General features: G+C 39.6%; 1 protein-coding gene and 1 non-coding gene across 14 annotated transcripts; one reads left to right on the top strand and one right to left on the bottom strand.

Annotated features, from left to right (window-relative positions):
- Positions 1-5,216: 5,216 nt before the first annotated feature.
- Positions 5,217-229,014, bottom strand: MITF (melanocyte inducing transcription factor). Of its 13 annotated transcripts, none has more exons than XM_067755179.1 (11): positions 228,777-228,934; positions 164,046-164,144; positions 92,956-93,205; positions 36,831-37,058; positions 35,713-35,796; positions 33,312-33,407; positions 25,777-25,894; positions 23,018-23,092; positions 17,463-17,538; positions 13,769-13,916; positions 5,217-8,792 (listed from the first exon to the last, which is right to left on the bottom strand). In XM_067755179.1, the coding sequence occupies exons 3-11, from the start codon at positions 93,151-93,153 to the stop codon at positions 8,391-8,393; spliced, it is 1,425 nt and encodes a 474-aa protein (XP_067611280.1). In that variant the 5' UTR covers positions 93,154-93,205; positions 164,046-164,144; positions 228,777-228,934; the 3' UTR covers positions 5,217-8,390. The 13 variants fall into 13 exon arrangements, with proteins under 13 accessions (XP_067611280.1, XP_067611276.1, XP_067611277.1 ...); XM_067755175.1 differs by lacking the exon at positions 164,046-164,144 and adding an exon at positions 105,056-105,140; XM_067755176.1 differs by lacking the exon at positions 164,046-164,144 and adding an exon at positions 105,056-105,140 and having other exon boundaries at positions 23,018-23,074.
- On the top strand, positions 130,665-130,771 carry LOC137233202 (U6 spliceosomal RNA). Its single transcript, XR_010947364.1, has one exon. It is a non-coding gene; the product is annotated as a U6 spliceosomal RNA (small nuclear RNA).
- Positions 229,015-229,261: the final 247 nt, after the last annotated feature.

Genomic DNA, 229,261 nt, shown 5'->3' with positions numbered 1-229,261 from the left:
AGGACAGGGGAAGAGGGATAAGCAGTAGAAGAGGAAGAAAAAATGGGGTATGAAGGAAATAAGATGGTGTGTTAAGAAAACAGAAGTGGAGCTTCCTTTCTGTGAGGTGGTCAGTGCCCTCTTCTCTGAGGAGGTAAATTTTAATCTGAAATGTAAATAGGGAGCCAACTGTTGGAAGAGCAAAAATTAGACATTCACCAGCAGAAAGGACATCTAACAAGGACCATGGGAGGACCACCTTCCAGCTTGCAAGGCTGCCCCTTTCCCCTCCAGAAGGACTGAGTCCACCTGGCTCAAGGTGGAAATATGATTGGGCGTGGCCTGTCTATGCCCCGCCCCTGCCAACAGTGATTGGTCCAGGAGTAAGCCTACCAGCCAATTCAGGCCAAGGAGACTCTGGAAGGACAGAAACACGTTTTCCAGGCTGGTTGATAAACAGTAAGGGTGGTTTGGGGCCATCGGCCATTTTGCAACCTCACAGAGAGAGTCTGGCTAAGAATGAAGCCCACAAAGAGGAGAGCAGAGCAAAGAAAGAGAGGCACCGATTCAGGAAGTGTCATTTGAACACTCCAACTCTCAATCCTGGAGTTTTTCTATGTGAATCAGTAAATCCCCCCTTTCAGTTTAAGCCGAATGGAGTTTCGCTTCTGTCCTGTAACTGAAAACATCCTGACTACTCAGTGGGCTTTGGAAATGACAGAAGAGTCCATGTGTATTTAGAAGAACGTGTGCTTAGTGAATTCTCTAAACATCTTACTGAGAAGCTTGGGTCTTAGGATCTCCATCTGGGAGAGGATTATGTTGGGGTGCAGGGGTAAGAGTTGGAAAATAATTTATGAAAACCTAGCCATGAATGATAAGGAGGAAGGGGATACAGATGTAGGGATTTAATACCTTCTTGCCCTCCCTTTCCATCATCCTGTGGTTAAGGTAGAGGAAAGAAAAATCCTAAACGGATGCATCTGGGAGTAGCAATAGATTGGAAATGGTAGAACTTGCCCAGTCTTCTCCAAAGGTACAGAGACGAGTATCTGTTGTTCTGCTTTCCTGAAGTCCTCACCTCCCTGTTTTTAGAGCAGCATCACCCTTTGGAGTCTGGGTGAATCTCACCTCCCTTTCTCTTGGTCCACATAGTTTAGGTGCTGATCACTGAATCTACCGGAGTGGACCACGTGACCCAGACCTGGCCAATTGGCATGTTCCATCTTTGGGCCATGGTGGTCATGCTCAAGTTGGCCTGATCAGAACTAATACAGGGACTTGGTATTAGCAAGAGAGAAGAGGTGCTGGCTTTCAACTGGACCTTGAAACTGCCAGAGGAGTTCTCATGGAGAAGACTCACATGCAGAGAGGAGGGCAGAGTCAAGAAAACTACAGAGAGGCAGAGAGAACACCTTGTTGAAGCCCTTGAATTCAGGCACACAGGAAGTTACATTCACCATTTAGACTGTATGGTAATATGAGCCAATAAATTCCTCTTTCCCATTGTAGAGAAGTTCCTCTGTTCACCATTTATTTCCAAGCAAAGAGTGGGAACTGAACAATATGAATGAAAGAAATCTCTGATCTCATTTGTAAGGAGTGCAAAAGATGTGTTAATGTGTTTTCCCTCGGACTTTGCAATACTGGGTACTTCCATTCTAGAGCAGTCTTAATAAGTACTATAATATACTTCAGGTACATGATGATTAGCATAGCTTTTCTGGGTTGGTCTACAACCGATTAGTAACTGAACTTTTGAGATTTAAACTGGTCCTTCAGTTAGGATTTGCCTGCATTAAAAAAAGAAATCATTGACAAGACTCTCTAAATTCTGAACCTCATGCAATTCTTCCTAACTTCCTGCCACCAAAACACCAACGAGCAGGACCTAAAGTTATAAACCAATTGTATTGTGCCCAAGACCTCCACCCGACTTCCCAAATATCAGGTGTCCAGAGGCTTTTTCTTTTTTACCACTTATAGAAAAGGTACACTGAATATAAGCATAATCAGAATTTATATGTTCACTAAAAATCAAAACACAAATTACTTTCTGAATTCAGGAATAATGATCTTTTAGTGGCAACAGTTTCCTTAACCAGAGTTTTATATTTTCATTGGAAATGAAAAGCTAAGCTAAAATGCTTATTCATGAATAATAATGTTTTAATGACTTCATTTTCTTCCTACAGAACAATAAACAAATGTAAGCACACTTACCTTAGGAAAACAGAAGGAATTATCTTTATCAACTATATAATTTCTGAAAAATCTCCAGAATTTTCCAAACTATGTTCTGTGGAACCATTAACAGGTATTTTATACACACACACACACACACACACACACACACACACACACACGCACGCGCACACACATACGCACGCACTCCTGTGGTCAAAAAGATTGGGAAACATTACATACTATTCCCAGTCCCGAAAACTCTCAATGCACACTTGCATATTTTAGAACGTGAAAAGTCTTGCAGTAGATACCTGCTTAAGTTGGATTAACCCAGTATTTCCCAAAGTTAACTCTCTGAAAATTAACTACAGCATTTTGCTTCCTACCCCAACTTCCAAAACCCCCATTCCCCAAAGCAACTTTTGGAACAGCTTGTGGAACTAGTTCCACAAAGCAAAGTTTGGGAAACAGTAGTTTAGTGGCTTCTATCTACACAGATTTTGCTGTCTGAATAATATGTAAGGAACTTTGAGTGACAATTGCACCCATTTGGATATAACTTCAGCTGACTCCATAATTAGAAATCTAAAATGCAAATTTTTCAAAAGCAAACTGCCTTTACCATTCAGACATGTTGCTGAGATTTATTTGGATTTGGGTACAGTCGTATTACTTTCCAGTATATCTGGTATAGGTAATAGGCTCCAAGGACCTATAAATATTGAACACAAATAAGATTAGCCATGCCTAAATTTTATATACAAACAAGTCTGACAATTTTAATATGGCAAATGTACTCTGTATTTGGAGGGGGTGGGGTAGGTAACGTTCCTCTTGGGAAAACTGGGAATGGAACGGAAACTTCTTCATTTATATTCTGCATAAGCTGTATATTACAGATTCATGTTAGTATGGGTGAGGACATGAAACCATTGCTATTGAGCTTCAGATGTGGCAGCAAAGAATTAAGAGATCATCACCATCTCTCTCTAAATATAATGAAAATCTAACTTTACAACACTCCTCTTAAATGAGCTTTCCTCGTGCTACTTGGCTATGCATTAAATCTTGGCATACACAAAAAAATAAAAACAGGGTAGTTCTAAAGGTTCATTTATATTGGCTGGATTATGAAGATTAACTCCTCAGATGGTGTTCTAAAGAAGTCATCAAATGTAAGTCTAACTGAAAATAAAAACCTGAAAAACATTTAAATATTGATAGAAAAGTGAACGGATAGGATATAGTCAAGACACCACTCTTTAGATACATAACATCAATGTATATCATAAAGGATTACAAAATTTAACTCTCTAAGGAATATAATAGAGATTTCAGCTACAGCAAGACAAATTTTCTGGAAATAATATAATAGTTCTCATGGCAGAGGCATACATGCAGAGTATAAAGGTTTAAAACAATTTAACTTTTAGGTCATTTGTGCTGAAGATGTTTTTACAATGTAAATTGGATTTATTACTAATTCTTTAAAATATTTTAATCCTGGATCCTAGAGACAATGATGCCCTCTTCTCCAAAGTAGCCTGTGGCTTCTGTCACCTTGCCAATTCACACAGACGTTAGTCATATACTAAAATGCAGTGTTTCTCAACACGTGCACGCTTCTGTTGATAACGTATGATGGTTTTAGGTGGCCCAGGGAACATTCTTCTTTTTTAATAATGAAAGTGTTTATGATGATAATATACAAATAGCTACACTTACTGAGGATTTATTATGTGCTGTCAAGCAAAAATCCTAGTGTATTAATTTGAATAGTCTTCACAGGACCACTCTGTGGTAGCTGCTCTTATTATTTCCAATGAACAGAAAGAAAATTGAGACACAGAGAAGCTAAGTAAATTGCTCAAAATCACACAGCTGGAAACGGGCAGAGATGAGATTCAAAATCAGTAACTTTAGCTGAAAGTCCATGCTTTGCCATTCAGGGATATGTATGTTTGTTTTTTAAGTGGGTTTGCTTAATAAAAAATTTAAGAAAGGTAAGTCTGTGGATATGAAATAAAATCATCTAAGCTGTAGGCCAACGTCTGATGTTCAGGTAACAGTTTGGTGGGGCGGGGAGCTAGAGATTAAAGATCCTTATAGACTGTGAAGTGAATGTTTATTAACAGGTCAGAAACCTGGGTTAAAGTCCTGGTACAGACCCCCTGAGGTGAAAAGCCCCAACTTTCAACTTACCCGCTTTCAGTGTGGCCCAGAAAATTCTCTTGTTCAGATACGAAATCTTCCTACTTGTACACGTTTTTAAGACATCACACAATCACGTGTCTATGGGAAATATAAATGATTCAACTAACTCTGAAAAAGAAAAGGCTCAATTATTGTATATTACAATTTAAGGGGGAAAAAAATCATGCTTAAGAAAAAGCTGACAATCAGAACAGAAATGTTACGGGAAGTTTCTCGCTCATTTTCTCCAGAGGTTAAACCAGATGATTTTTTTTTTTTAAGGGCAGAAGTTTAAGGTCTAGCTAGGGAATAAAGACATGTTTTGTCTGACACTTCCCAATTCAAATCCAACATTTATCAAATGATTCTTAAGTACTGTATTTAAAAAAAATTTTAAAAAAAACAGCCAGAAGCTGGCAACCTGGGTATATTAAGCTTTCATTATCACAAATTTGTATTTTAAAAACCCAGTACCTTTTTCGTAAATATGCAAGAGTTTCTCTGACAATTTCTCTCTTTGTAAAGCCACCTCTCACTGAAACATTTAAAATAAAATTCCTATATCTAAAATGAATTCTTGGCATTTGGGACTTTTAAAACTCCCTAAATTCAGAGGGGGGGGGGAAGCTGCATAATTATAGTTCATCTCAGTGCAAGTCATAAAGTAATCAAAAATCTTTAAAACCAAAAAGTAGTATCTTAGAGTGGCATTTAAAACAAAAAAAGTACTTACTGGCATTTAAATTTTTTTCATGCAATTTGTTATTCATTAAGTCAGAAGAAAATGTGTGCTCCTATTTTTTGATAAAGCAAAAAATATTCAAAATTGGCATTAACTAAACACAATTGGCCACCACTATGTGAAAAACCAAATGCTTTAATGAGGCTATCAAGAACAACAGTTCAGTTATTTCATTGGATACATTAATATCGATCCATAATATACAGTGCTATGGACCATACAGAAATTATTGCTGCATCCAACAGCAGGTGACTAGTATTAACATTACAGTACCAAGCGTCCGCAAGAGACAGTCATTTGTCATTTTTTTTCAAGAAATAGGGATGTTTTTATATACTGTTATCAACATCAACGTTTCCCCAGTGCATTTAAAAAAAATATTAGTAAGTGCATTCCTTTGTGCTTTATTTTATATCTTTTAACTTCCTATGTATTTTATTTGTTCTTATTGCTTTAGTATCTTAAAACAACCAGAAAGAACTTTGTCATCCTATGTATGACCAGGTTGGTTGTATGGTTTTTGGCAAAGTCAGAAGGTTTGGTATTTCCATTGCCATACCCAGAGGCAGGTGGACAAGTTTGGCATTTTGGTCACTCCATATGGAGGCCCAACCCCAAGTCACAATTCTGCACCCAGGAATGGGGGGAGTGGTGTGGACCATTCTCCTTGTCACAAACAGTGAGCTCAAACCACCGCCTCTTGGCTTAGCTAGTCTCTAAGACGCATCCACACTCTAGTTGGCAAAAAAGAAATAAATAAAACCACCCCAGAGATTGCAGCATTCTCCTGAGCTTGCTCACCTTCCCCCTCCCAGAAATTGTGTTAAGAAGGGGATGGAGAAGCAGGCAATGGTGAGCTCAGGAGCTGCGAGCATCAGGGCAGTGGTACGAGAAGCCATGCTTTCTTTCCACAAAGCCTTCTATAAGGTGGCTTAACCCTGGCCAAATTCCCTGGGCCATGGGTGAGTCAAACTTGCTCTATTTTTAAGAACTCTCTAAATCAGCTAAGGAAAACTAGCATCGTATCATCGCGATCTTCGACTTTTGCGCCCAGCTCCCCTCCCCCTATATAAATATGAAGAGAAAAAGAGACACTGCTATGATTGTATCAATGAACACTATGGTACAATTAGCTGTTCATGCAGATTTGCATCACTATTCTAGGAAAAGAGCTGTACAATTAAGGGGGTTGAAAGAATGGGAACTAATTTTCCCTACCCCCTTAAGTCATAAAGCTGTAAAACTGATAGCATCATCAATGTTTCCAAGGATTCTCATGGCCCACCGTGCATGGTAACTATGCGGTTGATTATTTTCACGTAAGCCATCCATTCATACATCTGACAGTCCTTCTGTCTGAACCCTCCAATATCCATCACCAATTCACAGTTGACATTTAAACTGTTTTTCTTTAAAAACACACACACACACACACACACACACACACAAAAATACCTCCTGAATAAGGTTTCCTGATGAAAGAAGTTGGCACTCTGTCACTAAAATATATTTCATATTAAAAATATATGAAGGAAAATTGGAAGCTCTTATATTGTCTACATAGGCACCATGCTACACGTTCCTCTTGATTATAGATACCATCTTGAGACTTTCTCCTACATTACAGTTCAGTCAGTGCTAGAGACTACTCTGCTATATTTAAGGCACTTCATTCTGAATGGATATGCTTTATACCACTTGCTATTCAACTGTAGGCTGCTACTGAGAAACTCCATTCAACAGCCTGCCTCTTAACACCATTTGTCATCTGTATAGAACATCTAGGCCTGATAGAATATATGTAACACTACTGTTATTGCATAGGACTATACAAGTAGATAATGCACTGAAACTAACTTTACAACATTGCTGTTTGTTAAAACATTGTTATCAAGTAACAGTAATTGGCCAATACAGTATTTCTCTCTTTAAAAACCATTCAGCAGGTTTGCTGAAATAAACCCCAATTTAAACGACCATAACGGGCATATTAACGCTATGGTATCATTCTCCAAGGATATTGCTAGTTTTATGTCACTAAAAATAAATATGTAAGTTGTTTCTCTCTAGAAAGCCGGTTTTAGCCTATTTATACTACAGCTTAAATGTGTGGAAAATAGTTCTGAGTGAGACTGTAATATACAAAATATTCACAAAGCTCTCTTTAAACGCAAGACCTTGCATAAAAGTTTTCTTTCATGTGTGTACAAAGAATGCGGAAAACCACCAGTGAGTTGTAAAAATATTGAAAACTTGCCATTTTAAGATGCGTATTCTTACAAATTAATACAAACATATTGAAAAGAACAATGATAATAAAGAATCTGTACAAATCAAATGAACAGTAAAACATAATTTAAAAATAAAAATAGTAAAGCCAATTAGAAATGTGCCCAGTTTGGTTTTCTTATCAAAAGTGAAATTGAAGAGGAAAAAAAAAAGGAGGAAAACTTTCAGTGCTCCTCAACATTTTACTTTGAGAGGACGTTAATTTCCATTTCAAAATAAAATATATCTTATGAAAAACTGAATCACACTCACTGATGAGGAAAACTGTAACAGAGCACAGAATGAATGAGAACAAGATGAGACCCCATGTTTCAGAGCCTTGGTCTATATCTCCCTTCAATTTCAGTTGCACCTAAGGTATCAGTTACATTTTCTAACCAGACAATACACGTGAAAATGGTTGCATTTTTTTTCTTTTATGGAATATAGTATTTCTTTAAATAGTTTGCAGTATAAAGACTAAATGATGCTAAAAGGGTACTGTATCTTTAAGGCAGTACCAATGAATCAATACATTTACAAAATGGAAAAGTGTTAGTATGGATTTCTTTTTCTTCTTCTCTTCCCCACCCTCCTCCTCTCTCTCTTTCTCTTTCTTTTCGTTGCTTTACATTCTTTCAATTAAACTTTACATTTCATTTCCAAGGAAGTCACAGGCATGCAAATAGCAAACCAAGTTTCCCCTGAATAAAAATGGACAGCAATTTCTCTGATGCAAAAATCCTCTTGCTCTGAAAGCCAAAATCTGGGGTGAATTCAGTTCACAGATACTGTACACTACCATACAGTACTTTGGAGGCATTTGTAGTTGTAAAATAGAATATACAAGTCTGTTTCACAAAATTCTAAAAATAAAATATATCCTGGGCTATTGATAAAGCATGAAAAAAAAATTTTCATATTAAAGGAAAATGATCAAGAAAACCCCTTCAGGTAAATTATTAAATCTGCTAATCAAGAAAGGAAGCAGTCTGTGGGAATGCAGAGCAGGGGGAATTTGCTAGCAAGCGTGCTCGGTTTCTTCCATGCTCATACTGCTCCTTCGGCTGCTGGTTTTGGATGCCCCAGGGGACACCGAGGAAAGAAGTGGATCAGTTATGCCAACAGGAGAAAGAGTATCGTCCATGAGGATGTCTTCCAGTTTGGATCCCATTTTCGTGGGAACGCTATAGGCTTGGCTGCTCTCGGTCCCAGCTCCAAAGTTGTTGTTGAAGGTGATGGTGCCGTCTGTGAGATCCAGGGTCGTTGTACATGTTAGGTCTGCGTGTTGTTGGAGGAGGTCTTGGCTGCAGTTCTCAAGAGCGGGTTCCTGCTTGATGATCCGACTCACCAAATCTGGAGAGCAGAGACCCGTGGATGGAATAAGGGAAAGTCCATGAGCTCGAGCCTGCATTTCAAGTTCCTAAAAGTAAAATAAAAATCAGAAACTTAAAGAGGTGGTGCACAGAGGATTATAAGACAGTGAAACTACTGTACGATACATGATACTATAATGACGGTTACATGTTGTTATGCATTCGTCCAAACCCAAATGGTGTGCAACGCCAACAGTGAACCCTAATGCCAAGTAGGGACTTTGGGTTATAATGATGTCTCACTATAGGTTCATCTAGTGTTGAAATGCCCCACTCTGGTGGGGATATTAATATTGGGGGAGGCTATATACTTGTGGGAGCAGGAGGTATATGGGAACTCTCCACACCTTCGGCTCAATTTTGCTCTGAATCTAAAATTGCTTTAAAAAGTATTTTTAAAAAATCAGGGACTTCCCTCGTGGCGCAGTGGTTAAGAATCCGCCTGCCAATGCAGGGGACACAGGTTCGATCCCTGGTCCGGGAAGATCCCACATGCCGCGGGGCAACTAAGCCTGTGTGCCACAGCTACTGAGTCTGCGCTCTAGAGCCCATGAGCCACAACCACTGAGCCCGTGTGCTGCAACTACTGAAGCTCGCGCACCTACAGCCCATGCTCTGCAACAAGAGAAGCCACCGCAAGGAGCAGCCCGCACACCGCAACTAGAGAAAGCCCACACGCAGCAACAATGACCCAACACAGCCAAACATAAATAATAAATTAATTAATTTAAAAAAATCATACATTTGCAAAAAAATAAATTGTTAAAATAAAAATGTTTTGCTCTTTCAAATTAATAAACACCATTTTTCTTAAAGTACATAGAGTATCACTGGTAATACAGTAAATGATTTTTAGGTTGTATATGGATTTTATTATGTATGAAATACAGAGACAGTTTCTCATAGATGTTAATGTTAACAGGGAGGAGAAGTTAAAAAATGTAAAAATAAAATGTCAAAATGTGAGCTGATTGAAGGAAAATAATCAGTAAACAGTACAGGTCTACGCTCCCTACACTGTGCAGAGATATCTACGGGTACTATAATGAACTCCCAGTATTAGATTGTGTTACATTGTTTCCATCACATCATATCAACACAAAGCCGGGTCTCAGGTAGTTGTTGTGATTAAAAAAAAAAAAAAAAATGAAAAAAGGAAAAAAACAACTCCTGCATGAAAATCAGTGTGGAATGGGAAACGAGGGTGGCAGCGTCCAATCTGACTCCAAGGTTGGAGAAGCTGTGCAGTGCCTCACAGGCACACATATCTCACTAGTAAGTAATGTGGTTATTTAAAAATAAAATTAAAATGTGATTTTTCTTTCAATTTATACGTTTTATATTTTCAAATGGCTACTAAGTTGTTAGCACCTAACAAGGAAATGGTAGGTATTTTTTTGGTCTAAGGTGCAGTGAAAAAGTTACTAAGAGATTAAGGGCACTGGGAACTAATAAAGATTGAGTAGTAACGGCCAAAGTTATGAAAATTCCATACACGTAACTGAAGTTTGGGATGCATCATTTAACCCATCTCACCAAGGCAAAGGGAGTTTTTTTGCTTTTTTAAATTCCACAAGAAAGTCCTCAATCTGTTCCTACACTTTCTTCACATCCTTCCTATTATGGACTGAATTGTGTCCCCTCCCCAAAATCCTATGTTGAAATCCTAACCTCCAGGACCTCAGAATGTGACTGTACATGGAGATAGTGTCTTTCAAGAGGTGATTAGGTTAAAATGAGATCCTTAGGGTAGGTCCTCATCTAATATCGGTGAGGGGAGATGAGGACGCGGAGATACACATAGGAAAAGCCACAAGAATAGGAAAACACAGGGAAAAGGTGGCCTAGGAGAGAAGCCACAGAAAAACCAACCCTGCCCACACCTTGATCTTGGATTTCTAGTCTCCAGAACTAGAAGAAAATAAATCTCTGTTGTGTAAGCTGTCTAGTCTGTGGTATTTGTAATGGCAGCCCTAGGTGCCTAATTCACTTCCTGAGTGTCAGAGACTTGCCCCAGTGCCTCATTTCAAATACCTTCCAAACAAGCTCTTTTCCTTTTCCCTTTCTGAGAATGCCTAGACCACTCCCCTACAATGAACCGTAAAGACCCCAACTGATCCTGAAGAGCAATTTGCTTCTACAAGCCAATGCCATCTTCCTATGTTTGTGATACAATAAAAATAACAGAATATACATTTGAAGCAAGTCACCTTGCGTCACGAGAGGGGGAAATGTACTCTCCAACAGGACACAACCTTTCAACCTTTGCCCACAACCTTTGCCCATGTTCCTGAAAAGTTGTGTTCAGCCTGTATTAAAGGATGTTTGATTAGCAAGGTCTTCCTCGAGATGCAGTACAAGAGATGGGAGCCTGAGATGTCACACCAGTATATGCACGTTCCTTCACACAGTCTCCAGACACACAAGTCTCCTTGGGCATCATTTCAAAGCGCTGGGCTGCTTAATAAAATTGCAGTCCCAGTGATAGTACGGCTTCATGCTCTTCATTCTGTGAATATTTTTGCATGTATCACTTAGGGTGAAAATGAAAGGAACCCCTTAGGCCCAAGCTGAACACATGCACAACGGTAAGTCTACGCCACATAATAAGAACAGCGCTCTCACACGTGGAGTGTGTCTTAAAAAAAAAAGAGTTGGATTGAGAGAGGCATCCATCTTACTCTAATCTTTTGTTGTTTAATTTAAAATGTTTACCAGCTGAACAAAGTGTTACTTAGATTGCTAAATAATGTGATAGATCTCACCTAGAGAACTCAGGCTCATTGCGCAGCACAGCTTTCCTAATTAATAATGCTTTCCATGATACACAGAAGTTCTAAAGGCTGCTTCACTGACATTGGAAGAAACCAAAGACATCGTCACCATGCAACTTCCAATTCACATTTTTCACGGTATTTGTATTTCACACGAATATATACGTTTGAAACCTTAAAACAAAACCTAGCCTGTCTTTCAACAGTTATTATATTTTATTATTTGTATAAAGAAATGACGCATTAGTACAAGTTGCTTTTATAAATAGGTATATATACTAAGTACAAGAGAGTAAAGACCCGCGTCTGATTACTGAAGACATGGAACATAAAAGCAGCAGCAAAAGCCAAAAAAAGAGAAAGCAGGGAAGGGGGATTTTCAAATGACACATAACCTCTATTTCACTACCAAGATTCCAAAAGGCACCCCCTAGAGGAGAACCACCTTCTGCCTCTCTGACCCAGGGCTGAAGATCGCTGCCATGACATGAGAGATGTGACATCTAGAAATGTCAACAGTGTTGTGGGGTATTAAGCTTGGAAATCAGAAGTAAACGACTCTGTTAAATAAGTTCATCATTGGGGAATAACCACCACCAGGCTGTCTCTGAAGTGCCGTATACTCTACACTGCCGCTCCACAACCATTGCTCTATGGCGAAACTGGGTAGAAGTGGGTCCATCTACTTAAGAAGAAGATACAACGTCATCGACCCTTACGGGTTGGTTGTGTTCAAAGTCAGCAAGTAAATTAAAATAACCCTAGCCAACTCCTTTAGTCATTAGCAAGGAGTCAGTTTTTCTTTCTCTTCTTCAAGACAGTTCCAGAGGAAGCTGCATCTTTATATTCAGCATGAAAAGCCAAGTGATGACGGAGCACCAGGAGCTGGTATTACAGGGATCCCCCAGCTCATGGTTACGTTGGTATGTACACTCCTTAAATTGAATGACAGGTGAATTACATGTACAATTAAAATAGTATTTCTCCCACTAAGAGTATGTAAGCTAAAGATACATATGGTATAACTTCATTATCTGTAACTATTTCTAAAATTTATACCCTGATGATAAGATCTTCTGGGTGTCCCAGGTTCCTATAAACATGAGCTCTGACCATGGACTGCACCCCACTCAATACTCAGGTATCTTTGTATTTAACAACTACTTTCAATTCTCAAGATTTGCAGTACTTACGGCTATGGACTGAAGTCTATGCCCCCCAAAGTTCATGTGCTGAAACCTAATTCCCAATGTGATGGTATTTGGAGGTAGGGCTTTGGGAGGCGATTAGGTCACAAGCGGGGGGCCTTCATGAATAGCATGAGTGTCCTTATGAAAAGAGACCCCAGAGAGGTCCCTCACCCCTTTTGCCCTGTGAAGTTGCAGCAAGAAGACAGCTATCTATGAACTAAGAAGCAGGCTCTCATCACACAACAAATCTGCCGGTACCTCGATAGATTTCCCAGCCTCCAGAACTGTGAAAAATAAATGTTTGTTGTGTAAGCCACCCAGTCTACGGTGTTTTTGTCACAGGAGCATGAATGGCCAAAGACGTGCTACAGAGTTGCTATGAACACTGAATTAGTGAATGCCGAACCATTGTTCCGGGAGGAAACAGAGGATTAGGGTCCTGCAAGCATCTGCGCACATTTCACCAACTAATCAACATGCAACTTTGTTTTATGTGTGTTCCTGTTTGAAGTCACCTTGTTTACTACATATCATTGATTCATTAATATTAAACTCAAGGCCAACAGGACCACAACTCATGCCTGAATGAAACTTCTCTCCATAAGGCACATCACAGCCTTCCTGTGCTTAGGAAGATGTGAAAGCATTTCAGGGCCATGCTCAGAGGCCACTTTAAACAGCAAATCACCCAAAACACCCACAAAAATGTGAAAAACGTGGCACTAAATAGACAGCAAAAAAGGACACTTGTTTACAGTATGAGCTGAAACAAGAAGACAGAGCATGGCCTTGCCCAACCTTAACTAGAAGCAAACGCACCAGCCAAGTCACATTTGCCATGCTGCACATGTCTGCAAATGAGCGTGAAGTGCCACAAGTGTCGATCTGGGGGTTTCAAATAAATTGTTATGAGGAAACAAAATCACAAAGCGGAATCCACAAATAATGAGTACAGACTGTACTAGGACCACATAAATCAACTCCCTCATGGCTCATTATACTTCTCCCATCTTCAAGTCACTAACATGTAGTCACCTTCACCCTGCACACGCCTGGTACCTGTATTCTGAGTAACAAGTGCCGGTTGGCGTGCTCCAGCTTCTTCTGTCTGTTTTCAAGCTCTTTAGCACGTTGCTGTTCCCGTTGCAACTTCCGGATATAGTCCACAGACGCTTTTAAAATGGTTCCCTTGTTCCAGCGCATGTCTCTGGGATGAAAATGGAAGGAAACAGACTGTTTTAGGATTGAAGGCTCCATGAAAATTCAATATTTAGAGCATTCAGTTTCTAAAGACGAGGTAACAATTAGAAGTTGAAAATCGCTATCATTCATTGGGTGCTGGCAACTCGCTGGACACCGTCCACCCATGACTTCTACGTTATCTTCTTTCACCCGGACAGGCGCCTGGAGTCAGAGGGACGTTGTGCACATGTTGAATCAGAGACGATTCAACTTGTCTTCGGTCCCAGAGCTACATGAAGGTGGAGTCAGGGCTTAAATTTAGGTCTGCTGATGACAAAGTCAATACTCTTAAACACTATATTCAATAGTTACAGATTTCTAGGACTATAAAAGTTAACCCACTCAGACAGAATAAGCTATGATTAAAAAAAAATTCTGTGAGATCTCACTACTTGACTGTATGCGGCATAAAAATGGCATCCTTGGGTTTTATCATGAATATTCCCATCAATATCAACCTCTCTCCGATCTCCACCTCCTCATCTACAAAACAACAATACCGGGCTTCCCTGGTGGCGCAGTGGTTGAGAGTCCACCTGCCGATGCAGGGGACATGGGTTTGTGCCCCGGTCCAGGAAGATCCCACATGCTGCGGAGCAGCTGGGCCCGTGAGCCATGACCGCTGGGCCTGCGCATCCAGAGCCTGTACTCCGCAACAGGAGAGGCCACAGCAGTGAGAGGCCCATGTACCGCAAAAGAAAACAAAACAAAACAAAAACAAAACAATGATACCATGCTTGTATGAGCAGCCTCATAGGTATGTTGTTAGAATCAAAGGAGGCACTTTATATGAATATGCTGGGAAAAGTTTAGAATGCAGTTCAAACAGTGGAGCAGGCACTGTGTTAAGGACTCAACGTGGTAATTACCATAGCTATCTTTAAACAGCATTTACTGCATGACAGGTACTTTTCAAAGTGCTTTGCAGCTCACTTAATCATAACAACCTTAATCGGTAGGCACTAATATTATCCCCATGTTACAGACTGGAAAACAAAGGCACAGAGAGGTTAAGTAATTTGCCCAAAGTCACACAGCCTCAAAGTGGTACAGCCGGGAAGCCTGGAGAATCTGGTGCCAGACCCCATGCCCTAAACTACTCTTCCTCTTATGTGACTGAGTGCTCAAAACAACTAGACTAGGTAGGAATATTCTGGTCCTCCTTCCCCCTTTTTCTTTTAACAGATGAGAAAAATGAAATATGAGAATTCTTCCCCAAGTCAGACATCCAGTAGGGGACTGTTTTGGAATTCAAACCCAGGTAGCCTGAGTTTGGTGCCTTTCAGTTTTTAAACACTATAGCGCTACTGTATTCCTATATGAGAACATTAAGAATGCCACTAAAATGTAGCTAAAAGTGAGTTGAAAAGTTTAGAGCACCCCAGAAAACAATTAAGAATAGAATTATAACTAACAGTAATATTTTTATAGTGCTTTAAATTAACCTGAGCTCTTTTATAGAAAATATTCATGATGATAATGACAATGATGAAAACAAAAACAATTTAATGTATGGAAAACCTCCTACCCCATAATCTTTAGCTGCTAAAAGGAGATTGGAAGTATCAGCTGGGATGTGTGAATGGAAGGCCATTAAAACAAGCCACCAAGTAATTGATCCTCATATGGGTTAGATGAAGAACAAAACAGAAGCTCTCCCATGGGATGCTGAATTACAGCCCCCAGAGAATTCCCAGGGGTTGATCCCTGGCGTCTGGGCACCAAAGATGGCAACCCAGGGAGGTGTCCTGAGATACTCGGAGTGAGCACAAAGCCAACCCGCTTAATGTTCAGGGCTAAGAAGAAAACAACAGAAACTTCAGCCGCCAGAGAGAAATAAAATTATAATGAAAGATGCCTTCACTAGGCCAGTACAGTGAGAGACCACTACTGAAACAGGCAAGCAGCCACTCCGTTTTTAAGAAGAGACTATTCCAACCAGTTTTCTTGGGTTTTACTTCCTTGTGAGACCCAATTAATCAATTATGCTTTGGGGTTTTCAAACTTTTTTTTTTTTTTTTTGCAACGAGAGCGACCCTTTTTTTACACAGAAGTGTAAACAGATCCCTAATATATAAGTCAATAAAAGCAGATCGACTCTAGGTCAGGAGAGGGTATGGGGCTGAGACCATGATCAGCTAGACTATGTCTCTATAGCAGTCCCAAAGTCTGTTCCAGAAACCTGGTATAGGAAAACCCCCATACAGACTGCAGTCCATTTCATCTTGAAACAATGCCTACAATTAAAGATTGTTATCAGTTCAGATTATAAACACACAAGTATTCTAATACAACAGAGAAAGAAGATATGCAAATAGAGGCTTTCACTGCAGCCCCATAATTTCATAATATGTTGCTAAAGAGATCCACGTGCTACAGTTTAAAAGAATATGCTAAAAAGTGAAAGCTGATAAAGAATAGGAAAATGGGAATTCAATTTCAACTATCATGCAAGACTGACTATAGGAAATGAAGGTCACAGCCCCTTCGTAGGATGCATTTGTGCTGCAGAACTGAGATTTTGAATGTTTTGAGTTTCAAAACAGCTTTCCTTGAAACCTGGGAAAGCAAAATGTTGACGATGGAGACTGCGCTTGAACATTCATCAAAACCACCTTAGAATGGGCAATGGTTTTATTTTATTTTGTCACAAATTCCCTGACAATAATGTGAATAGCAAATTTAATAAGCCTTGCATGAATAATGCTTGATTTCATCTTTACATTTTATTAGGTAGCTAAAAGGTCATATTCAAAGGCTAATTTCATAGACTGCCTGTGGGAGCCATTAAAATGTATACATCTTCAAGCCCCTCACTACAAATGGGCCAATTTCTAATGGATAAAAATTGTGTATTTGTTGTCCTATTTGCTGACATTGCTAGTAGGAAAAGTATCTTTACAACCGTTATCTCTGAAAGAGTGGCATGAGAGACTGAAAGCTGAAATCCAAATTAGCTGACCTGTGCTTATAAGAGGATTAAAACTTACTCTTTTTCCTAGATTGGCAATACAAAGGGCATGTAATTTTTGGGGAAAAAATTGACCTTTTGTCTGCTGAATACTGTTAAACTTGAAATCTCCAATATCAGCTCTCCATGCCTACAGATATTGTATGAGTTTGTTGGCAAACAAATAGCTAACAAATCTTGCTTTATCAGCTACTGAAATCTCTGTCCTGCATGAACTGATAAAAAGAATTTTTTTAGTAGTTCGGTGTTTAGTTGCCAAGGATTCTCAGATTTCAGGAAGTCACTTCCTCACATCCAAAGCTGAACAGCTCATGTCCAATAATACTTTTGAACAATCCAGTTCATTTCTCTCGAAATTTCAGATTTCAATTTCAGTTCATTTCTCTCGAAATTTCAGATGTCAAAAGAAAGGCGTAAGAAGTATTCACAAATGGAACAAAGGGAGGGGGGGTACTTCTTTAGTTTTTATAACTGTGTGCTTTTTGCAACATATGAAAAAACATTAAGGTACGAAAAAATATACAATGCAATTGTACTCACGGATCATTTGACTTGGGAATCAAAGTACCTAGTTCCTTAATGCGGTCATTTATGTTAAATCTTCTTCTTCGTTCAACTTCAAGAAAAAAGCACAGGAAAGGGCTATTAGTAATGGTGACATGTACGCATTTAGCATATCTCATTAAAGGCATGTGCATGTTAATTCTGCTGAGTCAGGACAACAGAAACGAATCTGTATTTCCTGGTTATTCTCCTAGTTTTGGTACTGAGGATAAAGCCCTTTAAAAAATGAGCTAGCTTTGTATAGAGCTTTATCATTTACGAAGTCCTGAGATTGTAAATTCTCATTTGACTCTAGTAACTCCTGAAATTGGAGTTACCATCCTCAGTTACAAATGACAAAACTACCTTGGTGATATTGGGGACCTGAAAAGGACACCCAGCAATAAGTGGAGAACAGCCTGTACTCAGCCCTGATCCTCCAGACCAGGGGCAGCAAGCTTTCTGCAAAGGGCCTGATAGTGAGTACTCTGTGGGCCAAATAGCAAAATTAAGCATATTATTAGGTACTTACACAGCAAGAGAGAAAACAGATTTCCACAAATTTTGTGCTAAGAGAATTCAAAATGTAGTAATATTAACTAGATACAATTTTTGTATCTAGTTTACTAGCAAGAAACATTGGATGCTGAAATTTGGATTTTATATAATTCTCACATATCACAAAATATTATTCGCATTTTGATATTTTAAAGCCATTTAAAAATGTAAAAAACATTCTTAGGCTACAGATCATACAAAAACCCCTCCTCTAGCCCAGTACTGCCCAAGAGAAATATAATGCAAGTTTCATATGTAATTTTTAGTTTTCTAGTAGTCACATTAAATAAGGAAAAAGAGAGAGGTGTAATTTAATAGTTTTATTAAACTCAGTCTATCCAAAATATTATAATTTCTACATGTAAACTATATAAAAATTTATAAATTAGATATTTAATATTCTTTTCTTTGTACTAACTTTTCAAAATCCAGTGTCTATTTTACACTGACAGCATGCCACGATTTGGACTAGTCACATTTCAAGTGCTCAATAGGCAGACGTGTCCGGGGGCGACAGTACTGACTACGATAATCCTAGAAGTCAAGCATCTTTAACTGTACCATGCATCCTAACAGCATTCTTCTTTTATAAATCCAGCTGTATGTTCAACTAAATTATCATCTTCTCACAGGAGGGTGAAACAGTAGGCATATGAGTTAATAAATGTTTTTAATTTACTTAGCCTGACAAATAAATTCCAAATAACTTAAAGTCTAATAAATTGGATTAAAGATATTAATATTTTACTTTACACATATTAAAACCTAACATATATTTATATTTGACTCACTAATATTGTGCACACTTAGGTAAATAATATTATTCACTACTTTCTCAATATATATTGCATTTTTTCTTAGCTGAATGATTATTTCTATGATTGAATCAGTTATGTATAATACTGTCTTATTATCAGACTTTTATAAAATAGAAACAGTAAGTGATGCTAAATGGCTCTGAAGAAGAAATTTTTGGACCTCTGATCTTCTAGCTAACTTCCCCCAAACTCTGAAGTATGCCATGTTTTCTTACTTTTTCCAAGCATATAATAATCATAAAAAAAACAAACAATACTGAAACACATGAAATGAAATAAAAATCCCCGATGATCCAGATACCACCACTGCAAAATCTGTTATATATCCTTTGTGATTATTTTTATGTTCTAAGAATAAACACACACGTGGCCTAGATGTGCGCCCAGGACACAGTTCTCAGGACTCTACTCGGGTGACCCCATTTAGTCTCATGCTTTTAAATACCACATATACACTGATGACTCCCATACTTGTGTTTGCAGCCCAGTCATCTCCCTGGAACTCCAGACTCATAAGTCTGACTACTAGATGTCTCCATATGGAGGTCCAACAGGCAGCCCCAGCATTCCAAACTTGAGCTCCTGGTCTTTCCCACTCAAATAGCTCCACCGGGCTTCCCTGGTGGCGCAGTGGTTGAGAGTCCGCCTGCCGATGCAGGAGACACGGGTTCGTGCCCCGGTCCGGGAAGATCCCACATGCCGCGGAGCGGCTGGGCCCGTGAGCCACGGCCGCTGAGTCTGCGCGTCCGGATCCTGTGCTCCGCAACGGGAGAGGCCACAACAGTGAGAGGCCTGCGTACCACAAAAAAAAAAAAAAAAAGCTCCACCCACGGGCTTTCTCAGCTCACCTACTGTAACTCCATCCTTCCAGTTGCTTAGGCCAGCCTTGGCATCAATTCTGTACCTCTATTTCTTTTATCAATACATCCCACACTTGATCCATCATCAAAATCTGCTCACTCTACCTTTGAAATATTGCCAGAACCTGTCCACTTCAAACCTTCACTGCTACCTGAATAGAAGTCACCAACATCTCTTGCGTGGATTATTGCAATCCTCCTGAGTGGTATCTCTGCTTCACCCATGCCCATCACTACCTACCCCCGTTAGTCTAACTACAACACAGAAGCTGTTAAAACATAAGTCAGAGCCTGTCAATCTCTTGCTGAAAACCCTCCTATCGCTTCCCCTCTCACCGAGACAAAAACCCAGTCCTCAAGGCGTCCTCCAAGGATCTGGGGGCTCCCACCTCTCTGACCTCATTTCTACTCATCTCCCACTGTGACCACACTTTCTACAGTGACTCCCCTGTGCTCCCCCCACCCTCAGCCTTATGGGCCTTGCTCTTCCTCAACCAAGCCAGACACACTCCCCACTTTAGGACTTTCTACTGCTGTTCCACCTGCCTGGAACACTCTTCCCGCAGATACGAGAATGGCTCTGCCCTCACCTCCCTCAGGTGAGGTGACTCAAATTTACCCATGAGCCTTCCCTGACTACCTATTTAGGAGTGAACCACCACTTCCCATCCTGACCCCCTTGTCTGCACTATGTCTCCTCAAAGAACTTTCTGCCACCTAACATCTACATACTTCTTTCTTCCATTCATTTATAGAGCTCTATACCATCTAATATCTGCATACTTTTGTTTGTTTATTTATTTGTATGTTTATTCATTGAGGCATTCCGAGTACCTATATGAGCCTAGCACACAGTAGGCCCCCAACAACTATGTATTGAATAAAGAATGACACTGTTAAAGCAGAATTACACTAAAAACCATTCTGCATCTATCTTTTCTCACTCAGCAGCATACTGTTGACACCTTTCATCGTCAACATTTGTATGTACTGCATTTTATTTTTAATTCAGTGCCTACCCTCCCCAATTATAAAAGTGATATGAGCTTGCAAAAATTTGCAAAACATGCAAATATGTATACAGAAAGAAGTAAAAGCAAACTCTTTACACCACCCAACATTTTTTGCCTGAGGAAACTGTCAATGACAAGGCTGACTCCTAGATCTTCTTACACACACACACACACACACACACACACACACACACACATACAGTGTTTTCTTTTTTACATAATTGGACCCTATACATATTATTCTGCAGTTTGCTCTCTTCACTCAGTAATACATTGTAAACAAGTAAAACAGATCAACCCCATTCTTCTTAAGAGGCACTGAGTGTACCTCATAAGGATGTACCATGATTTATGTACAAATCCTCTACTGATGAATATTTAGACTATTTCCAATTTCTCCCTCTTTTTCAAAGGTATAATGACTATTTTTGCCAATGCTCGCGTGTACTTTTTACTCCTATCACAGTATTTATCCGAAGCTGTAAAACGACCTGCGTGTATCTGACCGCTCATCTATTCTGTCTGCCCCTGACTCTAATGTAAGCTCCTCAGGGTGGGAGACCTGTCTATCTGGTTCACTTCTGTAGAAAAGTGCCTTGTACATAATGGGGCTCAAAAAGTAGCTATGAGTGAATAAATGAATGTATTCTTTTGCCCATTTTGGCAAGGACTCTTACAAGATAAATTCCTAGAAGAGGAAAAGCTATGCCAATGGGCAAGTGAAACTTGAGTATTAATTTCCAACAGTTCAATGAGATCTTAAGGTTGTTTTATAGCCCTCAGAGTTGATCATATTTACACTTTACGGACAACCCTGAACTTGAGAGTTTAGGTGACTAAGTAAAGGCGGATTATGTTTTTCACAACATCCAACTTAGTTTCCACATTTCAGTTAGGAGAAATTATCATTATCTCATTTCTAAGGTATTTTAAAAGAAGAAATATCTTACAGTAAAATTACTTTGAAGCCAGAGGAGACCTTAGAAATATTAGTTGAAATCTCTTGGTTAAAAGATGAGGAAAGCTTCTTCTAAGTGAAACAGGAACTGGGAAGGGCAGGATCTATTAAAAGAAGAAACGCACACACAACCTCCTTCCCCCAAGGACCTAGTGATTCCATTTCTTAGCATTTAATCTGGAGAAACAAACTCCCCTGTACACAGAGAGGCATGTCTGCAAATGTTCACTGTGGCACTGTTTATAATAGGGAGAAACTAGAAACAACATGAACACTTAGCAGTACGAGGATTATGAAATATCACAAGTTACACTGGGGAATACTATGCAACAGCTTTTTAAAAGTAGATAGATCTAGATGAATAACAGCAGAAGGTCTTCAGGACATACTGGTGACTAAAGAAGCAGGCAGTAACAGATACAGACAATGCGATACTGTTTGTGTTAAATCATACACAAAACCATTCTATTATAACCTCTGCATGCAAGTGTAAGGGTGTATGTTCTTAAATACTTGGAAAGAGGTTGGAAAGACAAACAGCAAATTGAAAAAAAACCCAACAATGATTATTTTTAGGAATCAGAGAACTCTGGCCTTATTCTATCATTTTTATAAGGACAAAGTATTTATTTATACATAACTTATATCCTTAAAAATCAGTTTAAGAAAAAGAGGATGGGGGCAAGAGATGAGAAATTCATACACACACAAACTATTTTCTACTTCCAAGCCCAATCCCTTTTTTATTTTCAGCCTCTTTCACTTGTTTATGAAACAAAAAATCTTAACTTTTCATAGGAAAAAGCTTAAAGATGTGACCAAGAGTAAATTAAGCATATAAAAAAAATAATTTTGAATGTTAGAAAACCTCTTTTTTAAGTCACAGGTAAAGTCAGAAATTTAGGAGGCTTCCTCATGTCACCCAATGTCTCCCCTCCAGATGTTTAATTTTTTTCTTTTAAATCTCACTGGAGAAGGTGATCCCATAATCCCCTTTTTTTAATAAGTTCCAGTGTGAGCAACTTATATTTGGGTAGGTGGGGATCAAGACTCCCTCTTACCAAAAAAAAAAAAAAAAAAACCCAAAAAACCAAAACAACAAACTCCTCAAGATACTGAAAACGTGTGTGTGTGTGTGTGTGTGTGTGTGTGTGTGTGTGAGATTCAACTTGATCTGAGATTAAAATACAGGGAAAATTATATACTTTGGTCTCTCCAGAAAACAGTTTTCTTCCATAAAATGTACCTTTAACAGGTGAAACCAATTTTCCTCCAAAATGTCTGGAAATTTTTTGATATAACGGGAAACATGGACTCCAATATAATGAACATAAAACCAACTTACTCAAGTTGTGATTGTCCTTTTTTTGTCTCTCTTTGGCCAATGCTCTTGCTTCAGACTCTGTGGGAAAAATATGCGCTGTGCATGTGAATGAAGTCATTAGAAATTAGAATTGTTCAAGGCACACCACAGTGTAAACTACAAAACACCTATTTTCTAAAGAAATGGACACTTATATGACTTGAATAAAAATAGGGTTGTAAAATTTTTGACTTTTAAAAGGCTTGCATTTTTTTCCAAAAGCAACATATATCAAATAAATGCAAAAACTCAGCTTCTAAAGAATGGCAAAAGACCAGTAACAAAGATGTCTGACAGACTGTAAACATACAGGTACAAATAAGAAAAAAATAAATAACTAGAAACTATGGGAATTTGCTGTTCATAGTGTATTATCAGGAGTCAAATTTTCTTTTCAGGCAATAGATCTTTTCAGTCTTTCTTTGATCTGTTACAAAGGTATGAAAACTAAGCCGAGAGGCTTCCAAATTGGATCTCTAACTGATTAATGGAAATGAACTCATTATTTAAGAACTTGGAGCCAGGTTTTGTCAGAACCTGCTAGAATGAAATGATTCAATGACTCTTAGGTGCAACTACTTACTAGTCTGAGTTTATAAAAACAAAAATAGGCATAGGGTACAGAGGCATTTAGTAGCAACTCCATTTGGAAAAGTCTATTTGCATAGCAACTCTGGTGAGATCTCTGTGATAAGGGATTACTTTCCGCCTTACAGAGAGCAAAATAAAACAAGGAAAAAAATGTTATTTCACTAATCCCGGGATTCAGGAACCTCTGTTATTTCCTTTTCAGAAGTGATATCCAAAACGTCACACTATCATTTCAGAACTTTATTTCAAAACAGAAATCTTTTCAGCATTACTTATAGCATATATTTATTATATGGCTATTATTATATGTATTTATATAGATAGATAGATAAATAATTCAGAAGCTGAATTATTTCAGTTAGGAAGATCAATCCAAATCATTTCCTTTTTTTTTTACCTCTCACATAGAAGCATGACAGGCAGCTTTTATTCACACACCCTCTACTTCAGTATCTTAACTTTTTTATTGTTTTCTTTTTGCCCACCCCACCCTGTGGTTCTCTGCCTGTCACCCTCAATCCACCAACTGTGGACCAACTCTGGTCAAGGCAACCAGTGAACGCCTTTGCCATCTAGTGGCGGCAACCACATCCTTCCCACTGAGGCTGGCCTCTTGGCCTTGGGGAGGAGGGTTCTCTTCCAAGTTTGGGCACTCCCCTGCAGCCTTAGGGTATTCTTTAGTTTTTTCCTCTCTTAGTAGCTGCTTGCCTGTACTTGACTGATAATTATTTTACAGCTTTCCTGTTCCAATCCCTGACTGGACCCTAATTCAGGTGGGAAAACTGGACTTCATAAAGATAATGTTTTTTCCTCTTAGGTCAGATTTGCTGACTCCCAAGCCTATTCTGTTTTGTCTACATTAGGCTACCTCCCAAACTATCAGTGGTCTGAACCTCATTTCCTGTCCCTTTTCTCCTTTTCTTGCCATTTTACCCTTGTCCAGTCTGTACTGGTCATTTTCTAAGATACCAGTGACTCTAGAAGTATATTGTCTGTTATATCTGCCTTTTTAAAAAATTTAATAAATGTATATCCCTTTCACCCATTTCCTCCTCCTACCCCCAGCTTCTGTTGTTTTCTTTTCTTTTTGAAGAAACAATCATATACATAATTCAAAACTCCACTTTGTACTCAGGAAATTTACACATGTCACTCTAACCATATTTTACCATTATTTAATACAGATTTCATTTAGCTATCTTTTCTAAGACTTCATTGTACTTTTCCTTCATGTACAGTATCTACTTGTTTGTTGGCTTTTGATGGTTTTTATGTATTAATTAATCATCTTTTTTTAAACCAAATCAATGATTTTTTTAAAAAATTCTTTCTCCTGCCACGATTTTCTGAAGTTTTTTTTTTTTTCAAGACACCCTTGAACAGAAGAGGAATTTTCTGCACCAAATCTATATTCCATAGTCTCAGTCTATTCACCCAATCCTGTAGGATGCAAGGATCAAATAACAAAAAGGGGGATGAGGTGAAGGCCATAAAACCCAGCATGTTGGAATACCAGTTCTAATACAGTTTCATCATGTTTTACTGGCCAAAGGCCTTCCCTAAAGTGTTAAACAAAAATGGAGAAATAGGTAATTTCACACTTGCCTCAAGAACAAATGATACCCATTGCTCCATTTGATGATTTATTTTTTCACTCCGTGTAATAACTCTTTTGCACATGATACAGCAAAAATAACAGGAGGCATCTGAAGATATAAGAAATATATTCTTACCCTATCCCAACTGTGGGCTTGAATGTGTGTCAAAGGAAAATTCAGACCAGGGTTCTCAAACTCAAAGGTTTCTAGGGGCCGAGCAACTAAGGAAAACACCAGATGGGGAGAGACATCTCATAATTGAAAGTGTTGCCTGCTGCCCTCACCCCAAAGGGGACAGCAGCCATAGACACAATAATGGGTGTCATGGAGTTACAGCAGCCTGATTCCCAGTATCTCAAGAAATACTGGAAACAAAGATTTTCAAAGATACATCCTCTATCTTAAAATATGGCTCAATGTTTTAACCACTGCATAGACCTAAAAAAGTATGTCTGCGAGTTGGAAATACTTCTGGAGGTCACTATTTGGATAACTTTGCTTACCAGAAAATTAACAGAAAATCTCTAGTAAGAGATTTTGCTGGGTATTTACCTGAGAGCTCCCTTTTTATGTTGGGAAGGTTGGCTGGGCAGGAGTTGCTGATGGTGAGGCCCGGTGGTGGCAGGCCTTGATTCCCATAAAGGTCAATCAAGTTTCCAGAGACAGGTAACTAGAGAGAGAAAAAGAGTAACGGAAATGAATTGTTGAACGATTCCTAAGTTATTCAGCTAAAACCCATATCCTATTCCAGACTTTATTTAAAAGAAATGATCTGATGTAAAAAGATATTTTTTAACATAGGAAAAGATGAGACGTTTACCTTTTCATTCATTCACAGATATATGGTCTCCTTAGGGGGTTTCCCTTAGTGACAGGAAAGGAGGCAGAATCTCACGCCCATAAAATCACTCTGCTACCCAGCTTATAGGTTTATTTTGAGCATGGAGACAAAGGATAACGTGCGAACTCATTATTTAGCACATGTAGTAGCTTATAGAAGACACCCAGTAAATATTGTCTATTATTATAGGTAGGGTTATATGTGACATGGCTTTGTTACCAAATCACGTTTTTCATCAAAGTCAACTTTTTTCCTTCCTTCTCTTCCTCTCTCCCTTATTTCTTTCTCTCTCTTTATAAGGAAAAGCAATTAACAGTGTTTTCTTATTTGAAAAGAAATGGTTTCCTTACTGCGAAAAAGCTATTTTCCTTGAAACTGAAATCTTTCACAAAGCCACAAGAGGGAGCCCACTGGCTTTCATAAAAGAACAAAACTTTACGTTTGAAAAAAAAAAAAGAAAAAGAATGAAAGAAATATTTAGCTTTCCTAAACTATCTTATGAGTGTTTGTCTCTTGTTCTGAATTGAATATTTTCAAGTAATGAACCTGTTTTTTTCCCAACAATGAGTTCCCTTTGCAATATATGCATTTTCCTGTAACTAGTTCCCTGTCATGAGTTTGATGCACCCGTTTTTGTAGATGAAAGAGATCCAAGACATTTCCTCTTGCCACTCCCTGAAATAAAGTTCTAAATATTAATTGCTGGGAAATAGGTGGCTTCACTATTTCCACGGCAGACACTTCCCATTACCAGCTTAACTTAAATAATTTCTGTAACTATTATTACCAGGTGAAATTTTATGTCATTCAGCCCTTCCCTTACTTGATTATACACTCCGAATCTGAGAAAAGTAAATTTAGATAACATTTAAGTATGATTAAACTGTTTAGTAATCAAGAGGTACCTGGTAAAGGCTGCACCACAATACAACACATTTCACTCTTTCAAATAACCACTAACATACAGATGAAATTACACCATGAAATATAGAATCAAATGTGTTTCCCCTCATGGGTAGCCATCAGCCACTGTATTCCTATCATGGCTTCTAAATAAATACTCTATGAACTAAACTCCTAGCTAGAGAGATGGGGGTGGGCTGTGCACAGAATAAGGTATTTTCCAACACGTTAATATGACATTTGCTCTGATATAATTGGGGTTGGGGGCAGGTAGCACAGACAGATCAGCAGGGCACATCTCTCTTCTCCACTCAGTCTTTTGCTCCTTTGTGAAGACAGCATCTAAATCATGTACATAAAATGGATTACACATATCTTACTATACATATGCATATGAACAATACGTTGTGATAATGTAAAATGCCCTTGAACCACATTTCAAGGGCCTCTAGCTAAGGAACTGATAAAAAAAAAGTGACTTTGATTATTAGCTGTCATTTCACTCAGTGGTTTCATACGAAATAGGTCACCTTCTCAGGGTCAGCCTTGCCCTGTGTGTGTTCAGTTTTATTCTTGTCCAACTTAATACAGCAAAGTGAAAGGTGCTCATATGTCTCAATACAGCACTGTACAGTCAGAGAGTCAAAACTTACAAAGCTGGTATGACATCTGGTAACCCTTCTAGATTCCAAAGCTTTATCCTCCCATCCTGGAATTTTAGATTTGGGAAGAAGTACCAGGTATTAATAAACCAAGAATGTGACTTCAGATTCAATGCCACAAGCTAAAAACAATTGTTTCCATAGCTCGAGAAATATAGATCATATGTATTATGCTTCATATGCAAATTGTATGCAAAGCAGGTAATTGTGTTATTATGATAATTTTTTAGAGATAAACAATAGGCAAGTGATAAATGCAACTAGCTTTTTAAAAAAAAACCCTCTAAGTCATCACTGGATCTATATTGAACAGATATCTTCTATTATAAGCTTCTCCAGGACAAGAATATATTTTCTAACCACAATGTAAAGGAAGATGTTATATGTACATATATTTAATAAATGCAGACTCACAGAAAAAGAGGGTGAAAAACTCAAAAACTAGGAAGAAGACAGAGACAAAGACACAAGGGGCAGGATGGAAACAGGAACAGAGAGACACAAACCCAAGAGGGGGAGAGAGATGGATGGAAAAGTGGGGTGGAAGTGGGGGAAACCCAGAAGGGAATGGATTGGGAAGGGGTTAAAAACTGCAGAGAAGATTGCCTGGACTGACAGCAGTGCTGACCAAAAAGAGAGATGAATTAAAATCTCTATAACAAGACGCCTTATCGGGCACTCCACCGAGGTCAAACCTCATTACTTCCAGTTGAAAAAGCAGCTGATAACCCTCTGGAGAGTTCTCTAAAAGACTTCCTGCTTCGGCTGCTTTTCCAATACTTGCTGGTTAGGAGTGGGCAGCGGAGAGTCTGCTGGAATATTTTGCTGGGGAAAATTTAATTTTGTGGGCGCCTACTCTGAGCCAGGCACAGAAGTAGAAAGGCACTTTGTGTAGCTTATCTTGCTGACTCTACAAAAAGGAAAGTCTCGCTGTGTCTGAGTGGAGGTTTTTGATAGGAGGTTCACATGGCATGTTAATTGTAGTATTTGGGGGGCAGGATCAACCTGCTGATGATAACCAATTAGAAACTGCACTTTTCAATTAATCTCCAACTAAACCTGAGCAAATAAAAACCCAGGTGCTCACTAACCAAGTGTGGATACTCAAATTTAGAAATTCACAGTACAGTCATTTACCGCCTGGGCTTAGGAGTCAGAGACCCGGGTTAGAACCTGCCTGTCATTGACCTGCTATATGATATTAACCTCTCTGAGGTGAGACGTCCCTGTTTGAAAAGTGGCAATCATATCACCCATCTCACAGGGTTTTGTAAAATGTAAACGAGATAAAAGTAGGTGAAACAGGGCTTCCCTGGTGGCGCAGTGGTTGAGAGTCCGCCTGCCGATGCAGGGGACACGGGTTCGTGCCCCAGTCCGGGAAGATCCCACATGCCGCGGAGCGGCTGGGACCGTGAGCCATGGCCGCTGAGCCTGCGCGTCCGGAGCCTGTGCTCCGCAACGGGAGAGGCCACAACAGTGAGAGACCCGCGTACCGCAAAAAAAAAAGTAGGTGAAACAGAGTACCTGCTTCTTAAGTGACTGACAAACTGCTATGTGTAGTAATAATAGTTTTCTGGAAAGTGCCGTATACCCAGTCTACAGTTTTTGGACAGTCAAACTAATTTTCACTTTGATCAACAAAACTGTCTGCCATGTTATTTGCCAAGCATCCCGTTGACCACTGCACCAATTTATTGGACCGCAATGCAGATCTAAGCACAGAAATAAGGGGATCTGCAGAGCTAAAGTGACCACTCACTACCATAAATCTTCTTCATTGGGGATGCTTTTGCCCCTTTCCCCAGGGGACATTCGTCAACGTCTAGAGACACTTTTGGTTGTCGTAGTGGGATGGCAAGGTGCGAATGACATCCAGTGGGTAGAAGCCAGGGATTCTGCTAAACATCCTACAATGGACAGGACAGTCTCCATAACAAAGAATTATCCATCTCAAATGTCAATAGTACCAAGGTTTGAAAGACTCTGCTCTAAATGATGGCTTATGCTCTTTGTATTACTGACTGTTACTTGTTGAAGCTACTCAGAGGAAGGCTGATTAAAATAATATGGCTTTCTAATTAGAAATGAGTCTCCTAGCCATGCAAATTTAAGAAATGATTCTGTGGTTCCCCGTCTGAATTAGAAAAATCTCCTCATAAACACGGTTAACATCAAAATTAGGTCAAAATAACACCTTTGGAGCTAAGGAAGAGGAAGAGGCGTCTTCTGTTAACATGGATATATTGTGTCTTTGCTGAGTTTTTATCTAGCACATTAACTTGATGGACAAGATTTCACTTCCAGTGCACAAGCTACACAATGGACAGATGAAAGCCGCAACCTAATTAGGACAAATAAAGAGAAGGTAGACACACGTGGGTATGTGCCCTAAACTTGGTCTGAATCAAGTTCTTCAGGGCTCTGCTCTACCAAAATGAATATTTTTCCAAGTAAATGATAATTGTAAAATGTTATTATTTTTCTCTCTGGATGGTCCCCTTCTCTGAATATCAATTGAGCACTGTTAGCACAAGTAAACTGGGACTTTTATTCTTTGTTTGTGATGGTACAAGAGGGCCCTTGTGCTCTCAGAATAGTTATTTCTAGACTCCAATTCCCTTAGGATAGTTTCCTCTCTAAGTGTTCCTTCCACTTTATTTTTTAAAGTAGTTTACTTGAAATAGACCATTTCAAAGAATCAAATAAAAGGAAAAATGCCCAATGTAAAGGACATTCAGTTTAAACTTCCCTGTGGGGAAAAAAAAATTAAAACATTAGTAAGTTGTAGTGGCTTTGTTATTTAATTTTGACAATTAAAACCCAAATTTATCATGAATAAGAGCTAGTAACTAACATTCAGTGAGAGCATGTCAGGCAAGACTGTCCTAAATATTTTTTTGTAGATTAACTCTTATAATTTTCACATGGTTTCTATTGTTTTCGATGCTACTGCTGTCCCCATTTTCCAGACAAGGAAAGTGAGGCAAGGAAGACAAATAACTCACTCCAGAGTATGTATTGAACTCAGATGTCTGGCTCAGAGTCTGTGTTCCAAACCTCTATGTTACAGTCTTTCTGCCCGTAGTAAAATGCTAAAATAGTTTGTTGTGGGAAAGCTCTGATGCGGGGCAACACAGAAGAGAAATGGATGCTGGGACAAAGTCAGTGACTCCTGAGCGTGGCTGCAGGTTACTCCTCTCCTGACTGGGAATTAATTAAATTCTACCTGGGGGTTCTTTCCTATCTGGGAACTCCCCTGAGATGGCCTCTCTGCTTCTGAATTATCCTTCTCCATTCTAGGTCTGAAGTGGTCTCCTTTTCTAAACTTGTAAGCCCAATGAGACCAGGAAGGAGACCTGAGCCATTTGCATCCACAGCACCTTACCCAGCACTGCTCACATATGAGGTCTTTAATAAATGCTAAATCAATCTTAAAAGGAGTTCAGGAGCAATCGGATAATGAAAGACTAGGATGTCTACTCTGATGTAGACTGACCGGGGAGACGTGGGTTATCAGCCTAAAGGTCACATCTCCAGAAGGGTTATCACAAGGACGAGTTCTCCATGAGGCAAACTGGGACCCACATCTGCAATTCACAGAGAGACTCACTATGAGAAATATTTCCATTATCGAGTATGATATTATTCTAACGTAGAGCTTCACACATTACAGGTGCTGAGTGAATAACACCCAGAAAAAATGCTATCAAAATTATTTGAAGCTATAATAAATTGCATTTAATAATTTAGATATTGTTGAGTACAAGCTATGTTTCCAACGCTAAATGCTGTACATACTTTATGAGATGACCATGTGAGGTAGAAACAGTGATCAGTCCCATTTTACAGATGGGGAAATGGAGGACTTTAAGAAGCAAAGTAATGTGCCAGGTCAGACAGTAAATGGCAGACTCAGGATTTGAATCCAGGTCTGATCATAAATCTTCAACTCCCAGCCATTGTGCTTTACTGCTTCACTTGTGAGTGAGTGCATATTTTTCACTGGAGGCTTTTAAGAAGCCAAATGCCTGATATTTTGGTGGGGAATACAAAGGATACGCAAGAGGAAGTTAACGCATTGAGTACTAGGTTGGATCAGGTGACGCCCAAGGTCCTCACCTTTGGGGGAAAATTTAAAAAGGAATAATTTTTAAAAATCATGCCAATTCTACAGTCCTCCTGAGTGTGCTCAGGTATCCACTTCATGCCACTGGAAAAACGACCACCCTCATCAGCAAAGTTCTTTTGAGACAAGTGCAGTCTGCCTCACGGGATGCGCGAAAGTTGGAAGCAAGAGGGTTCCACAGAAGCCAACCAAGGGCTCAAAGAAGTTGGGAAGAGTTTGGCATGGAAACATTCGTCAGAAAGAATATTTAGCTCTTTCAAAATGAGGGGGTGAGTTTAAATGGACAGTAAACTGACAAAACTAAGGATCCCAGAAGAAGATTAGAGGTTTCGAGGGGAGTCATCCTTAACCCTCAAGACTTCAAGTAAGTGACTTAAAGGACTGGATCAAGATAGATAAGAAAACTTAACTATGAAAAATTGGTTTTCTAGGGATTTTAGTATAAAGAAGTAAGAGCTACCACATTCCCTTCCCAAGGAAATTTACTATTGGAATTTAGTCTTTAAAACTTTTTTGTGTGTATGTGGGGTAAAAAACATATGACCTAAAATTTCCCATCTTAACTATTTTTATTGGGTTGGCCAAAATGTTCGTGTGGGTTTTCCGGGAAAACCCGAACAAACTTTTTGGCCAATCCAATACGTGTACAGTTCAATTGTGTTAAGTATGTTCACATTGTTGGGCAACACATCTCCAGAACTTTTTCATCTTGCAAATCTGAATCTCTATACCCATTAATAACAACTCCCTTTTACCCCCTTACCATCATGGAAGTTAGTCTTTTAAAAACTAATTACTAAAGAATATGATAGTCTCATGGCATTGCTCGTATAGAAAACAGAAAAGGATGGGACTAGGCCTTCGAAGATGTACCGAGGAGTCCTGGCTCTGACACATCCGAGATGTGTAATCTAGCGCAACACAAGCTAACTTTTCCTAACCCTAAAACGGAGGGCATTGACCCAAGGAATTCCTGCAAGGACCAAATAAGACAAAAATGGAAGGAGTGAAAGAAAATGAACTCTACAAGCAAGGCTCCAAACTGCAGAGAGGAATAAGTAACAGAGAAGAGCAAATATGACCCCTGATTAATTAACTAAAATTGGAATAAATTTGCTGTTGAAGAAGGGTAACTTGAATGTCACTCTATCACCTGTGACTAATAAGGGATCTCCTTTAAAAAGTGCATTAACTTTTCAGGCCAACTAGAAAACCACTGTAAATAACACAGTCCAGAGTATTTCCCTTGGCAGCAGTGTCCTAAGTTGGGCATCAGATGTCAAAGGCAACTGGAAGATCTAACGTGCTACTGAAAGTGGACTTGGACTCCAGGGAATGCAGAGCTTCATCATGGGATTACTGATAAACTCATGAGAAATTCTTAATTTCTGATGTCTAAGTCATTTATTTGTGATCCTGAGATACTTCTCTGCCTCATCATCAATACATTTCTCAATGAATCACTTGCAAAGATAAACTGAAAATTCAGGAGAAGGGAGAAAACACTGGAAATAATGTCACAAGATTTTCTTTTAGAAAAAAAGATCACCGATACCGTATTTGCCATTTGCAAGGCGGGATCCATCAGGCCCAGGATTTCTTCATTATAACTTGATTCTAGGCTAATGATGTCATCGATTACATCATCCATCTGAAGGAAAAAGGCAATGGAAAACAAACAGATATAAGCAAAAACTGTGCAAAGCAACCCAAAAAGAAATCCATGGTCTTTCCTGACCCAAAGCAATAACATTCTTTAGTTAGATTCTAAGAGGTAACTGTCCTCTTCCTCCCCAAATAAGAATATTATTGAAGACCATTAACACTAATGGGTGATGAGGATGACATATGCAACCAGCACTTAGTGAGTGATTACTAGGTGCCAGACACTGGGCGCAGGACTTTTTATGGGCTAGGTGATTTATCCTGACAATAACCCTATCAGGGTAGGTGCTATTATTATAGCAATTTTCCAGGTGAGATATATGAGAAGCAACTTGCCCGAAGTCACACTTCAGAGAAGGGTTACAGCCACAGTTTGAACCATGCTCTGAACTTTTATGCAAAACTGCCTGCCTTAAACAAGAAAGATGAACCAGGAAATTTCATCTTGAATGACAGCTGCCTTTTCCTTTTCTCCTCTAAAGACTATGCCCTGTACCTTTCCCACACCCTCCTTGGAATAAAAAACCACAGATGGCAATTCAGCCCTTTGCTCCCACAGGGGTGTGTGGGGCACTGTGGCTCCCAGGCCACTGGGTATCCCTGCACTCATCTTACAAGGACTTGTAAAATAAGTTTCTCCTCGTACAGCTGCCAGCGTGCTTGGCACTCCCAGAGGAGTACACCAGGACGAGGTTATCATTACAGTCGTGGAGCTGACATTCCCTCTAGATCAATTTTATTCCTGTAGTACCAAAACATTAGTTATGATAATAAACAACAGTGATTACATGTGCATTGCAGCAGTTGCAAAGACAAGTCTGTGAAAACATTTCTTCGCAAACACCTTATATATTTGAGCTACTTGGTGTGCGTGTGCACACACACTTGGGTCTTAATCGTACTTCACGAGTACACAATGAAATCTCAGAACTCAGACGGATGCTCCTTTGTGTCTTTTTGCCATTTTCTAATTAAAGAAGACAGGCTCCAACATCATGGGGCTTGTCGGAATCCTGGTTCTCCCACTTTCTGGATTGGGGTAACACCCTTAATCTTTAAGAGCCTCAGTGTCCCAATAATACTCATGGCCTTATTGGATTCTTGTGAGATTTCAGGACAAACCATATAAAGTGCTCACAGTGCCAAGAATATAGTAAACATTCAAAAAATGAGTGGCATTAAGTGACCCCTGAGAATAACTGGAGGTCAGTTTTGAATAACTGTCACCACACTCTTTCCTTTCCAGGTATACCAGTTGTATCTGTTTCGTTTGCTCGTTTTTAAGAGATGATTTTCTAAATGAGTTGGTAAACTGGAAAATGGGCCAGAAGACTTATGAGCAACCTTTCTTTGTAAATTTTTTATTTTATTTTTAGGGAAATGAACTTAGTGGGCTTGGTATGAGAGAATTTTTTCTCTTATGAAAAGAGTCATACATGTTGATAAAAGGCAGTAGAGAAAAGCAAAAAAAAATAAGAATTTTTTGTTTATTATTCTTCTTTCTCATATATGTATATACACATTAAAAATACATAAATATATTAATAAATGGGTATAGCATGATTTATATAACCATTAAGTAGGATGTCATAGAAGAACTTTTCATTATTTGGGAAAATATCCATGATTTATCATTAAATGAATAAAATCTCAAAATATATTTTCCATGAGATTCCATTTTATAAAACAATATATAGATCTCACACACACACACATCTTGGTTTTACAAATATCCTGTCAAAGTCGCTAACCTATAAATTTGTACAACGTATTTTGATGATGGTATCTAAATGAAGTACAGCAGTTTACATTCTATTTTATTAAAATTTATGTATTTTAAGCACTGTTTTTTGTTTTTTTTTTTTTTTGCGGTACGCGGGCCTCTCACTGTTGAGGAGCACAGGCTCCGGACGCGCAGGCTCAGCGGCCATGGTTCACGGGCCTAGCCGCTCCTCGGCATGTGGGATCCTCCCGGACCGGGGCACGAACCCGCGTCCCCTGCATCGGCAGGCGGACTCTCAACCACTGCGCCACCAGGGAAGCCCTTAAGCACTGTTTAATGACTTACAGCAACTCAGGGAAAAATGCATTTCAAGTATCATTTCCCTAGTAATTTTTTAATCATGAGACATTATGAAGAAAATAGTTCTGTTCATAGCTTCCTCAATTAAAAAAAAAAAATCAATGGGGGAAAAAAAAAACCCTTAAGTCATCAGGAAAGTGTGATTAGCCACAAATATAGATCCTCATTACAGAGCGTTACATCTTTGGGCTGCTGAGTCATTCAGTACCTGCATGCACGACGCTCGTAAATGCGTGTTCATACTTGGGCATTCGCTCTCCGCCCTGTTTTGTTCTTCAAACTTATAAAATCCCTGCAAAAACACAAGCAAAATCAGCCTATGATCTGGATTTGCAAACGACTTTTCAATGACATATTCACACGAGGCTGATGGCGCGGCAACAAGATGAACTAAGCTTTCTGATAAAGTGTAATCTGACCGAGAAACAAAATAATGAAGGAAGAACTTCTTCCAGCAAATCAGCTTGACAGATGACAAACATGGACAGAGAAGAATAAGATGGTTGGTTTAGGGAAAAGACTTAGTCCCTCTAGAAATTAAAATCAACCAAACTTCAGAAGAGTCACCTCTGAATCACATGAACATTTCAGAGGACAAACTCCACTAAAATGAAGCTCATCATCTCATATTTGGAAATAACATATTAAATCACAACCCTTCTGTTAGGTATGCTTCAAATTTTGATGCAATAATTAGCTTGAGGTACATTTGAGTCTTGTCTCCAACCCAGCCTTTACAAAAAGCAGATTTCACCAGCAGTGGCAATTTTATTAGGAAACCGAATTCACCCAGCAAGGAAATCTTTGCTTTTCTGTTAGATTTTCATGTGCTATATTCTTCCAATCCAGCCATGCACGCTCTGTGCTTTTTTTTTTCCTTTCCAACTCAGGGAGCAATAAAAATAACATCCCAGACGTTCACAGCAAGCGGAAATTCTAAACCGCCTGTCCAACACCTTTTCTATTTTTACTCTCCCTTTTCCACCTTTCCTTCTCTCCTTGCATTTTCACTGCTCTGTAAACGGAAAGGAATGGAAGAGAACACTCAGCTAACGAAGCAGAAACGGGGTGGAAGAAAAAGTGTCCTCGCGTCTGGGTTCTGCTCTGAGGGGGCCAGGTCCCCTGCCAGGAGCCATAACCCAATAACCCGGGGATGGTGACAGGGAGAAGAGGCTGGAGGGTGACAGCTAGAATGAGGAATCGGGGACAACGGCCAGCGAAGGTGGCCACGCGGACAGACTGGAGTCCACGGTCAAGTGCGGGAGGGAGATCCAACAGACAGTCATTCAGTGTAAGAAAAAGGAGAGGGGAGGAGACATGAATTACCTCTTTTTCACAGTTGGAGTTAAGTGTAAGCATAGCCATGGGGCTGTTGGGTGCGCTGCTCCCGGGCACTGGTGGCATGACATGATCGCCAGGCTGGTTTGGACATGGCAAGCTCAGGACTTGGTTGGCATGTTTATTTGCTAAAGTGGTAGAAAGGTACTGCTTTACCTGCTGCCTTTGGGCTTGCTGTATGTGGTACTTGGTGGGGTTTTCGAGGTGGGTCTGCACCTGAACATAGCCACGGAGGGAAGAGAAGAGAGCGCTGTTATTGGTGAGTTTCGGACAGCTCTTCTTTCAGGCACAAGCATGAGACGGGCCAGTCCACCAAGAGAATAGATTATTAAGCCCCTGTTAGGTACCAGGCACCGTGCTGATGGATTTTGATACTACTGAAGTTTAAAGGCTAACCCTTAGGATTTGGGGTAGTACTCTGCCCTATTTCCCTGCTAACTGGCGGTCCATCATCTCTTTAAAACCTTGTGCCCTTCTTCTCATGTCTGATGACTAAAAATTGGCCACTATCTGTAGGGCAAAAATTTCCCCAACACACCTGAAAGAGTTTGTTAAGATCAAAACAACAATCTAGAAGAAGGCGCATAACTTGATTCATTTCAGTTTTCTTTGGCAAACAGAACCACTTTCTGTTTTAAAAAAACACAAAAAACCCTCCTTAAGGAACAACTATAAAACGGTTGTAGAACGGAAACAGAAACATTCGGATGATTAAATCAACTGGTTGTGGATCAGTTCCTCCCACCTGCATTTGGACATGACTGTTCAACATTTTAATTAAGATCTTAAACTCAACATAAAAAGCAATTCCCCATTAAGCAGTTTCTTTCAAACACATAGCACTTCTATGTATGTGTTTTTGAAGGCATGAATATTAAGCCACCGACATTATTTTTCCCTTCTTTCTTATAGACATTAATAGAGAATAAGAACTTTTTAAAAAAAATCAATGATACTCAATTTAGTCACTTTTTCCTTGATAAACACAATTTAATCTTAGAGCCATGAACAGGAGCTCATGGAGAGAGCACAGCCATGCACCAGGGGAAAAAAAATCCTACTAATATTTACTTTATTCGAAACTACATTGAATTACTGATTATGGTATCAAACAACAAACAGCATTAAACGGGAAGACATGTACTTATTGAAAACTGTGTCTACTACAATAACATGAAAAGGTGAAACGCTCAATTTATTGATTACATTTCAGAGACTAAATATAAGAATAAAGCTCACCTGATAGTGATTATATTCTAGCATTTCCAGCATAACCACGTTTTAGGTGGCCCCAATCCAACAAATAACGGTAGACTATTCGCTCCCTCTACTTTCTGCAACTCCGATTCGTAGACTGGCATAGAGAAAGTACTATAAACAAGGTATCCCGAGACACCACCGGAAACTTTATCACAGCAGCCCTGCTTATAATAACCTAAGCTAATTAGTTATGCATGTAAAAAAAAAAAGTTCACACAAAGGGCTTTTTTTTTGGAAGCCCTACGAGTTTGCTCTTAAATATTGATATCAACCCCCCCGCACCCCACCCAGCTTGACGTCATACTTTTTTTCATAAATATAAAAGAACCTTTTTAAGGGATGAGCTATCAAAGTCAAACTCACTGTCAGATCAAGGCCAATTCACTATTCATCTTTAGTTCCAGTAGTATTAATAGACAATGGTATTTCTCTTTCAGCAATAGGTTAAGAGCTAGATGCCCCCTTTGGAGAACATTGCCTAAAAGCTACACATGAGACTCTTCTAATGGCCGAATAACTCAGCCCTTCCAAATGCAGAAAGAGTGTCTTTTAGTATGGGGGAGTCTCTGATGAACTTTCAAGTTCAACAGCCTCATCTTGCATCCTGGTCTCAATGTGCATCTTATTCTTAACTGGACAGATATATAAATTTCCTACTGACCTTGCATCAGGAAGAGGGGGAGCTATTCTAAATAGAAAAGGAAAAATACAGAGGCAGTTTTGGATATATATTTATGTGGAAAGTAAGAAATACACATCTTCCCAATTTAATCCTCAAATTAGGAAGCATAAAATTTTTCACTAAAAAATCTTTTAATATAATTCTTGGGGCTAGAGAAGAATAAGAGTTATCATATACACAACTGATGCATTTATAGATTTCCTTATTCATTCCATTATTTACTGTTATTATGTGCTAAACACTGTGCAAGGCACAGAATACACATTGTGAGCAAGTAGATATAATTGCCAGGTTTATGACCCTGAGAGTCTGGGGGGAAGCAAAGGAAGATAAAAGGCAAACAAATATATGTCTAAAAATTATGATAACAGTTGATATGCACTGCTGAATTGGTGAGATACTTCAAGCACAAGAATTTGAAATTCAATAATTCCATCCAAATGCCCAGGATAATGAAGTCCTGTAGTTGGCAACCTCAAATTGTTTCAAATGACTGATCTAACATGCACACAGAGGTTCACAGAGACATTTTAAGTTTCATAAAGGGTCGAGACACGATAATGATGAGGACAACAGACATTTCTAAAATAAACATAAAATGAGGGCAATGGGTGTAATGTGCTTATTTCACTATTACACTTTAAACACAAGGGGCTGCACATTTAAAATTAAATGTTAATTCACTGGCAGATCTTTATTTTTAATGAATCAGAATTTTAAGCTTCAGTAAGGAAAAAAGCAACTTGTTCTCTATTTGGCGTCAGTGAGGTCTTTACTACAACCAGGTTGGGGTAGTCAGAGTGGGATGTATTTTTGCCCTTTTACTGTCAGTGTCTTTTTAAGTAAGTTGAGAACAGATTGGCTGTAAACACTATGGAGAAGTCAGAACATCCCCAGATGTCTCTACTCCAAACACCTAAAACAGGTAACATAAATGAGGTCATGATCTGTGGTGTGTAACAGGGAGTGGTGAGGCCTGTGGCAAACTAGAGGGTGGATATTTCATCTAAAAGGAAGCGCTAACATAATCTGCAACTGATTGTGGCCATATGGGAAAACTATTCCAGTCTAGCTAGATCTTCCAATTTTTCAATTTAGTTGGCAATCTGAACTTGTTTTTTAAATGAAATCTCCCAGATTACAAAAATGACACCAAATTGTTTGATTTTTCATATTGTAGAAGACAAATCAAACAAATCTGTTGGCTGGACTCAGCCCACAAGCCAGTAGAATGTGGTCTCTGCTCTATAATGCCCACAGGAGAATCTTCCTATCTACATTCCCTTGTGGGGGGGGATGGCCTAGGTTTTAAGAAGTTAGTTCCTCTTCTGAGAACTTAGCATCAAATCCAAGCACTCCTGGTGCTTCTCTGACAGGGATATCATGCCTGACAGCACAGTCAACAGAAGAATTAAGAAGTTGAAACCTGGGTTCAAATTCAGACTTTGCAGCTTACTACTTTTATGACCTTCTGCAAGTCATTAACCTTTCCAGGCCTTCATCACGTCATGTGCTCAATGGGAATGACAAGAGAACCTGCCTCTTAGAGGTGTTTTCAGTATTAAATGAAATCACACCTCTACCAGGCTTAGCAACCTATCTCAAACAGCAATTCTCAAACTTTCTTTTTTGTCCTAGGACCCTTTTAAACTGTTTTAATTTCTTGTGTTTATGCAGGTTATATCTATCCATATTTCTCATCTTAGGAATTAAAACTAAGAGATTTTTAAAACATAAGATTATCCACTAGCACATAGTCCACTGGCCCTTAGAACAATGACATTTTAACACATCATGTAGCCTCTGTAAAACTCTTCTGTGTATAGATATCCCTCAGAATCCATGGGGATGGGTTTCAGGACCTCTTCAGATAGCAAAATCCACAGATGTTCAAGTCCCTAATATAAAATGGCATAGTACTGTACGTGAGAGATGAGCATGAAAAAAGGAAAATAACCTCTCGGTATTATTATGAAAGTAGTTTTGACCTGACAGAACTACAGGAGTCTTGGAGACCCCCAGGGCTCTCTGAGACACTTTGAGAAGCACTGATCTGGAACAGTTAGTACTGTTGCATTATCTCCACCCCATCCTAGCCATGCCACCCCCACTGTGTGGTGGTGGTGTGTGACACAACCTCTGTGTGTGTTGCTTCCCTCATATCCAGAAGATGCTGGAAGGAAACACTAACTGCCCTAACTTCTCATAACATTATTATGAGGCTCTACACTACAGTCCTCGGAATATTTTCAAAGCCACATAAATATAAGGTTCTGTGTTCAGCCATCCTAAACCATAGCTTTTTAGTGAGTGATTTCCCTTTCATTAATTTTTAAATAGCCAAACAAGCATGCAACTGAAAACATATGTGGTGTTAAACATCTGCATGATTTCCTAATAATTTTTTCATGTTTTTGACCTTGAAACCAACTATACCACAGAATTCGGATACCAAAAGTTGGGTATTGCTGAGCACTAGAAGCACAGACCACAAAATAAAGCTGGAATACTTCTTACTCTATCGAAATACAGTATTTTATTGACGTAACTTATATTTCACATAAATAAAGTAAGTTAGCTATCTGGATCAAGGGCAAAAATCCACTGGCTTTGAAACTTTTCTTCCTTTATTACTACTACTATCTCCTTACCCTTTTTCCTTTCTTCATTCAGATCCTGAATTGATAGCAAAAGAACTGGAATAAATCACATTCTAATTGTCACAGTTTAGCTTCGCCACTTCCCAGGTGACACTGACAGGTTATTTCCCAGCAGTTTCATTCTAAAGAGATCCTGGAGCACATCAGTGTAAGATGGTGCCTGCAGATACTATCAAATTGGCTGACAAAAGAATTCACTGCAGGAAGAAAGATCCCCATCTGATGTTCACTGTCCTTCTATTCCCTCTACTATTTGTAAACCAGAATAAAAATAAAATTGAGCGAAGATTCCCATAATCCTTTTAGTTTATAATTGATTTTACTTTTTTAACAAGTCAACAAAGTATTTAGATTTCTCATTTTGTGTTTAGAGAGAGAATGTGTTCTTTTGCTCAGTAAGTTGAAGAAATAGTAAAAGGATTATAATTCAATCAATTGCTATCCACTACCACTCCCAAACCACTATTCTTTTCATACTGTTTTTTAAAGGACTATGTACAGAGATGGTCAATGATGCAATCACCATCCCTGAGAAAATGGTGAAACAAAGGAAGCTAGCTTTCTGAAATAATTTGAGCAAAGTCTTGTCCAGGGTCACATCTGCGAGGTGCCAAGATTCTTTTCAGTCCCACAATTATAACACTACCACGAAAGAAAACACCAGTCCAGAACACATGTTCTCACTCAGTCGTGTTTGCTGTACAACCTGTACAAAGGTCTCCCTAACAAAAAAGAAGGACAACAAGAATACGAATCCTGACCTAAGACAGAAGAATCAAAATCATATGCAGACAAATAATAAATGCTGGAAGAGGGTGTGGAGAAAAGGAACCCTCCTATACTTTTGGTGGGAATGTAAACTGGTGTAGACACTATGGAGAACAGTATGGAGGTTTCTCAAAAAACTAACAATAGAGTTGCCGTATGATCCAGCAATCCCACTCCTGGGCATATATCCATAAAAGACGAAAACTCTAATTTGAAAAGATACATGTACCTCTAGGTTCACAGCAGCACTATTTACAATTGTCAAGACATGGAAGCAACTTAAATGTCCATCAACAGATGAATGCATAAAGAAGATGTTGTATATATACACAATGGACTATTACTCAGGCATTAAAAAGAATAAAATAATGCCATAGGTAGCAACATGGATGGACCTAAAGTTGATCATACTAAGTAAAGTAAGTCAGGCAGAGAAAGACAAATACCATATGATATCACTTGTATGCGGAATCTAAAAAAATGATACAAATGAGCATATTTACAAAAAAGAAAACAGACTCTCAGACATAGAAAACAAACTTATGGTTTTCCAAAGGGAAAAGCAGGGGTGGGAGGGGAAAAATTAGGAGTTTGGGATTAACAGACACACACTGCTATATATGAAACAGGTAAACAACAAGGTCCTACTGTACAGCACAGGGAACTATAGTCAGTATCTTGTAATAACCTATAATGGAAAAGAATCTGAAAAAGAACAGATATATACATATGTATAATAATCACTTTGCTGTACAACTGAAACTAATACAGCATTGTAAATCAACTATACTTCAATTTTAAAAAGTCATATGCAAACAAAAAGCAAAAACAATGAGTACTTAAATAAAAGAAAGTCAGAAGTGACCAAGGTTGATATGCCCAGGTCCTCCTCTATCACAGGGATCTGCCCACCTGCCCAATCAGGCCTGTTCCCTGTTTTTGTATGGCCTAGAAACTAAGAATAGAGTTTATATTTTTCAATGGTTGAAAACCATCAAAAGCAGAATGATATCTCATGATACACGAGAATTCTATGAAATCCACATTTCAGTGTCCATAAATAAAGCTTCCTGGAACACAGCCCCGTCCATTCGTTTACATGTTGTCCACGCTGCGCCCACACTATAGCAGCAGAGCCCACGTGGCCCCCAGAGCCTAAAATATCTACTGTTTACAGAAAATGTCAACCAGTGCTCTGTAAGAAAGCTTTACCAATCTAGAATTCAGCTTTCCTATTATGTTGAAGCTTTAGCAAGGTTTGAAGAATGAGGTGGTTTTTCTAAAGAGAAATAGTATATGTATAAATAAGTTTATAGTTGCTTTTCCATATAACTGGACATAAGAACACAGGATATGCTTATTACCTCCTACTTATGATATGTCATAAGTACCAAGATTTTTTAAAACACAGAAAACAATTAGCATTCATTCACTCAAAATTGTCTACCATGTACCTGATGCTGTGCACTTTATATGTTCACTCCTAGCTTAGGTCAATTCAAAATAAAACTATGAAATCACTTGGCTAGCCTACAAAGTATTCTTGAAAGCCTCTCCTCACAATTTTTAAAGATCATATGACGACAACTGATTGAATACAGAAGGAACTACGGACTCTGGATTTTCATAGTTTTAACCTCTTATTTTGAGTTGTTACCGTCAGAGAGTATACCCAGTCGTCCTCCTACCAAATACAAAAAGAACTAAAAACAGGATTGGGTGCGAGCCTTAATGTCTATGTAAATCATCTGGGATCTTGTTAAGTGCTGTGTGAATCTGTAGGTCTGGGGTGCGGCCTAAGCTCCTGCATTTCCAATAAGCTCCCAGGGGATGCCCACCCTGCTGGTCCACAAACCACACCACACCTTGAGTGCAAGGCTTTAAGACATTTCCACCTGGACTTCTGCCCCGATCCAAAGACTTATATCTTCACATTCATTCACCAAATACTGCTTGAGTACCAACCAGATGCCAGGCAACTGTCTTCATCTTACACAGGCTGTTTGGGGCAAGGCTCACCCAGAAGACGACATTTAAGCACAGACCTGAAGTTGGGGAAGAGAATGACCAGGCAGATGGGTGGCAAGAGACACCCAGCAAAGTACAGAAGTCCTCAGGTGTGAGGAAGCCTCCCAGGCTCAGGGAACTGCTAGGAGGCTCTTCACACACATTCCTTCCTTGGCTGCTTCTTGACCGCACTCGCCCGGTTTTCTTCCTGCCTCTTTCAACATTTCTTCTCAGTGGCCTTTGCGAGTTTTCTCCTCTTCTCTCCCTCGTAAATGTCAGAACGCCTCAAGGCTCAGTGCTTGATTTCCTCTCTCTGCACGCACAGCCCTGGTGACCTAAGCCAGGCTCCTGGATTTAAACACTCTGTTTAGATGTCCTGAACTCCACACTCAGCTCCACCTGCTTACTCCATTGGGAGGACTGCAGACATCTCAAACTTAAAGTGTCCATCTTCCTCTTCCCCCTATGGTCTTCTCCATCATAGCAGATGGTACCCCCCCATTCTTCCATTAGCTTGAAACATATGAAATTACCAAAAAAATGACCTTCATCTCGTTCAACCTCGTTGCTCATTTCCAAAACCTTGGTCATCTTTGATTCATTTCTTTCCTTCACACCCCACATCTACTCCATCAAGAAGTACTGGCTTCCTTTTCAGAATATATCCCGAATTTAACTAATTTTCACCATCTCTACTGTTACCACTCGATCCGGGCCACCATGATTTCTCACTTGGATGACTGAAAGCCTCTTGACTCTTCCACCTACTTCTGTATGTGCTCTTTTGCACCCTGTGTTCAATACACTGTGTGATCCTTGTAAAATATGTCAGATTATGTCACTCATCTGCAAAAAGAACCCCTCTGTAATGGCTCCCTATTTATGTCTGAGAGAAAACAAACTACTTACAATGGCCTACAGGTCCCTAAACCAGAACTACCTATGGGGCTTGTTAGAAATGCATATTCTTGGGCCCCATCTCAGAGCTAACGAATCAGAATCTCTGGGTGAGGATCAGAAATCTATGTTTTAACAAGTTCTCCAGGTAGATTCTTATGCACAGCAAACTTTGAAGACTCCAGCCTACTGTGCCCCCTTCCCCCTCCACCCTGGGGTCATGACCTCTCTGATCTTATCTCCCACAACCATCCTAAGAACTTAGAGACCCCAACTCCCACCCTGCCCGTGCTCTCCATCCCCATACATACCCTGCTCTACTTTGTCCAGAACATGGCCTGGCACAGAGTAGGGGCTCAGCAAATATTTGGATAATCAATGACTGAATGAAGGCAGTGTGGCTGAAATGCATGAATGAGTGGGGAGACTAGAAACTAAGGACAAAGGGTCAGATTGTGTAGGGCCTTGTACAGGTTGGAGGCCAGGATCCTGAAGCCTCTAGAAGTGTCCTGAGGAGATGGAGAAGTGGTAGACCCTCGCTCTTCCTAACTAATTCAGAAATCTCTGGAGGTAATATCTCCAAGCCAGGCCGTTGATTCACAGTGCACCTCCCTAATCTGAGTTATAAAGCTTCCTTTTCTATGAGCGCAGACCCAAAGGTTGCCAACTCTTATAGCTCTCATCCACGATGCTTAGTGCCAGGATCCTGGAGATCTGTCTCCATCTCTAAACTGTAGACCCCTTGATAAGTCACAGTTAAAGCAGAATTCCTCAAGCTGGTGGCCCATGGGCACAGTCCACAGGTATGGCTTATTGCCTACAGAGTATTTAATTAAAAACTATAGAGTTATCATACTAAAATTTGGATTTCTGGTTTCTCTAGATAAAACAAAAGATCTAGCAACAATGAACCACCTTCTAGTGGGCCAGCAAGGGGCAGGGTTGAGAAGCAGCTTCCCTCTTTTGAAGGAACACTTGTTCTTCATTTTGCTACATTCCTACCACTCCTTATTCTGACACTGATAACTGGCCTGATTTACTCATTAATCTGCCTGACTCCTGAAGGCATTTAAATTGGCAAACCCTGCTTTACCTTTCACACTCCACATTCCAGGAGGTAGTTCCAAATCTGACGGAATGATGGTGGCATAAGTGGGATCAGAATGAGCCTCACTAAATAAACAATCTCATATGATGTGAGTGAGAAAAAAAATAAATTGATATAAACTTTTAAAAGGTACATACATGTTCATCCAATAATTCACACTTTCAAGAACTTTTTCTAAGGAAATCATCAGATCTAAGGGCAAAGATTTAAGAACACAGAGGTACATCAGAGCATTGCCTAAAACAGAAGTGGACAAATTACTACCCTAGTGCCCACTGCCTATTTTTGTAAATAAAGTTTTATTGGGACACAGCCACACCCATTCATTTACATATAGTATACGACTGCTTTCAAGCTATTACAATACTAGAGCAGAGTTGAGTAATAGACCTTATAATCTCCAAAGCCTAAAATATTTACTATCTGGCTCTTTACAGAAAGTGTGCCAACCATTAATCTCTAATAACAAAATACTGGAAACAAATATCTAATAGAAAGCAATGCATTCAATTAATTATGAAGGAGCCATATAAGTTCAAGGTTCCTCTATCTCAGCATGACTGACCCTATGGCCAGGTACATCTTTGTTGTGGGGTTGCATGTGTATTATAGGATATTTAGCAGCATCCTTGGTCTCTGCCCAGTAGATGCCAGTAGCACCTCCCCGCCAATGCCAGTTCTGACAACCAAAAATGTCTCCAACATTACAAATGTCCTTGGGGTGGGGAGGGGAATTGCCTCCATATAGATGGATACAATACAGTGAATGAAGTCCATATTTTATAAAACTATTAAATGAGGGGGAAAGTTCATCATGTAAGTAGGAACACAAAGCAGGTTAGAATCACTACATACACTGTGACCCTAAACTGACTTAAAAATGTTGTTTATACATATGCATACACACACACACAAAAACCAGTTACAAATCATTCATCAAAAATCTTCTCCATGACTGTCTCAGGATGATTAAATTATAGGTGGCTGCTACCTTATTGGTTCTTTTTAATATTTTCTATAATGTATATGGCACTAATTTTGTAATTTTTTTAAAAAAATCTATAAATTCCACAAAAATTAAAGTCTGTGGATCTGGACAAACAAAAATATATACAGGCAGAACTCCTCTACTGAACAATTTTGAAAACCACAAATAAACCCATGAAGTTGTTATATAATGATGAAATCTGCCTCATTTCAATTTTTTCTTTAAATATTTGATCAGATTAAGAAGACCTCTTTATTTATTAAATTTTTGGTCTAACATTCAAGCCCAGACAGTTTGAATCTGTACAATGTTTGACACATTTTTATGGTTTTATAAAGGGCTGCAATTACGTGGTTCCATGGTGCCCTTAAAATAATAGCTCATTGTAAGGACCGTCGAGTTCTCCCCCCTCCTGATGGGAGCTGCGAGTGCAGCGTTCCACGTGCTATAACTTTTTTATGTGCCCCAGTTTAGCACTGCCTCAGAATTGCAGACGCCTTTTTGTTTCAGCATCCCCCCAAAATGCCCCTATTGTTTGCAGTTTATCGGGTATTAGAGATCATTATGACACAGGCAGCAAAATCCCTTTTCATAAGGACAGACACTCTTAAGAAACTAGCAGTGGTCAAGTTTGTCAGAGATGAAAACATTGCCCTGGGCCTAAGTAAAAGGTCAGTCAGAAATGAGAGCTGAATGCTGCTGGTTTGAAGGTCAAGTCCACATGAGCCGAGAACTGGCAAAAGCAGCCACCTCATAATAACACAGACTTTAGGGCCTAGATCATGAGACTGAGGGGTCCTCCCGGTTCTTGAGGAAATGCATTGTCTTGGGCAATTCCTAAAACTTGTTGTATAGATTATGTGATCATGAAATTCCAGTCTGGAATTAACAACTCCAACAATAACACTAACAGCTCACAAGCACTTTCTGACTGAGAGTTTTACATGCAGGTACATCGTAACTTCCCCACTGAACAACCCAGCCATTCATTTAACCAGCATTTATGGAAGCACTGAGGATACAGCAGCCACTAAAGCAGAGTTCTTGAGCCCGCAAAAGCCATACTGAAGTTGGGGAAGCAGAGACAAACACGATGGCAACAAATCAACAAAGAAAGAACTTCATCCAGTGACACAAGTGCAATGCAGAAAAGATAAGAAAGAAAGCCACTGGGAGAAAAGAAGGCTACTCTGAAGTAGCGACATTCCAGCTGAAACCCAAATGATGAGAAGAAGCCATGTGTGTTGAGAATCAGAGGAGCTTAAATCCTGAGCCGGAAGCAGGTTGGCATCTTTGAAAAACAAGAATGACATCAATGACCCAGCCAGCAGGGCTGGAGCAGTGACCAGGTCAGTGCATAAACTGAGAGATATGGTCAGGACCGGATATCATGGAGCTTTGTAGGCCACAGAAAGGAATGTGATTTTTCTTCTCTGCTGCTTGTAAGAAGCCTTTGGGAGGTTTCAAGCACAGAAGTGACAAGACCTGATGAACATTTGTAAAATATCACTCTGGGATTGATGTTGATGGGAAAGAACGGTGGACACAGGAGAAACAATTAGGAGGCTCCCGTAGCTACATATCTGAGAGCTGCTGATGCCTTGGACTCAAATATTAAGATGCAGTTGGATATGAGATATATGCTGCTAGCTCTTGTCTCTGGCTCCTTCTTAGCTTCCATCAAAACTAATTTAAGAATAGCACATATGTTAAAGGACTTTCTTACACAATGCTCTGAAATGTCTCACACCAACACCAAGAAGTAACTATAAATGATGCACAGTGTTGTAAAATGTCCCATGTATACCTGCTTGGAACACATAAGCTAAGTGTATGGCCAACTGTCAGAGTGCAATGGAGAGAGGCAGCCTTGTCTTGTAAGTATCTGGCTAGAATTTCAGAGAGATCTGGCCTCAAATCCTAAGCGAGTTGCTTAAATGCTTTGAACCTCAGTTTTTTATCTGTAAAATGGGATCATGGATACTACTTACCTAGTAGTTGCTCATCTTGTTGATTAGTTTAAGTGACAGAATGCACGAAAAGTACTTAGTATGTAGTAAATGCTCAATAAATTAATAATGTTCTCTATTATTGCTAGTCCTGGATTTTTTTGTTTTCACATCCAAGTAGGTCATTGTTACATCATTTAGCTCATCCATCTCAAAAAAAAAAAGGTCACCTTGAAGGAGTGGAGAGGGCAAAAAGGACGGGGGCAGTTCAGCTTCTTTCGGTATCCTTTTATCTTTTTCTCTTTGGCTGACTCAAATATCACAGATAGATGCCAAAGATAAGAGTAAATGGGGAGAAACAAGAATCATAGAGCATGGGACACTTGTTAGCTGGAGTATCATACAGAAGACTTTGAGAAATCTTTTTTCTCTCCCACTTCCAAAGGAGCTAGCTCAGCTACTTATTCTTAATCTGGGCCTTAGGGAAAGTGGAAACTCCTGAAAATTGTATGCAAACTTTTGACTGCATTTTTCTAGGAAGAGGTCTAACATATTGAAACATTTAAAGATGAAATTACATGTAGAATTTGCAGGTAAGAGGGAGGTATATACAGGAAACAAGATGAGCCATGAGTTGATAACTGTTGAAGTTTGGTGATGAGTATATGAGGGGCTCATTATATTATTCTCTCTGATTTTATTTAAGTTTGAAACAACCTATCCACATTCATACAGTGCATAGACATTTACATTCTAGATACTTCATTTATATTCATTTTCTATCTTCTTTTTCTATAAAAAGAAAAGTCCTATGGTAGCATATTTACTAAGTAAGCACTTGGTCAATCTAATAACCTACCACAAGCATAAATGTCTGCTTTTTTGTTCACTGTTCTCGGTCTTTGCCTGAAGCTTTCCTCTAAAGGAGCTGACTTTATGTTGCATGAACTGATCGCTGTATTCAATATGCTCCAGGTCATTCCTCTGTACTGTCAGCCTGAGCGCCTCTCAGAGAAACATTTTGTTAACAAAGTAAGTTGGATCTGCCCATGTAGTGTTCACACTGATAGAATCAGGAGTGTGTAGTTTAGCTTCAAATGAAATGTTTATTTATTTATTTTTAAAATAAATTTATTTATTTATTTGTTTTTATTTTTGGCTGTGTTGGGTCTTCATTGCTGTGCTCAGGCTTTCTCTAGTTGTGGCGAGCAAGGGCTGGGCTACTCGTCGTTGCGGTGCGCGGTCTTCTCATTGTTGTGGTTTCTCTTGTTTGGGAGCACGGGCTCTAGGCACGTGGGCTTCAGTAGTTGTGGCACATGGTCTCAGTAGTTGTGGCTCGTGGGCTCTAGAGCATAGGCTTAGTAGTTGTGGCGTATGGGTTTAGTTGCTCCGCAGCATGTGGGATCTTCCTGGGACAGGGATTGAACCCGTGTCCCCAGCGTCGGCAGGCAGATTCTTAACCACTGCGCCACCAGGGAAGCCCTGAAATATTTATTAACTTGTGCAGAGGGTACAAAACTGAATTCATATGGACCTTTTTGGATCAAAATCAGGACAACCTCTTTCAGACAAAGTGGCTAATGATTTACATTTATGTCACAGAAAAAAGTACAGTCATCTGAAATTGAGCTGATGAAGACATTTAGGAGGAGTTTTGCTTTTGGTTTTCCTCAATAAAAAGAAACTGTTCATTTGCAAAAAAAAAAAAGATTTATCACACTCTACAAAGCAAATTCTCAGAGGGATTTAAAATTTGCTGCAAATCTATAAAAAATGTAAAAAAGGTAGGGCACACCTATACAATATCAATATATGTAACTGAGATAGTCCCATGTGGATTTCTTTGTGTGACAAAAATAATGGATAAAATGTGTGAAGAGGAAAGGGACAAAATACTTCTTTTGAGAATAGAAATGGGAACTCTGAAAGACATAAGAATATGGGAACATACTGGGGTTTCTCATAAAGAAGAAAAATAATTAAAAAGTGAAAATGAAGTAATTACTGAGAACTCATATACCAGGTAGTTTTCCTAAAAGTTTTCAATGGATTTGCTCATTTAATCTTCACTACCACCCTATGAAGTAAGGGCTGTTATTATTCCCATTTTAGGGATGAGAAATCTGAGGCTGGCTCCCAACCACTACACTAACTACTACCATGTTATGAGTTATCTGTAGAATTTATATTTCAGCATAGTATTGCTGATTGTGAAACTGTAGAGACCCTTTGTAATATGTTTTTCTCCTGAGTACTTGTTTTCACACTTTCATTATAAATAGTCTCTCCTTAATATATGATGATCGCCTGGGTGGACACTAGGCATTAATCCAAAGCATGACCCGATTCCTAAGCAAACAGAAGGAGCCCTCAGGCCAGCAGTGGGCCAATGAAGACAGAACTTTACAAAAGAGAAGTCAATGTAAACATCTGTTATGGGAAAGCTGCCTCAGGACTTTGAGTAGTTTAAGGGTTGATGATGCTTCTTACTTTCTTCCTTTTTTGGGGGGAGGCAGGGTATGTGTTGGGGCAGGGGGTGGGATCGGCAGGCAAACAGAATCTTCCTGACTCAAAAGGAATTTTTGTTAACCAAAAGCATCTGTATCATGGGATTTTTAAAGGAAAGGTTAAACCATTGTACAGTATAGTAACGTCTTTTATAAGAAAGAAAATGAGCCACTGTTATCACTGAAATGCCAGTCGCCATATACCTAATGGTAAACCAATTAAAAAAAAAAAGGGAAGAGAAGTGTCCAGATTACTCTTTTGTTAAGTGGCCCAATGGTTTGGAAAAAAACAAAAACAAAAGGCAGTGGTTAATCAGTCCCTAAAAGTCTTTATCTTATGTGTAGTAGGTAGAAAGAGGGACCTCAGTGTGAAAGAAACCCCTCACTCCTCTCCTCAAGGAGCTTACAAATGGAGAGTTAGGATGGGGACAGAGGAAAGGGAAACTCACACACAACTTTACACATAAGATGGTCCTACACTCTAAAACAGTGATTCTGAGGAACATGTGGGAATGTCTGGAGAGATTTTTAGTTGTCACCACTGGGGGTACAGTCGGGTGGCTGCTACTGGCATCTAGTGGGTAGAGACCAGGGATGATGCCAAACATCCTACAGTGCACAGAACAGGCGCGCTCTACAAAGAATGACCCGGCCCCAATCTCGATAGTGGAGAAGCCCTACACTAAGAGATGCTGTGTCAATTCAACACCCCAAACCTCTCTGGGGTAGATTTCAGAAAAAAAGGCAACAAAACCAGTCAAGCCAAAGGAATGGCGTAGATACCTCATCAACTCCTGATGCGCTTCCACATGTACCTGAGTTTCATAGTCAATAGTTATTTCATGCCTGGCCTTAACATGCAAAGGGCACCTTTTAGTTCAATGGAAGGAGGAGGAAATGTCATCGTCACTGTGAAGAGCTTAATTCAAACTCAAAGATCTCGTATCATCTTGAGTTCTGGACAGTGATGTGGGTGGGAAAAGTAAATTGAGAATTATCAGTTCTACACGATAATGATCAACTGTGCCCTAAAACTACACAGAACCAAACCAAACAATTCTAATGATTCAAAAAGCACACTGGGAACTTGCTTTGGCATCTCTGAGCGCACTGGCAACTGTGAGTGCATTGGCAATATCACTTAGAAGTCTTTTCTATCTGATAAATACTAAAGGAACATTACTGTACTTGCAAACAAAGCCAGAGTACGTCAGTTCTTAGTTTGACATTTCACATAAATCCTCCTTACTCTCCCAAACTACAATAACAAAACAACAAAGTTTTCATCAATTCATTTCCTATATCTTAAAAAAGGAATTATTTTTTCAGTATATTTGAACAACTTTCAAAGCCATTAATTTATAATTTTGTATGTGACACACAGATTTTTATTTTCTAACTGCTTTAAGCAGTAGAAGTAGAAGTGAAGCAAATGCTGATGTCTGTTAAAGCTGAATGATGGGGCTCGAGGAGGGTCACTATGCTATTCTTCCTACTTCTAAGTATCTTGCAAATTTCCCATCATAAAAGTCATAAAAAAATGTTTAAACAGTTCTTAGACATACAAACACACACACACACACACACACACACACACACACACGAATGTTGCCTTGGGCGTTTATATAAAATAATTTAATCCTGATCATTTCATTGGCAAATTCTTTTTGGTCTTAAAGATATTAGCTCTGGCTTTATTTTGCTGTCTGCCTCCCCATCCTCTACATTTAGGGGAAAAAAAATATGTAAACACTCAAAGGAAAAACAAACAAAAAGCTCAATTGAAAGAAATTGCATTAATTAAACAATATCATCTCAAAAAGTTTTTGTCTCAAATGATGCCTGGAGTGTGGCTCTAAATGACCATAAATGGGCTCTTAGTTTTAGCAAAATGATAAGTGAATTTCAACTGCTAAACTGAAGCTTCCTTATATTCTGTGTTTTATCTAATTAGTACTCTAAAAAATTATTGCATTGCAATAACTGAATTTGAGTGTTCTCTCCCTTTAGTATTGCAATATGCAATGATGCAGTTATAACTTTACCACTGAATATGTTTACAAAATTATTCTTTGATATAAAATGAGAGAGAGAGAGAAAAAAAATAGAAACGATTTCTTTTTCCTTAAGGAAAAGCATGTCATGAAAAGCCAGATAATGCAGTATTTTTGGTTGGTTTTCCTTTAGATACGACAAGATTATTTACTTAACAACAAGCCATGTAATTTTCCATATTCAAAATGGTCATCAGAGGGTAGGAGACTGAGTTTTAACACAAGTTTTACCCTCTCTGTTTAAAGAAAATAAAATTACAGAAGAAAATTAACTTCTATTGAGCATCTCTTCTGTATAAGGCATAGGCTCGGGCCTTTACAGATGTGAACCTTACTTGATGCTCACAGCAATAGTGAAGTGCTATCACTAGTCTGGTTTGCAGATGAGGAAACCGAAAAGAGAGGTTAAATAACTAGTCCAATGTCACTTCCCTGCTCTCACACCATCAGAGATCTAAACGCAAGTTTGCTGGGTTCCAAACGAACCAAAATACACAGGATTCATCGAGGCTTCACTTCTCAGGAGTCACCAATGTTGTGCTACAAGTGATATGGCAAACGTGCTTATTTAAAGAACTCCGAAATTGTCACCTCAAGAAGGAATGTATCAGAGAAAAACCACTGACGGACTTTTATTGAACTTATTATTGCCCTCAAGACTAGGGAGGAAACAAAAATTTTATGACCTTTATTATTAAAAGATGTAAAGTATACGGTTGGAGAAAATTTAGAAAATAAAAATGAGAAAAGGGAAGGGAAAAAAGCCACAGAAATAATTCTATACAGAGAGAGAAATCCTGACAGCATTATAGTATTTATCTTTCTACTGATCAAAGTAGAATTTTAACGTGGACACAGGCAAGGTTAGCAGGACTGGAACAAAAGTTATCTTGTTGAAAAAGACCAGGGCTCTATCTTCCCTAAAGGGGGATTTATACACATCTCTAAAACACAAAACATACTCGCCAACTGACCCACCAAGATCTTGCAAATCACATCCAATTTAATCTCTGAGAGTAGAGCTCTGATTTGGATTATTAATTTAAATTATATTTTACTTGCCCTACTCTTTAACTATATGCTGTAAGGTCCCAATTCTAGGAAATACTTGGAGCTACAAATAGCCCTGCTCCAGGTATCAAGGGAGTAGACATGGAATCATCAATAAGAAGAATACAAGGAATATGATAGAAGGAAAGACTTAATGTGGAAAAATCCTATGCTTCCTCCTAACCCTTCCAATTTCACCACACTAATGTGTTTTACATCATGCCATACATGCAACCACCCTCACCTAAGAGCAGAATTACACCCCGGACCCTGTTGAAGGGCTAATCAACAGTGGCAAAAAAAAAAAAAAAAAAAAAAAAGAGGGCAGGAACTGTATCAAGTCAAATATCCCCAGATTTCAAAGTCAAAAATGATGAACAATACCTAACAATTTTCCAGACCTGAGTCCCCAGATCATGCACACTAACCTAAATGCCAACAACTTAAAAATGTACAAATGAGTTTTTTGGTCATTATTTCCCGAAACAGTCTATTGTGGTTTTTCAAAAGCACCTATTCACATTTCTTTCCAGACTATAAAACCACCTTCTTGATGCGAGCTCCTTGACAGCAGAACAGATGGCCTTCTTGTTCTTGTCCCCTAGTTCTTAGTACAGTGTCTGACTTAGTGCACTGTACTACGTTTCTATTTCTAATAAACAATACGTTGCATGAACCACAATCCTACAGGAGAGAGCAAGTCTTCTAAAGATGGCAATAGTAGGTTGACAGATTTACCACGGGAGCTGGCTAATAAACCATGGTATGTTCGTTTTATGATAATATCATTTAATTCTAAAAGAGTATACTTGTAAATACTGTAATTGATTCAGAACATCCACGAAGTAAGGAGAATTTCATTCCAAATTGTGTGATCTTGATAAACCGGAAATGTGTCACTTTAAATGTTAATAGTCATGTGACAGCCATAAGCTTATTATGATGTCTATCAAATTACCTAGTCTAGATACAGGATACTTACTATTTGGTCATAGATCGGTTTTCCTAATATTAAATTAAAAAGCAGTGCTATTTAGTAAATTTTTGCTTGACAAATATAGCCTACATAAAATGTTTTTACATTTTATGTAAAAACATAAAATGTTTTTACATAAAATGTTTTTAAAGGTTTAAACAGCCCCAAATTTAACTCACTCAATTATGAACCTATAAAATTTCACATCAAAAGGAGTCAGGAGTGTGTCTATGTTGAAATTAGAGAAAGGTGTAAGTTACATGTATTGATTTTTTTAACTAGAGAATGGAGAGTTAATAAGATTTCTCTCTGGGCTCTTCACACCTAAATCCAACATCTAGATGCCAAAGCTGCAGTTATGAACATATCCACCACATCATTTTTCATAATAATGAAAATGTATAAGCAATCTCCAACATTAGAAGAATGACTAAGTACATTCATTTGTATTAAAAATGATACATATGGGACATACATAGCAATATAAAAACACATGATATTGAAAATAAAATGCAGATATGCAAGTATAAAAGCTATAATTGCACTGACAGAAAAACATGAACTTTTTTAAAACTAAGAAAATTGTATTTTAAAATACTTTTATATCAGAACAACGGAATATGATATTTTCATCTTCTCTACCTTTCAAACTTTCTGGTATGATTATAACAATTTGCCAAGTTCTTTTTGCTGCAGAGCCAGCCTTCTACTAGAGAAGTAGAGAATCATAGGTATTTCTTTTCCTGCCTCCCTTGCAGCTCAGGAGAGAACAAGTGACTTAGGATCCACCAATCGGATGTACTTGCATGGTACTGATGTGCTAGAGATAAGTAGTGGGCACCACTGAGGGTGGTCATGGTGCGGGAATACTGGGTTTCTGGTGCAGTAGGGGCAATAGAGCAGGCTTCAGTGGTTGTTCTACAGACCAGTTCTATGCTGTGGTTTGAGGTGTTTCAGCTTCATGGCTCCAAGCCTAGTTCTCTTACCTACCTAATAACTCTGCAGGTATCCCAACATCCTGTCAACAAATCTCTTTAAAATTAACCAATGTTGCTAGCTATTAAAAATTCTGATACAGGGCTAAGGTTTGGCTACTTTTATAAATATATATGTAGATGTGTGTATATATATATATAGATAGATAGATAGATAGATATAGATTATAGAAATAGGTACATACCTAAATATATATGAATATGTGCATTCATGTATGCAGATATACTTATGTACATATATATAAAGGGGGTGTTCATTTATTAATTTTTAAGTATTAGGAACTTTCCACACAAACAAGAACCATATGGTATGATCCATTTTTATTATGCCTGATGGTGATGTACACTTCTTGCATTTAAACAAATACAAGCTCTGGTTTAGAAAAGAATTCTATGGTATGGAAAAACCACAAATGAATGGATTCTCGGATAATTTCTTCCCAGTGGAAACAAGTGAAATGAGCTGCTAGCATTTCTCTCTGGCTACACCTTACAATTAAATGTAGTCTGTGGAAGCAAGTAGTAAGTATCTCTATTCAACTTTGTAGAAAAGAGCAACTGATGATGTTTAAAATCCATGTTTGGATCTGTGTATTGCACAGTGATTGATCAATGGAATACAAGTGCTGTTTGTTATATAAAAAAAGGACACTTACTTTACGATGTTTCCATTCCATTAGAACCTACTAAATTAGGCTCTACATCTCCTCCTATGCTCCGTACACATTGTTCATAGCAGGTATCCAATAAATATGCAAATACTGAATGGATAGTGAACTATCCTGAACTGCTCATCATTTTTACAGGTTCAGGTCCCCTAGAGGAAGACAAGCTCAGGGTTCCTTTTCTTAGTCTCTTAGTTAAAAACAACCAGGCAACTATTACAGTCCACCGCTGCAAAAAGTCTCAGCCTTTAGCAGTCACCCTTGTTCACATATTTACTCATCTGACACTGCGCAGAGATGGCACTGACCCAACACCCCCATGGGGTAGGTAAGTGTCCACTACGGCCACCTCACAAGTGGATGAAGCATCCCTAAGTTGGAGGAAGTAACCATTTCTGCACAGACAGACAATAAATACAGAACAGAGTCAAGTTCATCTGCTCGAGGGTGTTCACTGCATGGTCCAGTTTAAATATCTTTTGAAATGCAAAACTGTTCTTTGAAACCAAAATTGTTCAATTCTGATAGCAAGTGTTGATGAGTATGAACTGTGTATAAGTCTCTCTAATAAAGGAGCAGGAGAAGGGGTACCACAACAGAAACAAATGAGGAAGCCCACAAAACCAACTTCTCCCAAGAATAAGCATTTCGTTAATTCACATTTCAAAAAGAGGGAGAATTCCCCTTCTTATTTAAAATGCCAAAATCCATCGTGTCACAGTCAATAAAAAGTGCAATATCAAATCTATAATGCATTCACGAAAGCCAGTTACATCTTTCTGTCATCCTGGATATGGAAAGGCTGAGTAGGTACTAGCACCAAAACAATTCAAGGGCATGCATTTTATCATGCTATTAGCACGTTTGTTATGATGATATAAAATCACTGGCTTAGTTTACATGCTGGTGACACCTGTGGAACTGCCTGGCTCTACCCTCCTGTCCAATAAGCTGTGCTATTATTTATATCCAAGAAGAGTCGACTGCATTATCATAAATGAGATGCAGTTCATCACCGCGCCTGGTGCTCAAGTATCTCAGGGGCTGAAAACTGAGTCACCTTCATGCAGACTCAACTATGTCACTGCTCCATTACCTCAGCTTCTTCTTTGGAACCTCAGAAAAACCTTACATTACAAATGCAGGGCAAATGAGAGCTCTCAAGGAAGAAGATCTCCTAAAGAAAAATAATGGCATAAAACATGAAATGCAACACACAACATGCTTCCTTCATATATTTGGACAGCAATGTCACGCAAATACCAGTAACACTACTATGTTGCTCATTTAACAATGATGAAACAAGCTCATTTAAAAATCTTAAAACAAAGGAAACTACAAACAAGACAAAAAGACAACCCTCAGAATGGGAGAAAATATTTGCAAACGAATCAACGGACAAAGGATTAATCTCCAAAATATATAAACAGCTCATGCAGCTCAATATTAAAAAAACAAACAACACAATCCAAAAATGGGCAGAAGACCTAAATAGACATCTCTCCAAAGAAGACATACAGATGGCCAAGAGGCACATGAAAAGATGCTCAACATCACTGATTATTAGAGAAATGCAAATCAAAACTACAGTGAGGTATCACCTCACACCAGTTAGAATAGGCATCATCAGAAAATCTACAAACAACAAATGCTAGAGAGGGTGTGGAGAAAAGGGAACCCTCTTGCACTGTTGGTGGGAATGTAAATTGTTACAGCCACTATGGAGAACAGTATGGAGGTTCCTTAAAAAACTAAAAATAGAATTACCATATGACCCAGCAATCCCACTATTGGGCATATACCTGGAGAAAACCATGATTCAAAAAGACACATGCACCCCAACGTTCACTGCTGTGCTATTTACAATAGCCAGGTCATGGAAGCAACCTAAATGCCCATCGACGGACGAATGGATAAAGAAGATGTGTTACATATATGCAATGGAATATTACTCAGCCATAACAAAGAACAAAATTGGGTCATTTGTAGAGACGTGGATGAATCTAGAGACTGTCATACAGAGTGAAGTAAGTCAGGAAGAGAAAAACAAATATCGTATATTAACACATATATGTGGAACCTAGAAAAATGGTACAGATGAACCAGTGTGCAGGGCAGAAATAGAGACACAGATGTAGAGAACAAATGTATGGACACCAAGGGGGGAAAGCAGCGGGGGATGGTGGTGTGATGAATTGGGCGACTGGGATTGACATGTATGCACTGATGTGTATAAAATGGATGACTAATAAGAATCTGCTGTATAAAAAAAATAAAATAAAATTCCAAAAAAAAATCTTAAAACAATAGAGACAAACGTAAATCTAGAACACAATGCCCCATCTCATTCCTCTTTCTGAGTTCTGCTCTTTAATCAATTTAGCGTTGACATGTACTTTTTATATTTCTAGGCTAATTCAAATACAATTAAATAAAAATATAATCACATATATAAAATATATGCATTTATTTATTTAATTTAACATCTTTATTGGAGTATAATTGCTTTACAGTGGTGTGTTAGTTTCTGCTTTATAACAAAGTGAATCAGTTATACATATACATATGTTCCCATATCTCTTCCCTCTTGCGTCTCCTTCCCTCCCACCCTCCCTATCCCACCCCTCTAGGTGGTCACAAAGCACCGAGCTGATCTCCCTGTGCCATGTGGCTGCTTCCCACTAGCTAGCAATTTTACATTTGGTAGTGTATAATATATGCATTTAGAACAAATATTTGGTTGTGTGATGCATATGTTTTCGTAGTTTGCTTTTTAAAAAATATGTATTATTATATTATAGACAACTAGATCTATCTCCCTTTTTAAAAGCACACACCTAGTGTTCCATTCTATTAATATATTTTTCAATAATTCCCAGATTGAAGGGCATTTAGGTGGCTCCCAATTTTTACTATAGTAAGTAATACAGAACTGGATATTGTTGCATTCATGAACACATTGCACTGTTATATGATCTTTGCGGGGGCTGGAATCTTTAAGGTGGAAGATGGTTGCGCAAAGAGAGTGCCTGTTTTACATGTTGGTAGAGGCTGCTCAAACTCTCTGCCAAAAGGCTGTTCCACTTACAGTCCCACCAAAAGAGGGTCCGAGTGGCCTCTTACCCACACCCTCCCCAATGCAGACTCCAACAGGTTTGAGAAGCTTTCTATCAATTTTTACAAGCAGCTTAAAGAATGAGTGTCACCTTTTCTTTAGGAAACTTTAAGACGCTTGACTTCAAAGAAATCACAGGTAAAGCTCCTGCCTTAAAGATAATTACAGTGTAAGCGGAAATTGCAACAAGGAAGACAGCTAAAAAACACCCAAGACCGTACCCAAGGAAGCTAAGTAAGCAAAGTGATGATACGCTTCTATGATAAAGCATTTTGGTAGTCTCTTAGGTTGCGATTGACTCATTACTTTATTTTACCTTAAAGTGATCGCTCCTTTTTTGTTTTCAATTTTTAAAATTTGGCAAGAATGATATACTAATAACCATCTTCCAGCACCCAGAGTGAAAAAAAATGTAAATATCGCCATGTTGGCTTTAGATTAAATACTGGAGATAATAATAAGTCCCTTAGGTTCCCTCGTCCAGTCTTAGTCCCCTTTCTCCCTCCCCAGAGGCAACTATTACACAGAATTTGTTGTGTATCCATCCAGTCCATGTTTTATGCATTTACAACATAGCACCTATAAAGCATCTGAGTTATTTTGGATGATTTTATTTAAAGAAACACAAACGTTGACCATATGTATATCTGAACCAACTTGCTTTTATCACTTGATATTACATTGCTCAGATCTATCCACAATAACATATACACATCTAATTCATATATCTTCCTGATGCTATGATGTAACCCATTCCATTACTGATAGACATTTAGTTTGATTGTGATTTGTTGCAATCAGAAGCAATGCCACAGTGAACATTCCTGTGTCTCCTTTGTAGTTTCTTTAGGACATAAACCTTGAAATGGAATTGCTAGATGGTAGGTTCTGCACATTGAAAACTTTATTAAATGTTGCCAAATTGTTCCCAAGGTATTTGAACAATCTATGGTCCCACTAACAACATATAAGGGTTTTGATTTCCCTGTTCTGTCCAAATATGGTATGGTATTATCAGGCTTTCTAATTTTTGCCAATCTGGTTGTACATAAAATAGTATATGTTATCGTTTGAATTTGCAACTAATTATAAATCAGGTTGAGTTTTTGTAAATTGTCTTTCTTTGCCCTTCCTCTCAACCCACTTTTTTCTTATTGATTTTTAGAACTTCTTTATATATTGTGGCTACTAATCCTATGCCTGTCATTTATGTTATCGATACTATTTTCCTATTTACTGCTTGTCTTTTAGTTTTGTTTCCATTTAACTACTTCTACCTTCCTTGAAAATGGTTCAAGAATAAAAGCCATAGGAAGAGATCTTTCATTTTCATTTGTCCCATTTGCATTTGTGCTTCATTAATTTTCCAAAGTAAAACGAAAAAGTTAAAAAAAATAAAGTATAAACTGTTTATAAAATTATTTCAGAGAAAATTATTGTTAATAATATAATTAGGGAACTAACTCATAAACATTATAGTTAAATTGTCAATCTATAACATTGGCTTCCGAAGATTGGAAAATCTTTTTTTTTTTCAGTATGAGGGCCTCTCACTGCTGTGGCCTCTCTCGTTGCGGAGCACAGGCTCCGGATGCGCAGGCTCAGCGGCCATGGCTCACGGGCCCAGCCGCTCCGCGGCATGTGGGATCCTCCCAGACCGGGGCACGAACCCGCGTCCCCTGCATCGGCAGGCGGACTCCCAACCACTGCGCCACCAGGGAAGCCCAACTTTTTTTAAAATGAAAACTTTTGTATACAAATAGATTCACTATTTAAAGACATCACTAACCATGACATTCATATTTAATACAGAAGATTAAAACCTTATATGATAACTAAGAATCACCTCTGTGGCCTTTCATGTTAAAAGTCAAATAATCACAGCATTAATGTCTCAACTTTTATAATATCATCTCCTGAAAGTGTGGTTTAAACTTAACAGAATTTTAGCAGCATGTAAAGAAAATCACCTTTTCCTATAATCATAATCACCAAAGACATACTTTCTAAGGACTTATATTAAATAAATTTTATCACATAAATAATCTCAACATAAAAGCAAAACTGATAGTACAAAGGAACTAACTCTAATACAAATCTTCAGAAACTGTGTTTGCTCCTATAGGAAGAAAAGCTCTTAGATTGTTCCTAAGGAGAAAAATAAATCCTGGGTGGAATTACCAAATAAAAGAACATAAACAAAACACTAAAGCTTTTAATGCATTTTGCCAAATTTTCATCCAGAAAAACTGCACCAATTTGCATTATTATCAGCAGTGTATAAGGGTCCATTTCTCCACACACTGCAAGAGATTAAATAGCAATGTAGTTAACAAACCACAAATATACAAATATCAATGTGGTAAAAAAAAAAAAAGTCTTACCATTATTTTATTTGGTATTATTTAATATTGCTATTTTAATATGATTTTTAACAATAATGATTTTGTTATGTTTCTTAAGGTGCAACTATTTTTTACTTGTCAAATTTAAAAAAATTCAACTACCTAGTAATTATTTTTAATGGGAAGAAGGTGATGAAGGGAAATACTGGTCAATTTTAAACTCAAGCCAAATAAATATTTACTATTTTTAAGCCTCTCCTGAGACAATTCTGAGAAACTCTTTTTGAGCCCAGAAGAAATATCTTGTTTCTTCTTTCTTTCAGACACTGTTTATTCTCAAGTTTTGGGGAGTTTGCTCTCATACATTTAAAGAGTATGTGGAGAGATGAGTGGTCTTGAGGAAAACTCAGTATTAGAAAGGACAGCCAATGGCCTAAGCTAAGGTAAAGCAGATGATCTACCCAACTAGATAGTGCTCAAAACTGACAGGGACAGAAGGCTGGGTCTCCTGTCTGAAATCAAAGGTAATTTCAGCTATAAGTTTTGTCACTGTAATCCAGGCCTTTAGACTGGGACTGGAGGAGAATACTACATCTACTTGTAGACTAATTTCATCTGTATAATCTCAGGGCTGTCCATGATGTCTCTCCCCAGTAGAATACAACCTTCATGAAAGAAAGACCTTCGTGGTTTTTTATTTGTTTTTCTGTTTGTTTCGCTGCTGTTTTCTCAGCACCTCTAACAGTGCCTGGCACATAAATACTTAACAGATTTGTGTTGAATTACTCAACAAATAAATGACCCATTTATTCATTCAAGCAGATTGACCCACAGGGCCCCATCTCTAAATATTGGATGAGCTTTTCTCATCCAATGCTTCCAAAGAGATCGTATACAGGAAAGTTTGGGACATAGAAAGTAAAAATTCCAGAGATAAACAGCCTATTTAAGTTATATGTCAAGTTTTAAATCCCTTTCATTCTTTAAGTATCAATACTAAGGGTATTACAGCATAATGGTTAGCAACATAAGATTATCTGGGGACACAGGGAGAAGATCAAATACAAACTCCATCACTCCTATTTGTGTGGCATTCAATAAAGTGTTTAACTTCTTTCCAAGCAAAACAGTCATTAACAGCACCTCCCTCACACTGACAACATAAGTACCAAATGTGACAATTTATGTAAAGTACTTAGCACAGTGACCAGTATATATTAAGTAGCCAACAAATAAAAGCTGCTGGTTTATTGTGTACTTGTGAGCAAAGAAGTAGAAAAGGCAGTGTGTTGACAGCATCTATTCTAAATCACACCCAACAGTCTAACAGTTGCCAGTCTTCATTCTAGACCCTCTCCACTTAGGCATCTTATAAAATAAGCAAAAAGAAACTCAATCACAGTCCTCCTGGACAGATTCTGCAATCCACTTCGGAAGCTACCAGTGTTTAATCAGTCTTGTGACAAGCACTCTGAAGTCACTTCCTAAATGTTAAATAATTATATCATTAAAGACCATGAAAAATCAGACTTGGAAAAAATTGAAGATTAAACAAATGGACTTATACATAACTCACCCCTCTGCTATTTGGGAGAATTCTGAAATGCTTCAGTTAAAGAATCTTAAGAGAAAGACACCTAGCAGAATGCCAGATCATAGCATTCACTAACCAGAGTAATAAAGCAAAGTTTCAATTTTACCTCTCTAAAAACTGTCACCATATACACAACAATTAACCATTAAATTTTACTTTAAAAGATAACAACAGAAGAACAAACTAGAGGGCAGATACCACCTGACTTCAAGACCTACAAGCGGGCTTCCCTGGTGGAGCATGGTTAAGAATCCGCCTGCCAATGCAGGGGACAGGGGTTCGAGCCCTGGTCCAGGAAGATCCCACATGCCGCGGAGCAACTAAGCCCGTGCGTCACAACTACTGAACCTGCGCTCTAGAGCCCGTGAATCACAACTACTGAACCTGCGCTCTGGAGCCCGCGAACCACAGCTACTGAGCCCGTGGTCCACAACAAGAGAAGCCACCGCAATGAGAAGCCCTCACACTACAAGGAAGAGTAGCCCCTGCTCGCCGCAACTAGAGAAAGCCCGTGCACAGCAACGAAGCTCTAACACAGCCAAAAATAAATAAATAAATTTATTTTTTAAAAAAGACTTACTACCTACAGTAAGCAAGAAATTTTGATATTGGCGTCAAGACAGATCACTGGAACTGAACAGAGAGTACAGAAGTAGACCGACATATACATGAACAACTGATTTTTGACAAAGATACAAAGGCAATGCAATGGAGTAAGGATAGTCTTTTCAACAAATGATACTGGAACAACTGGACATCCATAGGTAAGAAAATGAACTTCAACCCATATCTTCCAATATATACAAAAATTTTTCAAAATGGATCATAAAACTTAAAGCTGTAAAACTTCTAGAATAAAAATTAGGAGGAAATCTTTATGATTTTGGGTTAGACAAAGAGTTCTTAGAAATGACACCAAATGACAGTAAAGGAATAAATTAATAAATTGGGCTGTATCAAAATTCAAAACTTTTGCTCTTCAACAGACACTATTAATAGGATGAAAAGACGAAACACACACTGGGTGAAAACCTGTGCAAAGCATATATCTGATAAAGGACCTCTAGATCCAGAAGAAATAAAGAACTCTCAAAATAAATAAGACAAACAACCCAGTTTTAAAATGAGCAAATGATTTGCACAGACACTTCACCAAAAGAAGGTATACAGATAACAAATAAGTACAGGAGAAGATGTTCTACATTATCAGTCATAAAGGGAAATACAAATTAAAACCACAGTGAGCTAGCATTACATGTCTATCACTATACACACCTACCAGAAAATTAAAAAGACTGACCATACCAAGTATTAGAGAGAATGCAAAAAAAAAAAATGGAGCTCTCATACATTGCTGGTGAGAATAGAAAGTGGTGAAACCACTTTGGAAAAAAAAATTGGAAGTTTCTTAAATATATGCCTATTGTATGATTCAGCTGGTCCACTCTCAGGTATTCATGTAAGAGAAAAGAAAGGATGCATTTATACAATGACTTGTATGCAAAAGTTTATAGGAGCTTTATTTTTAATATTCCAAGACTGGAAACAACCCCAAAAGTCCATTGAAGGGTAACTGGATAAACAAATTGTGGTAAGTCCATACAAAGGAATACTACATAGCGATATAAAGGAACAAGCTATTCATACATGCCACAACACTGCTGAATCTCAAATTAATTATGGTTGAAAGAAGCCAGACCCCCTGCTCCCAAAAAAGAGTACATACTGTATAAATCCTTATTTATTAAACTCTAGAAAATGCAAACTAATCTATAATGACAGAAATCACATCAGTGGTTGCCTGGTGATGAGGGGAGAAGGGCTGAGCTGGGTGAGAAGGAGGGATGATAAAGAGGCACAAGGAAACTTTTGAGGGTAAAGGACATGTGCATTGTCCTGACGGAGGTAGTCATTTTGCAGGTGTATAATATATCAACATTTATCAAAATATATACCTTCACAATATGTGCAGTGTATCATATGTCAATTATGCCTCAATAATATGAATATGCTGTGCCAACATTCATATATATATGAATAATATTCTCACTTATCTTTACCACCCTGTAGGTAGGTATTATTTACTCCTGTTTTACAGAGCAGTGGAGAAATGTAGACTGAGATTTCTTTTTCTCTGTCAATTAACTCTGCATCATACCAACTACTTAATATGTACTAGGAACTGTCCTAAGAGCCAGGATCATGCAAAGATCTGGAGGTCATTTCCTTACTTACAGTCTATTAGGATGAAAATAACTAATGGTAGTAGAAAGGATAAAGTGGTAATAAGTGCTGTAAGTGGAATACAAGCAAAATTCCATGAAGGAGGTGGGTGGAGAGTGGAGGAGGGGGAGGGGAGGGGGAGGGGGAGGGGAGGAAAAGGCAAAGAATGTTTTACAGAGAAGGCAGTGTTTGAGCTGGGCCTTACTGGTTGGAAAAGCAGTTGGCCAAGGACAGATGGAGGCAGAGGGCAGACCAGCAGAAGATATTATGAGCACACTGTCAGCACTTCTGCTGCTATTTCTCATGCTGGTCAATGCCTGGTGTGGGCACATACACAAAATCTAAAATTGGTTAAGTATCTCAGCCTTTCTCTTGGTCTTCAGTATGGTTAAATGGTGGGGATGTCAAATGGCAATGAAGTGTCAAATTTTAAACTATCAGTTATGTATTGTCTCCTTTGTTCACTACAGGATTTCCAGTGCACAGTAACCCTGTTTGGCACATAGTCAGAACTAAGTCAGTATTTGTGAAATGAATAAAAATTCTAGAGGACAAAAGTAATGAACAATTATGAGCAATACTGCTTCAAATCAATCATGGCAAGTTGTCTGTAGAGTTTTTATTCAAAACTTGTGGTAATAGTAACAGTAAAAATACCAGCCATTAACATTTACTTAGCACTTACTTTTTTGCTTGCATAGGCATTATCTCATATCTCCAACAACCTTATCTTATTATTATTATTGCTTTATGGCGTTTATTAACCAGCGTGATAAAGCAAAGTTTCAGTTTTACCTCTCTAAAGACTGCCATCACATATTTTCCATTTTGCCAACGGGAAAACAGGAGCTCTCAGAAGTTAAAATTTTGCTGCCAAGAAAACACATATAGGACATGGCAGAGGCAGAATCCCATGCGATCTGATTCCAGGGCCATTTGCTCACACACTCCTGAAACACCTCCTACACCAAGGCAGAGGTAGAAGCTATGACGTCTAGAAGGGAGTTGAGTTTCTGAATTCCAACTCCAGTCAATTCTGGAAAGGACCACTGTGTCTCAACTAGTGGCAATTCAACAACACCCCTCCACTGACCATTGATCCAAAAAAAAAAAAGAAAGAAGCTCCCAGAGACAAGCCTGCTTCTTGACGTGGTTATCAAAATGAGCTGTCTTCAGAGAAGAGGACCTTACCTGCCTCATCATCCGAGAGTTGGTCATGGTCAGAAGCAGGTCTCAGGTCATAGAAGAGAGTAAGTACAATCAATAGAGCAATAGACAAATCATACTCATCACCCTGAATTCATTGATCCAGTGTTCTAAACCGGACTTTGCTTATCATCAGAAACTATGAGGGAGTTTTTTAAAAAATAAAGATAGAAAGGGCACTTCCAAAGTACAGGTCTGTGTCTAGCTATGTTTATTTTTAAAAGCTCACCAGGGTATCCCAAGGATGAGCTAGTTTGGAAATCACTATACTCAATTGCAAACTAGACCCATTTCCTAGGGAAAAAACTGTTCTTATCATACACATTGAATTTTCATCTCTATGGCTTCATAATAATTGAAACTAAAACCCATGAAATGTGGTCAACTTAAAAGGGAAATCTAATTCCTAAACTCTTTGAAGACTAAGAGACCACAGCTTATAATCTCTACAAACAAAACTGGAAATGATGAAACGTCATAGAAAATACCATAACTGCATTATTTCAATTATTCTATATTTTTGTAAAACAAAAAAAAAAGTAATTTTAAAAACAAATCCCTTTGGATTGGGGTGGGTTTTTTTGGTGTTTTTAACCTTGAAATATAAAGTACATATTAAAATGTTACAGATGCAATTCCAGCTGAACATGAACTGCCAATAACCAACTCAAAAGGCAAGATCTTTAAAGACAAAGACTTGAATGTGTTGCCATCTCAGTGTTCCAGAGGTTATAAGTGTAACAAAGACTGCACAGTAATTAGAAGTAGTATTTTTGTCAGAAGATCAAACCAGTGTGTCCTATGTTAAAAAAAGAAAAAAAAAAAAGCCTCAGGCTGGTTTTCAAAGGGGTCTATTTTATACCAGAATAACCTATGAGCTCTCTGTTTCACCCTTCATTTGGAGGAAAATATAAATCATCCTCACAAGCCCGCTGGACAGCTAGTTCACTCAAACATAAAAATCAAGGGATGAAGAGTGAGTCATGGATTAAACTGCAATTCCTTTCAATAAACATTTATTGAGCTGACAGTATGTCCCAGTACTATTTTGTTTGCTGAGGCCCCAGCAATAAGCCAAGATCCATGTCCTCATGAAGTTAAAACTGAACTTTAAGAATAAATACATTAAGTATGGAAGGCTCGTAAGTTTATATAAATGGAAAGACTGAGGATGCACAAGAAATACCCTATCACTGGAGAAACAAAAGAAAAAATTAGAAAAAGGAACAACCATAAAACACGAAAAGTATTTCTTCCTATTAGATATTATGACTCTGCTGTAAAAGGTTTCAATTTCACCGATGGCCACCTATCCACTTTTATTTTCACAAGCATGGGGGACAAAATCTACGAGTCGGGCCCCCTCTTCACTGCCAGCTGGATGGGGGCCACATCTCAATTTCCAATGCAAAGCAAACAGTTCTAAAGCAAATGGCATTTCTACCACTTCCCCCAACCTTGCCAGACTGGCCAGGGCTCCATTTCCTTCTACTACCCCCATGCAGGCACAGAGGGGCCAACTCCAAGTCTGTAGCACGTGCATTTGCACGATAGACTCATGCTGGGATAAACAGGTCAGTTAACTGCCTACACCACGAGCTCTTAATGACATAGGATAGGAAGCTATACTCAAAACACAGTATATCTCGGAAACTCGAAGTACAGCCTAAGTTTTTCTGCAACTGTCTGAACGAGACAGGTGGGGACATGTTAAATGCCTGTTTTCACAATTTACCATCATAATAATCAGTTTCTTCATCTGCTTACAACCTATAAAGAAGTATGGAGCAACTCATAAAATAGGACCAACTGTCCTATCTCAAAACATGGTGATTAGACCATGAGCCACTGGAAGAAAAATAATTGAGCAATAGCTAACCTCCATGGGCTCATGCACTATTCATTCTAAGTGTATGCCGACAAAGGCATTCGTAAAGAAATTTGAACTATGGGAGAGGGATGGAGGATGAATAGAAGAGTAGTTTCAATGGCATAATGGCTAAAAACTTGGGTTTGTAAATAGAAACCCATGTGCTCAAACCCATGAAATTTATCTAAACCTTGACAAAATGGAAATTGTAAAAACTGTTATAAAAACATAATTTAAAAAAAGAGCCAGAACACTTGCATTATTAATAGCAGACTATTCATATTTAGGGAAAAATGCTCTAATTGAAGCTAAATATTACTAATTTTAACACAGAAGCAAAATATTACTGAAGATATACTGGATTTTAAAAAATCACTTTGATTCTCATAGCAGCATTATTTACAATTGCCAAGACACGGAAGCAACCGAAGTGTCCGTCAACACATGCATCGATAAAGAGGATGTGGTTATACACACACACACACACACACACACACTCACACAATGGAGTACTACTTAGCCATAAAAAAGAACAAAAGTTTGCCATCTGCAGCAACATGGATGGACTTGGAGGGCACTATGCTAAGTGAAACAAGTCAGACAAAGAAAGACAAATACTGTATGATACCACTTATATCTGGAATTGAAAAAATACAACACACTAGTCAATATAACAAAAAAGAAGCAGACTCACAGATATAAAAAACAAACTAATGGTTACGGGGGTGGGCAGTAGAGGGGTAGGAAGTAGGAGGTACAAACTACTGGGTGTAAGACAGGCTCAAGGATGTATGGTACAACACAGGGAATATAGCCAATATTTTTTAATAACTGTAAATAGAGTTTAAACTTTAAAAATCGTATAAAAAAGAACAAAACAAAGATTAATTGACGATAAATTTTCTTTAGATCCCTTTGGTTCATATCACTGCTAACTTAGTTAAAGAGCAATTCCTTTTATCTAGCTTATCTGGGAGTATGCTGCTTGAAATTACAATCAAAACCCAAGTTATAGACATAAAATTACACTGTAGCAACTTCATCCATCAACACATGAATCGATTCACACAAGTCATTCCATCCTCACAGATTTTTGTTTTCCTTTTTCTTCTTCTTTTGAATTGAAACAACTTTTCTGGGGAGATGTGCAAAAGGGGACTTCCAGTGCTTAACATATTTTAAACCCACTTTTCCTATGTAGGTATTCCCTTCCCAGGCAAATTCTTCTAATTTTAATAGTAACAAATACAGGACTTGCACAAAGTAATATCTCCAAAGTAGACACTGTATAATCACTTTTTATCAATCTGTCCATCTACTGCATTTTTCCCTTAGGGAGCATTGCCCCTCATCCTTTATTTGCCTTAATTATGTTACTTTTGTTCTTAAACAAATTATCTAGTCAAATATTCCCCAAATATTCACAATATAACTTCCTCTTATATTCATATAAGCTGCTTCTTCCTTAATGAAGAAAGAGCTGGTTGCATGCCTCCATCCACTCTTTATCCTCTTCTATCAGCTTTTGTCAACTTGAGCCCAAAAAGAAGGTCACTAGTCAGTGTCACCTCATGAGTCAATCAGTATAAGCACAGAGAACAAAGTTGTGGGAGGTGTTTGGATAAACAGCACCAGGAAGGATGAAAAGAAATTCAAGTAATGGTACCACACATATTATGCAAAACTGATTAAGGAGGAACTCTTGGAAAAAGAGAGCGAGAGAGACAGAAAGGGTTTAGAAACAGGAGAAGATAGGGAAGAACAAGACAGGGAAGTATTACATTTTTAAATTTTGGGGAGGAAGGTTATTTATCATTGAGGCAAAAATAAACCAGGTGCAACAGGGCTGGGTGAGGTGAGCCTTAACTGGGAGCAGAGGAAGGGGCCACCCACCCACTGCGATCGGAAGGGTAGCAGAGAAAGCCCCCATCACTGCCAGCCATTATTTTCTCTGAAAATCCATCATTTCCGCCCCACCCCCACCCCGCCCCATGCCAGCAGAAGTCAAGTCCTCTTAACATACGTTTAGACTTCTTGGGGGAAATCATGTAAGTTACTCACTCTCAGCAAGGCTTTCTTGATTCATCAGATCTAAAAACAGGAGTACAGAAGTGGGCAAGTCTCTGAAAACACGTGTCTGCTTTACTGTCATGTCCCCAGGTAGACCCCAAGGAGAGATACCACCCAGAGGTAACTCAAGCCTAAATAAAGCCAGTGGCCCTTAAAATCATTTCTGTCTGAAGTCACCTGCATGTTTTTCTTTTTGCCTGCAATTGGCTGATCCAGAAATTCAGGTGTCCTGAATTTACAAAGTCAACAAGGACATTATTCTCCTCAGGTGAATTTTCTCCAAGTGGTTTCAGAAGAAACTTTCATGCTGTCAGGCCAAAGTAGCAGAGATTGTACGGGAGCTGGTGTTTCCCTGAAGAGCTTTGGTGCGCACACTCTCAGAGGATGGACTGACACCCCCTTGAGATGAGAATTCTTCGTGAGATCACCCGCCCATGATGGTTCAGAAAGGAATAACAGGCTCATGCTCTCTCGACAAACAGCAGACAACACTTCCTAAAACTTAAGTCTGGTGACCCTGGCCAATACCTTTCCATGGCTTCCCACTGCTCCTGGGATAAAGACACGAATCCTAAAGATGGTCTGCACGGACCTGGGGGCTCTGGCTCTTGCCTACCTTTTAGCTTTGGACTCTACAATTCTCACTCTCACTCTCTGCCCACAACCACCCAGACTTATTTTCTTATTTCCTGGAGCTGCCAAACCCTCTGGCACTGCAGGGCCCTGGCCACATGCTTTTCTTTACACCCTGAAATGTCACCTCCCCACAGACTTCACAGAGTTAACACCTACGCTTCCTTCAGCTCCAGGATCACTTTCAGAGAATTCTTCCCTACAAAAACTCTTCCCCTGCCTTTTGCTGTACATTCCCACAGAACCTTCTTTTTTTCCTTCATAGCACACACTTGAGTTTTAAATTGTCCATTCACCTTTTGGGGGTGGTGCTGTGAAAACTGTGTGACTAAGTGTCCATCTCCCCCACTTTACAGTAAGCCTCCCCAAGTTGCCCTAAAGAGTCACAATGTCTCCTGGCCAACCAGGCTAGATCTAGCTGCCTAAATGTATTAATAGCAAAGAAGGAGTGGGTGTGTCGAGACAGGGGTCAGCCAACCATGGAAGCAAAGGGCAAGGGGTCTGGAGAGGAGAATCCTGGGGAGGAGAACAAGGTCTATGTCTGGTTTTAATCAACACTGGATCCCTCATACACAGATGCTCAATAACTATTTGTTCAATAAATGAATGAGTATGTACTCATTTCCCTTTCCTCTCTGTTCATTCATTCTACAGATCGGCAGCTCCAACTTTCCTCCTTCCTTCCCCTCAGTCTACTCTTTCAAAGGTCACAGTGACCTCCCAATGGAACAATCTAATGGACACATTTCAATCCTTCACTTCTTGGACACACATGTCATGCCTACAATTAATTGATCAGCTGTTCTTCCACCTCCAAACTTTTCTATCACATCATGTTCTCCAAGTTTTGTTCCTAGCTTTTGCATCTCTTCATAGGTTCTCAATACTTTGTCCTTCTCTAGCGGTGTGTTCCAGAGTTCTTCTCGAGGCCCACATCTTCTCTCACAATACCCTCTCTGGTGACCTCATACTCTCTCTGGATTAAAATACTATACTACTGAGGCCCAGATGTGTGGCTCAAGTTCAGACTTGGCTCTAGGAGCAGATGGATTCCCGTATCTTGATCACAAAACCTTTGCCCATCTCTCCAGTCTCACCCTCAGCATGGCCAGCCTTCTCTTTGTTCTTTGTTGCCTCTCCGCTGCCACAGGGCCTTTGCACAGGTAGTTCTCTCTGCCAAATTGAAATCTATACACTCTTCAGACTACGGGCCAGGTGAATATAGGAAAGCCTTCTCTGACTATATCAAATCCTCCCAGCTCCCATAACACTCTGCCCTTATCTTATCTGATACCTGTCAACACCGCAGCTATACATCATTTCTGGGATGATCTGATTAGCACTTGCCTCCTCTGTTAGCAGTGAGATTGACAAGGGCCCATAAAAATCCTCACACCAAGAACAATGCCTGGACATTGCTGGCACTCAATAAAATATATGTTTTTTATATTAACTCCCGCTTAATATCTTTATAAGAATTAATACAGAATAATGGTGAATAGCACAAGCTATAAATCAAGTAGATTTGACTTTGCTAGTTTGTTCGTTCGTTTATTCATTCAATAAGAGTTTTTTTTTTTTTTTAATGAGGGCTTACTACATATTGGATACAATGTAGAATGCTCACCATCAGAGGTGAACAAAAGAGATACAATCCCCACTCTGGAAGATTTGAAGCCTAGGTCTACCACTTACTAACCATGTACAGAGACTAGTAGTCAGCAAACTTCTTCTAGAAAGACCCAGAGAGTTAAGTATTTTCAGCTTAGTGGGCCATGAATTCTGTTGCACTACTCGACCCTCCATCATAGTGTAAAAGCAGCCACGGACCATGTGAAAATGAGTGACCATGGCCGTATTCTAATAAAATTTTACAAAATAGGCAGTGGGCAGAACATTGGCCTGTGGACATTGCTTGCCAACGCCAGGTGTAGACTGATTTCTTAATCTCTATGTTCAATTTTCTTCTACGTAAAATGGATAGAGTATTATGCTTTATTCCTTCTCCTTTTTATCTAGTAAGCTTCCATTCACTTTACCCTTTAATTTTTTTTAACTAATGCTTTCTTATGTCTCCTAAGACTTCTAGAGTCAATTCTTTCCAAATTGATTCCCCCAATTAGTTTGACACCCTCCCTGCCTCCAATCATATTCCTCTAAAACTGATAGATCTCCCACCTCCACCAGCTCCCAGAGATATCCACCTGACCATTCCTGTCCTCCTCTAAAATGAAAATAAATGAACAAACACATGGAAACAACGACACACGTCACCAGCAACTACCCAACACCCGCTACATTGGATCCAAGCTCCTCAGGGTCACGTACAGGCCGTTTATCACCTGGCTGCTGCTCACACGACCAGCGTCACCTCCCAACACTCCCTCGGTCTCACCTTCTACTATCTTGCGTTTCACTGCTTCACACCAGAATCTAGAACGTGCACTGTGGGTTCCTTCCTCTCCTCACGCCACGCTCCCTTCTCCTAGTCCTTCCAGAATGACCCTACTTGTTCTTCACGGTTCCACTCAACAGGAACCACTCCAGGGATACTTTCCTCACCTACTGAGGCAGAACTACAGTCCCTCTATGTGCCCACAGCACCACCCCGCAAGGCAGCCCGACTGCCTTCATCGCTGGAGAAGGAAACACTGCAGCGCTCGAAGGCTTTAAGGGCACTAGCTAATATTTGTGCAGTGCTTTCCTACTTGTCCTTCAAGACTCCACGCAAAGGCAACCACCTCAGTGGCTGTGCTGTGTACTTCACATACATTAATTCATTAGATTATCACAACTCTGAAGTGGATTCAGGTGTTTCTGCTCTAACTCCATTTATACTGTCCTGAGAAAATGTCCCGTTCTGCAGAATCACACACTATGTATAACAAGGCATACAGGAAAAGAGAAGGTTAGGGGTAACCCGTCTAGACCTCTGGATCTTTGTAACCAGAGCGTGAATAACAACTATCAGTATATTCTAATTCAACACCAGCTTGTTAAATTTCTACTGGCATTTGCAGCCAGCCTCACAGTTTTCAACCCTTAGTCTCCTGCTTCCACCCTTCAAAAGGTAGATCTTGTATGGTAAGTGCTTCTAATGTAGATCATTTCTTTAAAAGTTAAAATCTGATCCTGGATATAGCCTTCATTGTGAGTGCATTGTGTTAATTCAGAGAGAAACGTCTCTACAGCTCTTCCTCTGCACTCAAATCTTCTGCAGAAGCGGAGCACCATGGAAAGGCAAGCAGTTCTTGAAGCCTAGATGCCATTAAACCTGCAGGAGGGGTGGATGCTTTGTAGATATTTGGCTTATTGTAAAGTCTTCATCTATGGCTAAGGATTTCTCTTTAAATATCATAAATCTTGCCCTTCATTGCCTCAAACGTTTACATGCTGTGGAAAAGGAACAAAAGAGGGGCTTCCCTGGTGGCGCAGTGGTTGAGAGTCTGCCTGCCGATGCAGAGGACACGGGTTTGTGCCCCGGTCCGGGAAGATCCCACGTGCCGCGGAGCGGCTGGGCCCGTGAGCCATGGCCGCTGAGCCTGTGCGTCTGGAGCCTGTGCTCCGCAACGGGAGAGGCCACAACAGTGAGAGGCCCGTGTACCACAAAACAAAACAAAACAAAACAAAAGGGAACAAAAGGAATTCCACGTTACAGCATGAGTTCTTTATTTGCCATTAAGATTGAAAGTGTTCACATTAAAGAAACACACTACACCAGAATAAGATGTACTGATACTATATCCATTTTATAGATGAGGAAACTAAGGTTTAGACTAGAGACTAAATTACCTGCCCAAGATTACCTAATGACAGAGCTGGGATTCAAAGGCAAGCCGTGTAATTCCAGATTTGTGCATTTAAGGAAAGAGAGAAGGAAAGAAGAAGGAAGGAAGGAAGGAAAGAAAGGAAGGAAGGGAGGAAGGAAACAAAGGAAGGAGGGAAGGAGGAAGGGAGGGAGGAAAGCAGGAAGCAAAGCAGGGAAGGAGACAGGGAGGGAGATTAACATCTACAAAGGTGTACTCCAAGGTGGGAAAAAAGGAAAAATTGAAGAAAAAGGAAAGCCTTTGAGAGAAAACACGTGGGTTCTCTCTCTCTCGCATTAAAATGAGTATTAGTATGTAAACTAAAGGAAAATTAACAAAAAATATATAGAAGTGAGTCATGTGCTCCTGCCTTCACACTCACTCATCAATCATAAACACCCTTAGCCTCAACCCCTTTTCTTCTTAATAAGGAAAAGAACTAAAAGCTATAGAACATTCTATGACCACAAATTATGTCAGCAATAAATTTTCCTCTTAGAGATTTAGTAAACCTGAGAATTAAATATTTAATATGGATTTTAAGATGTCTGTATAAAAAACTCATGGCAGTTTGGTCAACTTCCTCATCATCTATTCCTAATAAGTCTGTGCTCAGTCTCTGCTTAAAAGGTCTTCAGTAAAGTCTCAGAGATGCAATAAGTGATAGCCAGTATTATTATTATCATCAAAACACACAAAGACAAAATAATAAAACAACTAAATAACAATAAAAAAGGTTTTCCAAACTACCTTTTGCCACCCTCAAGGAGAAACTTAAACTACCGTGGAACTCTAAGCAATATATATGCTGGATGCTCCTTATCATGACAACTGTTCTGTGTATCTAATATTGAAAACAATCCTAACATTTCTATCAAGGGCTTCTAAAGTCCTTTGTCCTCTTTATCTTATCATGAATGAAATTTTAGTAATCTGTAGGTGGTCACCTCTCAAGGAAAAAGTAGAGACGGTTTACTAAATGTCAGTTAGGCGGGAACTCTGAGACCAGCTAGTCAGATGGGGAAACGGGGGCCCAGAAAGGCAACTTCTCCAAGGTCATACTACGGGTCCATGCCTGGGCATGGATACGATGCATGGATGCTTGATTTCAGGGCTGTAGTATCAACTGTTAAGTAGTGAACGTTGAAGGGATGTTGAAGTAGTGATAGGTTGAAGGGAATGGCCTTTTGTCTTATCTCAAGATAGTACATATCATGGAAATAAGATAAATGGTTTAATAGAAAAAATAAGGTCAGCAAGTAGTTACTAGTGAGTACAGAATACTCAAGGTGACACGTTTCTGAAATGTAAAAACTAAAAAAAGATCAAAATTTCATATAATTTACAAGCAATAGGAGCTGGGCAGTAGGATCTTACACTAGAAAAAAAAAAAAGGGCAGATCACGTAAAGAAGTCAGGTAATCCCAGAGCATATGAGTCAAAGTACTTGCAGACTATATAAAAATAATTATATAGGGGCTTCCCTGGTGGCGCAGTGGTTGAGAGTCCGCCTGCCGATGCAGGGGACACGGGTTCGTGCCCCGGTCCGGGAGGATCCCACATGCCGCAGAGCGGCTGGGCCTGTGAGCCATGGCCGCTGAGCCTGCGCATCCGGAGCCTGTGCTCTGCAACGGGAGAGGCCACAGCACTGAGAGGCCCGCGTACCGCAAAAAAATAATAATAATAAAAAAAAATTATGCCATTTGGTTAGCGATGAAAACTTTCTGAACATAGATAATGATCCCCATCACTTGACTGGCTCTACAAAGTGGGCCCTGGGGCTCGGAGATGAGAGGCTGTGATTAAATGCACTTTGAATCTCTAATTGCCTAAAAATAATAATGCTTACAAAAGTGAACAGCTAATAAAATTGTATATGGTCACTTGTTTTCAACCAGAGTTCCAGATCCAAAATTGTTGACTTCCCAACCTCTAAGGTAAGGTTTAATTTCAGAATCAGAGTATTCTGACAGCCTCTGACACCTATTAATGTTTCTTGAAAATTAGCCCCAATTTTTACCATTTTCCTCAGAGTTTTCTATAGGTAGGGATTTAATTGTTGCCTAATTTGGCTGTACATCATCAAAACAAATTCTAAGAATTTTAAGTAATGGGTATAATTTGGGGAGAAGTTAAAAACCGTGGCCAAGCATCACACTCTCCAGCTCCAAAAAAAAAAAAGTCACTGTTAAGGGAAACTGCATAGTCAGGTGATTTTTAAGAATAAAAATTCCTTGCTGCTGAAATGTAACTTAATAGTTATTGGTTAAATGAATCTTTACATTTTCCATACACATCTAGAGAAATTAATTCTGGATTGTATGTAGAATCAAATTCCCTCACCTTTTGCCAAAACATTAACGTTTTGATCATTTCTCAAGAACCCATCGTGTGGTTCAATCATCATGGACTTGGTGTGTGACTCTGGTTGAAATGCTGATGGCAGTGATCAACATTGATAAGTATTGTGCTAGACACAGTGCTAAGTGCTTTGCAAGCATCATGTCACTTATTTCTCATAGTAACCCTTTGAGCTAGGGACTTTCATTATCTTTGTCATGCAGACAAGGGCACTGAGGTTCAGAAGGATTTGGGCACTGCGCATCTTACTCTAGAGCTTATGCCCTTAAACATGTATGCTGCAACCAGAGGGCAGGTGTGACACATAATCAGACACCTAGGGGCAAGAGTTTTTTGAATGAATTTTAATTGAAAAGTGGAAACCCTAACAAAAAAGCAAAGTAGGTCTAGGAAACAAGGTTCATGATCAGTGCAGAAGTTCACAAGAGGCATCTTTTGAGTTATTTCTGATTTTCCTCTCTTACTAGGAGGGAGGTAAGAAGATAATCCATGTCTTCTGGTGGAAGAAAAGGGCACTTCATGGCTCCTATGTGAGCCATGCCTCTTCTAAGGCTGTACTTGGGTCCGCATGCTGGGTGTGCAAATTAAGGACTCCAGCATCAAAAAGAGTTGGTCTTGCCGTAGAGCTTCCAAAAATGAACATTTGTTTTATTCCAACCCGGGGGCAAGCTGGCCTCATGCACTGGATATACTGCCTTCTAGCAGAAAACTAATAATGAAAAAGAAAAAGAAAGAAAAACACTTTCTGTTGATGTCAATGCTCCAGTGTAAAAGGCCAAGCCAAGACTATGGCCACTTCATTTAAGACCTTTGATGTCAGAGACTGACCATCAAGGGTCTGCTGCTTGCAAAATGATAGATGTTAGGGTCCCTGGGACTCTGAAAAGGGCATTCTGTATTACCATTAACTAAATCCAATTTGAAAAAGAGGAAAATAGATTCTAGAAGTAGAACTGAAATAACACTTGATAGTTTAAGAAAAAGTTTCCTAAAAAGAAGTAGCTCTTAACCTTCTTTATAAGTCAAATATTTCCAGGCCCTGTTTGATTAGGATTTGTGCTTTTAGTTTTTGTTGATTAAGAAAATGTGTAAAGATAAGGAATAAAATGAAATATATGGCCTTGGTATTAATTTGTACTTTGTTCATTGCAACAGCATCAACATTTATTTGAAAAAGAGATATATATGTAAGCAAGGTGGATATTTAATTTATAAAAGTTTGCGGACAAATGGATTCATTGATCCCTCAGAGCTCCTACAAAGGCACAGTGGTTTCTGTGACTTAAAGTGGGAACTACTGTGTAAGTTTAGTTTCTTATTATTGTTTTATCCCCAACTCATCTCCCCAAGATTTGGCAGGATTAATCTATTTTTATCAACTTTGCATAAGCATCTGCATATAACGGGATGTACCAAAAGACTCTAAAGAGCTATTGGATATTTTGCAACTTCCACTGATCAATTTTACCTGAAAGCAACATTTCCTTTGCTTGCCTTCCTCATCGCCTCTCTCCTCAAACAAAGTGCCTACCAATTGTACCACTGTTGGAGATTTCCATAACTCTTTATATGTTTACTTTAGGTCTAAGAGGTTGACCTTATTTGCACTAGCATTTCCCAATTTTACTTATGTTTCTTACAAATTAACTTCCAGGTTTCTACAACACTGATTCTCAAACATGAGCCTGCATTAGAATCTTCCAGAGGGCTGGCTAGAACAAATTAATGGGCTCCAACCCCAGGGTTTCTGGCTCAGTAGGTTTGAGGTGAACCCAGGGAATTTGCATTTGTAAAGAGCTCCCAGGTAATGCAGGGGCTGCAGGCCCCAGACCACAGTTTGAGAACCACTGAGCTACAGAAAACTTTCCCAGAAACACCTTTTGGAGTTAAGTTATACACACCGAGGCTTCAGGTCAAGCTGAATGAGGATTTTACATCACGTCAGTGGTCCTAAGTGTCAGTATAAATGAGCACAATGTCTCATACTCTTAACGTTGTATTATGAATTCTAGCAATGTTATGCCAATTAATGAGTTGAAAAAATTCTTTAGGTATATGATTGTAATATAAATTTGGAAAGCTACTGGGAAAATGGAAATCAAGTTTACAAGGTGTGCATATTTATTAACTTATATTATTTTTAAGATGATAATAAAATAAGTAATAAACATCGAGAAAGTATGTAACTCCAAACTCAGGAAATCATAAAATCTAACAATAGAAAGATTTTTCTTTCTGGAACTTATGGCATGGTTAATATTTTTACTCCCTTGCTTTTCTCGCTTGTTGTAACTGAACAAAAATGCAACTCTATAGGCTCTTAGTGTTTATATGAAGAACACATTAAATCTTTCAAACATAGTTTACTGATTCTAACATAATCAACTCATTGTTTGCATTAAGAATGACAAGGTATCTAATAAAATATAAATGTCATTTTAGGTGTACTATTTCTGGTTTAATAAATGGTCAAAAACTAGTATAAAACAGAAAACTTGGGTGCCTGGTAAATTATCAGCTGTGCTGAAAATTCCTAAAAATGTACTGCAAGTTAACTGAGGGAAGAAATTGCCTTAGCAACATTAGCACAAATAAAAATTATATATAAAACTCCTTTAAAAAAGTAGGTTTCAATGTCCAACATGTTCGTTCAGCTACTACTGAATACACATTTAAAGAAGAACTAGGATTAACTGATCTCCTTTTCCTTCAATGTCTTTTCTGCACCACGAACATTGATGAGATGCTTATATGTTCCTGAGGCTTTAGTCATCTTTAACACGCTGCACAGGTGCTATTTAAGTGTGATATGTGTAGGTCTGAGAAGCAACTGGATTGAGAGTATGAGTAAGATGTGTGACTAACGAGTTAAGAGCTGTCACTGCTCAGGCCTGAATGGAAGTCTGTTGGCAGAGGTGGGTCCAAATGCCACATTACCAAGGGTGACTCTGCTGTGCTCTCCTGGGAAAGGGTGTTTTGACAGGAAATATTAACCATACATAAGATATGTCAACTAACCTGGGCTCCAAAGGGTTGTGACAAAGAAAATAATGACTAAAAACTTTTGGGTCTTCTTTGGTGGGGAGGAAGGCAGTAGGAAAGCAGTCGTGTTGGGTAGGTGTAATGGCAGCAAATGAAGATGGGAATTTGGATTTGATAACAATAATTACTATATTTATATTTTTCATTATTAACATAATTACTATATTTACTTATATTTTTAATGATTAATATTCATATTTTTCATTATTAACAACAACAAAGCAGAATCCTTTACTGAGCACTTTCCATCAACCCAGCATTGTGCTAAATGCTTTTGATCTGTGCTAATATAGAGGCCACAGGCTACATGTGCTACTGAGCCCTGGAAATGTGGCCAGTGTGACTGAGGAAATGATCTTCTTACTTCATTTAAACTTGAATTTAAAGACTTATACTCAACTTAGTTATTGGAAATCTTTTAAATGTGTTTGAAACAATCTGATAGGTAGATATGAATCTACCTTTTCAACTGTAAATCTCATAATATCTAAACTCAGATTGAGTAATTCAACGAAAATTTAGAATCTAAATGGAGATGTTCCTATAGGTGTAAAATACATACCTGAGTCTGAAGACTTAGTATGAAAGACTTAATATGGAAAAAACAGAGAATGCAAAAACTTGGTAATTCTTGCATTGATTACATATTGAAATGACATTTTGGATATACTGAATTAAATAAAATACATTGTTAAAACTGATTTCGCCTGTTTCTTTTTACTGTTTTTAATGTGACTGACTAGAAAATTTAAATTTAGATATGTGGCTCACATTCTATTTCTATTGGATAGTGCTGCTTTACATGAATTATCTCATTTAACCCTCACAAAAATTCTCCAGGCCAGACACTATTACCTCCATTTCACAGATGAGGACACTGAGAACCAGAAAGAACAGGAAATGTGCCTAAGGTCACCCAGTTAAGTATTGGAGACTATCTGCTTCATACGCTCCAATTCTGAGTCATCTAATCTAATCCCAGGTTTTTCAACAAGGATGCTGATTATGGTTGCATCTCAAAGCATAATGAAGCACATCAGTTGGCATTAAGGGGAATTTGGCATCCAAAGAATAATTTAGTGCAGTGTTTGGATACCAAGGCTACAAGGCTGAAGTCATAAGGTTCTGTACTTCTCATAAATTCAATCTTTTAAGATTAACCTGGCTGTCATTAATATCACCAAACACTTAATGCAGGAGGACCAAAGGCCATCACGACAGCCTGTCTTACCAGACGAAGGATTCAAATTAAATTCCATCAAGTCACACTGAGTCAATACACTTTGACAAGCACCTCACATCCAAAACCTCCAAGAGCTTGGAATTTTTTTTTTTCTAATTTGCTCCCCCTTTTTCTTCACCAAGAGACAAAAGAAAGCCCAAGAAAATGCTGAATGGGGTAAAAGAAAATGCAACAAAGTTAATAGGGGACTATAGATGCCCTTCAGAATTTGTAAAAACGCAAAAACAAGAGGGCGCGTTTCCATCACTGCACAATATTGCTTTTGTTTAAGAGCCAAGTCTCAGTCTTGAAACGTGTTGGTAATAAATCAGCAGGAATTATTTTAAATCAACCGGTTTTATGAAATAAGCCAAGAGTTGAAAGAGGCAGGACTAATTACCAACATTCCTTGATGAATTACTTAGCGGCGTGTGCTAAGTCAATGTGCGTCTACGTCTTGATCCCCAATTTTATCCCGTACTTATTTCCCAGGAGGTAAAAAGAACATGTGGCTAATTAAGGCACCGATTTCCACAGCCAGAAGTACTCAAGGTAAGATTCCTTTTGAAAAAAAGAAAAGGTTCTTTGCCTGGTACTTATTAATCTAATTTTTACTACTTCACTAGAAAAACAGAGCTAATCTTGTCACCTTTAGGCAGTCTGAACTACCATGCAGTGTTCTGAAAAAATGTTACATATTTGTAATTTAGCCAATAAGAATTTCTTAAGCCTTTCCTAACCAGCAGGAATGTCTCTGGTTTGTCACTTCTAATTAAGTCTCAACAAAATTTCTAGCTCCTAAATTTTAATTATACGAAACTCAGGGCCAACAGGGGAGATTACAACAAAGCTATGCCTGGTGGTAAGGTAGTAGAAATCTGAATTTTGCTTTTCACATTGGGCCTCTTAACAACTTTTAAAAGTTATTCACATAAGAACCTACTGTATAAAAAAAATAATAAAATTCAAAAAAAAAGTTATTCATAACCTGGTGATTCAAATCCTTTTATTCATTTTTAATTTTCAGGACCCTTACACCTTGCTATCTTTCCTTTAAGGAAGACCATTAGACTTACATAATGTGCACACATCTAGTAAACTCACCTGATGGAAGAGTTCGGCTGCTCAAAAGAGTTACAGGTGAAAAAAACTTTGCTAAGACTCCTAATAAAATGCATTAAGAGATGCCCATTTAATTACATGAAAAATGTATGCATATGCTCTCCTGGTTAAAAAAATAAAATAAAGCCTTTGACCACCACCATCTCGAATCTCCAAACCCATTCCAGAGGTAATGAGTAAGAACAGTTTGGTATAGATTCATCTAGGTCCTTTTCTAGAATATTGTCTAGTTTTTAAAACAGTGATTACAACAGTTCTTTTTCTAGGACCATTATCTACTTTAATAACCTCCTATTTTATCTGCTCCAATTTTGATTCATCTCATTTTTGCAAAGCTATAAATTAATAGGCAAAAACATCTAACTTTATAAACGAGGTCTGAAAGACTACTGTATTGTTGGGAGCTAAATTTTCCTTAAAGTTTAGACTGATGCTCAAAGAAGTCAATAACAAGAGACATATTCAGGGCAGGAGCCAATATACTAGTACTGATTGCAGCTCTAACCTTGTGCAAAGCCACTGTACTACTTTACATATTTTTAAACACAGATCCCACCCACTTATTTTAGTAGGGCAATGTTAAAATTAGATTTTGCTTACACATGTCCACAATCTCTATTGTTCAAGAGCATACCTACAGAAGGTGGTCTTTCAAATCTAAGTTCTTCTTTTAATTGTTGGGATTATGTAGGTAACATTGTGAAGAAGATTCATGACCTTTTCATACAGTAATATAAGATTTATGACAGCTGACATTATTAACTTAGAAGCAAAGAGAAAAAGAACCAGAACTGAAGTCCCAGCTTTAACTGCTAAAATACAGCAAAAGTTATAATACATACTGCAGTGGGGCAGGGGAAGAAAAACTCTAATACAACCATAATCTCAGGAGAAAATTCATATTAAAAAATATGTGCTAAGTCTACCAAAATGAGTATTTTAAAAATCATTTACAACAATACGAATGTATTATTGAAATGTACAGAACTATAAAGCATATGAATTGTAATAGCCTAGGTCAATAGGATTTCTAGAACATAAGTCATCTTGAGTTATGATTTTTGGATGTTGTTACAGGAACTTTCACTGTAGTGCTTTTTGACCAATAATGATGACTATAACTAAACCATAATTACCATAGTGGTCAATGTGGCTAGGCAGTCTTTTTATACAGCAAGAACGCATCCAGGTTTTCCATCTGGCATATCGTGGAGACTCAGGGATACACTTTAATTATTCAATATGGATGGCCCCTTACTAATTTCAAATGCTTAAGATCAAGTATCCTTCCATTAAGCCTGTGAGACTCCTCTGTAGTTTCTCTTCAACCTCCCACTTTGCTCTACCATAGTCTGTTACTGGTGATTTTTTAAGAAACGTTTAGAGGCTATCCTTGAGCTATGTAGAGGAAGCAGGGTATGTGGTTATAAGTAAATAAAGTAGGCTGAGGGGTCTAACTGTGTGACTTCAGTGACTTATCTCTCTCTATGCATCAGTTTCCTCCTGTGGAAGATCAGGCTTATCATACTTATCTCACAGGGCTTCTAGAGGGATACATAAGACAAAAGATATGAAGGGTTCAGCTTACAACCTAACACAGCCAGTAATTAATGTCTGTGCAGTCATCACCTGTCCTCCTCAAAGTTGCTTTAGGTAGTACCACAGTTATACCAGTAATTCCTATAAAAATTTTAAGCTATGGTCTGAAGATCTGTAATAAACATTTGCTACAGGTCCCAGGTTACCATGTCGGCTGAGAAACTAAACACTGCTACTTCTGCCTCCTAAAGTTTCTCAGGTCATTCACTGTAGGAGAGGAACTACCACCAATGGTTACGAAACTGGGGCCACGGAGTCCAACTGAGTGAGTTCAAATCCTGACTGTACCACTTGCTTCATCAACTTCTAATGAGCTACTTGACCCCTTCGCCTCAGTTCCCACATCTGTGAAATGGGGACATTAGTAATAACTGCCCAGTGGTGGACATGCCAACCATGACTACTATTCTAACAGTTTTCCAGGAGGTACAGACTAGCTGGAAGGCAGGTGGCACATCTGTAAGAGCCTAAGTATTCTCTAAACACAACACAAAGAGAGGAGTTAAGAAAGATTCAGCATAGAAACAGGAATGTTTCTCAAGTCTTTTTTTTTTCCATCATCACCTCCCCTAAGCAGCCTCTTTAGACCTTTTTTTTTTCCCCCTAACTACCTCTCCCCTCATCCCCAACCACAGGAAATTGTAACAGGTACATATACTATATATCTGCTTTTGTACTATGGCCCTTTAGAGGATCACAAACCATTATAACATCTTAGATTTTTTTTGGCCTTCAAGAGCCAATTTTTGTACCCCTGGGGGACAATAACCCCTGTTAAGAATGCATGTGCTATAGGTCACATGCATTCTTCAATGTGATGTTCTTTTCATCACACTGGAAAGAAATTACCATTCAAAGCCAGATAAAAACAGAGGCTCACTCCAATTTTCAGTCCTCACTCCTAGGCCCCAGACCTTAGTACTCTCCTTAACATGCTACCCTGACCTCCAGTTATAGGATTATGAGAACTGTGTAAATGAGAAGAGACTGCGCCTATCAGTATGGCTTCTTTTAACAACAGAAAAGGAGGAGATGAGCAGCTGCTCTTCATGTAAACCCATCAAGGTGACTTCAGTGATGGCAAAGTAGCTCTTTGAGAAGATAATAAAGATCCTCGTCCCTAAAGAGAATGTGACCCTCCTAAACCTGCATGGCTCAGGTGTCCACTGGGCACAGCAGACCCAATCCACTACCTGAGGAGATCACACCACCTCGATTCTATGGTACCCCTTGGCCACATAAAAATGGCCATGTGCTCATAGTGGGAGAAATCATTTCCAGTTTGTGTGCCAATATTAACAAGTGAACATGGAATTACAGCTGATGTTTCAATGTTTCCAGGAAAATGGAATTAATTCATAGGCTTAGCTATGTCAAGGTTGACTATTTTGTTTTAGATAGTTGCTCCCCACAGGGCTGCTCTCTCAAGTGGACCAGGCCTAAAAATCTAAGCAAAGATGACTTTCTTCAGCCAGCATTTCATTACTTGTCCCTAGTTACTAAAAGCAGTGCAGAAAGAAAAAGACGTCTGAAATTAATCAATGCACATTTACTGAGATGCGTGCCCTACTTAGCCTGGGTTAAGTTAGAGTTAGATTTCACCAATGTAAGCCAACTCTACGGAGTACTTTCTTGTGACAGCCCTGAGATGACTAACCCCTTACCCATGGAGGTATGCATTCCCATTTGCACGGGAAGCAAATGGGCTACCGGTTGCTGCCCAGGCAAACTGGCGCACACTTGTAGCACCAGAATGATCTAAGTGTTTCCAATACACAGGGTAAGAAGTTCCCATTCTGCCTAAGGAGCAGGGAGTTTAAAGCAATATTTTCAGAAGTACAGACAACCCAGAAAGAGAAGAAACTATTTCTTTCATGGCATTTGAAAAGGTGAACAAAGAAAGATAGGGTTTACGTCCACCTGATCTAAACTGCCTAATACGTTTCTTCAGACCTAGCTCCCACAAAAGGGAACTGTAAGTTGGAAAGCAGCAGATGTCAGGAAGGCTGCACCCTAAACTGTTAACAACAGCTTCCCTCCTAGGAGCTCGAGAAAGGGAAGAGGCAGAGGAAGGGAGGAAGAGTGTCCTGCTGGATTCTCCCTCCACACTGCTTAAATCGGTCCCAAGTTAACAAGTATTGTCTATAATTTTTATTTTATTTTTTTAACTGGAGTATAGATGATTTACAATGTGTTAGTTTCAGGTGTACAGCAAAGTGAATCAGTTATACATATATCCACTCTTTTTTAGATTATTTTCCCGTATAGGTCATTACAGAGTATTGAGTGGAGTTCCAATAAAAATAAGTTTTAAAGGGAAAGAAAATTACCTTATATGTGACACTGAACACATCAAAGTAATACGACCGAGAGATTCAAAGACCCTATAGGGAAACAAGGTCTCTAGGAAGATGAAAAGATGTTTGTGGAACATGGAAATTGAATCCCTTTGTCCCCAAGAGAAGATGTTCCCTTGTAAACACTGTGTTTGATTCAAAAACAAAAGGACACCGAAGTTTATAAACAATTCTGAAATCAAAGCTCACTGAATGTATGTGTAAGTCACACTGACTGGTAACAAAAATATATGATGGCCCATGGACTATGGGATTAGAAGAATACTCAGATGTCCTTTCTTATGGGGTCAGCACCTGAAGCAAGGTTCCCTAACTAAGGGGACCAAGGCAAGCCGATCTGAGACATGCTGCATCTGTTCTTGCTTCTTTTGGCCAATGTGATGTTATCAAGGTTCTGTATTCCTGCCTAAACCAGGAAGAAAATCAAATGCATAATGGGGTGTGGGAGCCATCCCGTCTTCTAATTTGTAACTTACCAACTCACCTGTAGCTTCACGCACCTTCTTCCTATTTCTGTATTATACCTAAAGCATAACCTACACCTTGACAATTCAACATCAGGTAGATTTCATAAATTACAGAGAAAGGCCAGCAATTCAATCACCCACCCTTTCCCTCATCAGTGAAATCTCATGGAATGTTGGTTGTCGGACATGGTGACAAGAAAACAGGACATCCAACCATCCTGACTTGTTAGAATCACCATCTAAATGGGATGCCACACCATGAGACAACCACCAAATAAATGCCAACGTAAATTTAGTTTACAATATAGAGGGCCCTACCGAAAATGTGTTTCGGTATCTGATGAACAGCAAGCATCCTTTCTCACTCTGCACTAATCTGCCTAATTCCTTGGATTACCTGAGATGATTTGGAAAAAAGGAAAAATTTAAAAATAAATTCCTTCAAACTACTTAAAAGAAAATATCCTAAAATTACCAAAAATACATAATTTTTTCTTTTAAATTCATTTAACCTTTCTCCTCAGGAAAAAGAAAAGTTCAATATACAATTTACTCCAGAGAAAACACCTTGCCTTTAAATTTTTAAATTCCAAGGCGAAGAAAGGAAGGAAGGCATGTAGAGAGGGAAATCCTTTGCAATTTCCTATATATTTCTAAACAAAGAAATGTTTTCAAACTATACACTAAGGTTTTCAAGGTATACACTGTCAGAGTCCATGCAGGGGGAGGAATTCTGATGAACCTGCCAGTCCAAGATTAGAGCAACCAGGTGTTTCTATAATCAATCAGAGCTGGAGAGGTGAGACCGTGAAAATGCATGCTTGATGGCTGTGCGGACAAAAATGCAGTGGTTACTATGTGGTGCTTCTTCAGCCACGAGACCTCACATGTGTCCACAAGGCCTTTCCCTGGTTCCTCTGCTTTTGTCTGAAAGAAGCTATAGATCAAATTGCAAACCTCAGGCTTGCAAGTCAAAAACCCACCTGTGGAAGAAACCGCTTCCATTAATGGTTCTTAATGACATACTTTGTTCATTTGCAGTTTAACATACAGAGTCTGTTCACTACTGTGGAAAATGCATCATGCACTCCAGGAACTGGTTCATTAATGACAAAGAAGCATCCTTAAATTACAATACCCAATTGAATAGGGCTGTTATTAAGAAACCTAAAGGATATCTCCAATATGTAAATACATAGCAATACGATTAATCATTCCATGTCGCCTAACATAAAAATCAATAGTATGAATAAAGCCATAAATCAATTAAATCAATGTAGAAACCAGAGGCTAATCCTGCAAAGCTTCATGAATTTATAGGCTGAACGACGACCATGTGAGGAATGAGTAATGCGAATTTCCAATCCCTATGAATTCCAAAGATTAGTCCTAAATTTACTAGAAGCTGTCAACAATTTAAAACATGTTTTATAAAGCTTCATATTTTAAGCATAACTCTACAAAAGAAAAGGGATTAACCAGAAAACACTAATTTAGCTTTTCAAAATCAGTCATTCAACCCACTGGCAGCAAAATGTTGGTAACATGAGTTTGTGTGTGTGATTTTCTATCAAGTTCTTGCAAACCAGTGGGAGAAGGAGAGATTTGCCCAGGACTCTCCAGCACACGCTAGCATGTCTGACTGTACACAGCTACCTCCACTGAGAAGCAGGTATGTTCTATCTCAGCAATTTAAATCTTTAAAAATTAAATGATGAATTTACTCAGACTATACTATTAGAAAGGATATTTATTCAAAATAATCTGTATCATCATGTATAAATTAGTACACTCAGTATTACGCCTTGAAAATGTATATTCATAGAAAAATGGGCCAAGATTAAGCAAATTAGCTGTTTTTCTATTAACCATTTACTTCATAATAATATGCTTACGATTTAAAAACTATAAAAGAGAAAAGAAAAAAACATTTCTCTCACTTACCTTTCCGTAATAAATAATTCATAATATTTTCATACATAAAACTTTTGAAAATATGCAAAATATTTTCATAAAGTACTAAGTATTTTAAGTATTTGAAGTAATCATTTATGATACTCTCCTTTAAACTGTAATTTGAAGCTCTTAGAATGCCATCTTACACGAAATCATATATTTTTATTTGATCTTCCACCTACCTAAGGATACTAAAATCTGTCTAAATAGCTACCAAACCTATCCGCATTGCTATGCCTACACTTCTTTCTTTTCATTTATATGACACACTTCACTACTTTATATAAATGAAGTATAAAAATGCACAAGTTAAATAGAGATTAAACTAATTCAGTATGAAATATAAATTTACCACTTGTTCATTTTTATTTAGATTAGGTCTCCCAGTTCTAACAATTTATTCATGCTTTAACTTAGGACATATTTCTGGCATAACTAAATTGAGGGTTGCAGCTAAGGCCAGTGTTACCAGGACATAGTAACATATAAGGAAACACGGGTATATTATTCAAACCAATTAGTATAGATTTAAATTTTAATCATTTCACGATTACATATTCTAAGTAATAAAAACTTTTTAAAACGATGATGTCCCTTTTAAAAATGATATGGAAATGATTTTTCAACATATTTGGGTAATTTCTCTTCCACTGGATATAACTGCCTTAATAGGAATATAGATTTCAGCTAATATATTTTAATATAATATCAAGAATTACCTTTGAATTAGACAAAAACCACTACTAACACAAGTCCGTGTCATCTCTTCCAAAATTTGTCCTTCAGGTTAAAAAAACAGACTATTATAGTAAGTAAAACACACATATTTCTCCACATTTTATTTTATTATTCCTTAATTCATACAAGTTTAAATAATCTAAGGTATAGGCAAAACAATTATGATTCTTGTGAACACCAGACAACTTAAATAAATCTTAGATCTGTAAAAACCTAGTGACTGTCAATTTTCACCCAAGCAGAACAGAAAGATTTAATGTAAAATCTATTTCCAAGAGAAAACCTTGCCTTTACTTGGGCGGGGAGGGGGGAGAGGGTATGCATAAAATACCTATTAATTGTGGCAATACCCAGAACTTCAATCACATTAGAGTAAAATTTTATGCTAAACCATTTGGATCTTTTCCACCCTAACAGAATTTTAATTGGTTTCTCTATGCAAGAGTTTCAGTACTTCATCACTACGTTTTAAGAGTCTCTGCAAATAAGAAAACAACTGACTTAAAATTTGTTTTTAAAGAATCCCTTTCCTACTTCCTGGTAAGAATCACAGATTGCTTCCCAATGAAAACACAGCATCCTCTCTATTTGCTTTCACAGTAAACTTTAAATAGTGGGAGATGTCCTTTTTCTGAGCACAGAAATGAATACAATGCCCAACAATCAATCACCGGCGGGTGAAGTTCACATTGTTTAATAAACAGTAATACTTGGGACACTTCCGAATGAAATACTTAGGTGATGGGGTTAAAAATATTAAAAAATAAGGAAGTCCTGTTACTTTTCTTTTAACTTTATTTGCATCAGTCACATTTAAGAGTTGGAATGTTTATCTTTTTTTTCTGTTTTTATTATTTTATTTTTCAATACTCGTTTTAAAACAAACATTTGACGTTAACATAAACATCTAAATAATGTGCTATATCTTTCTAAATTTAAATAATAAAAAATATGTACTGCCAATTTGACTTAAGACACATTTTTCTTCATTAGTAAGATTGCTCAATTTGCTTTTTTCCTCAAATTTTAATTTTTTAAATAGCACTCTGTTGAAATGATAATGAAAAATTCAATCTAACCTAATTTCTTTTTTTTTTTTAACATCCTGGAATGTATCTTTAAACAAGGAGTAACTCCCAATGTGATGTGGAGGACCCATGTGTGAGATGGAATTCTATTCTTAGACTCCTTACAATTTCCCGTGGTAATTAGGAAGCTATATGTCCCCAGTAGAATGATGCTAACAAGCTCCTGCAGTTTCTACTCTAGCAAGAAATCAAAGGGACCCAAAACAGACAACTCACTTCAGTTAAAGGATTATGCAGTCTGGTTATTAAAGCGTAGAAAGCGTTTCTACTGTTTTATATCTGAAGAGACTTTCTAAAAGAATCAGATGCTACAGCCAAGATTATTTACTCAAGAAAGAAGAAAACTAAAGAATGGCCATGGAACGTATTTAGGGAAAAAATATATAAAAGCTATTAGAAGAAGCTCATTTCAGATAACTTGTACATTTTGAAACTTTCCCCAAGAAAGATGGGAAGATAACATAACAAACCTCTATTGCTCCTTGTAATTTCTCATGAAACATCAACACTCTTCCCCCATTTAGTGAGGGTTACTATCAAATTTACAGTTAGTTGGCATCCTTCTTTGGAAATGCAAAGCCACGTAGAAATCAATGGAGTTGACATTTATGAATATGATTCACATGGGTCAATATAACCAAATACACGATGAGATAAATAAAACACCTAGAAAATGGAAAATGTTGAAGAAGAAGAAGGCTTGGCCCAACCAACAAGAGTGACACTCACGTACCTTAAGGACTTCCATTGGCACCTGGGTGGCAGAGGGGAGGGTGGTGGGCACACTGACGTTTATGGCTGGTGTCTGACTCACGGGCACTCTCTGTTGCATGAACTGGGCCGCCTGCAGCTTCTGCTGCTGCTCCCTGCGTTCCTGTTCCTGCATCTGCTCACGCATGAGTTGCTGGCGTAGCAAGATGCGTGATGTCATACTGGAGGAGCTTATTGGAGGCTTGGAGGCCCCAGGATGCTCCTCGGAACTGCTGTGGGAAAACCAAAAAACACAAATTTAGTTCCCTAATGAAACACCTCATTTGCATTCTGGGGTATCCTAAATTGCACCACACTATGAAATGAGCCTGGGCAAATATAATCAGATCGCAGAGCAGTATTGCACCTAATTGAAAATCAAGAGCTGACAGGATTTAAGTCATTAGTAGTTGAATTAAAAGAAGTCAGCTTGATTGCATCCAGGCATTTTTATCATACACTTACTTTTCTGACATTTTATACTGCATACTACTCATCACCACCAAATATAGTGCCACCATATGAAGCGCCAAGAAGAGAGGCGTCTTAATGGCACCCAGATTTCCACATTTAAAAATAAATGGTTTGATTTCCTTTTTTATAGCCAGATCTAACCAAATAACGACTCCTACGTGCTATCTAAATTCCTTGAAGGTATCTGAAATGTTTACTAACACAGAATAGTTTAAAGAAAAGGTGAACTTTGTCATGGGGAAATTTTTCTATGATACAGGGAAGTAAAAATTATTAACGAAAGAAGCATTTGGACCAGAATGTTAACACTGAACTCGACCCCAGTCAGGAAAGAGGGCAGAAGACAAGCTAGTTTGACAACCCAATTCTTCTTTCCCTGGTTTTCTTTATACTGTCTTTTCTTCTGATTCACCTTGGCAAGCCCTATCCTACACACACTTTGTGAGTTTCCCATGAGGCCTACCTCTAATGGCAATGGTACTTATACTACCCAAAACTATTTAAAAAGTTTAAACCCTTGTTGTAAGTCAAAAAGAAAGGACGTCCTGATTTTCCTAAATATGGTTTTCTATTGCTTATCTTGCCAGCTCTATGACATCAGCAAATAATTAAACCTCTCTGCCTTAGTTACCATATCCAAAAAAGAGGAATAACAATAATTTTTTTAATTACCCATTTATTGAAATGGGAGATGTTTTTTAAATGTCTTTTGCATCATTTATACGCTAAAGCCCTACCTCTTAGGGATTTTGTGAGGATTAAATAAAATAATGAATGAAATAAGGCACACAAACCCCTTAATGAGTGCTATGTAGTACTGCCTTAATAAATGTTTGCTGTTGCAATTATTATTATCTAGAAATTTTAATTGTTTCCAGTAATATCATTTTCTTTTTTAAAAAAATCCCTATTTAGGGCAAAGAATATAAAATCTTAATTAGCACTGGAAACAGAAAAAGAGTAACATTTGCCAAAATATTCACTCCAAAATTACTCTCCAAAAGAAGTATTTGCACCTTTAAGCTTCCTTCCTTGAGTATAAATCCCAATATTGTCCTTATCTTCTAACAAAGGCAAAATAAAGCCATTAAATCACAGACCAGCCTTATAAACTCCTTAAAGATAGGAACCTTCAAACTCTACAGGTAAAAAAACATGCTAAAGGATGAAGAAATGTTTGCATTTCACCCTCACATAGTTCCAGAAAATTACATAATAAAACTTATACTAGCAGTTAACTCATTACTCAGCACAGAAAACTGGTTCAACAAACCATGATAAGTTAATATAATATAATACTATATATACCCACTAAAAATGGTGTAGAGATATATTTATGGTTGTGAATAAAAACTACACAATATAATAAACTTAGAAAACCCAGCTGCAGTAAAGTATTCAAGGTAGGATTCAACTTAAAAAAATGTTCACTACAAGAATAAGTGCAAAGATAATGCTACCCTGAGCCATTGCCGGTATACATTATCACAAACCTTTAAGAAAACAACAGTATTGGGCTTCTCTGGTGGCGCAGTGGTTAAGAATCTGCCTGCCAATGCAGGGGACACAGGTTCAAGCCCTGGTCCGGGGAAGATCCCACATGCCACAGAGCAGCTAAGCTGGTGAGCCACAACTACTGAGCCTGCACTCTAGAGCCCGCGAGCCACAAGTACTGAGCCCACGTGCCACAACTACTGAAGCCCGCACGCCTAGAGCCCGTGCTCCACAGCAAGAGAAGCCACCACAATGAGAAGCCCGCTCAGCACAACCATGAGTAGCCCCCGCTCGCCACAACTAGAGAAAGCCCGCGTGCAGCAACAAAGACCCAAGGCAGCCAAAAGTACATTAATTAATCAAAAAAAAGAAAATAACAGTATTATCAATTTGATGCAGAAATTTCATTGATGGATAATTTTCCTAAGAAAAAAATTCAAAATGTGGAAAACCTGACATTAACAAAGCTGTTGACAAATTGCACAATATTGTGAACCACCTAAATTTGTCCCTTAATATGAACATGATTATGTAAATTATGAGGGGAGATGTGGGTCAAAGAATACAAACTTTTAGTTATAAGATGAGTAAGTTCTGGGGATCTAGTGCACAGCACGGTGACTGTAATTAATAATACTGTATTGTACACTTGAAATTTACTAAAAGAGCAGATCTTAAGTGTTCTCACCACAAAAAAGAAAATAAATAGTAACCACGTGAGGTGATAAATGTGTTTCACAAAGCATACATGTAAAAAATCATCGCATTATACACCTTAAATAATTTTGTTAGTTATACCTCGGTAAAGTTGAGGAAACAAATAAAACCATTCAAAAGACTTAAGAATAAAATAGGTTTAAAAAGCAGTAAATTATGATACATAGATTTGATAATATACCTTTTTTTAATCGCACAACTACAAAGTGAGAAATGCATGTCCTAAGAGTAAATTAAAAAGTAGGATCAAAAGTGGATTTACATTCTAATTTAAAATAAGGAGAGAGTGTGTATGTACACAAATACACACATGACTAGCAAGATGATCCCAGTTGCCACCGTGGGAGTGGAATTATAGGTAAATTTCTTTCTCTTTACTTTTTCCCCTGCAAACCATAATAAAGCCATAGTATTTTTTCAATGGCAGAATATATGCCACTAATTGAAGAACATGAGGAACATGAACTAATTTACAAGCATGAAGAAATAACTTGAGTGATCAAAGCCACCGTTTGGCTAGAAGACACTGGATCCATCACAGACAGTATTTTGACAATAGGATGGGAAAGTACTGCCTTATATCCAGCACACTTGTTCTCTTGGAAGTCTTCAGAATCCCAGAAGACTTAATCCCTCTTTCCTTTATAGTTTCCTACAGATGTACAAGACTGAACAATGTAAATACTCTGTATTATTTTTATAGCATACATTCATCCACACCATAAAAATACCTAGCCATTCCTCAAAAATACTCCATCCTTAAGTTTCTGCTAAAAGGCCATCAAAAGAAAATGCATTTTCCCACTTTTGAGTATGTGTTCAGAGCTCAAATGTACTTTCCTAAACCCAGAAAAGAAGGCTATTTTAAAATAAATAAATAAATAGATGGTCTTACTATTCAAAGCCTGTCAGGTTAAAACATTCCCAGAGAGACTGATCCTTTTGATAAAATCAGGAGCAAACCTTTGTGCCATAGCAAATGCAGCTGTGGAAAAATCGCACTAATTAGCTGCTCAAGACGAGCCATTGGCCGTGATACAGGGGGGAAAATCCTTTCAATTAACAGTAAAGCATTCTTGCGACGTCTTAAGTTAAAGTTACTAGTTATCAACCACACTAAGGCTGCAGACTTTAAAGTCAACTACAGTATCATTTAAAGCATTTACTGAAATAGCCTAACAGGAAAAAAAATAAATATTTATATGGTAGACCCCTATAAATAAATTAAAATTCCACAAAAGAAAAGCTAGCAGGGCTCAGCTAATTGACATTTTAATAAATCTTCTCAGAAAAAGGAAAAAGTAGTCACTTCACTACACACACTCCCTGCGGGATATTTCCATGTTAAAGATGACTCTCAGAGTCTCAGCCTTAATCTCGATCTTTTAAACATTGCTTTCTCTTAGAAATAATTGAATGGGCAATTATCACCTTGCTGACAAAAATGAAGATACCTACACTTCAAAGTGTTACCAGGTCAAATGAGCATAATGATTTAAACTCAAAGTCCAGGTTTATGTGACAATATTACAGGTGGCCAAAAGCTTATTTTTAAAATGAGGACCTGATGCTTAAACTACTAATAATAAGCAAGAAGAGTTGTCCCAATGCATTTAATTTTAAAAGCTAACTGAACTCATCCAGGGCCCAATCTGCATTAGATAATCCTAATTCCATCAGTCTGATTCCTTTTAATCAGATTATGTAAAGGTCATTTATTCAACAAATAGTTATTGAGTGTTTCCTCTGTGCCAGGTGCTGGGAACACCTGGTTTCTAATCTCATAGAGTTTAAAGCCAGGGTCACATAATTTTTCTACGATGCCTTAAAATTAAGTCAATTATGTAGATTATCTGGCTCTTATCTAGTTCCACATGGGAAGGTGTACCTCTCACCACGAGAAATCACCCTTTGAAAGCCAAATGAAGAGGAGACAAATGCCTTTACTGGCACTTACCGAATCACTGAAGCCAGACATGCAACCTCCCTGACAAGTGGGAATTGCTCAATGGTGACTCAAGGAGGACGGCCATCAACTGGACGCAAGTTCTAGCTCAGTCACTGCTGAGCAATCTGATCTTTAACGAGCCACTCAATCTCTCTGAGCCTCTCCAAAACCCACCCCCTAAATGTACAGCAGTGATTGAGTGAGCTAAGTTAAAGTGCTCAACACAGCGGCTAGAATATGGACACTTACATAAATAGCCATAAATGTGACTCAAGTTCCTACCTCGATGGCTGAATTTACATTTTTAACCTTCAAAGTCAGCCTCTTCTCTGTGATGACAGAGGTATGTGGACATGTGCTCTGAATTATCTGGTATGTTCCTAAATTCAGAGTTAATTCCACTGCCTTGATCAACCACTTAAATGTATCAGAAATTCCATGAAATCCAATACCTTGCCATCCAAACAACACCTGCCTGACCACCCCTCACCTTTAACAGTGATGCCAAAACCCCCTCACCAGACTTTAGGAATCAGTCTTTGGTCTCCATATCATCGTCATCCAAGACATGAATCTGGTTGTCAGTTGAAACTTACCTTTCAGGAGGAAGGAGCTGATACACTTTCCCCTACATTTCCTCTCTTCAATTCCTCAGGCAGAGTACAGCCCTGACACTTACTAACCTGTGGCCATGGCCAAGTCAGTCAATCTCTTTGAGCTTCGGTTTTCCCTTACTTATAGACTGTTTAATATATCTGCCTCTCAGCATTGTTAGGAGGATTAAAATTTGTAATAGATGTAAAAAGCTTAGCACGATAACCAGAACATAGGTCACATAAACTGGAACAGAGCTCAAAAATTAGTGGTAAAATAATATGAAACCATGAACATGCTACTTCTTTTTTGATGCAAGGAGGTGAATTTCCATAAGCCTATATGCAAGTTTGGACCATAGCAGATCTGCCTTTTAAGGTTTAGGCGATCCCTATTTAATTCAGAGAATCTGACAAAGTTTTGCTGGAGTGGAGGGAAGATAATTTACCCTGCAGTTCTCTCACCAGATATAAAGTAAAAATCCTAACATTTTTCTCCAGGAAAAACTAATCTTCTTTATAATCATTCAGGTGATAGAGCTCAAAGCCTAGCATTTGCCTGTACTGGATACAATGTAATTATGTCCAGGAAAGCACAATGGCTAATCACATACACAGTGGAGATGCAGGAAGGCATGATAATTAACCTCATGCACAGGTAAGAAAGCTATACGGAGAACACGTTAAGCTACCAGGGTTTCCAAATGCAAAAGGCTGGCTGCCACAATATCTGCTGTCTAAAGTCAAAATGCCCAGGCTCTATACCTAGAAATTCTGACTTCAGGTTAGCTAAGGCCTAGGAGTCAATGTGTCTACAAAAACTCTGCTCCTGATTTGGATGCCATGCTTAGAAACTAGAACACCTAAGATTACCCATTTGTTTAGTAGAAGAGCTGGGACATGAACCCACATCTTTGATTCTTAGACCAGAACACTTTCTTCCATGTCTGAGGAAATGCACATTCCATTCCCCACCTCCAGTAACCCTCACAAGAGCTCTGAAGAGTCCTTCTGATACTGAACCCAACATGTTGAACGGAATGAAATGGGAAGGACTACTTACTCCTGCCAAACAGGCTATAAAATCAAACAGACAAAAACATTTGTGCAGATACTGCCAATGGATCGTCATGGTTACAACACAACTACTCTATCATTAGGAAAAAATCCACAGGTTGAATCTACAAAAATGTTGTTCTGTCAGCAAAAAGAAATTTTTAAGAGTCTTTAGAAAGTAAGTCCAAGCGCATAAATCACCGAAATAAGAGTCAGTAAATGGACATATCTTTTTAAATGGCAGTCTGGGTATCTAACATTTTAGAATGATCAGCACTTCCATTATCTTAACCTTTCCATTCCTTCCAAAGTCATCGCTTTGTAAGCGTAAAGATGGCTTCTTCATCGTGAATGGTGGAAGCAAGTACCAACAAGAAAATACATTGTTACTTGTCTACATGATATATATATGAAATATATGGTATGTCTGATATATGGTATATATGATATATATGATAAATATATATCTCACTTAAAATAGCTGAGAGTATAACTCATGTAAACATGAAAGTACCAGATTTCACAGTTTGGCTTCAAAAATTGAGATCTTGTGCACTTCAGGCATCACCAACCTTGGTTTTAGTGGTCAAGAAAAAAACATGAAAACATGCCAAACATCCAGCTTTTTCTGGTAACATTACCAGCTCAGACAATAAATACTACAGGTTTCTGGCATGGAGGAAATAAAAAGACTTGCAGAGTGTACCTTGTCTTCCCCCTCTTCTTTCCTTCAACAAATATTTGAATGCTTTGGCAAAGCATGTCCAAGGGCCGGGTTCTGCTAGACGTGAGGGTAGCATGGTGTCCAGAGTGGACAGAACACCTGTCCTCTGGAGCTCTTTACTCTCCAGGGTACAAAAGGAGGAAAGTATTATAAAAAGCAAGAACCAGCAATCATATGCAAGTTAAAAATCTAAAACTGTTACTTTTCAACACCTGTACCCCAATTAGTTTGAAAACATCGGAGTCTCTCCGTATCTACTCAGGATTAGTATTCTTTAAGCTGGACCTTTGACAGATGCCAGTAAGAGTAATTTCAATAACTGATTACATCAAAATCAAAGAGGAACATAATGAGATTCCCAATATATCAATATTCTTCAAAAGAGCGTACAAAAAAATGATACCCTGGAGTGCAGGAAGAAAAGATTAAAATTTATATAAAATTTATCCATCATTTCTATTTTTGTACATGTTGTATATTATAATATAGTATTAGTATAGTGGCACATGTATAAAATTTATAAGTAAAATAAAACACGTTGAGAGAGTCTGCTTGAAAAAAAACCTTACTTTAACTAGGAGGGACGGCCAAAAATGTTTGAGACCTCTGTAATATTAGACCAATGCTCTTCTAGGCAACGTTCCTCATCAGATGTTTTTTAAGTTGATTATTTTCACCCCTCCCAAAGAGAGTTTCTCACTTCTATACACTCCAACCAAGGAGAATCTCTTACTAAAAGGTATTTTCCAACAAGGATATGAAGGTGCCATTTCCTCATTTTAAGGCCATGACTGTCCTCCATTTCCCACAGATGCCACCACGGGTTTCCATGCTCCCCTAACTCTCAATTCCCCTTGAAGAAATTATATCCGTCAGCCTACTATCAAAAAGCTATAAAGCGGATGAAGCTGAGGGTCCCACACTCACACTTCTTGTCTCTCCTATCAAGCTGCCTTTCACTAGACCATGTTGTAGAATTCTTGTTTACACTGTCCGACTATGGAATCTCATTCATATCTAGACGCCATGCGTTAAAAGGCTCTGAAAAATTCGCCTATAAGGTGTAAGTAATTGATATGGCATGACAAGATATCCCACTTAAGAGTATTTTAAAAGAAAGAACTTTTTATCCAAAACTATGACAATCTAATGACAGAATTCAGACATGAGTGTGAAAGTAATTGGAAGGATCTTTTTAAAGACAGAAAAGCCATCTATCTCTACTCAAATAACTGCCCCAGTCACAGGGCATGCTCTGTCCACTTGTCTAGACAACGTCACAACAGGTCAGAGAAGATTCAAAAGCCTTAATCGCTTAACAATTACTGCATGTCTAGAACATATCAACCAAGATGCAAAGTCTGCAATACTGTGTGGAAATCAAGACAAAAGTACCGATTGTGATCTCAGGAGCAGTGAATGTGTGCACCTGTCATGGTTTAAAAGCCAGCCTTACAAATAGTGGTAATGATTTATGGTGGTCACATGGTACTTGTGCCTGCCCAGCATCCTGTCCCACTTCTTTGGCAAAGGACCCTGATTTCACCTTGAAAAATCAGTCTCCTCACTTTTCATTCCCAAGGTAGGTTATGGCGGTGCTGCCAACTCCAGACATAGAAGCACAACGTAAGTTGGACCAATCAGCATACCCATCGAATGTGCTTGTGCTCTAAAATGGTCCAATAACAGTCAGCCCTATGCTGAGTAGAAATAGAAATATTGACTAGAAATACTGGGGTAAAAGACCTCTATGTATACTAATGTTTGGAAAGATGCTGGGATATAAATCTGGAACTTCCTGGACCTATGTGAAAAGAAAGCCAAACTAAATGAAACAGTGATGAGTTGAAAGAGGGAAAAGAAGCCTGAGAAGGAAGAATGAAGAAGGAGCCAGTGTTTAGATGACACAGAGCATCTGGATCAAACCATCCCTGAAGTCTTGATAACCCTGGACATAGGATATTGATTTACAAGGGACTCCCAATCTCCTTTTCTGTTTAAGCCAGTTGGATGTGCTCTGTTATACCACAGCTCATTTCTGTGGCATTTTAGAAAGTAACAGTTATTCCAAAAACGAAAAAAAATCAATGTTTCAGCCTAAGAGCTACAACTCAAACAATCTAGTATCCATTCTATTTTCTCCTCGTTTAGGCTGGTACACTGCCACTCACAACATTTCCCAGCTTTCCAGGAGCTAGGTTGGCTTCACGCCTAAGTTTTGCCCATGAGACTTAAGCAGAAAGGTCATGTGGTACGTCCAAAAATTCTCCCTAAAGAGATACCCATCTTTGCCATCACGTCTCCTTGAATTTAGCTGTAATGGCTGCAGGACTGGCAGCCACTCTGAACCATGAGGATGAGAACCAGACTTAAGGACAGAGCTGGAATGTTCCTGGCCCTTCATGACCAGATAGAGCCAGCACTATGAGGGCAGAGATTTCTGTTTTATTCACATATAAATTCCCCAGCACTTAAAAAATACTTAGCATATAGCAGGATGAAATAAATATCTATCCAAAGAGTAAATCTGGTGTCTCTATTCTAACAAATACCCCACCTCCTAAAATCAGATAACACTAAAACCTTAGTGTTGGAAGACCTTTAGTCAAACCATTTGCTTGAGTCATTCAGTGGCAGAGAACACATTTTTTCCAAAAAGCTCAGTTCTAGAGACCTACTGTATTACCTTAATTCTAAGACAAACTTTCCTTCCATGTTTTAAGAGTTCTCAAGTCAGAATAGATCATATAATCATTGTATATATTCAGTAGAGTTTTCATCTCCCCTGAACAGTCACCTTATAATCAACATTGAATTGGATATAAGGAAATCCATTTGATAGACAAATACTGTGGCACTGGACTAATCATAGCCACTCAAAAGCTCAAAGGAGTTATAGTTTGGATAACCCAGAAATCTGAGCATCGGAGAAACACACTTAATTAAAAGGCAGAGGAAGAAACATCAATTCATTCAGTATCTGAAATGAGAATCCACAGAATGGAACAGAGAAAGGCACGAGACATGGGCCCAGAATACCTCTGTTGAGATCCCAGCTGTCGTTTCTCAGCTATATGACATGGGCAGGACCTTTCACCTGCCCAAACCTTAATTTTGTCATCTACAAAATGGAGGTAGGAAAAAGTACCTTTGTCACAGAGCAAGTATGAGAACTGAATGTATTAATGCAAGTAAGATTCTTAGCGTAGTGGCCAGCACACCCTGCAGACAATAAGTAATAGGCAATGGATTCTTCTGTGCTGTACTTCAATTCCTGGATTGGTACCCTCTGAGGCTCCTAGTAACTTGAAACTAGTGAAAACTGACAAGTTATTTTCTAGGAAGCCAAATCTCTTACAATGTTGCCTTCTGCTATGGTGTTTCTTTGCTTTCCTAGAGGAAAACACAAAAGAAACAATTAATTCACAGTGTGTGCCCTCCAAAAGAGCAGGCACAAAGAAGTTAATGGGCAACAGCTCAGTGAACAAGTTTTGTCAAAGATGTGTGCTAAGAATTTCATTCTGCGAGTTCATAAAGGAAGCATGTTCCTGTAGCCAGTATTCTAGTTAACCGGAAAAAAAAAAATTCAAAATCAATTAAGCAAAAGTAGTTGAAATTAAGAATTAATTTGGGTGTAAATTCAAGGATGACACCACTACTGTCCTTAAGCTGAATGGCATGTTTGATCCAATCATGATATCCATTAATTTGCTTAAAAATAATATTTCAAAAATTAGTACGTTTTAGGGGACGTTGTTGTGGGGTATGAATCACAAAGAATAGCCATCATCTCCCTAACTAGTATCTGATTTACAAAGCAGAAAATTATAACATTTCTAACAGCACGACATTTTAAATACACAATTATGTATACTCTGTTCATAAAATGTTCTATCATTTTAGAGAAATGAGTAAACTGTTTTAATGACATACAATGAAAAACATCTATAAAAGCAAACAATACAGCAAAAATAGCAAATGAAAAATAATTTTAAAAGCTACTGTAAAACCTTTTAAAGATTTACCTACTGAACATTAGGAACTTTTACCACAATTACATTTATGGGAATTTTATTTTTTTCAGAATCAAATTCTCAAAATAGTTCTGCTACATTTAGTATTTTTCCATTATTCTTGCAGTCTTTAAACACACCTTCACAAGCTGCTGAACATAATGCTTTTCTGACTTAATCAGAACCTCTCTCATGACCCAGGAACGTTCAGTAAATAATTATTAAGCTCCAGAGGTGGCTTTTGCTTAAGTTGATTTGCTTGAATGCTTATTCACTTAGGGACACAGCTTTTAGTATTGTTTTAAAATCTTATCGCCTAACATTGAAAGTAAATGTTGAAGGAAATGGGGGAGTGGGAGGGGAGAGCTATGATCCATTTAGCATTTCTCCATTTTAGTATTTCTTTGAAAGTGCCAATTTCAAGCTTGTTCTACATTTCTATGCCAGACAGATGATTCTGATTTTGGATGTTTTGTTTTCCTCTCAAAGAGAAAAAAAAAATCAATATGCAGAAATGCAAATGAGATGTTTATTAATGCAACTGTTACTACTCCACAGTTGGGGGGGATGGGGGGGCAGGGGGGGAGAAAGCAAAAAATCCAAAGTGTTTGCAATGGGGCAATTTTGACCAATGTCACTAAGCACGCTCGTTTTCCTGAAGAAAACCCTTTTTTATTCATCACAAAGCTGGGCTGTAGTCTACCTAGTAATCATAAATCAAGCTCTGTTCTCACTCAGATTTTTCAAGCAGTCATTTTCTGGCATGATTAATTTAAGACCAACATTCCATTTCAAAAGAGAAGGCAGAGCTAATGGGCTAGCATTTCAATCCTGCCTCCCCCCACAAATTAGTCGTTATCCTTGTCATAGCCACCTACTAGAGGTTACAGCTGAAGCCGATTAAAGCCACAGTCACAGAGTAACAGTTCCAGTATTTTTAACTCCGAATAGTACCTCCCCTTTCTCTGTCCTCCCCTTAAAAAACAAAAACAAAAAACAAAACCAGAAAACAAAACTCCTGTCAAGTGGTCCCAGGATTATTTCCAGAATAAAACTTCACTTACAGATATAAGCTTTCAAAGGAACAGGGCATGAACATCTGAACTCTAAGCGCCTCCATCTTTTTTCCTTTAAGGTGTTCTGCAAGCCCTTGGTGAAGAGTGAAAGTCAAAGTTAGTTCTGGCACTGGCTGTGTCACTAGGGGTGGCTCCTGATAAGGCCCTGGAAACTCCAATCCAAGCACAGCTCGTGCTACAACCGTGCCTGGTGTCTGTCTGAAACAGCAGACCTGTTTAATCCAGTACCTACTGTACCTGCAGGACAAAAATGCTGCCTCACCCTGCAACGGGGGCTTCGCCAGGACACAGGCACCACCAGAAATCCAACCCAGCAGCCAGGTGACACCTTGGGATGCTTACTTAGCCCTCCGGAGCACAGACAGGTACCGGTGGAGGCTCGCAGTGGCTGCGCATTACAGAGAATGGGAAACCTGAGGTAATTTCACATACCGGTGAATTTCTAACACTTAAAAGACCCACAGAATCCAGGAGGGTTGTGGGACAGCTTCTGCCCCTTCTCAACTGGGGAGACCTCTAGCATCAGCTCATCACACACCTCTAGCTGCTTTGCATCCATGCACAGGCATTTCTGGAACTGGAGCTTGATTACTGAACGTGCTCTCCTGCTGACAAGCTAGAGATCTGGACAACATTCCTTACCCTCAGATCCCAAGAATATACGGAGGGCTACCCTTGCCCAGTCCTGGTGGAAGTCAAACACAAGCTGCTTCAACTGTGGGCACTATCTTTTAGGACATCTTTAGGCCATACATCTGTGTATTCTTAGATTGTCATCTAATTAAATTCTGAACGTGCCGAAATAATAATACATGCTCTCAAAAGATGCTTTAAAATTGTGACATGACCTCAATATTATCAAATACTGATGCAGCTCCTACAGACTCAGCACACCAAGGATGTCCTGCCCACTTATGAAAATATGTCTTTCTCCCTACACACAATTCAGAGGTCAGAACAAAGACATCTGACATGGACTAGCTGTGTATCCTGGGCAAGTTACTTCACCTCTCTGTGCCTAAGAGTTTGTCTCCGAAGTACATAGTTGGAAAACAATGCAGTCTCTATAAGCCATAATCCAACTTGAATTTTATAATGTAATGAAATTATCTTTCTTTAATTTCCCTTTAATAATAGCAAATATCCAGCCAGCAGTCTCCGACAAGCTATTTCTGGCTCTTTTTATTCTTTGTTCATTTTTTCTTTTGTAGAATAAATATTTATGGAACACCTACTACGTCCCAGGCACTGTGCAAACTCTTGGAGTTTACAGTCTAGTGGGACACATATTAAATAATCACCCAAATATATAATGAAATGTGGTAAATGCTACAAGGAGCTGGGAAAGCTTAAAATGTAAGGGTCAGAAAAGGTTTCCCTTAGGCAGGGGCCTCTGGGCATAGAAGTGAGTGGGGGTAGCAGTCATGAGTTACGGTGTGGAGCGAGACATGGGAGAAGAGTCTCTGAGCAGTGGTAATGACATGTGCAAGAATCCTGAAGTGGGGAGTTAGAAGGAAGATTCTTTGCGGCTGGAGGACAGAGAGTAAGGGAAATCATGGCGTCCGTGAGACTAAAGCAGTGGCTAGGACCAGACCATCAGGATCTGGGAGACCAGAGAAGAGTCACTGATTTTGTTCCAAAATGAACAGGAAACCACTGAGAGGTTGTAAGCAGGGAAGTGATGGGCTCAGATCAGAGTTTTTAGAAACGTCCCTCTGGCGGCTGCTATATCGGGAACCACCTAGAGAAGGAGCAAGATTGGCTACTGCAATAGTCCTAGCAGGATGTGATGATACTTTATGGGGGACGGGGAGGGGAGAAGGGACAAGAGTGGAGAGAAGTGGATTAAAGTGGGTAGATTACTGTTAAAGCTAAAGACCAATAAATAGAAGGAATGGGGGTGGGGTGGGGAATCCACGTCCCTGATGCAAATGATTGCATTCATTAACAATAGTTATTGAGGAGTTTCTACACACTTGGCATTGTGCGGGGTACTAGGGTTTACAGATGACTAAGATGCCACACTATTCCCCTTACTAACCTACTCCACACCTCACTTCTCCTGCCTCTAGCACAGTTTGGCATAAAAATCAAGAACACAGGTTCTGGACTTCCCTGGCAGCGCAGTGGTTAAGAATCTGCCTGCCAATGCAGGGGACACGGGTTCAAGCCCTGGTCCAGGAAGATCCCACATGTCGCAGAGCAACTAAGCCCACGCGCCACAACTACTGAGCCTGTGCTCTAGAACCTGCGAGCCACAACTACCGAAGCCCACGTGCCTAGAGCCCATGCTCCACTACAAGAGAAGCCAATTGCAATGAGAAGCCTGTGCACCGGAACAGAGAGTAGCCCCCGCTCACCACAACTACAGAAAGCCTGCACACAGCAACGAAGACCCAACACAGCCATAAATTAATTAATTAATTAATTTAAAAAAAAAAAAAGAAGAACACAGGTTCTGGTGTCAACTTAACCAGGTTCAAATCCCACCACTTACTCATTCTGTGACCTTGTGCAAATTTACTAAACTTTCCATGTCCCAGTTTCTTCACTTGAGAAAGGGGAAATGATAAATGGCTATCCTGTAGGTTATTGTTAAAACTGAAGGAAACAATATATGTAACGTGTATGGCACAGTCTGACACACAGTAAGCTCTCAATTAAAAACAGCTCTTACAATTATGATTGTAGTTGGAACTGTCTATTCTCGATGCACACTGACCAATCTACAGAACCAATGGAAATGCAACAGAGTGAAAAAAAAACATAAAGAAACTGGAAGATCAAAGAAAACAGAGAGGGAAGGAAATTACCATATCAGGACCTTAAAGGGATGATTTTTTTAAAAGACCAAGCTGGACTCTCTCCCACCTTGGACACTATTTGAAGCTGCATTAAGTTACAATGCACCCGGGGAAGTTTTACAACTGAAACCCTGATTTATTACATGCTTACACACAGGGAAAATCTGTACCCTCTGTGGGCTCTCAAACGTTGATCACGAAACCAATGGAATCAATTCCAGCCATTCCAGCAGGGACAGAATGTGGTGGCAAATGCTCCCCTGGCGTGTCCCGCCAATGACATCGCCTGACATTTTGTCCTGGTCAATCTACCACCCCAAGGAGGCTAACAGTTGACCATTTACGTAAGTGTTCAAGTAAAATTACCTTTAAGGGGCACGTGTTCAACTTATTCATGGTACTTCAGAAATATCTATATTATGCTAATGTTCTTGGGGGATCTCCCTGAACACAGCAATGAAATACCCACTGGCAAATGGAATAAAGGTTGACTTACACATCTGACACCATCTACAAAATTCATAAAACATTACATACATTTCCACGATACTGCCCCTCAAGTAGTCATGCAATTATTCAACAAATGTCTTCTGAGGGGCAGGAACCATGTCTGTTTGGTTTACAATTGTATCCCTAGAACCTAGTAGAATAAATAGTCCATGGTTCAGGAATAAAGACGCAGACATAAAGAATGGACTTGAGGACATAGGGAGGCGGAAGGGTAAGCTGGGACGAAGTGAGAGAGTGGCATGGATATATATACACTACCAAATGTAAAATAGCTAGCTAGTGGGAAGCAGCCGCATGGCACAGGGAGATCAGCTCGGTGCTTTGTGACCACCTAGAGGGGTGGGATAGGGAGGGTGGGAGTGAGACGCAAGAGGGAGGAGATATGGGGATATACGTGTATGTATAGCTGATTCACTTCGTTATAAAGCAGAAACTAACACACCATTGTAAAGCAATTATACTCCAATAAAGATATTTTTTAAAAAAAAAGCCCATGGTTGATGTTCATATGTTTAAAATGGATTAATCTCTAATGTGTAAGCAACTCTCTTGTTCACATTTGTACTATTCAGATATGTATCCTAAGTGCATATACATATATAAATCCACATGTATAAACACATACATATATACATAAATGCATATATACACCGAAATCCTAAATTTAAACACAAACTAAGAATTGGTAGCAGAGGAAAAAGAAAGATACTATTTTTTAACACGAAACGCTGAATGCAGAATAAAAATATTACCTGTACTCCAATACAATTCAAATCTTAATTACTACTCCTTGCCCCAAATTCTAGCAAATCAACTAGAGTCATCAAAATTCTTACTGACCTTTTTCAAAGACAACCTTAACTAAAATGGAACTTAAAACTATCAAACATCCAAGTGACAGCCAACTTTTCCTTTTTCTTTTTTTCTTTTTTTTGGGCTAAATTTGGGCCTCAATCTTTTTTGAAGGAAAAATTCAATCACTATGTTGAACATGTTAGAGAAGAGATAAGAGGTTTTACTTGTTATCCTGTCCAAAACTCAGCTGAAGAAAAGTAGAACCACTGTTTTATCACAGTCAGAATTCTTCTTGTTTTATTTGGGTATCAAATGTTTTATTGCCCCCAAAGCACATCATTTTCTTATATCTTTCCTTCTGATAGTTATTGCTCTTTTCAGTAAACTACTTCTACTCACCACCCTCAAAATAGTTAACATTTGAGGACTTAATACATGCCAAGGACTATACTGACCCATGAACTACACCCCTACATACAATTTAGGAAGCACCTATCCTTCATGTTTTATTGTGATCCCAGCCAATGGTTCCCAAACGTGTATCCCTATCAGAAGCACCTGGGGACATTTCTCCCCACTCCATCTCCTTAAAATCAACTCAGGAGCATTTAAAAATACAAATGTCAAGAATCTTTCCCCAAACAAATGATTGAGACTCTCCAAAGACATCGTTTTGAATTCCATATTTTTAAAAAAATTCTCATAAAGGACTAATGTGAAGTAAGGCCTGGGAACCACTATTATACAACATAATACACATAATTATATATAATATATTCTATGTAAATTATCTCTCCAAGAGTGACAGAAAAACACCCAAGAATGTAAGTTCCCTTTATTTGTTGAATAAAGAAGTCTTTACTTGAATAGTTCGGTATATTAAAGTGTTCACTTGGAGTTTCAATGAATATGCTTTGAATGTTGAGTGAAAGCCTTGATTCACGAGTATCATGAAAGTGATTACAAAACTCACAAACTACTCTCCAGAGTAACAAACACTCTTTTCCCCACGTGCCATCGTGTTCACGCTCTGGAAAAAGATGCCACCGAAAGGCCCTTTTACTCAAACATTTATTGATGCACGCAGCATTTGCGAGACATCTCTCAAGTGCTATGGGGAAGATAAACAGGAAGATGCAAGAGGCTCTGCTTCTCTGGGGTGAGCCCCAGAGAAACCCCAAACTCACGTACACAGGCCCATGGTAAGAGGGAGGAGGAAGGACAGAATGGCTGCTCCAGGGGCTCCTTCCCAGGGGGGCTCCTTCCCACCTTTCAGATGAGGTCTCACAGGTTTTCTGTTTTCTTCCCTAGGGAGGGCTTCCCCTGCCCCCTATCCTACCTAAAGCAGGAACACCCACTTCTGCTATTTACTCTCCCAGTAAATGTTTTTTTCTTTCTTTCATAGCACTTACTCCAACTTCTAATCATTTTATTTGTTTGTCTTTCATCCTTGAGGGCAGGGTTCTTCCTTTGTATTTATTTCATTCTCGGTGCCTGGGATAAAGTAAGTGCTCAATAAATTTTTGCTAGATGGATGGATGGGTGGGTGGGTGGATGGATGGATGGATGGATAAATGGATGGAAGAATGGATGGATGAGTGACAAAATGAAAAAGATCAGGTAATGAAGGAGCTATGAAATATAATTTGATGATGGCATTTAATTAATTAGGAAGTCAATAGGTATAAGTGGGACTCACAATTGTATACTTTTCATTTGGAAGCTTTTAGTTGCTAAACACAACTCACTTTTATGGATAAAGTATTAGGATACAAAGTTACAAGGAACTGGCAACCCAGCAGTTCTAATTTGAACCCCTCACAGCATGACTGAGGGAAATTTTTAATGACTACTTACCTGCAGAAATAAGTGTTCAGTACCACTCAATAATGTTTACCTCTTTCATCCTGTTTCTTCTTTTTTTTTTTTTTTTTCTACTACCAGGAACAGATCTCCCTGTAACAATGATGGTACAGCACCTTCTGAAAGACGGCTCATTGTACCTGGCTCACAAAGCAGCCCTTTAAGGTTGAAAAGGAAAATGCAGACAAGACCAAGATGACCCCAGGTAAACTTAATCTAGGCTCATGTCAACATTATGAAAGAAATGTTAGATGCTTATACAAATATCCAGAAGAAAAAAATAATGCTTTTTTTAAAACTGTTTAGAAAACTCTGTCCTGAGAATACAGATATAATCTACAAAGAGACATCTCAAATGCTGTCAAAGTAAATCTTTAAGGAATTAATGAAGGGAGAAATAGATGGAATAATAGCTTGGTCTTTCATAAATAATCAATACGAGAGATTAGTTCCTTCCCTTGAGCTCTCTGATATTATCTGTTAGAGTTCACTTCAAAACAAATACTTGCTCTGCATTAAAGGCGATTCAGGAGCTCTTTGTTCTCTATAAATGGCAGCGGGGTATTTTCAATAAGCAGACCACAATCTACAAAATAAGCCAAGTTTGTGAGACAACACAAACTTGAGGAGGGAAACACTGATTTGAGATTATGCCACTTTGATGGCATTTCCTCAAAGGAGAAATTTAGTAAAAATGCAATTACTTTCCTTATCTAGGTAAATAAATAGGAAAAGATAATGCTGTTGTCATGGGGGGGGCACAAAGTTACTCACACTACGACTTTATAAGAAGTGAAATCTTCGCCTTCAGGACTTTTCACTTATTTAAAAAGAAAAATGTGGACTTGTCTTTTACTGTAGTAACTCCTTTTTAAAAGTAATTAAAGCCTGAAGAGCAAATAAGCACATACGGTGTGTCTGCCATCCTCCTAACAGTGTTGAGGACATAAGCAGGAGAGTTCAACCCCATCGTCATCAACAAAGACATCAGTTTCGTTCTTCTTCCAAGCAAGAGTCAAGATATTAAAGTATTTTAAAGCAACACAATATTCAGCTATTAGAAGTGGCCTCCACAGACCACCTTAGCTGAGGTCCTGGCTACAAAGCAGGTAAATCCATCCCTCCCCACCTTCCCTCTCTGAGACGCCAAGGCATCAGCAGCTCAAAGAACCACCTAATCCTTTATTGTCCAAGGGGGAACTGGAAAAGGGATGAAAATAAAGAAGGGTACTCTGTCAGTTAGACTTTCTATTCCATTCATGTAAATCCCATATTTGTATTCCAAAAACTGAGCTGAAGGTACAGACAGACTGTTTCTCATGGAAAATCACAGTGCTATGGTGGAAGGTGCTACGAAAGTGTGTCAGGTGTGAAAGCTCTCATTTGTACAACATGTGGTAAGAATCCAGGGCAGTGACTTTGGCCTGTGAGCAGAAAACCTCTGAGAGGTCCACTATTTCATAAATAAGTAAACAACTGATAAGTCTCTCTTAACAGACATAAACTTAGCACCGTTTTTCAACTGGAGACAGCATAGTGTGGTGGTGTACTGTAGACACACACATACCCCATGCACTATGGAAGCTCAGGAAAGGTCTAGAGATACTTGTGAATAACATATTCATTCATAGCGAAGGACTAAAAGCTAAGATGTTGACGGCGATCTGAAACTTCTTCTGATAATGGACAACTTCCAATGCTTTTTCAATGACTGTCTTAGCTACAGACAAAACTGCTAGCCCAGGGAACCTTCAGCTCTGGCTCGATGTGTCAGTTATGTTTTTAATTTGTATTTTTACTATATAAACATACTCAGAAGTCAAGCAGGAAATAGTGTATTTAAGTAAGCAAAAGTATAACAAATCAAACCTCTCTGTGTTCAGAAGATCACCATAGGTTAAATTTATGTCCATAATCAAGTTTCCCAAACTTCTAAAGCATCTCTATACTCACTCTTATATTAATGACATCCTGTTTCAGTTATGCTGAGCAAATAGGATTTGAAATGAGAAAAATAATATTTGCACAGAAATCCTTCCTGTCTGTTGATTAAATCTAATCAATCATCATAAGCTTGATACACATTAGCATTCTGAATCTAATTTACACGCTAGGGAGTCCTATAATCAAAGCGTATATTTATGTTGATAGTAAAATGTTAAAGTAACCAATATTTTAAATTAATAGCCTCTGTAATTTCAAGTAATACTGCTATGCAATAACATAAAAATGAAATCTTTGCTTGAAAAAATTAAGCTATATGTTCTTAAAAAATAAAAAATAGTGCCTAACCAAAATCACCTAATTCTCACTTTGACATTTACCAAGTATTTATTACTTGCCAGCTATTACAGATGAGGCTGGTGATGGAGCTGCAGAGAATCACCACCACTCCCATTCAAGCTTATTAAGCTCCTCATATCAAACAATGCTGGCTCATTTTTAAAAGATATGGACAAAATCATGAGTAAAAGATAGAAAACTAGAAAGATTTTTATTAAAACTCATTCATTCAACAAATATTTATTGAGCACCTACTACTGTCCAGGCACTACTCAACATGCTTGAGGTACATCAATAATATATCACAGCCCTTAAACTCTGAAGACAGAAATGTTTTGGAGTAACTCTGAATGCTCAAATCATTTATTAATTTAAACAGACAATTTGGAAGTTGCATGAATTTGCCATCTTTACGTGCCATCCACAATGATATTCCCATTAATACGGACATCTGCTTTCTAATACTGGATTAAGGATCGACGTGTTTTCATTTCCTAGTGTGCCAGGCAGGGAATTTGAAAATCTGAAAATCTGAAAAAATGAGATTGTGCCTCTGCCTCTTTAAAAAAAAAAAAAAAAGAGGGGGGAAGAGAAAAGACAGAGAATTCATCATATCATCACACTGATAACTGTACCTTTATTTTATCTCTTTTTATTTAAATAAAGAAACAGGGACAAGGAGTGAGGTAACTTGCCTAGAGTCAAGATGTTGATGAGCTGCAGATCTGGGGTTTGAAACTCCAGGGCCCACACGCCTCTCGCTAGGGTTCTCTCTGCCAAGTTTCTGTGAGCCACTCAACAATCACAGAAGCAAACTAATTCTAAAATTAGAACCTTGCATTGGAGCCACCTCTTTAGTGGTCTGTTCCCCACACCCCACACTAGAGTCTGAATTCCATGAAGGCATAAACCATGTCTGTTTAGTTCACCTCTTCATTCTTTAACCAGGCACAATTCCAGACCCAGAGAAAGAACCCAGTAACTATTTGTCAATGGGTTAAATGATTAATGAATTGACCATGGTGCTTTTTCTGGTCACTTCTGACTGTAATCTACCTTTACAAAAAAAGAAAAACAGGAATGAAGCAGGCTTCCCTGAATATTTATACCAAGCATGAGTTAAATTAATGGCATTCACTAGAAATGTAAAGAAACACACAATGTTTGTTCTCAAATAACTTAATCTAGTTGAAAAAAAGGGGAGAAAATGTGAAATATCAGCACAATTTCTACTTTTTAATGGGAGAAGTAAGGAAGTACTCAGAAAAGAAAGAACTACTCAAAAAGGCTTTCAATGGGAAACAAGGCCTTTGGAGATTGGGGTAGCATGACAAACTTCCTTTGGCAAAGATGGTAAATCGTGAGCAAAGTTTCTCAAAGTGTGGGATACAGGATGGTCTCAAATGGAGACACACAGACTCCACATTCAATGACCATGGAATTACACAGTGAGAAAGGTCCTTTCCAATTTCTTTCATCCCAAGAAAAGTGTCTTTTTGATGCTAATGTGTCTTCAATCTCGAAACACTTGCCTTTTGTAACAAAAACAGCTCAGATCTCATACTCAGGCCCTTCTAGACCACACACCTAGTCAGGATCTAACAGTTTTCTTCCAATTTCATTATATTTATTTTACACATACATCCATCTGTCGTTGCCATTTACTATAGCATTTCCTTTAAATATATATTTTTAATTTATTTAAGCCTCCATATGGAATATGGGGGCAAAGGTCATGAAGTTAGTATGAGCATGGCTCAAATTTGGGAACCCTGATTGAGAGAAATGAAGAATGTGTCAGAATCCTTCAGTGGACACAAGATTAAACACAGCCCAGAAACAGTGGCTACTCTATTGCAGTGAGAAGCGAACAGCTACAAAGAATTCCAGTCTGATAAAGAAAATCATCTAGGGCTCTGAAATCATAGTACGTGGGCCTAGTCCTAATCACTTCCTAACTGTGGAAAGTGAACATGACTGACAGATATGATTCCATACAGGAAAACTAGGGGCCAGGCCAGTAGGACCGAGAATATCACAATGGAAGTGATGCCACGATTGTTGATAGTGCCTGTAAACAAGACCTCCGTCCAGAAAAAAAAAAAAAGGCAAGGCTGTTAGAACAAAATGTTAGGCATGCTGTATTTCAATATATAATGACCTCTCCTCTCACACTGTGAAGGTCACTTCTGCCTGTGTTATCTCCTGGGGCACAAATATAGCTTATAGTCCAGTTTTGTTTTGGTTTGCCTTTTTTCTAATTTCATAATAAAGTACCAGAGGAGATTCCCAGTAGAGTTTTTGGGGTTTTTTTTTTTTCCCTAGCTGTATAATATTTTTATACACTAGATGGAGCCAACTTTATAATGCTTTGGGATTCACATACAGGTTTGTGCTGGACATGAAAAAAACCCATACAAAAAGTTATGGGAGAGCCATGTACCACCTAAATATATTTTAATTTAAATTTTGAAGATCAAAGTTTTAATTTTGAAGATCAAAAGGTCCCATCATTTTACCACTCTGCATATGTTCCATAACTCCTAAGCCCAAATTAATATCAAACTATCAATAATGCTGTAAAAACGTTTGAAATATGATCATCTTATAGTTCACTGGCACTTTTAACTTTGGTTTAACATGGGTTTATTATAGTGTTTTAAACTGACAATTTCAAAAAATATTTCTTTTCCTTTGCTTTGGGAGAAATGGAAGCAATTTATAAATGCAGTAAGCATGATTCTCTCATCAGACCCATGAAGTAAAGACTACCTCTAGGGTAGGTGGGATCAGAGCAAAGAGAGTGGCAGGTATAGAGAGAATACAGAAAACAGTCACCAGCATGGAGTGAAACGGCCAAGGCACTTGCAAGAGGAAATGGCTGATCTCCAGAACCAGGGAAGGTCCACTGCCCAAAGACAAGAATACACCTCTAACCTGGAGCCAGGATGGGGCAGCAGGGAAGTAAGACGAAGGTTACACTGATGATTCTCTCCTGTCAGTCATGGTAACTCAATGCCTTTTCATTGAATCCTAATCCTTTAAAATCGTGGTTCTCAAACGGCACAGTCTTGTCCTCAGAGGACATGTGACAATGTCTGGAGCCACTTCTGGTTGTTACAGACGGGGAGGCAGGTGCTACTGGCATCTACAGGCAGAGACCAGGGTGCTGTTAAATACCTTACAAGGCCTAGCACGCCCCTCACAATAAAGACTACCCAGCCCCAAATGTTTAATAGTGCTGCGCGTGAGAAACTCTATTTTAAAGTAAGCAGCTCTCCCATACAGGAGACAGAGTAGTTCTAACTCACTGTAAGTGTTAAATAAATAAGCAAAAACTTCAGTGTGTCTATCAGACAGCTTTTAAAGTCGGTGGGACACAGTACACTGGCATACTTGAGTTACATATGCCACAGTATTTTGTCAACGTGAAAAAATTATGTTGAGTGATTAAAGCCACAGCACAGAGGGTAAGGATTAAGGAGGAATAGATCAATAAATTGAAGATTATGGACACAATGGATTAAGTACACAACAGTGAAAATGAATAAACTACAGCTATATGCCTCTACATGTTTCAAATCAAAAACAATGTTGAAAAAGGCAAGTCACACAGAATACTGCCATATGGCTCCACTGTTTATATTCAAAGTCTAGTTTAGACATGCAGTCATAGATAGCAACACTGAACAGTAATGAAAAGCAAGGGAGTGATTAGCGTAAAATTCAGGGTGGTGGTGAACTCAGTTGGGGGTAGGATACAGAGGAGGATGTAATCAAAGGTGAGGCTTCTAGAGTATTTTATATCTCAGGATGAATACTGGGGACACGGTTATTCATCTTATTGTTCTTTACTTAACTGATAGGTTTTCGGTGCTCTTCTATGTGTATATTTCACATTTTTTATGAAGGATTAAAAAGGAGCGTAAGGAAAGTGAAGATATAGAGATAACAAGCATAGCCCACTCATTAAGGATAATTTTGACCTATCTGGCTATGGTACCATCAGGTCAGAGGTATCTCTCACTCTCCTTTGCCCTTAACCCTCCACTGTCTGGTCACTTATCATATGTTACCTGTCAACACCACACTGCATCTCCTCTGCCCTCACAGTTATTCTGCCATGATAAAGCTCTGGCCTGGACTGCTAAGTTGCTCTGGCCTGGACTGCTAAGTTGCCCTCCCCACTCCCTGCAGTACATCCTAAACCTACTACTAGATAACTCTTCCTAAAGCATGGCTTTGCTGCTTTCATGCTACTACTTTATTTTTTTTTTCCGTTTTTATTGGAGTACAGTTGATTTACAATGCTGTGTTAGTTTCTGCTGTACAGCAACATGAATCATTTATACATATATCCACTTTTTTAGATTCTTTTCCCCTATAGGTCATTACAGAGTATTAAGAGTTCCCTGTGCTATACAGCAGGTCCGTATTAGTTATCTATTTTATATATAGTAGTGTGTATATGTCAATCCCAAATCTCCCAATTTATCCTTCCCCCACTTTTCGCCCTGGTAACCATAAGTTTGTTTTCTACATCTGTGACTCTATTGCTGTTTTGTAAATAAGTTCATTTGTACCTTTTTTTAGATTCCACATATAAGTGATATCATAGGATATCTGTCTCTGTCTGACTTACTTCACTTAGTATGATGATCTCTAGGTTCATCCATGTTGCTGCAAAAGGCAGTATTTCATTTTCCATGCTACTATTTTACTAAAATTAATGGTTTATCAACACAGAATGAATGAATTTCAAATGTCTTATTTAGACTGGCAATCAAGGCCAACTTATCCTTCTAGTCTCAACGATTATAACTAGTACAAACATTACAAACAACATACAGTAGTCCCCCACCTCTTACCCATGGAAGATACTTTCCAAGACCCCTCATGGATGAGTAGTACTGAACTCTATATATATTATGCTTTTTCCTATGCATACATATCTAGGATAAAGTTCAATTTATAAATTACGCACAGTAAGAGAATATCTGAATCACCCGCATCACTATTCTTGCACTCTGGGGCCATCAGTAAGTAAAATAAGGGCTACTTGAACACGACAGTCAATCTGATAACCTAGATGGCTACTAAGTTACTAACAGACTGGATATGCTGGACAAAGGGATGATTCACTTCTGGGGCAGGACGGCACAGGACAGCGCGAGATTTCATCGCACTATGCAGAATGGTGTGCAACTGAAAACTTCTGAATTGTTTATTTCTGGAATTTTCCATTTAATATTTTTGGATGGTGGTGGACTATGGATAACTAAATCTGTGGATAACAGGGAACTACTGCACTCATTCTCTAACCCCAGCTGTATACTCTTGATTAAATTGTTCCTCTTGCCTGGAATACCTGTCATGCACTCACCATCCCTTTCTACCAAGATCCTACACATTCTCCAGTAAAATGAAACAGAGGTTCGTTACTAAATGTTGGCGAGGAGTAGTGCCACTGGAACACTCAGATGCTGCTGCTGTGGGTGTAAATTGGTACAAAGACTTTGGAAACGGTTTGTAGTATTCACCAAAGCTGGACACGTGCATACTTTATAACCCAATAATTCCACTCCTTGGCACATAGCACACAGAAATGTACATGCATGTTCACCAAAAAGCATATAGCAAAAATGTTCATAACAGCACCGCTCATAACAGTGCAAAACTGTAGGCAAACCAAATGCCCATCAACAGTAGAAGAGATAGTGATATAGTCATACAACAGAATATTCCATGGGAATAAACTATTGCCACATATGACAACAGGGATGAATCTCACATACATAATGTTGGGCAAAGGAATCCAGACATGGCAGTACAGGCTGTATTGTTCCATTTGTATAAAGTTAAATAACACCCAGACAGCATTAATCTATGTTAGAAGTCAGGATGGTGATTATACCTGGGGAAGGGTTGACTAGCAGAAGGTGCAAGGATGCTAGTAATGGTCTGTCTCATAGACTGGATTACTCCATGAAAATTCATCAGGTAGTACACATAAGATGTGTATACTTTTCTATAGGAATGTTATACTTTGATTAAAAGTTTACTAAAAAACATTTTAATAATCGACCCATTCTTCAAAATTATATTAATACCTTGACAAACCTTCCTCACTTTAACAAAAATCATCCATGATCCCAGCTAGATGCCTTTTTTCCTCTGTCTAGATTTCCATGATACAAATGTAATGTTCCCTTTTATTTTTTTGTGCATGTTTACCAAAGTTGACTGTTACGCCACTGAGCATACAGACCAGTACTTTCTTTTCTGATTTCCTATAAAGCACTGACTTCTAGTAGCTAATCAAAAGATACTTATGGGATTTTAATGACATGCATTGCCCCTTTCAAAACAAGTCCACATTTCTCTCTCAGTGTGTTGGGTACACGCTGTTATTCTTTTTTAAAAATATTGTTCTTAATTTATATAACATTAAAATTCACCTTTTTGCTGTACAGTTCTAGAGGTTTTGAAATGCATAAATTCATGTAACCACCACCACAATCAAGATACAGAACAGTTCCATCATTTCAAACACTCCTTAGGCTGCCCCTGGGGAGTCAAAACATCACCCAAACCCATCCCCCAGAAATCACCTATTTTTCTATTCCTATAGTTTTGTATTTTCCAGAACGTCATATAAATGGGATCATTTAATACAGAGACTTTTGAGTCTGGCTCCTTTCTCTTGGCAAGTATATTTGAGATCAATCCATGTTGCAGCAGGTATCGGTACCTATTTGCAAATTAATATTCCATTGTATAGACGAACCATGGCTTATTTATCCTTTCACCAGTGGAAGGACATTTGGGCTGTCTCCAGTTTTTGATGATGGTGATTAAAGCTGCTATACTTTTTAAAGACTTTTTTTTAAAAAAAACAGTATTTGCAAACGACTTACTAAAGGTCATACATTTACCAGTGATGAAAAGAAACGGTATACACTCGTAAAAAACTCTGGGAAAATAGGAGTCAACAATTTTTCCCCTTATGTCAATGAACCCAGCTCACAATATATTTTCTGTAAAGAGATTTCAAACTCCCTTTTCTATATTTAGTGCACAGTAACGAGCCAGAGTTCATAACTATCCAACTAAAGCACTTTTCTAGAGGCTGCTTCTTGCCAATGTGACCCTATGGCCGCACTACTATAAATAACATGTATGCCTTGATCTGTGTACAGCTATTCATCAGTGCTACGTAAATAAGTGATTATGCCCTGCCGGCCTCTGCCTTTCATCTGACCTACTGGACTTACCTGCGATGCACAGAGGGGACAGTAAGTGACAGGCCTGGCACTCAGGGGCTCCAAGACATGCAAGGAAAAGGGCTACTTCAACGATTATGCAGAAGGGTGGCTACAGCTGCACTTTTTTTCTGTTGATTTAAACACAAAAAGCATATGTCCAAATCCTCGGGGGCAGAGTGACCATATCACAAAATTTCCATTAGCTGGCATTTCAAGGTATCCATCTATGAAGCCTGAGCCACTACACGGCCAGGGTCGAGGCCACAGGGAAAGGAAATGTCCAAGAACAACTTTTCAGGGATGTCTCTGAGCTGCACCTGCCACCTTGGCTAGAGAAAACACGTTGGTTTTAAGCTTTGAAAACTCGAAGTGGCATGATAAATCTTTTTGTAATATCTCCATGATAGTAACTAGAAAAATCATGAGACTCTCATCCTCCAGCCTCTTTCAAAAGTTCTTACTAATAATAATAGCAGCTAATTATGGGAGGTATGCTATGCACTCCTGTGCTAAGCATTTTACATACCATACCTTGATTTATTCCTCAATAACAGCCCACTAACTTAAACACTATGATGATGTCCCTTTTACCAATGAGAAGAGTGAGGCTCTGAGAGACTGCATCACTTGCTGAAGAGTTTGCAGAGAAGGAATTCAATCCAAGGCACAGTCTGATTCTAGAGCCTGTGTTCTTAACCCACAGGCTATAGCCATGGCTCTACTTATAGAGATATTTATTTATTCATTATTTACTCAAAAATATTATATTATTATAGCCATCTAAGGAAGTAAATTGGAATGAGATATGCTCCCCACCCCCTCTAGGTGCTCATTACTTGGAGGAGGGCAGAGAATCCTATAAATAATAATACCTTAACCTTTTTGGTCACATACTTTTCTGAGACTCATACGAAAACTACGGACTGCCTCCAGAAAAAATTCACACAGCCACAGACACACAAACCTGAATGCTTATAGCCACAGCCTAGGAATCCCTGGAATACTTAACTAGCTGACTATTAGCTGCAAAGGGTTTTGATTAAGAGAGGAGCAAAGTATTGTGAGAACTCAAAGGGGAAAGCTCAGGGTACGGAAGTCCTGAAGACGGAGATGCATTAGGCAAAGAAGGAAGGAAGGGGGCCTTCGATGAAGAGGTGCATGTTTCAGAACGCTGGTGGGAGGACAAAGGTCTAAAGAGGAAAGGGGAGGGAAGCAGGGAATTAGGTAGCAGATCATTAAAATATTCCAGACAAGAGTTTCCTATTTCTAGAAAGGATGTGGTGAGAATGAGGTATGAGTCCAGGCTCTGGGGTCAGAAAGAACTGGGTTCACATCTTGTACTACATATATGTGCAATGGAATACTACTTATCCATAAAAAGATACGAAATCTTGCCATCTTCAACCACATGGATGGATATTATGGATATTATGCTAAGTAAAATAAGTCAAACAGAGAAAGACAAATACCATATGATTTCACTCATACGTGAAATTTTTTTAACACGAACAAACCAAATTGAACAAAAACAAACATATAGATACAGAGACCAGAGCAGTGTTTATCAGAGGGGGAGGGGGCGGGGGAAGGCAAAATGGGTAAAGGGGGACAACAGTATGGTGACAGATGGAAACTAAACTTGGTGGTGAGCACACTGCAGCGTATACAGAAACCGAAATACAATATTGTACATATGAAACTTACATGTTATAAACCAATAAAAAACATATAAACACAGGCAGACCTCAGAGATATTGTGGGTTTGGTTCCAGACCATCACATGAATTTTTTGGTTTCCCACTGCGTATCAAACTTACGTTTACACTATACTGTAGTCTATTAAGTGCACAATAGTACTATGTCTAAAAAAGAATACATCTTAATTTTAAAATTTTTTATTGCTAAAAAATGTTAGCCATCATCTGAATCTTCAGTAAGTTGTAATCTTTTTGCAATAGTAACAAAAAAGATCACTGATCACAGACCACCATAACAAATATAATGAAAAAGTTCAAATATTACAAGAAATACCAAATGTGACATATAGACACAAAGTGAGCAAATGCTATTGGAAAAATGGTGCTGATAGACTTGCTCGAGGCAGGTTTGCCACAAACCTTCAATTTGTAAAAAAGGCTATATCTGCAAAATGCAATAAATCGAAGTGCAATAAAACAAGATGTGCCTATTAAGTCCCCTGCAATAAGAACGAACGAAAGAGGTAGGGAGGGAAGGAGGAAGAGAGAGACAGGAAGGAAGGAAGGAAGGAAGGAAGGAAGGAAGGAAGGAAGGAAGGAAGGAAGGAAGGAAGGAAGGAAGGAAGGAAGGAAGGAAGGAAGGAAGGGAGGGATGAAGGAAGGAAGGGAGGAAGGAAGGAAAGAACTGAGTTCAAATCCAAGTTCTTCCCCCTCTCATTAGCTATACAGCCAGGGGAAAATTAAACCCCTCTAAGCCTGTTTCCTTGTCTGTAAAATGGGGACAAGAAGAGCCCCAACTTCACAGGCTGTTGTAAGACAATCCATGGAATAATGCATGATACCCACTTGACACACTGAATATGTGTGAGCATTGAATACAGTGTAGCCATTATTATTAACAACTTCATCATTATCACCATCATTTTCACCCTGGCCTGATGCTAACATGGCTTCCCCAAAAGAACTCCTCTAAAACCGCACCAGAAAAGAACTCCCTGATTCATGTTTGGGCCAACCTGCTATATTCTTAGACCCATGAGGCACTGTAGAAGGATCCTTGACCAAATAAAGCCCCAGTGCAAAAAGCCACCATTAAAATACTCTCCTTGTAAACTCCTTGTACACTCACACGCAATTATTTATTCTCGTTAATCACATAAATACGTTAGAAGCACACTCTAGAGTAGGGGGAAAACAAATTAGGACAATCGTTGGGATATGGGGGGAGGGTATTTTTTAATATCATCAGTGTCTGCTCTTCTATTATGTGAGCACAGAGATTATCAAGAGCTAGACAGACATTACATGCTATTGTCAATACTATCATGTCCATAACAAGAATCTAAAGACATAAATTCTTGCAAAGCCTTTCTGTACCCAGTTCATCTATGTCACCATTCACGGCATTACTACGTAGAAAAGGAAAATGGTACAAAATATTATACCCAGTTCTTCTTAATCACTGTGTTTTCAGTAATATTTTATTTTAGATTCTTCACGCAGTCTAGGAGCTAACATAAAAGTAACACACTGGAACCCATCCATGAATGCTCGAGGAAATGTGCACAAAGTATTTTGTTTTGATTCCTCAGCCATGGTAATAGACAGAATATTCATGAAACCCTTGGACTTAAAAATGTTCCATGGCCAGCCAATATTTGCCAGAATGATACTGCCGTATAGTCAGCAATGGAAAAATAAAGTCATGAGAAAACACAACCATTCTCATCTTTCCCAGAAAGATGGCCAGGATATCTGCTTTCCTGTGCCACAGAGGCTGACACCAGCTACGAAAATCACAACGTTCCCCTCACTTGAAAGCACATACACACAGGAAAGGAAAACAAAGGTGTTCCAATGATCTTCCCCGAACCCAACAGACTGTTAGAAAGTCACCAGGCTTCCTTTCACCTTTAAATTTGTTCTCCTGCAAAAGCACAGTTAGTAAATGAGTTCATGCCATCGAAAACGCAAAAAAGTAGTAGAAAACCCAACTGTCCTAGAATAATAAAGTAGAAGAATTTGTTCGTGAGTCGGGGACAGAAGGGAGGAATCGAGGCTGACAAGAGGATAACGTTGCTAGCGCGTCATTAAACCCGAATGTGAGGGCGAGAGCTGATTGGCTGTGAAGCATATGGAATGGAATCATAGCACTTAGGTTTTACCCATGTCTTACCAGAACGAAACAAAGATTTATGTTAGGAAATATTCCCACATGGCTTTCAGAAAACCTGATCAATTCTCAAGAAACTGAACCAAAGCAGTCTTTGAGGCGTACATAAACTAGAGACATATAAGTTACAAATCAGACCTTTCTCTCCATCTGAAATGTGTCATATGTGAAAGAAACTTCTACCAACATTAAGGATCATCAATTACTAATGCCACAAACACAGTCCATTTAGTGGAACTTAATTCTTTTCATACCTCTGTTTCTACACCAGCTAGTTATCCTTCTCTACAAGCAGCACACTCCAGGAGTTAAGAACACCACCCCTGGACTCAAACTTCCTGCATCTGCCACTAACTCTAATTTCTCCATCTGTAAATGAGGAACATAACTAAATGAGTTAAGGCAAGTAAGACACTCATGTTTCTGCCTGGTCTTGACACCGTTTTAATCTTTCTCATCTTCTCTAGTCCTAGTATATCTTTCTTGGGCAGAAAACAGGCAGAATGGATATCTTTGCAGAGTGATTCCAACATTGCTTTATGAAAGAAATGCAAACGTATGCCTGCTTTGATTTCATTCACTCTTTAACAAATATTCATTAAGTTTCTACTATGAGCCCACAGGTACCTGCTAGAAGTCGGGACATACCAATGAACAACAACAGATACAGCAACCAAGACACAGTCCAGGCCCCTTTCCTCCATCACATATTCCTCAGTGGTGCTCTGTAGACGCAGCTTGCTGAGCATAAAGAATGTGGAGTCACCATTAAGGAAAAATTCCTAGTACATGTGCTTCAGAGCCGGCCATGTTTACTGTCTTTAATCTGTGAACTAGTGACATACACCTAGCTAAGACCCTGCTTTTGAGATCCTTATATGCTTCTACAACACCTTATATGTCCATCTGTTAATTGCATACATATTTATTCAACACTTACCAAGAGCCAAAGGCCAGACTTGACCCTGGGTAGAGACTAGTGAGAAAGGCATGGTCCTTCTCCAATGTAGAATCTTGCATTTTAATGAGATTTTTTTTTTAATTGAAGTGTAGCTGATTTACAATACTGGTGTTAGTTTCAGGTGTACAGCATAGCAATTCATTTTTTTTTGAAGATTATAATCCATTATAGGCTATTATAAGATATTGGGTATAATTCCTGTGCTATACAGTAAATCCTTGTTGCTTATCTATTTTATGTATAGTACTTTGTGTCTGCGAATTCCATACAGAATCTTGCATTTTAGAGATGAGTGCACAGACGTGGTCCAGAGGGCAAACACAACTGACCCTAATTCATACCATTAGGAAGGGCAGCACTGAATTAAAAACCATGCCTAATGCCAAATGCAAGTACGTCCCCTCCTCAGGGATTTTACTCTTCCTGCTGTCCCCTTGGCCTATAACGCTCTTCCCCAGACGGTTGCATGGCTTACTCTTCAGTCAGTTAATTCACATCTCCATTTAAAAGGAACCTCAGAAGCGAGGTCTAACCTCTGAGCCTCAAATGAAATAGGAACTCCTCCTGGCTTTATTCCTCTTCATAGAACTTTCCACTCCTACCAGGACGTTAACTCCAACAGGGCACGTATCTTTGCCCATTTTATTCACTGCTCTATCCCCAGCACAGGGACAGCACTTGGCACAGAGTAGGTGCTCAATAAATATGTGTTGGGTGAATAAGCACAGTGTTCTTTTGACCTACCCTTAGGCACACCCATGTCACTCCTGCTGAGGAAGCTTACAACCCTGAGACTGCAGAGAAGAGGGACAATGACAAAAATCCAATTCATGAAACGTGAATGCTATGGAAAGAGCTGAGTGGCTGGGAAGCATGCGGAAGGTGACTGCGGCAGTAGGAAAATATGCCGAAGTGTGATTTATGCTAAACAGCAGATGAGTTAGGGTGGTGTACCAGTGTGGCATTAAGTAACAACAGTCACATATCGAGAAATGGAGGGACACAGGGCACATGACATTCAGCCTCAATGTCATGCAGACGCAGGTGGTGGGAGGGTGTGGTGAACTAGATACAAACCCATCCAAGGGCGAATGTTGGCCCATATTTGTTGAGTCTTCAGATTTTTAAAAAGAATAAGTAAATCCTGAAGAGAATATAGAAATTAATGATGCCACATTTTGATCAATTCAGAGTTGTTTTTGACACTACTCAGGCTACACTAACATCTAACAGCACCATTCAGAACAGAAGGTCCCAGACCAGCAGCAACTATTGTCTTCTCTGACCCTGTCCCCAGGAGTCACAGCAGTGCCACATGCAGGGCACTGAACGATGTCTTCTTGGGGGTCTTTGCAATTGGCATAAAAACTCTAAGAAGGTTCATGCTTTCCTAATCTTCCCTCCTAGAACTGAATGAACAAATATTCCAACTTAACTTTTCAGTTCTTCTTTTTTTAATTTTATACTGGAGTACAGTTGATTAACAATGCTGTGTTAGTTTCAGGTGTACAGCAAAGTGATTCAGTTGTACATATACCTGTACCTATTCTTTTTCAAATTCTTTTCCCATTGAGGTTATTACAGGATATTGAGCAGAGTTCCCTGTGCTGCACAGTGGGTCCTTTTTGGTTATCTATTTTAAATATAGCCGTGTGTACATGTCAATCCCAGACTCCCAATCTATCCCTCCCCACCGCGACCCCTCTCCCCCGGTAACCGTAAGTTCGTTCTCTAAGTCTGTGAGCAGTGTTTCTGTTTTGCAGTCTAAAAATAATGATACAAATGAACTTATTTACAAAACAGAAACTTTTCAGTTCTTAATGAGAGATCATGGGATGCCAACCAATCTTAGGTACAAGACAATGTTTTCTCAGAGTCTCTATGAAGAATTACCAAAACAAAACAAAACAAAACCCCAGCAAAAAACTGCAGAGCTCTGGATGGTACTAGAATCAAGCAGACTCTAAAATAGGTCAGAGAAAGAGCTGTAATTGTTTTAAATTCTTACCAGGCAAAAAATAAAAATAAAATGATCTGAGGGGGGAAAAAAATCACACTCCTATTTTTCTTTATGTATACCTTGTTTGTTCCCCCAAACAAACTTAAAGCAGCTTACGTAAAAGCACACAACACCCCAAGATGAAACAACAGAAAACTAACATGCACAGGTGAAGAAAACAGGATGAAAGACAATTCAAGAGAAAAAAGAATTAAATGACCCTAGGGATAAGATTAGTTCACAAAAGGCAAATAAGTCTGCACATTTTTCTAAAGGTGAGTCACAAACTGCTTTCTAAGCCACGGGGCACAGAGTCCAAGGTCTACAAGGGCCAAGCGGTTAAAGTAAGGAGGTAAAACAAAGGGAAGAGTGCATGCTTTGTTTTAAGGAAAATGGCATTACTTTATTGGATCCCACGGTTGCCATGGAGACATGTGATCCCAGCATTGCCAGATCTGATTTTTCAATAGATGCTGGAAATTCAAACACACTTGTGCGAAATCTTCTCATTTTCCACTGTTGGCAAACTAGTTTTCTTTTGGTTTAAAAAAAAAAAAAAAGTATGGGTTGAAGAAAACATGCCTGTGGCCATAAAGAGGAAGAAGACATGATCAGTTACATGACTAACTATATCCATAAAATAAAAACCCAAAGTTGAGTAGAAGTACAGTCATTTGTGGTATCAAAACCAGAGAGACACTTCTCCCAAGGATCTTCATAAAGAAGACACTGGAATATCCACAAGATAGGCACCCCATACAATCAGGATTCATGGGGCTCTATCTCGTGATGACCTTCCAAGGAGACCGAGAGCATAATACTAAGTGTAATGTAATAAAACTAACTGCTGGGGTTGGGGGGGAAATGGGGTGGGGGGTAGGGGCAAATTGTCAGGTTTAGAGATATCTGCTGGTCTGGATTATTTCCGGTATAGATTTTACAGATTTCCCTTAACTATTTTTTAACCAGTGAGCACTTTTGATAAATATAAAATCCTCACGCCTTTCTTTAATGTTATTTGACAAATCAGAGTAAAAGCTACCTTGGAAAATGGTTTTTCAAATGACATTGCCTTCTGTTTCTTTGTTGTTTTTTTTTCGGAACGCGGGCCTCTCATTGTTGCGGCCTCTCCCGTTGCGGAGCACAGGCTCCGGACGCGCAGGCTCAGCGGCCATGGCTCACGAGCCCAGCCTCTCCGCGGCATGTGGGATCTTCCCGGCCCGGGGCAAGAACCCGTGTCCCCTGCATCGGCAGGCGGACTCTCAACCACTGCCCCACCAGGGAAGCCCCGACATTGCCTTCTTTCCTCATTGCTTTACTAGAGTATTCGGAATAACAGATAAACCTTTATCCTTCAGACTGTAATCCATAAATATTGGTTTTTCTCAGCAGCATTTGAGAAGTACTGAGTAGAACCAGATGCAAGGTTAGATCCCCTGACGAGGATCTGGAGTGAGGTATTCTATGGGACCATTAAGTTCAAAGCCATTTGCTTTACTGGACAGTCCATCTAGCAGTAGGATTGAACTTTGTGGATGTTGAAGAACCTGCCATTCACCAGCCAAGGAAGGATACAAGGGTAGGACCAAATGTCTCCACAAAAAAAAAAATTCTGTATCTGTTGCAGGTCACCAACAAAAGGCCAAGCAAGCTCTAGTCCACACGGTGACACACAGTGATGATCCCTGGAATCCCTGGGGTGCTGAAAGGGTGGCTGGGTTCCAAACTGGGCTCTTGACATACCTAGAACTAGTGCAACTTTATTTCATCTGTCTCATGTAGAGTTAGTTCTAATGCTTGTTTTGAACATGCAAATCACATCAGGGGACAATTTGAGCATTACGCACATGAACTTGAGTTTCCTTATGTATGATTTGGTCCACAAGAAACACTAGGTGAACACAGAAAACCACACCCACCTGAGTCAGGCAGTAGAGAAATACACAAAACTTAGACACCGCAAACACCTGCCCACTACCCTCAGTTTACCATACGTGCTGCACACCACAACCACCCACAGCTTTGCTACAACTTTCCACCCAGTTTAAGACCAGCTTCCTTCCACCACCTCACCATGTTTTACAAGCTGCCACCCTCCCCTCAGCCACCTCCCCAAGCAAACACTAGGTCTTTTCAAGGCAAAGCGCCAAGTTTATGTGGTACTTGCATACTGCTTAACCATTTAGCAAGTGTAAAACTCTACTGCTTTTCTAAGGTTCCTAGCTTTCCTTTTTTTATGTTCTTGATGAAGTTTTTGAGTATTGTGCCCCAGCCCCGCTTTTCCTGTAGACTCTGTGCTATCTATTGCATGATTTTCCATCATTTAGTGATTGTTTTAGAAATGCGGATGTTGTATTAGGGAAGAACGGCCAATACTGGGATACTACATAAAATGTTATTTGAAAGAAAATGATTTCACTAGAATGTAAGTTCTCCTCAAAGCTACCATGCTGCTCCCCCAGCTCCAGGGGATACCATTCACGTCATATAAGATGTGTATCATTTTCATTATAAATTAACTAACTCGGCATTTAACAAATTGTTATGCGAAGCCTCGTATGTGTCATGAAAGGACTACACTTCAAAGGATGCATGTGCTCTCTTTGTAAAAGTAAAGGAAAACAAAAAAATACGTAAAAAAATAAAAATCATTCATCATCTTAATACACAAGCATTTTGATATTCTTCCTTTCAGTTTTTTCTCTTTGCACATATAACACCACTAACCCTGCCATGTGCACTATTTTGCCTGGTCTATTTATCTTATCTTGGCTTTAAATTGGTCTGCCACTTCTAAATCAAATATGCTTACATTTCTTTAAGGAAAAAAAAAAAAAAACTTGTCAAATTGACCCAGTCATTTAACATTAACTGAGCACGTACTATCTGTTGAGCACCATGCTCTGTGACATGCAAATTAGAATATTCAATAGACTGGGCTTAACCACCTAGAGAATTTCTTAAAGTTTCCAAATTTGGCATAGTTACAACATTTCTTGCCCTTAAGATTAATTACTATTTTCATTCTAGTTCTAAGATTGGTTAAAAATATAAATTACATAAATAGCACATTTGGAAAAGAAAATGGACTTGTATTATCAGCCGCCTGCAAAGTACAGCTTCAAGAATTGCATTCTGCCCTTTTATCTGTCACCTTTCCGAATACTGTACCACTAAAATTAACGACACAAAACAAAGCTGCATCTGAATATTTCTAAGTAGTAAATACACACATTAAAGTGTCATGGTGCTTCCTTCGACAGTACATGTACTAAAATTGGAATAATACAGAGAAGATTAGCATGGCCCCTGCACAAGGATGACACGCAAATTCATGAAGCGTTCCATATTTTGAAGGATATATGTATAGCTGATTCACTTTTTTATAAAGCAGAAACTAACACACCATTGTAAAGCAATTATACTCCAATAAAGATGTTAAAAAAAAAAAGTATTATGAAGTCTGCCTATCAATTTTCCCTCTTTATTTGTCCAGCAAGGTTATTTTAAGATTTTATTTTGTTTGTGTGTGACTATGGATTTAAGAGTTTAGTAAATTATGTGGAAGATACAGATACACATAAATATATATAGGTGTGTGTTTATGTGTATGTGTGTGTGCGTGTGTCTCTGTGTGTATCAAAGACTGGGCTCAAATATATATATTCTTGAATTTTCTTTTCTACAAAATGTGAAATATACATGTAATTCTATATATTTAAGTTAAATTGGCTAACAAGAAACCAGGTGTAGAAAGCTGTTTGGGGTTGTATCTTCTCTTGCCAGTTGATGAGATGCTGGGAAACACTAAGAAATGAGGGCAATAAGGACAAAATCAAAAGAGGTGAGATAATCTAGACACATAATGGTGTGCTCTAAAATCACTGATAAATGATTTACTCTTTTCTTTAAAAATTTTTTTAAATAAAATAAATTTCAAAAAAATTTTAAATAAGCTACTTGGCTAAGTCATTATTCAGGTTCCAAACCAGGGGACAGAGGGAACACTGGCAAAGGTCACAGGGTTACATCTTCATATGCCATTCAGGTGCCAGCCTCCACCACATTTTATGCTTCTCCCTCTCTCACTGAAAAAGACCACTGTCTTATTATGATAACAATTTCCAGGTGGAAGCTAAGCCTTCAGTCAAAATTCCTGTCCCTTTCAAAGTACCTGTGTGTGTGTGACGTGCTAGATTAAGGTGTTCTAGCTCACCCTGGGCAATAGCTTTTCTCAAACCTCACAGCAATTCATCTTGGGTACCCCCAGAGGCAGTCCTGGAACGGCTGAGTTTGAGAAGGGGTGAAAGTGCACCCCATAACTTTTCCACCAAAGCACATCTCAGCAGAGGAGCCACATCCTTGCAAGGAGCCCTGGAAGCAAGGCCTAGGAGCATGGTCTGAATTCACCGTCAGCAAGGGAGAGGTCTCCTGGCAGCCTCACGTTTCATCTCACATTCTACTCTCTAATATACCCTTGCTTTTATCAGCAGGAAACAGTTCCTAAATCACCGACCAGTTGAATTATTGAGACTTTTGCACCCCTGCCCCAAATAGTCAAGAACTATTGATGCTCTAAAAAACACGAGTCACTTTAACCTCCAGCTTCATGCAGCCTTTGGCACAGGGCTTCAGACTTCCACTAAGAACATAACTTTTGATTTTTCAAAGCCCTGATGCATGTATTTTCTTTTTTAAAAACATCAACAGCAATTCCCTTACTCCTTTTTATCTATCAGTCTTTCTTGAGGAAGGACTACATTTAGAGCAGATCAATTTTCTCCCTCATGGGTACTGAACATGAATGAACGGAAATCTTGAGGCAAGTTCCCTTCTGAGCCCAGAGAGATGCCACTGCCGCTCGGAAAAGCTACCGGCCACCGACATGCCCCGTCCTCACATCACAGTGACTCCTTCAGCTTCAGAGGAAGGGAGAAGGGCAATATATCCACAAGCACGCCTGGCAGAGATGCAATTACGCCCCTCCTGCCCCTCCAGCCCCTCCAGCCCAGGCCCCTTGGCACCCTCTTCCATTTAGAGAGCTACTCAGACCCCATCATTCACCAGAGTGCCCTAAAAAGATACAAAAAAGATAAAGTCCTCAACTGTGCTAGACACCGGAAGAAAAAAAAGCAGCCACAAAATGAAAACTGCCTTTTAGAAGTAGTTATGGTTAAACATTAAAAAAAATATATCACATGATTTTGCTCCCCATACTGTAGCTAATGAAAAGGGGCATTTAGTATCCAGTGGGAAAAGCAGTGTTTTATAATTTCATCAGCAATTACTACAAAGCTCATCTGTAAGAGCTTGGCGAATCCTCACTTTTTCTGACCTCGAGAACCAACATTCTCTGAAGTCAGAAACCAGGGACTTATTCTAATGTTGAATGTTCTCCTGAGTCCCTTTAAAAGAAAAAAAAAGAAAAATGAACTTCACATTGACTGATGCATGACATTGTTTGAATCAAAAAAAAAAAAGTGCAAGTTGAAACCATTATAACATGTCATAAAGCATCAGTAATAGCCACTCAGCAAGAACTAAACCATTTTTAAGGTCATAAACAAGCACGTACAGCGCGCTACACTAATTTATTAGAAACATCCTCTTTAAAAGAAAGGGTCACAGAGGGCTCTGGCTCAATCACACTGCTCTCCACACGCCAGCCGTAGAACTTATATATGACCTTTGCAATTCCCCTTGAAAATCCCTTCAGCACTCAGACATTTCACTTTAAAAATTAGGGGGAGGTGAGGTAAAGCCATAAAAATCAGTAGCAGTCACACCAGAATATGCTGGAATAAGATAAACGTCTTTCTCATAGAAGAAATGCATGCACTATTAATGAAAAGAATCCAGTGCAAAAGGCAACTAGTCACATCTCCTTGACCCCTTATATTTTAAACCCAGAAAAGCAAAATCAGACTTACCCTTGGAAGCCATCCTATAGGCTGACTCAGAAACGTAGCCTGTCAACAAGCCAAAAACAGCTACAAACCAGGGCTCCAAAAACTCAGTGGGTTTAATCCTCTCATCCACCTACTAACCCCTGCTAGTACGTATGCATCTGGCTTTTGTTAAAGCACTTCTGCAAACGTACAGAGGATGAGTAATCGTTCAGACTTCGTAAAACATGCCAAACCCATCACTAATAACAGTAGTTTCATTTACTCATCACATTTTTGGGTGCCTTGATTTTATTTTTTTAAGAGAAATGAGTGTTTTTGCTGATGCAAATTCCCTGCCACTAGACCATGCACACATTATCCAAAAGGCAATAGGCTGCCTGGTGTGTGTATAACTTTTTCTGGGTCCTTGTCAGCAGTCAGAAATGTTGAACTAATATGTAAAGGCATAGCCTGCTTGATAAACTGTCTTTTAACATTAATAACACCACTATTTTCCTAAATAAACCCTCCAGCCAATTCTACTCTTTCTTTCATTGAAAAAGGCAATCATTTTATTATAATAATTAGAAATACGAATAAGAAAAATAAGAGATACTCAAGCATAAATTCACCTCTCACTGTCTCCCCATCCAATCCCTTCTCTTAGAGATATTCACTGTTGACAATTTTCAATGTATCATTCCCGAAATTTCTATGTACATAGTATGCATGTATGTATACACACACACACAAACATTCTTCAGAAAAACTCTTGGGGACTGAGGAGTCTCAGACATCAGAATTTTCTAGATTTTGTAACAATAATGAAGTATATACAGAGTGTAATAACCCTAGTGAGATCAGGGCAACAGCTCATAATCAACCATATTAATTGAATATTCATGTTTTTTGGAAGAAATATTAAGCGGGATAATAAAGACTATAAATAGCCTCGTGTCATTTCAGGGCAGGTAATTCTGCCAAGTGAGACTTTTTTTTAAAAAAGTCATTCAACATTTAGAAACTTTTGAATTTTGGAATTGTGGATAAGGGATTTTAGCCCTATCGTTTTTCTCCCAGTTACTTACCAAGTTTTGAAAACTTTTTTTTATTAAAAAGGTTCATGATAAGAAATTTTTATAATACATATGAATAAAATTAAAGTCACCTGTAAAATCCCACCACACAGAGAATCGAGCTTTTATTCACTCGTGTTGAGTGCCTCCTGAGAGTACAGACTCAATAATCCGTGACACTAAAAATTTAAAGCAAACATAAATTCTATTTTCTTTCTTTTTTTTTTATTGGAGTATAGTTGATTTACAATGTTGTGTGAGTTTCAGGCATACAGCAAAGTGAATCAGTTATACATATACATATATCCACTCTTCTTTTTTTTTTAGATTCTCTTCCCATTACAGAGGCCATTACAGAGTACTGAGTGGAGCTCCCTGTGCTCTGCAGCAGGTTCTTATTAGTTATCTAGTTTATGTACAGTAGTGTGGATATTTCAGTCCCAATCTCCCAATTTATCCCTCCCCACATCCCCTGGTAACCATAAGTTTGTTTTCTACATTCGTGCCTCTATTTCTGTTTTGTAAATAAGTTCATTTGTACCCTTTATTTCTTAGACTCCACATATAAGCAATATGATGTGATATTTGTCTTTCTGTGTCTGACTTACTTCATTCAGTATGACAATCTCTAGGTCCATCCACGTTGCTGCAAATGGTATTATTTTGTTCTTTTTTATGGCTGAGTAATATTCTATTGTATATATGTATCACACCTTCTTTATCCATTCCTCTGTTGATGGGCATTTAGGTTGCTTCCATGACCTGGCTATTGTAAATAGTGATGCAATGAACACTGGGGTGCATGTATCTTTTTGAATTATGGTTTTCTCTGGGTATATGCCTAGGAGTGGGATTGCTGGGTCATATGGTAGTTCCATTTTTAGTTTTTTAAGGAACCTCCATACTGTTCTCCATAGTGGTTGTACCAATTTACATTCCCACCAACAGTGTAGGAGGGTTCCCTTTTCCAAATCCTATTTTCAAACAAGGTAGAAAGTTATACCTGTTTTTAACTAATAATATCCACCCTGCAAAACTGTTCCCGAAAAAGATATGAACTCTTTCATTTACTCATTCATTGATTCAAACATTCATTGAGCTTCTATTATATGCCACACAACATGCTAAATACCAGGTATTTGGGTGGCCTGGATGTAGCATATAAAACTACCAGACATCAGATTAAATCTGAGTTTCAAATAAATCAGAAATATTTCAGTATAGTATGTCCCACATTTGAGACATACATTTTTACGGATATAGTTTTTAAGTATTTGAGATATACTTATGCTTTTTAAATGTCCCACATTTGGGACACACTTATATTAAAATACCACTTGTTTTTATCTGAAATTCAACTTTCACTGGGTGTCCTATATTTCATTGCACAAAAGAGGCAGAGTCCTTGCTGTCAAGAACCCTCAGTCTAGTGCTAGGGAGCGGAGGACGGTAGGTGGACAGGTAATAAATATGCAAACAACTACATACACAGTGTAAATAGAAAAAAGAGCTATGAAGGTGATAAACTGAGCAATTAAGATGGAAATAAAGAAGAATATTATTTAAATACAGAGTTCTTAAGGAAAGGCTTGTCTAGGAAGCTAACTCTGAGGGAAAGAGCATGCTGAAGGAAATAAAAACCTCATAATAGTAGAGCAGCTTGCACAAGACCTAGCCCATAGTATATGCTCAATAAATGTTCATTTCATTCCTTGGCAGGGCTGGGACTTCATCTCTTGGCTCACCCTAGTCTGGTCCTGTGCCTTGGGATGGAGAAAGATAATAAGAAGGGGTATAGTATATGTGGACCACCAATGGCTTCCTCCTTCAGAAGGTCTGGCAGCCACCATCTGTCTACAACCTCATGAGAGATATTGAGCGAGAACTTCCCAGCACAGCCCTCTGGAATGCCTGACCCACAGAAACCATGATATCAATAGATAACGAAATGATAGCTATTATTTTCAATCATTATGTTTTAGTATTATTTTTTAAGCAAAAATAGTAACCAAGTGTTGGCAAGAATGGGGACCACCCAGAACTCTCAGACACTGCTGGTGGAAATGTAAATTGAGGCAGCTGCTTTGGGAGACTGTTGGTGGTACCTAGGAAAGCCAGACATACATACATCCCGAGCACCAGCCCAGCTTCCATTCCCACTGGCACTGCTGCACTTCTGGTTCTCGCCATTTCCCACAACACAGCCCCTTCCTCCCTTCTCTGCTGGATTTGCAACACCTCCAGTACCAATTACACACACAGCCCCCAGACTGATCTTCCTAAAGCTCACCTTTCACGCTGCCATTTGGCTGCTCCGAAAGTCTTTCATATATAAACTTAATAAACAGTTGCTGATTGATTACTTGTAAGATTCAAATCTAGAGAGTCTTACTAACTTGGCACTGAGGAGGAAAAGACAGAAAGCAAATAACCCAGGCATTCAGAGACTTACAAGGCAGCTCCTTGAAATGCCCTCCAAAAAAATTAAACCATTGCCAGAAATCCTGATTGTTGTGAAATACATATGTGGAAATACATCTCAAGGACCTACTGCTATCCATTCAAATGGAATGTCTCCAAAAAAAGAAAAACTGAGTACTGTCATGATGGAGACAACCAAGATCAGATTTGCATAGTGAAGAATAAATTTCAAACCTGAAAGGTCTTCCGTTGCATGGAAGGGGAAGAGTAACAGTGTATAGAAAACAAAGAGGAAGAAAAAGAGAAAAAGGAAGGGAAGGGAAGGGAGGACAACCCTTAACCTTCTCTAGAATTTTCTGTTAATGCCCTACTCTCTGATAATTGTCTGGGACCATATCATTAGTGGCGGTAATGGGAGGGAAAACCATAATAATTGTAACTACTCTGTCATTTACTCTGTGACTGCCACGTGCAGACACTATGCTGAGCCATAAGATGCTTATATTATCATCAGCATTAATGCAAACAATATTTATGCCAGGCACTGTGCTATCTGCTTTACAAGCATCATCTTATTTCACCCTCACAGCAATCTTGCAAGATTAGATATTATTATTATTCCCATTTTACAGATGAGGAAACTGAGGGATGGAGAGGCCAGCTAACTTGCCTTAGGGTTTATCCATGAACACTTTGAGGGTCTAGGATAAAGTAAGATTCAATAAACGGTGAAAAACAATAAGAAAAAGATTAAAATGCCTCATGGGAATACTTGAAACGTGGAAAGAAAAATAAAATACTGAAAATATTGGAAGTCAATTTATGGCAACATAAGAACTGACATTCATGAAACCACAACCGATGGGATGAAATACACACAGAACAACACGAGGAATCTCAGCTAAACTGGCAGAATTTAAGCTCCATTTTGTGCACTTTGAAAGGGAGAATCAGAGCCCATATTCATTCATTTATTCATTTATTTATTCATCAAATATCTATTGAACACCTACTATGTGTCAGACACTGTTTGAAGTGCTGGGGATACAGCAGTGAACAAAGAGACAAAAATCTCTACTTCTATGGAACATTAGGGTGAGAAAGGGAATATGGACAATAAACTTAGTAAATAACTAAGCCATCTAAGGTGTTAAAGGCAGCAAGTGCTAGGGTAAAAATAAAGCACCAAGGACCAAGATAGGGGCAGGAAGGGAATGCTATTTTAAATACAGTAGTCAGGGCAAGCCCAGAGGGTGACAATGGAGCAAAGGCTTAAAGGAGGTGAGGAGAGGAGCTCTGTAGATGGTTGTAGGTCGAGCATCCCAGACGGGGCCATGCCTGGCATGCCGGAGCAAAAGCGAGGAGGCAGGTCTAGCTGCCACAGGGAAGCCCAAGGGAGAAAACAGGAGATACAACCAGATTAAACAACAGAAGCCAAACTGCAAAAGGCTCTTTGCTCACTGGATACCCATGATTCTTCAGCTTTGAGGGTCATGAATTACTCATAGAAGCTGATGAAAGCTAGGAGCCTTCACCCCCAAAAGTGCGCACACCAAAAATGCTGTCCTAATTTCAGAGGGTTGACATCTCCCTGCTAGACTCCCAGGATCTCAACAACATCCTAGAGGAGATCATAGTCCCTCCAGCTGAACCAAAGAAACACCCTGGATCTAACTTTGTATTTAATGACATCCCCAAGGGAGACAGCAGTTCAGGACAGTGGACACCAAGATTCCTCCAGTCTCTGAGGCTTTGCTTGTTCCAACGTCCTCACCCATCAGGGAGGTCATGCTCAAACACCAACAGCCCAGAGGGAAGCCAACTACATGCGTCACCTGGGGACTCTTTGCTAGTCACAGGGTTCAGACACAAAACTACATCACTAGTGACCTTAACATCCAAAGAGTAGAGGAATGCATGCAGTCATAGCCCAAGGGGAACTGGATGCATGTGGACCCCATCTACCGCCTTGCAGTTCATACGTGTGTGTGTGTGCGCGCGTATGTAGGTACACATATATTTATATATTTTAATTCTCTTCATACAAGCTAGAAGAGAGCAGAGATTGTTTTTTGTTTTTTTTCGTTTTGTTACTGCTGAATTCCCAGTGCTTAGACCAGTATCTGGCCCACAGTTAGATGCTCATTAAATAAATAATGGTTGAATGAATGAATAAATCCAAAGAATTACTTCTTTGCAAATCACTCTAGGAAATCAGTGGATCAAGATGTCACAACTGAATAGACAGAATAGTTATGTTGGAAAGGTTCGAGGATATGGTTAACTAGGGATTAGAAAAGCTCAATGCAACACGAGCACAGTATTCCATGTCATAAAACATGCTTAGGGAAGATTAGAAATTATACCAGCTTTCTGCCTCAGTCACGCAAGTTTCTCACCAATGCTTCTCAAACCATTTGCAATTTGTGGTTTGCATCAGTTTGTCTGTTTTTTTTTTTTTAAATTTCAAATCCAACACAGATCAATACTTTTTTTTTTTTTTTTTTTTTTTGGTGGTATGCGGGCCTCTCACTGTTGTGGCCTCTCCCGTTGCGGAGCACAGGCTCCGGACGCGCAGGCTCAGCGGCCATGGCTCACGGGCCCAGCCGCTCCGCGGCATGTGGGATCTTCCCGGACCGGGGCACGAACCCGCGTCCCCTGCATCGGCAGGCGGACTCTCAACCACTGCGCTACCAGGGAAGCCCCAGATCAATACTTTTGTAAACATAATAAAAATGAATTCTAAGACAAATGAAATGAAAAACAAAACAGACACACAAATATGCAAGCCCAAATTGTATTAGATTCAAGAGACCTAAAAATCACTGTCCAATTGTTATAAAGGTTTCTGAACACTCAATATCTGTTCATACCTCACTGCTGACCGACACATAGTTCACGAAACAGTCTAGTCCATGAATCATACTTGGAGTAGCATGACTCAGATCACACGCACATGCGCACACACACACATACACACACACACACATACACACATACACACATATATAGGAGATTCCAGCATTCACTTCAGATGCTAATACTTTTGCTTTCCAGCTGATAATGAGAAAAATAACGTTCTGCTTCTATTACATTTCTGTCACCTACTTATTTCAACTATCTAGGAATAAAATTATCAACTCCATGATGCTCATTAATATCAAACTCCAAGAATATGTTAAAATATTGACTACACCTCACTTCAAATTATCCCAAGATTTAAACATAGAAATTAGGAACAGATTGTTCATTTTATAACAGATCCTACATTTAGTAGAATAATTATAATGAGATATATTTTAAGTATCTAAATATGATGGTGATTTTATATTACTCCATTTAAAAAATGTAGTCTTTATATATTTACCTCCTATATCTATATATCTGCAGCTTTTCAGAAATATATTTATTGTGCAAACTAGTATAAAGAGGTTTTTAAAATGCTACTAAAATGATATACGCTTGGGCCACAAGTATTTTCCTTTACCTATTCTAAGTTTGTTAACATTAACTACTTGAAAATTATCCTATATAACCTAAATAAAATTGGATTAAATATAATTTATAAACAAAACCAACATATGACTCTTCTAAGAAGTAAACACACTGTCCTTTTCTTTTTTCTTTAAATTATCCTTTATCCCAAAATACAACCTCTGAAACTATATAAACATAATCCTGAAATTTCTAGCCATTCACAAAGTTTCCTTAGGTCGGAATGAGTTAATGATTTTCCTCACAGTCCAACTAAACGTGCATTCCACAGGAAAGCCTGCTTGAGGCTGAACACAGAGTCAATACTCACTAATTCACTTCTTAGCTGGCACCCAGGCAAGTAATCCTAACTTTGGGCCAACTGTAAATAAAGGCAAAGATATTCCTGATGGTACTTATAACACGAATTTTCTAGAGGTAGAATTCAAGACTGTTGCCTTCAAGCCCCACAGAGCTTCTATCACATCATCTGGCAGAAGGAGTAAATAATATTGAATTACAGAAGGAAACTGTTGATTCCTCATTTCTTACAGGTCACTGAGGCTCAGATATACAAACCCCTTATTGCAAGGATTTTGCATCTTTGGGCAAAGCAAAGTAAAACAGCTGATTAAGGCAAAATAAGAAAAAACAATAAGCAAATGGTATTATAATGGTGCACCTATACAGCAAAAACTGAGAAGTTAACTCAAGAATGAAGTCTGGTAAAAAAAAAACAAAACTCTTCTTCAATACCTGCACCTATACCTGGATTATAATAGGCAGGTAATAAGTGCAGTATTGGAGGAAGTAAGATAAAGAAGATTCAAACAAAGCAAGTGCAAGCTCTGAAAAACATAAAAACACTGTGCACAACAACAGAATGCAGACGGTGAATTATGCTGATGCTTTGTTACAATTTAGAAAAGCTTAACTTGAAACATAATAGCAACTTCCATTCTTTGAGAACTTACTATGTATCAAGCACTGTGCAGAGCATCCATCATTCCATGCGATTTTTTCCAAAACCCTGCAAGACTGGAATTAGTACGCCCACTACAAATAAGGAGACAGGCTCAAGGATGGAAATAACTTGACTGAGATTAAAGTCAAACACATTAGATTAATGTGTTTGTCTAATTCCAAGCTTGTGCCCTTAACCTCACATCTCACTGTCTTCCAATGTCCAAACATTAAGAAATAATAATGACGATGACAAATGTTCATAGCTGCACCATTTGTAAATGCCCCAAACTAGAAAACTCCCTAAATACCCATCAACAGGAGAATGGACAAATAAATCTCAAAAAATTTATGCAATGAAATACCATATAATCATGAAAGTGAATCAGCTACAACTATCCACAGCAACACAGATGAATTCCTCAAACATAATCATGATGAATAAGTGCCAGGCACAGGTAAGTACCTATGTGTGGCTGTATGACTGAATCCATTTCTATAAAGCCCAAAACAGGCCACATTAATCTATGCTGTTAGGAGTCAGGATGGTGGCTACCATTCGGAGGGGTAATGACTAAAGGACACAGGAAGGGAGCATCTGGGGTACAGATGTCATTTGATTAATTGATCTGAGCGCTGGATAACAGGAGTCCAATTTATAAAAAACTCATCATGCTATACACTTAACAATAAGCACACTTTTCTCTACATAGATTACACTTCAATAAAATATTTTTTAATCAAAAGAAGATGCACCTACTTAAGGCATTTTCTCCTTTATCCTTTTAATGTATTTAGACTCAAATATTCTTTAATAAAGCATATACTATATCTTCCCAAGCTTTACAAATCTTAAGTACAAATGTAAGAAAATAAACCATTAGAAGAATGGAATAATGCCATTTGTAGCAAAATGGATGAAGCTAGAGATTACCATCTTAAGTGAAGTAAGTCAAAGACAAATATCACATGATATCACTTATATGTAGAGTCTTAAAAATGATACAAATGAACTTATTTACAAAAGAGAAATAGACTCACAGACATAGAAAACAAATTGATGGTTACCAAAGGAGATAGCGGGGGAAGAGGGGAGGGTAAGTTAGGAGTTTGGGATTAACATATACACACTACTATATATAAAACAGATAAACAACAAGGACCTACTGTATAGCACAGGGAACTATACTCAATATATTATTAACCTGTAATGGAAAAGAATATGAAAAAGAATATATATATATGTATACGTATAACTGAATCACTTTGCTGTACACTTGAAACTCACACAACATTGTAAATTAACTATACTTAAATAAAAAAATAATTATAAAAAATAAAAATCATTAGAGATTTTTAAATAGACTGGAGTTGGGGGAAAACAACTGACTAGGAGTCCAAAAACTCTGTCTGGGTGTATTATTCTGTTCTCTCAATGCATACTCTTGAGAGGAAGGCATTTATCCTCACCTGTGGTCAGTATCCTCATCCAAAAACTGAAGGAATCAGACCCAATAATCCTCAAGGCACCTCACAGTCTTTTTTTCTGAGTCCTACACTTGCTCGTATCACACTGCTGCAGCATTCACACAGAAAAGGGGAACAAAAGAGCAACTGCTTGCAACTCTATCACATGATACAAGGGTAGAAGGAAACAAACTTGACATGTACATTTAATCAACCTTTGATTATCAATGTAAGATATTACAGCTCTGCAGACAGTCCCCAGAAACTGAATTATATCACTCACCACTGGATCTCACAGCAGCCTTGTTCACACACAAAGGTCCCACACAAAGCAGTATGGTCAAGTTGTCAGACAAAATCTTTTATGGATTTTTTACTCTAGGGTCATCAGCACCACCAACCTCCACGTTTACCACAGATAATTGCATATTTCCAGTTTTCCCTAAGATCTGGTCATTCAATCAGAAAAACGCAGAGAAATATACAATAGCTTATGTTGCAATACATTCTGATTTCATGCTCCTTTGTACAAATCCATCTCTTACCTTCTTGCCATGCAAGAACAGAAACCTAACGCTGCTGGTGGGACCCTGTATTAGTCAGGGTCCAATCAGGAGAGAGAAGCCACACAGTAATTTGAATGGAGGAAGTTTAATATAAGGAATTATTAACTGTAACAGGGAATTAGCTTATAAGAAGTAAACAAAACTCTAAAGAATATAGGAATGGCAGATATAAGGAGCAGTCACTACCCTTAGGGCTCAGAGTCTTCCTCCCCAGGGCTGAGATCCAGGTCCTTTGAGCTCTCTGCACGGCAGGAAACTCACTGCGGTGCTGCACCTGTGGAACTTACTGGACTCCATCCTCTAGGATGCCAGGGAAGGCTATTCACAGAGAGGTGGCCCACCAGAGGCACTCCGCTCCAAATGTCCTCAAGTAAGAACGCCAGAGGAAGCTGGTGGCTACTACATGCAGCTCTGGCCACCAGGCACTACGGGAACCAGGCACTGGAGAAACACCCATCCATTCAGGGCCACGGGCACTGCAGGAAACAAACACTGACAAAACTGATTTAGAGGGAGGAAAATTCACTTTCCAAGAGGCAGACAAGTCTGACAACAGCAGGAATAAAAGAACTACTTCCAAGTCAGGTGCAGGGTTCTTGTTTCCTGGGATACATCTCAACTGTCCTCTTTTTACTTGTATGCTGAGTTGATCCCAAATCACTTTTTAGATGGTCCTTAGCATGGCACAGCTTTGCTAATACCAGTCTCCTGACAAATGATGACAGACTTTGAATATAAAGTCACTCACTGAGCCATAAATAGTGTTGCTCATATTTTGACCTTTGCTTAGCCATTCACACGAATGTGGTAACTGTTCTGTAACAGGATAATTTCAGGCCTGTGTGTGTGTCATTAGTGGTCTTTTGCCCAAGCTCTGGTCATTCTGCTAACCAAAATGCAGGCTGGAGAGCATCTTTGGAACCAGAAAAGAAATTATATTCAACTACTTATATGCTAGGAGAGCAGGATTAATGATCAGGTAGTGTCATAAAGGATTCCAACAGCAGGAAAGATCCAAAATAAACAAGCGAACACTGGTCAATAAGTGACTTTGGTACAGATCACAAAACACAGGCGTTCTAGAGAACATCAGATCTGGGGAAAAGACCTTGATGCTAAAAGAAATAAAATAATCATAATCCATATTTCCAGAAAAGAGGAAAAAAGCATAAAAGACTAAGGTTCAAAACCCAACTATATGGTGCATATAAGCAACTAACCTTAAGTAGAAGGACACAGAAAAACTGACTGAAAAAGTAGAATGAAAATAAACATTCCATGGGAATTCCCTGGCAGTCAGTGGTTAGGACTCTGCGCTTCCACTGCAGGAGGCACGAGTTTGATCTCTGGTTGTGGAACTAAGATCCCGGAAGCCATGCAGTGTGGCCAAAAATAAATAAATAAATAAAAATACCACTCTCTCACTTTGTCCCAGCAGCATTGACATATATGCACTACCAAATGTAAAATAGACAGCTAATGGGAAGCAGCCGCGTAGCACAGGGAGATCAGCGGGGTGCTTTGTGACCACCTAGAGGGGTGGGAGAGGGAGGGTGGGAGGGAGACGCAAGAGGGAGGGGATATGGGGATATATGTGTACATATAGCTGATTCACTTTGTTATACAGCAGAAACTAACACACCATTGTAAAGCAATTATATACCAATAAAGATGTTAAAAAAATAAATAAATAAAATAAAATAAAATGTTATTAAAAAAAAGAAAGAAAAGAAATATTCCTTGTGAACACCAACCTAATTTAGGACTCAATAAGCCTGAGTTGAATAATGAATGAATTTCAGTTGGGGCCAAAAGAGACTTTGGAAAAGAAATAAAATAGAAAAATAAGGAAATCACAGGGAAAAGCAAACACTGTTCTGTATTTGTGTGTGGGCGGGTGGGAGGGTGAATTTGAAATCTGGGAAATAACTTAGTCACCGTTTCACAGCACAGTCCAAGGAAGGAAGAATAGAGGGTGAGACGCACAGAACCCCCTCTGTTGCTCTGTATCTCACACTCAGCTGCTTTGTCTTCCTGGGACTTAACCTTCCAGTTTCTTATTTCCATTCGATTTGGTTAGGTTTGGTCTTTTTTTTTTTTCCATAGGAAGCTAAGCTCTTTGAAGGCAGAAATGTCTCTCTTTTTTTTAACTTTATTTCCCCAGTATCTAGGACAGTGCTAGGAACAGAACAAATACTCAAGAAATATTTGTTGGGTGAACTAACAAAATCTAAGAAAGGAACTTTTATTTGATTATATATTGAGTATCACGTGTTACATAGCAAGCACATTCTAAACCACGGGCCGGTAAAAATTTTACGCTTGGTGGGCCCCACATGGTCTCTGTTGCATGTTTTTTTGTTTTTATTTTTACCTTAAGTGTTTGAAAACAACTATTAATTGTAAAAACCATTCTTAGTTCTATGGCTAATACACACATACATACATATATGCATACACACACAATCAACTTAATCTGGCTTGTACTTCTGCTTTCATGGACAGATTTTTTTTCTTTCCTATTCTAAACAGAGTATTCAGGAGCTAATATTAGCTTTGTTGCTATCTACCTATGTGTTCTTTTAATTTTTTCAGTCTAATTTGATCCTATTGAAGGAAAACAATAAATTCAAGGGCCTGAAACAATAAAACACAAGGTAAGCAAGTTCAGAACTGCAAGACAGAAGCCACCTTGAATCCAAGCGTACAGTTTCTGCCATCTCTCCTTGCTTCCCATACGTGCTACTCACTAGATTTTAAGTTTCAGCAACCTCATTAGTTTTTCAGGCTTTATGACTCAAAGCTTAGGGGGTGGGGGGAGAGGGCAGCGACCCACAAAACAAAGACTTCAATGTCTCCAGAAGTTGAGAAAATTCCAGCATTGTCAGGACAGATGCTATTTATAACCCATTTAATGTGTACGCTCCTGAATGCATTTTCTACGGCGAATATCTGACCTACGCTTCTGAATTCCTGGCTTCCGCAATGGTGAAGGCGGCAAGCAGCTAAAAGTCTGACGACTAAAGGGGGAAAAACAATGAACTCCGCGCTATTACTATTTTATAACATCCGCCATCATGTGACAGAATTAAAAGGTTCCTGTTTTTGACTCACCTTCGACAAGAAAGTACCTCATTGCTATAAGCTTTGAGCTTATGTTACTGGAAAAATGTAGGGTCGGAAAATATCCTACAACAAACGCTTTAAGAGAAAAAAAAAAAGTTATGGAAAACCCCACTTAACTTTTTTCCAGAAAAACCCACACACACAGGAATAGATGCCAAGCACTCACACTGAATGTGTGTATACATGGCCTATAACTGCAAATATATTCTATGCTTACGCTTTTCTCTATTGCACAAGAGTAGGGCTCTTCGGGAAGGAAGGTATCTTGACCTGCCTGCTGTCCAAAGGACAGCGTGCTGGGCAGCCCGGCATTGCTGCAGAACCTCTGCAGTGATGGATGACAATGGACTCTGCAAGCCCTGCACATTACCTCCATTCCATTCATGGATCCCAACCAAATTAATTTTCTCCTGTGCCAATTCTATCACATCCCCTGGGTTTACAAAGAAGTTTTACCAGGCCATCAGAACCCAAAAGGGAATGAACGTTTTCGTCCTGGCAGAAACTTAAAATAGAGCTTAAAAATAAAACAATGGGAATGAATTTTTAGCTCTGCAAAGCTCTTAGTTTCTAGAAATTTCTTGTACAACTGAAAAAATCCCACTCTTGCTTTTACTGCTCCATTTAAATGGCAAGTTATGAAGAAACTCATTTAGAAAGTTCAAGCTTTTCATTCCAGATCTGAACTGACATGTATTAAAGTAAACAGTCACGTCAAAGTATAAGTAGGACCAAGTTTCATGTAGATCCCTGGTAAAGATTCTACCCCAAACAGCACTGCCCAACAAAAATATAAAGCGAGCCACATACGTAAATTTAAATTGTCTAGTAACCATGTTAAAAAAAAAATGAAGCAGGTGAAATCAATTTTATCTTATTTTACCCAGTGTGCCCAAGAGTATTTCAACATTAATCAAAATTAAAAATTATTATGAGGGCTTCCCTGGTGGCGCAGTGGTTGAGAGTCCGCCTGCCGATGCAGGGGACATGGGTTCGTGCCCCGGTCCGGGAAGATCCCCCATGCCGCGGAGCGGCTGGGTCTGTGAGCCATGGCCGCTGAGCCTGCGCGTCCGGAGCCTGTGCTCCGCAACGGGAGAGGCCACAACAGTGAGAGGCCCGCATACCGGAACAAAAAAAATTATTATGAGATATTTTACATTATTTTTTTCATACAAAAACTGGTGTGCATTTTATAATTGGAGAACATCTCAACTTGGACAAGTCACACTTCAAGTGTTTAATAGCCACATGTGGCCATGGCTACCATATTGAACAACACAGCTTAAAGGCTTCTCTTATGCTTCATTAACTTCACTCTTCCAACCCAGAAAGTTCTAGTTGGAATGACAAAGCTGTCATCGGGAAAAGAAGATATTCTGAGAAGTGTTTCAACTTCTTGGACAACTTCACACTCAGGCTCACTCTCTGAGACAGCCACACTTGCAGCCATCTGTTACAACGGATCAATGCCCACCTGAAAGAAGTTACCAGCTTCTAGAACCAGACATGCAACCGCAGCAAGAAGATTCTCCGAGCTTAAGCAGTTCCAACTGCTGAACTTCTGAACTTCATTTTTCCCAGGTGCTGCATCTGGACATTTAGCAGGGCTTAAATTAGTACCATTTTTGAGATACTGTCTTTGAAAGAGGGAAAAAAACCAAGGCTGAACCTTTTTTTAGGATGGGCCTTTGAGGAAGAAGGTTAAAGGAAACACTAGCTAACACTGGAAGAGACACTGCGCCCTTCACATGCCATTTTTTAAAAAACAAATCGTGACTCTAAAAGTCCCTTCAGTGTGAACCTTTTATTCCCATCAGAGCCTCAACTGAACAACTGTAGTTGCTTTTCTTAAAACATTATAGTCTTCTGATGTACATATCTTTTTCTTCTTGAGGGTGAATCCTACTGAAGTTTTAACCTATTAATCAGACAGGATTAGAAACAATGTAGTTGATGAATGCTGATTTTCATTTGACACACTCACTCTTCTCTGATTTTTTTCCAAACTATGTGCTCCTTGTAAGAAAATTTAAAATCAATTTAAAAGAATATGAACCTATTTTAATGCCCACAGACTCTAACATTACTTCTGACTTTAAAATATACCTTTGACTCCAAATGCTCTTAATGTTTTATGAAAATAGTCATAAAATTCCCAAATGTTTTATTAAAATCCAGTAGTTTCCATTAAAAAACTTAATATCTAGTGAGAATATGGAAGTCAAAAGCTCAAACTGTACTTCATTCACGTATTCATTCAACAAATATTTATTTAGTGCCTACATTATACCAGACGCTACACACATACTACAGAGGTGCTGGGGAAAGGAAAAGAAACATGGTCTCTCCTTAGTGGAGCTTAAAATCTAAGCTGTAAGATGAATAAGTAAGTAATAACTGTAAGAATATGAGCATTAATACTGGGGAATTGTAGAAAACAGACAGATAAGGAGAAAGAGAGAGAGAGAAGGAAAGAGGGAGGGAAGAAATGAAAGAGGTAGATGATAGATACATACATACAGACAGATAAATACATACATACACACATACATATATAGGCAGGGCTGTTAAAGCTCAGATTTGATGGATGATAAGAAAGTCAGCCGAAAAAACTGAGGGAAGCAGGGAGGGAGTTATAGATGAAGGGAGAAATCAAGTGGAAACACCTGGAATGAAAACCAGCGAATGAACAGGAAACCTAAGAGGAAACAAAAAAAGAAAAAAGCAAGCAAAGTATGGCTGGATGGCAAAAAGAAAGAGTAGGTGATGTTTGGGAGGAACAACAGGGGGGACTTCATAGGTCTCCTTAAGTTGTACGGACTACGTCCTAGCAGTGAGAAGCCACCTCGGAGTTCGAAGATTTGAACGGCTCAGAAGAGAGGAAATTAGATGGAGAGCATAGACTGGCCCAGGAGAAAGTACCTGCACTCTGATTCCCCAAATTCAAACTGAGGTAGACCACCCACCAAGTTTTATCCTAATGATAAATGCTGCAAATATATATACAGATGGAGAGGTATTCCTGGTCCCGAAGCATAACTTTATATTCTGCAATTGTCCTGGAGTAAGACAATAACGAATTTTATAATCACATTCCCGGAAACATCCCCCAAAGTCTTGATATAATATGAACCAAGGCACTGAAGCAAAGAGTTTTACTTCCAACTTGAACACTTGTTATTATATTTGTTTTTAAGATATATATCAAATATACAAAGAATATAACAAATCCCCATGTAAGCACCTTTCAGATCTTAAGATGTTATTCCAAATTTCTAATTCAATTTTTGTCAGAAATAAAATATCAGGGATTCAATTTAAGACTTTTTGTACCCCTGCCTGTTCTCCCTCCCATTCATTTCTCTCCTCACAAAGAAACTGCTTTCCTGAAATTGCTGTTTCTTTCCAAGCCAACTTTTTCATGCACGCACGCACACACACACACACACACACACACACACACACACACAGTCATTACGAGTACATGGCAATGTTCTACACATATTTTAAAACTTAACCTAAGTGACACCTATCCTACCCATCATACTGCGATTTGTATGTTTAATTCAATAGTTTTTTTAAACATGCACATCAGGATTATGTGAAGGGGTAAGACAGGTTTTTAAAATTATGGAACATTTCAGGGGTACCAAAAAGAACGAGGACAAATATAATAAACACATCCATCACACAGCCTAAGAAACAAAACATTAAAGATATAATCAGGTTGATTTTCAAAGGCATTTTGCACAGTCTTCAGGAGTTTTGCATCCCTAAAGTCTATATGAGTAGTTTCAGAACAAGCATCAACTCTTGGCTACCATGCCTGGAAGTCATTAGTGAATTTTTCTGTAACTTCTCTGACAGTTCTTCAAGCAGAGGAATGGAAAATGTCTATGTTCTCCTTGATCCTATCACACTTCAGGGACAATTAATTGTCAAAAGAAATGTGGTACCTTGACTTTCTAACCCAACAGCACTTTCTTCCCATGTAACATCCTCACTTAATGCCGCAAATACAGCCAAATACCACCACCACCATCACTATCATTACCTTCATCGTCGTCATCATCATCAACATCATAGAACGAGCCTTAACATGTGTCAGGAGCTACACTAAGCATTTTACTTGCACTATAAAAACTAATGCTCACAAAACCCTATGACTTAGATATTACTATGTCCATTCTGCAGATAAGGCAACTAAGTCAGAGAGACGTTAACAAACTGCCAAAGATCAAAAGATAGTAAATGCTGGACGCTAAATTTGAAGTCCACGTGTCTAAATCTCAACCTCTGATCTTAACCATTACATAAAAATTACATTAGAAAAAAATTCCACTTTCAATCATGCAGAGTAACTGGTACCACATTATCTCTCCCACTGTAATTAACTAGAAAATTAGACAAAATATATGAAACAACCGTTTTCACTCATTAAACAATAGGCATTTCAGGACGGTGATCCCTGAAGGAAGAGAAACAAATGAGACGAGCAATACAGCCACCTAAGAGTTCTGCCTAGAAGTACTTTCCAGATTGTGAGGCAGAGAGGGGCAACCTAGGCAGAGCAGAGCAATCTCAGTGGCTGAGAAGAAAAGGTTGAAATCTGGGGAGAATGAGGTAGTTAGAATATGTAAGACAGAGTACAAGAAAGGAAGGAGTTGTGCAAAAAAATAGAAATCTGAAATCTTCCTATGGGTCTCCCTGAGCCTTTAGCTCAATAGCAATACACAAATGCAGAGGGTGAAACTCTGCAAGGCTGGGCAAAGAATAACTACCAGAGAAGAATGACTACCAGGAAGAAAACCTCTACTGGGAAGCTATAAGCAGAACAGCTTTCAGAGCTCACAGAGCGCAGGGAGACAAAGTCCAAGCTGCCTGAGACTTCATTAAACACCTGCAGCATTCAGTGGAGACCCCAGAAAGGCCATACCTACTGTCCAGAAAGGTATGGCCTTTGTGGAGAGTAGGGATAAACCAGGCCTACGATAAGACTACACAAGATCCACTCTCACAAAATATAAAAACAACCTCAACAGAATCAAGCTGATCCCCAAGTAAACCAACTGCCTGCCAGGAGAAAACTCAACCTTTCTTAAAGGAAGGCGACAAAATCCAGAGACGCAACAGCATAATATTCACAATGATTATCATTTCATAAAATATTACTAGATATGTGGGCAGGAAAGACTTATTAACTCAGCAGGCCTGGGTTGCTCAAACCCTGCACATTCCAAAGGTAGGCCTGTCTTCAGGACTGACCTTCATTGGCTTCTAGGCGATAACCTCAGAGCCCTTGGAATATTCCGCTTGACAAGAGTGTTTTTGTACGTCTGAGCTCTTGAGCCACGCTGTCTTATGGTGAACATCTCTTTCTGTATGCCTGAGGCCTTGGGCCATGCTGTACCAGTTTACCAGGAAACGTTACCCTAGAAAAGTTTTCCTAACTTTTGTTATCTTTTTAAACTCTTTTCCTCACTTTTGAGATTTAGGGTGAATACCTGTTTTTGCTGGGGGGGAAAGGGCTGGGGGGAGTGGGTGCAGTCAGAGCGGCTAAGGTCAGTCACAGGGGCATGACACGACCTCCAAAGAATCTCCAGAGCAGCAAGGCTCAGGTAAACATCCTCGGTCGGCAACACTTTGCATGTGTTACTACACATTGTTGCTGGAAAATTAAGTGAACCCCAATGTGACTCCACTGGAAAGAGACACCCGAAAGTGTTGCACTTGTTTCTACATGAACCAATAAATTAACAGCTGGCACATCTCTGGATATAAAGATACCAAAATTTCAGACTACAGAGAAAAATGGCCGTAAAATTGACAGGTTAAAAATACAGAATGGGGAAAGACTTACTGAATGAATCGATGAATCAATATTTCAGTTATACTTTATAAAACGTACCACAAGCCTGGGTCATCGGACACTATGAATGCATCATTTTGGGAAGATGATCAAAAGCCTGTGGAGAACTGATTCTCTGACAGGGAAATCAAGAAGTTGCCCTTTCACACAACTACCTGATGAATGGTATGTAGCTCTGCTCCTGGTTTCTAGGAGCCAATCATACACCATTTAACCCACCGACAGAAGGTTAAATGAAACAATACTCAATCGTAATATTGATAAGCATATAATATCTTCCAGGGACACTTAAATTAAATACTTAATAGCCCTCCATTAAGTTTCTGTAGTTAATGTGTCCCTAAAAAAGAATGGATCAGCAACCCTCTTCCAGTGCCCTATTACAGAATTTTATCTGTGATCCTTAAGTATTTTCACTTTTTGTTCATAACACCAACCAACAAAAAACAAAAGCACCCTCTGAAAATTACTGATTTTCCACTGCACTTAACTCTGTAAACTTTAATCAACTTATCAGTAAGTCTTTTTTTAAAATAATTTTATTTATTTTTGGCTACGCTGAGTCTTCGTTGCTGCGCGTGGGCTTTCTCTAGTTGTGGTGAGCAGGGGCTACTCCTCGTTGCGCTGCGCGGGCTTCTCATTGTGGTGGCTTCTCTTGTTGCGGAGCACGGGCTCTAGGCGCGTGGGCTTCAGAAGTTGTGGCATGTGGGCTCAGTAGTTGCAGCACATGGGCCCTAGAGTATGCAGGCTTCAGTAGTTGTGGCACGCAGGCTCTAGGGCGTACAGGCTTCAGTAGCTGTGGCGTGTGGGCTCAGTAGTTGTGGCTCGCGGGCTCTAGAGAGCAGTCTCCGTAGTTGTGGCACATGGGTTTGGTTGCTCTATGGCACGTGGGATCTTCCCGGATCAGGGATTGAATCTGTGTTCCCTGCATTGGCAGGCGTATTCTTAACCACTGCGCCACCAAGGTAGTCCGGTCAGTAAGTTTTTACAAAGAACAGTTTTTCATGCTCCATTCATACTTCACTGGACATAATAAACTTCATACCTTTTAAAGAAATCTTAACTATTTGGCTGCTACATAACTCCATAAAAGCAGCTAATGATTCAAGAAACCCGTGGTCCAATGTCAGATCTACGAGCAGCATTTGATAATCTTCCTTTTCTGTTAAAGCAATAGAAAACAATTTGGAACACAAGGAAAAATGGCCTAGGTCTTTCCAGCGGTAAAATCTATTTTAAAAATCCTCATGCTTGTGCCTCTGATATAAACTGAATTTGTAAGTGGCTCCAAGAAAGGGAATGATATTCATGCCCCAATACATTAGGAAATATAAGAGCACTTCCAGGAGGGAAAAATTATTCCACTCGGTGTAAATAAATGCATAAATGATAGAAAAGACTGTGTACACATTCTACCTACTGACCAATCAAATTTTCCTTTTATTTTACTTTATCTTTCTTAATTACCCAACTGTGTCAATGAAAAGTTACCTTGTAGAGTAACACAGAAGGATGAGAAAATCCTGTCTGAGCCAGGCTTCCAAATGCTAAGCGTGTTCACTGCTGGGCCAATTTCCCTCAGTCCTAAACTCTGGACACCCTTACGATTCCTACCATAAATGTTTCCCATTGTCTGCCCAGCCCACTGAGTGGGAGACCACAAAGTGATTTTAGGATGTGCCAACTGAGGACAAGAAGGAAACCAATGAGCTAAATCGCTTGCACTCATGACCCAATCCTTACTCTTCACTGAAGCCAAAGAAAAACAGTAACTTTATCATTAACTCACAACACACAGAATTCTGTTGATCTTACCCATATTTGCAGCAGAACTTCATGAAAAAAAGTGAACTGTATCTAAAAATATATATCAGAAAAACCCTATGAGACAATTTAGGCAACAAATAACTAGAAGTTCTAAGGATGAAATAATAACCAGTGAAAGAAAAATCAAGCTGTGAAAATTAAAAACTGACAGAAGGAAAGAAATAGTCTATTAGAGTTAAATCAATACTTAAAAACTTGGTCCTTCAGGCATATTTTATAACTCTGCTTCTCTTCTCTACCATCTCTGTCTCTGAGAGCAAACATCTCAAAACTTGCCTTCTCCAAATAACGTTAACAAGGCGAGCCCCTCACTGACATACGCTTTTACCTTTTCAAAGCATTTCTACAACTGTTATCTAATTTTTCATTACACCATCCCTATGAGATTGCACCATTCCCATTTTAGACCAGCCTGCTAGTGTCAAGCACCTTGGATAAGGTCACTGAGCTATTTTGGGACAGAGCTAAGACTCTAACTCACTATCCTCATTCTTTCCACAATATCGCACTATTTTGCTTATTCTCCTTACCCCATTTCTATTTTTATCATTGCCCCATTTGTTTCTCCAAAGTTTCTACTAACCTAATGTTCTACTCAAAGCATATGGGGTTGCAAAGGACAGAAACCCACTGAGGGGAGTACAACGAAGGAGAAATGATAAGGACACAGCAGGCCACCTCACAGTTGCCTGAGGACAGGAATTATACAGCTGGGACCCTGGGGACTGGAACTGGGATGAGGTCAAAGACAAAGCTCTCCTTGTCATCTCTCTCATGGGTCGTCTTGCTGCATTCTCATGACATCTGTGCTTCGCCTCACACACCTACCCTACGTAGTCTCTCTTTACACAGTCAGCCTCAGTCCAGACGTGGTCCAAGGTTATCATCAAACTATCCTACCCCTTCCTCATTCTTCCATGCTTCACAGATTGTAATAAAGTTTGTATCTTTACTCCAACTCTCTCAAGAGTGAGTTAGCTGTCTTTTGGCCAGATGACGGTCTGACAGACTTTGGTTGGATGTCCACCACTGGTTTGATTAGCTATGGGAAAGGGAGAGAACAATACAGTAGGCCAGGAAATCATCCTGGTAACAGGGTAATTCATAGACTGGGGCATTAAAATAATACATTATAACAGAGCAAAATGCTAGTGTTGCCATTAACCAAATCCCTCATTTTAAAGATGAGAATTCTGAGGTCTGCATGGTAAAGTGACTTACCTAAGCTGACACAGATGCACCATGGCAGTCATACCTACAGTCCACATATCCGATTCTTTGAAGCCACATATTTTATTCTGAAACCTATCATTGAAACTGGTCAATCCATAGTTAATGATAGAGCTCCTCTCTCACATCAAGCTAAACATCCTGGTATGTCAATAGCAAATCTACCATTAACCACAATGTGTAAATACTCATGAAATATTACTACCTTTAAAGCAGTACACCTCAACCATAGATGCCCATTAAAATCACCCGAGGAGCTTCTTAAAGCTCCTCAATGGCCAGTACCCATGTCCCGCCCTAAACCAATTGTATTGGAATCCCTGAGGGCAGCCTCCTGACACTGGTACTGTAGTTTCTTAAAAGCTCCCCAGGTCATTCTAATGTGCAGTCAGAGTTCAGAATCAGTGCTTTAGAATCTTAAAATTAATGTGCGAATATATCTATAGAAATTTTTTAACACCTCTAATTCAAATTCAAAATCAGGAAAATTCTCAAATAATTTAACATCTTTTAGATCACAAGTTTTAGACAAATTTTGGACAGCAACAATTAGAGCTGCCATATACTGCTCATCTATGTGCTTTACAACCATGAAGCAGATCATAAGCTCCATGAAAGTAAGGACCTCATGCTGTTCTCTGTCATATCCCAGCGTCTAGTACAGTGCTTGGTACATTGTAGATGCTTAACAAATGTTTGTTAATCAAACAAATGAATGAATATTCTTATTTATCCCTCATAATGGCTCTTGAAGGTAGGCATTATTATTTCCTCGTCACTAATGAGGATTTTTAAGCTAAGAAAAACTCTAATAAACTTAGAGTAATGCATGTGCTCCACTTATCACATAGAGAATGTTGACATTACATGTCTTTTCAGAGAATTAATCAAAACTGATCTTTTGATCAAAGATCAAAACTGGTTATACAGATGGCCAACAGGCACATGAAAAGCTGCTCAACATCACTAATTATCAGAGAAATGCAAATCCAAACTACAATGAGGTATCACCTCACAATGGTCAGGATGGCCATTATTAAAAACCTACAAATTATAAATGCTGGAGAGGCTAAAGAGAAAAGGGGACCCTCCTACCCTGTTCGTGGGAATGTAAATTGGTGCAGTCACTATGGAATACAATATGGAGGTTCCTTAAAAAAACTAGAGTTGCCATATGATCCAGCAGTCCCACTCCTCAACATATACCTGGACAAAACTATAATTCAAAAAGATACACGCACCCCAATGTGTAGCATTACCCACAATAGCCAAGACACAGAAGCAACCTAAATGTCCACCAAAAGAAGAATGGATAAAGAAGATGTGGTATATGTATGCAACGGAATATTACCCAGCCATAAAAAAGAATGAAACAATGCGTGAATGGACCTAGAGATGATCATACTAAGTGAAGTAAGTCAGACAGAGAAAGACAAATATCACACGATATCACTTATATGTGAAATCTAAAATATGATACAAATGAACTTATTTATAAAGCAGAAACAGACTCACAGATATAGAAACCAAATTTATGGTTTCCAAGGGGAAAGGGGGTGGGGGAGGATAAATCAGGAGTTTGGGATTAGCAGATACAAACTACTACATATAAAATAAACAACAGGGATTTCTCCGGTGGCGCAGTGGTTTAGAATTCGCCTGCCAATGCAGGGGACAAGGGTTCCGGCCCTGGTCCGGGAAGATCCCACATGCTGTGGAGCAACTAAGCCCGTGCGCCACAACTACTGAGCCTGCGCTCTAGAGCCCGCGAGCCACAACTACTGAAGCCTGTGCGCCTAGAGCCCGTGCTCTGCAACAAGAGAAGCCACCACAACGAGAAGCCTGTGCAGCAACGAAGACCCAACGCAGCCAAAAATACATAAATAAATAAATTTATAAAAAATAAACAACAAGGTTCTACTGTATAGTACAGGGAACTATATTCAATATCCTGTAATACCATAATGGAAAAGAATATGAAAAAGAATCACTTTGCTATACACCAGAAACTAACACAACATTGTAAATCAATTATACTTCAATAAAGATTTTTTTTAAAAAACTGGTGTGTTAAAAAAAGTTATTTTGAATATTAGTTCTATTATTTAATTCCAAAATCTGAGCATATTGCCACCAAACAAATCTTTGGACTGTTCAAATTCACACTGGACAGTAATCTAGGAACCCCACTTACGACAAACACACTTTAAACTTAAGCCACATATCTAACTCAGTGTGTAGAGTTTTAAGAATTGAACGGAAAAAGTTAACCATGTTTAACCCAAAATATGACTCAAAGCTTAGTAAAGCAATGAGTTGGCAAGCAATATTCAAAGCCACCTGAATTATTTCTGAAGACTGGCCTTGGTCAGTCTCAGTCTCAAATCCTTCAAGAAGCTATCAAAATCTGTACTAAGCTTTTGAAAAACAACATCCAATTCTCCTAACTAGCCAATGCCAGGCTCAGGACCAAAGATAGATGAGCCTGCTTAAAATACTAAGCTTTACAAATAAAAGAAAAACAAAAAGGAGGAGACAGTAGAAGAAAATGAAAATTCTCAACAACATCTTTCCTCACCTCCAGTCAAGCCAAAAAAAAAAAAAAAAAGACTGCTAATGCAAACTGGATCTCTATGTATAAACTGGGTTAGAATTTCATAATTCACCGAGATTAAAGAGCTAAAAGCAAAAGAAGTGAAGAGAAACCCATGAAAGAACCTGTGCTTCTTCTTATCTAATTGAAACAATATTTTTGGAAGAACACTTAAGAATTTCAGAATGCCATAAAACTGGTATTTAATATCTAAAGAGTAAACAGAATGTCTCTTATGTTAATATAAATGTTGGTGTTCTTAGTACAGTATCTGAGCTAAGATTGCAAGACAGCCCCAGAAACAGGCCTGGTTCAACTGGTGCTAAAAAGTACGCCCACATGTCAGCAAGAAGGCAGAATGAATGAGACATAATCCAGACTACAGGGAAAAAGCAAACTGCTACTAACATCTACTATTTCATCATCAGGCAAATACATAAATACTAATGTCGGCCTGACGTTATGGCACGTGCAAAAGCAAGTCTTCTACCCACAACACTATGTTCTACAAAGAGAGATATACTTAGTTCCCTAGTGTTTATCCACACTCACGTGACCCTGTGGGTTTTTATTTTTAATTCAAAAGTTCTATTACATCACACTTTAATATGAGCAACAGCCTTGTGAAAGAACCATGTGATAAACTAGTTGGGTCCAATGTCTAAGATGCACCCTGATCACAGATGAAGCATCTGGGCATCCTTACCTTAACCCCTTCAATGCACCAGGGTATTATTTAGAAAATTATTGTTTTAGCACCCTAAGTGAGACCTTAGTCATGCTGTCCTACAGGTTACTTGAGGAGAGATCAGGGTAAGAAATCAATCACACAGCAATACTGGTTGGGATCATACTATAGTTCAACTCTTGCATAAGAATGTAAGGAGCTGTAGTCTCCCCCCGACACAGCTCATTCTTTGTGCTATATTTCCACCACACACTACAGGGTATGCTGAGGATGCCAAATAGTTAAGATGTTTTCTGAGTCTCTGACTTCTCAGGAACCATCTCCAGTCACTTCTCAGAAGTCAGTGAACCTAGTTCTATCTGTTCTGTGGTTTCTGCTCAGTGCTGCTGTTTTTAATTTACGCAACAGGCTGAGTGTATACAAGAGAACTGCATATCATCACAGGTGGGCACAAAAGAATTCCGAACACCCTTCATTCCCCACAAGACCCTGTTTCCAAGTCCTTTTGAGTTTTGCTCTTAAATACCTCTCAGATCCAGTCATTTGCTCTAACTCCACCATAAGTTACCATCCTAGTTAAAGTCACCGTTGTCTCTTGGTTAGACTAACACAAAAACTATCTCACCACTCTCCCCTGATTTCCTCTTGCCCCCAGTCCTGTCTTACCCCACTCACCCCTGCTCAATCTCTTCTTCACACTGCAGCCCACACAATCTTTCAAAAACCAAACCTGCTCATGTGACCCTTCCACCTACTTGACACCCTCCCCCTTTAAATTCTATAATATCTTGCCATTTCTCTTGGGGTAAAGATCTAAATCCTTTCAGGGCAGTCAAGGCTCTGCGTGGTGTGGCTTCCTAGCCTCAGCCCGCACATGCTCTACACTAAGGGCTATGCTTGTGTCACTCCCGTCTTACTGTTTCTGGAACACATCATACTCCCTTCCCACCCTAAAACTTTTTGCATATGTTTTTTCCTTCTGAAATATTCTACCAAAAGTCAGCATAAAATTTACCTCCTTGGGAAGGCCTTCCCTAACCCCATGGCCAGGTCAAATTCCCTTATTCTATGGACTTTTATAATTTTTTTTTTTTTTTAATTGCGGTAGGCGGGCCTCTCGCTGTTGTGGCCTCTCCCGTTGCGGAGCACAGGCTCCGGACGCGCAGGCTCAGCGGCCATGGCTCACGGGCCCAGCCGCTCCACGGCATGTGGGATCTTCCTGGACTGGGGCACTAACCCGTGTCCCCTGCATCGGCAGGCGGACTTTCAACCACTGCGCCACCAGGGAAGCCCTATCTTATTATTTTTTATATATTTATTTGTTTGTTTGTTTATGTTTGGCTGTGTTGGGTCTTCATTGCTGCACACGGGCTTTCTCTAGTTGCGGCGAGCGGGGGCTACTCTTCGTTGCGGTACACGGGCTTCTCATTGCGGGGGCTTCTCTTGTTGCGGAGCATGGGCTCTAGGCGCGAGGGCTTCAGTAGTTGTGGCACACGGGCTCAGTAGTTGTGGCTCATAGGCTCTAGAGCACAGGATCCGTAGTTGTGGCGCACGGGCTTATTTGCTCCACGGCATGTGGGATCTTCCCAGACCAGGGCTCGAACCCGTGTCCCCTGCATTGGCAGGTGGATTCTTAACCACTGCACCACCAGGGAAGTCTGATTATCTGATTATTGGATTAACTTCCATCTCCTCCATTGACTACAAGCTCCATGAGGACAGAGACCCTGCCTGTGTTAATTAAAGTGATCCATTAGTCCCAATTTTCATGGAATAATCCCAGTTTACACTTGCTATCATAGAATAATTACTGAGCGTACCACCTTTGCCTTCCAAAAGGTACCGAGTTACACTAAAACCTATATGGTTCTCCTGGTTTTGATTCATCATTGAATCCTGGTAACTACTGCTAGAGCAGCTATATAAAGTAATCAATAAATACTGACTGAACTATTGACGAGTATAAAATCTAATATAATCTCGATATGTATTCATATCAAGAAAAAAAAAAGATCTACCAAGTAGCTTTCCAACATACCAAACTGCTAAACAGGGAGAACCATCAAATATATAGCCAAGTCTTAATAGTCTTTGGCACTGAGAATAACTTTGCTTAGTTACTAAATACACAATACTTTAGATCAACTCTAGAGAAGCACCATTGTGTCCATATTATTCCAAAATGGGTCACTGGAAGATCAACTGCTTTGATAAGGTCAGTACCTCAAAGGCTGTATAAAGAACACTTTGACCCAAATAAAGGTATCGAAGTGGTTTATCCACCACAGAGGTGCAGCAAAAAATGTTCTGCCTTAATTATTGCACTTAGTAAATGAAGGTGTTACCTGTATATATGTCATTGTAGGCAATCAAGACTCATCACATTCAACCATAGGTGAGGAACAAATTAAATTACATTTCCATTTATTAATTGGTTTTCATCAATATAAAAGGCTTTTGTAGGGACTTCCCTGGTGGCGCAGTGGTTAAGAATCTGCCTGCCAATGCAGGGGACACGGGTTCGATCCCTGGTCCAGGAAGATCCCACAGGCCATGGAGCAATTAAGCCAGTGTGCCACAACTACTGAGCCTGCGCTCTAGAGCCCACGAGTCACAACTACTGAAGCCCACGCACCTAGAGCCCGTGCTCCGCAACAAGAGAAGCCACTGCAATGAGGCGCCCGCGCACTGCAACCAAGAGTAGCCCCCACTCACCGCAACTACAGAAAGCACCCGTGCAGCAACGAAGATGCAGCCAAAAATCAATTAATTAATAAAAACCACCAGTTATAAAATATATATATATATATATATGGCACTTGTTGCATAACTGCTTTTGACAAGGCAAATGTAAAATTGAGCACAGTTCATGTATCTGCTTTGGGCACTAGCCAACATTTTATCATTCAATCCATCAAAGCAGTAATAGTTTAGGTGAACTATCTCCTAACTATAGCTCTGAATTCCCCATTAGACAGAGAGAAGTAAGAAATCCACTGACTGCCAAAGGCCATAAAATAACATCCAAGCATTCCTCAGGTCTGAGGTGTGCTAGGTCATCCCTAATATAGCTCCAGAACGCTACAACGGCACACAGGAATTTTAAATAAAAGAGAAATCGGGCAATAAGACCACCAACCAACACGCTCGGGGAAATCATATAAAGTTAAGAGAGAATCTGGCCCAGCTAGAAATACTTTCTTGGAGAGCTTCCCCAAGAAAAGGCAGGCCACTTCAACTGTTTTCCTTTATGATGAAAATTCTGAACAATTTAGGCATCCAAGATAAGGATCTTCAACAGAGAACTAGACAGGGATGAATGTGTAAAAACCTCTTCAAAAGGAAGCAGTGCATCAGAATTTCCTTGCATTACTCATTTTACTGGCTTGTATTTTTTCCTGTCTTAATTACACATGGAACCAATCTAACAATAACTGCGGTTTTAATTACAAGTCCATAGGCTCACAGACTTTTAAGTAAAAAAGTTCCATCTTTAAACTCACAGAGATTTTTTTTTTCTAACATCTTTATTGGAGTATAATTGCTTTACAATTGTCTGTTAGTTTCCGCTTTATAACAAAGTAAATCAGCTATACATATACATATATTCCTCTTGGGTCTCCCACCCTTCCTATCCCACCCCTCTAGGTGGTCACAAAGCACCGAGCTGATCATGCTGTGCTATGCAGCTTCTTCCCACTAGCTAGCTATTTTATTTGGTAGTGTGTATATGTCCATGCAACTCTCTCACTCCGTCCCAGCTTACCCTTCCCCCTCCCCATGTCCTCAGGTCCATTCTCTATGTCTGCATCTTTATTCCTGTCCTGCCCCTAGGTTCTTCAGAACTTTTTTTTTTTTTAGATTCCATATATATGTGTTAGCATACAGTATTTGTTTTTCTCTTTCTGACTTACTTCACTCTGTATGACAGCCTCTAGGTCCATCCACCTCACTACAAATAACTCAGTTTCGTTTCTTTTTATGGCTGAGTAATATTCCATTGTATATATGTGCCACATCTTCTTTATCCATTCATCTGTTGATGGACACTTAGGTTGCTTCCATGTCCTGGCTATTGTAAATAGAGCTGCAGTGAACACTGTGGTATATGACTTCTTTTGAATTATGGTTTTCTCAGGGTATATGCCCAGTAGTGGGATTCAGAGCTTTGTTCTTTATACAAAGCTTCAGAGAGAACAGCCTGAATTCTTAGCATATGGGTTCAAGGGCCTACCTATAAAGGTCCATAAATCTTATTGTTACATGCATAAATTTAAAATGAGCTAAATATATTTTTCCAGAAAAGAATTCTTAGCTTCAAATTATAAATTGGCCCTTGACCCTCAATGTTAAGAATATTTTATTATGAAATGAATTCCTCATTTCTAAAAACACTCTCAGTTAAGACAATAGTAAAATCCCTCAGTTAAAAAAAAAATAAGTTTATTACTTCAAACAGATACCCTGAACCCCAAATTTGCTTTTGTAAGGTAGTTTTTCACATAACTAGTTCACATTAAATGGACTAAATTATAATAACTCTATATCCATTCGTCTAAAAATGCATTTATTCATTCACCAACTATTTGAGTGTCTATTATATATCATGAATGTTTTCAGTATTGAGGTATAGTGAACAAAATGGACATTCTTCTTGCCCTTATAGCATGTATTGTCTAGTGGAAAAGATGACAATAAACAAGCAAATAAGCAAATGATGAAAATACGTGCTCACGGATGTTCTTAATCACTATGAAAGAAACCAACAGGTAGCTGTGATTTGGTATAACATCAGGTAGTCAGGGAAGGCCTCACTCTTTTTCCCTCCCCCCCAGAAAAAGAGAACAAATCTTTAAATAATCAGAGCTAGTGGGGACTGTAGAGAGCTTCTTGTTCTTAGCTGAAGTGCCATTAAAATATCAAGTTATCTTCAAAATCTTAGGTAAAATAGTGAATATTTGTTAAAATATTACTTTAAAATTCTAGTTTCTATCTAACAAGAACAAAATATCTCAAATCGGGAAAAAATGGAGAGGATGTTAAGACACATGTGGCAATAGAGGAATTATTTTTCTCATTTGAACTGGTTAGCTAAGACTGCAAAAGGAAATTATCAGGTGAGAAAAAGGTACAAGACAAAATTATGCCATTTTATAGACTCAGTTTCTTGTTAGCTTAAATACAACAAGCGTGAAAGTCAGAGAGTGATTCCTGTAACATCTGTCTGTATAAGACATCCAGAAATTGGCAAGCTTTATTTAAAAACTAGATTTAGAATCACTAGCAGTACACGTGTACTACAGCTTTAAGACCTCCACATATACCCCACCGTGGTTTCACTCTTCTAATGAGTAGAACAAAATTGTTTCACAGCTTTTCAAATTCAAGGGACAAGATTTGCATGGTGAAGTCTTAGAGGACTACATCGTGCTGGGCTTACCACAAGACAACCAACACCCGTGGTTCTCCTTGGACTCAGAACTCCCTCCCTCAGGATGGTCTCTGCCCCTCGGGGCCCCTCTGACAGCCTTCAGAGGCTCTAGAAAAGCAGAAGAAAATGAATTCGCAAGGAAACACATTAGTGCCAAATGAAAAATCCTGCTCTCGTATACTACAAACACAAACCACATTTTGAAACTATCAACTCTTTCTTTTCTTTTTTTTTTTAATTTATTTTTGGCTGTGTTGGGTCTTCGTTGCTGTGCGCAGGCTTTCTGTAGTTGCAGTGAGTGGAGCTTCTCATTGCAGTGGCTTCTCTTGCTGCGGAGCACGGGCTCTAGGCATGCAGGCTTCAGTAGTTGTGGCTCACGGGCCCTAGAGTGCAGGCTCAGTAGTTGTGGCAGACGGGCTTAGCTGCTCCGCGGCATGTGGGATCTTCCCGGAGCAGGGCTCAAACCTGTGTCTCCTGCATTGGTAGGCGGATTCTTAACCACTGCGCCACCAGGGAAGCCCTGAAACTATCAACTCTTAAGTGCGCTTGTGTACGTAAACTTTCCAAAATTTCAGTTAAAAAATAAACACAAAAATACCAAGTGCTAATGTGTATTTTTTAAAGAGATTTAAACATAAAAAACGTTTTCAATGTTGGACATGGAAGAATCATACAGAAAAAAGGTAAGTGGTAAACAATGGGGAAAGGGTTGAGGGGAGCCAGAATAAAAAGGGGGGGCCTCAACCCCGAAAGTGTGCAGAGGGTTCAGAGAGATTAATTGTTGATGTGAGGGGCAGGGGAGACAAACCAAACTGGCAAAAATTGATCAAGGAACAAAATATAATACTATCTGTCATGACAAATGGTTATATATATTTTTAGAACTTCAGAAAGATCGTAGAGTTGGCTGTCTCATAGTAAAGAATTAAGCCTCTCAGTGCATGTGCTTTTAAACTGTTTAAACGGCTCGGACTACACAAGAGGGACCGATGAAACCGAGCTGTGGTGCTGACTCAGTCCTTCCTTCTGGATAGCACAGGGTATATCTGCCTCACAAACTCGTTCTTCTATTTCAATTAAAACACAAACAAACAAACCAAAAAAAAAATTAGCCTAGCTCATCCATGATGAATATACATTTTTAAGAAAGGGACTTCCCAGCATCAAGGAAACTGTTTGCCTCTTCCTCACTATGGGGAAATTTGTGGTTACTTAAAAAAAAAAAAAAAAAAAAAAAAAGAGCTATTAGGTCAATGAAATTCGTAATAACAATAATATGAGTAGTAATTCTTGCTTTTTCATGGGATAAAATTACAAACTGTTAAGAATCAAGGCCTTTGGTATATCTTTTTGAGGGGAGGTGTGTGTGTGTATACATGTGCACACTTGCTTTCTGTCATTAAAGGAATTTCTATCAGAATAGAGACTTTTTAAAAAAGCAGAATTGCTGTATTCCAATCCTTTTTTATAAGTCAAGCACTTTTTTTTGAGGAAAATTAGGTATTTTGTGATACTTCCCACAAAACCCAGCAAACTCTTTCATACTAAAATAATTATTAAGAGTAAACCACAAGGCTCAGTCAATAGCCAAGGAAGATTCTTTCTTTTCCAAGCATTAACCTCATTTCAGGAGTCATCTGAAACACAGACCAATATAGCTCCTGTTTCTAAAAAGATTTTTACTGGTAATGAGAATGATAAAACTGCAATTTCTTTCTGAAGGCTATATAAGGATTTATGCAAAGTTCAACAGAAGACAGATTTCCTTGAGTATACAGTACCAGGACCTAACACATTTCCCAGCAAGAGGATACCATGCATACATACATTTGAGCAGTCAATGAATAAACGAACAAAGATTAATGTGAGGATTCAAATGAGACAACTTCATAAACTGGATTTTCTTATAGTGAATCTTTTTTTTTTTTTCCACTTCTTATGCTACATTTCAGAAATGTTCTCTTCCATTTCTGAGAGTTGTCTGGCTACAGGAATAGAAGTTTCATGAGAATACAGACCATTAGCACAGAGTCGGTGCTCACTAAGTGTGTGGAGAATTTAATGATCAACACATGAATTAAAACATGAAGAGCAAATCAATACATGAATGAATGAATGATGAAAGAAAAAATCACCTCAGTTTCTCTGGACTTGGTTTGTCACCCTCTCCATGAAGCCATATTTGAGTCCTAAGCCACAAGACTATCTTAAAGGGACTTGTCAAAACTTACTTTATTTCACTCCTTGGAGTCTCATGAAGAAATGAAGTGGTTTCAAGGGGGAAAATATAAACATATGATTGAGAAAAGTTGGTTCAAATCCTACTCCTCTTCCTAGAAGGTCCATGACTCTTGGCCAGGGTTTCTTAACCTTGGCACTACTGACCTTTTGGTCTGGATAATTCTTCGTCGTACAGGCTGTCCTGTGCATTGCAGAATGTTCTGCAGCATCCTCGGCCTCTACTCACTAGATGTCAGTATCACCGTGTACCCCAGATGCGACAACTAAAGCCATCTCTCTAGATGTTGCCAAATGTCTCTTGGGGGGTCAAAATCATCCCCAGGTGAGAACCATTGCTATAGGCAAATTTCTTGATTATTTAAGCCTCATCTTCTCATTTAAAAATGTATGTAGGGCTTCCCTGGTGGCGCAGTGGTTGAGAGTCCGCCTGCTGATGCAGGGGACACGGGTTCGTGCTGCAGTCCGGGAAGATCCCACATGCCGCGGAGCGGCTGCGCCCATGAGCCATGGCCGCTGAGCCTGCGCGTCCAGAGTCTGTGCTCCACAACGGGAGAGGCCACAGCAGTGAGAGGCCCACGTACCGCAAAAAAAAAAAGAAAAAAAAAAAGTATGTAATACCACTTTTCATAAGTAATGGTTGTAATAAGTAAATTTAAAATAACTAATTACAAAAAATTCTGACAACAAGAAGTCTATAAACATTATTTGAGTGCCCATTATGTGCCAGGCACTGAATAGAGGAGTCATTTAACTTGATTCCTTCCAATCCTTACAACACCCTTATGGATTGTGGGCACTCACCCCCATTTTCACAATAATCACACAAATGAGAGTTGTCACAGCCAAGATTCAAACTGAAGCCATCTGATTTCAAGAGCCCGAGCTCTCACCCACCATACTGTACATAATCAATCTCCAAACACAGCTTGTCGTTCAGTAGGTCGTCAACAAATATTTGTCTCCTTCCAACATTTTTCCTAATTTTCTTTCCCTGGAAGAATCAGAGTTCAGTGTGTTTCCCTACTGCATGAAATCTGGAAATGATATCTTAAAATCCCCATGTCAATTATATCATAGTTGCCTCTTCCATCAAAGAGGAAATGCTTTACATCCATAATATCTACTGGCATCAACGTTCTCTGTATTCAACTGTAAGTTCCTAAAGATCAGAGATCAGGTTCCACACATAATAGAAGTGCTCATGACATGTTTATGGGTGATAGTGTTCATCTTATACTAGAGAGTAACAAAAATATATTGATGTTGATTTGACATGTTCAGGGTTTACAATGAAAAGCTATATAGAGAATATTAGAAAGGGTTATGACAGCTAAACTTCAACTGAAATTGAGCAATTTTATTTTTTTAAATACTAAAGTATATCTAATGAATGGGAAGATAGAGTCTATAATTGTTCAAGCTTCTTAATGCTGGGCCCTTAGCCATGATGTTTCCACTTGAAACAACAGAATAAAAATGGGGTTGGCTAATGTTAACAGAGCTTTTTCTACAGGATTTAAAAGATCTTACAAGATTAGTCTATAAATGAATTTATTAATCATCATGGAAATAGCATATGACGGCCGAAAAAGTATTTAAAGTTTAAAAAAAAAAAAAGGAAAAGGAAAGAAAGGAAAGCAAAGGAAAAGAAACCAAACCATAGAGGGACACAAATTTTTATTACCAAACTTCTTTTTTAACTTTTTTTGTATAATGATAGGTTTCTATAATTTATACATGAGAATATTTACTTGAGGCTTAGTTTGGTAGAATAAGTCCTAATTTGTAGGCCATAACTTCTATTTTCTGGTCCAGTTACTTTCTCGAAGCATGTTGTTTCCCAACCATAAAGTAGTATTTCAAATACTATTCAAGATTCCCTCAGTCTTAGCAAAGGCTCATTTCAAAATCTAATAAAAATGACAAGAACAATATCCATTTTTTAAAATGAAAGAGGCAGTGGTGGAGGTGGGGGGAAGGATCGAGTCCCACCATTTAAAAAGGCAGACATAAAGACCCTTCACACACTCTAAAATGACTATAATTTTAAAAAACTGAAAATAATAAGTGTTGGCAAGAATATGGAGAAACTGGGAACTAGAACCTTAGTTCATTGCTAGTGGGAATGTAAAATGGTATAGCTGCTATGGAAAACAGTCTAAAAGTTCTTCAAAAGGTTTAACATCGAGTTACAATATGACCCAGCAATTCCACTTGTAGGTAACTACCTGAGAAAAATGAAAATATATTACAACACAAAGACTTACACACAAATGTTCAGAGCAGCGTTACTCGTAACAGCCAAAAAGTGGAAGCAACTCAAATGTCCATCGACTGAGGAATGAATAAACAAAATGTGGAATAGCACGACAATGGAATATTACTGGGCCATAGAAAGGAATGAAGTACTGACACACGCTACAACAAAGATGAACCTTGACAACTTCATGCTAAGTGAAAGAAGCCAAACCAAAAAAAGGTCATATGTTGCATAATGCCATTTATATGAAATGTCCAGTAAGGAAATCCATAAAGACAGAAAGTAGATTAACGGTTGCCAGGGGACAGGAGAAAGGAGAGTTGGAACTAACTACTGAAAGGTACAGGGCTTCTTTTGGAGATAATGGAAGTGTTCTGGAATTAGATAATAGTGATGACTGAACAAGAAAGTCAAACTAAAAACCACTGAAGTATATACTTCAAAATGGTGAATTTGATGTTCTGTGAGTTACATCTTAATTTAACATAACGCTAGAAGAAAAGGTTAGAGACTAAAAAAGAAAAACACTCAACTTAGAGATGTGCGGTTAGTTCTTCACCCCCTGCAACCACCCAGCACCTGACAGTGGTCTCAAAGAGCTTTCTGCCCTGAAAAATCCACCACCCCCCTTCATTATAGTGACATGAACAGCTGAAATGAGATGCCGATGTTGAATCTTTAAACATTATAAATGGTAAGGGGAGCAGGGGAAGGAGATTTAAATCCATTTCAGAGTAGAGGACCACAAGAAAATAAAAGAACTTTTGACAGAAGAACTACTAAGACAGGGAAAGAAACGGACAAAGGGGAGGAAGAGTTTGTCCTAGGAAGAGAAAACAATGTGGAAGCTACATTGCCATTGTCTGTTTGCTCATTTTTGGTGTATCAGCTTGTGTAAATAAATGGACATGGCATCCTAGGAGGGAAAAAAAGAGAATACTACAAATCAGACTCAAAAAAAAAAAAAAAATACCGAAGGTGTCAAATGTATACACCAGAAAAATAAGAGCTACAGCAAAGGAAATAAATGCACAATTTTCTATCAAGTCACTTCTCAGTTATTTCCTCTTTCCAATCCTCCACAACTATTTCCTGCTAAGCTTCTTCCTTCCTCCCTGCATTTCTTCATTTGCACAGTTTCTCCTCCTGCGCAAACACACCATTCTTCCTCTGCGGTATGCCAGACCATGAGCTAATATGCCTGTTTCTGCATTCCCCAGCGATGAGCCTCACACCCCACTACCTCGTCTATTTCCTCAACTGTTACCCAGTTATTTTCTATTCCCATCTCAGTCATGCATCCAGTCATTCCCTCCCTCCCATAACAAACGAGTGTGGAGGGGAACTAAATGAAGGCCCAGTGGTGATCCGAATCTGACAGTACCTCTACTCTTTCAGAACCTATAGTCTGGGGGGTGGGGGGGCATGGAATTCATTAAGTGAGCACAAAAAAATTTAACATGACAAGTGACTTAAAGAATTAAGCACAAGGACCTATGAGGGTATTTAATAAGGGGATAGGGAGGGAAGTGAAGAAGTAGAAGGGAAAGGAAAAAGACGTCAGGCCTATTTCATGGAGTAAAAAAACAGCATATGCAAAGGCCCTGTGCAAAGAAGTAGCATAACATACTGGAAGAAATGAACAAAGTCCATGGTGGCCAAAGCACAGAAAGATTTACGGGAAAGCAATGTGAGAAAATGGGGGCGGGAGGTAGGGGGGTAGGCAAAGGACAGATCATGATCTAGGGTCTTTATCCCAACATTGAGAGAAGGGTTAAAGGACTATTACAATAATCCAGAGAGAGATAACAGTAGCTGGGCTATGGAAATGGCAGCAGAAATTTTGCGATGTAGACACATCATCAAATAATAATAAAAATGATAATACCAAAAACCGTAATGACAACAGCAACCATCATTTGCTAAAAGCTTATGACGTGCCAAGACCTAAGCTATGCACTACAAATATACTATCATTTTTCTTCACAACTGTGAATGGTAAATATTAGGATTCCTATTTTACAATCGAGGAAACTGAGACTCAGAGTCAGTTAAGTGACCTGGCCGAGATCCCATGCAGCTGATACGTGATACAACAGGAACTGAATAAAGTCTGCCTAGCTTCCACTAATACAACACAGTGTTCTTAGCATAAAAATAATAAAAGTATCAACTATTATGGAGCCAGGAACTGGGCTAGTATGTTGAAAATCAGTTGGGCTTTTAATCTTCCCAACAACTGGGTCATATGGGCAGCAGTATCCCCACTTTACAGATGGGGAAACTGAGGCAGAGCCAGGTCAGCTAGAGGCGTAAACTGGGCCCATTAACAGTTCCCGACTCAGTAAGTCATAGAACTGGGATTCGAATGCAATGAAGACAATAAAGTTCTGGAAGGTCTTTCCTTTTCAATCAAGATACAGATCGATTAAAAACTAAAACTATGAGTCAACACTTTACCTATAATCTGTTTAACACCTTCTGGAAAATCTAAAATGCATGTTGCTTCTGAAATTCACTTTTGTATTTTTATTGTAATCTCTAACCCACAGCATTGGGAGTCCCAGATTTGCATCACTACATATGTCACCACACCACTGACAGCTCAGAAAGATAAAGATAACCCTGGTTATAGATGAAAAAATACTAAGTATTTCCACCAAGATGGGCAGAAGAAATGACTTTGACAATCAAGTCATCTATGGGGAATTATATTATTTTTCACAATATATATAATTAAAGTCACAGCATTTCAAAATCAAGACTGAAAATAAATGTCACTTACAGCCAGAGAGGATGTTAGATCATGAGAATTCATGGAAACAGAAAAGGATGAAAGAGGCTCCCTGAATTCCTAATTTCTCAACTATCATGACCTGTTCCCCTTCAAATACATAAATCTGCAACAGGATTTTTTTTTCCTCCCACTGAGTCCAACAAAATAGAAAATCCTTCCTGTTTGGCCAAAAGAATTCTTTTCTTTTTTCCTATAACCTATTCACTCCCCAAAATTATGTAATGAATGATCCTTAGTATAATAGCAGATGCTATAACAAATATTCCTTTATATGATTTGTAGATATCACCACCCAGACAACAAATACCTCTGTGAATATGAGGGACTTCCCTGGTGGTCCAGTGGTAAAGAATCCGCCTTCCAATGCAGGGGACGTGGGTTCGGTCCCTGGTTGGGGAACTAAGATCCCACATGCCGCGGGGCAACTAAGCCCGCATGCCACAACTACTGAGCTCGGGCCCCTCAATGAGAGAGCCCGTGTGCTGCAAACTACCGAGCCCACACACTCTGGAGCCCGCGCATCACAACTAGAGAGAGAAAACCCGCGTGCCACAACTAGAGAGAAGCTCACGCACTCCAACGAAGAGCCCACGAGCCGCCAACAAAAGATCCCGCATGCCTCAGCGAAGATCCTGTGTTCCGCAACTAAGAGCCGACACAGCCAAAAACTTAAATAAATAAAGGGGGAAAACATCGATGTGTTATGTATGTTATACATTAAAAAAACCAACTAAAGCCCTCTTACCATTAGTAAGAGGAAAAGCAGTAAAAATTAATGTCAAAAAAAAAAAGAATGTGAGAACATAGGTTAAAAAAAAAACTTAGGCACAAAGATTGGCATTTTATGTTTCCCTGTGTCACCCTACCCTTCAGCTACTACGACAGATCTAACCCAGTTTTCATTCACATGTGGCACTAAATTGCTTTGATGAAAGCCAAATAATAAGGGGTATACCCTTTAGACCAAAATACAATGCAAATTGCTGAATACTGCAAGTAAAAATAATTTCTAAACTTAGAGTACAAGACTTTCTTTTTGCTAATGCATTTACCATATATTAGACTCAGAAAACCTACAATAAAAATCTCCTCCTAAGTGGATATTGTTTCTGCAACCTTTATCATCTAAATGTGGTCTTGGTGCTTCTGCTTTCATAGCGTAATCCCCAGGCATCAATTGCTTGTGGCATTTGCCCAAGTATTTTGAAATGTTTAGTTTTTGTCTAGGCAACAGATGTGAACTAAGTAACAAGTCAATCTGTCCCAGGATTTGTTTCACAACCACTCCAAAGAGATGTTGCTTGTCAGCTTCACAAACTACAGTGCATCCAAACGGCATTAAACGTTTTACTACCTGGAAAACTATTTCAAAAGATTCTTTACAGGCACTGAAAGAAAAAATCCTGTCAGATCATATGCCCTTTTTCCATCAAAAAGAATTACTGCCATACTCCTTGAAGGAATACCAACTAAACCCAGCCTTCAAAAATAACAACAGAAAATTAAAATTGTGTTTCAAAACAAAGGATTTTATGTGATTTATGATGTAAGGGACCCCTGTTCTATATAATTTGGTATGGTATGCACATGAGCAAAAATAAAGAGAAATCACTTCTCCAAAGAAGACGTACAGATGGCCAACAGCACATGAAAATATGCTCAACGTCGTTAATTATTAGAGACATGCAAATCAAAACTACAATGAGGTATCACCTCACACCAGTCAGAATAGCCATCATTAAAAAGTCTACAAACAATAAATGCTGGGGAGGGTATGGAGAAAAGGGAACACTCCTAATCTGTTGGTGGGAATGTATATTGATACAGCCACTATGGAAAACAGTATGGAAGTTCCTTAAAAAACTAAAAATAGAGCTACCATTTGATCCAGCAATCCCACTCCTGGGCATATATCCGCAAAAAACCATAATTCGAAAAGACACACGCACCCCAATGTTCACTGCAGCACTATTTACAATAAGCAAGACTTGGAAGCAACCTAAATGTCCACTGACAGATGAATGGATAAAGAAGATGTGGTACATATACAGTGCAATATTATTCAGCCATAAGAAAGAATGAAATAATGCCATTTGCAGCAACATGGATGGACCAGAGATTGTCATACTAAGTGAAGTAAGTCAGACAGAGAAAGACAAATATCATCTGATATCACTTCTATGTGGAATCTAAAAATTGATACAAATGAACTTATTTACAAAACAGAAGTAGACTCACAGACTTAGAAAACAAACTATGGTTACCAGGGAGAAAGGTGGTGGGGAGGATAAATTAGGAGGTTGGGATTAACAGATACACACTACTTTATATAAAATAGATAATCAACAACCTACTGTACAGCACAGGGAACTATACCCAATACTCTGTAATAACATATATGGGAAAAGAATCTGAAAAAGAATAGATATATGAATATGTATAACTAAATCACTTTGCTGTATCCCTGAAACTGACACAACACTGTAAATCAACTATACCCCAATATGAAATTTAAAATTTTTTAATAAATATAAAAAGCATACTTGATATTAAGAGAAATCACAGATAACCTAAAAATGTGTATCATATCCTTATAATTTTATGTGTATCTGAAATATGTAAGATTGATTTAACATACTTGCTATGTACATACATTTGAATTTTATGAAGAGATTGATTTTTTAAACAAGAAAGGAAAATTCATTATTTTTTTTAAACCAAAGGTGATCTTTTTATAATATGAAGAGTGATTACAGAGTATTTTTTTTTAATTGAAGTGTTCTATATCAGGCTTTCTTAAGAAGAGGCAAAGGAACAAATACAAATGATTCCATTTACATGAAGTTCAAGAATAGGTAAAACTAAGTCAGAGAGACAGAGGTCAGACTGATGGTTTTTCTTCTGGGGGTGGTTATTGGCTGAGAAGGACACGGGAGAACCTTCCACAGTTCTGGAATCGTTCTAATTCTTGATCTGGGTAATAGCCACAAGGGTGTGTGTGGGTGTGGGCAGTTATAGGTGTGTGTATAAATAAATCACGATGCAAAGCAGTCTGGATGACATTACAACTTCTTAAAATGCACATAAATTTTAATGTTTGTCTATTACCTTGACCAAAAAAAGCTAGCACAACTAAAATGCCAACCAAGGACGAGAGAATCAAATCTCAGTCATCTTAGCTCATTACTAAGGCAAAAGAAGGGAGACGCACATGGCTTATTCTCCAGTGCACAGAAACATCAGTAATCCTCATAATCACCTATCTGAAAAAGGCACTAAGTCAAACTAACACAGGTCATCTGACTTTTTGTAAAAAAAGAAAACAAGCACACGAAAAACAATACTTCACACTAAGGGGCCACATTTCTGATTAAGGGCCTGATGCCCAGCCTTGTTCAGGTATAGTAACAGACACCCTGTTAATTAAATAAATCATCCATAAATAGTCACTTGTAAAATGGGAAGCTACTTAGAGCACTACACAATGCATCTCTTTGCAGAGAAAAATTATAGAATATGTGGGAAATAGGGAGCTCCCCCATGATCCTCCCAATTGGGGCTATTTTGCCCAAGGTCAGAAGTTAGGGAGACTCTGTAGAAGATGGACAAGGAGGGGGCAGCTCGTGGTTGGCTCCGTGGGTGCCACTGCCTCCTACACACTTAAAATATCTGGAGGGCCATGGGCAGGACCTTGTGCACCACAAGAAGTACCTAAATCCTACTGGAATAAAATGATGTAAGACTCAAATGGCATTCCCGTCTCGTTCCCATGCTTCCCTAATTTGAGTAGGTGTCACCCCAACCGCAGCCAAGAAATACTCAAACTATCTGATTAAGATAGCGTGGCTCATATATGCAGTGGAATATTACTCAGCCGTAAAAAGAAACGAAATTGAGTTATTTGTAGTGAGGTGGATGGACCTACAGTCTGTCATACAGAGTGAAGTAAGTCAAACGAGAAAAACAAATACCGTATGCTAACATATATATATGGAATCTTCAAAGAAAAAAAAAAGACGCTTCTGAAGAACCTAGGGGCAGAACAGGAATAAAGATGCAGATGTAGAGAACGGACTTGAGGACACAGGGCGGGGGAAGGGTAAGCTGTGACGGGGCGAGAGAGTGGCATGGACATATATACACTACCAAATGCAAGGTAGATAGCTAGTGGGAGGCAGCCGCATAGCACAGGGAGATCAGCTCGGTGCTTTGTGACCGCCTGGAGGGGTGGGATAGGGAGGGTGGGAGGGAGACGCAAGAGGGAGGGGATGTGGGGTTATATGTATATGTATAGCTGATTCACTTTATTATACAGCAGAAACTAACACACCATAGTAAAGCAATTATACCGCAATAAAGATGTTAAAAAAAAAAATAGCGTGGCTTACAAGCGAGGGCCCTATGTCAACGCACCACAGTATGACACCAAAATGGCATAAGCTAAAGAAGAGTCCAAGGCTGTCTTGTATACATGAGCCAACTGAGGTTCATTCCAAATTACTTGGAACCCAAGATAGAAATTAATTTCCCCTTTTTTTTTTGTCCACGCCACACAGCATACGGGATCTTCCCTGACTGGGAATCGAACCCATGGCCCCTGCATTGGGAGCGCAGAGACTTAACCACTGGACCCCCCACCCCCACCCCGGGAAGTCCTGAAAGTAATTTCTAACAATACTATGTAACACGAGACTCATGTTGTCAAGTACAGATGAACCTATAAGGAAAATAAAGCTCTGCCACATACTTTATATACACTCTACATTACAGCAGTGGTTCTCACCCTGTTGCCACTTGGGGAACATTTAGCAGTGCCTGGAGGCATTTTTCACAACTTGAGAGGGGTTTGGCATGCTACTGGAATCTGAGGGATCGAGGCCAGAGATGCTGTTAAATAGCCTATGGTGCACAGGATGGCACCCCCAACAAAGAACTACGTGGCCCCAAATGACAAGAGTGCTGAGGGTGAGAAACTCAGCACTGTAACACAGGTAACCAAAATGCAAAGATTCTGAGAGGTAAATTAGCAAATTAGAAAAGCTGAAGACTTAAACTCATAAAACCAGATGAAGCTGTACAGAAAATAAATAGATGCACAATGAAAAATAAAAAGCCCTTTAAGCTTCCTCTTCAAATATCACACAGCGTAAAGGCTTTTCAAAAAAAATATGCAGTTAAAATAAGCAAAACTATTTGTTTTAGTGGGGGCGTGGGGAGGAATCTGTAAACAGAATCAATCAACAGGGGATTATGTGAAGAAATGATAAAATCATACTATGAAATATCTCCTCATTAAAAATAACGATTTTTAGCTTAATGTATTGATTTGGAGAGATGGCCAGAAAATAGTGTCAGGGGAATAAAGAAAGTAACAGTATACAACATGAGTCCATTTTTGTAAAAATTCGAACAAATAAATTTCTCTGTCTATAGATCTTGTTTGCGTGAGCAAGGGAGTGATTGTTGATCCAAAACAAATTATTAATATTGATTTCTTTAATAGGGCAGGACTCGGGATGGCGAGGAGAAAAATTAACAAGTTTTTCTTTATGTTATTATTCCTTTGGAATTAAAAAAATTTTTATAAAGAAAATTGAACTTAGGAAGGGAGGGAGGGCGAGAAGGATCAAAGAAAGGAAGGAGGAGGAGAAGAGAGGGGCAAGATAAAAGAGAGAATGTCACTGTAACAGCTGACAGCAAAACTTGAGTCTGTTGTTCCTGGTTTTACCAGTGAGTGCTGCTGTTGACCAATTTAATGGATAAAAGCAGTGAAACCAAATTTGGGAAAGCAACTCCAAGTGTCTGTCACTTTGTTCACTTTCAGGTCCCTTCAGCTAGCAAAGCACAGTTCAGTTCAAATGGCTTGTTTTGTTTGATTTCTCTGATCCGCTGCTCATCTTGAAAAATTCTGCACCAGATAGTGATGGGATCAACTACAGTCATATCTCATTTCAGACACCAACTTCGCTAGATGACAGCCTCAACTTCTGGCAAGTGAAGATAAGGACTCAGAGCATCAGGCTTCCCTTTAAGGAGTAACTCTCAGGGCACAGCAACTTAATTACCCAAGTCTCATTACCAGAAACTTCTCCAATACCTCTACTCGACCAGTACTGGAAACTAAGCCCTCCTCTACTGTTGGTCACTATTATTCAATGCATGAAAATGCATTTTCCAAGTTCTACTACACAAATGAAATAGACCCATCATGAAACATACAGGCATTTCTAATAACGCCTCATACATACACACTCACACATGAATGTCATGCACTGTGTAGCTTTGAAAATTTTTTGAAACTGCTGCTTCTCCAGTATGTTGCCGCTACTTACAATGGACAGCACTAGCCCTACCTGGAAAGAGTAAATAATTAGATTTAAAAGATACAAGATAAAACATTGGGCCAGTCTGAACTTTCAAATAGCCAAGATTTTTACATTTTGCACAAGTAACTATTTTTAACTTCATATGAAGAGGCAGGCCCTGGGGTCTCTGGATTTCTTTCTATAGACAGGCATTTACTTACTGATGGCACATAAAAAAACTCAGAAAAAAATGGTTTGTTTTTGCTTGCAAAAATGATTTATCACTGTACTGTTAATCCAGCATTAGTAAAATGAACTAAGGAACATATATTTTTCTTTTCTAAGTTATGACATTCAACAAACCACCACACTGCTAAGAAGAAAAACAACTTAGGGAACTGTTCAGGGGTCAAGGAGCTTCTTTCCACCCCAGAGCTGAATCACAGTATCCAGGGTGGATTTCACAATACCCCCAGGGTCTGTAAACACTGGCGCCAATCATAGCATTTGCCCTAATTAGCAAACTGGCTTCAGACCCATCAAAAACTTTCACATTTGAAATTTAACACATCTATATTTAGAACATGACTTGTAGGACATTTGCTGCAAGTGAAACAGCAAAAGAAAAAAAAGCACTGAGTCTATATTGTTCCTACAGATCAGAACTCTCAGACCTAAAAGACAATAGGCTACTTAGAGATGATAGACCCTAATTAGTTAGTATAGAACCAGCAGAGCACCCACAGGGCAATATCAGTACTAATAATGCATTAGGAATTAAGGCGTTTAATATTTGAAACCTACAAAGAGGCCAGGAAGTTAGTATATGTACAGTTGACCTTTGAACAACATGGGTTTGAACTGTATGGGTTCAGTTATACGCAGATTTTTTTTCAACAGTAAATACTACTGTACTACACCATCTGTGGTTGGATGAATCCACAGATGCAGAGAGGCAGTTATATGTGGATATTCCATGGATTGAGAAGCGTGGGTTCCCCTAATCCCTGTAGTGTTCAAGGATCAACTGTACATGAGGGCCTTGGACCTGATATAAGAAAATAGGGGATGAGAGAAATGTAGTCTGTTTCATGCCCTGTCTAAAAAGAGGTTGGCTACTCCTCAGTTCCAGTCATTTGTTGACTGGACAAGGCCCAGTTTTCCAAGAGAAGCTAGAAGTAGAGATTTTTATGTGAAATTTCCTATTTTTTTAAAAATGTTGACCACTAATTCATATTTTGTCAGAAAAAGATTATGAATCCATCTGAATATGTCTGTGGTCCATATTCAGCCTGTAGGCTCATGGTTTACAACTTGAAGTAAGATGTTCAAATAACTCAATTAAGTAGTTAAATTAGTACCAGGAGACAAACACAATTTTTTTTCAATTCTGGTTAAAAAAACATATGATAAAATTTACCATCTTTTAAGTGTTCAGTTCAGTGGTGTTAATTACATTCACATTGCTATGCAATCTCCAAAGCTTTTTCATCTTGCAAAACTGAAACCCAATACCCACTAAAAAATTCCCCTTCCCCCGCCCCCCAGCCCCTGGCAACCACCCTTCTACTTTCTGTTTCTATGAATTTGACTACTCTAGGGACCTCATATAAGTGGAACCATATGATATTTGCCTTTTTCTGACTGGCTCACTTCACATACCATAATGTCCATTAAGGTTGTAGCATGCAACAGACTTCCTTCAGTTTTAAGGCTAAATAATATTCCATTCTATGTTTATCCATTCATCCATTAATAGATATTTGTGAGTTGCTTCCACCTCTTGGCTGTTGTTAATAATGGGTGTGAAAATACCTCTTCAAGACCTTGCTTTCAGTTATTTTGGATAAGTACCCAGAAGTGGAACTGCTGAATCATATGGTAGTTCTATTTTTAATTTTTTGAGGAACCACCATATTGTTTTCCACAGCACTTGCACCATATTACAATCCCTTCTAACAGTGCACAAGGTTTCCAATTTCTTCACATCCTTGCCAACACTCATTATTTTCTGAGGTTTTTTTTTTTTTTTTGGCCGGGTTGGCTGGTTGGTTGGTTGGTGTTGTTTAATAATAGCCATCCTAATAGGTGAGAGGTGATATCTCATTGTGGCTTTCATTTGCATTTCTCTTATGATTAGTGATGCTGAACATCTGTTCCCATCCTTGTTGGTCATTTGTATGTCATCTTCGGAGAAATGTCTATTCAAGTCCTTTGCCCATTTTTAAAAAATATTTATTAATTAATTAATTTATTTATTTGGCTACACCGGGTCTTAGTTGCAGCATGTGGGATCTTCATTGCTGTTTGCGGGATCTTTGTTGCGGCACACAGGATCTTTAGTCGCGGCATGCAGGATCTAGTTCTTTGATCAGGGATCGAACCCAGGCCCCCTGCATTGGGAGGGCAGAGTCTTAACCACTGGACCACCAGGGAAGCCCCTGCCCATTTTTTAACTAGGTTGATTTTTTGTTGTTGAGGCGTTCTTTATGTATTCTGGATTAACCCCTATCAGATATATGATTTGCTAATATTTTCTATTATTCCACAGCTTACCTTTTCACTCTATTGATTAAGTCCTTTGATGCACAGAAGTTTTTAGGTTTGATGTAGTCCCACTAGTCTATCATTCCTTTTCTTACCTGTGCTTTCGGTGTCATATTCAAGAAATCATTGCCAAGTCCAATGTCATGAAGCTTTTCCACCATGTTCCTTTAGGAGTTTTATAGTTTTGGATCTTATATTTTGATCTTAATCCATTTTGAGTTAATTTCTGTATATGGTGTAAGATAAGGGCCCAATTCATTCTTTTGTATATGGATATCTCCCAACACCATTGGTTAAAGAGACTGTCCTTTCCCCATTTTGTGGTTTTGGCACCCCTGTCAAAGATCATCTGACCATATACGTGAGGATTTACTTCTGAGCTCTCTATTGTATTCCACTGGTCTATTTCTGTGTCTTAATGTCAGTACCATACTGTTTAAATTACTGTAGCTTTGTAATAAGCTTTGAAATCAGAAGTGTGAGTCCTCCAACTCTGTCCTTTTTCAAAACTGTTCTGGCTATCAGGGAAAATGCACATTTTTCATGAAAGACTCTTAGGTCAGGTTTTTCCAAGATCCATGCTAGTAAATGCTCTTTTCCAATCCTCTACCAGTACTAGAATATAGAAGCACTAACTTCAGAAGGATTTAAAGACATGATGCAACTTCCCAGGAATTCCAAACTTAACATTAGATGGAGCAGATACATCTAAATATCCTGGTTTTGATAGTGGAGGGAATAGTGATTAAGAGGACAAGACTCAAAGGGATCTGTTTTTGGTTCCACAATTTCCTGTTTATGTGACCTTGTGTGTATTATTTAATCTCAGTTTCCCCATCTATAAAATGGAAGTAATGACAGCACCTCCCAGGGCTGTTGTGATGAAAAAACAGAACAATGCAGATAAAGCACTTAGCACAGTGCTTTCCTGTCACACAGTCAGCACTCAATCCATTTCTGACTAACATCAATCTTGGAATTTATGCCTCTCAACATTAATGATTTTCTTTTTATCAGTGGCATAATTTTTACGGAATAAAATGTAACGCCAGGCATCTAGGACACCAATGTGGAAACAGATATCCTTTACTTAGTAAAACAGGAGTTCAATGTCAGAAGGGAGGAGCAGTCATGCTGAGATTAATACAAAGAAGAGAGTAATAAAGCTAGGGTAATTTATATTTCCTTAATGAAACCTCAGATTCACTCATCCAAATTGCATCTGGTATAGAAAACCACTGGCCAGACAGAAACTGAATTTAATGCCATTTAATAAACAAATTCAAAACTAAAACACCAACACTTTCCAACAAGCTAAAAGGAAGAAAATCCGTCAGTTTGGTCTGGTGTAGCCTGTGCTACTAAGAAAGAGAGGAGCTTGAAACTAAATCCTTTAGAAGTTAAATCTTGATCTAGGTCTTTTATTCATTAACTGGCCAGTTTTACATGTAACTGCTTACATGAGTGTATAAGAGAAAACAGTCAGGTAAATTGTGCCATGAGTCTCAAAAGTTTAAATCTGTATCCATTCTCACTTACTCTGGAAACCATCTGATTTTCCATACCTCCTTGGCAAAGCTCACGTCACCTTAGAATCTAGGAGTAGAATATGGCGCCATTGTCTACACCAATCAGCCTAAACCCATTCCCTCATCAGAGGCACTGGCTCATGAACGGGAACATGATTTAAGTCTGGCTAATAAGAAAGGTTTGATCTTCTTCCTTGCTGTTCTGAAAGAGCCTCCAGAAATATATCTAATCTCTCCATCTCTCTCACTCTCTCTCTCTGGATGTGGAAGGGACAAGTAGCCTCAGGAATATCTGGTAGACATCTGGACATGAGGTAGAACCAAAAACAGACTAAAGGTGACATGTCACCGTAAAGGCACAGTGGACGGTATCAGAAACAAGACCCACGATACTAACACCAGGCCTCTCAGTCAAAACAATCCTGAAGTTCAAACCAACCCTGAAAGGACCTGCATTCTTCATATCAAGGAACCAGTAAATCTCCTTTCTTGCTCAAGCTGGATTTTATGTCATTTACACCTGAAAGGATTTTTACCTGATATACCGATCAAACTCTAATGCTAAAGCAAAACTTTTAAAATAGTGTACACTTCCAAGCATGTATGCCCAGATGTATGCATTTGGGTCTCTGGCCTCAGATATTTGTACCTCAAAAGAGTAAGACAACACAAACAATTCTATGGCTCCCACAGTCTTACAGGGAACTCAACATCAATGTTACTCAAGTGTCGTGAGCAATCATCTCCGTGCCGCCTATAAGAGCCTGAACATTGACTCCAGGGAGCAGTAAACATTTTCCGGATATATCTCCTTCCCTCCCCTGAGTAAGCTAACACTACTTAATCTGTGCTGCTAGGACATACATTCATTTTTCCATGTTAACCAAAATGAAGGAACCCTGGATATTTGATATGACATTACAAAGACCTTGGACTTCAATAGCTTCTTTCTTCTAAAGAGCTCAAAGAGCTTCACAGTCATTTACTGTCAACATTCCCATAAAGTAGACAGAAGCAGGTATTCATGCCCCGGGGTCAGCAAGATGGAGCCCTGATGAAGGTCACCAGACACTGGGCAGTTATAGAATGAGGCCAGACTCTCAGGGAGTCTGCTCTGTTTTGAAAATAAATCATGTCTCAAACCTGTGTTTGGGGGGAAGCAAAGTCAGAATAAAATGATTCTCTCGTTCATCATTTCCCCGAGTGCACATAGGCAGATATTCTCCTGTCACTCCTCCTCCCCTCCAAAGACAGGAGAATTCTGTAGTCAAGTAAATCTGAGAAAAACAGGACAAAGATAAACAAGTATGTTTGCTGGACATTTCAGAACCTTTAATATGTTGATGCACACCATGATGCTTGAGAAGGTTGAAAAGTAAGCATAAATAAGAACTAAGACTGGGGCCTGGCACATATATACATGCTCAGTAGATGTCACGAAAGAGGCACTAGTAGGTAGGAGTCCAGTATCTGAGGCCATACTGCCTTGGTTAGGATCCCAGCTCTGCCACACAATAGCAGGATAACCTTTCTTCATCTGTGAAACTGGGATCAAAATAATACCTACCTTATAGCATTGGTATATATAAAGTGCTTAAGGTGCACACAGGAGCACTCAATAAGTGTTAGGTGCTATGGGTGCTTTGGTAGTTGACGCCCTCCAATTGGATGTTAGAAGGTAGTTTACCAAATTTACTTGATTACACAACTTTTTTTTTTACATAAAGCATCCTACGGCATTATTACCTGGCTGACCTCTGAACTCTAGTTCTTAAACTGTATTTAATATCCCTCTTGCTCCTCTAAGAAGATAAAAATCACCCTGGATGGGTCCACCTATCTCTTTCTCTCTTACCCAACCCTCCCAACCCTTACCCCCCCTCAAAAAAAAAACTCCTTTTATCCCAGCATTCAGTAAATGGACATGGTCTCAGGTTGAATGTCCATGCTCAAGCTCAGTTTCCCAAGGTTGACCTTTCTCACTCACTCAAAACCTCAACTCATGAAAAATAAGGAAAGAGAGTCTTCAGGTTCCTAGATTACTAAGTACGAATTACTTAGTAAAAACTATGATGTGATTCAAGGCGAGGAAAAAAAAAAAGCCGGTAACAATGTGTACTTCAGTCAGAGAGAATGTAATGTGGTTGTTAAATGCACACATGTGGGCACGCAAGAGATCAGAGTTCAAGTTCCACTTCTACTTCTTAGTAGTCTCCTGTCTTTGAGATGATTATCTGTAAAATGGAGATTAAAGATGGTGCCTAGCTGATGGGACTACTGCCGATTTAAATACGATAATGCATGGAAGGCACTTACAGTGCCTGGCACCGTGGAAGCATCAATAAATGATCAGCCAGCTACTGCTATTAAATTGTTGCTGCTGCCACTGCTGTTATTTCAGGACACAAGTGTCCCAGCACATTACCGCCACTCAGCCAGCCAGCCTCAGTCCTCATGAAGAAGGCTCAAGCCCCTCTCAGAATAACCCGAATTATACTCAGTGCCACGTCTGTCTGCCCAGCTCTGCAGCCAGGGGTTCTCTGCCAGTGCAAAGCTTTCATGGAAGAGACACAGTGGGAAGATAAGAGATTTGTACCACTCAGGGGGAAAAAAAAAAAATCCAACCACAGCACGTAGGCAAAAGTAACAGACTCTGACTTGTATTAACCAATCCAAATGAACAAAAAACAGTTAGCTGCTGGAGCCCACAATCCAGGCCAACCTTTCCAGATTGGAATATAGGACGCTTGAGATTGACCTGAGGGTCTCCAAGAGAAAACATACCTTGGATCTGACACTTCAGAAGAAATCACCACCACATTTTCTTAACTTTATAATACTTAAGTTATGATTGTCCTAGGCTAAAAAAATCCTTTTATAAAGAAGAATCTGTCTCTAAAATCATTGTCTGGACTAATATACCTTTGGAAGCATCCATCCAAGTCACCTGGAAAATTCCTAATCTCTTGAAATCCAACTAGTTATTTACCATGGATTAAAGTGGAGACAATCTTGCAAGTTCAGCTTCTCAACAAAGGAATTTCTCTAATATGGGGGAGGAAGGGAGGCAATTCACCTGTCAGGAATACTTTTGGTTAAAAACTTCCTATTTCTAAAAATCCATTAAAATCTCTAGTTTTATGACTGTTTCCTATACTTAGAGACCTCAAAGTCCTCGACACTATACACTGAGGGAGTCTTCACTGCCTATTCTGAGATCCCAGAAAATCCTTGAAATGATTGCTCAAACAATTCTGATTCCCTTCACTCGCCCCAAAAAGTAGCCTCTAGAAACTTTTTAAATATCTGCACTAAATTCTGGGATTTATAAAAAGGAAGGATCGTAAGTTGCTGAAAAGCACTGATGACAATACCCACTTTTGCAAAGAAAGCCATGGTTCATCCTGAGAAAAGAACAAACAGCATGTTGTTCCTTCCTGGAGATTTGCTATGAAGAATAGTGGGTATTTAAACACACACACAACACACACACACACACACACACACACACACACACACTCTTCCCCAATGGCTCCTTTTATATAGACCACAAAGGAAAAGATGTAATTGTGATATTGCTAAAATTAACAAAAGGCTTTCATGAACAATAAAAAATATATGCCATTAGAATAACTCTTGAAACAGTTTTAATATATTTGAGGGAAGGGGAGGAGGAGAAAAGACAGACAAGAGGAAAGTAAACCAAAAAGGAGAAAATTAAATTGAATCTTTATTCTCCTGTTGATACATATCAGACCATCGTTCTCAAAGGATGGTGTGGCAAAGAATCACAAAGGAGATGAGCAAAATGCAGTTTCCTGGAAACCTCGAGATCAGTAGGGCTGGAGTCCCAGGACCCAGAAATTCATATCTAATGTGCTCCCAGATGATTCTGACACAGGTGACCCTCGGACTACACTTTGCGAAACACTGCTTTTAGACACATGGGGAGACAAAACATGTTCTGGATTATTTAGAATATCCTTTATAGAACCTTACAAATAAGTATAATAAATTATCCCATAGCCCCTGGCAAATACTTCAATTAGAGTAGGGAAATCCTCAATTTTTATTGTGCTGAAAGCAACATAAGCTGACACGCCATTTTAACAACGGCTCTATGTGGATGTATGTGTGTGTATATATGCGCACATGTGTGTGTCTGTATACACATATATGTATGTGTTTCTGTATACATATTTAACTAAGTATACTACAGTCAAATAAAGCACCTTATCTTTCTTTTTTCTACCTGCCCAAAATAAACGAATAGTCAAGAATAACCAGGATTCTTAAAAAGATGACTCTAGGGGCTTCCCTGGTGGCGCAGTGGTTGGGAGTCCGTCTGCCGATGCGGGTGGCGCGGGTTCGTGCCCCGGTCCGGGAGGATCCCGCGTGCTGCGGGGCGGCTGTGCCCATGGGCCGTGGCCGCTGGGCCTGCACGTCCCGAGCCTGTGCTCTGCGGTGGGAGAGGCCGCAGCAGTGGGAGGCCCACATACCACACACAAAAAAAACCCAAAAAACTTAAAAAGATGACTCTATCATACTGTCTGCAATTTAATACTGTACAGATGGGCAAGAGAGACAAGACGCATCCAAGCAAAATATAATTTCTGGCAGGTGAACTTACCCATAATCCGTCAGAGGATACCCAGTCTCTGCTTCCAAACCAGCATTGTTCACACACCTGCAAAAGAATCTATCTATTCACCTGCATGAATTTAATTGGACTATCACTCTGATGGAGAAAGAGAATTCTAGTCGCTACCTGGGCAAGAAGGAACAAAGCAAAAAGGTGTTTTTCGAGAGAATTGGTCTCCTCACTCTTCTCATATAGCACACTATACTGAAAGCAGTATACATTAGATGCGAGTAAACTTCCTTATCACTACTAGGAAATTCTCTGGTGATGCTTAAGGCTCTATTCTTACCTGTGTCAAGGAAATTAGTTAATTTCTATGTTCTCTTAAGGATCTGTAAAACACACAACTTGAACATAATCCCATTTACCATTTGTAATTTCAATTAATTCAGATGAACATTCCTAGATTTATTGAAGTAGATAGCAATAAAACCTATGGAAAGCCTGGTGGTTACTTTGAAAAAGGTTAAGAATCCTGAGAGAAATAAATATAGGTGGAGAATATTTAATCAGGGAATGATATAGAAAAAATGAAAAGGCCCATGATAAAACAGGCTTTGAATGGTGAACCGTCATATGCAAACATTCCTCTAAAAATACAGGGCACATCCAATGTAATGTTGCTTGGGTTTGAAAATCAAACAGAACTGGATTTGAATCTCAGCTTGCCACTTTATCAGCTATGTGACTATGGGCATATCATACAACCATACGTGATCTCAGTGTCCGCACCTGTTAAATGGAAGATAAACAGCAACTATATAATAGCACTGTTGTGAAGATAAAATTAGATAATGCATGCAGAGTTCTTAGCACATAATAAGCATTCAATAATTGTTAGCTTATTATTATTCTATTATAAGTGTCAGGCATGTAGGCGTGACAGTAATTTGACCTTGGCATCTACTGACTGACAGGGATGATTAAAAAAATAATTTAAGAGCTTATGATGCTACGGGTCAAGGGTCCAAACAAGTAATTCAAAGTGGCTCATGTATTATTAAAAAACCAGCTCCAGGGGCTTCCCTGGTGGCACAGTGGTTAAGAATCCACCTGCCAATGCAGGGGACACAGGTTTGTGCCCTGGTCTGGGAAGATCCCACACGCCGCGGAGCAACTAAGCCCATGTGCCACAACTACTGAGCCTGCGCTCTAGAGCCCGCGAGCCACAGCTACTGAAGCCCACGTGCCTAGAGCCCGTGCTCCGCAACAGGAGAAGCCCCCGCAATGAGAAGCCCGCCCACCACAATGAAGAGTAGCCCCCGCTCGCCGCAACTAGAGAAAGCCCACGTGCAGCAACGAAGACCTAACGCAGCCAAAAATAAATAAATAAATAAATAACCAGCTCCACAAACGCCTCTCTAAATTATTATAGCAGGCTGAGGTCCTTACAGGGCAAGTCCTCTGTGTAGGGCCACTTGGGCTGAGCAGTACACAATGCCAGGACCTGCCATTCCTAAACCACGATCTGAAAATACCCCTTATATGGGTTGAATTGTGTGCCCCCCAAATTTTTATGTTGAAGTCTCAACCCCCAATACCTCAGAATGGGACCTTATTTGGAAATAGGATCATTACAGATACAATTAGTTAAGGTGAAGACATACTGGAGTAGAACAGGCCCCTAATCCAATATGACTGGTGTCCTTATAAAAAGGGGAAATTTGAACAGAGAGAAGCCGTGTGAAGACTGGAGTTATGTCGCCACAGGCTAAGGAACCACCAGAAGACAGGAGGGAGGCCTGGAATAGATCCCTCCCTAGATCTTTCAGAGGAAGCACAGCCCTACTGACACCTTGATTCCAGACTTACAGCCTCTAGAACTGTAAGACAATACATTTCTGTTGTTGAAGCCACTCCATTTGTGGTACTTTGTTTTGGCAGCCCTCACAAACTAATAAACCCCGTGAAGTCGGGCAATGCGGCAGACCTATCTGAAGTCCACCAACTGCCTTCCAGAAATGTTGATTCCCAAATCTCCAGCATAACGAACAGTGCTACTGTCTGTTCCAAATGAACTTAAATGCCCATCAATTGGACAGGCAATCTATTCTGTATGTTTCAGAAACAGAGCTCAGTAAAAAGGGAGCAAGTACATTCCGGAGACGACCCATCAAACATTCAGCAACATATACCATCCCTTCTGTGTTGCTGCCGCTGGAATTCAGGAGGATAAACAGCAGAATGCACAGCCTAATGTGTGCCAAGACCAGTTGCTGTGGCCAAGAGGTATACTGCTTGCTTGGGAGCAGAGGACTGTTCAGACACAAAGCTTCCACCTTTTCTGATTTGTCTAAGCCGTGCTTCTAAAACTTTTCTGGGTGTCAAAATCGAATGAGAATTCGATTAGAGCCAATGGCCCTCAACTGGAAAAACATACTTTACCCCAACATGTGCACACATGTTCAAGGGTCTAAACGGGGCCAGCGTGGTGGGCGTGTGACATGCAGTGCATTGGGCCTGGGCTTGGTTTCATGCTCTGCTGTCAGCATCTTGAAATTCTTACTTTTTAAATAAGGGGTCCCACATTTTCATTTTGTACTGGGCCCTGAAAATTATGTAGCTGGTTCTAGGAATACTCAGGAATACAAAAGTGCCATAATAATGGACAGCTGCACCTATGTGGGGCCAGTAAAGACTTGGGATTCTTATTTGACAGACTTTATTTGAGGGCTTCCTTCTTGAAAGGATACATGATTAGGGATCCAGCATTAATTAATAACCCGGTCACATATTTGAAAAACACACACTCACCAAAACCCGAATCAATCTGTCTCATCACTTAATAGTAGTATTATTTTTAAAGGACTAGAAAGCAAATAACTACAAATGAGTTATGTTTCCAAAGGACATCATTGTACTGAAAATTAAATTCTCTCCAGAATCACAGACAGCATAAAAAAACTTAGCATCAGACACTTCTCAAAAACTTCAGAGTAACATGGGCTGGTAAGAATTTGCCCTGCCTTCCCAACTTATCTTGATCAACAATGTCACCAATATCTGGACACCTAGACTTCAGTTGTAGGTAGTCTCCAAAGATCGTAGTCAATGAAACAAACAGGCCTCCCAGTACTCATGCCCTTGCGTAGTTTTCTCCCACAATGAATCTGGGCTGCCCTGTGACTTGCATTAACCAACAGAAGGTGGCAAGAGTGATGCTTTGGCAATTCTGGACCCAGTTTCAAGGAGACTGTTAGCTTCCTTCCACCTACTTCCTCCTGGAACATTCACTCTGGAGATCTCTGAGCCACCATATAAGAAACCAAGTTAGCCTGCTAGAGAGACCACAGGGAGATGCCATCAGAGCCCTGAAACTACATGGAGGAAGACAAAATCCCAGTTGTATCAGGGCCCACGACAGATCTCCAGAGTTCTCCAGCCCTGGCCATCATCTACCTACAACTCTACCTTTATGAGGGACCCCAAGCAAGACCAGCAGAAGAACTGCCCAGGTGAGCCCAGTCAACCCTGAGAACAGAGAGAATTAATAAAACAGTTATTTTTTTTTAACTTTTTATTTTATATTGGGGTATAGCCAATGAACAATGTTGTGCTAATTTCAGGTACACAGCAAAGCAACTCAGCCATAAATATACATGTAAAAACAGTTATGGTTTTAAGCTACTAAGTTTGGGGTGATTTTGTTACACAGCAGTGGATAACTGAAATAAACCCTAAACATTCCTGAAATAAGCTCTAAACATTCCACTGAGAAAAGAGAGCCTAGAAACTGGCAATAATGAAGTGAACCAAGCCCACAGATGAGTGCTAATTAGCGTGCATCTTTTTTTTTTTTTAAGTTGTACTACGTAACGTTTAAAAATTGGCAGATCTCACATAAAAATCTAGATTGCTGGCTTCTGAGAAACCAGAACACGGACCACACTGGATCTACATTCCCACATGGTCATAACCAGCAGCAACAGAATAGCACTTACCCCCTCTTAAAAGGGCTCACTGTCCTGTCCAGGGCAACACAGCTTCACCGGGCCCACCTCCCCTCAATCACAGTGCCTGGTCTGTGTCAGATCATCTTTTAACCTGAGGTTTAACAGAGTGATAGACACACAACTGGTGCTCAATACCTATTTACTGAGCAATTGCACCAAGCATCAAATGCTCTTATCACTTCCACATGATTGCCAAATCCTGTATTGACTACCTTGACTATCCTTTCCCATCCAATCCTACCACCATGGTCTTCATGTCCTCTCTTAGATCATTGCAAGAAGCTCCAAAGGGTCTCCTAGCCTCCAGGTTGTACCTCCAATCCATTCCAGTCCATCCCCACTAGGATCACCCATGTAAAACACAGATTCGGGCATATTGTGGACTCCTCTCAAAACTCTTCAGTGGATTTCTGGCTATGATATTGTACTAGATGGTACCATTGGGGAAAACGGGGCAAGTACTTGGGATCTCTGGGTATTATTTCTTAAAACCATGTGTTTTAGGAATCTACCATTATCTCAAATACAAAGTTTAATTTTTAAAATCTATGAAAGTTTTAAATGTACATATTCGTTGACCCATAATTATATCCACTTCTATCAAAATTGAATTTGTACAAATTTTTTAAGTGTCTTCAGTTGCTCCCCGTCACCTGTGAAACAAAGTCCACACTCAGCCAGACTTTCAAGGCTCTCCTCATTTGGTCCTCTATTAAAAACAATAAATCTCTGAAATCCTCAAACATACCCTGGCATGTGCTCAGCCTGGGGCCATCCTCCATCACCCTAAACCCTCATGGGTTTACAGCATTCTCCAACATGGGGTTCAAACCCCCTCTTCCCAAAAGCCTTCTTAAAGTCTCCCAGCAGAAATTAATCTCTCCTTATCCTACACCCCCTTGGATTTTACTTGCATCTTCAGTGTGCCCCAGCCACCCTTGTTGCAGAGGTATTTTCCTGTATGTATGTGATAGGGACCATAAAACTATCGCCTGCTCTCATCCCAATTTCATAGAATCAACCAGTTCAGAGAGGTTAAATTATATTCCCAAGATCGCAAAGCATAGTGGTAGGCTTGAGATGCCTCTTTCCAAAATCTCTGCTCCTCTGCTCTACCTCAGGGGCTGAAAAATTATTTATCTTCAGAACCACTCTTAGCTAAAACAGTCACTGAGAGAATTCTGCATATATTAAGTGGGGAGACTCTCTTGAATTAAACTGGAATAGAGGACAAATATTTGCATTTTACGATGCCCTGAATAACATTACCTTCAAAAACAGTGAACAAATATTTCCTCTCTCCAGTTTTAAACACAGAATAATTATATCCTTCACAGATACAAAAGTCATAGTAAAGGGGATGACATTTTCCATCCCTGCTTTTACGTGCATATCAGTAAGTGAACACCAAATCGAATTCTCCTCATTTGCTCTAATCCCAAAGGGATCCACTGAGAGAAAGCTTATGGATACGGAAGATTTGGAATGAATTTGAAAAAAATGTCTTCTGCAGGTTGAGAATTTTAATCAGACGGGGGAAACGCTGGGTTTAATATATTTTAAAGACAATTCAGAGTTATAGGTGTTTGAAGGTAACAAACAAAAATACAGTTGAAGTTTAAACACACCTCATAATTTACATGTTAATAGGAAATGATAGCTTGGGGCTGACTACAGAGTTAAGAGAAAACATATCCATTGAAAGCTCTCATCCATGTGATTAAACACCTCTATGCCCTCAAACATTTCATATCCCTTCATCCCTTACCAGAAACCTGGCTGAGGCAAACCAGGCGACTACTTGCATACACAAGTTCCACTTCCTTTGCTTCCCACTAACAGAACCATAATTTGCTCAGGACAGCAACGTGCCCAGTGAAGAGCTGCCATCTGACACAGTTCTAGCCAATGAGATGCAAGGAGACACCTACAGGGGGTTTCTAGAAAGACTTTGTGTTTTCCTGCTACAGGTCTTACCCTCTAATTTTTCCCCTCCTCTTAAAGCAGATGTAATGCCTGGAGGAGCAGCAGCCGCCTTGCAGCCACAAGGTAAAAAGCATCAGAAATAAGCCAAGACAAATCACTGCAAGGACGGTTCTGACATCACGGAACCACTAAGAGAATGCCAGTGGTCACGTAGCCCTGTGCTTCTTGTATGGGAGACAAATGGATCCCCATCAATTTAGGCAACTGTTAGTTGGCTATTGAGTTTCATGCGTGAAAATGTAAACCTGACTGAAACACAAACTCTACCCCCAGAATCGTGCCTGCCCTAAAGCTCTCTCAGGTGACAGCTGTTCCACCTCACACCACCATGTACAAAGAAGAACTAATATCCACCATCTCCAACCTGTTTCCCTCCCAAGCGCTCCATCTCTGTGAACAGCACTATTGTTCTACCACCTGCCCACGTGAGAAATCTAAAAGCCATCCTTCCCGCCTCACTATCTCTCCACTTTAAGTCCAACCAATCACCCAGGGCTGTGCTTCCTCATCCCCAGTATTTCTCAGTCCCATCCATCTCTACAACCACTGTGCAGTCCAGGAGGGCATCATCTCCTACCTGCACTGCTCCTCATTGGTCTTCTTTGCCACCACCTTCTGCAATCCATTTTCCGTGCCCCTGCCACAGTGATCTTTCAGAAACACAAACAGGATCCTCTGGCTCCTATTTAAAACTTTTCCATCCTTCTTATTGGCCTTTGAATAAAGCCCACCTTCCTAATCATGGCTGAAAAGGTCCTCCATTGACACTGAGCTCAAATTAACCTTCTCTCCAAGCTCCAGCCTTCAAACCAACCCACATCTCAGCAGATATCTGCACATGCCTGGAGGAAGTTCTCCCACATATTTTTGATTGAATAGCTTTACTCATCCTTCCAGAACATATAATCTAGGAATTCCATCAGCACTTCCATATTTTGAATTGTGAGTTTCTACAACCTAGGTACGACCATTTGCAGTTCTCTACACACCCAGTGGCTCAGTGCAAGTTCCCACCTTCCATTAAAACACAGGGGATTCCCGGGTCAATCACAAGACAAAACCCTGCTTTTCTCAAACGCCATTTATAGCTCTGGATTACAATCGCTGTTGTTGCTTCCCTAACCTTTTTGGGTTTTTTCTCTTTTTAAAAAAGGGAAGTTGAACTTAAAGATATATTGCAAAACAACATAAAGGTTTAAATAGGGATACTGTAGACCCAGTGACCCAGATGACTGAAGTGGAAAATGTTACTAACACTGGAATCAGTGCTTATCCATTTCCGGTGATGTGTGCTTATGATGCATGGTTGTTAGTCCTAAATGAGATTTAACAGCAGAAATTCAAACAATGTCAAAACTTCATGAACACAATGCCAGTTAAGATATGAAATAGACACAGACTTGATTTAAACATGTTCATGTGACGGCTTTTTATTTTTTTATTTTGGAAAGTTTAGCTCCTGACGTTTCCTATGAGTCATTTTCCATGAATATAAAACTGTCCACCTAACATTGACCCTGACTAACTTTGATCTTTTGTAACACAGAAAATTGTAAATGCATGGTTATAAGGCTTTTACTGAGTATTTTCAATTTGCTGAAATAGCTCCATTTATATAAATATATCAACTGTAACAACGGACCTCAACATCAATTTCCACACATTAATCATGTTGATTTCCAAAGAGGGTTTGTGGAATCCACCTTAGAATATACATTCTATATAAGACAGAGACATATTATCAGTAAAATTTTTTAAATGGAAACAATCCTAGTGATGGTAATAACAATGACAACAAGTCTTTGCTGTAGCTATGACTTACTGAGTATTTTCCATGGTCCAGGCCCTATGCTAAGCCCTACACATATGCATTATCTCACTGAACTCTCACAGAACCTGGCACGACAACTAGAATCATCCCCATATTACAAAAAGAAGAAACTGAGGCTAAAAGAAGTTAGCAATTTCTTCATGGTCATACATCTCGTACATGATGGAAACTGATTTATGATCGCAGACCATCCCTCTGCAGAACCCAGGCTTCTTAATCACAAGTGCAAACATCCACACAGCATTTATCATGTACCAGGATCTGACAAACACTCAGTTAATCTTCACAACAACCCTACATAGCAGGTATTATTACTATTCTTATTTTACATATGAGGAAACTCCAACATGGAAAAGTCAAGTTACTAGATCAAAATGGTCCAGAGGATAAGCAGCAGATCCAGGATGTACCCCCAGGCCAGCACCTCCAGAGTATGTATCTTTAAACTACCGCCCTATCCACTGTACTATCCCCCAAGTAATAACGTCTCTAGGGCATTTATCATGTGCTGGGCATTGTGAAACTTTCCATACATTACCTCATGAAATCCTCCAATAACTCTGAGGTAGGTGGTATTTTTATCTCCACTTTACAGATGAAGGGTCTGTGGCTCAGAGAAGTTAAGTCAGTTGCCCAGGGTCACACAGCCAAGTGCCACATTGGAAAATATAAAGAGCAACAGTTGGGTTTCGCTCCCTACCTCCCCAATTCTTTTCCTGAGGCATGAGTGGCTGGGAAACAATATGCATCAGACTTTCCACCTCTGTAAAACCACTCAGTTCGTGTAATTTAGGGTGTGACTATTCATAGATACCTTTCAGCTAATCTACTGGGAGCCAGTGCAACCACAATGCACACTTCAGAACAATGTATGCTTTCTCTATAAGAAACACACCAACCCATCTGTGCAATATGAACACTTAGGACAATTTAGTTTTAAAAAGAAAGTCCACTGTTGTTGCTTTTCTTTTTCATACACAGTATGGAACTTTACTCTTTCTTCTAGAGAAAGTACCTCTCAGTTTTCTACTCCTATCCACTTAAAAGTCCCATTATTTAAACCCAAACAAATCTCTCCAAAAAGGCATTATGAATCTTGTTAAGAAAAAGCAATTGTTTCTTTATTCATTTTTAATAAAAAGAAAGGAGTACGATCTAAAAAAGAATTAAAGCTCATTTCTGGAAACAGTATTAAGAAATAAAAAATGCAACTACAGCAAAATAAATTGATAAATCAAAGCCTAACATGTCAGGCCCACACCAACTAAAGAATGCTGATTGGTGTGTGTCACTGGGTTTTGGTTTTTGCAGAGACAACTTTAATAGAATTCCACAAGGCCACAGAGTCACATGGAGACAAAAATCACATCTTCAGTATCCACAATAATATACAAAGTCAGTAACAGTTGTTACCCTTGGCCAGGATAGGCACAGACATTTAATATAAATAGACAATAGAAAATGCAGAGTCTGCCTTTTAATCATTCTTTCATTGACAGACTCATTTAATCAACAAATATTTATACAGTGTCTATCCATAGGCTAATCTCTGGGAACACAATGATGAAAGAAAGAGCCACACTCTCTGACCTCATGGAGCTGGGAGACAGACAGTGAAGACATAGATGCATATAGGATAATTATGTAAGTAATTGAGTATGTAAGTAACTAGTATGAAGGAAAAGATCAGGAAACCATAAAAGAATAGCACAGCAAGCTAATTCAGATGAGGGGGCAAGGAGCAACCTTTAAATTGAGACTGAAAGATGGAGTAGATAGTAGACAAAAGAGTGCTCAGAAAGCGTCCAAGATGGCAGAAAGAATGTGTGCAAAGGCCTGAGGTAGAAAAGAATTAAAAGGAGGCAATGCCATGGGAGTCAAGAACTCCTGGCTCTACTTCCAGCTCAACCACTAACCTGGGAATGTCCTTCACCTTTCTAGGCCTCAGTTTCCCCTCCAGCTCCAACAGCGTTCACTGGCACAGTCAATGGCCTCCTACGTGTTGCCACAAGGACAGCTTAGGTGCTAAAGGGCTGGCCTCATTCTTCTCAGAGTCGTGGGAGCGGGAACCATAGTAACTCCCACTAGCAGCAGTGCCTCCAGCACCCCACTCCCCACAACATGCCAGGAGACTCAGTGGAAGGGCCAGTCTAGCCAAGGGACAGCCCTGCTACCTCCTGGGAAGCTGTGTCCAGAATCATCAACCTGGAAACTACGACATCTCTAGGCTGCCCAAGACAAGGTCAGTTAATAGAACATGAAGAATACATTATGTCAGTGGGTAAAATGACTGGAGCTCTTACTGACACCTGACAAAAGAGTTCACATGGAAGGCCTGAGATAAGGCAAAGGTAGGGCAATACTTCTCCACAAGTGAGACAGAGGAACTGACCAGCCGTGCACCTCCCAGGGGCACCAGTCTGTGTGGGGCACTGAAACATCAAAAGAAGCAGAAGAAATATTCTGATGGAAGGGAGAGGATTGAGATGCCCAAAGGACATTCTCAAGTAATAAAAGATGGTCCCTACACTGCCTCCTAAAGAGGGTTAATTGCAGGACCTTGATGTACTAAACAGTGTGATGCAAGTTTGGGGCAGAGCCCAATTGCTCGGGGCTGTAGAAGAGAGGCTGCCACGCTCCTGACACCTCACACCTTGCATAGCACTAGGTCTAAATGGATGGTGCAAACATACTTAAAGAATACTGGTGTGAAAGTTCACCTGATTAATCTGCCTAGGACTCCCATGGGCCTCAGGCTGGCCATGACTTCCTGCTCTATTTCCTGCCATGAACACTGCCTTGTGTGGTACTTTCTTAACCAGACCTGTCTCCTCCTACTCAACTCCTTGAGGGCAGAAGCTGTTTCTTGTTTACCACTCTACCCCAGTTGATAGCTCACTGTAGCAGTGAGCTATCGATAAATTAGCTCTATGTTATATAATCAAAAACTAGTATTAAGGCTATAAGACAAAAGCTTTATAATCTGTGTTGATCTAGACCAATAAATCTGTGAGCAACCTTTAACATCAATACATAAAATTACTTCATCGTTCACAAGGTTTTCAGTGTGAGATGTTTATGGAAAATTACAAAAAATTAAAGTGCAGTATGAGACTTCATACACCTGAGGTCCTGCTCTGAATACACACAGAAATGAAATCAGCCCCAAATATGAAATACTCAAACACATTGAGATTTGGTGGGGGGGAAATCAGTGAATGCGGAGAGGCCGTATCAAACCCTGGAAGGTCATTTAAAATTATCTACTCCACTAGCTTTGCTTTATAAGGTGGAAAAAAATTGAAGCTCAGAATGCTGAACTAATATGCCTCTACCTGGTGACAAAACCATGACTTAAATGATCTCCAAGTTTTAGATCATTGTTTTCCCCACCACACTGGGCTGCCACCTGAATTAATCACATCATGTTACTCCTGTAATTGGAAATCCGCAAAGGCTCTCCATTTTTCAAGGGTAAAGGGCAAAGTGTGTACAAACCCCTACAGGGTTTTCCTCCACTTGGATCCCATTTCTTTTCACGCCTTTTCTACCACTTATCCCTTTGCTCAGCCTGTCCCAGCCGCTGTGGCAATTGTGCTGTTCTTGAATCAGGCACACTCCTGCCCAGGGCCTATGTCCTAATCCTTCCCTCTGTCTGCTGAGCCCTTCCCCCCAATACTGGCATGATCCACTCTCTCATCTCCTTCAGATTTTTCCTCCAATGTCATTTTCTCAGTGAGGCCTTCCTTGTCCACTCAATTTTAAGTTACATGTCACCCCAAACCCATCCATGCTTTATTTCCTCTATAGCACGCATTGCCATTTAACATACTGTATATTTTACTTATTTATATATTTCTACAACTCTCTCCTTCCCCACCATGTAAGCCCCATGAATACAAGGATTTTCAACCATCTGGCTCACTGCTCTGTTCTTCGAACCTAGATGAATGCCTGGCCCACAGTAAAACCTTGTAAATATAAGTTGAATAACTGGTTATATGGATTGATGGATGGAGTTCAAAAGTGGCTCAAATCCAGAGAATTTAAGAGCTGTGAAATGTCTGACAGAGTCTGGCAGCCCCTGGGAAACAGCCTGTGGCCTGGGTGTCATCTACCATCACTATGTGCCCACTCCAGAACTGGCACTCACTGACACTCTGGGTGAAAGACAGTAAACTAAGGAATGAAGTGACATGAAGACTTGTCAAAGCAATCCTGTTTGAGGCTTCATGACTCTCGGTTAGAGAGGCAACTAGCAAGCCAATATTTTTTATCAGCAACAAGATGCCTCTTACATGTCCAGATGCAGAATCACTTCTGAATTGCTTCCCTGTGCCCTTCAGCTTAAGTAGAAGGGGAGGGTTTGCTCAGATTGGACATCCCAAAAAAGAGACAAGATTTCAGAAACTTTTCAAAAACTGGCATGAACCCACATTTGCTATGAAGCCTGAATGGCTGGCACAGCTGAACCTCCATGCATCATTCTAAACATAAAACACCAAGCTTCAATTATATCTTAATGACAGATACATAAAGGAAGATACTAAGAATAGCCAAAGACAAGGCAGTAGGAACCAAGGGCAGATATTAAAACTATGTAATATTTGGCCCAGTCATCAAGGAAAAAAAAACAACAACAACATTCAGACAGATCCAAACTAACATAAGCAGTTTATGGTCTTTCAGGTCTAAGAACCCAATGAAGGTTTGCAGCCAGGTTATATCTCACCCCACCAGCACCTGAAATAGCAAAAACATCCACAAAGAGCTACCTGTCTGAACTTGAAAGACACAAGCTAGTCCTAATTTACAAACACGAAATACCAGGGACCTCTAAATGCCTTGCTAATTTCTAGTCTAATTTAGACCTTGACAGCCCAACAAATAGACAAATTGAAAACTAGAGTTTTCCATTCCCACTATCAGTGGTCCCTCCCATGCAGTGGACATGCTACTCAATCCAGTGCTCCTCATGACACACCTCATTATCCGTTGACCAATGTGAACTCCCTGTTACATTTTAATTCATTTCCTGGAGAATTTGGGGTGATCTCTACAAGTTCCAAATGCTGGAGCCAAACGCTGTTGAAAAATATTCTAGCATTTACTGCAATGGCAACTTACTTTCCAGTACTCCACATTTCCATAGCTAAATCTAAGATGGGGATAGCTCTTCTCTTAAACCTACAACGGCTGAAGCAGATGTTTGTGTATTATATGCCATCTGTAGGAACCTCCCCACTTGCTAATAGCACCCAGCTGGAGAATCATTTGGGACCATTCAAAACTATTAAGGCTATAAACTCTGACTTGGGTCAAGTCTAATAAACAAGTGTCATCCCAAAAGGAAATGAGTTAAGCTAGCCTTCAAAGTCATTTAAGCAAATATTCCCATGGTCTGAGTACCTCACAAAAAGCCTCTCATTAAATTCTTCTGCTGTTGATTTTGCCCAATTTAAATCAGAGATCACTGGAAATGTTCATTTCAGGAAAAACCCACATTTCAATGGAGTGGCTTTCAGTGGGTTTGAAGTGACTAAGGAAGAGTCTCTGAAGGTTGCCCAGGTCTCTCGGGCTGCCTCACACATAGCAACAGCAGGTGCATGAAAAAATATTTAGGAAGCCAGCATGGCATGAGCCCAGCTCCTCCTATATAAAGTCAAGTTCCTGATCTGGAAATTCCGGACCATGAACAGGCACACAGGAGAGAAGAGGTCACAGCCAGTGATGGTGCTATGTATATTTTTGTCAGGTCTAAATAACACATTCATTTCAAAATGTGGCCACCTTCAGGCTAAGACTACACCTAGAACACTTCATTTCCCCAATGAAATCATTCTCATCTTTGAAAAATTCTCTCCAATACGACCCTCCAAGAAGCCCTTCTTAACAGTTTTTTTTTTTTTTGCAGTACGCGGGCCTCTCACTGTTGTGGCCTCTCCCGTTGCAGAGCACAGGCTCCGGACGCGCAGGCTCAGCGGCCATGGCTCACGGGCCCAGCCGCTCCGCGGCATGTGGGATCTTCCCGGACCTGGGCACGAACCCGTGTCCCCTGCATCGGCAGGCGGACTCCCAACCACCGCACCACCAGGGAAACCCAAGAAGCCCTTCTTAATACAGTGTAATCCATTCCTACTCCATCTGTTCTTCAGACTTAATCACTTCCTACACTCAGCCATCTGGGACCTGGCTTTACTTGCCTTAGACCCTGACTTATTTATTTTGTCTTGTGTCATAATGGTTTCTTGCTTTACTGTTCCACTTAACACTAAGGATGTGGGGGACCAGAACTATCCTCTCAATTCCTCTCTACCTCTATGCAGTTGCTTCACACCCAAGAGATACTCTAAATAAATACTGGTTGAATGGAAAGAATCTCAGTCTTGGATTTAATTCTCTCAACGTCTACAACTAGTCTAACAGCTTAAGAACCAAACCTACTTATAAATTAACTTAAGTTTTAAGTACAGTGAAATCACTCTAAGTAATTAACCTAACCACTGGATATGTTTATTTTCCTAGTTTGGAAAAACAGGCCAGCCACTGGGTATGACCATCCCTAGATAGGCAACTCTAAGAATAATGAGGTAATTTCCTTCAAAGATGATGAGATTTTCAGGATTCTCTGGAATGCACACCTCCCCATTAATGTGTCATTATTAATACCCAGTTCACTTTGGGTAGAAATGAGACTAGAGCACTTCAGAATTTTCAAGCAACTCCTCCTTACATAGTACTCAAGTGTCAACATAATCTCAGTGTGATGGTCCCACTGCTCACAATGAATTAGGAGACATATTTACTAGAGATACTAGGAAATGTCCCATCAAATCTGTGTAACTACGTCTATGCTCATGTTCCAAGGGTTTCATTCACTGTGTTTGCATAAGCATCCACATACCTCTCAGTGAGTAAAAAAAAAAAAAAAAAAAGGATCAGAGGGTAAAGGGGTATTACCCCAAAACTAGGATTGCCAGATCTAACAAATAAAAATATAGAATGCCCAGTTAAATGTAAATTCAGATGATCAAACAATAATTTTTTTAGTATAAGCACCCCCATGAAATATTCGAGACATGTATTTTCTAGTATAACTAAAAAATTATTCTTTGTGTGCAATTCAAACTTATCTGGACATCCAGTATTTTATCTGGCAACCCTACTCCAAACCCAGAAATTGTATTTAAAAAAAAAAAAAAAGAAAGCACAGAGCAATGAATGCATTTTGTGAAGGTTTAATTTTCAGAAAGAATACAATAAGTCATCTATAGCATTATAGAACATTTCAGAAAGCTCGATATAATGACTGCAAGAAAAACAGAAAGTGAAGTCCACTGAGTACTAAACTAACTATGTGCTGGGTACTATTCCAAACCCTTATCTCATTTAATTCTTACTCCATCCTCATGAGGTAGGAACTATTATTATTACTATTACTATTATTATTATTATCAAAGATACAAGGTGAACAAGTTGCGCAATGTCACACACTAGTAGAGTAGGGAGTCAAACCCTGGCAGCTTTAACAAAAGGGCTTAACATGCTTAACGGCTACCACATTTTACAGGTGAAGAAATTGAGAATCTTAGCATTTTTGCCCAGACAGACAGCTGCTCATCAGTGCAGCTGGGATTCAAACCTAGGACAGTCTGAATCCAGAGTCTTGGTCCCAACAATACACCACCTCTCCAAGTCATGCAAAATGGGGAGAGTCCCTTTCCCACCTAAACCAGCTGCGATTACCATGGTCATAAGTCAGAATGCTTCATCTTCAAAGAACAGTGCTTGAACCTAGAATGGCCTCCTCGGAATTCTTATCAGATCCATCCAGCTGAATTTTGACTCCTTGTAATCTAAAGGTTATCCTGAGTTAGATGGGGAATGTGGAGAAGAGTTCTATTTGGGGGAAGAATTTGTTGTTGCTGTCTTTTCTGTACCAAAACATCTCTTTCAAACAAGCCACTTATCTGATGCCTACCAGTCTTGCTGCCTGGAGACAAATTCTTCTTCCTGCACATGAATCCCAAACACTGGCTATAACCTGGAACACAGACAGGAAGGCCAATTTGAACCAGCCACCAAAGCCACCTTCAAGATCCAATTATGTGTGAAAAGATCACAAGAGCTAAGATTTTTCTGCTTGGATCTGGAACTAAACAACCAGCATTACTGCATGTAAAACATCAGAGTTCAGAAAATATCAGAAGCTATCCAGAACTTTACCTGGAGCAGACTTGCCTATGGGAACCCTCATGTGCGTTATTTTAGGTGTTTGTCTACCTCTGGAATGAAGACAGATGCCTTTAATCAGAGAGTGAGAGAGAGTGAGAGAGAGAGAGAGAGAGAGAGAAAGAATGAGAGGGAGTGTGTGTTTAAGCATGTGCAATACAAGGCATATACAATATAATGCTTACCTAACTTTCCCCTCAAAATTTCCTATAGGGAGCAGAGAGCATGTTGCTCAGAACATGAGTTAGCTGCAAGAAAAGGAGGGGGTTGTCTGTGGATAGAATGGACACGAAGAATTTTTCTCATGTAACTTATAACTATGTAGTAATCTATAATTGTCTGAATACTTGACTGTGTCTCCCATGAGAATATAGGCTTCTTGAGAGCAGGGGCCGTATCTGTTGTATTCACCATTGTGCTTCCCAGGTGTATGGTACAAAACAGGCACCCAGTGATAGGATGAATGAATGAATGAGCAAACACTACTGCCACCAGTAAGCAGTGTGCACACAATCTTACTTTTGGCCTCACTGCCCTTAAAATCTGTAACCAAGACTTGTACCCTCTTGCAATCCCAACCTCCCTTCAGGGCTGAATAGTGCATGTGTATCATCATTTCTCACAAAGACTATTAAGCTGGCACCCTCCTAACTGGCCTCTGTGACACTAGACCTTGGCCATCTTCCAACCTGTTCTTCATTTGGCAGTCAGAGTACTATTCCTCTGCTTAAATCCAGCCACACTCCCTGGTGCTCCAGCCACATTCAAAAGCTTACACTGTCCCAAAGGCACCATACTTGTGCTGTACTTCCAAGGCTCCCGTCTACCCCGAAGGCTCTCCTCTCATTTGCTTGGCAATCATCTTTCGATAATGAACTCAAACAGTATTTTTCTATGAGACTTTACTCTTACCTTCTCCCCTCAGAGGAACCAACCCCTCCATCTTTTGTCCCTAAAGGTATAACTACAGACCTAGCATCACATTCATGTCACTGTGAGTTACAAGAAGGCAGAGCCCATGTATTATGGACTGGCCATTTTATCACTAGCACAGTGTCTGGCATGTAGTAGGTGTTGAATAATCCCTTCCTTGATGGACAAGTGGGTTTTGGAAAATAAAAGTGGAAAACTTTGGTAAGCTAATCATTTCTGGATCTCTTACTGTGCTAGAGGAATATTGTCTATATTTATCTGCTAAGTCTACCAGAAAAATTAATGAAAGAAGGGACAATGGTGTGACCTGTTGTTGTTGCTATTGTGAACACCTACTGAGCAACAGACTTCATAGAATATTGCCTACTTGTAATTGGGATTGAGGTATCAAAAACAAAAGGACCCAAAATCAAGGAACCATGGTAAGGGACCTCAGAAAGAAGATACTTCTGAGATAGCAAATAAGTTTTGCCTCTATTGTCCGTGGTGAGACGTGGAAGCCTGGAGCAATGAATTCAGAAGGGCCCAAGGCTCCTCCCGGGTTTACACAACAAAGGGAGATGACTGTAGACAATATCTACAGTGGTGTAGCTGGGGGAAGAAGCAGTAGATACTACCACACAGTCACCTTGATCTAGTCCTTCCCCTTCACTGGACGTAAGAGGAGACAGAGACCTCAGAAATGTCTAGCTGAGGGTCACATGATTAGTGAGTGGCAGAGCTGGCCAATACGTGCATTCATTCAACATTTACTGAGTGAGTATTAGGTCCTGCATGGTGCCATCTGTTGAGATAAAATGATGAACAAAAATATTCATGGTCATCAACCTAGTGAAATTCAGTTTCCTCGATGCCTAACGCATAGCTCCTCCTACTACCTCAATAACGTCTCCAACTCCCACCTCCCCACTATAAAACTCCCATTTTATTATATGTAGTGACATTGCCCAGAAAAATATAAAAACTCTTTTTAAAAAAATACCTAATTCCAGGCTTCCCTTGTGGCGCAGTGGTTGCGAGTCCACCTGCCAATGCAGGGGACACGGGTTTGTGCCCTGGTCCGGGAAGATCCCACATGCCGCGGAGCGGCTGGGCCCGTGAGCCATGGCCACTGAGCCTGCGCGTCCAGAGCCTTTGCTCCGCAACAGCAGAGGCCACAACAGTGAGAGGCCCACATACCGCAAAAAAAAAAAAAAACCTAATTCCAAACAATTCAACCAATTCATAACTATTCTTTCTCCCCCCATTCTATTTATCCAAACTTTTAAAAACTCACATTTAAGCAATAACTCCACAGTGATATTTGAAATTTTTTTCAGATAGCTATATCATTCCCAAATCTTATCATCAAAGAATTTATCACAATGTTAGAAGGAAGTGTTAGCTAAGCTTATGGAGACCCTATAGTTCACATTTTCCAGAGGTTGAACAATCATCTTTATACTGAGAAACTCAAACGAGTGCTTAATAGTTCTTACAGCAAGGAAATTCTATTTTTAAACCTAATCCGAATCTTACCACTAAAAGTTAAACTAAATCCACTGTATCATCAAAGACAACAGAAAAGAATCAGTCACCATCTTACATCAAATAATGGAGTACATATGCTTTTGGTCTGCAATTCTTCAGTTTCATCTTTTTCCCTTTAAAATTGAGAAAAAGGTTTTCTGTGGTGGCACAGGGGTTGGGAGTCCGCCTGCGGATGCAGGGGACACAGGTTCGAGCCCTGGTCAGGGAAGATCCCACATGCCGCGGAGCAACTAAGCCCGTGCGCCACAGCTGCTGAGCCTCCGCTCTAGAGCCCGTGCTCCACAACAGGAAAGGCCACCGCAGTGAGCACCACAGCGAAGAGAAGCCCCTGCTCGCCTCAACTAGAGAAAAGCCCGGGTGCAGCAACAAAGACCCAGTGCAGCCAAAAATAAAATAAATAATTTTTTTAAATGAGAAAAAATAATTTGTGGGAAAAGTTAGCAGGAAAAGGGACTGCTCTGAAATCTTAAATAATTTAGCCAAAAAAAATTTTTTTTTCAAAGAAAGTAACTGACCCAAAAAGATATATTTATGTACCTATAATTTTCACTAAGGAGTTTCCACTTTGACTCTGGAGTAAACACATGATTTTTCAAATTCATGGTCTGCAAAATCCCGAGGCACCAAGGAACACTTATTTCCATAGAGTAAAAAGACACATTCTGGCCTTATTCTGAAGAGGACACCAGAAAACAAAACTAATACTGTGAACAAACAAATCTTAGCTAAAACTCATTGAAATAATCCAAATGGTTTCCATTCCAGGGAAAATAGTAAGTCAGCAGTTTGCATACGGCTGCCTTTTCCAAATACACAAAATAAGCAAAAACACCACCAGAGGAAAGTGCAAATGCTGAACCCTTTCTATTTCTGTTTCCATGGACTGCAATTCAATCAATACCGCCGCCTGCAGTGCTCTGCCGCCATTTATGCACACTTCCAGGTGGCCGCCAATGTCCCACCCAGAGAGTCCAGAGGACTCCCAGACAAGGTTCAGGGAGCCATCAATCAAGCCACACAGAGAATGACAAGAAAGTCTGGACCCGAGACTCCAACTGCTAGCACAGCACTGGAAATCCAGAAAAATTAATCTTTGAAGGTGTCGAGCAACCAGAACTCTCGGCAAGAACATTCAGATTCTAAACAAGAAAACAATGGGGACGGAGGTAGGCATTCCTTAGAGAACAAAAGGCTCTGGAGAAAAACGTAAATGAATCACAACCCTTCACCTACTACCATTAACAGCCTGGAGCTGGCAAAGGGCTGTTGAGTAAAAATATTCTACATAAGGAAACTTAAGGGAAGTATTCAAAACCGTTCACCCAGGATAGAAGACAACTCCATGTGCAAAATCCTACGTGGGGAAAGTATATCCGAGGTTATTAAACAGCATTAGTAACTCTTAATGATTAGGGTAGCATCGTAAAAACCAAATTATTTTTGAAGAATAACATGAACAGAAAAGTGCTGTTTTAACTTCAAGACAGAGAACTTACTTCCAAACCCCCATCCTCCTACAGACCTTGAAAGGACAATAATTAGTCAAGAAAACAGCAAAATGAGGAAGTGGTATTCTCTTACAATTTCTGTTAATCCCCACCAGCTGTAATTTAAGAAATTCAGTGACATCAGCGTTTATACTGGATCCAGCAAGAATGACAGAACTACGAATGCAGAATCATATGAGGGGGGGGAAAAGAAACTTGGGGGCAACTGGAAAATACATCTGAAGACGTGGAAAATTAATTCACTTTGCAGTGAATCACTTCAACAGCTTCCAACACCAACACTGCCAAAAAAAAACAGAAAAAGTGGAAAAGGAAGGATAAGCACCCCAAACCTAATCAAATGATCCAGTGGAACATCTGAAAAAAAGAATGTCACTGAAATAAGTGAAGTAAACATTTCTGAAAACAGACAGAAAGCAATCTAACCATTTGTAAATGACAAGAACCAAAGATTCAATATTATACAGAGATTGTCACTCTTCAAAAAAACATATGCTATACGAGAACCTGTAAAAACTGAGTTACTTTGGTTATTACTTGCATTACCTTCTTGAAGACAGAGTCAATTCCATGGTCTCCTTTTCCCCAGAGAGAGAAAACAGCTCGTGAAAAAACCATTGCAGTAATTTCAAGGTGTCCCACCTGAGTTCACAGATGGACCTGGAACAGGTCTAACTCCCAATATAAAGGCCAACCATTACCTTTTACTCACGTCAGAGTCCGAGGGAGAAGAAAACCACACCAAACCTGACTGAGCAAACAACCTATAGAGGAGTTGAAAAGACTCACCATGGCTGCCTCAGCCCTTTGGCTGAACATTGAGTCCACTGAACCGTCTCAGAAAGGAGATGATTACAAAGATGCGATTGTAGCTGCTCTGCCACACGCGTACATGCACCTTCTCTCAACACTAGGAAGACTAAATGAGAGATGGAGTGATAATTAATAGGATTCTTGGCAGCAGGAGCCAGCTTCTTGAACAAACCAGTAATTGCTGCCTACTTAAAATGACAGAGAATCCAGCCAGCAAAGAGGGAGGTGCTAACAATGGGAATCATAAAACGTAAAAAAGACTTACATCAACAGGTTACTTGGCTCCCATTCAAAACTACCTCCTTATCTACACATTCAGTTAATAATGAGAGCAAATAAATTGAAAATCACAAACAGGAGGACTAGAGATCAATAATCCTTCCAGAAGTATTACCACAGATTTCCCTTCCACACACTCTCCAACACCCAAAATGTCATACATTGATCATGAAGATAACTATCAACTTGTACATGATGTCATACTAGAAAAGAACATTTTTCCCATAAGTGATATATTTGACTTGGACATCCTTTGAAAATAACCAGGCTGTTAAGAAACTTTTAACAGCAGCCACAGACACAGTTTACACTCTCTAGTCTGAAATTAAAACAATTTCTTGGTTGTAACCTCTCTAGGAAAGAAAAGGTATTTAGCTCAGAAGTTTTTTACCGGTATGACTGAAGATTTCTAGCAAGGTAGAGGACAGTTAGCACCCAGTATCTCCAGTTTAGACCTCCCAACCCCAAGAAATAATAGTACTGATTGCCAAACACTCAACTAGACAATATTCCCTCAGAGAAGACCAGTATCTACTGAACACTCCCTAGCAAGAAATAGACCAATGAACCTCTAACATCTTTAGATGCCCAGAGACATGGAGAGACGAGGATTCCATCTTCTGCCATGGAGAGATGTCTAGAGAGATAAACCAGGCCAGCAGGCACATAGTTTCATAACGACTAATGCTGACCAAAACTCTTCATAAAATCAACTCCACAAGTAAAGACCCATCTCGTTCATTCCCTCAGGAGATCCCTGGCTCTCTGATGGTATTGCAGAGGATGACCTGATGCTCTACAAAAAATAGATCATTGAAAGACTAAGGGCTTCCTGACAAGATGCAGCCCAGGAGTCCCTATTGATAATATCTCATGGAAATCTCCAACTTTTCTCGTGGCAGTTAAAGATGCATGTGAGGTAGTACATCAGGAGCAGAAGCACTGAAAACTCAAATGGTTTACATTTTTCTTAGTATGCATGAGAATTAAGTGGTTGTTTTTTTTCAGTGTTGGTCTTTCTCCTTTCCCACTAATAAAAAGTAAGAATGCCTTTACATTCATTCGGTGAATGTCTAACCTATCACTGCTGGAACCCACTGAGTATATATACGGCTCATCGTTAAAGCCACCATCTAGTATTTTTATAACTTCTCCCTCTCTATTAGATCATTATATCCTATTATTCAAAATATTTAACTCAATATTTTGCGATGACTAATGTTCTTAACGCCCAAATGTCAAGGCAGAAGTTATGTTCATTACACAACATTATGATGTTTCAAGACCTTTGGCATTCAAAGATAAACAGTCCAGAATGTAATAGACTGGCTACGACTTCATAAAGACATACAGGAAAAGCAATTAACAACTCAGGTTAGAGGGGAAAAATAGAGAGATGAATGGAAAACATCAAGATGTTAGGAGCTACATGTTCAATGGTAGCCCACAAGGATGGGTATGTAGACAAGACTTGATGTCACCAACTAGGGCCATTCAAAGATCTATAATGAGGAATGAGGAAAATCTATAACTTAATACCACACGCTTGTGAATGATTAAGCATCCACCGTCCCACCTTTTGCTACCTCTCTTAAAGTCTTCACAGCCTATCTCCTTTAAATCATCAGAAACAGCTTTGAAAACAAAGGACTATTCAGCCAAGCACTCTGTGGGCACCTTTAATAGATCTATTTATCTTGGATTAAGATGTTCAACCGTACCCAGAGTCTCCCTTTACTTCATCAGACACCTAGTCCTCTTTCTATTCCAAAATCAACATGAGCTGTTGCCCCTGATCTCTTCCTATCCTGCCTCCCCACTCCATGCCCCAATATATACAGTAACCACTTCAGTAGGGCAGATAAGAGGGTAAGCTTTGAAGTTAGACAGTCCTCCAGTTTAAGTCTTGGTTCCACCCTTATTTGAATGACCTTCGGCAAGTGACTTATGATGGCGCAGCCTCAGTTTCTTTTAAAATGGGATCCTACCTACCTCACAGAATTAAATATACAAAGCATTTGAAATGTACCTAGTACGCGTCTTAATATGTTTGTAATTCAACTAGATCTGGTTATTCATTCCTGCTGTTTCAGCTTCTTGACTTTTCTAACAGGAAAAATCTGAAAAAAAAATTACATAGGTACCCTCCTTATCCCAGGACTAAGACAGATGGACAGACAGACACACACACACACACACACACATACACAAACACACGCACGCATATATACATATACATACAAAGAAGCCATTCTTTTTATTTTTTTTAACTTTTTATTTTATATTGGAGTATAGCTGATTAACAACATTGTGATAGTTTCAGGTGCACAGCAAAGCGACTCAGCCATACATATACATGTATCCATTCTCCCCCAGACTTCCCTCCCATCCAGGCTGCCACATAACATTAAGCAGAGTTCCCCATGCCATACAGTAGGTCCTTGTTGGTTATCCTTTTTAAATATAATAGTGTGTACATGTCAATCCCAAACTCCATAACTATCCCTTCCGTCTACCCTTCCCCACTGGTAACCATAAATTTGTTCTCTAAGTCTGTGAGTCTGTTTCTGTTTTGTAAATACGTTCATTTGTATCATTTCTTTTTAGATTCCACATATAAGAGATATCATACAATATTTCTCCTTTCTCTGTCTGACTTACATCATTCAGTATGACAATCTCTAGGGTACATCCATGTTGCTTCAAATGAAGAAGCCATTCTTTTTATAATACACAAGGATACGTTATGAAAATGCAAAAGGTACAGATGCAAGGCAGAAAAAGATGCAACTTTCAATACTTTAACTCCAATGTTCTGTAATTTTCATCACTTTAACCCCAGTGGGTTTCGGTTTCCAAACTGCAGAAGAAATTAAAGCACTAACACAAGACACAGCCTGTAGAAAGGACTCTGAAATGCTAGGTGTTGCTGTTATTACTGTTGCTGTTTGTGTTTCTTTGTTGTTATTAAATTGTAGGATGTATCTGCTATGTCACTCGAAACTACTGGACCTACTGAAAACAATTCTTTTCTTCCTTCCTTCCTAAAAGAATTCCAAGCACTCTAAACAAGTACTCAGTTAATGTTTACAATAATGACTAGGCTTATAATTATAATATGCTAATTTTCAATACACTGAGAAGTCAAAAACATCACCTTTATCTTCTAGGCCATGAGTAAGTTGAGCCTGGTTACTTCAGAAACTCCCTGCACCAGAATTCCTAAGCCATTTTACTGCTTTCTGCTGGATTCTTCAGCAGTGATCCCCACAATTTCTCTGTGCTCTTTTCCCAGGTCCCCATTCTCACTCTCCACCTTCTAAAGAACAGTAGAAATTATGCCAAAATAAAGAGTAACATATCTGAACAGCCCCATTCAACTTTAAAGATCTGGAAATGATGGGCCTTTTTTTTTTTTGATGGGTCATTTTTATTGGCAAATAAACTCGTAAAAATAGAAGATTGGGTATCTGGAAAAGCTTGATTATTGTGGCTTCATGTATAGTCCACAACAATGTTGACGCAGACAATGCTTAAAAATGTTTTCCCGGGCTTCCCTGGTGGCGCAGTGGTTGGGAGTCCGCCTGCCGATGCAGGGGACACGGGTTCATGCCGCGGGGCGGCTGGGCCCGTGAGCCATGGCCGCTGAGCCTGCGCGTCCGGAGCCTGTGCTCCGCAACGGGAGAGGAAATGTTTTCCCCAGTGAGCATGTTTTTTAGCTCAGACAAATAACTGCCAGAGAAAGACAGGCACAAGAAAACAATTTTGAAGACAGTCAACCCTCATTATTCGTGGATTCCCTATTTTCAAATTTACCTATCACCAAAATTTATTTGTAACCCCAAAATTAATATATGCAGCATTTTTACAGTCATTTGTGGACAGAGAAGTGAGAAATCTGAGCCACCCACAATATGCATTCCCAACTGAGGTCAAACAAGGCGATGCTCTGTCTCCTTGTTTCAGTTTTCACATGGCAAACAAGTGTCCTTTGGGGGGGGGGGTCCATTTCGTGCTATGCGTTTTGCATTTTTGTATTTTTTTGTTGGTGACTTTACTGATGACCTCCAAGCCTACCTAGTGCAGATGTGCAGTCTAGTGTTGCTGAGCATGAGACGGCTGTGAGGTGCCTTACGGAGAAAAGCGCAAGTGCCAGATAAGCTCCCTCAGACATGACTTACAGTGCTGTTGGCCATGAGTTCAATGTTAATGAGTCAATAAAGTGTCTTTAAACAGAAACACACATAAAACAAGGTTATGTATCAATCGGGTGACAAATACGCTGTGACCACAGGCTCGCAGGAACCTAACCCTGTTCCAAATTAAATGTTCATCGTGACTGCATAGAACAGAACTACTACCACAAACAACAGAAATTGACTGTATGCTTATTTCATCTCCTAGCACCAATAGTAGTAACAACAATTAGTGCCCCTACTAACTTACTGTACTGAGCATTTTATATTTACCAGGCGTACGCACATGATCTTCCATCATCTTCACAGCTATTCCGAGAAGAAAATACTATTACCCTCATATTTCAGGTGAGAAAACTGAGGTTCAAAAAACCTGTACAAGGGTCCACAGTTAGTAAGAAAAAAGGTCAAGATATTTTCATACACATTTTCCTGACACAGTTTAACAGAATTCCCCAAAGTTATTGATCCCTTCTGGCACACCAGAAACACTTCATTCATTTTGGCCTCTCTTTATTCAAGAAACATATATAGACACTATACTGGATCCTAGAGATGCCCAGGGAACTAACAACTTCCCTGTTCTCGTAGGGCCTCTTTCAAGTGAGGAATGACAGACAATCAAATAAATATTACCTATCAAACTATGTATTGGGCTGGCCAAAAAGTTCATTCGGGCCTTTCCGTAAGATGTTATGGAACGTTTTGGCCAACCCAATATAAGTAAAAGATGCTTGATTTCTTAAAATATACATTATTTTTTAAATAAGTCTTCAAACAAGGTAAGAGCTAAAGGCTGTATTCAGTGAATATCAGTTTAAAATATATTCTCCCTTATACTATACATGATCTCTTACATTATATACGATCTCACTTATACGTGGAATCTAAAAAAAAAAAAGGAGCTCATAGATTCATAGATACTGAAAACAGAATGGTGATTGCCAGAGGCAGGGATTGGGGGTGGGCAAAAGACTGAAGGCACTCAAATGATACAAAATTCCAGTTATAAGATAAATAAGTCATGAGAATGTAATCAGCATGGTGACTATAGTTAATAACAGTGTATTGCAGTAAGCAACAAGGATATACTGCATAGCACAGGGAATTATAGCCATTTTCTTGCAGTAACTTTTAATGGAGTATAATCTGTAGAAATACTGAATCTCAATACTATACACCTGAAATTAATATAATATTGTAAATCACCTATACTTCAATTTTTTAAAATAATTTTTTAAATAAAAATCAGAAGAAAACAAAAAATCCTGTTTTGCATATTTGAAAGGTGCCAAGAGAATAAATCTTTAAAAAGTTCTCATCACAAGAAGAAAAAATTTTGTAACTATGTATGGTGATAGATATTAACTAGATTTATTGTAGTGATCATCTCCCAACATACATGACAATATATACAGTATACAAATACAGTATACAAATATTGAATCACTATATTGTGTACCTGAAACTAATATAATGTTATAAGTCAATTACACCTCCATAAAAATAATAATTTTTATATTGATTACATTTTGACTTGGAATTATTTTGGATGTATTGGATTAAATAACATACTACTCTTATTTAATAAATAAATAAATAAATCACTTAATGTATTTCTTTCACTGATGTGACAACCAAGTGGGCTCTTTTCTTCCCCCAGAAAGAGCTCCTCTAGCCCTTGATGACCTGATCTGGGTTCCGTGCCAGCCCTTGGGCAGCCACCCATCTGCCAAAAGCAATGGCAGTTTACGGTTGACCCTTTTCGTTCACCATTATCTCCTGACTCCACAGTAGACTCAATAAATATTTACTGAATATTTTACCTCATAGGCAAGGAAAATTTACCGAAAGATCTTCCAAATAGTTCCCAAACCATGACTCTGAAAAAATAAGAGGGAGAGTTAGGGGCTTCCCTGGTGGCGCAGTGATTGAGAGTCCGCCTGCCGATGCAGGGGACACGGGTTCGTGCCCCGGTCCGGGAAGATCCCACATGCCGCGGAGCGGCTGGGCCCGTGAGCCATGGCCGCTGAGCCTGCGCATCCGGAGCCTGTGCTCCACAACGGGAGAGGCCACAACAGTGAGAGACCCGCGTACCGCAAAAAAAAAAGAGGGAGAGTTAGATCTCTTCACGTCCACCTCTTGAGACATGCAAGAAATAAATCTACTCTGAAAACTCCCCAAACTGCCTTGTCCATTTCCTCTTCCCTGAGCTATGGGTATCTTCAGTCTAACTCCAGCCTGCACAGCTGATTGATCCTCTTCTCTCACAAAAACACGGAGCTCACAAACCCATCCCACTGGGTGGTGTGAAGCCTGAGAAGGATGGTCAGTCAGAAGACTTCATTCTGTCCTGTGCTCCTGAGTTCCCCAAGCACACTGGATCTCACCCTAAAGAATCTAACTCTATGCGTCTTTCACCTCTGTGGGGGGGGGGGGGGGGCGGTTACGCGGGTGTGGAGGAGGCAGGGGTGTTTCAATTACATGGAAAGAGGGAAACTGTCATTTTCCCTGTTTTGTTATAAAACTCAGGAAAGGAACTGTTTAGCCAAGAACCAAATTTCAATTAGTCAGGACAATACCAGAGAAAAGCTGAAGATACTCTGAAAAACACCCTTTTGAGAATCCTGTATGTGCTTGTATGAATATATGTATGGTTTCTGGTAGAAAATGTCTCCCATTAATTGGTAATCAAACTAGTTCCCACCCCTCTGCACACAACAGCTGAGAGGTGGCGGAAGTGGTCCAGAAGAATGCTGGGTGACAGCCAAGTCCAACTCCAGGTTTGAAAACTCACTGCATAAATCCCAAACGTGTGAGAACTGACTATATGGTTGGTTGTGACAACTGACTATATGTACTTAACAGTGACAAAACAATGGTAGAGTCAGCAGCACCTACACAGATGAACCACTTCTTTCATTCTTATGTAAACCCCTGAATTCTAATGGCAATGACACCAGGAGTAGCCCTTGGGTACAGTAGCAGGCAGAGAGCAGCAGTAATGCAGGTACAGCAGCAGGTGGAGCGGTAATTGGGGCAGCAGCATCTACTGCGCCCTTACTACAGGTAGTACTCTCACTACCTTACTGAATCTTCCCAGCCAGCCAATGAGGGAGGGACCCTCGTTACCCAGGTAATGCGTCTTAAGGTGTAACTGATGAAGACATCCACTGATGTGTGCAAGACAATGGGAATTTTCCTTCTAAGAAAGATGGTGGCTCTTCAAACTAACCCCCTTTCTGCTTTCTAGGGATCAGTTTAGCCACAGGTTTGGGGGAGAAATTTTGTGAGGCTCAAGCAAAGCATGTCATCTGATTGCGGTGATCGTTTCACAATGTATATGTATACCAAAGCATCAAGTTATACACCTGAAATATACACAGCTCTTATCTGTCAATCATACCTCAATAAAGCTGGAAAAAAGAAAAGAAAAGCAAGCTATCATGTTGGTGTGGGTACCTAGGCTCGCTACGCAGTGCTACTAGGAGGGATAAATCCTAGAAGAGTGAAAGATTTTGCGATTCAAGAATACAGGGGGGCTTCCCTGGTGGCGCAGTGGTTGAGAGTCCGCCTGCTCATGCAGGGGACACGGGTTTGTGCCCCGGTCCGGGAGGATCCCACATGCCGCGGAGCGGCTGGGCCCGTGAGCCATGGCCGCTGGGCCTGCACGTCCGGAGCCTGTGCTCCGCAACGGGAGAGGCCACAACGGTGAGAGGCCCGCGTATCGCAAAAAAAAAAAAAAAAAGAATACAGGGTATTATGGCTTATACTGGATAGAGATAACTGTATAATGAGGCTGTCTTGTGAAATGTGAAAAGATAAAGCAGGAACTCACTACAGGCCAAGTTTAAATGTGAGAGGAATGACAGATACACATGTGGACACAGCCGTGGAGCCCGGCTTCTACCCTGCATGGTGTTGTGAAACCCCAATTCGTGCATCTTATTATTTATTCCTCTACCTAGCTATAGTCTATCATTACGATGAAAGGAAACATGTTGATAAAGACAAAGACTGTTCTGGCAACAAAAGTAATGCCCTACCTGTAAATAGCATGTGCTGTCTTTAAATACCTCCCTGTTAGGCATCCCAAAGTTCACCACTATCTGATCTGCATCCACTCCCAAAGGTCCTGATGTTGATCATCCAACCGAGGGATGACCTGGCCCTACTTCCCTTCTCTTCTATGGACCCTCTTATTTCCTGCTGATTGCCTTTGAGTCGTTTTCTCTTAATGACAGCGTCTGAAACTAAAAAGTCATTTCAAGTCAAAAAACCTTGTTGGTGCTGTGGGCAAAGATGGAACCAGAATGAGGGCCCGGTTACGAGCACAAGAACCAAGGCTTCGGCCTGAGGATTTTACTCAAGTATTTCTTTTAATCCGCACAATTAACTACAACTTAGATCATACTATTATCCACTCACCCCACTTAGTCCTCTGTTGAAATAGAGGCTACAAGAATCACTTGCCCAAAGAAAGAAAAGCTAGTAAGTGGTCAAATTGAAATTTAAGTTAAAAATCCTTCTTCTCTCTGAAGGTTAAACCCAAAACTCTAGACTTCTTCGACTGGTTAGAGCTCTTAACCCGTTTACAATAAGAGCAGATTCTTTGCCAAAAAGCATCAGGGCTTTTTGTCTGGAGAAGGTCAGCATGCAGCAAAAGGAAAAAAATAAAAATAAAAATGCTTGGGTTTTAGTGGATTAAAAATAAGAGTAGGCTGAATCCCCTGGTAAGTAAGGAGTCCAGAACTGCCTTATAGGTCCTACTTGTCTGATACAACATTGACCCTGCCCTTCCCTCTCCGCCTGAAATGAGGATGGCCTGGTGAGATTCAGGATGAGGGAGACGATCTGTTATGTCAGGACACCCTAACATGTGACAAAACAGAGGCTGCCTGGTCGCAGTCACCCCGCCCCTCTGTTTTGGAAGCTCCCACACTCTACAAACTGTCTGGAATTCATTAAGAAGGGAAAACAGGCTGACAGTCGTATTTCAAATTTTATTCAGCAGAAATTTTGTGAAAAACAATTTGGTCATGTGGGCACACTCATAACCACCATTACCCTGTTTCTCCACCAAATCATTCAGTCAAGTGACTGCCGTGTGCTTCAAGTTTCACACTTTGTGAGTCTCCATTAAACTACAACCCTCCAAGATCTGGGCCAGGGCTCCTTATGGTAGTACAGCTAGCTTAACTCCAAGTCTCTTATTTAGAGATCACATCTGGACAACCAAGCATCCTACCTGGTTTCATTAACCTAAATCTGATAGCTAACTTTCTAGAGGGGATTTTCCTTTTTTTTTTTTTTTTTTAAATCAGTGAGTGATTATTATCAATGATCATCTCTAGCCTGACCATAACAAGCAACATGGCGTTTTTTACGAAATGCACTCCAATCCAGGATATTTTTCATTCCAAAACAGGAACAATTTAATGTGGAGACAAAGGATTTATGGTAAAAGCATTAGGGAAGTAGTTTGCAAACTTGAGTGTGCATCAGCATCTCCTGGAGGACTTGCTAAAAGACACAGACTGCTGGGACTCCCCACCAACAGTTTCCGATTCAGGAGGCATAGGGTCCGAGAACGTGCATTTCAAACAAGTTTTTAAGTGACGCTGAAGCTGCTGGTCTGCGGGCCACATTTTGAAAACCATTGCTCTAAGGTGGTGGTGGTAGTGACGGATGTATTGTTGCTGTTGGAAAGTGGGGCAGTGATTTAATCCATGAACTTGGAATAGGAAGCACTGCATAGAGGTGGGATTCTGAGAACGGATCAGCTCGGGCAGCCCCCACTCAGGTGGCAGGAAATCCAAATTAACCGTCTTTACTCAGAAAAAGAAGTTATTGATAAAATAACAGAAAATTCCAAGGATAAACCTAACCAAAGATAGGCACAACTTGATCCAGAAGCTAAAACCCTACTACTAGGGCCATGGCAATGAAGGTTAGCTATCCATGGGAAGGGTGTTCTCTTTTCTAGGACAGTGCTGTTGACACCCAGCTGGGGTCTCTATTCCCCAGTTCCCACCCCTGCATCCAGATCTCGGTATGAACCTGGTCCTTGCCAAAAGAATATGAGCAAGAGTGATGCCTGTCACTTTGGGACCCTAGTTGTGCCTTCTCCTCTTCCTTTCCACCACCAGACACAAAAGATGCCAGGGTTCTAGGCAATGGCAGAACCAGAAGATAGACGGAGACTGGGTTCTTGATTTGTCATACGGAGGAAAGCTGTCTGCCAACCAGGAACTACTACCTATGTGACTATCGCCTGCCACTTCCTTATAGCAACTAACATTAACCGAATACAAGGGCTTTGTTTTTCTCTGCCTCCAAGATAAGGCTTTATTCTCGAGCACAACACCTTCCCAAGTTCAAGATCAACGGAAATAAAGGGAGACTCTCTTTCTGTTAGCACCCAAGCAAATCCCTGGGATGCGTGACATCAGTCAACGTGTAACTCCCTGAAAGCAATCCCTGTGATACAGAAGAGTGGCTAAGTCTGTGTCGAATTCTCCACCCCAAAGCCATGACACTCAAGCACGTGGGCTAAGCATGTGGGAAGGGGTTGTTATAAAAATTTGGAAAAGTGACTACAGGCAGGCAAAATACATTTCCTCTACTGTCCACTAGGGGAAATGCATAAGCAAAGGGAAGCTGGCTGCCAGTGAGATCTGATCAGAAAGATGTCAGGTATATGAACCCAAGAGCAAGCAAGAGGGATACCCTAAGCCAGCAGTGACCTGTGCATCGCTGACCCCAGAAACAAATCCCAATTAATTGTACTTGCCACTCAGCCCCCTACCATTAAAGCATGCATCTTAGTGACTATGATACTATGACCAAGCAAGCACCATCAGATCCTCTCTCTCATTCATTTCTGAATCAACAAGGATTTAAAACATCCACACACAATCAGTATCATTAGAACTGCATTCCAAGACCCCATCGTTTAGCATTTATACATCTAGCCTTTATCTAGATAACACATGATTAGTGTTTATCTACCTAAAGACCAGTGGATTAATGACCATGCCAAGGTGATGCAAGATGTGGTTCCAAAAAGTCTACCCACCGATTGTCAAGACACCACAAGCCAGTGGCCAACCTCTCCAAGTTACTCTCCAAGCACACTTCTTTGCAGCAAACGGGCCAACTTTTATTTGGAATGTCACCAGGAATAGTGCCAATTGCTTATATTTTTAGAGACTGTTTTACATAAGCTACTGTAAACTCTACCTTGAAAAATAAATAGAATTTTCAAGAATGCATAGTTGATGTCATCCTTTTCCCTTGAAAGTAAATGACCCTAACTGGCCAATACTATTTTAATGTTTATTCATAGTCATTCTCTGCCCCAAGTATTATAAATTTGTTGCAAAGTGTTCTATTGGCTGAGGTGCCAATATTCTAAATTTAGGTGGTGTGATTATGCAGGCTTAGTAATACCACAGAGCAAAGCTGACCCTGAAATAATACCTTTTCATCATTGGTGAAAAACTTCAAATGCAAAAAAATAGAACAAAAATATACCCAGTCCTTTTGATGGAGAAGGGATTGTTACAGTATTGGTGTGTCTGTGAATACTATCTCCAGCTGTTTGGGACAGACTCACTCAAGAGGAACAAGGTGGCCACATCTCACTGAGGTGCCCAGGTAGACTATATGGGGACTGTACTAGATTCCAAATTAAACAGGAAAATCATCTTTAGGATTTCTGTGTGCTCTTCCCTACACCAAGTTTCAAATCACCAGTTATAAAAATAAAATGTATGTTTTGAAAAACATGCTTTTTAGAACCAGTTAATATTTAGGAACATATCACAATAAAGGTACCGAAGTAAATATAGCATTCCTGTCTGTCTATTTTATCCTAATCTCACATACAACCTTAACCACCGGGCTAAATAAATCTTCTCTGCCTCAAATCTTCTTCCCATGGAAGCAAGTTAAGCTTCCCAGAAGGAAAACCTATCCTACAAACAACAGCTACACATGCTCCCACCAGTGGGGACAACACCTTTCCCATCTGCCCTTGACCATGTGGGAAAATAGGGGAATGTGTGTGAATGAGTCAGCAAGTTACCCCACTCTGGGGAGGGGGCGGGGAGGGCCCAGGCCACAGATGCCTTCCTGAAATTGCTCAATAACCCACAATTTTCTTATAGAAAGACATGATTCTACCAGTGCCTTCCCTAAACCTACAGCTCACTATGGTTGGATTTAAAATATTTGTTCCCACACGACCCAGGATTTTTTCCTTTTGAAAGTTACCACTCCGTGGGCACTTCAATTAAAGAACACAGCTACTGAAATTCGAATGCTTTGAAGATTTCTTTCATAAAGGGTCAAATTAAAAACACACCATTGCCTGTGGATGTCAATGTTAATGAAAGGTCGAAGTGGTGTGTGGGAGAAGAGGCTTCTTTTCCTTTCTGCACCAACGCTGACATTTTCACATCAGTGTAGACAGGAAGCGTGTGATCTAGGGGCTGAAACACAGGACTGGGAGTCAGGAGTTCTACATGGGTCATTTGTTTGTGGTGTGCGTCTTTGGTGAAATCAATCTCAGGTTTTACTGTTTAATCCTAGATGACTTGGACCTCTCCTTTGTGCCAAAAAGTAATTCAAAATGCAGCCAAAAATCATTCCTAAACTAAACATAAGGGAAGTATGCTCAGACCTCAATGATCTCAGTGCAACAACAGTGAGATGAGCAAGGGGACAATTCGAGTAAGATGATCCTGGAGGAAAGAAAGGATAACAAAAATAACAAGGCCCATCTCCACGTTTAGTCCAGGGGTAGATTTATGAAGACAAGTATACATCTCTGACTCACTTGACATTAGGAAAACACTTAAGACCAAGTTATAAACACTTATGGGGAAGATTAATGTCTGCATTTCTTCTTCTACTATTCATATATTACCTTACAATTACCTTAAACCAGTCCTATGTGTCTTCCTGAGCAACTATAAAGGTCAAGCCTACTGTTAACTCTTTACACACATTACCTTTCACCTTCACAGCACCCTTCCAAGGTAGCTATTGCTCCATTTTACAGAGGAGGGAACCCAGGTTCAGAGAGGTTGGCGAACTTGTCCAAAGTCACACAGCTAATGAGTGACAGCACCAAGATCTGCACATTTAACTCACACATTCAGTGCCTCAAAATCACTTCTTCCATGAGGTCATTCCTAAAGACCCACCCAATAAAGCCCCTTCTTTCCCAGTCACACTCTATCAATAACATTCTATTTAGTTTTCATAGCACCAAAACTTATCTTGTTCATCTATTTAGTTCATTATTAGCTATGCCCCCACCTCCAAGACAGGAGCACCATACTAGCAGGAACCTAGTCTGCCTGGTTCTACTTTTGATTCCCTACAGCTGGCGAAAAGCTGTCACACGATAGGCACTTAATAAATAAGTGTTGTAAGGAGGGAAAGGAGGAAGGGAAGGAAGAGAAGAAAAACAAACAAATCCAGGTCCTTCTGACCCCAAAGTGATACTGCCTTTGCTGAAAGTGACTGAGGGATGTTTTAGAAATGACTTAGGGAAGACAACAGGAGCTCACGACTTTGAGATACCATTTATATCTTTGTGTGCCTTTCTCTCACCGGTATCACCACTCTCCAAAGCACTGCATCCCTCTCAGCCTGCCCTGGTTCAACTTCTGTGTAAACACTCCAAAGGTGTACGTCTTTATTCTTCATGATGTGCAAGAAAGGTCACGGAAAGAAAGACGCAGCAAAGAAAGAAGGAGGCCATGTTTAAGACCCAACCTAGGGCTTCCCTGGTGGCGCAGTGGTTGGGAGTCCGCCTGCCGATGCAGGGGACACGGGTTCGTGCCCCAGTCCGGGAAGATCCCACATGCCGCGCAGCGGCTGGGCCCGTGAGCCATGGCCGCTGAGCCTGCGCGTCCGGAGCCTGTGCTCTGCAACGGGAGAGGCCACAACAGTGAGAGGCCCGCGTACCACCAAAAAAAAAAAAAAAAAGACCCAACCTAGAGAAACGAGGAGCATGGTCCTCCTCCCCAAGTCCTCAGGAACAGAAAGAGGTGTGCGAGTTTCAACAGAGATCCCAGACCTGCCTGCAGGTCCTCTCACCCTCAGCCCTCAGCTGCCTCAGGAAAGATGCAGACTTCATGGCTTGCTTTAATTCCTTGCCCTCAAGTACACAGTGTTCACCAGACTCACAAAATCCTCCTTATAAACTTCACATTTGTCTTTACAATTTCAAAAGCCTGTGGTGACTCCATTAACTATCTTTGACCCATCTTCTGGACTATTTTCTTCAAATAATGCATATTTGGAGATGAGTCAAACATATTTTTAAAATTTAGTTTGATGAGATGGACCTAACAGCAAAGTACGTTTCATACTTAAAACACACACACAAAATAAATGAAACTCTTGCTTACTGTCCTTGAAAAATGACAAAAAAACATTTAGCCAGAGTTTTTTCCCCCCCTATTATTTATCCTAATACTGCCAGTTCTGAAACAAAGCAGTTGGAAGCAGAAATTTAGTAACTTTGATTTGTCCCAAGATACATTTTTTTACACTGAGGTCCTATTCCTGACAGTAAGCACATGTGACCTGTTCTAAAAAAAGGATATTTTCCACTTCTTGCACAACTGGAGCAGATATAAACATCAGCCTGTGCAAACTGCCCTGCAGAACTCAAAAGGGAATTAAAAACACACACACATACATACACTTAAATAATTCTATAAATAGCAGTACTCAGGAAAAGGAAATCTCCAATAACACACAAAACCAACACTTAGAATTCCACTTTAATCAAGTTTTCCATCTAATCATATCACACAAGCAATCTGCATAATAAGATCTGAACACCTGCCAGGTTAAGGCACCCCAATCTTGTCTCTTTTGCTTCAGGTACGTAATTCTGTACGTGCTTTATTGTTGTTATAAGGAGGGGGAAAATTGCAATCATGGTAAAGTAGAAGAGAAGGAACTGATATTACCTACTAACATGTGCTAGGCACCCTGCAAAGCACTTTTACATGTGTTTTCTCACTTTTAAAACTTCACCAACCCTAAGAGGACGGTTCTACTGATCCCACTTTACAGGTAAAGAAATCGAGACTCCAAGAGGCTAAGCATCTTGTCTTGAACGCAGACACGGGTGTTAAGTGGCAAAGCCATGGGCACAGCACTTAAGCACAGCTACTTCTGAACCTGTCCACATGCATCCAGTCTCTGCCACCCCAGGTGCCCAAAGACCACAAGGAAGAGCTGGGATTCTGGTTAGAAATATAAAAGGCAATCAGAAATCCTAAAAGTCTGTTTTAAGCTTATGCCTTCCAAGGCGTCTAACATTTTATTTAATGTTATAAAGAAATATATTTGAGTATTGCTTGACCTTCAAGGCCAAATTGAATACGCTTATTGACTGACAAAATTGAGCCTCAATTTCCCTTCCTCTATTAAATTCCCATTGCTGATGCCCACGCCCCACGGTGATCACACTCCATCCTGTTTGTCTGGCTGGATCTACATGTTCTCTTTCCCTCACCCCACTGAGGCAAGTTTTGGAGAAGGTGCAGCATGATTTCCCATGGGCAGGCCCCGCGTCTTGCACATGGCAGCACAGACCAGCGCATGAGAGCACGGGCCCAGAGCCAGATCCAAGCCCATCTACTTACTACGCCTTAGTTTTCTTCTCTGTAAAATGAGAATAATAAAAATAAATACACCAAAGGTTTAAGTGAGAATTAACTGCATTAATTCAAGTAAAATATTCAGAATCATTCCTGGCATGTAGTAAGCACTGCATAAGTTTTACCTGTTTTCAAAATTATAATTAACACTATTTTTCTCATTTATTATTATCATTTTATGTGGGTTTTGCAAGATAAAGTTAACACACATAAAAACACTTAGAACAGAGGCTGGCACACAGTGTGGCCTCAGTTAACGTTAGTTGGGTTTATTGGTATTAATTTGCATGTACTCAACAGATATATGTTGAATATGAATTTGTATGTATGTGCTGACACCACAACTGTTTTTTTTTTAAACCAGCATAAAGAAACTGTTAAGGACCAGATCAAAATTATAAAATGTGAAAGATTTATCTGCAGCACCTCATTAGGAGGAAAGCAAAAAGGGTTTTACCAAACTTGGAGTAATTTTATGGCATAAAAACACTGGCCTTAGAGAAGAAAGCCAGAGTCAACCAAACGCGAACCCTTTCTGGAAGGTCAGGACTCTCTGCTAAGTAATAAAGAAATAACAACAAGAACAACATCTGCTAACATTTACGGAGCACTTACCATGTGCCCAGCACCATGCTAATACTTTTCCATAGCCAATATCACAGTTAATGTCCTTAAGACTCCTACTAGGAGGCAGGCCCCCCCACTTGCCAGATGAAGAAACTGAGGTTAAAGGTCACCCAGCCTCCCCAAGGTCACCCAGCTTGTTAGGGACAGACAGAAATGCCAGAACAATGCTCTTAATCTCCACGCAAAGTAGTTCCCTGCGGATTGGACAGATAAAAAAATCAAGAAAACTTTCAGAAATCAATAAAAGATGGACAGTTCTGTCTTGCCAAGAATGGATTATCATTTCATAAACGAAAGGGTATGTTCAGTAGGAAGACAGGAGGGAAAAATCTCAGAATAAGTCCAAGAAATGACAGTAGCCTTGCATAGAAATACGTGTGTGTGAGTGTGCATGTGACACAACAGCTTTTTTCTTTATCATTTCGACACAAACCTGTGACTGCTTCACACACACCTCTTTGAATCAGCATTTGAGAAACACTGCTGTATCTCGTCCTGCCATTATAAACCTAATACTTTCATTCCCATTTCTTATTTGTGGGAAGTTAAATAACCACTATCTAAACCATTATTAAAACTTTGAGTAGAGGAGAAACTGGAATTAGATTAAGCCAATTCTGAAGTCTGCCCAGGAAAAGGGCATTAGCAGCTACAAAATCACAGAATTTAGCACCGCGTAAAGGAAACAAAAGAACCATGAACCTGAAAGATGCTACCATAGTTTTTAATGTTTTTTTTTCAGGACCCAAAGCCCTACAGAGTCCCTTCCCTGCTAGGAGCCCATTCAACAGTTCCACATCTGACCCTGACCCGACTGTGCCAACGTGTGAACTCTGGGTTCACCCCCTCATATTCGGCACTCTTCCTCTGCCACCCACCATTCAGGGCTCATTCCCAGGAGAACACACAAATGTTTCAAAAACCTTTGGGGAGGAACCAAACTGCAAACAGTTCTTCATGAGAACCTTTTCTCATAGTGTGTGTCTTCCACCGTACGACACAGCTTTGCCCGTCCCTGTGAACAAAACGGGGTTCCCATCATGTAAATCCATCAGCTTCACACTCCTAAAGGCCAGGAGGTCTGGGTTAGGAATGAAACTGTCTCTCCTCATCAAATACCTGCACATCTGAGCTTAGCCCAAATGAAGAATATAAAACTCCTCTTTGGACAGACCCTGGTGGATACCTATTTTAAAAGAAACCAGAACCAAACCCCCCCATCCTGAGTGGGATGCAAAGGGATAAAGCAACACATATTCAAACGACAAAACACTATTGGGCCGGGCATTGTCCTAGGCCAGTCAGCCTGCAACAGGGGTGAGTCTGTCCCCCGTGGACATTGGTGGTGTCTGCAGACAAATTTGGTTGTCACAGCTGAGGGAGGGGAGCTACTGGCCTCTAGCAGGTGGAGGCCTGGGATGCTGTTAAATATCCTGCAATGCCCAGGATAGCCCCACATCAAAGAGCTATCTGGTCCAAAGTGTCAACAGCACTGAGGTTGAGAAACTCTGTTCTAGGCTCTGGGGACACCACAGTAAACAAGGAAGAGACAGAAGTCCCTGCCCCCTTGGACCCTGCAGTCTAGTGTGGAGAAACATATCATAAATGGAACACATTAGAAAAGTATAGACTATGTTATAATGTAAGTACTATGGAAAAAAACAGAGCAGGGCGAGGAAGACTGAGAGTTTGGAGGGAGAGCCACTGCATAGAGCGTGGTCAAGTAGGCTCGGTGGGAATGACATTTAAAGGAAGATGTGAAGTTGGTTGGGGAAGGAACGAATGCTATTGCTCTCCGGACAAAGAGAGAAAGAGGGGTCAGCAAGTGCAACATACAAAGGCCCAGAGGTGGAAGGGTCTGGAGTATTCCGGGAATGGTGAGGACACTGGCTGGAGCAGAGGGAGCCAGGAGAGTGGCAGCAGGAGATACAGTGAGAGCAGACAGGAAGCTTTCCCATACAATCTGCCTGGTACCATTTTAAGGGTCTCGAGTTTTACTGATATTAGGAGCTACTGGAGTGTTTTGAGGGTTCTGAGGAGAGAATGACATGATGTAACACATTTTAACACGGGGTTTCTCAACCTCAGCAGTGACAATTTGGGGTCAGATAATTCTTCATTGTGGGGCTGTCCTGTGTACTCGAGAATGTTTAGCAGCATCTCTGGCCTCTACTTAGTAGAGGCCAGTAGCAACCCCCATCCATTGTGGCAACCAAAAATGTCTCCAGACATTGCCAAATGACACCTGGGGGGCAAATCACTCCTAGGTTGAACACCAGTTTTAACAGGAACATTTTGGCTCCTGTGTGAAAAAACCACTGAAAGCGGGTAAGGACGAAGGCAGGAGACCAGGTAAGGGACAGTCACCCAGGTGAGGGCGGGTGGCAGTTTGAACCAAAGTGGAGGCAGAGGAGTTGGTGACAAGTGGGCAGATTCTAGACATATTTTCAACTCCAAGAGACAATCCAGAAAATAAAACTGAGAGACAAAATAGTTGCAGCAGTCTTCACCTTCCAATTTCAACTTTTTCTAAGCAAAATTAAAAAAAGGGAGGTGCCCCGGCAAAGACTTAACGACAAAAAGCCACGAGGAGGCCCTGAACGTGCAGCCCTTGTAGAGTCATACAACAGATGTTGATGACAGTACATTAGACAACTGTGGAAAACAGTACTATACGGAAATTTTGCCAACCCCATATATTTATTCACAGATTTTATTTCACTGGTTTATTTCAAAGAGCATGTGTCTGCTCCACAGACAAGTTTTACAGCGTTTTTAATTTAGCCTTCCTCTGCACACCAGTTCTGTCCCGCACCTGTTTCCAGCTTCAACGTGTGAAGCCAGAGCTTCCCACATCCCCGAATTTTTCTTTACACGTGCAAGCTAGCTCCTGAGGACGTTCAACCCTTGCAAGCCTTTTTCTTCTTCTTTTTTTTTTTTTTTTGCCGACTCTGAAAAAGAACAGGCCCCAAATCCTCCAACGTGAGTTTCATGACATTCACTTGGGTTTTTCCAGATGGTATTTTCCTCGCTCTCTCAAACTCATTTATATTATTTATCAGCTACCATCAAAAAGGTTCCAAACAGTCCGGTTATTTCTTTCAGGACCACACACACACACACACACACACACTCTCTCTCTCTCTCTCTCTCTCTCTCCCTCTCTCTCCCTCTCTCTCTCTCTCTCTCTCTCTCTCTCTCTCTCTCTCATTCTGGCCATGTAAGCATTTGCTTATAGAAGCAAAAGCAGAGACTGCTCGGTAAAACACTGGTCCCTTCAGCCGAATGCAGATAAAGCCCCAATGAGCATAACCAACAATACCCTTTACACACTATTACTCCACACCCCCAACCCCCAATGCACACAATCTAGGCTCACACACAAAACAGCCATTATGAAGAGAAACCATCAACTAAAGGCTGGTTTTAGGCAACTAACTGCACAGGAGGTTTCCTTCCAATCTCTGTTAAGCATCTGCCAAGAGGCTGCTTCAGCCACCCAGTCAGTGGGTGCGCTGTTCCCACATTTTCTTCCCCGAAGTGGATTCAGACTCTCACACAGCCCCGAAAGAAGCAAACCTGGCTACACTTTCCACTAGATCAAGTACCAGAGCCATGTGCCCCAGCAGCTAAGATCACACCACCTCACTCCTGATTCAGCTGTCTCTCTTGAGTCACCCTGATTTCTGGACCCTCCTCCCCTCGGCCAGCCAGGGCCCTTCACCCAGGCCCTACCCACCGAGAGGGGCGGGAAGGAAGGTCTGAGAAGGGTGCAGAAGCACTGCAGAACCTTCCAGTTTCAGCCTCATCTTACCTCACACTGAGAGAGGCGGAACTAAACCCTCTCTACTCACGGCCTCAAATGACCATCTCCCTCTTAGTAAACATTGGAAATGTCCTGAGTAGCCACAGGGCAGAGAGAAAGGAAGACACCCAACCCGTTCCGATGGACGAGTGGGAACGGAGCCAGCATAGGAAGTGGGCACTAGGGGTGGTGGGGCGCCAGAACAGCAGATGTCTTCATTCCTCTCCCAAAAAGTTTTTTAAATCCCCAGAGAATTAAACACTTGTCGCTGCCCAACAGGGGACACTCCCCAAACCCTCCATCTGAAAGCTTCTTCCCCTCCAGGGAAGGCCTGCATTTGAACGGAACCCTATAGCCCGAGGAGTTCAAGCTGGACGAGGAGACACGCCCCCCGCTCCCGCCACCCCCCTCCGGCTGCTCGCCACCCCCCGCCCCTCCCGCGCTGGGGTGCAGCGGCCGGGAAGGTGCGGGGCGGGCCTTGGGAAACCTCACCTGGAGGCCGCCTGGGGCGGGTTTTCCCAGAGGGGTGGTCGGACTCCTAAGAGGCAACAACACAGGAACTAATTGCTTCCCTCTAACATCGCGCTCGATCCACCCCAAGCTCTCCCTCTCCAAGTGTTCAGCCCGCTGGGATATTCAGGAAAAGGATTCACTCGAAACTCTTTTTCCTCCTTCCCATCCGGACAGCGTCCGGGCCCGGCGCTCCTCCTCCCCCACCTCCGCGCCGCGGCACTCCCCAGCCCCCAACAGCTCTCAGCAGCTGGTATCCCCAACCGAGGGTCCCCTCGTCCGCGCGGCCCGTCCCGGGCTGCCCGCCGCGCCCCCAAAGTGCGCCTGGGCGGAGAACCCCGTTAGCGCACCGGCCCAGCGGTCACGGCCCCCAACTGCGGGGGATCAGTTCGCCCTCTGCCCCGGGGCAAGGGCACGGGGTCCTTGTCCCAGAGCCCCGGCGAGCGGCTTTCCTCGCCCCAGGGTGGGAGGCGCGGGGTTCCCTAGCCGCCGGCCGCGCCTCCCTCCAGCTGTCACCACTCACCTGCTCTTCAGAGGTTGACTCTTGAGTTCGTAATAGGTTTTGGGCTCTTCGTGAAACTCCTCCCCGACTTCGAAATCCGGCACGATCCCCGATTCCGACTGCATGGCTCCCGCTTCCCGTCCTCCCACTGCTCCAAAGTGAGAAGCGAGCCTGGGGCCGGAGGGGAGGTGGCGGGGCCTGGGTCCCCCGAGCGGTGCGCCCCCGCGCAGTGCAGAGCTCAGCCCGCTGGCCCGCGGCGGCCGCCAACCCAGGCGCCCGGAGTTTACACTCGCACCCAGGCGGGAGGGGCGGCTGCCCGGCGCCGCCTGGGATCTGTAGTCCCTGCCGGGCGGGGTACTCCCGGCTTGCCAGGAAAGCCGCTGCCCCTAAAACTACAATTCCCAGAAGGCCAAGCGAGGGCAGAGGCAACGTGGTAGACACCGCTAGTGCAACTCCTGTTTGGATTCATTGTCAATGTCAGCAGCTCCTGTCCCTCCTCTCTCGCC

Source organism: Pseudorca crassidens, chromosome 10 (genome assembly GCF_039906515.1).
Source record: "Pseudorca crassidens isolate mPseCra1 chromosome 10, mPseCra1.hap1, whole genome shotgun sequence".
In the NCBI taxonomy this organism is placed as follows: domain Eukaryota; kingdom Metazoa; phylum Chordata; class Mammalia; order Artiodactyla; family Delphinidae; genus Pseudorca; species Pseudorca crassidens.
This window is presented reverse-complemented; position numbering and strand designations above follow the sequence as displayed.

Bases quoted from the DNA above. Each gene is read 5' to 3' on its own strand.
- MITF (XM_067755171.1), bottom strand. From the start codon at position 228,880: ATGCAGTCGGAATCGGGGATCGTGCCGGATTTCGAAGTCGGGGAGGAG. The intron at 33,408-35,712 runs GTACTGAATGAC...TTTTTCCTTCAG, and splicing joins TACGAGCGTCGTGCATGCAG to ATGGATGATGTAATCGATGA. The intron at 25,895-33,311 runs GTATCGGTGATC...TTCTCTCTCTAG, and splicing joins CCTTGCAAATGGCAAATACG to TTACCTGTCTCTGGAAACTT.